Raw genomic sequence first — 288,358 nt, forward strand, 5'->3', positions numbered from 1 at the left:
AAGTAACTGTTCTGTGGTCGGATGTAGTCCAGTTTTCAGTGACAGTCCAAGAGATGATGTGGTCCGCGATAGATCTGGTGGCCAGAGTAATGTCTATCGTAGAGCTAGTTCCCTATGGGCTTTCTGGGGGATGCAGAGATGATGATGACATTAAAATTCTTGTAAAATGCACCAGAAAGAAGTTTGGATGACACTATGGAAAGTTTATGATGGAGGGGGGTGGGGAATAACTAAGTTCATATTTCACAGTATTAGAATCGCAATTTTGATCACAGTTAGGTTGGAGCAGTAGTCTATTTGGTTTACACAGATGGGGGCACCCTCCCCAGTCAAGGGCCAGATCCTAGCGCGGCAGCCCCGTTATCCTGGAGCGCTTTTCTATTTCCCCCCCCGCGAGCCACATGGTCACCATGCAGTCTCGCAAAAAAAAAGGAGAACAGAAAATAACGCTAGTATCTGGCGTAAATCCCAATGATTATCTAATTACTCACGACTGGACTCTTGCAGTTGATATATTCTTATGGGAGCATTTATTGAAACTTAGACCATAATATAAACACATCTTATTAGGCAACATTTACAAAGCGATGTTTCACGTGTCCGACTATAACGGCGGTCATAATGCGATCTTCACGTCAAGTAGTGAGAAACGTTATCTTTGGCGTTGAGTAATTAACGCGTTGAAACACACACTAATAGACCTATAAATCAAGAGACAAACCTCGCTACGTTGTTCTTTGTCCTTAAAAGCCTTGTTGTGTAGAAAATCCAAGCTGTAAAAGTAAAGCAAAGTAAATTGCAGCCATTATCAACCCACTACAGAATGGAAGCCTCCTCAACAATTCATGCTGAGGGAAATGGACCATAATCTGCCACGCTGGTCCAGTGCGGGTTGGCAGATCGATCGTATTCAGCAGTCAGGGGCTTGAACCCCAGTCTACTCAAAGTAGCGTGTGCTCTTGCACTCCCGCTCTTAACCACTCGGCTACGGAAGCTGTAGCACAGGTTAAAATCACTAATTTATACTGAAATTAACAGAGCGTAAATTAGCACGTGCACACTGAACGGCAGCCATATTGGCGATCATGATGTTTTGGTATGTGTAAAGTGGTTTAGTTTGGTTTTTAGCACAAGGGCAACTAAGGCCATGATGAATGCAAAGTGTATTGATGTCTAACGGTACCAGGGGTTTCCCCAATCTCCGCGTTGCTTTCACTGTAGGTGTACCAGTTCACTGAGAAGGCCAGAGATTTAAAAGTGTGTGGATTTTGTATATGTGTAGTGTTGTGTATCTTTGTTCATCTGGCCGTTTAGCCGCTGAACCCCTACTGAGGCCCAACGTTGCCCACACTTGGCCTCGCGGAGGAAGACCAGGTACACAGAATGAAATTTTACTCTAGCAGGCCCTGCCACCTAGTTTCCTAAGATTTCAGTGACTAGGGCCTAAAAAAAAAAAAAAACCCCTCGGTAGGGGTGAGCGCTGGAATTAGAAAAGCCAATTGAGGTTTATGCGGTTTAATTTGGACGAAGTTAAGTTTTTGCAGTTTGTGTGGGAATATACGCTGGTGTATTAAGCAGAGTAGGGGAGAGAGCCTGAAGGCTGTGGGAAAAGAGAAGTATGGAAATGATAGAGAAGGCGGCCCCAGGATTTTCAGTGAGGTAGGCCCGAGCCCCACCAATAGAAGAATAAGGATTAGCAGGGGTGGAGAGAAGACAAGACTGTCTCCTCCTCCCCACCATGGGAAAGGGAGTAAAGGTACCAGGCAAGGGAGCCAGGTACAGATCGCCATCAGACATTGACAGTTGAGAGCACGTGGGAGTCCAAGCGATCTGAACCGGATCTTCTTTGGTGATCTTTTTCAATATAGGAGTCAAAGCCCAGTCATCACAAGGTAACCTGTTAAGGTGGCCTATTGTGCATGTTATGAGTATGCAGCCTTAGGTCCTGGTGATATCATTTTCTTAGTTCGTGCGTTGGTCATTTGGTTTAGTCATCCAGCTAGTGGTCCACTGCGAATAATTTGTATCCAGTTCATGTCAAGTCCTGTGGCAGTTTGTCTCTGGTTAGACGTAGGTCTTCCTAGTTGTCAGTTCCCTCGTGAATAAGGCTAAATGATGGTCATGTTCGTGGTTGTGGGTTATTTGGTACAGTTTTCTTGTGTATTCCGGTTTTCTCCAGTCCTAGTTTTGAGATTCATCATCAGCTTCCGGGTGCTGTGCATGGTCGTTTGCTATAAGTGCTCGCCTTCTAGCAAAGAGTTTCTGTGCAAAGATGGTAAGGGCGTTGTTTCTTCAGAGTCGAGAAGATGCTGTTCCATGTTCTGGGGTAAGTAGGTGATAGCAGTGGTGAGCATGCATCGCAGGTCCTCATAGTGGTCGCAGTCATACGAGATGTTGCCATGTCTACTTGCGACCACAGAGGCAACGGGGATCCTCAGTGATTCGGAAGCTAGATAGTTTTGCATTAAATGGCCCATGCTCTGTGAGCAGAAAGGTGACGTGGAACTCCGGTTGGAACCAAATCGGGGGTTTTGGAAAGACGCTGTTTACCCTAGGGAGAAACTTCTTGGTGATTTCCCCTTTAGTGGATTCTGTCCACCAATCCTGCCATTCCTGTCGGAGGTCGAGCAGTCTGGTTTTTTCAAGCTTCCTGTTTTTGACGAGATCCAAAGTGAAGTTCAGAATAGTACACGGTCTTTCTTTTGCCATATTATATGTCAGGGCGGATCTAAAGATTTCCAAGACCAGCGGGAGGACTCCGGCCAGAACCTGGAGTGCGTGCGTGCTGCCTGTGGAGACAGCTCGTGTGATTGTCAGAATTATTGACCGCTGGATACTGTTCAAGGTTCTTCTATTTATCACTGTGGTTACCTTTTTGTACCAAACTGGTGAAGCATATGTGATGACCGGGATGAAGGTAGATTTGTAGTAGAGGGACAGGGTTCGCTTGTTTAGCCCCCGGTCCCTCCTGGTCACTCTTGCGACCAATGCGGAATATTTCCGTATCTTTTGTTTAATGTACTTTAGATGGGGCTGGAAAGATAGATTTCTGTCAATGATGATTCCGAGATATTTGATTTCTGTAGCAAGTTTTATTGTGGTGCCTTGGATTTTCACTTGGGGCGGTCTGGCAAGGTCGAGCTGCCCTTCAGGAGTACCGAATAGGTCTTACTTGGCGAAATCCGCAGGCAATGGATTGTAGCCCAGATTTGCAAAATACCTTTCGCGTGGTTGGCTTTTTCTTCGATCTGTGCTCGTGAGTCAGAAGCAACAATTATTATCAAATCATCGGCAAAAGACTGGGCCCCGATTTCGCCAATATCAAGGGCCAGGAATTCATCTAAAATCATATTCCATAACAGGGGTCCTAGGACAGAGCGCTGTGGGCACCCCCCTGTGGATTCTTCTGGTTAGCTTCCTATACGGAGCATTTACTTCGACCGTTCTCTGTGTTCGGTTACTCCTGATTGTGTTATACAGGTTTAGAGGCACTCCAGCCCGCCTAAGTCTCGCGAGGACGCTCGGCCACCAGATGGCCCCAAACGCCTCCGCGAAATCAATACTGATAACAAAAAAATATTTGGTAGCACAGGTTTCTACTTTATCCAGCAGTGCCTTGAGAGCTTCGATCGTGGATAGGCCAGGTTTGAATCCAAATTGCATTGTGCTTGTTAGGTTTTCCCCTTCGTAATAGTGGAGTAGCCTCTTGTGCAGCATTCTGTTGAATAGTTTGCTTACAACTGGGAGTAAGGCGATCGAATGGTAAGACTCTTGTTTTTTTGGCTGCTTTGATGGATTTTTCAATTTAAGTTTGATGTTGGCAATTTTCCAGTCATTAGGAAAGGTTCCTTCTTGGAAGCAGGTGTTATATAGCATGAGTAACGGATCCGGGGTGTATTCCACTATTTTCTTCACAATTTCCGGTTAAATTAGGTCTGGGACAGGGCATTTTTTGCTTCTGATTTGCATGGCGTCCGCATGCAGCTCATCCACAGTGAAGGGTGTTTCTTGTTGGTCAGTGAAGTCAGTCATTTTCTTGACAGCTTCTTGACATCTTGGAAGCTACTAGGCTTTGCATACCAACTAAGAAATATTGTTCAAGGTTTGGACCTAAATGAATATCAAATGAACTAATTAGACATGTGGCAGAGAAGAAAAATGCATGGAATACATATAATTTAACATGTGACAAAGAAGCCTATGATAGATATAAGCTGGTCTCTGTAACCAAGTCACAAAGGAGAGTAGGCAGGCAAAGGCAGATTATGAGAAATCTTTGGCAAAGGATGCAAAGAAAAACAGCAAAGAGTTCTCTACCTATGTAAACTCTAAAAGGAAGGGAACGAATCAGATTGGTCAACTGGATATTGATGGTTCAACTGTTGATGATCCTGCTCAGGTGGTTAACAAACTAAATGAGTATTTTGCATCTACATTCACACATGAGGAGTTATTCAGGGAGGAAAATATCAGAGGTGAGTTAAACTCTGGCAGTGAGCCAAATGATTTTGTAATAACTGAGAGGAAAGTGCAGGGGAAATTGTTGAAGATAAACATAAAAAAGGCACCCGGGGTGGACGGGATCTATCCAGTTATATTAAAGGAGGCATCAAAGGAAGTTAGCAAATCCATAGCCATTATTACGAGAGCTTCTTTGGACTCATGGGAGGTACCCATGGACTGGAAATGTGGAAATGTGACCGCAATTCACAAAGGAGGATCAAAAGTTGTATAAGGCAATGGTCAGGCCACACCTAGAGTACTGTATACAGGTCTGGAGGCCTCATTTCAAAAAGGATATAGAGATGCTGGAACGAGTACAGAGAAGGGCAACAAGATTAGTGAATGGAACAAAGAGGTACTCTTACGAAGAAAGGCTTAAGTTTTGCAAACTACAGTGTCTGGAGACTAGGCACCAGCGAGGTGATCTGATAGAGGTGTGTAAAGCCTTGAATGGTTTGAGCATGCTCAATGCTGATGGGATTCTTCCTCTTGCTCAGAATAATCACCTGAGAGGGCATAAATTCAAATTGAGGAAAGACAGATGTAGGATAGACGTGAGGAAATTTGCCTTTACCCAGCGGGTGGTTGGTTGGTGGAACAGACTTCCATCCCTTGTCGTGGAAGTTGATAGCCTAAATAAGTTTAAGGCTCAGCTGGACAGGTATTTCGAACGAACAGAGGGGTGAAATGGGAGCGGTTTTTTTTTTTTTTTTTTTTGGCTTATGCTGAATAAGCTTGCTTTCTTGCATCATATGCCTCCTGCTAATGCTAAATCCTATAATTACGATGCATACTACTTAGTATCCATCGTAATTATAGGAAACTATTAATTGCATTACCTGTTGAAATTAAATTACAGAGAATTCTATTAACGCTCGACGTCCATATCTTATTCTTCTACAAATAATGATATCAACATAGAACACACTGAGCACCATTGCTCTGTTATGTACTATCAATTTAATTATCACAGTATTAGACACTATCTTTTTCGTTTGTGGATTTCTAAATTTCTACCCACTTATTTTTCTTTTTTACTATCTCTGTTGTCATTTTCACTTCTCAAAATCTCTGATTATTTCTCGTGGTTTGGGATTGGACGATTTGTTGAGGATATTTTGAATTTTTCATTTTCAGTAAACCTTTATGCAGTACGTAATTTTTCCTGGAAATAAATTTAATGATACAATTTTTAACTTCTTTCAGAATGGTTTCACAATTCATGTATTTTAGAAAACAGTTCTGAAAGAAATAAAATTATTCAAATGAAAACATTGACAAATAATGTTTTTTACCGTTAGAAATTTTTATTGTTAGTTAATGCTTCTACAGGGCCTTCCAATAAAATGGTATCAAGTGACTGTGGTAATATCAATCGCGATGGTTTTTTTTTTTTAATATACATACACTGGTGTTCAAAAAAGTGCATCACTTTGGAATTTCTCATTTCTAACCCTTTTTCTCGATGGTATCTTACAATAATGATTAGCATCACAAACAGAAATATAAACAAAAGATATTTATTAATAGTTAAGGCAAAGCTAAGTAATATTTGACAGATGCTTTCAAAATATTACATGAGCATTTGCAACCTTTATACAACAGTTTTGGTAACCACGACAATTATGGCTGAAATCTTATCAGAAGCCCTCAAATTTCTTCAGTTTACCATTTTAAATGGAAAAAAATGAAAAGGTTCACCAGATGCAAACTAATATTTAGTTGAACCGCCTCTGGCCCTGATGACAGCAGCATACCGTCGAGGCATTGACAAGATCAATTTCTGAAGATGATCAACTAATAGTTCGTGATTCCAAACACGAATTATGGCTTTCTGAAGTTCACAAAGCGTCTTTGGTTTCTTTCTGACAACTGCAGATTCCACAGTGCCAACAGTTCTCTAAAGGATTCAGGTCCGGGCTGTTTCCTGGACAGCTAAGAGTTGTAATGGACCGTTCTTCCAACCGCTTTTCACTTGTAACAAATGTAAACACATTACTGTTGAACCTCTAATGCAGAAATTAAGCTAAAGTAACTAGAGAAGTGCCTACTTACACTTTTCGCCGGATGATAAGGAGCAGAATCGTCCTGAAAAATGCATTTACTTGGCAGGTTGAAATGGTCTCTAATGGTTGGCAGCAATTTGTCTTCCAATATATAGCCTGGTATCCAAACAACCCTGCCAGATGTTTTTAACAAGCACACCGAACTAACCGTAGTTGTTGTTGTTGTTTGGTTTTTAGGAGCATTAGCAACTAAGGCCATATTGCTCCGGGGATATGCAGTGGTCATTCGCTGACCTTTCCGCATCCTCAGTATTTGGTGGTCACCGGCTCGAACCACGGTCTAATCAAGAAGCGTGTGCTACGCACTTCCGCTCCTGCCCACCTGGCTACGGATGCGCCACTAACTGTAGTAGTTCTCAAAATTTTTGGCACCTTCCGATGTGGCAGACCAGAAGGTATTGTAGTTTCACACTGTCAAAATGTGGCTATAGGCAGGACAGCGTGAATCGATCATAACGCCTAGATGCAAACAACAAATGCCCGCTGATTACATGGAAATGGCACAGTTAAATTGTCATTTTTGTTAACATGTTAACTTTAAAATGCTCAACTGAGCATTTTAAAGTTAACTTTTTGAACCTAAAAAAAAAAAAAGTTGTATCAACTTCTTTAAATTTAACATTATTGACATTATTATTTACAACTTTATCAAAATTTAATAGTAGATACAAATAGATATACGACTACTAACAAAATGAGAGCTAAAATCAGCTAAATTTGATTTCAACAGTGTATCTGATCTTAATACTAATTTTGAATACATAGCCGTCAATTGCACAACCATAAATGCCCACGTCCTTTTATATACATAACCCAACAGCCTTATTAAGTGCACAGATACAAATGATAAGATAAAATCATGAAATATACAGTTATTTATAAGAGATAATATACGCTTGAAGCTTGAGATAAAAAATAACCTTATTACACCTCGTTACTTGTATCAGTGTCATTTGTGTTGGCCAAAGCAAGTCTACGCCGAAAGTGAAGCGAAAATCTGCAAAGACCGATATGAGTCGGCATCCTGAATGAGTAAATACTTATTGCCCGGAGGAAAACTCTTCGGTGACGGTCTGAATTCCTCTTTAAAGTCGTCATAAAAAAATTAAAAAGATACAATACGTGCTTCTTGCCCTCGCTTTCTTCCCAGATACGTAAATCCGTTCTGGAAAGTCTGAACTGAAAAATTTTCTGGTTTAAGGATCCATGCCCCGTAATGATGTAACACGAGTAGATTTCAAGAGAAAACCAACAATTTTGCTTCTTATTAATAATAAAGGAAACTCAGAAATAAATGTTCTCGTCATCAGCTCGGCTGTAGTAGTATCCCAACGGGTCTGCCAAATGTTCGCGCATTCATTCCAGCAACGAGATTGGTCTTTTATTTACATTCACTTGTTAGTTTAACGTTTTGCCCAAAAACTCAGTAGTCCTTCTCTTTTTGATATTGGTATTACTAAGATCCCTGTATGTTAGCCACATAAAGATCTGGAGGCATTTGGCCAGCTACAGCTGCAGACCACTGTAGAAAAGTTCTGCACGTTCTCAACGTATATAATAGCATAATTCTCTGAAGCGAAACAAGTTTTTTCTGTATGTGAATAATTCTCACCCTATGAAACAAGTTACCATACGGAGAAAGACTTCATTATAATAGAGTTGTAAAGTTTCCCTTTACAGTCCCCAGTCGGTGCGTGATACTCTTAACAAAGCTCTAGAAAATCTCATTTTTATCATTGTGACATATGGAAGAAAAGAAAGGTTACTGTCAATGATGACTGTAACCTTTCGGTCTTACCTCATCTTAATTACCTCTCCAACAAAATACGTCGTTATACTGCCATGATCGTAAGAATTAGCAGAGCAGACTGGGGTTTGAAGAGGAGGACTCTCATGCTACTTTACAAAACCATCTTCTTACCAGCTGTGTGCTATGGTGCAGCCATATGGTTACCTCGTGCCATCATTGTCCGTAATAAAGCAAAGCTACATACAATTCAACGCAATATCCTCCTCACTGTGACTAGAGCTTGCCGCACAGTCAGTAATCCTGCCCTGCAGGTCTTAGCAGGTACTCTTCCTCTGGACCTGGAGGTTATTCGTCGCGGCCTTGCATACCGCATAAAGAGAGGAATTCCCACCACCATTCTGGATATAACACTCGATCTAGCTAATGATCCAAAAAACGAAATGAAACAGATTTACTCTAAGCTCTTCCAGCATTGGCAAAGATCTTGGGAGCAAACAAACAAAGGTGAAACAACTAAAAGATTTCTTCCACAAGTTATGATAACTGCACCAAAACCTCCTCCGTGGTACTCACCAGGCCTTCACTTCTCGTTCTTCCTCACTGGTCATGGATCGTTTCGGGCCAAGCTGCATGCCCTGGGTCTCACCGATTCTCCTCTCTGCACATGCGGTGACAATGAAGACTGGATTCACCTCATGTATAATTGCCCTCTTTATGATTTACCCAGAAGTCTCCTAATTACCAGAACTGGAAATATACCAAGTGGGCAGGAACCAACTACAAAGCCTTCACTACTTTTGCCCAGACTGTATTTGAAATGCGCCAAATTCACCTACAGCAAACTGTTCAACGCACCCCCATCTTATAATGAACCCAAAACTCAATTCACAGAACATATCCTGAATTGAATCAAAGAAAACACAAACAGGATAGTGATCTTTATCCTGACCTAACAGGAATCTCTCGACGTTCACAAAGGAAACTATCTGACAAACCCACGAACCCAAAAAGGACTTTTCTACAATAGACACAAGAACTCCAAGCAATCCTCGAGCTTCATGAATCCATGTGCCTCCTCTCGTCCCCTAAGAGAAGATTATCCAAGTCCTCTACCCAGTGTGGGACACTGCTCATTGCCTACAAGTCACCCTTGGATGAAGAAGATTAAATTGCTGACACTGGGCCTCTTGCCCAATGTGGGACCCACTCACTTGCCGGCACCTCTTCTCTTCAAGTTGTAGGACAATATCTGATTTTCCTACTTGTGTAGGAACTCATATAAATACTTCTCTGGGAGTGGGGACTGGCATTTGACATCAAATACAGGGTCATGCTATTAGGCAATCTGACTTTGTGGGTCACTTGACCTCACAATCTTTTCTCTTCTTCCTGAGGTAGGGTGGGCTCCCCCCAAAGGGGGGGAGCCGACCCTACCTCGCCCTCTTTCTTCTGCTTACCTTATTTCGTCACCTCAATCTCTCACCCCTTCTCCTATTTCAAAAAAAAAAAAAAAAAAAAAGAAAAAAAAATTTTTGTATTTTTGTTATTTATTTTTTTTATTTTTATTTTATTTTATTTTTTTTCTTTATTTATTTATTTTTTTATTGTTTTATTATTATTTATTTATTTATTTTATTTTATTTTTTTATATTTATTTATTTATTATTATTTTTTTATTATTATTATATATATTTTTTATTTATTTATTTTATTATTTATTTATTTTTTTTTTTTGGCTCTCCCTGGGAAGCTCAGGCGAACCCCAGGGTCGGCCAGCCAGAGTTCTCTTCCCACATACTTGGTCCGGCTCCCAGTGCCAGTGAGGTAACCAGCGGTCTGTGGTGTTCCACGGACCCTAGGCCAAGCGGCCAGATGAACAACATAACCCGCACTAAGCAAACATGAACATACACTAACATATGCTATCTGGCCTTGACAGTACTGTGCTGTCTTACTTCACAAGAGATTCAAATGCGGAGTTGTGCCAAAGCACCAGTGTCGCTTGTCAAAAAACACTATGTCACTATGTAACCTTTCGGTCTGGCGATGATACAAAGTAACCTTTTTATCATCTGCAAACTTCGACACTAAGCTTGATGAAGGTATATCAGGGCTTAGTGTCGAAGTTTGCAGATGATACAAAGTTTGGCAGGGTTGTTAATGGCAGTAATGGCAGTGTGCTACTGCAACAGGATCTAGATAATTTCGTCAGATGGGCTAAGAAGTGGCAACTGAAGTTTAACCTTGACAAATGCAAAGTACTGCATATGGGTAGAAGTAACCCCAGAGAAACGTACCAACTGTGTGATACTACACTTAAGGTGGTAGAAAATGAAAAAGACCTGGGAATAATTGTGCAGTTAGATATGAAGTTTTCTGAGCAATGCAGACAGGCTGCCAGGGCAGGTCATGTGGTTTTGTCAATGATATATAGGAATTTGCTAGCAGGGAAAAGGAAGTGATTGTCCCTCTGGATAAGGCAATGTTCAGGCCACGCCTTGAGTACTGCGTACAGGTCTGGAGGCCTCATTTTAGGAAGGATGTAGATTTGCTTGAGCGTGTACAGAGAAGGGCAACAAGGTTGGTGAGGGGAATGAAGGGATCCTCTTACCAAGAGAGGCTTAAGTTTTGCAAATTGTAGCGGCTGGAGACTAGGCACCTGCGCGGTGATCTGATTGAGGTGTATAAGGCCTTGAATGGGTTGAGCACGCTGAATTCTGATGTGATCCTTCCACTTGTTCAGATTACGAACCTAAGGGGGCATAAATTCAAATTAAGGAAAGACAGGTGTAGAATAGATGTGCGGAAATTTGCCTTGAGCCAGCGAGTGGTTTATTGCTGGAACAAACTTCCATCTGTCGTTGTGGAAGTTGATAGGTTAAATAAATTTAAGTAGGAACTGGACAGGCATTTGGAGGGAATGGTGTGATTTTTTTTTGGCTGATGCTGATAAGCTCATACACTTGTTTTTTTGCATCACATGCCACTACTACTACTAGTATTACTATGACAGCCAATAATTACGTCATTAAAAACTATTTATTAGAGTCACCCAGAATGGTAATTCAACTAACATGTGTATTGTGTTTGTAAATTGCAATAATTGTTTTGCTGGGCGAAAAAGCCCAGTTTCTGGGGAAAAAATCCTACGAGTGAGACCGACTAATTCAACTACAGAGTGAAAAAAGCATTAAAGTTCCTGGCGTTTTTGACGGGATTCGAAACTGGCCCTTTTCCACCGGGTTTGAGGAGGACAGTGACTATACCACTGTGCTAAAGTGTAAAGTGTAAAGATGTCCAACGGAACCAGGGGTTTCCCCCATCTCCGCTTTGCTTTCATTGTAGGTGTACCAGTTCACTGGGAAGGCCAGAGATTTAAAAGTGCCACTGTGCTACCGCGCAGACAATAATTACGTAATTGCTGCGTCTCATTTTTTGACAAATTGGTTTTACTTCAATCTGAAATTTAATAGGTGCTGCCAAAGTTTTCTCATAAAAAAAAAAAATGTAATTAATAACATAATAATCAAAAGGTGGTTTCACGTATTTAGTGTCAGCACAACTAAGGCTACGAGTCAATATATTTTGTCTGCAATTGCACGAACTCTTTGAACGGTCGACTCCTTGTTGATCTTTTTTATTCAAGTAAACGGTGGGGAGGGGGAATAAATGCTACTTTCACTGGAGACCGACAGCCTTGGCCATATTATGAAAAAGTTCCATAAAAGTTATTCTTGTCGAGACGGAATTGAATTCAACCCTTTCTGTAATCATAGGACATGAAGCTGAACCAAAGTCTTCCCTCTCTCTCTTAATTTTTTTTACGTCATTCTAATACCGAAATAATATTTTTTGTGACCATACTCTTCACAGAAGAGCAAAATCGAATGGAAAACTCTACAGTAACAGTACTTGTGCAAGTAACAACTCCTTACGAAGTGATTTGTGGAGATTTCGAATTACAAACAAGTTTTTGTAATGAGTTGGCGTATTTTTTCACAAAAACAGAATAAGCTTTAGTGAAGAACCCGACTAATAAATTAATAGGACTATTAATTGACAGAATTAATCAATAGTGGTTAATAGAACCTGTATTTTTTTAAATTATAAAATGGATTTTCAATTTTCGGTTCTTGTATTGAATGAATTTTTAATTTGTGGTTCCTGTACTGAAATAATATTAGGGTGTCATAAAATGCCGGCAGTAAAAATAACATCACCCTGTCCTTAAAATGGGTCCTGTAAATTTAAAGAAATATAATTCGTTTTATCTATATTTCATCTTCCGAATTCGTCTTATTCCGATTTTTCATCTTCAGAATTCGTTTTCTCCTGATTTTCATCAATCGAAATCGACTCACCGAAAGGAGAAGAATAGATTAACAAGAGAAAATATATTGTAGCTAAATTTGTATCAATGTGAGAGCGTTAAAAATCAAAAATTTTTGGAAATTGTGGAGTGGCTTCAGATGTTTGTTGCATTTTCAAAGATGCGATATGGTATTTTTTATTTCTGCGACACTAAGAATGGTTTTCAGACATGTGACGGCACCTTACGTGTCACTTAGGTTCAGGTTGCCAATTTAGCGGTTTTTCCTCTAGTTTTAGTATAAAATATGTTTAACATTTTATATATTTTTGCAATGTAATATTTAAATTAAGAAATATTTAACAATATAAATATTTCATATTTGAAATGTTTTATTGATATACATATAAAGCGACATGACCGTTCAGGGATTCCCCTGAGGGGAACCCAACAATTTGAATAGGTAGTTACACTCGCGGACAAACGACATGGCCGTTGTGTCATAGCTTTAAATTGTTGAATCAAATCGAAAAATGTAGGCTCAAAAGAGTTGAAAAGTGTTGTAAATATTAGCATTAGCATTAGCATTAGCATTAGCAGAGGCATATGATGCAAGAAAGCAAGCTTATTCAGCATCAGCCAAAAAAAAAAACAAAAAAAAAAAAAAAAAAAAAAAAAACCCACTCCCATTTCACCCCTCCGTTCGTTCGAAATACCTGTCCAGCTGAGCTTTAAATTTGTTTAGGCTATCAACTTCAACAACCAGTGATGGAAGTCGGTTCCACCAACCAACCACCCGCTGGCCAAAGGCAAATTTCCGCACATCTATCCGACATCCGTCCTTCCTCAATTTGAATTTATGCCCTCTGAGGTGATTATTCTGAGAAAGATGAAGAATCCCATTGGCATTGAGCATGCTCAAACCATTCAAAGCCTTATACACCTCTATCAGATCACCTCGCCGGTGCCTAGTCTCCAGACTCTGTAATTTGCAAAACTTAAGCCTTTCTTCGTAAGAGCAACCCTTTGTTCCATTTACTAATCTTGTTGCCCTTCTCTGTACCCGTTCCAGCAGCTCTACATCCTTCTTGAAATGAGGCCTCTAGACCTGTATACAGTACTCAAGATGTGGCCTTACCATTGCCTTATACAAGGGAATAATCACCTCCTTATCCCTGCTAGAAAAATTCCTCTTTATCATTGACAAGACACCATGAGCTACTCTTGCAGCTCGTCTGCACTGCTCAGAGAACTTCATATCTGCCTGCACAATTACCCCCAGGTCCTTTTCATTCTCCACCACTGTCAGTGTAGTACCGCAGAGTTGATACGTTGATCTGGGGTTACTGTTTCCCATATGCAGCACTTTACATTTGTCGATGTTAAACCTCATTTGCCACCTCTCAGCCCATCTGTTCAACCTGTCCAGATCCTGTTGCAGCAGCATAGCGTCAGTATTGTCCTTAACGACCCTGCCAACCTTTGTATCATCTGCAAACTTGGACATTAAACTTGATATCCCATCATCAATATCATTCATAAACACCGAAAACAACAACGGACCCAACACTGAACCTTGAGGAACTCCACTAATAACATTAGTCCATGTTGAGCAGTGTCCATTGATTACCACTCTCTGTCTTCTGCCACTCAACCATCCCCTTATCCATAGCAGCAATTTGCCTCCAATGCCACACTGCTCCAATTTGTGCAGCAGTCTTCCATGTGCAACAGTATCAAAAGCCTTTCTAAGATCCAAATATATAATATCAAAGTTATTCCCTGCATCCAGTTCTTTTGTGACTACATCATAGTATCCAATCAAATTGGTCAGGCAAGACCTGCCCTTAACAAAACCATGCTGCGTCTGAGCTATAACTGAATTCTTGTCTAGATGATCCTGCAGTGCTTCTTTAACCAGTGCCTCCATTAATTTACCTGGAACAGAAGTTAAACTAACAGGTCTATAATTACTTGTGTCAGCCTTTGAACCTCCTTTGTGAATTGGGGTCACATTTGCACATCTCCAGTCCATAGGTACCTCCCCTGAATCCAAGGAAGCTCTCATAATTATGGCTAAGGGTTTGCTTACTTCCTTTGCTGCCTCCTTTAATATAACTGGATAGATCCCATCCACCCCAGGTGCCTTTTTTATGTTTATCCTCAACAATCTCTCCTCCACTTTCCTCTCAGTTATTACAAAATCATCCAGCTCACTGCCAATGTTTACTTTACCTACATCATTCTCCTTCCTGAATAACTCCTCATGCGTGAATGTAGATGCAAAATACTCGTTTAGATTGTTAGCCACCTGAGCAGGATCCTCAACTGTTGAACCATCAATATCCAGTGGACCAATCTGATTCATCCCTTTCCTTTTCGAGTTCAAGTATGTAAAGAACTCTTTTCTGTTTTTCTTTGCATCCTTTGCCAAGGATTTTTCATAGTCTGCCTTTGCCTGCCTAATCTCCTTTGTGACTTGGTTACAGACCAACTTATATCTATCATAGGCTTCCATGTCACCCATTAATTTGTATGTATCCCATGCATTTTTCTTCTCTGCCACATGTCTCATTAGTTCATCTGACAACCATTTAGGCCTAAACCTTGAACAATATTTCTTAGTTGGTATGTAAAGCCTGGTAGCCTCCAAGATTAGTTCCTTGAATGCTTCCCATTTTGAGTTTGCTGTTGGTAACATCATCAGTTGGTCCCACTGTATAGAATTTAAATACTGTCTCAGACCATCATAGTCGCCTTTACGAAAACAAAAACCCTTCCCTTTACCTCTGATGGTAGTTACCTCCTTGAGTAAATCCCACTTCAACACACTGTGATCACTGCCACCTAGTGGTTCATTTATCTGCAGGTTCTTAATGCATGAAGAATCACTACTGATAATCAGATCAAGAGTATTGCTCCCTCTTGTTGCCTCACGAACATGCTGATGTAGAAAACAATCATCCAATAAATCCACAAAAGCCTTGCTAGTGTGCGAGTGACCAACCCACAAATTCCAGTCAATATCTGGGAAATTAAATTCCCCCATTATAAGACTCTCTGATTTACTGGCCCACTCTATTTCCCTGTACAATATCTTATTATACTCATCAGAGTCGTTAGGCCTATAGCACACTCCTACTCTCAATTTTGATTTCCCTATGCTTATGTCACACCAAACTGACTCGACGCTGCCCTGTCCATCGATGTCGACTGGCTTCACTTCCTTGGACTTTATGTTTCTTAATTAATAGCATGACCCCTCCTCCCCTCCTGTCCTGTCTATCCTTTCTATATACATTGTATTCCCCAAATTCCAGTTCCGCATTACTTATATCTGTGTGACACCACGTCTCTGATATCCCAACAATATCTGCCTTTGATGTTTTGAGCAATACCTCAAATTCATCAAATTTATTTACCAAACTCCTAGCATTGGTGTACACGCAGGTATACATGCACCTGTTTCTATTCTTAGCTACCCTAACACAACCCATGTGTTTACTTGTACCGCAATGACTACCAGCAGTCTCTGAAATATCCTGCATCCTGTTTTTCAGACTTCTGCTCATTTCAATAGAAGCAGTGCAAGAATCACTTCCACCTCTGCCACTGGCTACTGTTAATCTATTAGTCCTTGTATCCCCCCCAACTAGCAGTTTTCCGACCCACCTAACACTGCCTCGACAGCATCAGCAAAAATTCTTGCACCCTTTCTATTTAAGTGTATCCCATCCCTGTAGAAGCAATCTCTCCTGTTAACAAGTACAGTCCAGGCTGAAAAAAATTCTACCCCTTGAGCCTTGCACAATCCCTCCAGGGCCGAATTGATCGACAAGGCTCTCATCATATACTCCCTCCTATCGTGTCTGGGCAGAATTGCAGACACTTTCAAGTTCAACCCTAATTCACGGCTTTTTTTCAACAGTGACCTGTACTTGCTAAGTAATTCCGCCGGTCTCCTACTCTTAATATCATTAGTGCCAACGTGTACAATTATATCACCTTTTGCGCCCTTAAAAGATGATATCCGCTCTACAACGTCATCAACCTTTGCCCCTGGCAGACATACCCTGGTCCTATTCCACCTATCCTTTTTACAAAGGATGTTCCCCGTTTCCCTGACAATAGAGTCACCAACAACTACTAGTTCCTGTGGGACCAGCGCATTCTGCCTAGGGGGCTGCTTCTGTGTTGCCTGATGACCAAGTGCAAGCTCTGGCGTTGATGTGGGCAGCTGAGAGCTTGATGGGCCCCTCAATTTATTTTCTTCGAGGGCATCCACCCTGTCCTTCAAGCTCTCATAAAGGCCCATAACAACGCTGAGTTGTCGCCTGATTTCCTTGCACTCCTTACATCGTGCACACACAAAGACATCCCCCTTGGCAGTATCATGTCCCGTACCCGACTGCTCCGCAAACATCAAGCAAACAGTGCATTTTACTAGACTGTGATTCAGAGGGCAACTGCCCCCCTCAGTTCTCCCCTGAACCACAGCACTCCCATTAGCTTGAGCCTTTTGCTTTGCTGCTCTGGTCAGAGTCATGATTCCGATTTAATTCAATAAAATTCAAAACAAAAATTAAATCCTTAAGTTATATCCCAAAACAGTTATGTTATATATATATTTTTTTCGGTATCTAGTGTTTTCTACGAGTTCCCTTTATACAACTTCCGTATCACGTGTACCACTATAGTTATGTATTAATTATTTGTTAGATTAAGTCGTTACATATATATATATATATATATATATATATATAGAGTTAAAAGTACAATTTAATTGACAATAAAGTTTATCAAGATTAATAGATTTACTGATTAATTGACAATATTATATTATGCACTATACGACACTAAGCTTATGCTATCGTGTAAAAATGGCGGGAATTCACGAACGGTATTTCTACGGACTCGTAAGTATTGATTAGCTTCCAAATCTCGCTATCTCAATTTAGAATAAACTAAGGATCCTGACTAGGTCTATAATCTACTTATAGAAGATAATTTGATATAACAGTTGGTTAATAAATCGACTAAATTTGGTTAAAAAAAAAAATTTGGTTTGTGACACGTGGATTTGATACCGTTACCGATACTAAGTAATATCTACAAAATCTCTGTCTAAGTTAAACTTTAAACTAAGTATCGTAACTAGGAATATAAAGCTACTCTAGAAAATAAGTTAATATGACAATTTAAACTAATAAAGCAGAAAATAAATCAGGAAAAACTTCTCTGTTTGAAGAGCTTTAAGGAGCAATGCCCGCACAGGCTAACCTCGCACCCAGACTATTGTTTTACCTAAAGAACTGCTTCGCGAAATAGGCACACAAGAAGCATATGACGAGGAGGTATTGAATTTCGACTCTAATTTAGATATTTATTTTATATTAAAAACAGAAAATAAATAACTTTTTATATATAATATATATATTTTAAATCTCTACAAAAAATGAAGGCTAAATCCTATTAATGGGTGCCATAAAAATATATATGCTTAAAAAAGTTAGAAAAAATTTAACAAATAAAAAATTATCAAAAATTCAATTGAAACTTTCAAAATACAAAAAAAAAATTACCTTTCTAATTTATGTATTTCTAAAATAAGGTAATTAAAGAATTTTTCTTTAGAAAATTTTCTTCTAAATAGAACTCATAAGATAACCTTCTAGTAGACTATTCTGTGTTTCAAATTGGTATTTTAATTTTCATTTGGCATGTAACCAAGTGTTTTTCAATATTTTGAGTAAGAGCACTTGAATCATCTGGAGAAACAAAATTATAGCGATACATAACCTCATCATGGGTATAATTAATGTCTCAATAGAGATCTTTATATGCAGGCCATCCATCACTGATGATTCTTGTACCTGGCAATATTCTCTCTCTTATAATTGATAATAGTTGTTTTATCTCTATTTTCTACCGGAACTAAAAAAAAAACATCCTTTGGTAATTCTTTCGAATGCACAAAAACCCATTGTGTTCCTATTAATCGTCCTCTATTATATTCTCTTTTGGAAAATGCTGATTCATCAATTTCAACTTCGATAGATATTCCATTTTCTGAAATCCCTCCCCTAGTTAACTAACTGAATCAATTATTGATATCATTCAGATCTCCCTCAGATCTTTGCATTTTTCAATAAGTGTTTTTATTGATATTTAAATCAAGAGCAGTGCGATCTTGGGACCAGAAATATAGAAATAATAAATTTTGAGATAACGATCATCTACTATCATCAAAAAATGATTTACGTCTAATACTCTTCGTTTTACGGCAAGTTTCATACAACTCAATTTAAACATATCAGTTTTACATTTACTTTTTGTAAGCCACATTTCAAGATTGCAAACTTCATAAAAAGCTGTATTTTGCAAAATGTGATTTTTCGCCAACCAAGAAATCAAGTGATCAATATTGCCACTGTATGAATTCATCAACTCCGTTAAACGGTGGGTGTTAGCATTAGCATTAACATTAGCATTAGTAGAGGCATTTGATGCAAGAAAGCAAGCTTATGCAGCATCAGCCAAAAAAAAAAAAAAAAAAAAAAAAAAACCACTTCCACTTCACCCCTCTGTTCGTTCAAAATACCTGTCCAGCTGAGCCTTAAACTTATTTAGGCTATCAACCTCCACCACAAAGGATGGAAGTCTGTTCCACCAACCAACCACCCGCTGGCTAAAGGCAAATTTCCGCACGTCTATCCTACATCTGTCCTTCCTCAATTTGAATTTATGCCCTCTCAGGTGATTTTTCTGAGCTAGAGGAAGAATCCCATCAGCATTGAGCATGCTTAAACCATTCAAGGCTTTATACACCTCTATCAGATCACCTCGCTGGTGCCTAGTCTCCAGACACTGTAATTTGCAAAACTTAAGCCTTTCTTCGTAAGAGCACCCCTTTGTTCCATTCACTAATCTTGTTGCCCTTCTCTGTACTCGTTCCAGCAGCTCTACATCCTTCTTGAAATGAGGCCTCCAGACCTGTATACAGTACTCTAGGTGTGGCCTGACCATCGCCTTATACAATGGAATAATCACCTCCTTATCCCTGCTGGAAAAATTCCTGTATATCATTGACAATACTCCATGAGCTACTCTTGCAGCCCGTCTGCACTGCTCAGAGAACTTCATATCTGCCTGCACAACCACCCCCAAGTCCCTTTCATTCTCCACCACTGTCAGTGTTGTACCACAGAGTTGATACGTTGCTCTGGGGTTGCTGTTTCCCATGTGTAGTACTTTACATTTGTCAATGTTAAACTTCATTTGCCACCTCTCAGCCCATCTGCTCAACCTTTCCAGATCCTGTTGCAGCAGCATAGTGTCAGTAGTGTCCTTGACAACCCTGCCAACCTTTGTATCGTCTGCAAACTTGGACATTAAGCCCGATATACCATCATCAATATCATTTATAAATACAGAAAACAATAATGGACCCAACACTGAGCCCTGAGGGACTCCACTAATAACATCAGTCCACGATGAGCAGTGTCCATTGATTACCACTCTCTGTCTTCTCCCCCTCAACCACCCCTTTATCCATAGCAGCAATTTGCCTCCAATGTCACACTGCTCCAATTTGTGTAGCAGTCTTCCATGTGCAACAGTATCAAAAGCCTTTCTAAGATCCAAGTATATAATATCAAAGTTATTCCCTGCATCCAGTTCTTTTGTGACTGCATCATAGTATCCAATCAAGTTGGTCAGGCAAGACTTCCCCTTAACAAAACCATGCTGTGTCTGAGCTATAACTGAAGTCTTGTCTAAATGATCCTGCAGTGCTTCTTTAACCAGTGCCTCCATTAATTTTCCTGGAACAGAAGTTAAGCTCACAGGTCTATAATTACTTGTGTCAGCCTTTGATCCTCCTTTGTGAATTGGGGTCACATTTGCACATTTCCAGTCTATGGGTAACTCCCCTGAATCCAAGGAAGCTCTCATAATTATGGCTACGGGTTTGCTTACTTCCTTTGCTGCCTTCTTTAATATAACTGGATAGATCCCATCCACCCCGGGTGCCTTTCTTGTGTTTATCTTCAACAGTTTCTCCTCCACTTTACTCCCAGTTATTTCAAGATTCTGTAGCTTACTGCTAGAGTTGAATACACCTCTGGCATTCCCCTCGCTGAATAACTCCTCATGTGTGAATGTCGATGCAAAATATTCATTTAGTTTGTTAGCTACCTGAGCAGGATCATCAACACTTGACCCATCAATATCAAGTGGACCAATCTGATTCATCCCCTTCCTTCTAGAGTTTACATAAGTAAAGAACTCTTTGCTGTTTTTCTTTGCATTCATTTAGTTTGTTAGCTACCTAAAAAGGATAGGTCTACCTATGAGGTCGAGGATTTCCTGTGCGGACGTGCCTTTCTGCCGCTTTTGGAATAGAGAAGTTTTTTCTGATTTATTTTCTGCTTTATTAGTTTAAATTGACATATTAACTTATTTCTAGAGTAGCTTTATATTCCTATTTACGGTACTTAAAGTTAAAATAACTTAGATAGAGATTTTGTAGGTATTACTTAGTATCGGAAAGGGTATCAAATCCACGTGTTTACCGTTCATAAACGGCCGCCATTGCTACGTGAAAATTAATCAGTAAAATCTATTAATCTTGTCGAACTTCATTGGCAATTAAATTGTAATTTTAACTATACATATAACCACTTAGGTTACGGAACATAAATAATTAGTAAAAATAAATAATTAATACACAACTTGATACAGAAGTTATATAAAGGGATTTCGTAGATAACACTCGTTACTGAAGCGCGATACAGCATATCCGGAATTCGATAGCATTAGCTTTGTATAGTATAGTGCATAATATAATATTGTCAATTAATCAGTACATCTATTAATCTTGTTAAACTTCATTGTCAATTAAATTGTACTTTTAACTATATATATATAACGACTTAGAGTACAAACGTAGCAAATAATTAATACATACTTGATACGGAAGTTATATAAAGGGAACTCGTAGATAACACTCGATACCGAAAAATAAATATAGCGTTATAACTGTGTTAAGATACAAGTTTAAGGTTTTAATTTTGTTCTGAAATTGTAATTTTATTGACATTTAAATCGAAATCATGACTCTGACCAGAGCAGCAAAGCAAAAGGCTCAAGCTAATGGGAGTGCTGTGACTCAGGGGAGAACTGAGGGGGGCGGTTGCCCCCTGAATCACGGCCTTTTAAGATGCACTGTTTGTTTGATGTTTGCGGAGCAATCGGGTACGGGACATGATACTGCCATGGGGGATGTCTTTGTGTGTGCACGATGCAAGGAGTGCAAGGAAATTAGGCGACAACTCGGCGTTGTTATGGGCCTATATGAGACCTTGAAGGACAGGGTGGATGCCCTCGAAGGAAATAAATTGAGGGGCCCATCAAGCTCTCAGCTGCCCACATCAACACCAGAGCTTGGACTTGGTCATCTTGCAACACAGAGGCAGCCCCCAAAGCAGAATGCGCTGGTCCAACAGGAACTAGTAGTTGTTGGTGACTCAATTGTCAGGGAAACGGGGAACATGCTTTGTAAAAAGGATAGGTGGAACAGGACCAGGGTATGTCTGCCAGGGGCAAAGGTTGATGACGTTGTAGAGCAGATATCATCTTTTAAGGGCACAAAAGGTGATATAGTTGTACACGTTGGCACTAATGATATTAAGAGTAGGAGACCAGCGGAATTACTTAACAAGTACAGGTCACTGTTGAAAAAAAGCTGTGAAGTAGGGTTGAATTTGAAAGTGTCTGCAATTCTGCCCAGACACGATAGGAGGGAGTATATGATGAGAGCCTTGTCGATCAATTCGGCCCTGGAAAGATTGTGCAAGGCTGAAGGGGTAGAATTTTTTTCAGCCTGGACTGTACTTGTTAACAGGAGAGATTGCTTCTACAGGGATGGGATACACTTAAATAGAAAGGGTGCAAGAATATTTGCTGATGCTATCGAGGCAGTGTTAGGTGGGTCGGAAAACTGCTAGCTTGGGGGGAGACAAAGAATAATGGATTAACAGTAGCCACGGGCAGAGGTGAAAGAGATTCTTGCACTGCTTCTATTGGAATGAGCAGAAGCCTGAAAAACAAGATGCAGGATATTTCAGAGACTGCTGGAAGTCATTGCGGTACAAGTAAACACATGGGTTGTGTTAGGGTAGCTAAGAATAGAAACAGGTGCATGTATACTTGCGTGTACACTAATGCTAGGAGTTTAGTAAATAAATTTGATGAATTTGAGGTATTACTCAAAACATCAAAGGCAGATATTGTTGGGATATCAGAGACGTGGTGTCACACAGATATAAGGAATGCAGAACTGGAATTTGGGGAGTACAACGTCTACAGAAAGGATAGACAGGATAGGAAGGGAGGAGGAGTTATGCTATTAGTTAAAAAACACATAAAATCCAAGGAAGTGAAGCCAGTTGACATCGCTGGACAGTGCAGTGTTGAGTCAGTTTGGTGTGACATAAGCATAGGTAAATCAAAATTGAGAGTAGGAGTGTGCTATAGGCCTAATGACTCTGATGAGTATAATAAGATACTGTACAGGGAAATAGAGTGGGCCAGTAAATCAGAGAGTCTTATAATGGGGGATTTTAATTTCCCAGATATTGACTGGAATTTGTGGGTTGGTCACTCACACACTAGCAAGGCTTTTGTGGATTTATTGGATGATTGTTTTCTACACCAGCATGTTCGGGAGGCAACTAGAGGGAGTAATACTCTTGATCTGATTATCAGTAGTGATTCTTCATGCATTAGGAATCTGCAGATAAATGAACCACTGGGTGGCAGTGATCACAGTGTGCTGAAGTGGGATTTACTCAAGGAGGTAACTACCATCAGAGGTAAAGGGAAGGGTTTTTGCTTTCGTAAAGGAGACTATGCTGGTCTGAGACAGTATTTAAATTCTATACAGTGGGACCAACTGATGATGTTACCAACAGCAAATTCAAAATGGGAAGCATTCAAGGAACTAATCTTGGAAGCTACCAGGCTTTACATACCAACCAAGAAATATTGTTCAAGGTTCAGGCCTAAAAGGTTGTCAGATGAACTAATGAGACATATGGCAGAGAAGAAAAATGCATGGGATACAGACAAATTAATGGGTGACGTGGAAGCCTATGATAGATATAAGTTGGTCTGTAACCAAGTCACAAAGGAGATTAGGCAGGCAAAGGCAGATTATGAGAAATCCTTGGCAAAGGATGCAAAGAAAAACAGAAAAGAGTCCTTTACCTATTTAAACTCAAGAAGGAAAGGGATGAATCAGATTGGTCCACTGGATGTTGATGGTTCAACAGTTGAGGATCCAGCTCAGGTGGCTAACAATCTAAACGAGTATTTTGCATCTACATTCACACATGAGGAGTTATTCAGGAAGGGGAATGTCGTAGGTGAAGTAAACATTGGCAGTGAGCTAGATGATTTTCTAATAACTGAGAGGAAAGTGGAGGAGAAATTGTTGAGGATAAACATAAAAAAGGCACCCGGGGTGATGGGATCTATCCAGTTATATTAAAGGAGGCAGCAAAGGAAGTAAGCAAACCCCTAGCCATAATTATGAGAGCTTCTTTGGACTCAGGGGAGGTACCCATGGACTGGAGATGTGCAAATGTAACCCCAATTCACAAAGGAGGATCAAAGGCTGACACAAGTAATTATAGACCTGTTAGTTTAACTTCGGTTCCAGGAAAATTAATGGAGGCTCTGGTTAAAGAAGCACTGCAGGATCATCTGGACAAGAATTCAGTTATAGCTCAGACACAGCATGGGTTTGTTAAGGGCAGGTCTTGTCTGACCAATTTGATTGGATACTATGATGTAGTCACAAAAGAACTGGATGCAGGGAATAACTTTGATATTATATATTTGGATCTTAGAAAGGCTTTTGATACTGTTGCGCATGGAAGACTGCTGCACAAATTGGAGAAGTGTGGCATTCGAGGCAAATTGCTGCTATGGATAAAGGGATGGTTGAGTGGCAGAAGACAGAGAGTGGTAATCAATGGACACTGCTCAACGTGGACTAATGTTATTAGTGGAGTTCCTCAGGGTTCAGTGTTGGGTCCATTGTTGTTTTCTGTATTTATAAATGATATTGATGATGGTGTATCAGGCTTAATGTCCAAGTTTGCAGACGATACAAAGGTTGGCAGGGTTGTTAAGGACACTACTGATACTATGCTGCTGCAACAGGATCTGGAAAGGTTGAGCAGATGGGCTGAGAGGTGGCAAATGAAGTTTAACATTGACAAATGTAAAGTACTACATATGGGAAACAGTAACCCCAGATCAACGTATCAACTCTGTGGTACTACGCTGACAGTGGTAGAGAATGAAAAGGACCTGGGGGTAATTGTGCAGGCAGATATGAAGTTCTCTGAGCAGTGCAGACGAGCTGCAAGAGTAGCTCATGGTGTCTTGTCAATGATATACAGGAATTTTTCTAGCAGGGACAGGGATGTGATTATTCCCTTGTATAAGGCATTGGTCAGGCCACACCTTGAGTACTGTATACAGGTCTGGAGGCCTCATTTCAAGAAGGATGTAGAGCTGCTGGAACGAGTACAGAGAAGGGCAACAAGATTAGTGAATGGAACAAAGTGTTGCTCTTACGAAGAAAGGCTTAAGTTTTGCAAATTACAGAGCCTGGAGACTAGGCATCGCCGAGGTGATCTGATAGAGGTGTACAAGGCTTTGAATGGCTTGAGCATGCTCAATGCCGATGGAATTCTTCCTCTTGCTCAGAATAATCACCTGAGAGGGCATAAATTCAAATTGAGGAAGGACGGATGTCGGATAGATGTGCGGAAATTCGCCTTTAGCCAGCGGGCAGTTGGTTTGTGGAATAGACTTCCATCGCTTGTTGTTGAAGTTGATAGCCTAAACAAATTTAAGGCTCAGCTGGACAGGTATTTCGAACGAATTGAGGGGTGAAATGGGAGTAGTGGTTGTTTTTTTTTTTTTTTTTTTTCTTTTTTTTCGGCTGATGCTGAATAAGCTTGCTTTCTTGCATCATATGCCTCTACTAATGCTAATGCTAATGCTAATCCCTTGCCAAGGATTTCTCGTAATCTGCCTTCGCCTGCCTAACCTCCTTTGTAACTTGGTTGCATATCAACTTGTATCTATCATAGGCTTCTGTGTCATGTGTTAATTTGTATGTATCCCATGCATTTTTCTTCTCTGCCATATGCCTCATTAGTTCATCTGACATCCATTTTGGCCTAAACCTTGAATAATATTTCTTAGTTGGTATGTAAAGCCTAGTAGCTTCCAAGATAAGTTCTTTGAATGCTTCCCATTTTGAATTTGCTGTTGGTAACATCATCAGTTGGTCCCACTGTATAGAATTTAAATACTGTCTCAGTCCATCGTAGTCGCCTTTACGGAAGCAATAACCCTTCCCTTTACCCCTAATGGTAGTTACCTCTTTGAGTAAATCCCACTTCAGCACACTGTGATCACTGCCACCTAGTGGTTCATATATCTGCAGATTCTTAATGCATGAAGAATCACTGCTGATAATCAAATCAAGAGTATTACTCCCTCTAGTTGCCTCCCGAACATGCTGATGTAGAAAACAATCATCCAATAAATCCACAAAAGCCCTGCTAGTGTGTGAGTAACCAGCGCCCAAAATCCAGTCAATATCTGGGAAATTAAAATCTCCCATTAGAAGACACTCTGATTTACTGGCCCACTCTATTTCCCTGTGCAGTTCCTTATTATACTCATCAGAGTCATTAGGCCTATAGCACACTCCTACTCTCAATTTTGATCTCCCAATGTTTATGTCACACCAAACTGACTCAACACTGCACTGTCCAGCGATGTCCAGTGTTATTTTTGACTCCTTCCTCAGAATAAACTGCATTTGATATACAATTTGGAAGTTTTTGTTTGGACATAATGTAGGGGTTTTAAACATTTTTGAGGCACCCATTATTTTTTATTGCACCGATTAATAGGATTTAACCCAAATGAAAATTTAAAAATTTGGCGGGTTAAGTGTTAAAAATAGCGGATTTTGAGCATGCGTCTGCGGGAAATGTTATTAAGAGTTGGCAACACTACTTAGGTCGGCGATTTTCAACCACGTGGATTTGCTTGGAGTGTTTCAACCATCGTACCTTCCGAAGTAGTTTAGCACGATGTACAAGAATGTTAATTTCGCTTCTCTTAATGGTTAAAAGTTAATTAAAAGTTAGATACTGTACAAGTTCTTGCCCCAGTATTCTGAGACCGTGTGGTAAGCGGTGAAAAAGTATGGTTTTGAGATACTTTTGATGTGACTAAGCCTATTTTGTATCCGATTAAATTATTAAATAATATTTCAGTTTAATTCATATTATTCCCCTCTTAATTTGATAATTCGAATATTATTTGCGTGGTTTGTTTCAATCTTATAGTATTTAAGTTATAAGATAGTTGGCAGTTCAGAGTGCATTACAAAATAATGCAGCTATCTAGTCAACCACGTGGGTTGTTTGATAGCTATGGTTGTCCATTTAATGGTTGCAATGAGTTGGAGAAAAAATTGTTTGTTGGTAATCTCCCTACAGTATTGTCCGCTTACAGCAACAGTAAAACTATTATCATTTTGTTTGTTCTTGGGAACACTATTATTTAATTTTGTCTTTACATGGTTGAATTTGTTGTTCGTACGTTTTAATTTTCACGTGTTAATGACGCTCACCAACCGCACCAGTTGAGTTTTTTCATCCCGCTATTTATCATTCTGAATGTTACGGAGGTGCAGGCGGTCCTTAAATTTGCGTCCCGTTTCCATATATATATATATATATATATATATATATATATATATATATATATGCGTCCCTTAAATTTGCGTCAATTCTCCATATATATATATATATATATATATATATGCCTCCCTTAAATTTGCGTCCCGTTTCCATATATATATATATATGCGTCCCTTAAATTTGCGTCAATTCTCCATATACAGGGTGTTTCAGTTAAACGTTTCAGAACTTCTAAGAGGGGTAGGGTACATCCTGACAACTCGAAATCATATAGCAATGTGGGTCGGAAATGCTTTCCTGAAGCGGTGTTGTACACAGAAGCACCATAAAGAAAAGAGACCGTAAGTGAGAAATCGTTTTAATAATACATGAAAAGAAGCAAAAGGTACATGGATTAAAGTAAGTGTTCGAAGTTTCTTCCACGGGCTACAATGCACGCCTCACATCTCCGACGTATGGACATCTGAACATTCTGGAATACTCCAGGCGAATTTCGAATTTCTTCGGCAGCTACTGCGATTCTTGCAACCAGCTCCTCAGCATTGTCAACAGGGGTGTCATAAACTAGCGATTTCATATGACCCCAGAAATAAAATTCAAGACATGATAGGTCGGGTGACCGAGCAGGCCAACGCACGGGACCACCACGTCCGATCCACTGTTGACCAAATGTGACATCCAGGTAGTTATGAACATCTCCGCTATAATGGGCAGGGGCTCCATCGTGTTGGAACCACATTGTCTGTTTCGTCGATGCAAAAAAAATGTGCTACAAATCCCCCTTTTCCTGCTGAAGTGTTGTTTTCCAATGAGGCATCCTTCACAAGGGAAGGAATTTTCAACACGCATAACGACCATATCTGGGCGGTCGAGAACCCGCATGCAATACGACGTCGTGCAGCACAGATTCGATTTTCGGTCAATGTATGGGCCGGTATTATGGGAGATCACCTCATCGGATCTTACCTGTTACCGTGTCGTCTAACCGGACCTATCTACTTGATCTTTCTGCAGCAAGTATTGCCACAACTTTTGAGAGATGAACAGATTTCTGCATCGACGCAACAGACAATGTGGTTCCAACACGATGGAGCCCCTGCCCATTAGAGCGGAGATGTTCGTAACTACCTGGATGTCACATCTGGTCAACAGTGGATCGGACGTGGTGGACCCGTGTGTTGGCCTGCTCTGTCACCCGACCTATCATGTCTTGATTTTTATTTCTGGGGTCATATGAAATCGCTAGTTTATGACACTCCTGTTGACAATGCTGAGGAGCTGGTTGCAAGAATCGCAGTAGCTGCCGAAGAAATTCGAAATTCGCCTGGAGTATTCCAGAATGTTCGGATGTCCATGCGTCGGAGATGTGAGGCGTGCATTGTAGCCTGTGGAAGAAACTTCGAACACTTTAATCCATGTACCTTTTGCTTCTTTTCATGTATTATTAAAACGATTTCTCACTTACAGTCTCTTTTCTTTATGGTGCTTCTGTGTACAACACCGCTTCAGGAAAGCATTTCCGACCCCACATTGCTATATGATTTCGAGTTGTCAGGATGTACCCTACCCCTCTTAGAAGTTCTGAAACGTTTAACTGAAACACCCTGTATATATATATATATATATATATATATATATATGCCTCCCTTAAATTTGCGTCCCGTCTCCATATATATATATATATATACACACACACACACATATATATATGTGTATAAATTTGCGTCCTGTCTCCATATATATATATGGAGACGGGACGCAAATTATAAATATATATTTTTTTCTTGAAACTTTCACACTTACCAAATGTGCCTCTGGTATTTATATGCTGTTAAGTATCAATGTGGTGCTGATAGAAGTACAGTATAAGTAAATTAATTTGTATAGCTAAAGATTACAAGAAAAAGAAAAAAACCAAAAAAACCACCCAGATTTTTCTTATTACCGAAAAAGTTGAAAGCCGCTTTAAATTGGGAAGCGATTATTTTAACAGACTTGAGTGAAAAAAAAAAAAAAAAAATTGTAATTCATAGTATCATCATCAGCCATTTTCAATCAACTGCAGGATGAAGGCCTCTCCAGCAACTTTCCAGTTCCTTCTGTTTTCTGGCCATCCATTTACTACCCACAAACTCATGAATTTCATATATCCATCTCCGCCTTTGTCTTCCAGGTTTTCTACTAACTCCTCTTGGATACCATTCTGTTATTTTCTTAGTCCATCTGTCATCATGTCTACGAGCTATGTGTCCTGCCCAAGACCATTTTAGTTCTTTAGTTTTGATAAGAATGTCCTTTACTTGAGTTTGCTGCCTAATCCATGTGTTTCTTTTATTATCTAACAGTCTGATTCCCAATATAATTCGTTTCATTCTTCACTGTGTAGTTCTCAGCTTCTCTTCCATTCTTTTGGTGAGTGCCCACGTTTCACTTCTATAAGTCATGGTGGGGAGTATACATTGATTCATTATTTTACGTTTCAGACAAACTGGGATATTGCTCTTCAGTATGTGACTATATTTCCTGAATGCTATCCATCCAAAATTTCTTCTTCTCTCGACTTCCAGCCATTTATCATTATTACAGCTAATAACCTGTCCCAGATAAGTATATGACTCCACCTTTTCAATTACTGCTCCTTCAATCATTATTTCCCTTTCTGTGGCATACTTGTTCATCATTACTTTTGTTTTAGCCATATTCATCTTTAGTCCAAAATCCTTACTAACTGTGCATAACGATTAAGATTTTCCTCTAATTCTTTGGGATCGTGGCTTATGACCACAATGTCATCTGCAAATCGTAAATGGTTTAGGTACTCTTCGTTCACATTGACTCCTTTTTGCGACCCGTCTAATCTTCTGAAAGCTTCCTCAAGGGCAGCAGTAAACAGCTTTGGAGATATTGTGTCTCCTTGTCGAACTCCTTTCTCAATTTTAAATTTCCTACTGTCTTTGTCTAGTCTAATAAAGGAGGTAACTCTCATATATTTTCCTCAAAATCATAATATATGGGGTATATATGCCTTGTCTTTGCAATGCCCGAAACATTGCCTTACGCTGTATGGAGTCAAATACCTTTTCATAATCCACAAATGCCAGGCATAATGGTGTTTTATATTCATTTGCTTTCTCCATTAGCTGTCATATTACGTGAAGGTGATCCATAGTTGAGAATCCTGTCCTAAAGCCAGCCTGCTCTTTTGGTTGATTCTCATCAAGTATTCTTTCTAATCTGTTAGTAATGACCCTTGTGAACAACTTGTAGATGTGGGATAACAAGCTAATTGGTCTATAATTTCCAATTTCTGACTTATCTCCTTTCTTATGCAGCAAAACTATGATTGCATTATCCACTGCTTAGGCGTCACACCTTTTCTAATGCACTTTGTGAAGAGCCTTGCCAGTTTTTGTGTTATGTCTCTTCCTCCCAATTTTAATAACTCTACAGTAACTTCATCTTCCCCCGGGGCTTTCTGATTTTTCATTTTCTTCAATGCATGTCCTACCTCATCAGGAAGAATATCGGGTATGTCGTATGTGTTGCTACTTTGCAATCCATCTTCCCCACTTCTGGCATCATTCCCATGCTCCTTGTATAATTCTCTGTAGTAGTCTTCTGCTATTTGAATTATGCCTTCTCTGCTGTTTATAAGTACACCATCGCTATTCTTCAGTTTCAGTATCATTTGTCTTTCTGTATTACTGCTCATGGCTGCTGATTTAAATCCGTTGTTTTCCCTTAATGCTTGTTCTACTTTTCTTGTGTTAAATCTTCTTATGTCCTCTCTGAGTCTCTTTCTAATGGCTTTGCATAACTCAGTATACTCAATTTTCTCCCTGTCAGTGTTTTTCTTGGTTTTCATTTGTCTTCGGTTCATCATGACAAGTGTTTCTTGACTAATTTTTTCTTCTTTGGATTTGTTTTTCCCTATAGGTTTCTTGGGCTTTATCACTTTCAGAAAGTTGTAATATTCCTCGTCAATATCTTGGTCCTCAGCAGTCTGCAGAAGCTCAAACTTGTTCTTAAGTTCCCGTGCATACTGTTTTTTCTCCTCTTCTGTTATCTCAAAGACCTTTATATTATTTACTCGAGTCAGTTTTTTCCTTACCTTATTCAGGATGGTAACATCATTCACAATATATCTTCTGTTAGTGAGGATGAAGTCGATTTCATTAGTAGTTAATCCATTTGGACTCTTCCATGTCCACTTTCTGTTCACCCTTTTCTTGAAAAAAAGTGTTCATTACTGACAGTCCTTGAGATTCTGCAAATTCCACAAGTCTTTCACCTCTTTCATTTCTTTCACCAATTTCAAAATTTCCTATAGTTCCCCTTTCTGCACTGTTTTGTCTTTTTCCAACCTTAGCATTGACGTCCCCCATAATAATAGTTTAGTGGGTTTTCTGCTCATCTAGAAGACTCAATTTCGGTGTACATTTCTTCAACCTCTTCATCATCATGGCTCGATGTTGGTGCATAAATCATTATAATCTTTAGCTTGTTCCTCTTAGAAATCTTGAGTATTAGTCTTGACACCCTTGGTGATGTACTTTTGAATTACAAAATGTTGTTTTTAAAATCTTTATGGACCAGAAACCCAACTCCACCTTCACTCCTTTCACTGTTTCCATTGGTGTACAGCAGATTTCCACTTGATAAACTTATAAGTGATTCATTTCTTCTTCTTCTTCTTTCAGCCAAACCGATGATATAGTATATCAATATGAAAATAGAAAATCTGCATATTATGCAATAAAGCTAGCTTATACAGTATCATCCAAAAAAAAAACCTACCCATTTCACCTATTCATTTATTCCAAAAGTTTGATTAGTTCTTCTTTGAATTTATTTAAGGTTTCAACAACAGATGGATGGAAGTTTGTTCCAGTATCCACTAAAGGCAGATTTCTGCACATCTAATCTGTAACTCTTTCCTCAATTTTTAATTTATGCCCTCTCGAGTATGTAATCTGAGCAAGAGGAAGAAATCGTCATTGAGCTTGCTCAAACCGTTCAAAGCCTTATACACCTCAGTCATATCACCCCACCGGTGCCTAGTCTCTAGTCACTTCAGTTTGCAGAACTTAAACCTTTCTTGGTAAGAGCAATCCTTTGTTCCCCTCACCAGTCTCATTGCCCTTTTCTGTACTCGTTTCAGCAGCTCTGCATCCTTCCTAAATGAGGCCCCCAGACCTGTATGCAGTACTCAAGCCGTGGCCTGACCATTGCCTTATACAAGGGGATAATCACCTCCTTATTCCTGCTAGCAAAATTCCTGTATATCATTGACAAGACCACCATGACCTGCTGTGGCAACCTGGCTGCATTTCTCAGAAAACTTTATATCTGACTGCACAATTACTCCCAATTACTTTTTCATTCTCCACTACCCTGAGTGTAGTACCTCACACATTGGTATGTTACTCTGGGGTTACTGCTACCCATATGCAGTACTTTGAATATGTCAATGTTTAACTTCATTTGCCACTAATTACAGACCAGTTAGTTTAACTTCTGTTCCTGGTAAAATGATGGAGTCACTGGTTAAAGATGCATTGCAGGATCATCTAGACAAGACTGCAGCAATAATTCAGACACAGCATGGATTTGTTAAGGGAAAGTCTTGTCTGACAAATTTGATAGGATATTATGATGTGGTTACAAAGGAACTGGATGCAAAAAATAATTTTGATATTATATTGGATTTCAGGAAAGCTTTTGACACTGTTGTGCATGGAAGACTATTGTACAAATTGGAGCAGAATGGTATTAAGGGTAAGTTGCTACAATGGATAAAAGGATGGTTAAGTGGGAGAAGACAGAGGGTGGTAATCAATGGGTGCTGCTCTTCTTGGACTAATGCTATTAGTGGGGACCCACAGGGTTCGGTGTTAGGTCCACTGTTGTTTTCTATATTTATCAATGATATTGATGAAGGTATATCAGGCTTAATGTCGAAGTTTGCAGATGATACAAAGGTTGGCAGGGTTGTTAATGGCAGTGTGCTACTGCAACAGGATCTGGATAATTTGGGCAGATGGGCTAAGAAGTGGCAACTGAAGTTTAACCTTGACAAATGCAAAGTACTGCATATGGGTAGAAGTAACCCCAGAGAAATGTACCAACTGTATGGTACTACACTTAAGGTGGTAGAAAATGAAAAAGACCTGGGAATAATTGTGCAGTCAGATATGAAGTTTTCTGACACAATGCAGACAGGCTGCCAGGGCAGGTCATGGGGGTTTTGTCAATGATATATAGGAATTTTCCTAGTAGGGAAAAGGAGGTGATTATCCCTCTGTATTATAAGGCAATGGTCAGGCCACGCTTTGAGTACTGCATACAGGTCTGGAGGCCTCATTTTAGGAAAGATGTAGATTTACTTGAGCGTGTACAGAGAAGGGCAACAAGATTGGTGAGGGGAATGAAGGGATCCTCTTATCAAGAGAGGCTTAAGTTCTGCAAATTGCAGTGGCTGGAGACTAGGCACCTGCGCGGTGATCTGATTGAGGTATATAAGGCCTTGAATGGGTTCAGCACGCTGAATTCTGATGGGATCCTTCCACTTGTTCAGATTACGAACCTAAGGGGGCATAAATTCAAATTAAGAAAGGACAGATGTAGAATAGATGTGCGGAAATTTTCCTTTAGCCGGCGGGTGGTTAATTGCTGGAACAAACTTCCATCTGTCGTTGTGGAAGTTGATAGGTTGAATAAATTTAAGGAGGAACTGGACAGGCATTTGGAGGGAATGGTGTGTTTTTTTTTTTTTTTTTGGCTGATGCTGCATAAGCTCATACACTTGCTTTCTTGCATCACATGCCACTACTACTACTTTTCAGCTCATCTGTCCAACGTTTCTAGATCCTGTTGCATAGCATACTGTCATTAAGAACCCTGCCAATTTTCATATAGTCTGCAAACTTGGACATTAAGCTTGATATACCCTCATCAATATCAATGATAAATATAGAAAACAACAATGGGCCCAACATCGAACCCTTGGGGTTTTCACTAATAATGTTAGTCCACGAAGAACAGTGTCCATTGATTACCACTCTCTGCCTTCTCCCACTCAACCATCCCTTTATTGATAGCAGCAAATTTTTCTCAATGCCATACTGCTCCAATTTTTACAGCAGTCTTCCGTGTGGAACAGTATCAAAAGCTTTACTGAGGAAAGCTTTTGGGCAATATCGGTGGGCAAAGGTACACAGGATTTTCTTTCATTTATAAATTTAAAAAAAATATATATTTTTAAAAGTAGTGATTGTCAGATGCCAGATTAGCAGTGCACTTTTTTCTTTTTACTGAAGTCTTTTAATACCTGTTAAATAAAATTTTGAAAATAGTCATTACTGGTTGCCTTTACTGCACAGTCAAATGAAAATCTATTCCCATAGATGCAAGGGATTGTCATTATGAGCAATTCTTTAAATTGAACAATGCTATTAATATTAGTAGTGGAAAATGATGCAAGAAAGCAAGCTTAAAAAAGTATCAGCCAAAAAAAAAAAAACTTTCCCACATCACTTGTCTATCCCTTTCAATAGTTTGTTTAGATTTTCCTTGCATTTACTCAAACTATTTACTTCCATAATAATAAATGGAAGTTTATTTCAACAATCGACCACCTGCTGACTGAAAGAAAACTGCATCCATCCTTTCTCACTTTATCCATCCCCTTTGCATTTATGCCCCATCTTGTGTAGTCTGAGCAGGAGAAAGAATGTCGTTATGAGCAATTATCACCCATATTATGTCATCAACCTTTTGTACCTCACCAATCTCATTGCATTTCTCTTTACCCATTCCAGCAGATATACATACTTTCTAAAACATGGCCTCCAGACCTGTATGTAGTATTCAAGATGCAGCCTAACCATTGTCATGTACAATAGGGTAATCACCTCCTTATCCCTGCTAGCAAAGTTCCTGTATATCAGTAACAAAATCTATGAGCTGTCCTGGCAGCCTGTCTGCATTGCTTGCAGAAATTCATATCTGACTGCACAATTACTCCTAGGTCTTTTTTCGTTTTCCACTACTCTGAGTGCAATACCATATAGTTCATATGGTAATCTAGGATTACTGCTACCCATATGCAGCTTTGCATTGTCAATGTTAAACTTCAGCTATCACCTCTCAGCCCATCTGTTCAACCTTTCTTGATCCTGTTGCCATTTTTGTACCTTCAGGTTAACTTACATATGAGTGTATCTAAAGCATCATTTATTTCTGTTTGATGTGCCTTTTTAGCAGAGAAATAAATTCTTTCATCATGGGCTTCGTAAATTGTTACATTTTTTCTCCCCTTTTTATTTGTTTTTGTAATTCTGTTGTTATATTTATGCATTTAGCAATGTCAGCACATTCTCCAAAAATGTGGTCAAATTCATGTTCTCTCATTTTTTTTACACATAACACCAGCACTTTCAATAATTGGGAAGCTTTACCGAACGGCTTTATTGACTTTATCTACTTGAATTAAAGTTGTATCCCAAATAGATAAACTGAAGGAAGAAGTTTCTTCCGCCATCTCATTTAGAACTTGGTGTAATTCTTTAATCTGAGAATGTAGAGCTTTGATTGCTGCTACTCGAGATGTACAACGCATGTCGGTGTGACCCTTAAGAGTTATTTTTAAAACTGACATTAATTTATCCCATTTGTTGGTTGAGCTGGAGAAAAATTTATACAGGGCCTGTACAGCTTCAAAAATGGTAATGCATGCCTGCCAAATTATGATTATGGGCTGAGCAGGGAACATAAATTGCAAAATTATTTCTTTAGGGAAATAATTGCTTGCACTCCCTTGTATTTGCTAGACATGTTTGTCCCATTGTTATATCCCTTGTCACAGGCATTGTTATTATTGAGTTCATCATCTTAATTTATTTAATTTCTGTGGCTAAACCGCTTCCTCTTTTTTCTTTTGATTTCAGTAAAATCAATGAAACTTTCCTCTATCGATATGTTGTGATTGTCATCAACAGAGCCGGAACTAGGGTGGAGTGAGTGAGGCACCAGCCCCAGGTGCAGCATTTTAAAGGTGCATCCGACCAGTTATATATTTTAAAATTGCTTCATTTTTGATTGAATTTCAGACCGGTGTTTAACGAACTTCTTTATTGCGAATTTTTTGAATTCCTTGTGGTAATTACATTTAAAGTTTCTGTAGAATGAAGAAAAGTTCCAAAATTAAGTTAACAAACGGATTATGAGAGACTTAAATTTGTATGCTTTGTTTCCACCTCTGGCCTTTAGGCAATTTAAGCAATTAGAAAGCGCAAATTAAGGGTTAAAGGGATTACCGTTTCACAATGTAAGTGGAATGTAAGACATATGCAACCACCTATCCAACTACTATCCAGCTAGTCAACTACTTTCTGTAGCCAGTCAAAAGAGCAAGGCATATTCCCAACACAGATAATAGCTTCTGGTCAATTTATTCTTATATTCTTTGTTCAAAATAAAAATAAAAATTTTATTAATAGAAATACTGCATTATCTTTGTACGTGCTACTTATGATTCCAGAAATTTTTGAGAGTGAAAAAATTTATAAATTCGGGATTTATAATCACTTACGGAAAAAATATCAGGGTGGAACAGTGTTTTAGAAATTTCTAAAATAACAGAGAAATCCAATTACAAACTTCTATAAAGTATGGCCTGTTTTATGACGTTCCACCTCTGAGCTTTTTAGTTTGACCTCCGGTGCTAACTACTGGAGGACAAACAAAATTTTTCAAATATCTGTTGATATTTAAAAAATCAGGTTATAAAATCTGTAACCCCTTTACAACTTCTCCAATTCGTTCATGAGTATTGTGTAATGGAATCTTATCTAAATATAGAAATAGCGCTATGAATTTTTCTTACTCTGCCTGTAACAGTAGCTTCTTGTGAAAGGTGAAACAAAGGTGAAACTTCAAAGCGAGAAAAGTTCAATTAAAATAATACACCTTCATTGCAATTTTTTAGTTTATGTTAAAAGTACCATATTTCATAATATTTTGTTTCTATGATTTTATACTAGATATATAAACATAAACTATCTTGTTTTCTAATTTCTTTGTAATTATATGTACAGTACTTTGTAGTTTATATAGAATTAAATTCTCTGTAGATATAAATGAATATTTGAGTTTCCTTTCCTTTTCTTTTATATTTTTGTTTTGTTATATTTATTATATTACTTAAATAATTTTATTAATAAAGATATGCAAATCTTACACCGTTTCAGTAGTAATTTTTATAAATTCATAAAGTTTGCAGAGGCATAGCAAGGTGGGTGCAGAGGAGGGAATCTCCCCCCCCCCCCGGCTCCAAGCTTCAGTGGTGCAAACTGAAGGAATTATCTATTGCAATCAGGGGTGCCAGGAAGGCATGTTGCCCCCGGGCATCGATGACCCTAGCCACTCTACTGAAAGATTGACTGCCTGCATATAATGGGGGCATACTTATAACACTTTTGGCCCAGACATAGGATTGCCTAGTTCTGGCTCTGTCATCAATATACACATACCTTATTATTTGACACATTTGTTCACGGTGGGACATGTCTGGCATACAATCAAAAAGAATAGAATAATATTTTGCCTGTTTAATTTGAGAAATGATTTCAGTATGAACATGGTTATCCAAGGGTGAAATAAACTCATTTTGTACTCTGTTGGACAAATAATTAACACTGTGCTTTGTGACTAGAAATATGTCACAATGAAGTTCAATTAAATTATTCCTGCATTATCATTCCCAATTTGTTAATTTGATCCTCTAAGAGGAAGATTATTCTTGGCACAAAACATAACATCTAAAACGACTCTCAAAATGCTTCACCTTTTTTTGTTTCAGTTGTTATAATATTTTGCAAACATATCATCAATGAGTCTGCCAGCTTTCAATTTTTTTCAAAACATTCCCATTCTAAAAAAGCATTTCGATAGTTTATTGCATTTTCATGATCGATAATTCTGTTAAGGTTCTTCCCATCTTTAAAACCTTTTTTGGAATTACAGATGTTCAATTCTGATGTGCTTATGCTTTTGCCAAACAAACTGCATGGAAAGCAAAATATCACTTTACAAGATTTTGAATAGATCAACCAGTTGCATGATACAGTTTCACCATTGGAACATTCTTTAAAGACCACTCTTTCGAAAATTGATGGCCAAGATGAAGACGAAAATCTTCATCTCTTCGTTGATCAGGTCCATGATCTACCAAAACACATCTAATCTTGTCTGATATTACTGGCCACGATGGTGAGTCATTATAATCAATCTTCACATTGGCTTCCTAATCAGTCCATTGTAAATTTTCTGGAATTTCTTCTTTAAAAAATGGAATCTTCAACTGTATGTCATTCTGGTCAGGTGGATCAGCATTGACAGCAAATTGATTTCAGTCGGCTTCTTCATCTGTCCATTGTACATATCCTGAAATTTCTTCGAAAGGTGAGACTTCCAACTCTTTGGTTATTTGAGTTAATTTCTTCCTCTTGTTTGTTATTTGGTTTTTAGGAGCATTAGCAACTATGGCCATATTGCTCTGGGATATGCGGTGGTCATTCCCTGACCTTTCTGCATCCTCCATATTTGGTGGTGACGGGCTCGAACCCCGGTCTAATCAAGAAGCATGTGCTACGCACTGTTGCTTCTTCCCACCTGCCTACGGAGGCACCCTTTCTTCCTCTGGTAGTCTCTTTTTCAAGAGACAGGATTTCTAAGTGGTTTTCATTACCTTCACTTGCTTGCGTGGTATCCGTTTTTCCTTTCTTCAACCAACTCTGTAAATTGTCCATCTTTCGATTATCTTCTTCATTGCTTTTTCACTTTTTCATGTATTCACTACCACTAAGTTTTTTTTTTTTTTTTTTATGCCATTTTTACTAGAAAACAAATTTAAATTAATTAAATAAATTTTACAATAAATTTATTGTATCTTAATTAATTTAAAATATACCCAAACACTTACCTTTTACAAATAAATTTCATATCTTCTGTAGAGGTAGAGCATTTACGCTCGATGACATTGGCTATAACTCTGCTGGGACACATGTAATTCAGATTATAAAAATGACGAGTGGGACGACAACCATGGTGGTGCCCGAGATAGTGCTGATGGATTGCAGAGTGGCTGCAGGGCAGAGGTTTGTGATTAACGTATATTCTTCAGAGTGGTGTAATGTTAGAAGTGAAGTCCACTTTTGGCATTACACTTCTTCTTACAAGGATCAGCTCTTGGGCTGCTTTTGTTTCTGGTTTTCATAAGTGCTATGGATAAAGGGTGTGATGTCAAAATTTTCAGTTGATGTAAAGATTGGGAGTCGTGATAAAGAAGTTTAGACTAGATCATAGGAATTTTTCTTTTAGCCAGCGAGTTGTTGATTGCTGGAATAATTTGCTCTCACAGATAGTTGAGGCTGACAATTTGAAAAATTTAAATGGTCAACTGGATAGTTACTTACATGAGGAGGAGGGAAGCACATAATTTGTATTTTATGTACTTTTGTTTTCTTTTTGGCCGTTGCAGCAAAAGCTTGTGGCTTTCTTGCACTATATGACTAATATTAAATACTAATAATACATTCATCATTCATATTTGTTGTGGATTATTTTTTTCCAGATGCAAAAAGCTCTCAGATAATTGCTTAGAAATTTTTCACTGAATGTTTGTGAGTTTAAAAATTTTTGGACCTTGGAGAAGACAGTCTTCCACTGAGAGGTCTTTATTTCTAGGTCATAGCCCATGAAAGGCCGCCGTAGCCTAGTGGTCAGGCGTGTGGGTGCATAAGTACACGTGCCTTGAGTGACCGGGGTTCAAGCCCATGACTGCTGAATAATGGTGCTGATTCTTGTATTCTGTCTATCTTGTGAACTCCTCTGACTGTTTGGTTGTCCCGGAGTATAAACAGAAAATTTATTTATTTATTTATTCATTCATTACTAGTAAACAAGGAAGGGACAAATTGGGGGCCAGCAGCATGTTGACAAAGATCCTGATATGTGAGAACTAGCCACTTTCTGTGCTAATTGGGGATGATGTGAGGTGAAAAACTTGGCCAAAACTCATTTCATTCCTAAATCTTGTATTAAAATTGATTGACATGTCCCATAAGAAATACCCAATTTCACTAACAAATTTGTCACTGGTTAAATGTTGCTCACTCCTGATCAGATCAGATCAAAAACAGGATTTATTGAATTATTAATTTTTGAAGTTGAAGGGGGCCATACTGAGGATTATTTTCAAACTTTGTGAACAACTGAAAGGTTTTTGAACACACACACAAATCTTCTCCAAAAGCTGTTTTTAATATTTCACTGGTTTCTGTTGTACTTTCCCTTAATTTGAAACAAAATTTTTTGCTCAATAAAATCACTCATTTTAAACTGCAACAACAAAACACCTAAAACACTTTCTTTTCAATGGACTTAATTCAGACTGCAGATAAATGGGTGATCAATGTATTCAGTAGTGCTGCATTCCTATGTGCTGCCAGTAAGCAAAATAAAATTTGCTGCCCTAAATGTTGAATACTGATAAGTATTAACCAATCAGAAAACAATATCGAAAAAAAATTTTGGCACCCTCTTTCACTGCCGCCCGTAAGTGATGCTTATCTTGCCTACCTACTTGCGTTGGCCCTGAATGTATTACTTTCTAGATGAGTCACTGTACATGCTGTGACAAGTCAAAACTCACTATGACATCATAATTCATGATATAAAGTCAGTCTCTAAAATTTTTGGTCGCACTTCATATGTTATTCATTTATTTAAATTTTATTAAACTATTTATTACTAAATAAATATTAAGTATATATAAATAAATATATATAAGTTTTTAATAAATGAATATATGTAAGTTTATAAACTATTTCTGAGTTTCAGACATTTTTGAGTGCCATTTGGATATGCAAAATCAAATCAAAATAGTTCTATTGTAATTTTAATTTAGCTGCTGAGAAAGGTTCTTGGAGAAGATTTGCATTGTTTCGCTCTTAGGAGACTACTGAAGGTTGTATTGTACCGTAGCTTTTCTCTTGTAATTCTTTGCCAGGATGCTTAAGAGGACAATTTTCTCAAGGAAGTTAGTAGCTCAAGATTTATCCTTTTCTCTTTTTAAAATTAATTTTAGAATTAATTTTCACCTTTTTTTGTAAATGTATATAGAGAAGTTGCATTGAAGTCTGTTAATAAGAGCTGTACTACTTTAAATCATAAAGTAGTACAGCTCTTATTAATATATCATATAATATTAAATTTATAAATCATACAAGGGTATCCTTTAACCCTGAACATTAGAAACTTTTACAATGATACATTATATTTGTGTTTGCTTACTTTATTCTGTTATAAGATATATCCAACACATTGCCAAATTAATAATTATCCCTGGGGTATCTGTCCAATGTGTAGCCTGAATCCCAAGAAACAGTTCTGGAAATAAGTATTTAAAGAAAAAGAATATCCGGAAGAGGGTATTTTTAGAAGAATTATGCAAGATTTATTTGCTGTTTCTTAGCATTTGGGTTTTTTTCCTACTTTAAAACACAGGACCATTTCTGGTCTACCTCTCTTATTTCTGTTCAGTTCTTTCCCTACTTTAGGACATTTCTGTTCTACCTCGATTGTATTAATAACCATCTTATGATCTGAAAGAACAACATTACTCATCAATAGGCCCCAGGTGCCAAGTAATTTTGTGATCAAGTGTCGCTGCTGGCAAATTTGTTCAAAATTTTGAAGAAATAAAATCATTTTCTTCTTTTCGGCATTGCATGAACAATCAAATAATCTTCAGTAAAGAAATCATTTTACTAGATCAGGAGGAGAAGGAACCTTTTTTCTTTTTATTTATATATTATTACTGACCCACTACTACTTGGTCACAAAGGTGGAACTGCTCCTGCCTCCACATGGCAGAACTGGTAACCTGGATGGGGGAAATGGAGCAAACAGTTCCCAGAACCCAGAAATCCCCTGGGTGTACAGAACAAACCATGACCAGACCAGAACAAGAGGAGTCTGGTTCTGTCATAGCAAAAGACTGACATAGGCAGAATCCAAACTCCGACATTCCTAATTATTCATTCAACTCAAGAACAGTCGATTAGAAAATTCTCTCCATTCTATTGCGGAAATGCCTAGAAAGCATAGGTACTCCCAAGAAAGTTCATCGTTTTAAGATCAGAAGACTTACCGGTTCAAGTTATCATTGCTCGACAGTGTGAGCAATTATAAAAACTAAAAATATTTGGCAGAACTTCTGTTACCATTTCACTCCACATTTCCCTGAACACATTAAGAGGTGTCATCGCTGAATGGGACCTCATCAATCTGTCAGATGAAGAATTGAAACAAGAATTGTTAAGTCAAGGAGTCATCAGTGTAAGGTGAATTATGACAAAGAATGGTGATACACCAGTTCCCACTTGGAATATAATCCTTACATTTGACAATCCCAAACCACCAACAATGATACATTGTTGACAAATTCTATAATGTAATACATTATAGAATTTGTCGACTTATAAATTGTTTTATCATCTCTGTTATTGTTCAAATTGAGATAGAATTCGAAATTGTGCGTGAACCGGAGCAAGCCAAAGGGTGCTTTTATGACGGTATAATTTGCGATTATAAACTAACCGCACAAAACTATGGTAACAAACAACCGGTGATGACGACAACGGCTTTGCTGTGGTGTAGTAATAGGAGTAATAGGATAGGACTGCTGACCAGCCGCAGTTCCAATCTGTTTTCTCTGACGGTCAACCTGCAGTTTTTTTTTGCGTTATCTTTGGTTATCATCTTGATGCCAGTAGCGATAAAAATAATATTTATGCCCTTTTAAAAATGAATAAAAAATTAAAAATTCAACAAGAGCATCGTGTCTTCAATGAAGAGTGGAACACAAAATATTTTTTGCTAACATAAATAATGAGACTATTTGTCTCATTTGCCGGGAGAGTGTCTCAGTTTTGAAAGAGTACAATATTAAAGAATGTATGACTGAAGCTTGTGGAATTATATGTCCTGGCATTAAACACAAATTTGAGAATATAAGTTTATCTCGGCGAACCGTAGTAAGGAGAATTGAATGTATCGATACAAATTTGAATGAGCAATTATTATCAGTATTAGAATCCATAACATGGTACTCGATAGCTCTCAACAAAAGTAACAACCAAAAGAATACTGCGCAGTTATTAATTTTCATACATGGATGTACCTCTAATTTCTAAATTATTAAAGAGCTTCTTTCGATGGAATCTCAGACCAAACAATGGGAGCTGATATATTTGAAAAAGTTGAAAAATGCTTAACAAGATATAATTTACAATGGAACAAAATGGTAAGCGTAACAACTGATGTAGCACCAAGTTTGACAGGTAAAAATGTTGGAGCATTAAAGAAAATTCAGAATAAAATTTGTGAAAATTATCTCGATTTTAATTTAATTACAATTCATTGTATTATACATCAACATGTATTATGAAAAAATGTGTTAAAAGTTGAACATGTCACATCTTGTATTAGTAATTTTAACTAGTAAATTAACTAGTAAAATTTAGTAATTCTAGTGAATCTAGTAAAATTAACCAGTAAATAAACTAGTAAATTTAATACGATCGAGGAGCCTGAAACAGACAATTCGTTAATTTTCTTCAAGATATTGAATCTGAGTACACAGGTATTCCTTATCATAGCCAAATTCGATGGCTTAGCTCAGGAAAAGTTCTTCGGCGAGTATGGTATCTTAAAGGTGATATCATTCTATTTTTAAAACTGAAAAATATTATGGACTTTCCCGAATTAACTGATAATAACTGGATTTGTGAATTTGCGTTTACCTGAACATCGTGACACACTTAAATACTTTCAACACCGTGTTACAAGGGAAAAATTTATACGCCCATGATATGGTAAAACGTTTGAATGGATTTCGATTAAAACTCCAGTTGTTCCTTCGACATTTATTGATTAATAAGGTAGACCACTTTCCAACCATGAAGTTTCTGAAGATTCCAGAAAGTAAATTTGAAAAATATTTTGAAATTATCAACGTTTTGAATGACAACTTTTCACGAAGATTTGGCGACTTCCGAAAAATTGAGACAAGTTTGGCAATAGTGCATGACCCATTTTCAATAGAAATTGATAGTGCACCGAGTGAACTACAACTTCAGATTATAAATCTGCAGTGTGATACCGATTTAAGGGAATTGCACCGTCGTGAGGAAATCTGTAAATTTTACAATACTCGGACAAATTCGACGAACTTAAAAGATTTTACCTGAAAAATGTTGGTTATTTTTGGATCAACCTACATATGTGAACAAACATTTTCCATCATGAATCTAAATAAAAATTCTTTACGATCAAACATCACTGATGAACATTTACAATCAGTTTTAAGACTCTCAACTATAAAATTAACACCCGAAATTAAAAAAAAAATGTTAAAAGATGTAAAATAGTTCCATTCATCTCATTAAATTCTTGGTTGTTAGAGAATAATTTTTTTTTTATGTTGTATTTCTTCTTCATGATAACAAATAATATATATCTAAAAATAGTATTTTACGTGCAGCCCGTCTTCTTTTTGAATTCCTAATGTGGCCCTTCAGTCAAAAAGTTTGCCCAGGCCTGAGCTATACTAACTTAAAAGAATTAGTGGTACAACTTCCCAAACCCAATTGTGCCCTAGGGCACAGGTTCTTAAACTTTTTTTTTTTTTATCCGTGACCCCTTTTCATAAGGCAAAATCATTAGACCCCAGATTCTTTTTTTCAACCCCCCAGAGGAGTAGCGATCCACAGTTTAAGAACCGCTGGTGTATAATAATTTCAATAGTTCTATAATAAATATTTAATTTAATCACATTTATCAATGTTTGCTGCGACCCTCAATATTTTTCACAACACCAGAGGGGTCACGACCCACAGTTTAAGAACCCCTGCCCTACGGGACCTCGACAGTTGCCATCCATTATGGGGAAATCAAAATATGGACAAACTATTGAAAAATTACTTGATCACCATAATCTGTTAACCCACAGGGTCTACTTCGGCTATTATTGTCTCTCTATGTTCATCAACTATTTGGATGAACAATTCAATTGTGTACCCTTATTTGGATGGACAGTTCATAGCTGGCCACTGGCCAGTACTGTGTGATATGTCATATTGATACCAGCACTTGCCACTTTTGTCACTAAATTGCCAAACGGGATGTACAGCAGCTAGCAGTACTGGAAGAAAATCAGGTCCAACAAACATCCATAAACTTGTGGACATTAACTATGGGTCTCTTTGCACCATAATGCATGAGTTCCTGCACATGTCCAAAGTGGCAGCCCAGTGTGCTCTGAGATTGCTGATACCTCTTCAAAAGCTCCACAGGAAAAAGTGTTGGAGCTTTGTAGAGAGCGAATGATGTTTTTTTTTTTTACTGAATTGTTACAATGAATGAATGAACTGGCAACAAAACAGAACAGATGAGCAATGGAAACATTTATCTTCACCAATCCCCAAAAACACCAAGATTCAGTTGCCTACTAACAAGGTCATGTTGTCAGTCTTCTGGGACTCTAAAGGTATAATCCTTAAAGATTACCCTCCTAATGGCAACAGCATTGCTGTGAAGTATTTCAGAAACACCCTGGGAAAGTTAAGAGTAACTATCAAGTTGAACAGATGTGGGGAGCTATCCAAAGGTGTCTGCCTCTTAGGTGACAGCACTCCTGCTCAGTAGACTTTGCAATCGTGTGGTTTTGAAAATCTGTAGCACCCAGCTTCCTGACGTCTCACCTTCAGACTTATTCCTCTTTCTTAAATAAAAAAACCACTATATGGCCACAAATTAGATTTCACACTAATGAGGAGATAATGGACGAAGTAGAAGCCTGGTTTTCTACTCAGAATGAAGAATTCTATTCATTAGGTCTGAAGGAACTTAACTACATGGCAAAATATGTAGCTCTAGAAGTACATAGAGAAGGATGAAATTTCCAGTCAAGTTTCAAATCCCTAACTTGGATATTTTTAGGTGAGAGTAAATACTTATTGACTGCTCCTCATAATATTAGAGTGCTTAGAAAATGTTAACAGATGCAGTTTCCAGAGATTACAATTTATAGAACCCCGTCATTCTTAAAATGTCTTCTGTACCCCAAACTAATCTTATTGCTCTTTTCAGAACCATTTTCAACAGATCTATGTCCTTCCTAAAGTGAGGTTTCCAAACCTGTATGCAATACAATGGACCCCTGCTTTACAATTGGTTCACTGTATGATCAAATCACTTTACGACGGACTGTCCATAACAAAATACCGTTCACTATACAATATGTAGTAAGTGATGATTATTGTGATCACGTTTGTGAATTGAATTTTAATCCTATTAAATGGCAATTCTAATAAGCGAAATTAGGAGGAATATTATTCATAGGCTATATATGAAAGTAAAGATATAAAGCACAAATTTACCATTTATTACCTTACCAATTAACAAAATTAAATGATACGGGAAAATTATTTCACGTATCATTTAATTTATGCTTACATATATAGCTTAATTAATACTGTTATGTATACATACTAACTAATAGATATTTCAGTTCACTGATATATATATATATATATTTTTTTTTTGGGTTGTAAAATTTAAAACAGTAAAAAAGATGAGCAATCAGTAATGAAGAACACTTCATGTACAAATGAGATACAGAGTAACGAATTTATGAAGCTTTAAAAATAGGAATGAAGAGAAGATTCTGAAAATTTGTTTTTTATGTGATTGAAAATTTCAATGAAGGGGAAACACTTTTCACCATACTAACGTAAAAATCCACAGAATTCCAGCTATCATTATTATTGCAAATGAAATAAGATAATTTTCTACCTGTTTATAATAGATTGCACTAACAGAAAAGCCCAATAAACCAGAAACTGCAAATTGTTTTTATTGTTTTCTGGTAGCAACCTCCAGAAATGTGCTTTAGAAAAATATAACAAAGGTGTTCAAAATTGATTCTTATAACCGAACATATGATAATGATGAAAGTGTAGTGCATTTTAAAGATTTGAATTGGTTTTTTGAAATTTTATTGTATAAAGCACTAAGTTGATTCTACTAACCAGTGATCATGTTACTGGCACCTACTAATTTCACTTTGCGATGGGCTTATGATTGTCTCCGACCAGACCACGTGGTCCTTCCTCTCAGCAATAGCAGCATTTGTAAACTTGGCCACGTGGTTTTGTTTTTACATCCTTTAGTTGAAGTTATTTTTTGTGTTGTGCTTATTTGACATAAATTTATATAAAACTAATACAGTTTCCATTATAAAAATTACCTTTTAGAGATATAAAAGGCTTAGTTAGATAGCGAAAATTTCAACTTCCAAGATTGTAACGAATGGACCTGGTGTACTGTGGTCCATGGTTATGAAAAATATATACAATGATAACCCAGTTTAATATAATACAATAAAATATACAATGGCAGAAGCTTTCAAGACTGATGCGTTTCTTTTTTCAACTGATAATATGATTTGAATACAATGGATAAGTGAAATGAGTTGAGAGTGAGGCACGTTATTCATTTTCTATTGTTGTTGCATGGATGTGTGCTGTTTTTTTTACTCCAGCGTTTATCAGCGTTAAAATGGTTGTCTCTAGGATGGGGTGCAGACGTGTGCCTTTGCAGCGGTTTATGGCCTTTGGATTGTTTAATATATTAAGTGATTCTAGCCATAGGCGGTGGCGAAAGTGTCGTGAATGGTCTACTATTTCAAAGTCACGTTTGGGATCAAGATCGTGGTTCGTGGCCCAAAAATGTTCTGCGACTGCAGATTGGTCAGTTTCGGCAAGCCGGATTGCTCTGTCATGCTCCGTAAGGCGATCTTGAAGATGTCTTGATGTCTCTCCTATGTAGCAGCTGTCACAGTCTCTACAGGTGATCCGATATACTACATTGCTGCATAAGAGAGGTGTGACAGGGGTCTTCACACTGGAGACAACTGAACGTAGGTTCCTGCAGGGTAACTGCACGCATTTGATGTTGTAATTTCTAAGAATCTTCGAGATCCGTCCTGACACTCCTGGATAATAGGGAATGTAGGCAGATGGTATACCGTCTTGGTTCAGTGGTCATGGGTGGGATGTGAGTTCTTGTGCCCCTGTAATAGGCACCTGTTTAGCACATGGGATGGATAACCGCATTTGGTTAGGTCCGCCTTCACACGGGAAATCTCGTTACGTCTAATTGCATCAGTGCTGGAATGGCCCCAAGCCCTGGAGAATAGGGTGCGGGCAGTGCTGTTGAGATGACTGGGTGCGTGGCCGGATCTGTAGTTAGCAAATTGTCCGCACCACATAGTTTGCGGTATACCGAAGTCTCTAGACGTGGGCCTACGCGATGCACTAAGACATCCAGGAACGGGAGTGCGTCATTGATCTCTAACTCTATAGTAAATTGGATGAAATTAGACAGGGAGTTGAGGTATTCCAGTAATGCTGTTTCAGAGCCACGTGGTATTACAGTAAAAATATTGTAAACATATCTGCACCATGTTGCAATAGGTACAGGTGGGTTCAGGTGTATCTGCTCCTCTAAATCTTCCATGGCGATGTTGGCTACTACGGAACTAACAGGGGCACCCATAGCAGTGCCATGCACCTGCTGGTAGACTGAATCCTCAAAGGTGAAGATGCTGCTTGATAAGCATAGGTTGAGGGCGGTGCAGATGTCATCAGTGGATAGTGATGTTCTGGATTGGAGGCTTAAGTCGTTCTCGAGGAACCTTCTGGTGCAGTGCACGGCCTGTTGGATGGGAATTGAAGTGAATAAAGAAACCACATCAAATGATGCCATGACATTGTCAGGGATTGAAAGGTCCTTAACGAGGTGGATGAATTCGCTGCTATTTTTGATGGTGTGTGTGGTATTTCCTACAAGAGGTGAGAGGAGGCGTGCAATATGCTTGGATAGTTCATGCGTTGGGGCATTGCAGCACGAAACTGTGGGTCTGAGGGGAATACCCGGTTTGTGGATCTTTGGCAATCCATAGAATTGTGGTAGTTGGCAGCCAGTAGCATGTAGAAGATGCTGAGTTGTAGTCGGGATTTTCTTATCTTTAAACCATGGACGAGTTTATTGACATGTGTCTCTAGACGTTTCAAGACCTTATGCCATTGTATATTTTATTGTATTATATTAAACTGGGTTATCATTGTATTTATTTTTCATAACTTCCAAGATCTTGGAACGAATTACAAAAAAACAATATATACGATATTTTCAAGATACGATGGTGTCTCTGGAACTGTTTAATATTGTAAAGTGGGGGTCCACTGTACTTCAGCAGTATCCCAACCATTGCCTTATACAAGAGGATAATCATTTGTATGTCCCCTGTCAAAATTCCTGTATGAGGTGCTACCTTAAAGTTCCAGAAATGTATTATAAAATAAATTAGAATTAGAATCACCCCGGGTCTTATTCGCCACCTTCACCTTCGAAATAATCCCCTTGACAGCGTAAATACCGATCCCAGCGCTTCTCCCATGATTTGAATGCATCCCGAAAGGCCTTCTTCCTCATAGTTTTCAGCCCTGCCTGCGATTCGGTTTAGTTATGCTCTGACCAAATCTTTGACCTTTCAGTTTGATTTTCATTCTTGGGAAGAGGAAGAAGTTGCAGGGGGCTAAGTCTGCCAAATAAGGAGGGTGGGGGATGATTGTCATGTTGTTGGATGCCAAAAACTGTGCTGCAGTGAGAGATGTATGGGTTGGTGCATTGTCATGATGAAGGACCCAGTTCTTTGTGTGCCATTTTTCTGGACGTTTCCTCCTGACAGCTTCCCTTAATTGTCTCAGGGCATTGCAATAGAACTTTGCCTTGACGGTCTGGCCAGGAGGGATGAATTCCTTATGGATAATCCCATCAATGTCCAAAAAACAGATCAGCGTGGATTTCACATTGCTCCTCACTTGTCAGACTTTCTTTGGTCGGGGCAAAGATGATTGTTGCTTGGTTTCTGGGTCATACCCATATACCCAACTCTAGTCACCAGTGACAACCATAGAAAGGAAGTTTCGATCATTCCTGGCCCATTCTTGAAGATCTTCCATGTGATGCTGCTTTTGGTCTTTACTCAGTAATCGTATCACAAACTTGGCCGGAATCCTTCTCATGTTCAACTCGTCTGACAAAATCTGCTGACATATGCTGTACAATGGTCCTACAATGCCACAAATGTCGTGGATTGTCTGCCTGCGGTCTTCATGGATTGCTGTCTGAACTTTTGATTAGTTCATCCCATAGTGTCAGTTCTGCTTACCAAAAGTGACCCCCCTGGGCACTCACATCCTTTCATCCGGGCTTTGAGTCAAGGGTCTGCATTTGGCCTAAAGTATTTTCACCAGAAGCTTGTTTCAACTTCTAATGGGGTTTCTGCTGTTGTATTGTTAAGAAGGAAACAAAACTTGATGCAAGCACTTTGCTCCCTCACATCAGCCATTGCAACGGTCGCAAACTACCCTAAACACACCGCCAAACAACTGCACATAAATATTCAATGACTCTGTGCAGCCCGACACTGCGTGCCACATTGATTCGCAATGGATGCATGCAGTGTTGCCTAGCTCCACAAGTTCGTACTAGATGTAGTTCCTGTGCAACATTCAAATTTCAGGAACCTTTGGATAGCACCTTGTATATCATTGACAGAACCCCATGAGCTGTTTTAACAGCTTTTTTGCACTTCTCAGAGAATTTCATGTTAGTGAACAATTACCTCTTTTTCATACTGCATTGTCTTCAGTTTGGTACTACCCAAGGTGGTATGTTATTATTGCTACCCAAATGCAATACTTCGTTTATCACTAGTAAACCTCAATTGTTATTTTCCATCATATCTGTTGATTTTATCCAGATCCTTTTTAAATAGCATTGATTACTGTTATTATCCTCTGTACCCACCTATGTATCATCAGCAAATTTATACATTAAACTTGAAATACCTCCATCAATATCATTAATTAATATTAAAAACAGTAAGAGCTCCAGCACTGGGCCCTGTGGTGCTCCACTCATCACGTCAGGTCATGAAGAGCAGTGGCCCTCTATAAACCAACATTGTCTCTTACCGCTTAGCCATCCCTTTATCCATAATAGTGACTTGTCTCTAATGCCACATTGCTTGTCAATTTATGAATAATCATACATATGGTATAGTATCAAAGGTTTACTCAAATCGAAGTATATGATGCCAGAATTATGCTTTGTATTCCATTTCTTTGTTACTCTTTCATAGTAGTTAATCAGATTTGTCACACGTGATCTATCTTTTACAAATAGGAAAAAAATTATACCTCTTTCTTGCAATCATGTTACTAGAAAAATATGTAATTATCAATGCTAATTCTAAAGAACAATTCCCGTGAAAATATCTCAAAAGGCATGCAGTAGATAATACTGAATGTCTGTGTGATATGTAGTGGAGTGAGTTTTAGTGTAGAATCATTAATTAACCTTACTGCCCTCCTTTAATTGCTCTTAAAATCTAGAAGATTTGAGTGATTTTTAGGGGTAGCATGATATTTTGAGGAACAATATCATGGAATATTGTTCTCCACAATTTTGTAAAATGTGAGCTCGCATGAGGTGATAATAGTGTGTTTCTGCCTTAACCCTGTGAAGTTCTTTACAGAAAGTTTGACTATTATCATGGTGCCGACTAAGAGAATAAGTAACAGTGGTACTAGTAAATCTACCAAGAAAAGGAAAGCGATCATGCGAAATTTAGATTTGTCAGTGTCAACAGTGAACACAATAAAGGACAAGGAGAATACGAGAAGCAGTGAAGGGGTTGGCACCAATGAAGCCAACTATAATAACCAAGGCTACGAAATACATATCAGTTTTTACAGTACAATGATATGCATTCTTTCTTTTATGTTTTCTTTTCTTATGCGCCACTCTGGCTACTTTGCTGCTGTTCCCAGATCAGCTATATATATAGTGTATATGTAATGTTTAAAGTTTATAATGATAGAATTGTATATTATAGTTTTTGTCACATATACAATGTTAATGCCATTGTACATAGGGCAATTCAACATTATATGTGCATGATTTAATATAGGTCGATAAATTCAATAATGTGGTATTTTTATACGTATATGATTAAATATTGGTCTATTAATTCAATTAAGTGGTATTTTACTATAGGTAATTAGTGTGTATACGGATCAGGTAATCAAGCTAGCATATATAGGCTATCTTAAGTCTGTTTGGCCTATAAACGTTAAGTTAATGTAAACATAATCAATACAAAATGAAAATGAAAATGTCATTACTACCTGTAAATGAAAATATCAATACTAAGTGATTATGAAAATATCAATACTAAATGATAATGTGCTGCAATTTTTGAAAAAACATTCCATCACATGGCCATCAATCCACTATTTCGTCGGGGGCTTTGAGCGGATTGATAGCCCGTCTGAATTTTAAATTTGTAGGCAACCGTAGCAGCAAACTGGGATAGGTGACACAAAGCCTGTGTACATTTTGTCTCCCATAAGTATTAGTTGTTTTTGATACTAAGATTAATGAGGTCGTGCCAACCTCAGTATCAAAAACAACTATGTACTTATGGGAGAATGTACATACAGAACGGGGGGGGGGGGGGGGTAGCTATGGGATCTAGCAGTTCTTGCTCCATAGCTAACCTTTACCTGCATCACTACGAAAGCAACATCAAAGAAAATATTACCTTTTACAGATATATTGATGACAACCCAGTAATCAACCACGACAATTTTGGCACATTAGCACAGGAAATTTACCCTACAGACCTAACTGTTGAACGCACAAACCCGGATAGCAACTTGCAAGCTTACTACCTCAACACCGAAATTACCATCACCCAAGACAATGTATACACGCAACACTATGATAAGAGAGACTATTTCAACTTCACAGCAATAAAGCTCATCCACTGGGAGAGCAACATAGCTAAACACATCTATGGAAACACAATCAAAAATCAAACAAACAGGTTGATACACACATGCAATAATATAAAAAGTACCACGGAAGCTATTCAAAAACTCATAAAAACTCTCATCAAAAATAAAACTAAGTTGTCTAAAACCAATGCAATAAGTAAATTAATGCCCAAGTTTGTTACATGGGTTTATTGCGCTCAGACGAGGCTTGTCTTCTGACCGCACTACAACCCGACTTCAAAAAAAAAACCTTCCAGACTAAACCAAAATATTTAGAAATTTTAAAACTGACAAACTTAGTAATGAAAAATACCACCGGAAGCTTACTCCCACAAAACAACATGACAATATTACCCATAGTGACATGGGGTATATATTCACTTAGTAAGAGGCTGTAAATAGCCATTCCTTTGGACATATACAGGTCGTTATGACTTAGAAAAGCTATACCGGCCCAGTCCAAGGAATGGCAAAAACATTTGTAATAGTAATTTTCTTCCATTTTCATAAAACATATTTCATGTATATTAAACATCATTTCTACCATCGTTTTATTTTGGAAGGTTTCTCCCGACTCCACCCCCCCCCCTACATGCATTGACATAGGATATCAGGCCCTGAAGCTAATTCAACATCACACCACTATATACAATTAGTGCGACTGCGCATTAATAACTTTACTACATATAAAACAAAAAGAAGGTGGAAACTTCCCCCTTTCTGACCGACCACCACCACAGGACAAATTGCAGTAAGTAAGAACCTTCTCATTTATTCAGATACATACCCGTTAGGCTTTGAGTCACCTATCCCAGTTTGCTGCTACGGTTGCTTACAAATTTAAAATTAAGTTCAAACCAAAAACTATAAAATGATTTAAACCTAAAATCATTATACGTATCTAAAGATAAAAATATCATTTATATATATATTAGCGAAATAATGAATGACAAAACTGGTATGGGGACAACAGAAACGTGTAGGTATGGGACATTACTTCAGATGGGTTATCGATCCGCTCAAAGCCTCCGATGAAGTAGTGGATTGATGGCCATGTGATGGAATGTTTTTTTTCAAAAATTGCAGCACATTATCATTTAGTATCGATATTTTCATTTACAGATAGTAATGGCATTTTCGTTATCATTTTGTATTGATTATGTTTACAGTAACTTAACGTTTATAGGCCAAACAGACTTAAGTTAGCCGAGTGGTCAGGAGCGGGAGTGCAGTAGCACACACTCTTTTTAGTAGACCAGGGTTCAAGCCCCTGACTGCTGAATACTGGTATATACCAGTTTATACTGGTAACCTGCCAAATCAGTCTTTTGTTCAGTTTGGCTAGTAATGGTAAGGCCCTGTCTTACAGTATATACTGATTTTCCTTACTTTAGGCTTTACTTTTTTCATTTGTCTTAGCATTTCACTTACTTCTGTAAGGTCATCCATGATCTGTATGCAACACTTTTATTAGCGCACTAACATTAATTCAATTTTAGTATAATTATATTCAAAATTTTAAAATTAAAATTGTAAATTACCACGTGGCTTTTCACACGTGAACCTGTCGGAAACAGAAGTAAGAGCATTGCTGTCTTTTTCATTATTTTGGTGGATGACCTCTGATGATGACACAAAAATTATGAAAGACACTGCAATGTTATTTCCACCTTGGTTGTTTTTTTCAAAATTTATTTGGTATTGTTTCAATCTGTGCAAATCTTATCGTTTTATTTTCCAGTTCATTCCCCCCCCCCCTTTCTTTCACAACATATATCGCTCCCAGGGTATACTGTATATTCATTGGTTTTAATTTTATACATAAAGCTCGTTAACATGTTCTACCTACAATATTTAAACTTAAAATATTTTATATATACATATACACATTATGGCTGTAGGGTACGTTTTGCTATAGCAGTGTCCCTGATCCATAAGGTACGTTATTGTAATTCAGACTTATCTAATTTCAAACTTAATTTTCCTCCCATATCATATAGCTTCTTTATATCATTATTCTCGACTATATATATATATATATATATATATATATATATATATATATATAACTAATTGATTGAAAAAATATAACATTTTTCTCCATTCTTCTGAGGATATTATGTGGTTTTCGTAATTTTGGCATATCAGGATATAGTAGCAATATTTTATTAGTCATTCTCAAGTTACATAAAACTGTACTTGTGTAAGGTGTCCTGGAATGTATCTTTTATATGTTGGGGACTTACTCTATATATGTGCAAGCAGTGAATTTCCAGCTCGAAAAAATCATAAGTTTTTGAAGACTTTTTGCTATTTTATTGATTTAACAATCATATTATTTTGAACTCTGTAAGTAGATTTATTGTCCTAGTCATGCTTGTTATTTTTATTTTTAATTTAGCTAGAAATTTTGTAGGCTAATATATGCAGAACCATTGTTTTTCTAATCTTGTCACCATTCTTATAGTATAGCATGAGTGGTAGGAGGATTCAAATTTTTAAAGGTGGTAAATAGGTAGATCTAAAGTTCAAATCAATTAGGTTGGCATTAGTTGAATAATTTTGTTTTATATTATAATTAACTTATAACTCCAAATCACTTGTTTGGCATATATCTTTGTGTTTAGCTAGGGATATAACTAATTTAACATTGTGGTACGGTATAATGTAATATATATTCCATACTTATTAGCTCAAGGTACAACGTAAAGCTAGATAGTGTAATACGTATCACTGCAATTAGGAATCTATTAGATTAGTGTAGTATTGACAATTAATTAATTAAATTTATTAATCTTATTAATTTTCATTGTTAATCAATTGTATTCAAACAGAAATCATGCCCCAGACTAGAGCAGCTAATCAACAGGCACAAAGCAGTTGGAGTGCTGTGGCTTGGGGGAGAATGGATGGGGATGATTCTCCAACGCATCACAGCCTAAAACAATGAGCAACTTGTGAAATGTTTGCAGACTTTGTGGAACAGGACATGATATAGCCAAGGAGGATGTTCTTTGTTTGTGTGCTAGGTGTAGAGCAGGGATGGGCAACAGCCGGCCCGCGACGATGTTGAATCCGGCCCCATCCATAAATGCATAAATATAGAAAATCCATACCTGACTACACTTACCGTAAACGTTCAGCTTAATTCGGTTCAATTGGGAATCGCGGCCAGTGCAGCATACAGCAGTAAGCAGTTAACAAGGTGATTCTATGCAGCGTCAAAGAGTATTATTTCCTAATTATTATTGCAGCATCGATCGAACGAAGTTCCTTCGGGTTTGACTTCTTATTGAAAAAAATAATATTGGTGCTAGATATTTTATAAGTCAGTTTATGCCTTTTCTAATTATTACAATTTTTAATTTAATATAATTTATAGCCCATAAAATGAGCCAATTAAAAAAAAAAGAAAATTTGATGCCGAATGCCGCAATTTTCAATGATAATTGGACATTCAAATATTTAATTGAAAATATAGACGATAAAGCTGTTTGTTTGGTTTGTAACGAAACTATTTCCGTTTTTAAAGAATATAATCTAAAAAGGCATTTTTCAACAAAACATTTCGTAAAATATAAGCTATTTTCACTGGAACAAATGAAAATTGAAGCACAAAATTTAAAATGTGGTTTGCGTAAGCAACAAAATACTTTGAACATTTTGTCAAATACAGATAGAGCTCTGACAAAAGCTAGTTACATTGTTGCACATAAGGTTGCAAAACTGTAAATCATTTTCTGATGGGGAATTTGTGAAGGAATGTTTGATAGATATTGCTGAATTATTATGCCCTGATAAAAACTGACGTTTGAAAAAATTTCTGTCACAAAGAACTCTTGTGAGACGAATTGATAATATTTCAAGTAATTTATGTGATCAATTAAAATTGGAAGATTGTACTTACCATGCACTGGCTTTAGATGAGTCATGTGACATTACCGATACGAGTCAACTTTTAATCTTTATTCGAGGTATAAATCATAGATTTGAAATTACGAATTACTTTCTGCATATCCTATGAAAGACAGAACGACTGGCGAAGATTTTTTTTTTTATAGCTCTTCAAGAAGCTTTGCAAAAACATAATATAAAATGGGACAAAATTGTCAACATCACAACTGATGGGTGTCCTAGTTTGACAGGAAAAAACATTGGATTATTAAAAAGAATATAAGCAAGGAAATAAAGCGTATTCCAGGAAAAGAAATAATCTTCTTACATTGTATAATTCATCAAGAAACCCTTTGCAAAAGAGTTCGAAAACTGAAGCATGTTATATCGGTTGTAACGAAAGTAGTTAATTTTATTTGTGGAAGAGCTTTAAACCACCGGCAATTCATAACATTTTTGAAAGAAATTGAATATGATTTTACTGATATTCCTTACCATACGGACATAAGATGGCTTAGTCTTGCAAAAGTGTTAAAACGATTTCATGATTTGTTGGATGAAATTGTAAACTTCTTAAATGCTAAGGACAAGTTGAATGAATTTTGTGAATTAAAAGATGAACAATGGCTGAACAACTTTTTCTTCTCTGTTGATATGTTTTGCATCAAAATGAATTAAATTTATTATTACAAGGGAAAGGACTATTTATTTTTGATATGTATACAAATGTCACATCGTTTACGAGAAAACTCAAGTTATTTTCGCAACAATTCCAAAATAAACAGTTAACTCACTTTCCAATCTTACAAAAAAGAGAAAAAATTTTGAAATGTGCTGATTTTAAGAAATATGAGGGTATAATAAGTGACTTATTTAATGAATTTACAAGAATATTTGATGATTTTCAAAAAATTTCTAAAGATCTATCTTTAGTAAGCCTACCGTTTAATTTTAATGTCAATGATGCACCACCTTTTATCCAGTTGGAACTGATAAATTTACAATCAAATTTAATATTAAAGAATCAATTTGCTGAAAAAACAATAACGGACTTTTATGCCTCGTTAAATCCAGAAATGTTTAAAAATATTCTGGATAATGCACAGAAATATTTGGCATTCTTTGGATTGACATACCTGTGCGAAACTACATTTTCTTTAATGAAAAATACAAAGAGCAAAATTAGATCAAGAATAATGGATGAAAATTTAGGAGCAGTTCTATGAATAGCCACTAGTGAATTGAATCCCAATTTTGATGAAATCATAAATCAGGAACATTCCAAATGTAATCCCTCACATTAAAGTTTTTGTTTTCTGCATTTACTTTGTTATAACAATAAAAATATTTATTCCAAATTGTAGTTCTTATCTGTACCTATCTATAATTGACTCCTATTTAAATATTGTATTTACTTTTTTTTAAAATACATTAATAATTTGGTAATTCAAGTAATATAATATTTTTTAGGTTCTGATTTTTTTTGTGATATCGTTCAATCTATTCTGGCCCGTGTCATGATATGAAAATTTCATTCGGCCCACTGATGAAAAAAGTTGCCCACTCCTGGTGTAGAGTGTCAAGAAATTAGGTGCCAACTCAGCATTCTGATGGGCATCTATAAGAGTTTGAAGAATAAGGTAGATGCCCTTGAAGGTATTAAAGTGGGGAACCGATCAAGCTTCAGTTGCCCACCTCAACGGCAGCACTCACTCTTGTGCATCTGGCAACACAGCGGCAATCTTCAAGCCAAAATATGCTGGTCCCACAGGAGTTAGTTATTGTCGGTGACTATTGTCAGAGAGGCAGGCACATTGTGCAAAAAAAGATAGGTGGAATAGGACCAGGGTATCTCTGCCAAGGGCAAAAGTTGATGACATAGACCAGATATCATTTTAAGGACACAAAAGGTGATGTTGTTGTGCACATTGGCACTGATGACATTAAGAGTAGGAGATCTGCAGATTTACTTGTTGAAAAAAAAGTCATGAGTTAGGGTTAAATTTGAAAGTGTCTGCAATTCTGCCCAGACATGATAGGAGGGAGTAAATGATGAGAGCCTTGTCAATCAATTTGACCTTCGAGAGATAGTGGAAGGCTCATGGGGTAGAATTTTTCTTATTGTGGTCTGTGCTTGTTAACAGAAGAGAGTGATTCTACAGGGATGAAATACACTTAAATAGAAGGGTTGCAAGAATGTTTGCTGATGCTATCGAGACTAGGCACCTGCGAGGTGATCTGATTGAGGTGTATAAGGCCTTGAATGGGTTGAGCATGCTGAATTCTGATAGGATTCTTCCACTTGTTCAGATTACGAACCTAAGGGAGCATAAATTCAAATTGAGGAAGGACAGATGTAGAATAGATGTGTGGAAATTTGCCTTTAGCCAGCGGGTGGTTAATTGCTGGAACAAACTTCCATCTGTTGTTGTGGAAGTTGATAGGTTAAATAAATTTATGGATGAACTGGACAAACATTTAGAAGGAATTTTTTTGTAAATGTGTTTTTTTTTTTTTTTGGCTGATGCTGCATAAGGTTACACTTGCTTTCTTGCATCACATGGCACTACTACCACTACCAGGGAAGTGGATGTTTTCATGCAGTCTCAAAACAAACTATCTATTAAAAATACACACACACAAACCTTTGAAGAAAGGTATACATGATTTCTGAACTTGTGTTATCATTGGCTGAATAAATACAAGGTCATACGCTTAATAATATTTATTTACATCAGAAATAATTACGAACTTTTCATTACTCACATAAAAGCTAACTCATAAAAGAAAAGTATACACGATTTCTAAACTTTTTTTGATCTCGAATCTCGAAATCCCGGTCACTTTCCAATCAATGTTATGATTGGAGAGTGGAAGAACAGTGGAAGAAAGTTTGTTACCAGATGAATCACGATACCCTTTGTTTTGTGCTGCTGGTGGGTGGAGAGAGTGGCGAGAGCCTCACAAAGCAGTGGATCCCACTTACCTTGTTAAGAAAATCCAAGCATCTGGAGGTGGTATCGTGGTATGGGGAATGTTTTTTTGCTTGAATGTCATCCAGGGATTAACTGAATTTTGTATCAGATCTACTGCCTTGCAATGTTACACTTTTATGGTGATGGCCACTTTATGAATGTCAATATAACAGCGAATCGTGCTAGAGTCATACAAGAATGGTTCGGAAAATGTGACACGGATTTCCACCATCTTCCCCAGCCCCATATTCACTTGATATCAATCCTATTGAGAATGTGGGAGATATGTGGAGAGAGAGAGCTATTTGGTAATGAAGTTCTCTTCCTTCAACTTAGTTACAGCTACATGATATTTTGCTGGAAGAATAATTAATTACACTAAAACACCTTATAGAATCTGTGACACTGCACATTTGCTGTTATTAGAAACAAAGGCAGCCTGATTCGATACTGAATAAATGTTCATATTTTTTTGGCCAGTGTGTGTATAATCTTTTTAGGAAAGATAGGCAGAATATATTGGGTGGTGTCATGCTTCTTATTAAAAGCAGCTTGAATGTGATAAAAGCTTTCCCAGATTCAGAATTATGCATGCACCATTCTGTGTAGTGTGGGGTATTTTGAAGCAAAGGCAAAATTGAGTGGGGTGAAGCAAAGGTAAAATGTGAGCGAGTTCACTATAGATGTGCAGGCATAAATGCCTTATTGGTGATTTCAGTTTTCCTCCTTATTCAATGGAGAAGGTGGGAAAGAAACTTTCCATTGGAAACAAAATTTTTAAATTAACTACACGATTACACTAGCCAACTCTGTTTTTATCTCCAAGAACTTAAATGCTGTTTTTAACCAATTTTTATGTGTAGATTTCAAAAATCACCATGATAGTTTCACATCACCTTACATAAAGGGAGTTGCATTTACCAAAATATGCCAATATTCCATAATCTAGCCAGTAATTGCGACATACTGATTTATTTTAACAGATATAAGCTAATTCTCTTAATTTTAGCAATCGATTCTGACCCCAATTTTCTTGTGATAAACATAATCAGACTTCTACCTATTGGTTCTTGGGTTCAAATTCCGATGCAACAATTTATAATTTGAAGAGAGCACACAGTGTTTTTGGTGAAGACTTTTGTAGGCTGTGCCAAGGTTTTGCACAGTAGGTCCCAGGTTACAGCAGTGGAATATACTCGCAGCAGGAACAAAAAAGATTTCAATGTTTCAAAAAAGGAATGAAAAGTTTTTGAAATATTTTGCCATGGAGGACAGCATGTGTTTTTGCAAAGACATTATTGGACTTCTCGAAGAACTAGGTGCCTCAAAATTAAATTTAAAAGCAGCTTTGCATCATAATGCCAACGAATTGCCATCAGTTCCTGTGTTTCATTCAATTGGACTTTAAAGAAAGTCATGAAAGCATGTCTAAGGTACTACATGCGATAAAATACCAGGATTATGGTTGGAACATGTGCAGTGATTTTAAGGTTATTGGTTTGCAGGGGGAGGGTTCACAAAATATTGTTGTTTTTTTGTGTTTGTGGGAGAGCCATGTGACAGAAGAACATTGTTGTGCAATAGTGAGACAAGTGGGATGAGTTCATACCAGGACAACGTAATGTAAAATATATTTCTTTAGTGCAGTCAAACAAAGTTCTTCTTCCGCCCTGCACATCAAACTTGGATTGATAAAACATTTTGTGTAGAGGCTAGATCTTCTTCTTAGGATTTATTCTGTTATTACAATGGTTCTCCTCAACCTAACATCGAAAAGTCATTCCTTTATTCTTTTTTTCCATTTTCTTCTATCTTCCCAATCTCTGTCCACCAGTTCTCTTCTATTCATGTCTGCTCTCACACCCTCTATCCACTTCCTTCTTGGTCTTCCTCTCTTTTTCCTTCTCCATGGCTCCTCTGGGCAATTTGTCGTCCCCCATTCCCTTCACATGGCCAAACCATTCCAATCTTTCCTCCTCTATTTTATCAATAATGGTTTTTTGGACATTCATTGTATTCCTTATCACATCATTTCTAACTTTTTCAGTCTTAGACTTTCTGGACGATCTTTGCCAAAAATCCATCTCAACGCCCAATAGTTTTTTTTTTGTCTTTCAGTTAAGGTCCAAGTCTCACATCCATATAATAAAACACTTTGTAATATTGCATTATATATTTGATGTTTAGTTTTGTTAATAATATTTTTATTCCACAGCACAGAACTGAGCATTCATATGACCTTTCTACCTTCACTCAGTCTTCTCTCAATTTCTTGTGCAGATGATCCATCAGCCTGAATAATTGTACCCAGGTATTTAAATTGCTGTACAGTTTTCACCTGTATTCCATCTAAATCCAGAGCATCCTCACTTCGATTCATGTACTCTGTCTTATTAATATTTACTGTCAATCCCCATGTTTTATATTCTTCTAGTAACTTTCTGCCCATGCAATTTACATTGTCATTGTCCTATGCTACAACAACTTGGTCATCTGCAAACAGTAGATTGTAAAGGTACTTATTTTGACTAAGGGGAATACCCATTGAACTGCACTTCTCTGACTATGGTCTTAGAACAACTTCCAGGTACAACTTAAACAAAGTGGGTGACAAACAGCATCCTTGAAGTAGTCCTTTAGAAGTTTTAAATTTTCTTGATTTTTTTTGACAAATTTTTTTACAGCATATATTGTTTTTGTAGATTCTTCTAATTATTTCAATTAATGGCTGGCTTATTGACATTTTTTCCGTAGCCTTCCACAGAAGATTTCTTGGCACATTATCATACACTTTCTCTAAGTGTATGAACAACATATCTACATCTTGGATTGTAGCCCGACATTTTTCCAGAATTTGGTTAACAGTGAATAAATGGTCTATACATGAGCGTCCAGTCGAAAAGCCGCACTGTTCTTCAGAAATAACAATCCCGTGTTCCAGTTACGATTTTGTCACTTTTCTAAACAGTTTAGCAATAGAGCTGATAACACAAATTCTTCTATAGTTGGAGCACCTTCTGTCACCTTTCTTGAAAATTGATGTAATGTGTCCGAATGTCATCTGGTATTTCTTTGTCATCGCATAATTTGTTGAACAATCAAGTTAGTAGATTTATAACTTTTCAACTTCCATATTTAAGCAGCTCCATGTTAATTCCACCTGGGCCTGGTGCTTTTCCATTTTTTGCCATTTTTATTTTCAGTTCCACTTCCTTAATTTGGATGTTCAATCCTTTTTCCATGACAGCTGTTTCTCTATATTCCTCTCTTCCTTCATTCAATAGCTGTTCATAATAATTGATCCATTCCTCCAGATCTATCATTTCCAGTCTAGCATTTTGCTTATGAGGTTTCCTTAAATTCTTCAATACTCTCCATGCCTCTGCAGATCTTGTACATCTTAGTTTACTGTTCACCTTGACACATGCTCTATCCCAGGACTCATTCTTTGCCTTGATGACTTCCACTTTCGCTTCCTTATTTTTTTTCTTTATATATATTTTTTATGAACTTCACTTTTTGAGCTTAGCCATCTTTGGTATGCATTCTTTTTCTCCTTTATTAATTCTTTAATGTCCATGTTCAGCCAATCATTTTGTTTCATCTTTTGAGATTTTCCTATTGCCTCTCCAGCAATTTTCTTCACTGTTTCCTTTAGGTATTCATATATATCTTTTGCACTTTCCCTGTAGGTTTCATCTAATTCTTGGTCTAATCTTCTTCGATACAAGCCCCTAGTGCTCTTATCTTTTAGTGAGTTCACATTGAATCTTTCGGTGTCAAGTTGTTCATTCCTCTCACTCAGTCTTTCTTCCTTTCCTCTTTTTTTGGCACATCCATGGGAATGACAACGTAGCCGTCACCAAAGAGGTGATCAAAGCCACAATTTGCTCCTCTCTGGGTCCTAACATCACAGACAAAAATTGTGCCTTGTCGTTTAGTGATTACTTAATCAATTATTGATTTTAATCCTTTTGTTTCTTGGAACCATGTGAACTTATGAATATCTATATGTTGGAAGAAGGTGTTACTAATCCTCAGCTTATATCGAGAGCAAAGTTCTATCAGTCTCTCTCCATTATCATTCTTTACATTTTCTCCGTGTCTTCCCACCACTTCATTGTCCACAGCTTGTCTCACTCTGTAGTTCAAATCCCTCATTGTGACTATCTCTTTGCAACGTGGAATTGCTTCTCTTACTTTTCTCAGGTTTTTCCAGAAATCTTTAATATCTGTAGGAGAGTCATTATTAGGAATGTATACCCCAGTAATAGTAATTTCTCTTCCAGATATTTTAATTTTAAGGGGTCATGATTTGTTCATCAACAAGGTTCCATTTTTCAGTAAACTTTCTGCACTGTGCTTATTCTTGTGAATAAGCACAGCCATCCCTGCCTTAGCTCTTACATGTCGGTTGACACCAGACCAAAAGAAAATATATTCTCCCTTTCTTCTTTGTTTCAGTTAAGACTGCCACAACCAATTTATTTTCCTAGTTCCAATAAAATTTCATCTTGTTTTGTGCTAACTCCTTGTACCTTCCAGCAGCCAAAATTCCTAATCTTTTCCGTTTGCCAGTTTGATTCCTATTTGTCTCACACGTGTTTTTTTTTTTGATCTTTTAGCATTGAAAGAATGTTTTATGATAAATGGGGAGCTTGCCCATTACATCAACCCCCCCCCCCAACCTGGAGGACCAGGGTATTATTTTCGCCTGGTACCTTGCTACAAACCTTGGGGGCCCCCTACCAGTAGCAAGTTATAACCAGCATAGCTTTGTAGATCATTGAGACACGCAAGCCCCACCACCACGACAGGTAAAGATACCATTGGTGGGAGAAGGGACTAGATAAAGAAGGTAATGGATTTGCATACTTGAGAATTGTTTCCTAATTTAACATATGCCATACTTAAGGAAGGAATTTTCATAGGACCCCAAATTAGGAAACTACTGAAAGATGATGTGTTTGAAACCCAGTTAAAGGAAGTTGAATTGGCAGCTTGGCGATCATTTAAGGCGGTAGAACATGGTGGTTTTTTGGGTAATAGGAAAGAAATAAACTATGAAACGTTGGTGTCTAATTTACTTGAGTTCTACAAAAACATGGGCTGTCGAATGTCATTAAATTCATTTTCTTCATTCCCATTTCAAATTTTCCCCCGAAAATCTGGGAGATGTGAATGATGAACAAGGGGAGCAGTTTCATCAAGATATTTCCACGATGGAAAAGCAGTACCAAGGTCGATGAGATCCTGTAATGATGGGGGGGGGGGGATCACTACTGGTTCCTTGTGAGCAAGAGTAAGCAGGAATACAAGAGAAAATCCCTTAGTAGCAAACATTTTTAAGGACAATTACAGGTATGCTGATTATCTATTGAAATATAACTATTTTGCTGTGATTTATGATATTTTTTCCGAAGTTAAATGAGTTATAGAGAACATATATTTTTTTACACTTGTATTACAAACCTGAATTATACGTATATATCCCTTTATTTTAGCATTAAATGTTGATACAACTTTTGATGTAGATGTAATAGAGACTTTTTATGGTGATTTTTGAAATCAGTGCATTTATTTCCTCCAGAATCATATTTTGATTGTGGCAGTATGAAAAACATTTTTTTTTGTTGGCTAGTGGTATTATTTGTCAGATACTGAGTTACAGAAAATTATTGATTAAGAAAACCTTTGAGCCTAAAATAAAGGCAGACCCTTGAAGTTAACGGTAATTGTGATGGAGGTGGCACAAGAGTGCATTGGACCCTTAAATTTTATTATGAGAGAGTCATTAGACTGAAAAGAGATTCTTTTTGTATTGAGAAATGCTAACTATTGCCAATACATAAAAGCAAACTCAAAGAGCAAGTGGGTAACCACAGTCCAATAAATCCAGAAATGTAAATAAACCTTTATAGCTCATATCAATTAGTATCAGTATTAATAGTGGCAAATGATGGAAGAAAACAAACTTATACAGCATCAGCCAAAAAAAAAATTCAATTTCATCTATCCATCATCTCAAATAGTTTGCCTAGTTCTTCCTTGAATTTATTCATACTATCCACTTTGTAACAACGGATGGAAGCTTGTTCCATCAACCATGCATTGGCTGAAGGCAAACTTCCACACATTTATTCTGCAATTATTTTTCCTTAATTTGAATATATAACCCCTCATGTGCATAGTCTTAGAGGGGAACAGGTATCCTGTGTGTTATCAGACACTCAGTCTAAAACACTGATGGATCCAATATCTTTCTATTACAGAAGATTTAGGAGAAGTCCGGTTGGCCTGCCTCCCTAAAATCCACTCATGCACACCTTCTCGATGTTAATCCCTGTTACGTCACTTAGGTGGCAATGAAAGTGTAGAGTGATTTTCTTCAAGACGCCTGGTCATTGTGAAGAGGAAAAGACCAAACCCTCCAGCATATGACAGCATGACAAAACAAATGGCCCTCAGTCCCCAGCGGCTTTCACTCCCCCTCTTATGGCAGCGAGAGGATCAGAGTGGAAGCAGAGGGTGTTAAGAATCTCTGGGTACGACCAGGCTGCCATGCATGGAAACTGAACTTGGTCTGTTACAATGTAAGATCACTCATCGGTGAAGACAGAATATTAGAGCTGGAAAAGGAATTAGAAAATGTGAATTGGAATATCATCAGTTTGGCTGAAACAAGAAGAAGAAATGAATCACTTATAAGTTTATCAAGTGGAAATCTGCTGTACACCAATGGAAACAGTGAAAGGAGTGAAGGTGGAGTTGGGTTTCTGGTCCATAAAGATTTAAAAAACAACATTTCATTTTGGAATTCAAAACTACATCACCAAGGGTGTCAAGACTGATACTCAAGATTTCTAAGATGTACAAGCTAAAGGTTATAATGATTTATGCACCATCACCGAGCCATGATGATGAAGAGGTTGAAGAAACGTACATCGAAATTGAGTCTTCTAGATGAGCAGAAAACCCACTACACTATTATTATGGGGGACTTCAATGCTAAGGTTGCAAAAAGACAAAACAGCACAGAAAGGGGAACTATAGGAAATTTTGGAATTGGTGAAAGAAATGAAAGAGGTGAAAGACTTGTGAAATTTGCAGAATCTCAAGGATTGTCAGTAATGAACACTTTTTTTTTCAATAAATGGGTGAACAGAAAGTGGACATGGAAGAGTCCAAATGGATTAACTACTAATGAAATCGGCTTCATCCTCACTAACAGAAGATATATTGTGAAAGATGTTACCATCCTGAATAAGGTAAATGTAGGAAAGGAAAAAACTGACTCGAGTAAATAATATAAAGGTCTTTGAGATAACAGAAGAGTTGAAAAAGTAGACTGTTCAGGACCAAGATATCGACGAGGAATATTTCAACTTTCTGAAAGTGATAAAGCCCAAGAAACCTATAGGGAAAAAGAAATCCAAAGAAGAAAAAAATTAGTCAGGAAACACTTGTTATGGTGGACCAAAGGTGAAAAATGAAGAGCAAGATAAACACTGACAAGGAAAAAATTGAGTATACTGAGTTATGCAAAGCCATTAGAAAGAGACTCAGAGAGGACCTAAGAAGATTTAACACGAGAAAAGTAGAACAAGCATTAAGGGAAAACAAAGGATTTAAATCAGCAGCCATGAGCAGTAACACAGAAAGACAAATGATACTGAAACTGAAGAATAGCGATGGTGTACTTATAAACAGCAGAGAAGGCATAATTCAAATAGCAGAAGACTACTATAGATAATTATACAAGGAGCGAGTGAATGATGCCAGCAGTGGGGAAGATGGATTGCAAATTAGCAACACATATGACATACCCAATATTCTTACTGATGAGGTAGAACATGCATTGAAGAAAATGAAGAATCAGAAAGTCCTGGGGGAAGATGAAGTTACTGTAGAGTTGTTAAAATTGGGAGGAAGAGATATAACACAAAAACTGGCAAGGCTCTTCACAAAGTGCATTAGAAAAGGTTGACGCCTAAGCAGTGGAATAATGCAATCATAGTTTTGCTGCATAAGAAAGGATATAAGTCAGAAATTGGAAATTATAGACCAATTAGCTTGTTATCCCACATCTACAAGTTGTTCACAAGGGTCATTACTAACAGATTAGAAAAAATACTTGATGAGAATCAACCAAAAGAGCAAGCTGGCTTTAGGACAGGATTCTCAACTATGGATCACCTTCACGTAATATCACAGTTAATGGAGAAAGCAAATGAATATATAACACCATTATGCCTGGCATTTGTTGATTATGAAAAGGTATTTGACTCCATACAGCATAAGGCAATGTTTCGGGCACTGGAAAGACAAGGCATAGATACCCCACATATTATGATTTTGAAGAAAATATATGAGAATGCTACCTCCTTTATTAGACTAGACAAAGACAGTAGGAGATTTAAAATCCAGAAAGGAGTTCAACAAGGAGACACAATATCTCCGAAGCTGTTTACTGCTGCCCTTGAGGAAGCTTTCAGAAGATTAGACTGGTCGCAGAAAGGAGTCAATGTGAACGGAGAGTACCTAAACCATTTACGATTTGCAGATTACATTGTGGTCATAAGCCACGATCCCAAAGAATTAGAGGAAAATCTTAATCAGTTATGCACAGTTAGTAAGGATTTTGGACTAAAGATGAATATGGCTAAAACAAAAGTAATGATGAACAAGTATGCCACAGAAAGGGAAGTAATGATTGAAGAAGCAGTAATTGAAAAGGTGGAGTCATATACTTATCTGGGATAGGTTATTAGCTGTAATAATGATAAATGGCTGGAAGTCAAGAGAAGAATAAAATTTGAATGGATAGCATTCAGGAAGTATAGTCATATACTGAAGAGCAATATCCCAGTTTGTCTGAAACGTAAAATAATGAACCAATGTATACTCCCCACCATGACTTATGGAAGTGAAACTTGGGCACTCACCAAAAGAATGGAAGAGAAGCTGAGAACTACACAGCGAAAAATGCAACGAAGTATATTGGGAATCTGACTGTTAGATAAGAAGAGAAATACATGGATTAGGCAGCAAACTCCAGTAAAGGACATTCTTTTCAAAACTAAAGAACTAAAATGGTCTTGGGCAGGACACATAGCTCGAAGACATGATGACAGATGGACTAAGAAAATAATAGAATGGTACCCAAGAGGAGCTAGAAGAAAACCTGGAAGACAAAGGCGGAGATGGATCGATGAAATTCATGAGTTTGTGGGTAGTAAACAGATGGCCAGTGCTCAAAACAGAAGAAACTGGAAAGTTGCTGGAGAGGCCTTCATCCAGCAGTGGATTGAAAATGGCCAATGATGATGATGATGTGCATAGTCTGAGAAAGAGGAAGAATCCCATCAGTATTGAGCTTCCTCACAGGCACCTAGTCTCCAGATGCTACAATTTGCAGAACAGAAGCCTTTCTTTGGCTAAGATTTATTCCTTTGTTCTTCTTCCTAATCTCATTGCCATCCTCTGTACCTGTTCCAGCAGCTTTACATCATTCCTAAAATAAGGCCTCCAGAACTGTGTGAGTACTTAAGACCATTGCCTTATACAATGGGATAATCATCTCCTTATCCCTGATAGCAAAATTCCATGAGATGTCCTGACAACCTGTCTACACTGCTCAGAGAACTTCATGTGTGACTGCATAATATCTCTAGTATTTTCATTTTCCACTACCTGAGTGTAGTACCACAGTTGGTACCTTACTATGAGATTACTGCTATTCATGTGCAGTACTTTGCATTTGTCAATGTTAATCTTAAATTGCCATTTCTCAGCCATCTGCCTAACTTTTCTAGATCTTGTTGCAGCAGCATTCCTTCATTACTGTCATTAACCACCCTGCAAACTTTTGTATCATTTACAAATATAGATATTTTGCATCTACATTCACACATGAGGAATTCTTGAATGATGTGGGTATATCAGGCTAAATGTCTAAATTTGTAGATGATACAAAGGTTGTCAGGGTGGTTAATGACAGTAATGAAGGTATGCTGCTGCAACAAGATCTAGAAAAGTTAGGCAGGTGGTTGAGAAATGGCAGTTGAAGATTAACATTGACAAATGCAAAGTACTACATATGGGTAGCAGTAATTCCAGAGTAAAGTACCAACTGTGGTACTACACTCAGGGTAGTGAAAAATTATAAGACTGGAGGTAATTATGCAGTCAACATAAAGTGGACCAATGCGATTTAATCCCTTCTTTCTACTGTTCATATAAGTAAACAAGTCTTTGCTACTTTTCTTGGCATTCTTTGCCAGAGACTTCTCATAATCTGCCTTAGCTTGCCTAACTCCATTTGTGACTTGATTACGGAATAATTTATATGAACCATAGACTTCTCTATCACCTGATAATTTATATGCATCCCATGCATTTTTCTTCTCTGCAACATGTCTCAATAGCTTGTCTGACAGATGAATTTGCTGTTGGTAACATCATCAGTTGGTCTCACTGCACGGAATTTAAAAACTGTCTGGGATCACAGTAGTCACACTTATTGTTGTTTGTTTGTTTGTTATTTGGTTTTTAGGAGCATTAGCAACTAAGGCCATATTGCTCTGGGGATATGCGGTGGCCATTCCCTGACCTTTCCGCATCCTCCATATTTGGGGGGAACAGGCTCGAACCCCAGTCTAATCAAGCAGCGTGTGCTATGCACTGCTCCTGCCCACAGAGGCACCAGTCACCCTTATGAAAGCAAACTCCTTTCCCTTTACTCTTGATGGTAGTTACATCTTAAAGTAAATCCCACATTAATACAGTGTAATCACTGCCACCTAATGGTGCTTTTATCTACAGATTCTTAATGCATGAAGAATCATTGCTGATGATCAGAACATTAGTATTGTTCTCATGTTGTGTGTCTAATGTGTTGCTGTAGAAAACAGTCATCCAATAAAACACTTGGTTGCACTGCCTTAGATCCTATGTGTGCTTCTTATCAAAGAGCATAACTTTCCTCTCCCCCCCCATTGTCTTTTCTGTACACATTGCACTCCATATTCAAATTCTGTGTCCCCCTGTGTGGCACAATGTTTCTGATATTAGTATAATGTCTGCATTTGAAGTAATGGCTTCTCAACCTTTTAGGTGGCAGTATTCACAACAATGCTGTGTAAAAACCTTAATTACAATATGGTGGTAGTGTATTATAATTAAAAGGGCCCCATGAGCTTTGCCATTTTCTAAAAGTTTTTGTTATTCATAGTGCAGACAGCTTTCTTTTATCTTGATAGTAAAAAGATTGTAATCAGCTATTATTGTTTTTCATTTTTTTTATGGTTAAAGCATTTTAAACTTATTTAAGCATTTATGGACAATACCATTTGGAATTTCTCTTGATATAGATTTAATTTCCACTTTATTGCCATGCATCAGTCCACTTCTGTTATCAATAAAAGACAGCATCACTTTATTCATAATATAATGCCATTCTCCTTCCTGTGACACTGCACCTACAAAAGGACTTATTTTCAGAATTCAGCGTGCTCAACCCATTCAAGGCCTTATACACCTCGATCAGATCATCGTGCAGGTGCCTAGTCTCCAGCCACTGCAATTTTCAGAACTTAAGCCTCTCTTGGTAAGAGGATCCCTTCATTCCCCTCACCAATCTTGTTGCCCTTCTCTGTACATGCTCAAGTAAATCTACATCCTTCCTAAAATGAGGCCCCCAGACCTGTATGCAGTACTCAAGGCGTGGCCTGACCATTGCCTTATAATACAGAGGGATAATCACCTCCTTTTCCCTGCTAGCAAAATTCCTATATATCATTGACAAAACCCCATGACCTGCCCTTGCAGCCTGTCTGCATTGCTCAGAAAATTTCATATATGACTGCACAATTACTCCCAGGTCTTTTTCATTTTCTACCACCTTAAGTGTAGTACCACACAGTTGGTACGTTTCTCTGGGGTTACTTCTACCCATATGCAGTACTTTGCATTTGTCAAGGTTAAACTTCAGTTGCCACTTCTTAGCCCATCTGCCCAAATTATCTAGATCCTGTTGCAGTAGCACACTGTCGTTACTGTCATTAACAACCCTGCCAACCTTTGTATCATCTGCAAACTTCGACATTAAGTCTGATACACCTTCATCAATATCATTGATAAATATACAAAACAACAGTGGACCCAACACTGAACCCTGTGGGACTCCAATAATATTAGTCCACGAAGAGCAGCACCCATTGATTAACACCCTCTGTCTTCTCCCACTTAACCATCCTTTTATCCATTGTAGAAACTTACCCTTAATACCATTCTGCTCCAATTTGTACAATAGTCTTCCATGCGCAACAGTGTCAAAAGCTTTCCTGAAATCCAAATATGTGATATCAAAATTATTTTTTGCATCCAGTTGCTTTGTAACCACATCATAATATCCTATCAAATTTGTCAGACAAGACTTTCCCTTAACAAACCCATGCTGTGTCTGAATTATTGCTGCAGTTTTGTCTAGATGATCCTGCAATGCATCTTTAACCAGTAACTCCATTATTTTACCTGGAACAGAAGTTAAACTAACCTGTCTGTAATTACTCGTGTCACCCTTCGATCTCCCTTTGTGAATTGGGGATACATTTGCACATCTCCCGTCCGTGGGAACCTCTCCTTAGTCCAAGGATCCTCTCATAATTATGGCTAAGGGTTTGCTTAGTTGCTTTGCCGCCTCCGTTAATATAACTGGATAGATCCCATCCGCCCCAGGTGCTTTTCTTATGTTTAACTTCAGCAATTTCTCCTCCACTTTGCTCTCAATTATTACAAAATCATTAAGTATCCTGCTACAATTTGATAACCTTCTGCCATTTTCAAACCTTAATAATTCCTCATGTGTGAATGTAGATGCAAAATACTCATTCAGTTTGTTTGCTATCTGAGCAGGATCATCAACAGTCGAACCGTCGATGTCAAGTGGACCGATCAGATTCATCCACTTCCTTTTAGAGTTTATATAAGTAAAGAAATCCTTGCTGTTTTTCTTAGCATCTTTTGACAAGGATTTCTCGTAATCTGCCTTCGCCTGCCTAACTTCCTTTGTGACTTGATTACAGACTAGCTTATATCTGCCATAGGCTTCTGAGTCGCTTGATAATTTATATGCATTTTTTTTCCCTGTTACAAGTTTCATTGGATAACCATTTAGGCCTAAACGTTGAAAAATATTTCTTAATAGGTATGAAACTTTTAGTAGCATCCACGATTAATTCCTTGAATGCTTCCCACTTAGAATTTACTGTTGGTAACATCGTCAGTTGATCCCACTGTACAGAATTTAAAAACGTTCTGAGACCACTGTACTCACCTTTACGGAAGCAAAATCCCTTTCCTTTACCCCTGATGATAATTAAATCTTTAAGTAAATCTCACATCAGTATACTGTGATCACTGCCACCTAGTGGTTCCTTTATCTGCAAATTCTTAATGCACGAATGATCACTGCTGATAACCAGATCAAGAGTATTACTCTCTCTGGTTGCCTCTCGAATATGCTGCTGCAGACATACCCTGGTCCTGTTCCACCTATCCTTTTTACAAAGCATGTTACCCGTTTCCCTGACAATAGTCACCAACAACTACTAGTTCCTGTGGGACCAGTGCATTCTGCCGTGGGGGTTGCCACTGTAAATTTTAATATTATGTTTTAATTATAGTTTATAAAAGCTAATTGCAATTTATGTGTCTCTAGAATAAATTATTTTCCGGTAGTCTAGCTTTTACGTAAAACTACAGACCTGTGGATAGCAATCTTAAATCTAAAGCAATCTAATCTTAAAATACTAATTCTGTTTGGCTCTATTGAAACTATATTCAGGATCATCCTGTCCTCTTATGTGCATTTTGTGTCCAGCTGGATTTAAATTGCTGACAAAGGTAAAGAAAGCCAACATGAGAACCAGGAGAAACTTTGGGAAACTTTTAGTGGTCAAATGGGTTTCCTGGTACCGCAGCTTCTTCCTGCATTCTCGGTAAACAGGTGGTGAGTGTTATCAGTAATGACAGTAGAAGCCAATAACCATGTATTGATTAGTTTTTTCTCATTATTAAAAACAGATTATTGGAGTTCACGAGTGTAATGCCTTCGCGATTGAAATTTACTTACGGGTACTCCCTCCAGACTGCCTCAGGCTTAGGGTGTTTATCCCCCCTTCCCCCCTATTTTAACCCAATAGGAAAATGACTTCTACTGCAACTACTGGATAACATGCACTGTCTAGAAGTTGTTTTCGTATCGGTTATAACAGCAGGAAGGGGGGGGGGATAAACAACCTAAGACTGAGGCAGTCTGGACGGTGTACCCATAAGTAAATTTCAGCCCACTCATGAACTCCGATATCTGCTTTTAATAAGAAGAAAAAACTAACCAATACGTCGTTACCAACTTCTACTGCCACTACCAATAATATGCACCATCTGTTTACCAAGAATGCTGGAAGAAGCTGTTGGTACCGGGAAACACTTTTGACTAGGAAAAGTTTCCCATAGTTCTCGTGTTGGCTTTCTTTACCTTAGCCAAATTGCTGAGTTAATGATGGTCTTAATGTTTACAGCAAAGCATCTTTGCCTTCACAATAAGTTTCCTTGGTATTGCAATATTTTTAATAATTTATTTCAAAGTAGAGAAGCTGCCAGATTAATAATAAGAAAACTAATCAATACATTGTTATTGACTTTTACTGCCACTGCTGATAACATGCACCATCTGTTTACTGATACTGTTTACTTTTGACAGTGTAATTTCATCATCCAAAAGGGCCATTTAGTTATCTCATCTCTTTTTAATAAATGGCTTTGTGGCAATAAATCATATCACCAAAAGAAATCTGATAATTTCTCTACTTTGAAAGAAATGTTTGAAGGTAGTGCAATACCAGAGAAATTTATTGTGAAGGCAAAGTTTGTTCAACTGTCAGCATTAAGACCATTACATTAACTAAGCAGTTTAAATTCTGCTTTCAGCAAAAACCAGAAGACAGGATAACTCTATATACAGTAATACCCCGACTTACGCTACCCCGACTTACGCGAACTCGGAGTTACGCGGTTCTTGATTTTTTCGTTTGGCAACGCTGCCGCCCACTATCTTCAAGGTCGTTTTTCATATGTTATACGGTGCGACGACGGAGAATGAGAGCGAAAGATGAACAAAATTCAACTTGCTGCTTTTATGTTTTTTATATCAGTGAAGGGGAAACACATTTCACCATAATAACGTAAAAACCAACACAATTCCAGCTATGGGTATAATCGCAAATGCAATTAGATCGAGTTTACTACCAGTTTATAACAGATTTCACTAGCAGAAACGCAACTGGATTTTTATTGTTTTATGGTAGTAACCCCTAGAAATGTGAGGTGTTAATAGTGTATCTCTGCTTTTATGGTGTTGTTTATTCAGTTGCTACATGTGCGCAGCTTTGTTTATGCATATCAAGCGTGCCTCCTCGTTTTGTAATTGTGCTTTATTCCCTAAAAATGAGTAAAATACTTAATTAAAAGGTGTGAAAAGGAAGCGTCCTGGTGAAGACACTGCAGATTCAGAGAGAAAAAGAAAAGCAATTATCGATAAACAGAGGCGGACTGGATCAAAAATTCTTACCCGGGAAAATTTATAGTGGCCTCATACTATGGTTTATGGCCAAAATCACACCGGCGCACCGGGGTTTCCCCAGTAAGGCTTATGGCCAGTCCGCCTCTGTCGATAGAGAAAAAAATATGAAATTGTGAAACGCTTTGAGCGAAATGAAAGACCATGTGATATTGCACGTGCTACAGGCGTAAATGAGGCAACGGCGAAAAGCATATGACAATTGCAAACTTGAATTGAAAAGTTATTGAATTGCAAACTTAGCTCAATTGAAAAGGGCTTAAAAATTTTAGAAAACATAGACTCCAACGAAGAACGCGTTATAGCTACAAAGCAAGGAATAAAAAAATTATTAGCTTGCTACGAAGAAATTCTGCGTGAAAAAAAGAAGGCGCTATGTCGTCAGACGAATTTGTTAGATTTTATGAAGCCATCGACATCGAAATAACTTTTTTACGTAAGTCATTTGTTTTTTAATACATATTTTGTATTAATATGTATAAAGAACTGCAATTTTATTAATATTTTTCTTCTAAACTAGTGTTTTTGTTAGTCCTTGGTCCCAATTAAGCAAAATTTATATGTATTTATATGCAAAGTTGTACCCCGACTTACGCGAATTCGACTTACGCGATTTTCGTCGGACCCACCTATCGCGTAACTTCGGGGTATTACTGTAATTTAATTAATTAAATATTCCTGATTGCAGTTTAATTGTCATTTAATTTGGATGCCCTTAAAAATAACGTTATTGATAACACACATTTAACATCAAGGTAAATATTAATTAACACTGGAGAAAGATTATTTGAACAATAACCAGGGAAAGGCATTTCCTTTTCTTTATATTAATACTTGTAATAATTAGTTAGACAAAATAATTTTACTTTAGACAAGATGAAAACTTTAAGGAGGAACTTAATGTCCTATTTCTTCCTTGCAGTTGAATGCCACCTAAGCATACACTATTTCAGTCTTAAGTTTACCTGAGGTGTATTGTAGTGTGGAAATAAATTATGTACTTTAAGTTAATTTCAGTTTATATCATCATTTACTGATTGGACTCCACAGGATAATTACCTGTGTAGAACAAACATGAAGACCACTGTCCATTCCAGTACAAAAGATTTTCATGATCTTAAAAAGGAGCAAATAAAATCTTTATGCCAATGGATTTATACAATAGTTTGCACAGTTTTCAATTAAGGTTTCAAATGCATATAAATAATAATGGCAACATATGGGAAAATAAATTCCTGGCCATATTTAAGATATTTTTTCAAAAATTTCTGGAAATTATCCTGCACACAAATTGTGTTATACCTGTGTTGTGTACATGTGATTTCTTTGTGAGAGGAAAGGTTAAATAACTGTGGGATTACAGGACATAGTGTAATACAGGTGTGGGCTTGTACAGTGTTTCTTAACCTTTGGGCCATGAAGGCATTTAGGAAGGCTAAGGATGAAAAGTGTTTGTCTAATATCTAATATAAACATGAAGATTGTAGATAATTATTTCCTTTTAGCCTTGAAAATAGTCTTTCAGTCTTGTTTTGTAATATAGTTATGTGCCAGATCAAAGTGCATCTGCAGATAACAGCTGTGAACTTTTGCTTACATTCAAGTTAGGTGAATCATTCAACATCTGCATGAGTCTACTACTGCAGATACAAAAATTTTGCTTTTAATTTAATGAATTACTGCTTCAAAATAACTTCATCCTGTTATTACAAGTACCAGTGATCAGAAAATGATGTTATAACTATAGTTATCAGTTTAATGAGAAACTGAATATAACATATTGAGTTGCATTAAAGATAGCAAACATTATTCACAGGAAAGGCATTAGGTTTTTAGGTAAAATGGTGAGTTTAAAAATTATTGAATTTTTAAAACTATACTTTGCATCAACTTTTTATAAGGTGTTTTAATTACTTATTTTATAATATTAATTTAAAATTTTTTTTTTTTTTTTTTTTTTTTTTGTTCTTGAAACTGTCATTGTGAATCTTTAAATAAAATTTTGTAACATTGTAATTTTATGGTTTTCACTCCATATAAATTAATAATTCTTGACATTGCACAGATGGTATAATATTTATGTGTATATATTCAGGCTAATTCTAATTCAGTGACTTTTATTCTTTAGTTAGTGTAAATTATTAATTTTACTGTGAAGGCTGTTCACACTTAAATATTAGCAAGAAAAAAATTAAATATTGCTGCATTTCTTTCAATCCCCTCCCTACACTCTTAAGATTTTATGTATCATAGTAAAGTATTAAGTTGGAATTGCAGCGATATTGTTTTATTTATTTATTTTCAATGGTGAAGCTCAAATATGAAAATATGAAATTTTCAAGAAATACATAAGAAAAGGTCACTTTGGGCACAAGAACTGCATGACAAGTTCTTGTGACTAAAGTGATCTTTTGTGACTGATATTGCAAAGAGAACTGTCACTGAAGAAGTGAAAAGAAAATACCACAAAACATTTGACCCCATTATGCACATTTTTCCAATTCAAAAATAAACAAAATAATGCCAATGTAGGTGTTGAGTGCTTTATTATCTTCAGATAGCTCATTCCATTTGATACTTGAGGTCAAATAACACAGTACTGATAATGGGAAGGATCATGCCTCTACATGTATTGGTTTGTTATTTCAGTACAGTGCACTACTCATTTCATTGTTTTACCCCTGCTTCCTCAAGAAATTCTTTCTTACTTATAAAGGGGGAGGAAGGATGCTTAAGTGGAAAAAATATATCAAGAATAAGAAATTTTTTTTTGTTTTTTATTATCATTTGTCTGTGTTCGTGTTGCCACACCATATTTTTATTCAGTGCTGCATTAATTATTTTCATTATTTTCAAGAAAACAAATCTATTACAGTGCAGCTGAATTTTTTTTTTTTTTTTCGTAAAATGGTCAACTTATGCATTAGGAGTTATTTTATTATTATAGTGTTATTTTATTAATTTTGTATTTTCTTAATTTATTCCACATTATGCCTTTCACATTATTTTATCTATTTACATTACTATTATCAATAATACAGCAACTGATTCAGACTTCTCTCTTCTTAAAAAAAAATTAATCCATGATAGTAATTCTAAGATAAATATGTTACTTTGTCTAATATTTCTAAATTCATATCCAAAAATGATAAATTATTTCTTTAATGTTATACGCAAAATAGCAAATATTGGCAATTATTATATTAATCTCATTACTTTATGGTTTTTTTCTCATAAAAAAGTAATTTTCTTTTCAACAAGCTGGATAGAAAAATAACAGTGAGACAAAAATGTGAGTGAATATAGTTGATAATTATTTGCTACCATAGTAAATTAAATTCTATTTAAATATACTGTATAAAGTTTTACTTATGCCGGTAAAGATATACTTTTCTGATGTTTTGTAATTAATTTTTTTTCTCCCCTCAGCTCTGTGAAAGGAAATGCATAGATTTACCACCTAGGAAACAATGGATTTCAAAATATTTCCTAAAATGTGGCCTAATCAGCTTGATATATGTAAACTTACAGGCCCTCTTTTAGAGGATGATGATGATGAAGATAATATTACTGGGCTAGATATGTCAGAATCTCAAATCAGTTCAAGTTCTTGTAAAGATGGATATTTTTCTAGTGGACAAAATTTAAATTTAATTTCTTCAAAGTTGCCTGATATGCAGAACAGCAGTCAAAGTAATATTAGAAACAATTATGTTTATTCCCCAAATGTTGATTCTGGGGTACTTTTATTATACAAAAGAGAAACTGATGAAAATGAAGAAGTTGATGTTATAACAGTAGATGATGAAGATACTCCACTTCATGTTAATAGGATAAATGAAATACAAAACAATGGTGAAAGTGCCCTCAATCAGTATATTTCCCAGAAAATCGATCAGACTGTTTCCAACTATTGTGCACCTTGTTCTCAACAGGATAGTGTGGATACAGAAGAATCATCTCTGTCAAGTGAAGAAGCTGGTAACGTTAAAATATTTAATAAAACTTTTATTCTTCTATAACATATTTTTTTATTCCCCAAGTTTTAATGATAACTACTGCAACCTTGCACCACTCATATTTAAGGCAACCAGATTTTCAAATATGAAAACTGTGACAAAATCAATTCTGAAGATCAAAAAATATGGGCCAAATTTGACTCTAAAGAAGTAAAATTATGACCACTCAATAAGCAGCCAACCAATGTAATTTTTATCTCCCTGGTATTTTGGGGTAGTGTAATATTGGCCACTAATATTTCATAGAAGAGTGCACAAACAGATACATAATTTTAGTATTAGTATTGGCATTATGATACAATGAGGCAAAACTCGTGGTATCAATAAAAAGTAATAATAATTAATTTCACGATTCATTCCAATAATTTGTTCAAACCTTCCTTAAATTTATTCAAACTGTCCACTTCCACAATATTTGGTGGAAATTGATTACTCTTTGGCTAAATGTGATTCTGCAACCTTTCTTTTCTGGTTTAAATTTATGTCCCCTTGTGTATTTATTTCAGAAAGAGTAAAGATGTTATCAGCATTTAATTTACTTAACCCCTTGAAAGTTTTACATACTTCAATTAAGTTAGCATTGAGATATCTAGTTTCTAGAGATTGCAATTTACAGAACTCTAGTCTTTCTTGCTAGGAATATCATTTTGTGATCCCAAATAATCTTGTTGTTCTTCTCTGCACCACTTCCAACAGATCTATGTCTTTCCTGAAATTAGGTATCTAAACCTGTATGAAGTATTCAACATCTGGAATACTGTATGCAGTATAATTGGATTTCATCAGCCACAGATACTTAGTTCACTTTAAGCAATTTCTCTTCCACCTTACTCTATTATTATAAAATCATTTAACTCTCAATCGATATTAGATACTTCTGCTATCCCCATCTCTAAAAACTTCATGTGTGAATGGAAATGAAAAATATTTATTACTTTATCAGTGATCTTTACAGGATCATTAACAGTTATAAATTTATATCCTTTGGACTAGTGCGATCCATCCCTTCCATCCTGTTGTTAACATACACAGAGAATTCCTTACTGCTTTTCATCATTACTACATACTGAATTTTTTTTTAGCAAAAAGAAGTTTGTACATTGGCAACATTATTGTAACATCTCATTCTGAAATCCTTCAAAATGAGTTGCCCTCCTTATATTTCAAATAAGTAACACCTCTTCTATCAGAGAAGACTACTGTTACTTATTTTCAGTTGAATACCACCACTCAGACAGCACTGTTTCAAAGCTGTTTTACTTCTCATCAGTGGGTGGGTAGGCACCCAGAGGTATAATTAAATTCTGTATGGTGGGATCAACTGATGATGTTACCAATGGTGAATTCTAAATGGGAAGCCTTCAGGGACTTCATTTTGGAGCCTACTAGTCTTTTCATTCCAACTAAGAAATACTGTTCAGGGTTTAAGCCTAAATGGAGGTCAGATGAATTAATGAGGCTTGTGGCAGAGAAGAAGAAGAATGTATGGGATGCATATAAAGTATCAGGTGACACAGAAGCCTATGGCAAGTATAGACTAGTCTGTAATCAAGACACAAAGGAGGTTAGGCAGGTGAAGACAGATTACGAGAAATCTTTGGCAAAGGAGGCAAAGAAAAACAGCAAAGAGTTGTTATATAAACTCTAGAAGGAAAGGGATGAATCAGATTGGACCACTTAATATAGATGGGTTGACTATTGATGATCATGCTCAGGTAGCTGATAAACTGAATGAGTTGTTGTTGTTATTTGGTTTTTAGGAGCATTAGCAACTAAGGCCATATTTCTCCGGGGATATGCGGTGGTCATTCTCTGACCTTTCCGCATCCTCCGTATTTGGTGGTCACGGGCTTGAACCCCGGTCCAATCAAGAAGTGTGTGCTGTGCTATGCACAGCTGCTCCTGCCCACCTGGCTATGGAGGCACCACTGAATGAGTATTTTGCATCCACATTCACACATGAGGAATCATTTAATGAGGGGAGTGCCAGAAGTTTATCGAACTCTAACAGGGAGCTAAGTGATTTTCTAATAACTAAGAGCAAAGTGGAGGAGAAATTGTTGAAGTTAAACATAAGGAAGGCACCTGGGGTGGATGGGATCTATCCAGTTATATTAAAGAAGGCAGCAAAGGAAGTAAGCAAACCCTTAGCCATAATTATGAGAGCTTCCTTGGACTCAGGGGAAGTCCCCATGGACTGGAGGTGTGCAAATGTACCACCAATTCACAAAGGGAGTTCAAAAGGTGACACCGCTAACTAGAGACCTGTTAGTTTAATTTGTGTTCCAGGGAAAATAATGGAATCACAAGTTAAAGAAGCATTGCAGGATCATCTAGACAAGACTTCAGTTATAGCTCGGACACAGCATGGGTTTGTTAAGGGGAAGTCTTGTCTGACCAATTTGATTGGATACTATGATGTGGTCACAAAGGAACTGAATGCCAAAAATAATTTTGATATCATATACTTGGATTTCAGGAAAGCTTTTGATACTGTTGCACATGGAAGACTGCTGTACAAATTGGAGAGATATGGCATTAAGGCTAAGTTGCTACAATGGATAAAGGGATGGTTGAGTGGGAGAGGACAGAGTGGTAATCAGTAGACACTGCTTTTCATGGACAAATGTTATTAGTGGAGTTCCCCAGGGTTCAGTGTTGGGTCCATTGTTGTTTTGTATATTTATCACTGATATTGATGAAGGTATATCAGGTTTAATGTCCAAGTTTGCATATGATGCAAAGATTGGCAGGGTTGTTAATGACAGTAAAGACAGTATGCTACTCCAACTGGATCTAGATAAGTTGGGGAAATGGGCTGAGAAGAGGCAACTGAAGTTTAACATTGTCAAATGCAAAGTACTGCATATGGGTAGCAGTAACCGAAGAGAAACGTACCAACTGTGTGGTATTACACTCAGGGATGTGGAAAGTGAAAAAGACCTGGGGGTAATTGTGCAGTCAAATATGAAGTTCGCTGACAGTGCAGACAGGTTGCCAGGGCAGGTCATGGAGTCTTGTCAATGATGTTTAGGAATTTTGCTAGCAGGGACAGGGAGGTGATTATTCCGCTATACAAGGCAATGGTCAAGCCACATCTAGAGTACTGTGTACAGGTCTGGAGGCCTCATTTTAGGAAGGATGTAGAATTGCTAGAACGAGAAATACAAAGAAGGGCAACAAGATTGGTGAGGGGAACAAAGGGGTGCTCTTACCAAGAAAGGCTTAAGTTCTACAAATTGTAGCACCTGGAAAGTAGCACCTGCAAGGTGATATGATTGAGGTGTATAAGGGCTTGAATGGGTTGAGCAAGCTGAATGCTGATGGGATTCTTTCTCTTGCTCAGACTAAGAACCTGAGGGGCCACAGTTTCAAGTTGAGGAAAGATAGTTGTAGAATGTTTGTTTGTTTGTTATTTGGAGCATTAGCAACTAAGGCCATATTGCTCCAGGAATATGCGGTGGTCATTCCCTGACCTTTCTGTATTTGGTGGTGACGGGCTCAAACCCCGGTCTAATCAAGAAGTGTGTGCTACGGAGGGGCCAGTTGTAGAATAGATGTGCGTAAATTTGCCTTTAGCCAGCAGGTAGTTGATTGGTATAACAGGCTTCCATCTTTTGTTGTGGAAGCTAATAGCCTAAATAAATTTTAGGCTGAGCTGGACAGGCATTTGGAACAAATGGAGGGGTGAAATGGGAGGGGTGTTTTTTTTTTTGGCTGATGCTGCATAAGCTTGCTTTCTTGCATCATATTCTTTTGCTAATGCTAATAAGGGAAGACAACCGAGTTGTGACTAATTTATGCAATATGAGAAATACCAAAAGGTGAAAGGTGTGCTTCTCAGATTAACTTCAAACTATGTCTGAAATAACTTCAGTCTGAAGTAAACTTCAGACTATGTAACAGCAGGAGAGTGCCTTAGCATTCTCCTGCTGTTACATAGCCTTTCCCTATCCATCCCATGTGGGATGGGGGGGGGGGACCAAAAAAAACCTTTCTTTTTTTCCCTTCACGTTCTGATTTGGTCTGGGGCTCCCCAGACCAGGCAAGCTCCTCTTCACCTTATATGTTTTATTTATTTATTATTATTATTTTTTTTTGTTTGCATTGTTGTTCTAGCAATCCATCCTGGATTGGGACTTCCCTGGGCCGGGATAGTCCTTCTCCACTTTTCTCCTTCCCTCTCTTCATCTTATACAAGTTTTTCTTTCCTCCTCAGGGAGGACTACATGCAGATAGTAGGGAGGCCTTGCCCTCCTTCTGCTAGGGATGAGTACCTGGAGGAAGTTGTCCACGTGATCACTGCTTCCTGGTAGCCAAAAGGCCAAAACACAACATCACACTACAGAACACACACATAAGCTCAGAACACACACATCACACTACAGAATACACACGCTCACAAACACCAGTTTTTCTTTCCTATAACTTTCTCCAGTGCAGGATGAAAAACTTTTAAACCTTTTCTCTCTCTCTCTCTCTCTCACCTTCGATTTCATCTATCTTCATCCAGCATGAGATATTCCTATGTGGAATGGAAATTTTTTTTTTTACACGACATGCACTGACCTTACCTTAACAGAGTCTGTAAAAACTGAACAGAGCAACGAGGCGGAGATGAACTTTTGTCCTAGGAGCTGCCCATACAAAAACACACACAAAAAAAAAAATGTAAAATTTAAACTACAACATTAATTAATTTGATAGTATGAACCAGAGCTGTAATGTTCAATACATTCTACATTGATATCAATATTTGTAAAATAATAAGAGAAGCTTACCGCAGTGTAATACGTAGAACACTTCCATATGATACTCTCCAGACATTAAAACAAAAAATCGAAAATCTTACATTGCACTAAAAAATAATTAAATCTATTGAGCACAATTAAAAATCTATTTAATGCAATCAAAAATTAATTAAAAGAATTTAACGAAAAAATTGCAAAACGATTTTCCTTCCTGAAGCTCACAACGCTTTTCAACCATATGTCATGATCACAGGAATGAAAATTACCGAATAGGGGTGAGCATGAAACTTAAATAGGGATTATTTGTCTTTGCATATGCGTGTAAAAGACCACAAATCAGAGATCGGATGTGGCCAGAGAACATTAACAGAATTCTCGTGTAATTTAGTTTCAACGGTTTCTACGATTAAGTCTCGTATAATTACGTTAGACACTAAGTATTTTGGCCTCGTTAAATAAAAGTGTTTTTTTTTCGTTAACGGCATAAAGGCTAATTCTGACGCTGCTGAACAAGAAACATGAACTGAGACTGCCTGTTGATTTACATGAAAAATCAGAGGAAAACACGTAAAACCTTGGAGATGAGTCGCAATCACTGCAAGAAATGTTGTCCAGGTCATTTATTTGTGTTGCGAATGAGGAAAGGACTGAGCAATTGTTCAGTATAGTGTGTAATTTCCGTATTGGCCTGGCCACAATTTTAAATTCTGTATCTTTAAAGAATCTGCTAAGCTGTTTGTGCCACTGTTCAACATATGGGACAAATAAAGTATTTTTTGATATTACTATTGTTGGTTGGTGTAGTATTTTGTATCCTATCCTTAGCTTTTAATTAATTTTTTATGTAATTTTAATTGCATTAAATTGATTTTTTATTGTGTTCAATTGATTTTTAATTATTTTTTACTGTAATGTGAGATTTTCGATTTTTTTCATTTTAATTTCTGGAGAGTATCATATGGAAGTGTTCTACATATTATATTGAAGTAAACTTCTTTTGTTATTTTACAAATATTAATTAGTGTATTTGCATTATTACTACATAACTGAATCTTGTACGTTGTCATCATTATCGTAACCTCTCATGTTGTGAAATCCTTCACATGGAGTTGATCCCCCCCCCCATACTTCAAAGTATAAGTTTCAGAGTAAAGAAAGGCAGTAACTATGACAGTAATAGTTATGGCCTTTCTATACATTCTCAGCCAAAGGCTTCTCATAATATGCCTCCGTCTGCCTATCTTTCTGAGCAACTTAATTACACACTAGTTTGTACTTATTGTAAGGCTTTATATCCCCTGGCAAATTATAATCATCTCATGTATTTTTCTTCTCTTTCACTATGCTTATCAGCTCATCTGATTTAAATCTTGAACAATAGATATAAAACACTTAGTTGACCTCTATGATTACTTATCTGAACCCTTCTCATTTGATATTTACATGTTTCAATATCATCAGTTGGTCCCACTGAAAAGAATTTGAAAAATTTCTGAGCTGATTATAATTATATTTGCAAAAACATCTCTTCCCTTTACCATTAATAACATTAGTTATTTCTTTGACTAAATACACTGTGATCACTGCTACATAGAGGTTCGTTTACTTGATATTCTTAATACATGATCAATCACTTCAATAATAAGAATATTACTTTCAAAAATATTGCTTTCTCTTGTTGTCTCTCTAACATCTTAGTTTAGAAAGCAGTTATCCAGCAAATCAAGAAATGTTTTGCTACTAAGTGAACTGCCAACCCACAAGTTCCAGTTGATATTTAGAAAGTTAAAATCACCATGATAAAACATTTCTTGTGATAGATTCTAAAATTGTACAACTTATTGATCATGTTGTATGATTTTAGATCTGTGTGCTTCTTAACTAAAAGGATCACTCCTCCCTCTTCTTCTCATGTCTCTTCTTTCTGTATACAATGCATAATTTGAATAACAACTGTATTCAAATTATACATCCACAAGATCAGGCTTTCTGTTATTTATAATATGAGCATTTGATGACATAACCGTTACTTCAAATTCATCAAATTTATTAGCTACACACTCAGCATTAGTGTATGAGCAAATGTGTGCCTGTTTGTATTTTTAGTATCTCTTAGGCAACAGTGTAAATGCTAGTACCATGTTGACCCTCAGCAACCCATATAATGCTTCTGCTTTTTGGTACCACATGCCAAAATAGAAACAGTGGAAGAATCAATTTCACTTCTGCTTGCAGCTGCAGTTAAAGTAAAGTTAAAGTACTAGCCTGTGTATTTCCAGAAACTAGCAGATTCTGATCTACCTAATGCTGCCTTGATAGCATCAGCAAATATTCTTGTACCTCCTATTTAAGTATATCCCATCCTCGTGAAAACAGTAGTGCCATTTGTTATCAAGTACTGATCATGCTGAGAAAAGTTTTACCCAATGATCCTTTCATAGCCTCTCCAGGTACAAATTTATTGACAAAGCTTCCATTATAAACTCCTTCCTATTGTGTTGTGGAAAAATGCCAGACATATTGAAGTGCAGTCCTAACTTTTGGCTTTTTTTCATCATCACCTCAGACTTGTTAAGTAAAGCTTCAGAATGACTATGCTTAATACCAAAATGTACAATAGTATCTCCTTTTGTCGCTGGCAGACATATCTGTTCTGTAATGTACTTGATCTGTCAGGGAAACAAGGAAAATATTCCTTGTTTTCCTGACAGAGTAGAGTTACCACAAATTTATTACCTCCTGTGGACCAGTATATCCTTCTTGGTGATCCTGCCATGCAGCAAAATGAGATCAGATTTCCACACAGGTACCTAATTTCCAGACACTGCAATTTGGAGAACTCAGGTCATTCTTGCTAACAGTACTCTATTATTTCCCTCACTAATTTCATTGCTCTTCTCTGCACCCATTCCAACATATCCGCATCCTTCCTAAAATGAGGCTTCTAGACTTGTATACAGTACTCAAGACGTGGCATAACTATTTCCTTATGTAATGGAATAATTACCTCCTTATCCCTGCTGGCAAAATTCCTGTATATCACTGACAAAATCCCATGATCTGCCCTAGTAGCCCATCTGAACTGTTCAGGGAACATGTCTTACTGCACAATATGCCCGGGTCTTTTTCGATCCCTACTAGCTTCAGCAACCACACAGTTCATATATTATTCTGTAGGTGTATGAGATTATTTCCGTAGAACTTAAGGTTTACAATAATATATGAACTGTGTGGTCACAGTTTATAATATTATTATAATTACCAAATATTTATTAATTTTATTACCTTGCATATGTCAATGTTAAACTTAAATTGCCACTTTTCAGCCGATCTGCCTAATTTTTCTAGATCTTGTTGCAGTAACATACCCTTATTACAGTCTCATTAGCCATCCGGCACCTCCGTAGCCAGGTGGGAAGGAGCAGCAGTGCGTAGCACACGCTTCTTGATTAGACCGGGGTTCGAGCCTGTCACCACCAAATACGGAGGATGCGGAAAGGTCAGGGAATGACCACCGCATATCCCGGAGCAATATGGCCTCAGTTGCTAATGCTCCTAAAAACCAAATAACATTAGCCATCCTGCCAACCTTTGTGTCAACTGCAAAGTCATGTGCCTTTGTCAATATCATTAATAAATATTGAAAATAACAATGGGCCCAGCACTGAATCCTGGTGGACTCCACTAATAACATGATGTGCTTACATCAATATTATTAATAACTACTGAAAGCAGTAAGTGGCCCAACAATAAGCAATGTGTGTGATTCTATTAGAATCCAACTTCTGATATGCTAACATAATATTTTGTTAAGCAAGTACAATTCACATATAGTAATAATAGAGGCATGTGATGGAAGATGGAAAATGTGATGGATTATGTAGCATCAGCCCAAAAAAAAAAAAAAAAAAAAATTCCCCGATCCATTCCCTCTAAAAGTTTGTGCAGTTCCTCTTTAAATTTACTTAAGTTATCAACTTCCACAATGACTGATGGAAGTTTGTTCCAGCAATTAACCAGCCTCAAGCTAAAGGCAAATTTCCACACATCTATTCTACAACTGTGGTTCCTCAATTTGAATTTATGTCCCCTCAGGTTCGTGATCTGAGCAAGCAGAAGAGCCCATCAGAGTTCAGCGTGTTCAACCCATTCAAGGCTTTATACACCTCAGTCAGATCACCTCGCAAGTGCCTAATCTCCAGCCACTGCAATTTGCAGAACTTAAGCATTTCTTGGTAAGATGCCCTTTTGTTCCTCTCACCAATCTTGTTGCCCTTTCTCTGTACACACTCAAGCAACTCTACATCCTTCCTAAAATGAGGCCTCCAGACCTGAATACTGTACTCAAGGCATGGTCTAACCATTGCCTTATACAAAGGGATAATCACCTCCTTTTCCCTACTAGTAAAATCCTGTATATCATTGACAATACCCCATTACCTGCTATGGCAGCCTGTCTGAATTGCTCAGAAAACTTCATATCTGACTGCACAATCACTCCCAAGTTTTTTTCATTTTTTACCACCCTAAGTGTAGTACCACACAGTTGGTATGTTTCTCTGGTGTTATTTCTACCCATAAGCAGCACTTTGCATTTGTCAATGTTAAACTTCAGTTGCCATTTCTCAAACCATCCTCCCAAATTTGCTAGATCCTGTTGCAGTAGCATACTGTCATTAACAACCCTCCCAACCTTAGTATCATCTGTAAACTTCGACACCAAGCCTATATACCTTCATCAGTATCATTGATAAATATGCAAAACAACAGTGGGCCCAACATCGAAGCCTGTGGGACTCCAGTAATAACGTTAGTCCACGAAGAGCAGTGTCCATTGATTACCGCTCTGTTTTCTCCCACTCAACCATCTCTTTATCCATTGTAGCAACTTACTCTTAATACCTTTCTGCTCCAATTTGTACAGTAATCTTCCTTGCGCAACAGTGTCAAACGCTTTCCTGAAATCCAAGTATATGATATCAAAATGATTTTTTGCATCCAGTTCCTTTATAACCACATCATAGTATCCAATCAAATTTGTCAGACAAGACTTTCCCTTAACAAACCCATGCTGTGTCTGAACTATAACCACAGCCTTGTCTAGATGATCTTGCAAAGCATCTTTAACCAGTGACTTCATTATTTTACCCAGAACGAAGTTAAACTAATTGGTCTGTAATTACTTGTGTCACCCTTAGATCCCCCTTTGTGAACTGGGGATACATTTGCACATCTCCAGTCCGTGGAGACTCCCCCCCCCCCCGAGTCCATGGATGCTCTCATTATTATGGCTAAGGGTTTGCTTACTTCCTTTGCTGCCTCCTTTAATATTACTGGATATATCCCACCCACCCCAGGTGTCTTTCTTATGTTAACTTCAACAATTTCTCCTCCACTTTTCTCTCAGTTATTACAAAATCATGAAGCTCCCTGTTACAGTTTGATAAGCTTCTGGCACTTTCCTCCTTTATTAACTGCTAATGTATGAATATAGATGCAAAATACTCATTCAGATTATCAGCTGTCTGAGTGGGAATCATCAACAGTTGAAACATCAATATCAAGTGGACCAATCTGATTCATCCCCTTCCTTTTAGGGTTTATATAAGTAAAGAAATTATTGCTGTTTTTTTTTTTTTTTTTAGGCCTAAACCTTGAACAGTATTTCTTAATCGATATGAAAAGCCTAGTAACTTCCAAAATTAATTTCTTGAATGCTTCTCATATAGAATTTGCTGTTAGCATCATCAGTTGCACTGTACAGAATTTAAAAACACTGGACACTGTACAGGATTTAAAAACTGTCTGAGACCACTGTAGTCAACCTTACGGAAGCAAAAACCTCTCCCTTCACCCCTGATGATAATTATATCTTTAAGTAAATCCCACATCAGTACACTGTTATCGCTGTAACCCAGTGTTTCCTTTATCTGCAAATTCTTACTGCATGAATAATCACTGCTGATAATTAGCATCAAGAGTATTACTCCCTCTGGTTGCCTCTCGAACATGCTGCTACAGAAAACAACCATCCAATAAATCCACAAAATTTTGCTAGTGTGGGAGTGACCAACCCACTAGTTCCAGTCAATATCTGGAAAGTTAAAATCCCCCATTATAACACAATCTGATTTACCGGCCCGTTCTATTTCTCTGCACAATTGTTCGTTGTACTCATTAGAGTCATTAGGCCCTATAACACGCTCCTAGTCTCATTTTTGCCTTCCCAGTGCTTTTCTTATACCAAACTGAACTGACTGAACGTTGCACTGTCCATCTATGTCAACTGGATGCACTTCCTTAGATTTTATGCTTTTCTTAATTAACAGCATAACCCCTCCTCCCTTCGTATCCTGTCTACCCTTTCTGTACACATTGTACTCCCAAAATTCCAATTGTACATTCCTAATATCTGTGTGATGCCATGTCTCTGATATCCCAACAATATCTGCCTTTTGATGTCTTAACCCCATCACTTCAAATTCATCAAATTGATTTACTATACTTCTAGCATTGATGTACTTGCAAGTATACATGCACCTATTCTTATTCTTAGTTACCTTAACACAACCCATGTATTTATTTGTTTCATGAAAGTAGCTGTGAATTCCCCCCAAAGTTAGCAGTTTTCCAACCTACCTAACGCTGCCTCAAAAGCATTAGCAAACACTCTTGCACCTCTTCTATTTAAGTGTATCCCATCCCTGTAGAAGCAGTCTGTCCTGTTAACAAGCACGGACCACGCTGAGAAAAATTCTACCGCATGAACCGTGCACAGTTCCTCTGGGGCTGAATTGATTGACAAAGCTGTCATCATATATTCCCTCCTATCGTGTCTGGGCTGAATTGCAGACATTTTTAAATTTAACCCTAACTCAAGGCCTTCTTTTTTTCAACATTGACCTGTACTGTTAAGCAAATCTGCAGATCTCCTACTGTTAATGTCATTAGTGCCATGTACAAAAATATCACTCTTTGCTCCCTTGAAAGATACCTGCTCTACAACATTATCAACTTTTGCCCCTGGCTGACATACCCTTGTCCTATTCCATCTATCCTTTTTACACAATATATATTAACCTTCTCCCTGAGAAGTAGAGTCACCGACAATAATTAATTTCTGTGGGACCAGCATATTCTGCCTTGGAGATTGCCGCTGTGTTGCCTGATGCACTAGAGCAAGCTCTGCAGTTGAGTTCGATAGCTGAGAGCTTGATAGGTCCCTCATTAATTTCTTCAAGGGCATCTCTCCTACACCTCAAACTCTCATAGATGCTCATCAGAATGCTGAGTTGGCACCTAATTTTTAGATACTCTCTGCACCCAGTACACACAGACGTCCTCCTTCGTTAGATCATGTTCTGTTCCAGAGAGTTCGGCAAACATTTCACAAGTTGCACATTTTTTTAGGCTGTGGTGCATTGGAGAATTGTCCCCTCTCAATTCTCCTGTGAGCACAGCACTCCTGCCACTTTGTGCCCATTATTTTGCTGCTCTAGTCTTGGGCATGATATTGAAAATTGAATATTCAGTGCTTTAGTAGGTAACCCATATTTTTGTATGGAAGTTTTAAACAAAACTGAAATAGGTGTAGATATAATTATATAATATAACACACATAATAATTGCATAGTATATATTTATTATATACTAGATTTATATATAAATCCATGGAACATTACTTCTTTTGATTATGTTCACTAATACCCAAACTTCATTACATACAGTACAATTTGTGATATGATGGCCCCAGGCAAACAGGGATTTAAATAATTTGTTTGACCCACCATCCCTCATCCTTGCATTAGTAAAACTTGACCAATTGGTAAGTTAGTATGGATTCAAAACTGACATTTACTAGTAGTCCAGCGTGCATAAAATTTTTATAAGTCATAAAAAGTTTTAAAAATTATAAAAAAAATTTTATATGACCCTGTTGGCACATCAATCAAACAAACTAGTAATTAAATTTTCAGATCCAAATAGTGCAAGCATATATTTGCAACTTTGTTATTGGGCATCATGGAAAATGCTGAAAAAATAAATTCTGGGTTTGGAATTTGCACATATAATAGAATAGCAGTTATGTTATCTTTACATGTATATTCTTTTACAGTTTTTATTAAAATTTAAGAATGTCTTTGCTGCTTCTTGTTGACGTTTTAAGCAGAAGTTTTCATAAGCAGAGGGTGTTTCAAGGTAATCACTCATTCAAGGTACCAGTGAAAGACTTTCTTTGAAAATTCAAAATGACCAAAGGAAATACACTTCCTTCTTTGTGATGGACTATTGAAACTCAATATAAAATGAAAGAAATTATAATAATCTCCCAATTTATGAATTTTTGATATTCGGTTGCCACTGGTTGCTTGATCTTTCAACCTGTTGCATTATTTTAGCAGTGCCCCCAAACACTCCCCCCCCACCTTTTTATCAAAAACTGCTGTTGCGATTACAGTATTTTAATTTCTAATTTATTGAACTGTTTCTCCTAATATTTATCATACGGTACATCATTATTACAACCAAAACATTTCAGAAAAGAAATGTATTTAAAATAAATATAGTACAAGCTTTCAAATCCAATAGTTTTATTTTCTGAGTTTGGAATTAAACCTTACTAATACTTGTATTGCTTTGATGTGTACTATCTTGTGTTCGAATATATATAAAATGAAGTGCAATGTATATATATATTAATTAAAAACTGCATCAGTGTTGCATGCAGGTTAGGGGGGGGGTCTCATTTAGGGGTAGATCTGCTAAAGTGGGTGCAGTGGGGCAGGATTGGTGAAGGCCTTGCCAGGACAAGGTTTGGAGCTTCTGCAAGTTGTGACATCTGGAGCCTGAGCACCTGTGGAGTGCCTGGTGGTCTAATTGAGGTGTTTGAGGCTCTGAATGGATTGAGAAAGCTCAGTGCTGGTAACATTCTTCTTGCTAGAACTGCACTCATGATGCTGCATAGATTCAAATTGAGGGAGGATGCTTGCAGGATGGATGTGCGGAAATTTGCCTTTGGTCGGAGGGTGGTTGATTGTTGTTGTTGGAGGTGAGCAGTTGGAGTGGATTTAGGGAGGAACTAGATGAATTATTGGAGGGAATGGACAAGTGATGTGGTTGTTTTTTTTTTATTTTATTTTGGCTGATACTTTATAAGCTTGTTTTTGTGCATCATATATCATTAATAATAATAGGTGGTGAAATTTTGTTTTTAAATTGCATTCTGTCATTGTGTATATGGGGAAAAATTGTTCCTGATTTATGAAATACTTTTCAGGGACACATGGAATTTTTGTGTTAACGTGTTAGTATTATTAGTAGAAGTGGAAAATGATGCAAGGAAGCAAGCTTATACAGGCAGGAGCCAAAAAAAAAAAAAAAAAAAAAGATACTATTGCCTCATCTCTACTTCCCTTCTATTCTATTTGTCAAATCCATCTTTACATTTGTTCAAACTACCCACTTCCACAACACCAGATGGAAGTTGTTTCCAACAATCAGTTACTCTCTGGCCAAAAGACATATCTATCCTGCAACCATTCTAATTCATTGAAGAGGGCTGGAGTCAGGAACACTGTGATTCATCTATAATGCTACTAAAACACTGACTCAAATCAATAAAATACCTTTATTAAATAAATATACTGGCTGTATAAACTGTATATTAAAATAAAATAAGGTGATATTATAACAAGAATGAAAAATAAAAGTGCTAAAAAGATGTTTAAAATTATAAAAAAACACTAAAACTGTAACTTCCAGCAGCAGTGGCCACCTTCATTAGCAATAATGGTTACAGGTTATCGAACAATCTATAACGTACACCTATACATCACCAGCAGGTACACAACACAAGCTACGGCACTTGCGTTCGGTCCACTTCCTGTGCATTGGAACCGGAAATGGCACTGGAACAAACCATTCCAAAACGTTCGTTTCTCCCTAGGATAAGGGCTTCAAAGAGTGGATGAATACGACAGCCGTTATCCCCCATTAAGACTATAGCATTCAGATGAACATATCCTTAGACTCTAACCATTTCCAGTTCCAAAAACCATGCGCTTTATCTACAATCACAGCTTCTTTAGTCGTAATACCATGCCTAGTTTCCCAGGCATGTTCAGCTACGATTGAACCTACATAATTGGCCATCTTGTGAGGGCCTATCGTGCTCCCCCAGGCAATCATGCAGCCTACGTTTCGTCTCTCCCACATAACATTCCCACAATCCGTATACAGTAGTAGATGCTACTACTAGTGTCATTAGTTGCAATAGGATCTTTAATTGTGGACATTACTGTGCACAGTCTCCGACCCGGAAACTGCACACAGCATATCTGACACACGCGCAATATACGAACGATGGGTTCTGAGATGCCCAGATAGTAGGGGATGTATGTGGTTGCACCAGGTGTAAAAACATCCCTAGGACTACTACTCGTATCTCTTCAACATCCTCAATAATGATCCACACATTACTAGGTGAACCGTAACCCGTTTGGTCTCGTCATCCCTCTCCTCAGAAAGATCAATGGGACCCCACCCAACCCATTAAGACCTTGACCACACTAATTTTGTGGCAAGTGGCCTGGGCAGTTTTAAAGTGTGTGTATTGGCTGCAACACATTGGTTTTCTATAAACCTTGATTCTCAAATGTCGGCCTTCTCTATACACGTACATGTCTAGGAATGGAAGGGCCCACCCAGCTCAACCTCCGAGGTAAACTGAATGTAGGGTGAACTATTATTTAACCAATTAAGTACTTCGGTTTCATATCCCCTTTGTATTATCGTGAACATGTCATCAACATACCTCTTCCACGTCCTCAGTGGGGGTGGACTAGAGCACCCCAACATCCTAGCTTCAAACTCTTCCATGGCTAAATTCTCTATAATTTCACTAATAGGTGAATGCATGGCCACTCTGCGGACCTACTGGTGCATAACATTTTGAAACGACATGGTGGTACTAGACAAAAGCACAATCCAACACCTTCACAAATGTCTTCGCCACTTAAGGCTGTCCTAAGTGGCGAAGCCTTCTGCACACAATCCAAACCATGTTCAACGGGTATACACATGTAAACAAAGAAATAACCTCAAAAGATACCATAATCTCCCCCTCTTTCTCTTGGGTATGGATGAACTGAACAAACTCACTGCTGCTGTTAATGGTGTAATCTGAGCACCCCGCTGTGGGGGGATAGAAGTTCAGCCAAATATCTGGATAAAGCATGCGTCGGACTGCCTGCAAACGACACAATGGGCCTAAGGGGTACCTCAACCTTATGTAATTTAGGCAAACCATGAAATCTAGGCAGGTGACAACCTGATGCATGCAACTTCCAGGAAACCTCAGATATTTTTCTGGTTTATGCCAGTTCTGAATTAATTTATTAACTCTTTTCTGTAGCCTGCCCAAAGGGTTCCTGCGAATGATCCTATATGTAGACCTGTCATTTAATAGACTAAGGGCTTTTTCTTGATAATCATCTTTGTTCATCACTACCATGGATCTACCCTTGTCTGCAGGTAGTACCACAATGGTATCATCTTGTTTTAATTCCCATAATGCTCTCCTTTGTCTTTGTGCAGCCGTTAAATTGGAGGGGGCTTTGCGTGCCAAACCTCACACACATACAGCGTCCTAATCCAGATCTCATTAGCTATATCATCAGGAAATTGGCTACAGCCCTCTCTATACCCATTGCTGTATCTAATTCCAGGCATTTCGCTTAAATGCCTGGCACTCGTTTCTTTACACCTCCTGGTATCCCTCAGATCTTTATGCAATTTACCGATCCAGATACCACCACCTTTCTCTGGTATATCCCTGTAGCCGACTGTCTCAAAATGGTAATTTCACTCTAAAACCATGCGGAACCAAACCGGCAGATTTGCACTAGTGCTCAAATCTTAGGTGTTGTCTTTGCTTGGCCTCAGTGACACAATCTCTGAAATTGTCGGATCTCCCGCAGCACAGAACAACCATAAATAATTCATTGAAGAGGTCTATGGAGTCGAGAACACTGTGATTCATCTATAATGCTACTAAAATACTGACTATAAACTGTACTTTAAAATAAGATGATATTATAACAAGAATGAAAAATAAAAGTGCTAAAAATATGTTTAATTACTAAAAACCACTAAAATTGTAGCTTGCAGCGGCCGCCTTCATCAGCAATAATGGTTACAGGTTATCCAACAGTCTATATATGTAAACCTATACATCACCAGCAGGTATGCAACACAAGCTATGGCACTTGTGTTCGGTCCACTTCCTGTGTGTTGGAACCGGAAATGGCACTGGAACGAACCATTCCAAAACATTTGTCTCTCCCTGGGATAAGGGCTTCAAAGAGTGGATGAATACGACAGCCAGTATCCCTATTAAGGTGGCCGCTACTGCCGAAAGTACGGTTTTAGTGGTTTTTAGTAATTTTAAACATCTTTTTAGCACTTTTATTTTTTATTCTTGTTATAATATCATCTTATTTTATTTTATTTTAATATCCAGTTTATACAGGCAGTATATTTATTTAATAAAGGTATTTTATTGATTTGAGTCAGTGTTTTAGTAGCATTATAGATGAACCATCCTTCTATATTTAAATTGATGTATCCTTATGCATCTTTTCTGAGAAAGAATAAAGATGCTATCAGCATTCAGTTTATGCAATCCATTTAAAGCCTTGATCAAGTTTCCTTGAAGTTGCCTAGTTTCCAGATGCTGCAATTTGTAAAATTGAAGTCTTTCTTGGTAAGAGCACCCTTTTGAACCCTAACCTTGTTAAGGTTAACAACCTTGACCCTAACCTTGTTAAGGGACTCCTCCACTAATAACATTGGTTCAAGAAGAGCATCATCCATGTTTGTAATTTATTTGGTGATCTTGTTCATTACACCGAAATTTGTCTCAAATTTCTCTTATTGTATTTATATTTCCAAGTGCTTATTACACTTTAGTTTCCTGTAGATTTGGTTTTTGAGCTGTTATAGATGGTTGCATCACCAAGTTAATCCAGCTAGTCGCTCCCACATATCAGAAGGTGACAAATGCTTTACCTCCATTAACCTTTGAAGCCGTCTCCTTATTTGATATAAATTTTTGCATCAGGTTTAATATAACATTTAAGAGAAGAGCATCTGAAGATGTATACACTTATAAAACTAGCTCTCCACATTTATTCATACAAAATGATTTCAATTTGCTTGCATTGACAAGTCATGATATGTAAAATCTTTGGCATTTATGCTCTGCTAGTATTTTACACAAGAAGTTCCATACTGTTAGTAGTTATGTTGTCACCTGGATGGCCCCAGTAATTTTAAGCATCTAGGGAGGCATTTATGAATTTTTGCATTGATTTTTTTTCCCTGATCAATTATACTGACACTCATGCTAAAATATAATATTCATATAATAGCAATGGCTATTTAAAAAAACTTTCATTACATAAGCATTCAAATTTTATGCACTAAATTTAGGCACTTGGAGCATGGTAACTGATAGAGATTTTGGGTCTAATTATTTTATCTCATCGAATGCACTATAGTGATATTATTTTCAAATATCCATTTGTTATTATCTACCTATATCTACAGTACTTCTTTAATCTAAGGAATTTATAACAAAACTGTCAATTACAGGATGATTTTTTTTTAATTCATCATACTTTTTCTTTGCGGTTTTACAAGCTTCAGATTTTTCTTACCAGCAGTATCATTAGAAAAAGGTTTGGAGATTTGGTTAGTGACATTGAATACTCTCCAGAGTTGTCCTGGAGTTGGATGACATTTTTGACAACAGAGTGGTTTTTAAGTGATACCTGATGTGTATGGAAAAAGATTGGCATGGTCTCCGATGTCACCTGATTTAAATCGGTGTGATCCCCCCCCTCCGGGGTTATCTTAAAGACAAACCATTCTTTGTACTGAAGATAATTTTTTATACTGGAGGAAACCCTGGAGCATGCTCTTCACAATTTCAGCACATTATCGATAAACATGTAGGACACACTGAACATGTTGTGACATGAATTTCCTAGCACTGCCAAATATAGTTCAAGTGTTAATTTCTTCTCTAAACAAAGTTTTATGTTCTTCAGATAAATGAATAAAAATTACCCTGTGTAAATGTAACTGTGCAAACATGATCACAAAAATGTCTTGTTGGATGGTACCTCTTGCACCATAAAATGACACAAGAATTGCAGTTCAGCTGATGTTGACATAACTAAGGAATCTTAACACAACAGCTTGTTGTCTGAATTAATTATTTTGAATTCATTGTACTCATCTTAAAGACTTGGGAAAAAAAAAAAAAAAAAAAAGGTCACAGCTCTCTCAGGAAACTGTTCATGGTTTGATGTGGAGTCTTCCCTGACAAACTTACCAAGGTACATTTTTGTGATAAAGATATTGAGTGCAAAAGTGTAAGCTTTCTCCAGTTTACAAGCCAAAAACCATTAATCAAACTCATAAAGGCAATTGCTGAGTTCATCTAGCCTCTAGATTTGTCTTTGGGAAGCTATATTTGAGCATAGTATATTACAAGCTATACGCAGAGATTTGATATATATGGTCTGTGTCTGGTAACACCCTATCAGGCATTCCAAGCAGTATCTGAGGGGTTTAGTGGACAACTATCATTAATGATTGTTCTGACTCAGAGTGAACTTTGGATGTTGTGGTACAGATCATGCAAATAATAATAATATATGGTATGTCAATAATATGTGTAATTACTGAAATACCATGACACATTATTCAAGGCAAGACTTGGTATAAGCCTATTATTATGCATAATAAGCAACAACTATGCACTGCATTGCATACATCCTGAAGCCTTATTTCTGTGGTGCAGCTTTGTAGCTGTATTCCACAACGCAACACAAAAACAAATGATCAGAGAAGCACGAGCAAAGACGGTTGAATGAGAGACAACAGTCAATCTGGTTCTCTATCTAATAATACTAGACACTTTTCACGCTGCAATACAAAAAAAAAAAAATCTCAAAATAGCTGGGAAAAAGTAATGCACACATCTGTTTGAAATCTTTTACAGTTTGAAGGCTTTAGCTTTCCAAGTCTAATCACTACTGCAGATTTTGCAATTTGTCAATCAGATCATGAAGTGCTTATGTATTTTTTAAAAATATAGACACTGCATTTATGTGTGCTGTGGCATTAGGAGATGGAATTAGCAGTATGGGGCCTTAGTTCATTGCTGTTATTAAAAGTTATAGGGAAGCAGTGAGGTTGGATGGACGTTTGGCTTGCTGGAGGAGGGGGTGTCCTTTAAGGGAACTTATGCAGATTCCATGAGGGAGTTGCAAAGCATTTGAACCAATAGTTTTTTTGGCAAAGGTAAAGAAAGCCAACACGAGAACCACAGGAAGCATTTAGAAGTCAAACATGTTTCCCGGTACCGCAGCTTCTCCCTGCATTCTCGGTAAACAGATGGTGCGTGTTATCGGTAATGACATAGAAGTCGATAACGATGTATTGATTATTTTTAATCAATATCTGCTTTTAATAAGAAAAAAAAACTAATTAATTCCTTCACGGCTGAATTTTACTTACGGGTACCCCTTCAGACTACCTCAGTCTTAGGGTGTTTATTTCCCCTTCTTGCTGTTTTAACTCTATAGGAAAACGACTTCTACTGCAACTACTGATAACATGCACTGTCTGTAGAAGTCGTTTTCGTATCGGGTTAAAACAGCCGGTAGGTAGGATATACAGGGTGATTCACTACCAGTGCGACAAACTTGCAGGAGGTGTAGGGGCACAAAGACAAATCGGAATCACATAGCATTGCAGGGTCTGAAATGCCTTTGTCATGCGGTAAAGGACGTTGAACGGGAGGTCACGTGAACAGCGATCCCGCTGGACGTCAGCATTTGCGAACCAGTTCCCGAGGCAGTAGGATGGACGAGTATTCAAACGTTGAACTGGCCGACATGCACCTTGCATATGGAGCTGTGGACCGAAGCGGGCACGTGCCGCTCTGCGCTTGTACTAGGAACGTTTCCCGCACAGGCGTGCTCCTCATCATACGATTTTCGCACGTGTGCACAGAAGGTTACGTGAGACTAGTTGTTTCACGAGAGGTACCATGAATCGAGAGCGAATGACAAGGACGCCAGACAATGAGGAGAATGTCCTACGTCTTGCAGAAGGCAATCCGAGTATGAGTACTCGAGTGATAGGCCAACGATTGGGTATTTCCCAATCCACTGTATGGAGGATACTGTCAACAAACCAAATGAGTTCATACCATCTGCAACGCGTCCAATCATTGGAGCCTGCAGATTATCCACTCCGGAGGACTTTTGTTACTTGGTTTCTTCAACAGAAACGGTTCGCAAATGCTGACTTCCAGTGGGATCACTGTTCGCGCGACCTCCAGTTCAACGTCCTCTACCGCATGACAAAGGCATTTCGGACCCTGCAATGCTATGTGATTCTGATTTGTCTTTGTGCCGCCCCTACAACTCCTGCAAGTTTGTCGCACTGGTAGTGAATCACCCTGTATACCCTAAGACTGAGGCAGCCTGGAGGGTGTACCCATAAGTAAATTTCAGCCTGCTCATGAACTCCGATAATCTGCTTTTAATAATAAGAAAAAATTTATCAATACATCGTTATCGACTTTTGCCGCCACTACATGCACCATCTGTTTACCGAGAATGCAGGGAGAAGATGCAGTACCGGGAAATGCTTTTGACCGGTAAAAGTTTACCGAAGTTTCCCATGTTGGCTTTCTTTAATTTAGCTGTTTTTTTTTATAAGCAGTAGTATATAGGAAAACTATATTAGTTCAGTAAATCATAAAAGGAAATTTTATGGGCAGAGCACACGTAAAATTTGCAGTTAAACATAAAAGGTTAATAACCACTGGTCTAAATTAACTGTTGGGTTAGACAAAATCAAGATAAGCATTAAACTACAATAATGCTGCTCTGTGCCTGTGGTGCACTTATTATTCAATGGATGAAACTATAAATGATTGCCAGAGATCAGACCTACATATAATTATTACCTGAAATCTCCTATGAAATTTAATGCCATTTGAATTGTTCATGGTGTTATATAATATACTCTGCAGCAGTAGGAGGGCTTGAATCTGTTAAAAATGTAAAAATGACAACATTCACTCATCTCTTTTTGAAATCCTTTAAAATTTAAGACTGCACACTTTTTAGCTGTTGTTATGCACTGTAGTTTGTTGTCTGCTCACTGGAAATTTTTGTTTAAAAAAAGAGAAAAGTTTTGTCTAAAAAAACTTTTTATTTTATATTCTCTCTAAAATTTTGAAATGTTTAAATTTTTAATAGCACTTACTTTTTTTTGTTATAGGTTTAGAAGCCAATGATCTGTATACGCTGTTAGAGAAATTTGAAGCCACAGAAGGTACTGTTCTTTGAATATCTCCCCCCCCCCCCCCCCGTTTTCATTTGTCTTGATGGTTTCTTGCAATACTAAGGGTGATTCTTAGTAACACACAATAAATATACATAGGTCATGCTTCAAATCAAAAATCAAGCTGAAATGTTCCTAACAGATGGTTGTAGACACTTCATTAGAAAGATCTGTGACAGTTATTTTGTGTTTGGGAGGATCAAATTAGACAAGTACACTGAGTTTTCAGCCTGTACAGACATGCACCAGTGCAGTGTGACCTTTGTTAAGACCTTAGATATCAATGCAGTATATATATAATTGCATTAAGCAGTGAAATAGAATTTATATTGTAATAACCCTATGTGTCTTTTTTTGCTAGAAGCACTTCGGGCAGAATGTGTATGATGTGCGAATTAAACCTTTTGTGGCTTTTCTATAATAAGTTACACCACAGAGTTTAATGGCTCCGTTCAGACAAATATCTTCTTTTTTTACATCCTAAATTAGTATAGTAACAACAGTTATTGTTACTGATAGTCATATTCATTGCTCCACTCTTTTAGTGTTCGAATGATAAATGCCATAGCATTGTCAGTATATTTGCTTGCATAGCAAATGTACTGACAAATTGAGTTGGCAGTGCACTTACCACAAGCAGTGATGTTCAGGAAGAGTTGACACATTTCTATTGAATCCTCTGGAATTGTTGTCCAGATGACAGAAGACTCCAGAAGAATTCCAGAGAAATGATTTCAAAAGAAAGATGAGACAACCAATAAGCTGTTACTGCTTGCGTGACATGCTCAGTGGAACAGGTGAAGACAGCTATTCACAAATCAAGGAGCACACCAAATCAGTAATTGCACAAGTGTGTTTCTGTTGCAGTTGTGGGCGTTCTGCCATTTTCTAGGAGAATTCAGTGAGCAAGGAAAAGTGGTTCCTGTTACCCCCCTCCCCCAGGAGTATACAAAAACTGCAGTGAAGGCAAGTTGCTAGAGTAGCTCATGGAATTATGTCAATGAGATCAACATTAAAATTACTTGAGTAATCAAAATTACTCAAGAGATCAACAAGATTAGCATTTGGGTCACAAAAGGGTATTCTTATTAAGAAAGACTGGGTTCTGTACATTGCAACTTTTGGGAACTAAAAATCTGTATGGCAACCTAATTGAAATGTTTAAGGCTTTAAAATGGTTGAGTAAACTAAATGCTGATGGTATTTTTATTCATGCAGTGGATGTTGCATGAAACATGAATCATGTCAACAGTTTGATTCCAGAGGACATAAATTTAAATCAAAAAAGGATAGTTGATTGTTGGAATAAGAAGTGAGGAGTTTAAATAATCTGTTTAAATTAGGTTTCATTCTTTTATTAGAAAGGCTGGAAGAATGAATCTGGTAAATTGTTTTTTTTTTTAATAATGTATAAGCTTGCTTGCCTACATCATTTTGCTAATACTAATTTCTGATAAGCTTTGGCTGGAATTTGTGTTCATTCATCCTAAACAGTAGCTGCAAAAACCCATTTCAAAGAAAGCTGTTGTGACATTCAATCTTATCTAATGCCACAGTTTATCCCATAGGTATTCTTGGGACTAAGGTCTGGCTCTAATCCAGCCACTCCAGCTTTTCACAAGCCAAGATTCATTTAGATGTTCCTTTGACCTGCTCCATGATGTTTTCCATTTATGACATGTGAGGCACCAGCTATCCTCCTTATGACTGTTGAACGCTCTTTGAGTTTGTAGCTGTTCAAGATTATTTTTGTTGCAGCATCAACAAATTTTTATCCTTTGAATAACATCTGTATGGCATAAGTTTCATCTTGCTGATACTGACAGGCCTGTCCTTATTATTGCCACAGTATAGGTAGCACATAATTGCTCAGAATATCCAAGTAAGTCATAGGCTCTGTGGTTGCAAGTGCTACCACCAGTAGGCTAAGTCTTGATGAACTGAACATACTATCAGATATCTCCACTAAACTTCATGCATTAAAAGATACGTGCCAGCAGGAGACACTCTTCAGGCCCTTGCCACACAATACATGGCCATCAGAAATAAAACATTTTGTGATGAGATTTGTCACACTGTGGCACCTTCTGCCACTATTGTAGAGTCCATGAATCTCTGGAACAGCATCACTTGAAATGCTATTTTGCATTGGTGGCTGTGATGTTGGACTTTGACAGCTGCCATGCCACTGAACCCAAAGATATGAAACTCTTTACAAAGGGTTGACATACTGACAGGTGTTCCTGTGACCTACTCCAAGGTGTTTGCCACTTATGACATGTGAGGTACCATCTACCCACTTTATAGTTTGTTGAACAGTTTTTCTGAGATTGTGGCTGCTCCAGATTTATTTTTTTGCAGTATAGAGTCTGGTGACTACAGTGCACACTACTTAAAACATCACACGCATGCACACAAATAAATTATTAAAAATAGTTTATTTTTTATATTTTGAAGCATGTTTGTTTTTTGTGACTACTTTTCTTGTGATATTACACCAGCAAGATAACCTTTGAACCTGGTCAAAGTAGGAAAAAGCAACGTTATTATACCTCTCTTAACTGCTGTAGACACTCAGAAGATATACAGCATATTTTGTTATCTTACATGTGCACTCTACTTTTTGTTTAGATTTTGCATGGTTTCTTAAACAGTGAGAAATAGAATTGCAGTAGTCCACCAACATTTTGTGATGAAGCCCAGTTTTCCATGTAAAGAGGGTTTGATTCTTTTAGGGTCAAACCCATATGCTTAATATTACTTGATACTTCACCTTGTGAAAACAGCATGGTTCATGTCCTCCCAGCCAGCATTGTACAGTAGGGCCCTGCTTTTCGGTGTTCCATTAATACTGTGTTTTCAATTATATCCATGTTCATTATGTTCTGCACATAATCTGCTTTTTCGGCATGAAGTGCTCAGCAGCCAAGTCTGAGAAGGGTGTTGGGCGCCATTTTATTGTCAGTGATTCAGTCTGTTTACAGAATATGATAGTGTAAGCATGTTATTAGGCTTTTATATGCATTTGCAAGTGAAAAAAGGCTGTGTTCCACTTTTCGGCGATTTTAGCTTTTCAGCGGGGGTCTGGAACCTAACCTGCCATATGGGTGGGACCCTACTGTACTTAGTCTTGTTTCCACTTTAAGGATATGATGGTACAAGGACTGAAAATGTGCCCTGTCACAATTGAATGATGTTTATTTTTGTTAGCCATCTTTGTCATGTATGCACATTCTAAAGTGGAAAGGTTGATAAAGGTTTTTTACTTGGTTGTTTTTTTGACAGATTGCAGTATGCTGTTCAGAAAGCCTTATGTGACAGTATCAAGATAAATATCTTTATTAGCAGTGAAATAAAATCATTGAGATACTTTTTTATAATTTTATTGTACATCATATTTTATTTTTGGTTATTGCAGAAAAACTTCGTAGTGATGCTAATTTGAGTAATGGACCAAATAATGAGTAAGTAACTCATATAATAGTATCTTAATATATCAATGTACATAGATAAGTTATATCATTTTTAAAAAAAGTTACATCAAAGAATATGCTAAAATTAAATCAGTTATCCCCATGTGAAAGACATATTTATTCTAGATGCATGAAATATGATAATGTTAGTTAGATGTAGTGCATTACATAAATTGCTTAGAACTACTAGAAATATAAGAAATTTGCCATTTGAGTGAGCTATCATCGATTCACCACCCAGGCTCTCGTCTGTGGGTAACTCATTTTCATCTGTATGTTGTTTCTTATAACTCAACTAGTTGATTAGTAATTTATAACATCAAAACAAACCCCCACTAAGGATTAATTCAAAATATCAAACAAAAGAAAGAGGTTACATATTTCACCGTTTAGCCAGGTGATGGGGCCAGGCCCACATCTTCACTACAAGTTACAATCCCTATCACGAGGAGGTAGGTCACTATTATCCTATTTTGGAATGCCACCAGAAAACTTCTTTAACAATTTGCATCATATAGAAAAAAAATTGTTCAAAACAACCTGTTTTCCTATGTCTTCAATCCAGTCTAGGTAATCAATACACTATTGTAACCATAGGAAACTTACAAGCTGAAAAGTACTTATTACTTAAAAACAAAACAGCCCTCAACTCCCAAAACTTCCAGACTCACCAACCATTGATCTATTCCTCTTATAACTTCTTTTGTAATTACCTAGCTTCCTCCCACGACCCGTTTGGGAAACGGGTCGTGGGAGGAAACGCTGACCTAGCCCAAAACCACCCTATTTTAACAAAATCTGAGGTGCATAGAAATCCATGTGCATCACACTTAACATCCATTGGGACCCAGAAATATAAGACAGAAGGAGGAATACGAATAAAAGTATAAAGAATTTGAAGACTTAAGTTGGCAATATAATTAGTAGCTTAACCAGGAATACACAACATTTTGAACTTCCAGATTAATGAAAACTGGTCCAAAAAGATTAATTTGGTAGAAAATTATAAATAGTACAAATATCAAAACAAAAAAAAAAAAAAAGATTAAAAAAAAAGGTGGTAATATGGAATGTAGATCTTAACAAAAAAAAACCTTCCCATTTCACCCATCCAAGAGGAAGTCATAAAGAAAAGAGCACAATGGGTATGCATCACATGTTGATTATGGTCATAATATATAAAATATATAAGAAATTAGGTTATGAAAATTGTAGCAGAATATGTGGCAGTATGTGTAAGGGTGTAATTGGGGGGGGGGGACAAATCTTGGTAAAATAAGAGAAGAATGAAGTAAATGCAGCTTTTGCAAAAAAAAGGAAAAACTGTACTCTTTCAGTTAAAGAAGGGTACTCAGGCTAGGAGTGTAGAGCCCATCCTCTGATTAGAGGATCTTGGCATTTCAAAAAAGCACCAAGAAAGAAGAAAGACTAGAATAATTATAAGCATGAGGAGAAAATGAAAGAAAAAAGTATAGAAATTATACTCAGCCCTTGAGTAATCTAATATCTGTTTTGTTGGAAAGAGGAAGTCATAAAGAAAAGAAAACTTAGCAAGCTAGGAGTGTAAAACCCAATCCTTAACCTGGCTGAGAGAAGTATTAGCATTAGTAGAGGCATGTGATGCGAGAAAGCAAACTTATATAGCATCAGTCAAAAAATATAATAAATAAATAAAATAAAATAAAACCCCTTCCCATTTCACTCATCCATTCACTCCAAGTATTATTGGAAATGGGAAAGTTACTGCCATACCTTAATTATTGTTTAAAAAAATATATATATAGAAGGGAATGATTTGGGAAATAGAATTAAAAATGTCATTAAGATGGCAAAGTTTAAATTAATAGTTATTAAGAAAATGGATAACTGGACATGGAAAAGAATAGATAAGCCTGTAGGAACAGTTAACTTTCAAGTGAAAACAATAAAATTAATAAAATCATAGATGATATACTTAAAATGGAAAATGGATAATATGAAAAAAGCAATAAGAATGACAGTAAATGCTAGTGTTCCGCTCCCCAAACCACTTCCTCAGGATCAAGGGTTTATTTTTGCCTTTAAGCAGTATCATTTGAAAAGAACCATGCTCAAGCAGCTACCAACAGGGCAACAATTCTCACACAGTTTTAGATGGGCTATAACAGCCTTATGGCAGTCGGAAACAATGCTGCAAGGTGGAAAAATAGCAAGCACTCCATTAGGATGGATTGTTAGAGAAAGCTTTGTACATGACTGAAGATTTTCAAGAAACATAAGAAAATGTCAGGAAATCAACACCATAACCCGACCATGGATGCTGATGATGTGAATGAGTCACATAGAGAAGACCAACAACTGACAATTTGATTGAGTTGCATATGCAAATACATGAAAAGATGATTGTGATGATGGTGAAATCAATAATATCCCTTTAAAATCGCCAATACCCCCTTCAAAGAGCCTAAAGCCCAAACACTTAAAAGAAATTATGATGAAGGTGGAAGAGACAAAGAGCATCTTATAGCAAATGGTGACATCATGAAGGCCTCAGATTATTGTTAGAGGCCTTTATGATGTCACCATTTGCTATAAGATTCCTTATGAAGAAAAGAAGGCATTTTGGCCAGAATGGATGCTATATGGCTGCTTTCATTTATCCCAAAACCAAAAATCATGTGACATGAGATCCAGAAATCAGGGAGAGGCCATAAATGTCCATAACCATGGCTTATAATTTGGTTATTGAAGAAAGTCCCTGTAAAAGCATTACAATGTGAGGAGATGTGCTATCATGCATAAATGTCTTCATTTAAGATACTATGCAAATACCATGCATATCTCCAGCTTCATATTTTCTTTAAAAAAAAAAACAGACAAATGAACTGGTAATGCCATATCAGATGTTCACTTTCAGGCTATATAAGGGAACGTGAATGTGGGTTCAGGGGTTGTTGAAACTCCAGACAGTTCCCAACAGTTCTGGATATTGGTGGCATTGTCTAATATGAAGTGTGCTTTGTCACAATACATGATAGCAGTCTTGAGAGTATCCAATCTCTTTCTGGAAAATCAGCAGTTAATGCCTGCATTTGTTGGATCTTGAGGGGTATTGATGAGTGGTAGCCTGAAAATCTTATGCACTGTGCTGCCAGTGATCTTGGTGGACTAATCATCTCATCTCATCACTGCTTTCCAGCACCTGATCGGCTGTATCCTGTACCTGTCTAACACTTGCTGGTGTCAGGAGCCCACACACCTTGGGCAATCCACAACACCCTATTGTTTCAAATTGGTGGACTCCAGAAGGGCAGACTGAGCATACAGTTCATTTCTGAGACCTTTAAAGTAGTACAGTTTGGTGTCATCCAACCGCAATGCTTTCCACTCAGTACAATCTACTGATTGATAGAACAACTTTACAAAAAGTGTTTTATTTTGCACTGTCATATCAATATCATATTCCAGCAGTGACATAGTTTTCCACTCAATAGGCACCTCCATAGCCAGGTGGGAAGGAGCAGCAGTGTGTAGCACACGCTTCTTGATTAGACCGGGGTTCGACCCCATCACCACCAAATACGGAGGATGTGGAAAAGGTCAGGGAATGACCACCACATATCCTGGAGCAATATGGCCTTAGTTGCTAATGCTCCTAAAAACCAAATAACAAACAAACAAGCTTTCCACTCAATAGTTGAGGAACTTTCCTTCCATCTCAGCATCTTATCAACAGAGTGCTATCGCAGAAGATGGAATGTAAAAAAGAATTTATAACAAAGGCATGCATATGGAGAATAATGTTATTAGTGGAATCCCTCGGGATTCACTGCTAGGTCCATTGTTGTTTTTCAATATTTATTAATGATACTAATGAAGATATTTCGGGTTTAATGACTAAGTTTGCAGATGATACTTGGCAGGGTGGTTAATGACAGTAATCAGAGTGAGCTACCGCAATGGGATCTAGAAAAGTTTGGCAAATGGGCTGAGAAATGGCAGTTGAAGTTTAACACTGATAAAAGCAAAGTACTACATATGGGTAGAAGTAACCTCAGAATAACTTATCAACTGTGTAGTACTACACTTAGCTTAAATAGTGATAACTTATCAACTGTGTTATCAACTTAAATAGTGATAACTTATCAACAACTTATCAACCTCAGAATAACTTATCAACTGTGTAGTACTACACTTAGCTTAAATAGAATTTCATGTCTGACTGCACAATTACTTGGGGGTAATTGTGCAGTCAGACATGAAATTCTTGGAGCAGTGCAGACACTACCAAAAGAGCTTATGGGGTTTTGTTAATGATATACAGGAACTTTGCTAGCAAGGATAAGGAGGTGATTATCCCTTTGTATAAAGCCATGGTTAGGCTGCATCTTGAGTACTGTTTACAGGTGTGGAGGCCTCACTTTAGGAAGGATGTAGGCAGAGCTATGTGAATCCGGTTATGCAAGTGGTGTACAACACCAGGGCGGCAGAGGCTAAGTGCCAGTAAAGACCAATGTTCTGTAAACACTAAAAGAGATGGCAAAGACTAAGGAGACTAAAAGTTCAATGTATCGAAAAATGTGTTTTGTTGTATTTTATATTAACAAATAACGAATTTTAAATTTAAAACTTCTTTTTTTTTAATATTTCCCAGATGTTTGACAGAAGGAAACTACTCTCTGGTTATGAATACCAGAAAAAGAAAGCAACAAAAAAAAAAAAAAAAAGCAACAAGTTCGATTACCAGGTTTCTGGACATCTAGCCACAGCCAGGTTCATCAACTTCGATTTCCTATAGCCTTACTATTGAATTATGAATAAACAAGTGAATTATCACCTGTCCAAGACGTTGCCATTCCAATTCAGCAAAAAACACTAGGTGTAAGTGAGGCCAATTTGGATGAAGAGGAAAGTGAAGGTCACAATAGTGGTATACAAGATCAACTACTTTCACTTAGTGATTCCAATAAATGGCCACAAAAATTTAAATAAGAATGACGTTAGTTGAAAACAAACCAGAACAATAAAAAAAAAATTTGATTTTCTAAAAAATAAAGATAATAATATACTACTGTATTATTTTTAGGCCACTTGAATAAATAAATTCATCTGCCGTGCTGTGTGTCTTATGTCTGTTAATTGTGTGTGTTCTGTGGTCGACTTCTGATGTCGATCTTTAATGTCAACATTGCCCACTTTAAATTCATTGCACCAAAAACACACCTGCTTCTTTGTCATCAAAACAAAGTTTCAAATTGATGCTATAAAACCTCTAAGTATACAATCTACAACAAATTGATGATGCTCTTTATGAAATATATTCAGATTGTGATAATAAATTCGATTTAAAAACTAAGCAGTCTTGGTCATTGTCAAATAAAATTTGATCTTTTTAATTTGTATGCTCTATTATTATTTGGGTTGACATTTTATGTAATATAAATTTTGTATGCAAATTATTACAAAATACACAATCGGATATATTAACATCACTAATGCATTTAAAAAAATATTAAAGGAAACGATTTTAGAACAGATGAGCATTTTGTACGTGTACTTGAAAACGAAGCAAAAATTGCTAACTCCTTAGAAATTGACACTGATTTTCCAGAAGAAAACTTAAGAATGGGGAGAAAACAGAAAAAATTGATTATGAATCTGGAGATGAATTTGTGCCCACACCAAAACATAATTTTAAAAAAAAAAATTCTTTTTTGCCATTTTAGATACTACAAGAAACACAATAGATGAACGTTTTGAACAGCTCGAGATCTATAATAACAATTTTAATTTTTTACAATGTTTTAGCGAGCTAAGTAAAATAACACAAGATGAAATTTTAGAACATTATTCAGATTTAGAATTACAGTTATCAGATGCCACGATTGAGGAATGTCCAAAAGATGTTGTTGATCTTGCAAATGAAATGCAAATTTTTCAAAATTTTATGTCCATGAATCAGACTCCACAAGAAATTAAGTTTTATATTCAAAAACAATTTAACCACTCTATTCCTAATATGTTTATTTCTTTAAGAATAATGGTAACATTGTCCATATCAGCAACTAGTGGTGAGAACTCTTTTTCGAAATTACAATTTTGAAAAAGAGCCGACCCCATATAAACGTGGGAAGAAGGCGAAGATAAAGAAAGAAGGCAATTAATAAAAAATTACCTTTGTTCTTCAATGCATCAACAAAGATTAAATAATTTTGCCATAATATCTATAGAAAGTGATATTTGTGATTCTTTTGCCATAAAAAATATTATGACTGATTTTACTACAGCCAAAACAATACAAGTTAAATTCATATAATGTTTTGTTATTGAAAATAATAATAATAAAATACTAAGGGGCTTTGCCGCTTGCTCTCTTCAGCCAGCAGGTGGTTGATTGTTGGAACAGGCTTCCAGCTGTTGTGGAATTGGATGGGTTGAATAAATTCAAGGAAGAACTAGACAAAGCCTTGGAGGGTATGGTTGGGTGAAACTGTCTAGAGGTGGGGTTTTTTTTTTTTTTTTTTTTGTTTTTTTTTTTGCTGGCTATATTAGCTTGCTTTCTTGCATAATTTTCCAGTACTACTACTACTGTTGCTAAATTAGTTTGAAGGGCTTACCTGTTAACATGACCTGGGAGTGAAGTCTCTTGGTCTGGTTCGGAAAGACTGGGGTGGACTGACTGTTTATATAGATTGGAGTTGACTCTGTTTAGCCGGTGAAAGATTGTTGCAGCCGACCGGGCTAGCCGGGTGAGTAAAGTGCCTGCCTAGCAACCCAAAGGTTGCGGGTTCGATTCCCGCTTCGGGCTTGGATCAAAGTACTGCAAAAACCTTGGGAGGTGCATTATGGCCACAGAAGCCTATGTGCCAACAACTACCAAAAAAAAAAAAAAAAAAGAGGTTGTTGCATGGCAAACCTGGGGGATTTTGGGTACAGGGATAAATTATGGATGTAGATTAGGAAGGTTCTGAGGTGAGGAAAGGAGGGGGTAAAGACTGGCATGTTATTATCTGTAACAGATTTAAAAAGTTTAGAAATATTCATAGATTTTTCTGAACTGCAGTCTGACCCTCCTTCTGCAGGACACTGTCAATTCCCTTCAACTGTTCTACCCATTGCTTAATGGACTTTCCTAAGGGAACCTCACCTCTATATTCTGGGCAGTACTGCCTGTTCACTGTATCTACAGATTTAAACTCAGTGAACCACAATATACACGTTGCTTTCTGTTCCATCACCATTTTAATGGTTACTGTGAGGTGTAACCATTATTGGCACTAGCGACAAAAGGTATTGATAACAGTGCTACATGATGCTATATAAAACGCTGAGTGATTAAATGGCATAAATATTTCTTATATCAGCTCTAGTTTGCACTTAATAATTGTTTGTGATGTGGTCAATAATTTATGAACCCCTATATTTTCTCTTTTAGTGTTTTAATTGATTTACTGTCTGAATGAGTGTCTGTTATTGCATTTTAGAAATTTTTTTGTGTACTCAGTGATTCTTATATTAAAAAAGGATAAAAAAAATCTAATTTTCGTTTATTATTAATTTTATAAACATTATTTCAGCATCTTTTTGCTATTTGAATATACACTGAAAAAAAAAAAAAAAAACCACTCTAGTTTGTGCTTAATAATTATTTGTAATATGGTCGGTAATTTATGGACATCCTGTATTTCTTTCTGTCATGAAACTGTTCTGTCTTCTTCACCATAGTTAAAGGTTGATGCATAAACTTATATTAGAGAAATATTAAAGTTTTCTTTCTAATTTCATTTTCACAATAACTCTATCTGAAATAAGCAAGTATCATGTTATTGATCTGATCATGATTGATTTTTTTTTTAGAATTATGTTGATTCCATTTCCTGTGTGTTGCGAAATTTTCCAGCTAAAAAGAGTTCATACATTCCATACCAATTTAAGAACTAGCCATTGATTTTTAACCTGGTAACAGTTACTCTCAAAAATACCAATTTTGCATTGATTATTGGTCCAAAGTTAATGGCTGAAATTTTCAGTACCTTCCTACATATAGGCAAAGTTTTATTTGAGCTGTTTTGGTAGGGAACCATTATTGTCTACTTGGATTTATATTTGTAAAGAACCTGCGAGGTCCCACACAACTGTTTACTGTTTTTTGCCTTCTACTTCAGTGTGCTAGTTTTGGTTTCAGCATACATAAACAATACATTACTGAAAATGACACTATTACTATAGCCAACTTAGCTGATGTCTGCTAGAAGAAATTCAATACATTGCTTTATCTTTAATTATTGTTCAACATGTGCTTTATTTATATGATAAAAAATATTAACATATGCACATGAGTAAATTTAAATTTTCGTGCCTTAATTTCTAAACTGGAAAATGGAAGTGAGTGAGAGTTCCATGTTTATATTTTAGGACTGTAATGTTTTTATTTTATTTTATGTTGTGTTTTTTTATACATTATTAAAAATGCATTTTTAAATTCGCATGTAATAAATAAGAACCACAACTTTTTAAGTATTGCAATCAATTATTAAAAATCATGCACAGATGTAGATTGAAGCAAAATTTAAAAAAAAAAAAAAAAAAATTTTTCCCCAGAAATAAAAGACAAATTTGGTCACCTGTCAGATGACATGCATTTTTCAATCATGGATATAACTGCTTTTGGATTAAAATAACATAAGAAAATATCCTGCAAGATGGATTTAGTATTTCCACTTTTTTTTTATTGTTTTCACCTGTCATGTGATTAAAAACTTCCCTGTAGAAATTAACAGAATACATCAAAGGAGGCAAATTTTCCTTCATCTGTTCCTTTGTATGCTCTCTTCCAATGGCTTTATTAAATCTCAATGTCTTCATTTTCCATCACTTTTTGTAGCATACTATAATGATATATGTGGTGAGGTTCTTATCTCTTGCAGTGTGTAAAGTATAAGAAAAATATCTTTCAAGGCAGGAATACATGGTGTTCATGGAGTTCATGTATATGCTTAAATGCCTTTTTATAAACCAAAATTTCATGTTTTCTAAACTAACATTAACTAGACAATTTTTTTCTGTTTACACACACACACACACACACACACACACACACACACACACTGTTATATATATATATATATATATATATATGAGTAATAAGGAAAGAAAGTTAATAATTGTAACAAACTGTAAATAATATTTATGGGTCAATGCACTTGCAGAGCAATTATGCATTACAACCATAATGTATATAAAATGTGTAAAATTAATATTAAAGGTAATAATATAGAAGGCAAATCAGTCAAATAATACCAAGCAAGAAATTAAGAAAATGCAAAAAAAAAAAAATATATATATATATATATATATATATTATCGCTGTTTACCCACAATCCAGATGACTTCAACTGGGGCCAACCACCTAGACTAAAGGCAGAAAATGACGAGAAGTTCTCTGTTTCTGTATTGATCAATATATAAAGTATATAAAATATAAAGTAATTTGAATCTAAACTAAGCAAAAATGTTTGAATCTAAACCAAATAAGAAATTGTAAATGTAAGCATATATTGATCATCGTTGACCCGACAGAGAACATTATTTAATAATTAAAAAATTAAAATAAGATTAGATATATAGTATATAATGCATATCTACCGTATCCAGGACATAATGTAATAACAACAATAGTCGTCAAAATAACTATCCCCCTAGTGAGTTAATATGTGGTGCCCCTATGTGATTGATATGGTAAAAATATAAATCAAAATAAATAAAAATAATTAATTAATCAATCAGTTAATTAATTCATTAAATTAAAGTTAATGCAAAGAGAAAAACATGCAGATAGTAAGAAGAAAAACTAATAGAGTAGGAATAATAGAACCTGAACTCCATAAAGGTGAAAAAATAGTAGTATAGATAAGAAATAGTTTCTCCTACCTCTTCGGATTACCCTAATAATTTCGGAGAAATAAGAATAAAGAATGTAAGACAGCTTAAAGACGATACAAGGGCGCCTCCGTAGCCAGGTGGGAAGGAGCAGCAGTGCGTAGCACACGCTTCTTGATTAGACCAGGGTTCGAGTCCGTCACCACCAAATACGGAGGATGCGGAAAGGTCAGGGAATGACCACCGCATATCCTGGAGCAATATGGCCTTAGTTGCTAATGCTCCTAAAAACCAAATAACAATACAAGATATAAGTTGTAGCTCGGGTATGCCCAGGATCACAAACCCGTTCCTATAGTAGGACCCTGAGCTGAATTTGCATGTGACCTCAGCATGAACTTAACTATATATAGTTATAACCATAAAAAAAAAAAAAAAAAAAAAAAACCAACGATACACTATAATTTGCAGGCTGGTGGGTATACGTTTTCTACGCCGTAAGACACCAAGAAAGCAAAGTGTATCCTATGTACATAATATACATGGCTCTAAATCCGTAATTATGGTAATTATATTAAATTAAAGCAATTGGTTCAAAAAACATTTTTGAAATTATGTTTATCGCTTTCTTGAAGTGGTATTTCAAGTAAGCGATAGGGAAATTATTATTAATCAACTTATTGTACAATGCTATTATGTTTACTGAACAGTTTTTATTGTTATTGCAAATAGAAGCAATCCTCAAATATTGGGATAAAATGATATTAGCATGTACTGATTTTGATATATTAGATCTCCAGTTTGTAAGGCTGACTACATTAAAATTAAATGTGTCTCTTTTATTATATATATTATGAAATATTTCTATATGAAGGTCCAGGTAATTTGCTGTAGTATCGGAACTATTAGTTCTTTCCAATACAAGTTCTTCTGGATATAATTTACTGTAAATCCTGAACGAAATTTGGACAATTTAACACACACAGATCATCTACGTATCTGAATATAAGTAGGTTATCTTGGAATATGCTGGACTTCCCATAGGGGTGCCATTCACTTGTAAGTATAACAAAGTTTCGTCATATACGTAATTATTGAAGATACATAAATTTATTAAAGTATCCCAGTAAGTTAAATCAATCTTTATAGTATTTTATGTTCCAAATATAGTTTCTGGAGAACAGTTTTTAAATTGTCGAGATTGATATTAGTGAATAAACTGTTAAAGTCAAATGTTTGTATTTGCTGAATATTGTTATTTTTAATTGCATTTATAATCGGTAAGTTGTTATTTATTATAATAGTTTTATTTACATTATTTAATATAATTTTAAGTAATTTTTTTTTCTAACGTTTTTCCTGGAATTTTTGCATAACTATCTTTACATGATGTTATGAATCTAAATGCAATAGGTGATTTATGAAATTTAGGTATACTATATATAAATGGATATTTTAGGTTATTATATTTTAACTTGAATTTTTTATGTAATGCAATTAGTTTTTTGATTATTACATTAGGGGAAGATGCTATGTATTTATGTGTTACTAAACTGCAGTTCATTTTTAATAATTTCTGTATAATATGACTTACATATAATTACATAATTGCAAGCAGCTTTGTCAACCAGAGTAATTACAAAATGTTCGTGTATTTCTTTAAGCTGCCTATTTATTAATTTTGTATTATTTAGATTATCTGGTATGAATCTCAATTGATTATATTTGTTAGATACGATGTCAAGCATTGTAAACAACCATATGTGGTATGCCTCAACTGGTATGTTATATTTGTATGCAGATCTTATGCAGTATTTTAATAAATCTAGATATAATAGCTTTTTAAAAATTGATTTATTAATAGGTAGATTAGGTCGAAATTTAAAACCCAGTGATAAAATATCTCTTAAGTTCAGGATATCGTATTATATCTAAATCGCCAGTTATAATGTGGTTATGGTTAGGATCCACATATCTAAGATATGAAGGCTTGTGGCAAACACATGTATCCTGTCCAATGTTAATATTGTGAAGGTTTGTAGCTATTATTTTATAGTTACATGCTTTAAGACCAAATGGTTTAGAATATCTAAACCCAATATTAATATGTAAGTTATTAATAGGCAGCAAGTCATTACGTAAATTAATGGTTCTATATATATATATCCAGATTATCCATCAATTTATTTTGAAAATATAAGACAAAGACAGAGTTTTCTGGTTGTTTGTTAATATTCAAAATATTAATTCTGAATTTAACAATGTCTAATATAATGTGCCTAAGGTGAGAAGATGCAAAGACATAATTATTAGCTTTCCTGCTTAGTGCTTTGAGTACACTAAGTTTAATGCTAAAAAAGTGTATTATGTATCTTACCAATGTTTATAGGATGGGTGTCCCAAATTTTAAATAAATCTGTGAAATCCCCTAGATGTTCTCGGTAGCTCTTATATGTTTTAGATTTACTATATTTTCTTTTGTAATTAGATTTATGAAGTTTAGAAATTTGAAACGTATTATAAATGCAAATGTCTTTCAAATTTGAAATATACAATAAAGGTTAAAGAAAGAAAGAAATTATTTGTCATATATTTTTGATTAAATCTGTTATTCAGTCCGTATGGATATAGTCTTATATTGTAACATGCTAATTTCTTCCTGTGTTATTAATTACATTAAGTGTTGAAATGAAAATATTACCAAAAGTATGTTTTTGGAAATGTCTGAATTCAATATCATGTTCAAGACTACTTGTTTTCTTACTAGACTTGTTATTGCAAGTATTAATATCTGAACGATGAAGGTTCATTCTGATATGTAAATTATTACTGGTTTGACCAATATATTTAACATTGTTCATTTTACAAAATATTTGCTCATTTATATTAATTGTAACATGATTTGGATCCATATAGGGGCAAGTAAGACATAATTTGTTATTACATGGTTGAAATTTAAGAAATGGTAATGGCAATCAGATATTAAAACCAGAAGCATTATATGCTAAATTGCTCTGTAAAGTGTGTGTTATTTGTGTATGTGTCAATGTATTAACATGGTTAGGATTACTATCCAGAGCAGAAATAGTATCCTTGGTCACTTTTAGCCTACTCTGCCGATGTAGTATTTTATTATTAGAGTTTCTAAGTAGCATAATAAGAACAAAGTTAAAAAAAAAAAAAAAATGCATATTCATAAAATCCATGAAGGGGAAAAGGAATAATAGACAAATTAAATTATATTAAATAATGTAAATAAAACTATTATAATAAATAACAACTTACCGATTATAAATGCAATTAAAAATAACAATATTCAGCAAATACAAACATTTGACTTTAACAGTTTATTCACTAGTATCAATCTTGACAATTTAAAAATTGTTCTCCAGAAACTATATTTGGAACATAAAAATACTATAAAGATTGATTTAACTTACTGGGATACTTTAATAAATTTATGTATCTTCAATAATTACGTATATGATGGAACTTCGTTATACCTACAAGTGAATGGGGCACCCCTATGGGAAGTCCAGCATCTTGCATAATTGCAAACCTCTATCTATATTATGCAGAAAGAGCATTCCAAGATAACCTACTTATATTCAGATATGTAGATGATCTGTGTGTGTGTTAAATTGTTCAAATTTCGTTCAGGATTACAGTAAATTATATCCAGAAGAACTTGTATTGGAAAGAAATAATAGTTCCGATACTATAGCAAATTACCTGGATCTTCATATAGAAATATTTCATAATATATATAATAAAAGAGATGCATTTAATTTTAATGTAGTTGGCCTTACAAACTGGAGATCTAATATATCAAAATCAGTACATGCTAATATCATTTTATCCCAATGTTTAAGGATTGCTTCTATTTGCAATAACAATAAAACCTGTTCAGTAAACATAATAGCATTGTACAATAAGTTGATTAATAATAATTTCCCTATCACTTACTTGAAATACCACTTCAAGAAAGCGATAAACATAATTTCAAAAATTTGTTTTTTGAACCAATTACTTTAATTTAATATAATTACCATAATTACGGATTAGAGCCATGTATATTATGTACATAGGATACACTTTGCTTTCTTGCTGTCTTACGGCGTAGAAAACTTGTACCCACCGGCCTGCAAATTATAGTGTATCGGTTTTTTTTTTTTTTTTTTTTTTTTTTTTTTAATGGTTATAACTGTATATAGTTAAGTTTATGCTGAGGTCACATGCAAATCAGCTCAGGGTCCTACTATAGGAACGGGTTTGTGATCCTGGGCATACCCGAGCTACAACTTATATCTTGTATTGTCTTTAAGCTGTCTTACATTCTTTATTCTTATTTCTCCGAAATTATTAGGGTAATCCGAAGATGTAGGAGAAACTATTTCTTATCTATACTACTATTTTTTCGCCTTTATGGAGTTCAGGTTCTATTGGTTTTTCTTCTTACAATCTTCATGGTTTTCTCTTTGCATTAACTTAAATTTAATTAATTAGATTGATTAATTAATGATTTTTATTGATTTTGATTTATATTTTACCATATCCATCACATTGGCATCATATTAACTCACTAGGGGGATAGTTATTTTACAGGTGACCCCCGCTTAACACTGATAATTTGTTCCGGAAAAACAGAGCGCTAAGTGAATCCGTGCTAAGCGAGCGCTGCATTCCCATAAGGTAACATATGTATTTGTGAGTTGCGGTCGGTGCCATAGGATATTTCCTAATCAATAATAAAAGGTAGTGAAAAGATGCACAAATGTCTGTCAAAATATTTAATATTCAAATATTTTTACATATAAATATTCTGCATTACATACGTGTATAATTATGTGGTAACTATTTACGTATCAAAATTAAACTTAAAATTCCAATTAAAATCATGAATTTAATTGATCTAAATTGATTTAATTTAATTGATGAATTTAATCATGTAAAATGTGTTGATTTTTGATTGAACTTTGGCCCTCTTCCAAATAAACTAAAAGGGGTATTAATTTTAAATCTCCCCGCAGCGTTACCACCCAACAATAAAGTCAACCGATCCTTCGCCGCTTTGAAACCTGGCATGCTTTTTTCTTCTTTCAATATGAAACTTCTTTTAGTCATTCGTTTCCACAAAAGTCCTGCTTCATCTATGTTAAAAACTTGTTGAGAAGTACATAATACCCCTCTTCAATAATTTTAACAAGTTCTCTTTTGAAAGTTTCAGCTCCTTGATCTGCACTTGCGGCTTCTCCTTGGATTTTAAATCTATTCAACCAGTCTTTACCAGTTTTAAATGGTTCCACATTTTTATTTTTTAGGTGAGTTTTCTTCAGATAATCATATTGGCTAATCTCTTTCTCTCTCTCTCTCTCTCTCTCTCTCTCTCTCTCTCTCTCTCTTTTTTTTTTTGATAATATTTAACTTAACTGAATTCTGCATTGGATATTATCCTCAATAAAATTAGTTAGTCTTTCCATTTCAATCCTAATAGCCGGCCTAGCCCTAGTTGCTTGCAGTGGAACAGCTATCTTTCCCGCTGCTAAAATTAATTCTTTATTTTTTTATAATTGTTCTTATAGTTAAACTTGCAAGTCCTAAATTATGGCACACATCTGCTTGTCGTTGACCAGAATCGATTCGCTTCAAAACGTCTAATTTAATTTTCAAATTTAGTCTTTTTCTTACATTTATAGTCTTCATACTGCGGCCAGATGTTGTTGCTTTTTCATTCCTATCAGCCATTATTAACTCTTCGAAAATGTAACTGCGTTGATTGCGTTAATTACGATACAATGTTTGAGTAAACTGTCCATTACGCACGGTGTCTAATACTGTACTGAGTGATGACTAGACTTCGGATAAATGCATATAACGCAAATATTACAAGCAATATACTTGATCATTTTTTAAAATGTTGATCTTGGAACTACGTAACAAGTCACTGTACTGCAATTAAAGTAGCGTGCGAGAAAATTTCACTGAGCATGGGAAAATTTTTCAAGTCGGAGTGGGAAACGTTTTAATGCTGTTTTGCTATTCATTCTCAAACTATCGACTCCATCAAATGAAACGATTTCGTTAAATATGCCAAAAATGCAATCTGTAAAAGAGCGTTATAGTGATCTGTGACAGCGTTATAGTCAGACGCGGGTTATAATATAAGAACAGCGTTATAGCGAATCAGCATAAAGTGAAACGCGTTATAACGGGGGCCTGCTGTATTGTTGTTATTACATTATGTTCTGGGTATGGTAGATATGCATTATATACTATGTCTAATCTTATTTTAATTTTTTTAATTATTAAATTACATTCTCTGTCAGATCAACGATGATCAATATATGCTTACATTTACAATTTCTTATTTGGTTTAGATTCAAAACATTTTTACTTAGTTTAGATTCAAATTACTTTATATTTTATATACTTTATATATTAGCATATATTGATCATTACAGAAACAGAGAACTTCTTGTCGTTTTTTGCCTTCAGTCTGGGTGGTTGGCCCCAGTTGAAGTCATCTGGATTGTGGGTAAACAGCAATAATATATATATATATTTTTTGTGTTTTCTTAATTTCCTGCTTGGTATTATTTTGACTGATTTGCCTTCTATATTATTACCTTTAATATTAATTTTACACATTTTATATATATATATATATAAGCTAGTAGTCATGAAGGGCAATGTGCTAACGTTACAGTACTGGTAATGCTAATTATGGAGAACAAAGGGTGAACGGAACAGAAATCGCTATCACAGTGAGCAAAGAAGGGAGCTAAGATAAAGGAGATAAAGTAATAAGGAATAATAAGAATTAATAAGAATAACTTAGTGCTGTTCGTCCTGTGATCTCAGCACCTTTTTCAGGAGCCAGCCACTGAAATCAAAGGAGGAAACGGCAATAAGTGGGTATAGCCTCTGTTTCTGACATGAAATACACACCCCACATGGTACACGTGGAGTGTGTATTTCATGAAAAGTAGGTAAAGTTTGTTTAAGGTAGGTAAAGTCAGTTAAAATAATTTGTTTAAATTTTATTTTAGTCATGCGGCGCGTATATTTCATGGCTGACCCGACAGAGGCTGGAAGTAAAGATTAAAAGAATAACAAGAATAAAAATCAAGAAATGGGATACCTTACATGGGATCGTAGCGATCTGTACCGCTGTGGAGAAATAAAATGTTTAGACTGAATGTGGGCTACAGTATATGGTATAGGCTGGCGACCCCTGGTGTAAGAAATTGGGAAAGTTCTAAAATTACATAAATTAATTAATTAGGTTGGGCTAGTTACCTCATGTGTTACAGGTTGGAGATGTATTCAAATAAATTTAAATAAATTAATTAAATAATTTAAAAAAATTAAATTAGCGAAGTAGTAAATCAGCAAATTAAAATTAATTTAACCAGTTTTGTTACGAATGTAAAGGGCTCAGTAGTAGGGTTAAATGTTTGAAGGAATGCGTCCCAGGATAGAAAGGAATAATAGGCTAGCAAAGTAGTGGTATATAGTTGTTGAACTTTGTATAGGCGAGGAAAGTGTTTTAAAGCTTAAAAGGAGCATATCAGGTATTGCGTTCGGTAAACTAATGGCTCACAAGAAATAAAATACAGGAGGTAGGAAAGCATAAAGAGTACTGAAGAAGGCAAAAAGATGGTGCTAGAGCAGTTCGGGGTTGCTTTACTCATTCCTGTAGTAGGATCCTGAACATATTCTGTGAGCATCCTTCAGGTGTTCATGTATGGTATATGAAGATAAAAAGTAGATAAATAAAATAATAATATATAAATGGTAAAAGAATACTCCTATAGATAGCCAATCGGGGAGGTACAAGTTTTCTATGCTTGTAAGACCCCAAAGAGGCTGTGAGTATTGACTATACATATGCAAGCCTAGAAGTTATGGAATATCAGTTAGCCATGATGTTATTGATATCAATAGTACAGTTAATCAATTTTTTATATTTGATTATACTGAGAGCTTTTTTGATGTGGTAATGTAAGTAGGCTGCCGGAAACTGGTTGTTTAGAAGTTTGCTGTACAGGTTTCTGATGTTGCTCACTATCAGTTGTTTGTTATTGCATATCGTGGCTATTCTGATGATTTGTGATAAGATGATGTTGGCATGCACTTTTTTGGAAATATTCGAATGCCAGTGGATGAAGCTGAATATATTAAAGTTAAAGGTGTCGCACTTATTATATATATTGACAGTGGAGTAGGGGTTGTTGAGGTCTGTATAACTAATTCCAAGTAGTTAGCAGCCTTGTTATTATCATTGATTTTTTCTAGTGTGAGCTCAGTCGGGTATATATTGGTAAGGTTTTGTATGGAGTTGGGGCAATTTGCTACAAATAAATCATCAATATATCTAAATATGAAGATATCAGGAGGTAGTAATGTTTCATAGTATAGTGATGTAACAATATCCCTATTATAAATGCCTTACGTAGTAACAATATATCCCATATACAAACCTTCGACTTCAATAGCCTATTTACAAGCATAGATCAAACCAATTTGAAACTTGTCTTAAACAACTTGTATAATAGATACAAACATAGAATACACTTCAAACCTATATATTGGAATAAACTGCTGAATTTGTGCATCTCCAACAACTACGTTTTTGACGGAAAAACGGTTTACCAACAAACCATAGGTACCCCCATGATTGATTTTTTTTGATTTGGAAGTTGTTGGCGCATCGGCTTCTGTGGCCATATTGCACCTCCCAAGGTTTATGCAGTACTTTGATCCAAGCCCGAGGCGGGAATCGAACCCACGACCTTTGGGTTGCCGGGCAGGTACTTTACCCACTCGGCTAGCCCGGTCGGCGTACCCCCATGGGCAGCCCAGCAAGCTGTATTATTGTCAATCTATACTTATACTGATTCAAAACATCACTACCTCCTGATATCTTCATATTCAGATATAAAGATGATTTATTTGTAGCAAATTGCCCCAACTTCATACAAAATCATTGAGTATGCAAAATTATTGAATATGCAATGAGTATGAATTTTCAATGGCAAAATTGCATACAAACAAATTATTGGAGTTCTTATGGGTTCACAAATTTCCAGCCTTGTCTCTAACTTGTTTTTACACTACTATGAGGAATTATTTGTTACCAGCAATCCCAATCATAAATTTTTAGCCTTCCGGTATGTTGATGACATCTTAGTTTTAAATTTCGACTTTGAACGCTTGGCTACAGATATTTACCCTTCTGAACTTAAACTCGATAAAGAAAATGTTGATAATTGCACAGCCAACTTCCTTGATCTGAAAATTACACTCTGCAATGATGCAGTTCCCCATCTTATTGACATTTATGACAAAAGAAACTATTTTAACTTTGAGGTCATTTATCTCACAAATTGGCAATATAATATTTCCAAAAAAATTCACAAAAATACCATTTGTATTCAAGCCATCAGATTAGCCAACATATGCAGTACTCATATCCTTTTTCAGCAAAGCAATAAACGTTTTTTATAAAAAATCTTTTAAATAATAATATACCTCCCTTTTATCAAATACTGTTTTTGTATAGTTTCTTCTATAATTAAAAATAAATTTGATTTCGATTTACTTGGCACCTGTCTGTGTTAAAGGTATTGTACAGTTGTATATTATTTGGTGGGATTTCCACTACAGTGGTACCTTGGATTACGAGTAACTTGGTATGTGAGTGTTTTGCAAGACGAGCAAAAATTTTTAATAAATTTTAACTTGATAAACGAGCGAGGTCTTGCAATACGAGTACAGTCAGTCCTTGTATAACACGTGTTTACACTACACGAATTCGATCATACACGATTTATAAATAGGGGAACGATATCTTATATAACACGAACCGAATTCGCTTATGCACAATTAGCCTTTGTGTTTACAAGAAATGGCAGTCGAACGCAGAATCACCCCAACCGAACGCAACCCGATAGGAATGAAGAGAAGATTTTGAAAATGTATTTATGGTTTTTTATATCAGTGAAGGGGAAACACATTTCACCATAATAACGTAAAAACCAACACAATTCCAGCTATCGGTATAATCGCAAATGCAATTAGATAGAGTTTACTACCAGTTTATAACAGATTCACTCGCAGAAACGCAACAGGAAATTGTTTTTATTGTTTTATGGTAGTAACCCCTAGAAATGTGCTTTAGTAAAATGTGAGGTGTTAATAGAGTTGTCTCTGCCTTTATGGTGTTGTTTATTCAGTTGCTACACGCGCAGCTTTGTTTATATCAAGCGTGCCTCCTCGTTTTGTAATTGTGCTTTATTCCATAAAAATGAGTAAAATAATTAAAAGGTGTGAAAAGGAAGCATCCTGGCGAAGACACTGCAGATTCAGAGAGAAAAAAAAAAGCAATATCGATAAACAGAGGCGGACTGGGTCAAAAATTCTTACCCGGGAAAATTTATAGTGGCCTCATACTATGGTTTATGGCCAAAATCACTCCGGCCTCCGGCCCACCGGGCTACACGCGTGCAGCTTTGTTTATGTGTATCAAGCGTGCCTCCTCGTTTTGTAATAGTGCGAGCGATGAATCTGATTTCCGTGAAATCCTCAAAAGGAGGCAAAAGCAAGTGTCATTGGAAAGATTCCTTGTTAAAGTCGCACAAAAAGATAGCAGTGATTCCGTTAGAGACAGTGAAAGTCGTCCTACCCAATAATTAATAAATTCGATTGCTTTATGTATATTAAATTTAAATATTAAAAATATAAAAAGGTATGTATTTTGTATTAATCATTTTTACAGTATATGAATATTTTTGAGTTTTGGAACAAATCATCTAGGTTTCCATTATTTCTTATGGGGAAATTCGCTTTGATATACGAGTGCTTTGGATTACGAGCACGTTTCTGGAACGAATTATGCTCGCAAACCAAGGTACCACTGTACTTAGTAATCACTGTTCATGACTTCCGTTAAGGTTCCTTTTCGGAATGAGATTACTGTTGCTTTACTCTTAAGCTTTTTCACACGTTCAGTTTGAATTCATCCTCTCTTCTTTTTGGAATCCTGTACATATGGCTTTTTTCCTGGACTTATTAAGTGTGTCTCTTCCCTGATTACAACCGATAGGTTTGGCACTTTGCTTCCCTGACACTGGTCTGTCTCCGATCTACTGTCTGTATGTAGCCCTACATTGGCACCTCCGTAGCCAGGTGGGCAGGAGCAGCAGTGTGTAGCACACGCTTCTTGATTAGACTGGGGTTCGAGCCCGTGAGCCACCAAATACCGAGGATGTGGAAAGTTCAGGGAATGACCACTGCATATCCCCGGAGCAATATGGCCTTAGTTGCTAATGCTCCTAAAAACTAAATAACAACATAACAGCCCTACATCATTTAACCAGACCTTTTATTTGGTGAGTAAATTTTATCATTGCACACAAAGTCTTCTTCTTCAAGGTTTTTAATTCTGTTTCCATCAAAAGTTTTTCGCCTGTCGATTTTTTTGTCACACTTTTGAAAGGATTCATTAAACCTCCAATCAACTGCAGTTGTGCCTTACTGTGCTTTTCTCTTTCTACTGCGGTTTGTCATCTTGGAAGTTTGGAGCCGTAATCTATAAACCCTGTTATCTTATCATCTAAATTTTATTGGATTTTATCTCCTATAGTTCGGATTTATTCTTGTTCTATTTTCTGTTTCGCATGTTCCTTCACATTTTGGTATGTCCGCAGCCTTCTGTCTGATGTTTCATGTTTTCAGGCCATCTTTCCCAAATATTTTTTTCAACGAAAGAGGTCATCCCTATCTGTTTCTCTAAATCTTTAAAAACTCGGTAACTTGTCATTTACTCTCTTTCACTTCCTGGCTGTGTATGTCGCTCCTCCGCTTTACTTAAAGACTCCGAGTAACTTCTAGTTTTGGTTTCGATTTCTCTTCTTCTCTACAAGCCTATGGTATTAACACCCATTTTTACTAACGCTTCCTTATACCAGGACCCTTTCTTTAAGGTTGGGCGGTACACACCCAGTAAGTTCAGTATTTTATGACTTTTCTACACTTTTTTTTTTTTTTTCTTTTTTTTTCTTTATACTTAGTAGTAATCCTGGGTATAACCTCCATGCACAAGTACATGATGGGTGACCACCCAGATGTGAACCAACGTAAGCAGGGGTTGAGGTGTGGCGCCCACACCACATGGAGAAATGCCAACCCTCTATGTTACCAGGCAGTACTAGGTGGTAGATGACTCTCATCAACCGGTGAAATACCACCACTTTGCTTATTGGAGGCTTGAAGTGGTGGAACCCATGTTTAGTCTCTAGAGCTAAGTTCCGGTCAACCCTTCCCTATCTCTTCCATCATGCAGTATGATTGATGACTTTTGAGGCTATGATGAACATCGTGGCGAGATCCAATATTCCTTACGTTCTAAAACGGTGTTCGCAGGCTGGCTGCTAGTTCGGTCCAGTGCTGGCTGCACTGGACCGAACCTAGTGGTAACTCTCTAGGAGGCTACCGGATCAGCTAGTGTATAATCTTGCTACCTCTACTCTGCCAGATAGTGATTGGAGGGAGTCTGAGTAGTGTGTATGCGGGGTGCATTGTCGAGGCCACGTTATGTCAAGGATCTGGGTATATTCTTACCACGTGTATGCCATATCCAAAAATTTCATTACTTCATACAGCATGTCCCACCCACTTTTTCTTACCATTGAATACACCATGAATTGTCAAACTAATAGAGCAAGCTTATCTGCGAAAAGATCTAAACCTCCCAAGCACTTCCTAATTCATTTCACAAATATACGTCGTCTCAATTCTAATCTCAACGATGTCCATTTCCACTTGCAGTCTGCCAAACCCCATGTACTTTTTCTGACAGAATCTCAGTTATCGGTTGATTCATCTACTGCTCATCTCAGATGACCAAATTATTCGCTGTATGATTCCTTTCGCCTCAAAGGTGGTACTTGTGCATATGTCCGTTCTGATATTCCCTCTCAGAGACTTGGCAATTTGGAATCTCCTCTCTTTGATCTTCTCTGGCTTAAAATCTCTCTAGCTCATTGTGTCAAATTCATCTGTTGTCTCTACCGTTCTCCCAACTCCACTAATTACTTGGAGCTCTTTGACTTCCTCTCTTTGCAACTTGACTTTCTCCAGTCCAACTTTCCTAACAGTGAGGTAATTTTCCTTGGTGATTTTAATGTTCACAACTCCAGCTGGTTTCCATTTTCTAGTCACACCGACCCAGCAGGTCGAGATGCTGAGGCTTTTGCAATTACTAATGACCTAGCACAGATTGTTCATTTACCAACAAGAATACCGGACAATCCTAATCATACAGCCAATACGCTTGATCTTTTTCTCATAAACAACCCTTCTAAGTACACGGTCGAGGCGAGAGCTCCCTTAGGCACTTCAGATCACAAATTGGTGATTGTCTCTTCTCCAATGGAACCTTTATCTCATGGCTATTCCCAACCTCATGTTTGGCATTACAAGAATGCAAAATGGGATGACCTGCGAGACTTCTTTTCTTCTTTTCCTTGGTCGGATTACTGTTTCAAAAGTTCTGATGTCAACGTTTGCTCAGATCGTGTCAGTGAAATTATTCTTGCAGGAATGGAATCCTTTATCCCACACTCCACTTTAAAATCTCGTCTTTATCTAAACCTTGGTTTTCCAATAAATGTGCTAAGGCTGTTCAAGAGAAGAATGCTGCATATTGTAATTGGCTTGTTTCTAATTCTTCAGAAACATTTTCTGCCTACACCAAAGCTCGCAACAATTGTAAAGCAGTTATTAATCAGTCCAAACTAGAGTTTGAACAGGCTAAGAGTAGAAAACTTGCTTCTTGCCCTAATGGTAGCCGAGCATTCTGGTCTCATGCCAAAGCTATTGGCTGCAACTTTTGCCCATCTCTGCTCCCACCTCTCTCCAAACCAGATGGTTCTGTTGTCACTTCAGCCAAGGATAAAGCTGACCTGCTAGCATCCCATTTTTCTTCCAGCTCATGTATTAATGATCTTGGTAAAAAACCTCCCACCATTCCCAACATGCTCTATTCAATGCCTCCTGTGGTCTTCCGTCAAAAGGATATCAGAAGGATTTTGATGAATCTTGATGCTAAGAATGCCCCAGGCCCTGATGGTATTTCTCCACTTGTTCTCAAAACCTTGCTCTGAACATACTCCTATTCTTTGCCGCATTTTTTCACTTTCTTATTCCAAAGGTGTTTTTCCTTCTGCTTGGAAATTTGCTCATATCCAGCCAGTTCCTAAAAAGGGTGACAAATCCCTCCCATCCAATTATCGTCCCATTGCCAATATGGGTTCACCAGTATGGATTCCGTCAGTGTCCATCCACTGGTGATATTCTGGCTTATTTTACCCATTTATGGACTAATTCAATGGAAAGTTTCGGTGAAACACAAGTAGTTGCTCTTGACATCTCAAAGGCTTTTGATCATGTTTGGCATAAAGGTCTTCTAAACAAGCTTCCATCTTATGGTTTGCCAACTATTTTTAGCAATTGGTTATCCAGTTTTCTCTCTGATCGCTCACTGAGGGTGATGGTAGATGGCTCTCTGTCTTCTAACTTCTCCACTAATGCTGGTGTCCCCCAAGGTTGAGTTCTTTCTTTCCCCCACTCTTTTCCTCTTGTATATTAATGACCTTCTTCTTTAATTGACTGGAAATCCTATCCATAGTTTTGCCGATGATAGCAAATTGCATTCCACTTTCCAGTTCAAGAAACCTTGCTCTGCTCAATCAGCTTCAACTTCTCGAAAATCTGCTACCGATTCCTTAAATGCTGATCTTCAGGTAATTCTCCAGTGGGGCAAAGACAACTTAGTTGATTTCAACCCTTCTAAAACTCAGTCTTCTCTTATATCTCGCAAAAAGGATTCTTCTGCTGCTATGCTTATCTTTAGTGACACTCCGATTTCTAGGCAAAATGATATATCTCTTTTGGGGATTACCGTGACTTCTAATCTCTCTTGGCACAAGCACATTACAAATATTGCTTCCTCTGCATCTAAAAAACTTGGTTTTTCTCTTTCGCTCTCGGTGTTACTTTTCTTCCAAACATCTGCTCATTCTGTATAAATTGCAAATCCGCCCTACCATGGAATATTGTTCCCACATCTGAGGTGGTGCCCCCAAAACCTTCCTAAGGCTTCTCGATTCCGTTCAAAAGAGGGCAGTTAGGGTAATTAATGATTCATCTCTAACAGAGTCTCTCCACTCGCTGTCTCATAGATGTACTCTTTCTGCTGCATGCCTTTTCTACAGATACTTCCATGGGAACTGTTCTTCTGAATTGGCTTCTATTATTCCCGCTCTCTCTTTCAAAACAGTCCGAACACGTGCCGCCACCAGCCAACATTCATTTACTGTCCAACTTCAAACCCACAGAACCAACTTTTCATCTTTCTTATTTATTCATTCAACTGCCGTTTTCTGGAACAACCTTTCTTCATACATATTTCCTGAAAATTATAATCTACAGAAGTTCAAGCCCAATGTCAACAAATATCTTCTTTCATCTTCTCAACTTCCAACCCAAGCACGGTACTAAGTACTATAGGTTCTAATACCTCTAGTGTTTGGGGTTCACATAAAAAAAAAAAAAACTGTCTTTTTGTAATCCCCCAGTTCGTAAAACTATTAGTGCAATACTAGGGTGATGCGAACACTCTGTCTATCCTAAATTCTGTCGCTATTTTCGCCTTCTTTTGAACATCTTTTCTCCTCTTCCCCTCCCCTAGAATTTACCATTCCCTATACTATTTGCTTGTCTATACTTTTTCATGTACTTCACATACATTTGTATTATATTCCACATTAGACTTTTGTAAATTTGTATATATTTTAATTTACATGTTTTACACTGCGTAGGGACTACCTTCTCTACTAGTATTAAGATAAAAGGCTGCATATTTGCCCTCCTTTTTCTAATACTACAGACAAGTTTGGAAATGTAGTGCCTGGTACATGGTCAGGAGTAATCTCCTGATGTATTTCCTGGCTATGTATCATATTTTCATCTACTATATTGAGATTATGCATATTTGCCATCCTCTGATTCGACCTCTTGATAAATTTGTCTTCCCATATCTGAATATAGTGTTATTTATTTATTTACTTGTAATTCCTCTTTTTTTTTTTTTTTTCCCCCTCAGTCCCTGTTCATTTTTGCACTAGGTTTTTCAAATTCTTTCACCTGTTTAACCACTACTTCACTTATACTTTCTACTATCCCTTAAACTCCTCTTAGTTTTGGTACCTTGTGGACTCTTCATTTCCATTTTCACAGACACTTTATTTATTCTACAAACCACACATTATTTATATCCTTTTGCTTCCTCTACTGCTGCGGCACTGCACGTTTTGGAGCATTAGACATATAACTTTCGTTATTTTCCTTATATAAACTGTTATATAATACTACTATATATATATATATATATATATATATATATATATATATATATGTTGTATTTTTATAATATGGGGAAGATTTTAGTAAGATAACCATTAAGATATATATATATATATATATATATATATATATATATATATATATATATATATATATATATATATATATCTAGATTGATGTACTATAGAAAATGCATAGGATAATATAATGTATACTAACTTTTGTATACAAAAGGATAATATACAAAACTTGTCGTTGCTTACCTACAATCTAGGTGACTTCGTCTGGGGTAAACCACCCAAAGAAAGAAAATAAAACAGCGATAAGGGGTTCTCTGTTTCTGTGATGATCAATATGCACTAAAGGGAAATCAATTTTTATGTTGAATAACCAATAATATAATTTGGTGTAGTTATATTACACCAAATTTGGGTAGTTGACCCCAGACAAAGTTACCTAGATTGTTGGTAAGCAACGATAAGTTTTGTATATTATCCTTTTGTATTCTAACTTTTGTACATTATATTATCCTGTGCATTTTATATAGATCTATCAGGATCTATGCATTTTATATAGATCTATCTATCTTAATATGATTATCTTACTATAATCTTCCCCATAATATTATAAAAATACAATATAGAGGCAGTTCCCATTTTACGAATTTTTGCTTTACAAGTTCCCGGGTTTATGAGGTTTTTTTTTTTTTTTTTTTTTTTTCAAATATCAAGTATCAACAGAAATGAAAATATGAACATTAATTGCAATAAATATACGCTAAATATTCATAAATACGGCATTTCAAACCACATGCATAGTTATACAGTACCTTACTACTGTGCATGTGTTTTATTTGTTCAGGAAGAGATAAGGAGGGAGGTCCAACTCTTAAAGAATTTCAGGAAGAATTCCCTATTTTAGATGCAATCAAAATAATAAAACAAGCCTGGGACAAAATTACAGAGAAGAACATGAAGGGTGTTTGGAATAAACTCTGTCATCAGTTTATTGATAATTTTGAAGTATTTCAAGAACCAGCAGAGATCGTACCGCTTGTTTCAAAATGAAACAGAAGTGGTCGTTAATATTGCTAACCAATTGCAGCTTGTGTGTTCTACAACTGATGTCACTGATCTGCTTAAAAAACGCAATGGAGAGCTCACAAATGAAGACCACCTTGTATGCCAAAATGTGAAGAAACTGAGGAAGAAGAAGATTTAATACCTGGAACTCCTGTTCGTTCCTTCACTCTCAAGGGGCTTGATGAAGCTTTTCAACACATAGAAAGCAATGGGGACTTTCAAGTCACAAGATACAAATTTCAAGCGCACTAGAAAAGTTGCTACAGATTAAAAAAAAAAAAAATGCTTATGCATGCTACCGTGAAATTATACGAGGAAGAGAAAAACTGTCTTGGAAACACTCTTGAAGCATTTCCGAAGAAGACTTCTTGTGCTTCCAACAAACCCAACGAATGTTGAGTCAACAATGAGTGAAGAACCATCAATGAGTGTGCATTTAGTTAATGATGATGAAGAATAAAATTCTTTAACATTTGTATGACATAAATAATTTCTTTATTATTTTAATTTGCTTGATTTTTAAAGGCTATGTTTTCATTTCTTTTATAGATAAATTATTGTTTAACCATAAACTATTATTTTGTTTATCATTATTTAACATTATATCTATGGGAAATAAATTCCCCCTTTAGTTTTCACTTTATGAGTGCAAGCTAGGAACGAATTAACTTGTAAAGTTGGGAACTACCTGTACAACACATTATTATGCACGTAGTGCATCCATTGTCACCACAAGTGCGTTAGCCTATAAATAGTTTATTAATATCAGGGTATTAATACAGTTTATTAATGTCAGTGTATTAATGATTACCTTCCATACTACTCATTTAATATATATGTATATATATAATCCAATTAAATTCAAATTAAAAAAAATTAAATTAAATTAAAATTGTCATTTTAATTTATTGGTCTTGTATTGTTGGTAGATTACGTTTCCATATTAGTGATATTTCACACAGTTCGGAAACCAGGGCCATCAAGGGGGGTGCCATTAAATTCTTTGCATTTGACCTTCATTTTCTAAATTATTTAGGGAGTGTTTCTCCAACAGTACTTTCTTATTTTTCTCCCTCTCTCATTTTCACTACTGGTTTGCCACGCTACTGGCATACATCTTATTTCATTTTATTTTGCCTTTATTTCAGTATATATCTTTTTTTTCTTCTATAGAAGCTGTGATTCAAAACATTCATCGTTGGAAAAAAGAAGTAAAGGTATATTTTTGTTATTAAAGTTTCTTAAATGATTAAATAAATTGCTACTTTGTGGGTGTTTGGGGGGGTCAAAATAAAGTGCATTATAATTGTTTATTAGGAATAGGATATACAGAATGACAGATATAGATTATTAATTCTGCGGATTTATTTGTTCTAGACCATTGCTTTTTAGGATACTAAATGAAATGAAAAACATTGCAAAAAATTTTAATATTAGGTGTTATCCCACAGGTTTTAATTACATCAGTAACTCTCTGGGAGTTATTATCTACAAGTTTTTAGTATGTGGATACCAGAACCTTACTCAATTTCTCCTGTATGGATGTAGCTTTGTTCAGACTCATAGTTGTTTTTCCAAAATGTCCCAGTCAGTGCTGGATTTACTTATGGGCTGAGCGGGCTGCAGTCCAGGGCCTCATAATCTAGGGGGGCCTTGGCCTCCTGCCAAAAAAAAATTTTAAAAATTTACCTTTAATTTTATTTCATTTGTAACGATAAAATCAGGGCCATACCTAGGCCAAAATAATGTGTAAGCACAAATCCAAAATTCAGGAACACATTGATGGGAGTGCTGAACACGCTCACCCTTGAATCCTTGATTTTACAATCTAGACCAAGTTGCTTAGTAACATTAAACACGTGACGTATGAATCTATGACTGTATAACAGTTACACAAGTGTGTACTTACTGTTTAGTAAAGTTTGTGGAGGCTTTAAAGCTACTCAGAATCAAATGATCAAGTCAGCTATGAAGCAATACAAGTGTTCAGATCACTGTCTGTCATTATAGCATGCATTTTGAGAATAAGTGAGAATTCTTTTATATCATCGTGAATCACAATAATATTTAATTTTGACTTTTTGTGAAAATAATAATGAGTAAGTGATATACGTAAACGAAATCGACAAAAAGAACAGAAGGAAATACTCGATCATTTAAAGCCAATCACGTCATATGGCTTTGTACAGCAGGCAGAAACAGCCCTACATAATCTCTCAGATACAGAATATTCGTGTTTACAAACAGAAGAAAATCAAGAAGACTACACTGAGCAGACTGAAGAACAACCAGTTTATGTACAGAACACAGCCTCCCAAGAACTTCAAGGAGAACTGTTGTCAGTAACTGCCACTACAAGTACAGAAACTTCTGGAGAAAGTGACAATGAAGTGACAGAACCTACAGCCAAAGAATTAACACAAGTTGCTGAAGGAACATGCCACGAGATAGTTGCACCAAAAGAAGCAGTTCAAGCTCATTACTATCTTAAAGACTTGGAAAACAAAGCAGATGATCTCAGCAAAAACCCTAGCATTGCAGACACAAAAATACCAACTGTTCATGCTACTAGTGATTTCAGAAACAATGACGTAGGTTTATGGACCACATTGAATAACGAGGAAATATCATTCTGGATCGAGATAGGTCCATCGGAATGTCAGCACTGGGATGGACCTTTTACCAATTCGAAGCGAACATACAAAAACCTAGCCCAGTTCTGCTCAAAGAATTTATTCCATTCCACCAGAGTAAATGGAGAAACCTACCCTCGAGAATGGCTAGTGTATTCTCCCACAAAAGAAAAAGTCTACTGTTTTGTGTGCAAACTTTTCTCTAACTAAACTACCTCAACTACAGCTTTAGCTTCTACTGGATTTGATGATTGGCATCACACTTATCTTGTTCAAACCCACAGAAACTCTAAAAATCATATGAACTCTATGCTAACATACTTAACAAGAAAGCATGGTCAAATGCTCACATCAAAACTTGAAGAGCAAATCAAAGCAGAGCAGGATTACTGGAGGCACGTACTTCGGCGAGTTATTGCAGTGATCTCCCTTTTGGCAGAACGTGGGTTGGCATTTAGGGGAGATGATGAAACATTTGGTTCACCAAACAGTGGTAATGTTCTTGGATTGCTTGAATTAATAGCCAGATTTGATCCCTTCCTGTGTGCTCACATAAATCAGTATGGAGGTAAAGGCTCTGGTCAGCCATTGTACTTATTCAAAACCATATGTGAAGAAGTTATCCAGTTGATGGCTAATAAAGTTCAAGAATCAATACTGAGCGACATCAAACAAGCAGGTTATTTTAGTTTATCAGTCAATTCAACCACTGATGTTTCCCATGTTGATCAACTTACTGTTATTGTTAGATATGTTTCTCTTAGTGATGGATTACCAATTGAACGCTTTGAGTTTTTTTTTTTTGAACTGAAAGATCACACCAGTGAAATTATGGCTGAGCTGATACTGAACTGCTTCAGTGAACTTGAAATGGATTTCAGTAAATGTAGAGGACAATCATATGACAATGCAGTCAGTATGGCTGGAAAGTATAACGGCGTTCATTAAAAAATTCTGGAAAGGAACAAGTTTGCAAAGCTTATTCCATGCCCTGGACATTCTCTAAATCTAATTGAACGAATTGCAGTTGACTTGTGCCTGTATGCAGTCAATTTTTTTGGCACAATAAATGAGCTTGATTATTTTTTCTCAGCTTCTACAAAAAGATGGGCAGTGCTAAAAAATTCCTTGCCTCCCGAGTCAAAAGTTCCTAAACATTTATCAGACACAAGAAGGGAGGCTCACGCCAAAGCTACTGCAGCTATTAGCAAAAGTTATGCTAACATTGTTGAAGCCCTCAGTCATATTTACTGTGATGAAACTGAAAAAGAAGATACTAGATGACAGGCTGAAAATCATCTGCAGAAAATGGAAGAATTTGAATTCATTTTCATGCTTCACCTTTGGACACATTTACTAGATCAATTTCATAAAGTTAACAAGGCACTCCCAAGTTTGCAAATTTCATTGAGCACATGTGCAAATATTTACAGCTGACTATTGCAGTTCGTATCAAATACTCAGCTAATTTTGATGAAATTGAACAGCAAGCAAAATTTACTCTACTGGATGTAGAGTACAAAACTGTCAAAAAAAGGCAGAGAGTACGAAAAAAACAAAACAATGATGGGAGAGCACCCGAAGCCGTAGACGAACTTTCTCCAAGAGACAAGTTTAGGGTAAATTCATTTATCCCTGTTATGGATGCTCTTGAAGCCAAGGCGCCTCCGTAGCCAGGTGGGAAGGAGCAGCAGTGCGTAGCACACGCTTCTTGATTAGACCGGGGTTCGAGCCCGTCACCACCAAATATGGAGGATGCGGAAAGGTCAGGGAATGACCACCGCATATTCCCGGAACAATATGGCCTTAGTTGCTAATGTTCCTAAAAACCAAATAACATAACATAACATTCTTGACCAGCCTAGAGAGAAGTGCAACAGTGTATAGGAGTGTAGCTGGCAATTTTTCATTTTTAGTGAACCTGCAAGAAACCAAGGAATAGATTCACAATGGCATTGAGATGTTGATGCAAGAGTATCCAAAGAATGTTGACCTTAAGTCTAGTCGATGAACTCTTGCACTTCCACCTGTACGCCAAACAAGCTCACCCAGAAAAAGAAAATTTCAGCCACCAAAATATGTATCAAATAATATTCCAGGAGAAAATTTGTACAACTTTTCCAAATGTGGAAACAATTTTCAGATTGTTCCTGTGTTTAAGGGTTACTAACTGTACTGGCGAAAGATCATTTTCTAGACTAAAATGGATAAAGAATGATCTACAGTCAACAGTGTCCCAAGATCGGTTGTCTGATCTAAGCATTCTCTGCATAGAAAATGATAAACTGTGACTTACTGATTTTAATGAAGAGAGACAGTGTGTCTTTTCATTAAAATCAATATTTCAATTCAAAAGCTTCAACAAGCTTTTGAATTGAAAAGAGCAGAATGATTGGGACAATTTGTAGGACAAGAATAGATTTTAGAAAGTGGAAAATAAGTAGCTTAATGAGTACTAGATATAATTTTAGTTCAATGTTTCACAGAGAGAGTTTCATGAATCATAAAGAATGGCAATTAAAAGCTTTGGGAAGTGTTTCCAGTGAGATAGATATGGTAGGAAAGATACTTAGCTCGAGGAGCTGACAAATAAATTTGTATAAATGTAATAATTAAATGAAGGCAAGGAAATATTAGGGCGAAATAAATAGAAAGGGATTTGATTGGCCAGGTTGTGATGTTTAGAAAGGGGGAAATGGTTCCGTGCCAATCATATGGAATTTTTGGAATATTATGTGGAATATTGGTGCAAAGAAGAGGGTGGTCTGTGAAAAAGGAGAGTGTAGAAGGATTGAGAGAGTCCAGCCGCTAACTGGGGAGTTGAACCCAGTAAGAAAGCTTCAGAAATATAGCTATAGTGCTCAGTCATTAACGGCCATAAGTTTCTTACATTTACCTTGTGCAGTGTAGTCAAGTCTTTTATTGAGTTAGATAATAGAAAGTAAAAATCGGAGTAAACATGGGATCCGGCAATGCTACCGGAGCTACCTAATGCATTGGAAAATGTAATACAGCCAGGCCTCGCATAACGCGAATTTCATTAACACGTTTTTCAATTACCACAATTTGAAAAATGTATACCACTTTTTACTTTATGCAATGCAAATTTCCAGTTAACGAAAAATTTTTTTGTGATAGTGAAAAAGATTTGAATCACATGCTGTCTGACGGCTAATAAACAAGCGTTTGCCGCTCCCAGCCTCAGTGCATTCCATCAACCATTGGAAGTAGACATGTTACTTGTTTGTCTCCTGCTAATAAAGTCGCATGCAGACGTATTTAAAAATTCTAATTTTCTACCCCTGTTAATTATGTATAAAAGAAAGTGAAAAACAACATGATTGCAATAAAAAAAAATGAAAAGTTATTGCTTTAGCTGAAAAACTAGAAGTTATTAAAAAACATGAAAGCGGTGCAAACCATGTGAAACTTGTAAGATATCTAGCATACAGTGAGTCTACCATACGAACTATCTTGAGCTGTAAGGATGAATATAAAGAGAAAGGTTAAGTTTATTAACTTCATTTGTTTTACAAAATACCAGAGACAGAACTCCAAGAATGATTGAAATGGAAAGTCTTTTATCAATTTGGATAGAAGATTGCAATCAAAAAAAGAATTCCATTCTCTAAGGACACTATTTAGAACAAAGCTATTAATATTTTTACTAAGCTGAAAGAAACAAAATACCAAGGAGAAACTGAAACGTTTGTTATTAGTTCAGGGTGGTTTGAACATTTCAAAAATTGAGCAGGACTGCATAATGTTAAAGTAACAGGGGAAGCTGCTAGTGCTGATGAAGATGCTGCTGCAGCCAAATTTCCTGCAGAATTGCAAAAAATCATTCAGGGTGGTGAATACGACGATTGGCAAATATTTAATGTAGAAAAAACGGGCCTGTTTTGGAAACAGATGCCAACTAAAACTTATTTGGTTGCAAACAAAGCATCTCAACCTGGGTATAAAGTCTAAAAAGATCGACTAACGCTTTTATTAGGAGGTAATGCTGAAGGTGATTTTAAATTGAAGCCTCTCCTTGTGTACCGTACACAAAATCCTAGGGCTTTAAAAGCATACAGCCATTGAACTCTTCCAATCATTTTGCGTTCAAATAAAAAAGCATGGATGACCAAAGCCCTATTTGAAGAATGGTTTACATCTTATTTATGTCCAACAGTTGAAGCCTATTGCAAGAAAAATAATCTTACTTTTAAAGCTCTGTTGCTTTTAGATAATGTACCTGGACATCTTTCTGCACTTGGTGACTTAAATGATAATGTGAAAGTTTTTTTTTTTTTTATTGGCGAATGTGACTTTGTTATTGCAACTCATGGACCAAAGGATTGCAACTTTCAAGGCTTACTATCTCCATAGAACATTTGCACAGGCACTTGAAGCTACAACAGAGACAATGCAATTTCTGTACCAGTATTTTGGAAAAAATATAACATACGAGTGGCCATTGAAAACATTTTTGCAGCATGGGAAGAAGTGACAGCTAAGCAATATGAGAGCAGTTTGGAAGCATCTTTTACCCCATTGCACAAACGATTTTACTGGCTTCAAAGACGCAGTTCAAAAAGTTATTGAAGGCATAACTAATATTGGTAATGACCTTGGTTTCAAAGGCTTGGATATGGCTAATGTTTGAGAATCACTGAATTTGCATTCAGAACAGCTAAGTGACAATGATCTCCTTCAAATAGAGAAAAACAGCGTGAATATGAAGAATCAGAAGAAAGAGTGTGAGCCAGATGAAGATGTTACCACAAAGGAGATAACAGTAAAATTACTAGGCGAAATCTTTTGTATCGCAGAGAACCTTAAACAAAAGGTAATGGATGTTGATCCTAACATCAAAAGAAGCATATCATTTCACCAGGGCCTAGAGAAGCTTGTTGTCAGCTATTGGAAATTGTATGATGAAAAAAATAATGCTGAAACTGTTCAAATGACTGTTTTCAAATATTTCTGTAGCAAATAGTTTCTTCATTATATATTTTATGCAATAAACATTTAATTCTATAATAATTTTTATTATCTTTTACATGGTACACAGTTAAAAAGTTATTTAAGAGGTATTTTTAAAATTCTTTATGGACATTCCTGAAGGTAACGGAATAATTATAATTTTTCCAATTGATTATTATATTCAATTAACGCATTTCCATTTTGTACGATGCGCTTGTGCAAAATGGAATCATCAACAGTCGAACCACCAACATCAAGTGGAGCAATCTGATTCATCCCCTTTCTTCTAGAGGTTACATAACTAAAGAAGTCTTTGTTGTTTTTCTTTGCATCCTTTGCCAAGGATTTCTTGTCATCAGCCTTCGCTTGCCTAACCTCCTTTGTGACTTGATTACAGACTAGTTTACACCTGCCATAGGCTTTTGTGTCACCTAATACTTTATATGCATCTCATACATTTTTATTCTCTGCCATTAGCCTCATTAGTTCATCTGACATCCATTTAGGCCTTAACCTTGAACAGTATTTTTTAGAATGAAAAGCCTAGTAGCCTCCAAAATGAAGTCCCTGAAGGCTTCCCATTTAGAATTCAATGTTGGTAGCATCATCAGTTGATCCCACTGTACAGAATTTAAAAACTGTCTGAGACCACTGTAGTCACCTTTACGAAAACAAAAACCCTTCCTTTTACCCTTGATGGTAGTTACATCAGTACACTGTGATCACTGTCACCAAGTGGTTCCTTTATCTGCAAATTCTTAATGCATGAATAATCACTACTGATAATCAGATCAGATCAAGAGTATTACTCCCTCTAGTTGCCTCCCGAACATGTTGCTGCAGAAAACAATCTTTCAATAAATCCACAAAAGTCTTGCTAGTGTGCGAGTGACCAACTATAAGTTCCAGTCAATATCTGGAAAGGTAAAACCCCCCATTACAAGACATTCTGATTTATTGGCCCATTCTATTTATCTGCACAATTATTTGTTGTACTCATCAGAGTCATTAGGCCTATAACACACTCTAATCTCATTTTCCCTTTCCTAGTGCTTATGTCACACCAAACTGACTCAACATTGATTGCACTGTCCACCCATATCACCTGGATCCACTTCCTTAGATTTTGTGTTTCTTAACTAATAGCATAATCCCTTCTCCCTTCCTACCCTGTCTATCCTTTCTGTACACATTGTACTCCCCAAATTCCAATTCTGCACTGCTTATATCTGTGTGACTCCATGTCTCTGATATCCCAACAATATCTGCCTTTGATGCCTTGATCAGCACTTCAAATTCATCAGATTTATTTACTATAGCATTCGTGTTAGTTACCATAGCCCTTGTATTTACTTGTTCCATGACTCCCAGCAGCTCTTGAAATCCTCAGCATTCTGCTCTCCAGGCTGCTGCTCATTACAATAGAGAAGCAGTGCAAGAATCACTTTCGCCTCTGTCTGTGGCTACTGTTAATCTTTTAGTCTGTGAATCCTCCCCAAGCTAGCAGTTTTATGACTCACCTAACATTGCCTTGATACCATCAGCAAATATTCTTGCACCCTTTCTATTTAAGGCCTCTAGAATCACTCTCCTGTTAACAAGCACAGACCACACTGAGAAAGGCGCCTCTGTAGCCAGGTGGGAAGGAGCAGCAGTGCGTAGCACACGCTTCTTGATTAGACCGGGGTTCGAGCCCGTCACCACCAAATACGGAGGGTGCGGAAAGGTCAGGGAATGACCACCGCATATCCCGGAGCAATATGGCCTTAGTTGCTAATGCTCCAAAAAACCAAATAACAACATAACAACAACCACACTGAGAAAAATTCTACCTTATGAACCTTGCACAATCTCTTCAGGGCCGAATTGATTGACAAGGCTCTCGTCATATACTCCCTCCTATCGTGTCTGGGCAGAATTGCAGACACGTTGAAATGTATCCCTAAAATATTAGTAGTTGTAGTTTCTTCACTAATAAACCATACAGTGAGGAGGTGGGTTTGATAAAAAAAAAAAAATATATATATATATATATATATATATATATATATATAAAAAATAATAAATAATAAACATAGCTAATATTTTAAGAAAAGATGGATATGTAAATTGTCCAGTAATAACTTTCATCCCAAATTACCTGAGGAGTTTTAAGTCTCAAAAATACAGGGCACTTCCAGACGTTCAGCCAGTACACACCCAAATGTAGTTCCACAGAACATGATAGCAAAGCTTGTATAGCTACCAAATCAACATTCCCTAAATGCAGAACACATTTTCTTTAAAATTTTCTTTAGTACCATTGTCTCTACAATGATGGACCATTAAATTAATTGAAAATTGAGCATGACAGTGTTAGTCATGCTCACATTGATAGACAAGTAGCAGCAGTAATGCTAGCTAACTTGCTAGTGCATTTAGTGTCACTTATTCGGATTTTACCCATATATTAATACAAAGGCGAAGAAAGTAAACCAAATAAGTTCTATACTCAAGAAGTGGGATATTTGTAAATAATCCAGCATATGTCTCTGATGGCCTGACTAGATTTTTTTTATCAATCTTGACAGTAGAAAACTCTTCCATGGTAGGAGATACTGTAATTGATATCTATCAGTTTTTCTGGTAGATTCTCTTCTACATTATTGCAGAAGAGAATCTATCAGAAAAACTACTAAGCTTGGAAATAGGTAAGGCCCCAGGCAGGGGCTGCCCATCCATAGGAACTGCAAGCACCCCCAGATATTTAAATCTAGATATACAGTGAATAGAGTTATATGAAATTTTGTGAAGAACAATGCAATGCAATGAATATTTTTATTAACAGGGCCCACATATAGTATGCGCATCCTCTATTTACAGTAATCATTTCACTAGTAATTGAATAAAAACACAAAAAATTGTTTCCAACTTTGAAGTTTAATTGACTGTAGGCCTCACTGTGCACCAGGCAGTGACACATTTTGCATTTCAGTCAATATCTGGTAGTTGGTTGCCAATATACATTTTTTATGGGTGAAACGAATCAAAGTCACTGTAAAGCACGCAGTGCAGATTTCATCGTTGACCATGATGGGTGTGTAGCCACGATGTCAGTGTCTTTTTTTAATAACAAAATTAACAAAATTTTGTTAATAAACAATTTATTTTTCTTTATGTATAAATGTTTTGATATCAATTATTTTTAATTGTATCTCATATTGTGGCTGCCTTCACAATGAAGATACCAGGTATTGCACTAATTTGAATAAGTAATGCCTTTCGTACTATATACGTAGTTTAAATTTATAGGTGAACTGTATTGTATATACAACAATATTATATAGTCTATTACTTAAGAACCCACATATAATGCCTTATGCATTTCATCTTTAAATACATTATCTGTACACCATTTGGCATCTCTCATATTGTGTATTCACTTTGCAACTGTGATGGCATGTTGCATTATCAGGGTACTTGCCCACCCACTGATGATAAGCCAACTGCTTTGAAATGGTCCCGCCGCCTGGGTGGTGGTTTCCACTGAGAATGAATAACAGTAGCCTTCTCTACTAGAGAAGCGTTACAAGTTTAAACGGGTGCCTCCGTAGCCAGGTGGGAAGGAGCAACAGTGTGTAGCACATGCTTCTTGATTAGACCAGGGTTCGAACCCGTCACCACCAAATACGGAGGATGCGGAAAGGTCAAGGAATGACCACCGCATATCCTGGAGCAATATGGCCTTAGTTGCTAATGCTCCTAAAAACCAAATAACAAACAAACAAGTTTAAATTATACTAATCATTTAGTGGAAGAAAGTAACCAACTGCTTGCACAAAAGTGTGTAAATCAATGTACCCATTTTGTCTTATCTGCTGTTAATTTCATTAAATTCTTATTAATTCCCTTGCATTTATGGTTTTTACGAGGTGAAAGATTTCTAACATTTACTAATCCTAGTATACTTTTAAAGTTAACTTGTTTTTTATATGGGTAATTATCTTCCCTATATTAACATGATTGTGTCCCACAAATTTATTTAAGGCATAATGCCATCCTTCCACATGATTTATTGTCCGAAGGCCAAAATAAGCACGATGATTCCACATTGATGGCGGAAAGCGAGCAGTGGGTCCAATCCAATTTGTTTTGAAGTATTTTATAAGCTCTTCACAATTTTCATATGAAGGATGTTCCAACAGTGAGTGTCCTCAAATGATTCCTTCCCCATCTTCCTTTAGTTCATTTAAAGAAACAAATGCCAATCCCACCATTGAATTCGCTAACTTTCTGACAATTTGTTCCTCGATATATGCCTGTTGTAATCCTAAATGTTGTATCCATCAAATTGCTTGGCTGAAATAAAATAAACAGCCCTTAATGTCAGCATCAGAAAATGTTACTTCTATGGGATGACAGCACATTCATAATAAATTTGGAATTTTCTTGGTTAATTTACAATAAAATCTGAAATTGTAAATTTCAGATTTTATTGTAAATTAAACCACATCAGTTTTAGCTTATAATTCTGTTTTTATTTTTATTCTATATACTTGTAATTTTATTTTATTTTATTGTAAATAAAGTGTTTTAATTGCAATATTGAAATTTATTTATTTAAATAACGGCTGGTGTGAAGTCTAATTGCTCGGGCTGTTGAATTAATCGAAACATACAATTGTAAGTTGATTTTTACTGATCTGGAAGCAGAATATAAAGGAATGGATGGAAATATTTGGTCTCTATGCATGGCACGAAGAGTATATAGTTAACAAAATAATCAAGGATTAACTTTAAATGTTCCGTCCATGTAAATAGCATTTCCTGGATTAGCATTAGTAGAGGCATATGATGCAAGCTTATGCAGCATCAGCCGAAAAAAAAAAAAAAAAAAAAATCATTTCATCCCTCCATTCATTCAAAATGCCTGTTCAGCTCAGCCGTAAATTTAGTTATCAACTTCCACAACAAAAGGTGGAAGTTTGTTCCACCCATTGGCTAAAGGCAAATTTCCGCACATCTATTCTACAACTGTCTTTCCTCAATTTGAATCTATGCTTCCTCAGGTTCATAATCTGAGCAAGAGGAAGAATCTCATTGGCATTCAGCTTTCTCAACCCATTTAAGGCCTTATACACTCAGATCTTCTCGCAGGTGCCTACTCTCCAGGCACTCTAGTTTGCAGAATTTAAGCCTTTCTTGGTAAGAGTACTCCTTTGTTCCCCTCACCAATCTTGTTGCCCTTCTTTGTACTCGTTCTAGCAACTCTACATCCTTCCTAAAATGAGCCCTCCAGACTCCGTACACAGTATTCTAGGTGTGGCCTTACGTTTGCCTTGTACAATGGGATAATCATCTACCTGTCCCTGGTAGCCCATCTGCACTGCTCAGCAAACTTCATATTTCACAATTACCCCAAGTCTTTTTCACTTTCCACATCCCTGAGTGTAGTACCACACAGTTGGTATGTTTTTCTTGGGTTATTGCTACCCATATGCAGTACTTTGCATTTGTCAATGTTAAACTTCAGTTGCCACTTTTCATCCCATTTGCCCAACTTATCTAAATCCTGTTGGAGTAGCATACTGGCATTAACAACTCTGCAAACCTTTGTATCATCCTCAAACTTGGACATTAATCCTGATATACCTTCATCAATATCATTGATGAATACACAAAACAACAATGGGCCCAGCACCAAGCCCTGGGGAACTCCACTAATAACATTTGTCCACGAAGAGCCGTGTCCATTGATTACCATTCTGTCGTCTCCCACTCAACCATCCCTTTATCCAATGTAACAACTTACCCTTAATGCCATACCTCTCCAATTTGTACAGCAGTCTTCCATGTGCAACAGTATCAAAAGCTTTTCTGAAATCCAAGTATATGATATCAAAATTATTTTTGACATTCAGTTCCTTTGTGACCACATCATAGTATCCAATCAAATTGGTCAGACAAGACCTCCCTTTAACAAACCCATGCTGTGTCTTAACTATTACTGCAATCTTGTCTATATGATGCTGCAATGCTTCTTTAACCAGGGTCTCCATTATTTTCCCTGAAACGCAAGTTAAACTACAGGTCTTTAGCTACTTGTGTCACCTTTTGAGCCCCCTTTGTGAATTGGTGATACATTTGCACACCTCCTGTTCATGAGGACCACCCCTGAGTCCAAGGAGACTCTCATAAATATGGCTAAGGGTTTGCTTACTTCCTTTGCTGCATCCTTTAATATTACTGGATAGATCCTTATGTTTAACTTCAACAATTTCTCTTCCCCTTTGCTCTCAGTTATTACAAAATCACTTAGCTCACTGTTAAAATTTGATAAGCATCTTGCATTCCCCTCATTGAATAACTCCTCGTGTGAATTTAGATATAAAATACTCATTCAGTTTATCAGCTACCTGAGCATGATCATCAATAGTCAACCCATCTGTGTTAAGTGGTCCAATCTGATTCATCCCTTTCCTTCTAGAGTTTACATAAGCAAAGAATTGTTTACTATTTTTCTTTGCATCCTTTGCCAAAGATTTCTCGTAATCTGCCTTCACCTGCCTAATCTCCTTTGTGACTTGATTACAGATAAGCTTATATCTGCCATAGGCTTCTGTGTCACCTGATAATTTATATGCATCCCATACATTTTTCTTCTCTGCCACGAGCCTCATTCATCTGACATTCCATTTAAGCCAGAATCTTGAACAGTATTTCTAAGTTGGAATGAAAAGCCAGCAGCCTCCAAGATTAAGTCCCTGAAGGCTTCCCATTGGTTTTCTCCAGAGAATCTAGAGGAATGTGCAATTCTGAAACCAAGGATCTTTCCTTCCTCACCATCTTCAAATAGCAAAAATTCTTCATCTTCCAACATCTTATATTCTTCTGGGATGATCAATTCTGATAATGAATCCGGAAGACAAGGATGAGATTTAGCAGAAGCTCTACGAAGCATTGATCATACATTCTCATAGTTGGGCATAGCAGAAGCAGCTTCTATATCTTCAGAATATAGTGCTTTGTTTAATATTTTCTTATAAACTGTAGTAACTGTTGTTCCTGGATGTGTAAAGATTTTCTCCTTCATTTGTTCCACCACTTCCACTAATAACATTCTAAATATCAGGCTCACAATTATGATGGCCACTTTTTGCTTTAAAAATGGCTCCATCCTCTGCTTTGATAACTGTTGCACACCCCAAACAGCCACGAACACAGTACCGACTACGTCGAAGATGAACAACATCCTTCTGTCTTTTTGAATGCACAAGTGACCATAGAGCAATATTTTTTGGCATTGGTTGCTGCTGAGAATGCTATAAAAGCGAAAGAAATTTCTAGATTTTCAATAAAGACTGTCATTTGGGCATGATTTGACTTGGCTTTCAGCACTCAAGTGCAGTCTGTTGATTGGGAATTGTTCCACATGCTTGTCTCACCAAACAAGCATGTGGAACAATTGCAGGATATTTTGTTTAAAGCTTTAAGCAAATGTATGAGGAAAAAGAAATTTATAAGTAGACCTGTTGGTTGGTGAAGCAGAAATTTAAGTGAGAAAAGGAGGGAATTAAGATGCATTAGAAAACAATCTCAGTATTATAAAAGAATGGAATGTGTCTATGGTTAACATTTATAGGTGTGAATATAAAACATTAAGAAAAGAGTATGTTAGTGCTATAGATACTGTTAAAAAAGGCTTCATGGCAAAAATTTATAAGTGAGTGGGGATCTAGAGACCCATAGTCTATTTTTAAGTTAATTATCGAAAAGGTTTGTTTTAATTCGATGAATAGCACTGTAAGAAGTGGAGATGTGGACAGTTTAAATTGGAAACAGTCCACGGATATGGTTCTGGATGAATTATTTCCTATGATAGGAAATAATTACTTAACGCCAGTACAGCAAGAAATGGTCAGATGCAATGTGAAGTATCGATCCAACTATGAGGAACGTTTATTTTTAAATGAGGATGCGATTGCACGGGCTGTGGATGACCGATCACCGGGGCTGGATTGCATCGAGGTAAGAGTTCTAAAGCGAGCATTTCAATTAAAGTCTGAGGTGTTTGTGCAGATGTACAATAAATGCCTACTGCAGGGTGTCTTTCCCGAAGTGTGGAGAGTGTTGTGCTATTGAGGTTAATTATAAAAAGTCCTAATAAATTACCTCATGAGCCTGAATCATATAGACCTTGCTGTCCATAATGGCGAAAGTGTATGAAAGGCTATGTATTAATCATTTAATGATTATGTATAATATGAATTGTATGGTTACAGACAAGGTATGTCAACTGAGGATGCCATTTATCGGATGGTAAGGTATGTAAAAAGTACAGAGGGAAGTATGTTCTGGGCATATTTGTAGATTATCATGGCGCCTTCGACATGCTTTGGTGGGAGGGCATCCTGTCAAGAATAACACAGCCTGGATGCTTTAATCAGTTATATTTCAGTATTTAGACAATATTTTTCTTATAGAAAAATAATTGTGCAAACAGAATTTACTGAAATAACAAATGTTCAAAGAGAAATGTTCTATGCCTGGTGCGTTGTGTTAGATGAATTCATAAATCAAAATTATGTTGGTATCGATATTATTGCTTATGCTGATGACTTGTTGCTGTTGATATATGTAGATGCAAGATCTCAATTAGAAGAAAGAGCATCTCAGGTCTTGTGAGATCTGTTAGCATGGTCTCAGCAGTATATACTGCTGAGACCATGCTAAGACCACACAGATGCTCCTAAAAGGGCATCTTAGTATGAACAGAAGTCCTCTGGTGAAGGCTATGGATGTTTCAATATGGTATGGGGCTTTTGTACGGTATCTAGGGAGTGTATAGGGGAGTGGATGAACTTCTTAGAGCATGCCATGTATTTGAAAGACAAGATAAGGGTTTTGTATTCCAAGCTCAGTTAAGTGGTACTGTTAAGTGTTGAGGACTGACTGGAGAATTAAAGGATCAGCATTGTGCTTGCTATATGATTGTTTATTCGTCCTAGTCATGACTTACGCCTCTGGGGTTTGGATTCATAAGATAACCCATTCACATATAAAAAGGGGCATTTTTCAAGCTCAGAGGGTCGCTCTCCTGTCCATCACGAGGGCCTGTCGTGTGGTTTCTACCAGTGCACTCCAGGTTATTGCTGGGAAATTGCCAGTTGATTTACAAATAGTGCTGTCAGCCTTGACGTATTGTACCTGGAAAAATATTAGAGTTACGATTCTGGATATCACTTCATGTCCTGAGGATGGAAGGCAATACTCAGGGAATGATATTAAGGAAGAGAGAAAAAAAGGATTACTGCCCAATTAACGTTGCTTTGGCAACAGAGATGGAACAATTCAGATAAAGGGCAAATAACCTGTATATTTCTAACCAGAGTGGAAATATTAAGTGCCGGAAATAAACCTTGGCTTCAATTTGGGTTGAGTGCTGCCTTCCTGATAACAGGGCATGGACTTGCCAAAAGGTTATGTGAGCTAGGTTTAGCTCCTAATGGATTGTGTACTTGTGGCGGAGAGGCGACTTCTGTTCATATAATGCTAAATTGTGTAAATTATGTTGACCTACGGATGCAATTAGAGGACTTAGTTGGCAATTTGGAACAACATAATCTGGAAGCCATATTTGTGGATAAGAGCAAATTCTCTTATTTTAATAACTTTGTTGCAGTGTTTAAGAGGAGTGCACGTTTACGGCTAGATAGTGGACACCTGCCTCCCTGTGACAGGAATGGAAATCCATTGGGATAGGTGGGATAATACGTAATCAATCCAAGGACCTATCTCCCTTGACTGGGGCTGTGGTGAAATGCCCTCCTAGTTTTTTCGTTATTGAGTTGCAAATTTAGCAAAATTTTTATAAGTTTAAATGTTTTATCACAGTATATGATAAAAAGTACTGAGTCATGATCCACTTATAAACTTCGGTTTGTGGGGTGGATCAGGCTTATGGTATTTTGAATAGAGGTAGGTGGCGTAGTGATGGTAGTGTTAAGTGCCTATGGAATTGTGCTCCTTTTTTTTTTTTTTTTTTTTATGTATAAGTGTGGTTTAAAGAGTTTTTACGTTTATAAAATATATGACATGGATAGAGAAGATTGGTGAGTCATAAGATATAATTTTATTGCAGGATATTGGTGTTTGAAAATTTTGTCTTCGAACGGTAATCACGACACATATACAGCCTATAGCCTCATAGGCTTAGCATGGTGGATTTTCCTTTGTGAAAATTCCCATAGACTTTACATTGGCCCGTTGAGATAACATTACATAAAATGGTGACTTGATATCTCATTGCCTTGGAGATTTACTGGTTTTGGGGTGGCCCCATTTAGAGAGAAACTTATAAATATTTATGTGTCATGAAAAACTAGATATATTAGTCTTTTATTACTTAGAACTCGTATTTAAATTTTGGAAAAGTCCCATAGGTTAACATGGGACTATTTTTGGGCTATTTTTAAAGAAAGTTAAAGTGGCTGTAGCCCTCTTAATTTAGGAGTTGAGGATCTTATTTTTAAAAATAAGAATCTCCTTGATATTACTTATTTTGTAAATATTTTTGTGGCTCACCGTGTCAAATAGGGGTTGAGATCTGAAAACCAACCTTGTTGATATCTCCAACTCTTATGCAGATTTCATTACAGGTGGGGTATAGTGTCTATATAGACATATACTGATAAAACTGTTGGAATTGATTGTTGTGGTCTCATTTACTTTTCAATTTATGTCCCCTCAGGTGAGTAATCTGAGCAAGAGAAAGAATCCCATTAGTATTGGACTTGCTCAATCCAGTCAAGGCCTTATACATCTCAATTAGATCACCTCTCAGGTGCTTAGACTCCAGAAGCTGCAATTTGCAGTACTTAAGCCTTTCTTGGTAACACCAACCCTTTGTTCCACTCACCAATCTCGTTACCCTTCTCTGTACTCTTTCCAGCCGCTCTACATCATTTCCTAAAATGAGGCCTCCAGACCTGTTTACAGTACTCAAGGTGTGGCCTGACCATTGCTTTATACAAGGGAACAATCACCCCCTTATCCCTGCTAGCAAAATTCCTGTATATCATTGACAAGACACCATGAGCTACTCTAGCAGCCTTTTTGCACTGCTCAGAAAACTTCATATCTGACTGCACAATTACCTGCAGGTCCTTTTCATTCTCCACTACTCTGAGAGTAGTACCGCCCAGTTAATGCGGTACTCTTGGGGTTACTGCTACCCATATGCAGTACTTTACATTTGTCAATGTTAAACTTCAGTTGCCACCTCTTAGCCCATCTGCTCAACTTTTCCAGCTCCTGTTGTAGTAGCATTCTATCATTACCGTCATTAACAACCCTGCCAACCTTCATATCTTCTGCAAACTTAGACATTAACCCTGATATGCCTTCATCAATATCATTGATAAATACCGAAAACAACAATGGGCTGAACACCGAACCCTGGGGGATTCCACTAATAACATTAGTCCATGAAGAGAAGTGTCCATTGATAACCCCTCTCTGTCTTCTCCCACTCAACCATCCTTTTATCCATGTAGCAATTTGCCCTTAATGTCATACTATTCCAATTTGTACAGATTTTTCTCTGATTCTGACATAGCAAAAAGATTTCCTGTGGGAGGACTAAAACAGTGGCATTAATTAAAGGCACTATTGCTCTATTTTGTTTTAATGAAGTTTTGAAGGATTTTAAAGACTTTTCTTTTTTTTTGTTTCACTGGTATTTTTCTAAAGACGCTGAAACGACAATTAAATTACTGAAAATTGAGGGTTTGCCTAATGAAACATTAGCACATTTTGTAGTTGATATGTTATGAGCACAAGGTATTGACTTCAAGAGTTGTTTTGATTTTGGAGCAGACAATACAAATTTTGGTGTATTGAGATGTAAAGGAAAAAAACAGTGCAAAAAAAACCAAGAAATCAAGTTAACATTGATATTCGAGAGGCTGGTTGCTCTGCTCATATTTTATGTATTGCCATTCAGTGTGGACTAGGGAGATTATCATGTGATATCGAAGTTATTGCTATAATGGTATTTTCTTATTTTTCTAACTATACTGTAAGGATAGAATGTGTGAAAGAATTTTGTTCATTTGTATTTATTCAATACAAAAAAATCGATGTTGCATTCTAAAACATGTTGGCTGTCTTTGCATCCAGTTGTTGATAGGATATTAAAACTTTTTGATACTGAAAATGTTCTATCTTTCAGAAGAAATGGAACTAAAATATATTTTTTTTATATTTTTTCAATAATCCTTTAAGTGAATGTTACAATTTGCATACTCTGGTAATTCCTGTTCACAGTCAAATTAAAAACATCAAGAAAGAACAGATTTCAATGTTTGAAGTAATAAAATATCTTGACAAAACAAATTCAATTCAGGAAAAATTAGTTAAATTTTGTTTAGTCTAAAGTAAAATAAATATTTTGGGAAAATAGTGCCTGAAAGTCTAAGAATATCTTTTTATGGCAAAGTTAAAGACTGCTATCAGTCAATGTCCCAGGGGCTCACATCTGGTGAGTGTGGGCTTGGCACACCCAGTGTCCTGAGCTGGATAACATCATCATCATTCTTCTCTTTCTTGGTGATTCTCTTTTCCTACTTCTGACTCTCTCTCTCTCTCTCTCTCTCTCAGGGTAATTCAGAAATTTTTTTGGCAGGTGCAGCATAAGCCTCAGGCTTCCTTGTACCATATGACTAATAATTATAGATTATCTAAAGGATTGGTTCTAAGCCATTGAATAAATACATAATATATTTGAGTGGATGTTGCTAGAAAAGGTTCAAATGTACAAAGTGTATTACTGTTTCTGGTGAACTTGAGAATAGATGATGGCAAAAGTGAACTTTTCCAACAATTCTCTGTGTTAAAAAAGTTTGTATTTCAAAAAATAAAAAACAAAACAAAATGGGCCTAAAAATCATGCACTGAGAAATGGCAAGAGTTGTTTTCTTTGATCAAGTGTGATAAACAGAAGAGTGAGCTTTTTAAAGTTTGCAGTTATTTATTTGCATTACTGGCTCATAATGCAAATACAGAATGTGTTTTCTCATTAATCAACCAGCCATGGACTGATGAATGAAACAGGCTGGAAATTTCATCTCTGAATTCCATTTTTTTTTTTTATGTTAAACGCCAAACACGAGAGGTATTAGAACCTATAGTACTAAGTACCGTGCTTGGGTTGGAGGTTGAGAAGATGAAAGAAGATATTTGTTGACATTGGACTTGAACTTCTGTACACTGTAATTTTCAGGAAATACGTATGAAGGAAGGTTGTTCCAGAAAACGGCAGTTGAATGAATAAATGAGGAAGATGAAAAGAAAAGTTGGTTCTGTGAGTTTGAAGTTGGACAGTAAATGGATGTTGGCTGGTGGCGGCACGTGTTCGGACTGTTTTGAAAGAGAGAGCGGGAATAATAGAAGCCAATTCAGAAGAACAGTTCCCATGGAAGTATCTGTAGAAAAGGCATGCAGCAGAAAGAGTACATCTATGAGACAGCGAGTGGAGAGACTCTGTTAGAGATGTATCATTAATTAACCCAACTGCCCTCTTCTGAATGGAATCAAGAAGCCTGAGAGAAGTTTTGGGGGCACCACCCCAGACGTGGGAACAATATTCCATGGTAGGGCGGATTTGCAATTTATACAGAATGAGCAGATGTTTGGAAGAAAAGTAACACCGAGAGCGAAAGAGAAAAACCAAGTTTTTTAGATGCAGAGGAAGCAATATTTGTAATGTGCTTGTGCCAAGAGAGATTAGAAGTCACGGTAATCCCCAAAAGAGATATATCATTTTGCCTAGAAATCGGAGTGTCACTAAAGATAAGCATAGGAGCAGAAGAATCCTTTTTGCGAGATATAAGAGAAGACTGAGTTTTAGAAGGGTTGAAATCAACTAAGTTGTCTTTGCCCCACTGGAGAATTACCTGAAGATCGGCATTTAAGGAATTGGTAGCGGATTTTCGAAAAGTTGAAGCTGATTGAGCAGGGCAAGACTTCTCAAAATGGAGAGTGGAATGCAATTTGCTATCATCGGCAAAACTATGGATAGGATTTCCAGTCGATTAAAGAAGGTCATTAATATACAAGAGGAAAAGAGTGGGGGAAAGAACTGAACCTAGGGGGACACCGGCATTAGTGGAGAAGTTAGAAGACAGAGAGCCATCTACCATCACCCTCAGTGAGCAATCAGAGAGAAAACTGGATAACCAATTACAAAAAACAGTTGGCGAACCATAAGATGGAAGCTTGTTTAGAAGACCTTTATGCCAAACACATCTAAAGCCTTTGAGATGTCAAGAGCAACTACTTGTGTTTCACTGAACCTTTCCATTGAATTAGTCCATAAATGGCTAACATAAGCCAGAATATCACCAGTGGATCGACACTGACAGAATCCATACTGGCGATCGTTGATCAGACTGAAAGGTTTTTAGGTAGTTTAAAAGTTGGTGGTTAATTGATTTATCCATTACTTTAGAAAGAGTAGAAGTAATTCCAATGGGACGATAATTAGATTGCAGGGATTTGTCACCCTTTTTAGGAACTGGCTGGATATGAGCAAATTTCCAAGCAGAAGGAAAAACACCTTTGGAGTAAGAAAGTGAAAAAAGCAGCAAAGAATAGGAGTATGTTCAGGAGCACAGGTTTTGAGAATAAGTGGAGAGATACTATCGATTGTTTAATTATTGATGAACCTGCTGAGGTAGCTGACAAACTGATGAGTATTTTGCATCTACATTCACACTTGAGTTATTAAGGGAGGAGAATGCCAAAAGTTTATAAGACTGTAACAGGGATCTAAAGGTTTTTGTAATAACTAAGAGGAAAGTGGAGGAGAAATTGTTGAAGTTAATCATAAGGAAGGTACCTGGGGTGGATGGGATCTATCCAGTTATATTAAACGAGGCAGCAAATGAAGTACGCAGGCCCTTAGCCATGATTTTGAGGGCATTGTTGAACTTTGGACTCGGGAGATCCCCCCCATGGACTGGAGATGTGCAAATATATCCCCAATTCACAAAGGGCAATCGAAAGGTGATAAGTAATTATAGGCCTGTTAGTTTAACCTCTGTTCTAGGGAAAATAATGGGGTCACTGGTTAAAGACGTACTGCAGGATCATCTAGACTGCAGCTATAGTTCAGACACAGCATGGGTTTGTTAAGGGGAAGTCTTGTCTGACAAATTTGATTGGATACTATGATGTGGTCACAAAAGAACTGGAATCCAAAAAATAATTTTGATATCATATACCTGGATTTAAGTAAAGCTTTTGATACTGTGGTACATGGAAGATTACTGTACAAATTGGAGCAGTATGGCATTAAGAGCAAGCTGCTACAAATGAATAAAGGGATGGTTGAGTGGGAGAAGACAGAGCGATTATCAATGAACATTGCTCTTCGTGGACTAATGTTATTAGTGGAGTGTCCCAGGGTTCCGTGTTGGGCCCATTAGTATTTATCAATGATATTGATGAAGGTATATCAGAATTAATATCTAAGTTTACAGACAACACGAAGGTTGGCAGGGTTGTTAATGGCAGTGTGCTACTGCAACAGGATCTAGAAAATTTGGGCAGATGGGCTGAGAGGTCGCAACTGAAGTTTAACGTTGACAAATGTAAAATACTGCAAATGGGCAGCAGTAACCCCAGAGTAACATATCAACTGGGTCATACTACACTCCGGGTAGTGGAGAATCAAAAGGACCTGGGGGTAATTATGCAGTCAGATATGAAGTTTTCTGACAGCAGTTGAGCAGTGCAGGCAGACTGCAAGAGTGGCTCATGGTGTCTTGTCAATGATATACAGGAATTTTGCTAGCAGGGATAAGGGGGGTGATTGTTCCCTTGTGTAAGGCAATAGTCAGGCTACATCTTGAGTGGCCTGACCACTACTGCTACCTCTCTCTCTCTCTCTCTTCATCCAAAATATGGCTGTTTTATAAGGATAAGAAAGAAAAAAGAATAAACCAAATTACTATTATGTTAAAGTTAATTCTACAAAAATTTTAGTGGGCAATTATTATATACAATTTATGCATAGTAAATTGTATATTATTAGTTTATACCTATTCTTTTCAATTTGAATATTATAATAACAAAGATAAATAAAGTAAATTGAAATCAGAATTTCTTACCTGTTGCCCGCCTACTGCTTGCCTAATGTCTCAAATCTTGACTGCACGTTCTGGTGCCTCCGTAGCCAGGTGGGCAGGAGCAGCAGTGCATAGCACACACTTCTTGATTAGACCGGGGTTTGAGCCCGTTACTACCAAATACAGAAGATGCGGAAAGGTCAGGGAATGACCACTGCATATCACTGGAGCAATATGGCCTTAGTTGCTAATGCTCCTAAAAACCAAATAACAAACAACTGCACATTCTGCCGTATTCTTTTCTTGAACAGGCCAAGCTGATTTATTGGGAAACAAGCTTTAAATACAGGAAGAGATTTTAATGGAGTGTAGAATTAAGAATTTCATTTCTACAAGAATAATTTCACTGACATGAGATGAACAGAAATTAATATCAGAAGCTTAAAACATACTCCAATCAAGGAAAGGAAAGGAAAAGAAGGAAAGAAATCTTGCAGGTCACCCTAATTTGCATTCGTCTAATGCAGTGGTGTATTCGGGCTGGAACAACGTTCCGATACTTTTTTTCTAAATGTCATAATAGAAAATCATTAAATTTATACACCTAATATTATGAAACAATGGCATAATCAAAGGGGGGTGAAGAAATATCTATTTTACTCATTGCTTGCCGACCGGGCTAGCCGAGTGGGTAAAGTACCTGCCCGGCAACCCAAAGGTCGCGGGTTCGATTCCCGCCTCGGGCTTGGATCAAAGTACTGCAAAAACGTTGGGAGGTGCAATATGGCCACAGAAGCCGATGCGCCAACAACTACCAAATCAAAAAAAAAAAAAAAAAAAAAAAAACTCATTGCTACTAAAAATATATATTAATAGTAATCTTTAAAATTAATAGATTTCTTTAAAAATTTATTTAAAAACAAAAATATTAAACATTTCTTACTAAAGTACAATATGTTAGATAAAGAGATCCAACAAATGGGATATACTGTGATGCATGCGAATGCTGCATTTTGATTCGCCATGAGCTGAACGCTAGAACTGGTTGTTCTGTGAACCGTGAGTCTGAAGTCTGATTCAGTTACTGTACAGTCGATGTGGCATTATCATATAATCTTCTGGAGAACGAGCGTTCCAGTACTGTTTTTTTTTTTTTTTTTAACAATACACCTCTGGTGTAATGCCAAACAACACAAGTTTGAGCATGGCCATGAGAGAAGATTACTACTCGCCTTGACTGAGTACTTGGAAGGGTTGTTTGTGAGAAAAAGATCAAGACTATTGGCTCTTTGGTTAGGATTGTCTGGTATTCGGACAGGTAAATGTACAGTCTGTGCAAGGTCATTATTAATAATTAGAAATGCCTTGGCATTTAGAAATGACTAATACTAAGTTGAGAAAATATGCATGTTGAGCAATGCAATGTGGTCGTAAATGCTCATATGCTATATAAATAGTAATAACAACATGCAAAAATCGAATGCGAAAACAGTTTCTTAAGTAGCTCCTGTGTTAGTAAAGCTTATATATACAGGGTATTTCAAAAATATTGGTACAAATGTTTAGGGGAGGTAGGTAACATCTAAAGGATTGTGAATCGCATAGGAACCCATAACCGGAAACGTCACGGGGAAAGTAGTAGCAGAGGCACAAGAAGCAAAAATGACACAAGACAGTAATTAGTGGCAAACATTTATTTGACATAATATTAACAATAGAGTATGAGATGGACGCATTTCATGATGTTACAACAGATGTTTGAAAGTTCCACCATGAGACGCGATGCATGCGTGACACCGACACAGCATGGATTGACGGACATGGTTGAACACACGTGGAGTTACTTTGACCGTAGCAGCAGCGCAGACGAGTCTCGCCACGAGATCCATTTCCATCTCCACAGGTGATTCATACACGATAAATTTGAGGGGCTCCCCCACAGAAAGAAATGAAGGCTCGATAAATCAGGTGAGTGTGGGGGCCAGGCAACGAGTCCACCACGGCCAATCCATCGACGCCCAAAACGCCTGTTCAAATGGTCACAAACACACCTTCCATAATGGGCAGGCGCCCCATCACGTTGAAACCAAATTTTGCGTCTCACATTTGCTGGAACATCTTCAAGTAACCCTAGTAGAACTTGTTCAAGAAAGATCCTATATGTAGCGGAGTTCGTGAGGGGTGGAAACCGGTATGGGCCGACTAAGCAGTCACCGACCATACCTGCCCACACATTTATTGCGAAGCGATGTTGTGCCATATGGGGGCATACACTGTGTGGGTTGCCGTGAGCCCACACATGAGCATTGTGCTGATTGAATAAGCCTTCCTGAGTGAAATAAGCCTCATCTGTGAACAAAACATAGGCTGGAAAATTCAAGTGTTGTTGAACACTTTCTTCGAGAAACCACTGCGCAAAAGCCACACGTGTAGGATGATCTTGGGGGAGCAGTAACTGAACACTTTGGAGATGAAAGGGATGTAAGGAATCGTCGTGCCAGACGCGCTGTACGCTGCAACGAGACACTCCTAAGGCAGAGGCCACGGCACGTGTGCTGGTAGTTGATTATTCTGGATGGCATTCAACACACTTTCTTCCATGGCGGGAGTTTGCGTCGAACGTGGTCTGCCCGCACTACTCCTGTTACCTCTAAATGACCCATAATCGCACAAATTTTGATGCACACGCGCAAACAAACGGTGGTCCGGTAGATGTCTGTCTGGGAAGCATTCTCCTTAAATTCGTTGAGCGGCTCGTCCATTGCCCTCTGCTAATCCATACACTAGGTGCATGTCTGCCAGCTCACAGTTCGTATATCGATGCATGCTCTTCGCGTGGCGACTACTGCTTGAATGAGTAAACCGGAAATTTTCCCTCTCGCGGAACTGATGAACAACGCCATCTACCGACTTACGGAGACGTTTCCGGTTATGGGTTCCTATGCGATTCACATTCCTTTAGATGTTACCTACCTCCTAAATGTTTGTACCAATATTTTTGAGACACCCTGTATACAGTCAACACAATAACAACTTGTTTCTGTGATATCAGTTGATATCATTTGTTAGTTTTTAAGTGGTTAAGGATGTAGAATAATAGTACCTTGGCGAGCTGAATTGGTTCTTTGGGTTCACAGATATTTATTTTGCAAAATAGTTTCTTATCAAAAATAAATAAAACTAATAATAATAATCGTGCCATTCTAAATCTGCTTTATGCACAGATTTGGGCCATTTGCAGATTCTTTCCCAAGTTGAAAAATAATTCAGTGAAGAGAAATGTTTTTGAACATCGATGACATTAAAGGTAATGTGATGGGTGCTACTCTGCATGGTATATCAAAAGAAGAGTTTTAGAAATATTTTCACCAATAATTCATCACTAGTTAAAGTATATAGCTTCTTCCCCTTCACATTGAAAACATTCACTGTATATTAATAAAGGTTCATTTATTATAAAATAGGTCTTCCTTCCACCCCTGCTCTTATTAAGGGCTGCCCAAGCTGAATGTCATGTGGCTAGATTTTTTAGGTGTCAATGACATTTTTTTCTCCTATAATGTCATTGAAAACATTAGAATCCTTGTTATGTTAAACAGTTCGGACCAAGGGTATTGTGGTAAGTGATTCTAAATGCACCGCTATCCAGACATAAAACACAAGCTGGGAAAAAATTGATGAGAGAAAAGTACAGTAATTTGTATTTTATTTACACATATCAGTGTTCTTCTGCTTGAACAAAGTTAGTCATTTTTGTTCCTGTAAGGTTCTGTATTTTCATCAAAGATCTAGATCAATGTGACCCAACACATCCCCCTCAGATTAAGTATATGCCAATGTTTCCTATTCTTCCCTTAAAATATGAGTAACGCATAAAAGGTATTTTCAATGATTATTACTGATTGTTTTAATCATGCCTTTTTATTGCACTTAGATTCTTAAATTATTGCACATTGAATTTTTAGTATGATTTATTAATTTTTACCTCTCATATACATGCATATTTATAGAAAGTAAATAAAATTAGATTTATTATAAAATACTAGTGTGATTCTTGAGCGTGATGAATTTTGGCTAACTTTACAATATCTGGAGTATACTTGGATTAGTAATAAGCTTAAGTCACCATGACTAACAATATCCAAATGGTTTCGATTCTTCACTAGTATGCCATTCACTGCACTAAATCCTTGTTCAGCGAGATAAGAAGATGGAAAGGCAATATAAAGAAGCTTTACTTTTCTCCATAGAGCAGGAAATTTCACACGATGTTTTATCCACATTACTTGATGTCCTCTGCTATTGAAGAGTTGCTGCGATTCTTTATCATTTTTAAGCTCAACAATTTCTCCTTGCAAACTAAGTCCTTGGTCTTCTGCTTTGCAATCGATCAAATCTTTGAAGCAATTCTCAAAGTCACTTTTCAGTGACTGCAGACGTAAGCAATATTCTTCCATCTCACGGTCTAAATAGCTTATCAAGCACTCTCTCGTGATTGGTTCCAACTTCCCTCAAGACAGCATCAGAACATTACCTAGTGCTGGCCATGGCTAATATTCCCATTCCTTGATATGACACTGGCTGCTATCAGAATTTCCTTACTAAAGAACACACACTATTTAGTGTTATTTCCATGAATTGAGACTATTAAATACATTCTGACTGGGGACAAAACAGTTTAAAAATTAATGATTTGTGTATTAAATAAAACAGTCACATCAGACCGCCAAATGTCAATAACCCTGTAATGAATCCAAATGTTCCCCTAAAGTTTGTAGTCATGCCAATGCCCCTATGTGCTCCCCCCAGGGGAGCACATAGGGGCACACTGGGCATTACAGCCCTGAAAGGCTGTAATGCCAGTTGTTGCAATTCAAACAATCTGGTAGTGATCTGAAGGGCATTAACTGCTTAATGATGTTGATTTCCATTGTATATATTTGTCATTATATTCTTTCTCTTCCTCTTCATTTTCAATGTCTGTGCAATTCGAAGTAGTAATTAATGGTGAAACTATTCCCTCTCATGTCAAAAATTGAAAACGTCACTTGTGTTACAAATAAAACTATACATAATGTGCAGTTCATGTTTTGTTTCTAGTTTTGTGTACTGCTGTTAAAATGGAAGGTTGAAGGACTATAAAAACAAAAATTTAAAGAATGATGTGTATCAAAAAAAAAAAAAAAAAGACATTTAATGTGCATGTGAGAGAAAAAAATTAAATCCAAGTAGGCTGGTAGATTATTTATATCACCTTGACCACACTAATGGTGATACATAAAACTTTGGAAAAATAAAATGTCTATAAATTGACTTTTAATAATTTTTTTCAGTAATTTATGTAATGGTGTTTGTAGATTTTTTTTTTTTTTTTTTTTTTTTTTTTTAAAGGAAAGTTTTTATGTATCATGTGGTTAGTGTTATTACTCTTCTTTGCTTCATAATGATTTTTATAAGTGAAATCATGATTTTATTATATATTTATATGATTTTGTTTCTTACAGTTAAAATATTAAATGTGTCAGTTTCACTGAACAAAATTAGCATGAAAAAATCTTTGGAATTTTTTTTTTTTTTTTTTTTTTTTTTGGATTACTGGAATAAACATGTTTTTGTATGTATGCACTTATGCTCTCTCTTCTGGATCCAAGTTTCATACCATAGCACATACACTGCAGCACTTGAGCCCACAAAATATGTGGCTTTTGGAAATGCTTACCTTACAGTTAGGGTGACCATACATCCCAGTTTATTCAGGTCAGTCAGGAATTTAGACTGTTTTCCCGGCAAGTTTAGTATATGCCCCAGTTAAAAATATTCTTATTTCAACTGTAAATTTTTTATTGGTGTATTTTTCTATTCCATAGAGATTAACTAACACTAGCTTCTGAGTTACTTAATAATAGAATTATTTGCAAATGTAGAATCTTATGCAGACAATAAATATGGAATAAATAAATTTTCATGCTATAAAAAAAAAAAGTAAAGTGCAGCCATTATCAACCCACTGCAGGATGGAAGCCTCCTCAACAATTCATGTTGAGGGAAATGGACCATAATCTGCCACGCTGGTCCAGTGCGGGTTGGCAGATCGACCGTACTCAGCAGTCAGGGGCTTGAACCCCGGTCTACTCAAAGAGCGTGTGCTACTGCACTCCCGCTCCTCCCCACTCGGCTACGGATTTCTCAAATATAGCAGTACTTTCTGTTACACAACCAGACAGTGAACAAGCTGAACCATATGGCAGCTTGTGGGCGCCTGGCAGTCTGCGAACTTATTAATAAATTATAATTAACTATTAATTATCTATAATAATTAATAACATTTTTATTTTCCAGCCATGTCATTCTCGATCAATCTTAGTTAAAACGCAAAATGAATTTTGCGTTTTAACTAAGTGCACCTGATTTTTTGTAATGATTACCACTGAACTATCATCGGTTTGGCTGAAACAAGAAGAAGAAATGAATCACTTATTAGTTTATCAAGTGGAAATCTGCTGTACACTAATGGAAACAGTGAAAGGAGTGAAGGTGGAGTTGGGTTTCTGGTCCATAAAGATTTAAAAAACAACATTTTGGAATTCAAAAGTACATCACCAAGGGTGTCAAGACCAATACTCAAGATTTCTAAGAGGTACAAGCTAAAGGTTATAAGGATTTATGCACCAACATCGAGTCATGATGATGAAGAGGTTGAAGAAACGTACATCGAAATTGAGTCTTCTAGATGAGCAGAAAACCCACTACACTATTATTATGGAAGACTTCAATGCTAAGGTTGGAAAAAGACAAAACAGTGCAGAAAGGTTAACTATAGGAAATTTTGGAATTGATGAAAGAGGCAAAAGACTTGTGGAATTTGCAGAATCTCAAGGATTGTCAGTAATGAACACTTTTTTCAAGAAAAGGGTGAACAGAAAGTGGGCATGGAAGTGTCCAAATGGATTAACTACTAATGAAATCGACTTCATCCTCACTAACAGAAGATATATTGTGAATGATGTTACCATCTTGAATAAGGTAAATGTTGGAAGTGATCACAGAATGGTAAGATGTACACTTGATATAGATGTAGGAAAGGAAAAAACTGACTCGAGTAAATAATACAAAGGTCTTTGAGATAACAGAAGAGGAGAAAAAGCAGTATGTACTGGAACTTAAGAACAAGTTTGAGCAACTGCAGATTGCTCAGGACCAAGATATCGACGAGGAATATTACAACTTTCTGAAAGTGATAAACCCCAAGAAACCTATAGGAAAAAATTAGTCAAGAAACACTTATTGTGATGAACCGAAGGCAAAAAATGAAGAGCAAGATAAACACTGACAAGGAAAAAATTGAGTATACTGAGTTATGCAAAGCCATTAGAAAGAGACTCAGAGATGACATAAGAAGATTTAACACAAGAAAAGTAGAACAAGCATTAAGGAAAACAAAGTATTTAAATCAGCAGCCATGAGCAGTAATAAAGAAAGACAAATGATACTGAAACTGAAGAATAGTGATAGTGTACTTGTAAACAGCAGAGAAGGCATAGTTCAAATAGCAGAAGACGACTATAGGGAATTATACAAGGTGCGAGGGAATGATGGATTGCAAATTAGCAATGCATACGACATACCTGATATTCTTCCTGATGAGGTAGAACATGCATTGAAGAAAATGAAGAATCAGAAAGCCCCGGGGGACGATGAAGTTACTGTAGAGTTGTTAAAATTGGGAGGAAGAGACATAACACAAAAACTGGCAAGGCTCTTCACAAAGTGCATTAGAAAAGGTGTGACGCCTAAGCAGTGAAATAATGCAATCATAGTTTTGCTGCATAAGAAAGGAGATAAATCAGAAATTGGAAATTATAGACCAATTAGCTTGTTATCCCACATCTACAAGTTGTTCACAAGGGTCATTACTAACAGATTAGAAAAAATACTTGATGAGAATCAACTGAAAGAACAAGCTGGCTTTAGGACAGGTTTCTCAACTATGGATCACCTTCACATAATATCACAGCTAATGGAGAAAGCAAATGAATATAAAACACCATTATGCCTGGCATTTGTGGATTATGAAAGGGCATTTGACTCCATACAGCATAAGGCAATGGTTCGGGCACTGGAAAGACAAGGCATAGATACCCCACATATTATGATTTTGAAGAAAATATATGAGAATGCTACCTCCTTTATTAGACTAGACAAAGACAGTAGGAAATTTAAAATCGAGAAAGGAGTTCGAGAAGGAGACACAATATCTCCGAAGCTGTTTACTGCTGCCCTTGAGGAAGCTTTCAGAAGATTAGAAAGGAGTCAATGTGAATGGAGAGTACTTAAACCATTTACGATTTGCAGATGACATTGTGGTCATAAGCCACGATCCCAAAGAATTAGAAGAAAATCTTAGTCAGTTATGCACAGTTAGTAAGGATTTTGGACTGAAGATGAATGTGGCTAAAACAAAAGTAATGATGAACAAGTATGCCACAGAAAGGGAAATAATGATTGGAGGAGCAGTAATTGAAAAGGTGGAGTCATATATTTATCTGGGGCATGTTATTAGCTGTAATAATGATAAATGGCTGGAAGTCAAGAGAAGAATAAAATTTGGATGGATAGCATTCAGGAAATATAGTCACATACTGAAGAGCAATATCCCAGTTTGTCTGAAATGTAAAATAATGAACCAATGTATACTCCCCACCATGACTTATGGAAGTGAAACTTGGGCACTCACCAAAAGAATGGAAGAGAAGCTGAGAACTACACAGTGAAGAATGGAACAAATTATATTGGGAATCAGACTGTTAGATAAGAAGAGAAACACATGGATTAGGCAGCAAACTAAAGTAAAGGACATACTTATCAAAACTAAAGAACTAAAATGGTCTTGGGCAGAACACATGGCTCGAAGACATGATGACAGATGGACTAAGAAAATAACAGAATGGCACCCAAGAGAAGCTTAAAGAAAACCTGGAAGACTAAGGCCGAGATGGATAGATGAAATTCATGAGTTTGTGGGTAGTAAATGGATGGCCAGTGCTCAAAACAGAAGGAACTGGAAAGTTGCTAGAGGCCTTCATTCTGCAGTGGATTGAAAATGGCTGATGATGATGATGACCACTGAACTAACAAAAATTAAAAAAAAAAAAAAAAAACTGAGTTTTTTCTTTTCATTTATAAAATCTGTGAACAGATTTTAAGGTAACTTTATTACCTCACCTTTAAAAAATTTATAAATTTGATTTGTTACGTATTTTGTTGCAACTTTTGAAACATATTTTTAAAGTTAAATTATTTATTAATACTGTACACTAAATAAAATATTATTAGTGTACTAAGAGAATTAGAAAATAATTTGCTTTACTTACGAAGGAACATATAATTAAAAAGATGCGAACACTGACGTTTTCCCAGTTTTGTCCCGGATATCCTTCTTTGGAACACATTTTGTCCTGCTTTTGCTCCAAAAGCATATGGTCACCCTACTTACAGTTACATTGAAAGTTTTGTCATACGCTCTTTCTTAGCTATTCTTATTTGGAGTGGGATTTCTTTATCAATAATCAATGACCTCTTATTATTTGTGCCTTACCAAAGAGATCATGTGCCACGTTATCATTTACTGAAGTCCTTGTATAGTATTATTTAGATACATATTGATTGTTAAATAAATTTTTTATTTTTTTTATGTACAAAGATATGTATATCTAGGTCTCATGAAATCAAAATGTTTATTAAAATACAGATTATATATATGGATATTTGGTATTTCAAGTTTTTTATTCCAGTAATATCTAATATAAAAAATATGATAGATATTTTTTATATTAGATTTTATATTTGATATTTGATTTTAATTAGATTTTATATTTGATTGAACTTATCTTATTTTATAGAAATGCCATCAACTGCGATTATCGAAAAAATAAAAATGAGGTCATTAAATGTAGCAGTTCGAAGAGGATCAATACTAATACCTCCAGAATCACTACAGAAATCAAGATATTCAAACTCAGCACAAAATACCAAGTTGTCTGTACTTCCAAAATTGCAAAAGGCTAAGAATAAATTTATAATTTCAGGAAACAAATTAATCAGTAAAGAAGTGAATCAGATATCACTCCAAAACCCCCTCTTTGATCATGATTATTGTGTAATTCCTCAGAAAGTTGTAGAAGCAAATAATACTCTTGTATCTGTACCTAAGAACTTTCTGAACCATCAGAGTCATTCATCTGAAGCTAACCATGATGACTTTAATTTTCAGAATAGTGAAAACAAAGATAATAAGAATGCATATGTGATAGAAAGTGCTACTGAAAGCAAATCAGATGATGTGCCTTTAAAGGATCAGACTAATTCTTTAATAGGTGACCAATCACACTCTACACTATTGGACTGTCAGAATCACAATTTACAGTCTTGTGATATGGCTGTTTTTCCAAATATTAATCAGTGTGCCATTCCAAAGACCCAAAGTAGATGTCAAACCTGGTCAGCCAAAAGATCACAAGTGGAGAAACAGAGGTCATCTCGGGAAAAGTGCCTCACAAAATTGAATTCATGTTCTGAGAAGAACTGGTATCAAAAATATAGTACATTTTCAACAAACAGGATATCCATATTTGATGATTCTAGCAAGAATAGTAGCTTGAAAGGACAACAACAGTCAACTAGTAAGAATTCTTTGGAATGCACCTCTCCAAATTGTTCTTCAGATGAAAGATTATGCTTAAAAAGGTCAGACTCAAACATTCATTCAAGAAAACATCTCTGGTCAGATAGGTTAAAAGATTATTTCCAAAAAAAGGATGAGAAAAGGTAGGTTTTTCAAAATCATTTATAAATAAAGAAACAAAATGTGTCATTTACAGTATAATTGTATTTATATGTTGGAGTATATAGCCAATAAAGCATAAAGCAGAGATTTTCTTTCAATTTGAGTATTCTAAATTAGTATGGATAATACAGAGCAATTCAAAATTCATGCAATACAAATATCAGTAATCAAAATTTATTAGTTTTTTTTGTTTTAATTTCAAATGTGCAATCATATATAACATCTAATTGTGAAATTGTTGATTTATTTGGTATTGTTGCATGATTTCAGACAAAGGTATTGTTTCATTATAAACACATTCCGACAGGGAATGTAACACTAATAAACCAAATGAACGAGTTTGTACAAGCGTAACCAGATCACAGTTCTGCATGCAGAAGTATACAGGATAGCTGCCTGTGTGATTCTGTAAGAATTGCATTTAGCTACCAAAATGAGAGAAATTAGCTCTTTTATTTTGAGTTGTACAAATTTTAAATCAGCCTATAGTTATTAAGTAATATGCATGCATGTTAGCATTAGCAAGGGCACATGATGCAAGAAAGCAAGCTTATATAGCATCAGCCAAAAAAACACACCTCCTTCTCATTTCACCCATCCATTCGCTCTAAATGTTTGTCTAGTTCTGCCTTGAATCTGTTTAAGCTATCAACTTCGACAACAACAGATGGAAGTTTCTTCCAGCAATCAACCACCAGCTGGCTAAAGGCAAAGTTCCGCACATCTATCCTACAACTGTCTTTCCTTAATTTCAATTTATGCCCTCTCAGGCGATTATTCTGAGCAAGAGGAAGAATCCCATCAGCATTGAGCATGCTCAAACCATTCAAGGCTTTATACACCTCAATCAGATCACCTTGCAGGTGCCTAGTCTCCAGACACTGTAATTTGCAAAACTTAAGCCTTTCTTCGTAAGAGCAACCCTTTGTTCCATTCACTAATCTTGTTGTCCTTCTCTGTACTCGTTCCAACAGCTCTACATCCTTCTTAAAATGAGGCCTCCAGACCTGTATATAGTTCTCAAGGTGTGGCCTGACCATTGCCTTATACAAGGGTATAATCACCTCTTTATCCCTTCTAGAAAAATTCCTGTATATCATTGACAAGACACCATGAGCTACTCTTGCAGACCGTCTGCACTGCTCAGAAAACTTCATATCTCCCTGCACAATTATGCCCAGGTCCTTTTCACTCTACCACTTTCAATGTAGTACCAATGTAGTTGATATGTTATGCTGGGATTACTGCTTCCCATATGCAGTACTTTACATTTGTCAATGTTAAACTTCAGTTGCCACCTCTCAGTCCATCTACTCAACTTTTCTAGATTCTTTTGCAGCAGCATACTGTCATTAGTTTAATTAACAACCCTGCTGACCTTCGTATCAACCATCCCTTTATCCATAGCAGCAGTTTGCCTCCAGTGCCACACTGCTCCAATTTGTGCAGCAGTCTTCCATGTGCAACAGTATCAAAAGCCTTTCTAAGATCCAAATATATGATATCAAAATAATTTTTTGCATCCAGTTCCTTTGTGACTATATCCAATAGTATATTATATATAGTATCCAATTTGATAGTATCCAATCAAATTATTCAGACAAGGCTTCCCATTAACAAACCCATGCTGTGTCCGAGCTATAACTGAAGTCTTGTCTAGATGATCCTGCAATGCTTCTTTAGCCAGTGCCTCCATTAATTTCCCTGGAACAGAAGTTAAACTAACAGGTCTGTAATTATGTGTCTCCCTGTGATCCTCCTTTGTAGATAGGGGTCACATTTGCACATTTCCAGTCCATGAGTACCTCCCTTGAGTCCAAGAAATCTCATAATTATGGCTAAGGGTTTGCTTACTTCCTTTGCTACCTCCTTTAATATAACTGGATAGATTCCATCCACCCCAGGTGCCTTTCTTATGTTTATCTTCAACAATTTCTCCTCCACTTTACTCTCAGTTATTACAAGATTATCTAGCTTACTGCATTCCCCTCGCTGAATAACTCCTCGTGTGAATGTAGATGCAATATATTCATTTAGTTTGTTAGCTACCTGAGCAGGATCATCAACAGTTGAACCATCGATATCAAGTGGACTAATCTGATTCATCCCCTTCCTTATAGAGTTTACATAAGTAAAGAACTCTTTGCTGTTTTTCTTTGCATCTTTTGCCAAAGATTTCTCATAATCTGCCTTTGCCTGCCTAACCTCTTTTGTGACTTTGTTACAGACCAGCTTATATCTATCACAGGCTTCTGTATCACCTGTTAATTTATATGTATCCCATGCATTTTTCTTCTCTGCAACATGTCTAATTAGTTCATCTGACATCCATTTTGGCCTAAATCTTGAACAATATTTCTTAGTTGGTATGAAAAGCCTAGTAGCTTCCAAGATTAATTCCTTGAATGCTTCCCATTTAGAATTTGCTGTTGGTAACATCATCAGTTGTTCCCACTGTATAGAATTTAAAAACTGTCCGAGATCACTGTAGTAACCTTTACGAAAGCAAAATCCTTACCTTTAACCCTGATGGTAGTTACATCCTTGAGTAAATCCACATCAGTACACTGTGATCACTGCCACCTAGTGTTTTCTCTATCTGCAGATTCTTAATGCATGAATAATGACTGTTGATAATCAAATCAAGAGTATTACTCCCTCTGATTGCCTCTCCGAGTATGCTGCTGTAGAAAAATAACCATCCAATAAATCCACAAAAGTCTTGCAAGTGTGTAAGTGACCAAACCGCAAGTTCCAGTCTCTAACTGGGAAGTTAAAATCCCCCATTATAAGACTATCTGATTTTCTGGCCCACTCTATTTCTCTGTACAGTTGTTGTTATACCCATCAGAGTCATTAAGCCTATAACACACTCCCTCTCTCAACTTGGTTTTCCTGGTGCTTATGTCACACCAAACTGACTCAACACTGCACTGTCCATCCATGTCAACTGGATGCACTTCCTTGGATTTTATGTGTTTCTTAACTAACAGCATCACCCCCTTCTCCCCTTCTATCCTACCTGTACACATTCTACTCCCAAATTCCAATTCTGCATTCCTTATCTCCGTGTGACACTGTCTCTCTGATATCATCAGAGACACATCAGCCTTTGATGTCCTCGCCAACACCTCAAATTTATTTACTATACTCCTAGGATTGGTGTACATGTGAGCATTCATGCATCTGTTCTTACCCTTAGTTATCTTAACACAACCCACATATTTACTTGTTCCATGATGACTCCCAGCAGTCCTGGAAAACCTTGCTTTCCAGGCTGCTGCTGATTCCAATCGAAGCAGTGCAAGAATCACTTTTACTTCTGCCTGTGGTTACTGTGAATATCCCCCCCCCCCAAGCTAGCAGTTTTCCGACTCAACTAACACTGCCTCAATGGCATCAGCAAATATTCTTGCACCCTTTCTATTTAAGTGTAACCCATCCCTGTAGAAACAATCTCTCTCCTGTTAACAAACACAGATCATGCTGTGAAAAGTTCTTCCCCATGAGCCTTGCACAATCTCTCCAGGGCTGAATTGATTACAAGGCTCTCATCAAGTACTTCCTCCTCTCGTGTCTGGGCAGAATTGCAGACACTTTCCAATATATCCCTGAATCGTAACTTTTTTTTTCAACATTGACCTGTACTTGTTAAGTAAGTCTGCAGATCTCCTACTCTTAATGTCATTAGTGCCAACATGTACAACAGTATCACTCTTTGTGCCCTTAAAAGATGATATCTGCTCCACAACATCATCAACTTTTGCCCCTGCAGACATTTGAGAAAATAATTCTGAGCATTCAGTAATCTCTAGTAAATTAATAAGAGGAGTTTACCTCAATATAGTACGTAGAACACTTCCGTATGATACCCTCCAGAAATTAAAGCGGAAAAAACGAAAAAAATCGACAACTTACTGGCACATTAAAGTAAAATATAAATAATTAAATAATCAATTTAACACAATTCAAAATCAATTTAAGACAATTAAAATTCAAATTAACGCAATTAAAAGCTATCTCTCAATCGTTGAGAGATAGATCTCTGACATTAAGCCACTCAGGCTCAAACCATTGGTAATCCAAAAATTTGTTTGTACACCTTGTCTCGAAAGGTGATGTAGTTAGCCTCAACTAACAGTTTAATTAAGTGAAAAATTTCCTTAATAGGCAGCTTCGTATAATTAATCGTATAATGAGTGGCTTAATGTCAGAGATCTATCTCTCAACGATTGAGCAGATACATTTGACACCTTTTCGTCCCCATATCACATACTATGGGAGGTATTTAGACGATGTTCTAGTTATTACCGATAGTGCATTTTACATTCGTTTAATTATATTCATTCTAGACTCAAATTTACATTGGAAAGGGAAGATACGGATACAAAGTTATTAAACTTTCTAAATTTCATGCTTACCCGGGACTCGAACAAAATACAATTTAGCATCTATCGAAAACCCACAAACACCGGTATGCTTCTACATTATAATAGCTATCACCCGTTCACCTACAAAAGATCGATTATCTTTAATCAATTTCTAAATGCCTATAAATATTCAACGACGGATTCTGCTTTGGACTCAGAAATACAAATATTAACTAGCAGATTCTTAAACAGGGGTTATCCCATTAACACAATAAATCGAATTAGGGTACAAGCTAAGGATAGGATACAAAATACTACACCAATCAACAATAGTAATATCAAAAAATACTTTATTTCTGTCCCATATGTTGAACAGTGGCACAAACAGCTTAACAGATTCTTTAAAGATACCAAATTTAAAATTATAGCTAGGCCTATACGGAAGTTACACACTATACTGAACAATCGCTCGGTTCTTTCCGCGTTCGCAACTCAAGTTAATGATCTGGTATACAACATTTCTTGCGGTGATTGCGACTCGTCTTACCAAGGTTCGACGCGGTTTTCTCTTAATATTCGTGTAAATCAACACGAAGCCTCAGTTCGTGCTTCTCGTTCAGCAGTGTCAGAATTAGCCTTTCATGCCATTAACGAAAAACATACTTTTTTATTTAACGAGTCCAAAATACTTAACGTTCAACTTAATTATACGCGACTATTAATTGCAGAAACCGTTGAAATTAAATTACACGAGAATTCTGTTAATGTTCGGCGGCCATATTTGATCTCCGATGCGTGGACCTTTACACGCATGCGCGAAGACATATAATCACTATTTAAGTTGCAGGTTTAGCCTGATTCGGTAATTTTCATTCCTGTGATCACGACAGTCGGTCGAAAAGCATTGTCAGCTTCAGAAAGGAAAATCGTTTTGAATATTTTCGTTAGATTTTTTTAATTGCGTTAATTTGAATTTTAATTGTTTTAAATTGATTATTTAATTATTTATATTTTACTTTAATGTACCGGTAAGTTGTCGATTTTTTCTTTTTTTCCGTTTTAATTTCTGGAGGGTATCATACGGAAGTGTTCTACGTACTATATTGAGGTAAACTCCTTATTAATTTACTAATTTTATTATCAACGTAGAACATAATTGAGTATTACAGCTCTGGTTCATACTATCTAAGTAATCTCTAGTAAAAAAGAAAAAAAAACAGTGTCTTATAGTATAAAAAAGTACATAATAAAATACAAATAAATTATTTGCTTCCTCGTCACATAGGTAACTATCTAGTTGACCTTTGAATTTATTCAAACTGTCAGCCTCGATTACCTGTGAAGGCAACCAGTTCCAGCAATCAGTGACTTGCTAGCTAAAAGAAAACTTCCTACAATCTAGTCTAAACCTCTCTTCTTGTAATTTTAATTTATGTCCCCAGGCTCTGGAATTCTCTATAACTGTGAAAATTTTGCCTTTGTTCATTTTACTAATCCCTCTCAGAGCCTTATAAACCTCAATCAGGTCACCTTTGAGGTGCTTGGCAATCAAGCAACCCAGAGGTGACCTGATGTCAGTCTTTCCTTATACAGTCTCCCTTTTGCCAATCTCACCATGCAAGTGAACTCTTGGACCCTTTCATGAAGCTCAGTGTCTTATTTTCGGATGAGGTCTCCATATTTGAACACAGTATTCCAGATGTGGTCTTAAAGTTGCCTTATACAGTGGAATTATGACCTCCATATCTCTACAGGATAATGTTTGATGAGTCATGAATAAGACACCATGGGATTTGCTGCCTGTTTACACTGCTCAGAAAACTTCATATCTGCCCATATTATATGGGCAGATATAAAGGCAACTCATGGATGCCTTTGTTCCTCAACTGTTTTTAATTCAACCCCACAAAGTGTATAAGTTATTTTGGGGTTGATATTCCCCAAGTGTAAGACTTTACATTTTGCTGTATTAAAACAAAGCTGGCACTTTTCTGACCATTCTTGCAGCCTGTTCAAGTCATCCTGAAGGGGCGCTGCTTGGTTCTGATCATTAACTACTTTACCAATATTTATATCATCTGCAAATTTTGACATCAAGCCTTCTATCCCATCGTCAGTGTCAGTAATGAAAATTAGAAACAACAGTGGTTCAACAAACCTATTTTTGGGTGGTGATCCACTGCTGACTTTACACTAATCTGAAGAATATCCATTAATCACAACCCTCTGCCTTCTGCCCTGCAGTCCACCTAGAATTTTTCCAGCATGTTCCAGCTTATACAATAATCTCTGATGAGAGGTTATTGTATAAGCATTGTATAATAGGGAGACATTACACATTGCCAACAAAACAGATTAATATTAAGGTTAGGCATAATTATAACAAGCCATTTGGATTATATTAACCAAGGAGAATGCTAACTGTGTTTTAATGATCCTAATTATGAGAGTTTTGTGGACCTATACTATAAGCATGTAATTCCAGGAGTTAAGGGATGTAATGTCACACAGATTTAAGTTTAGGCCTAATGTTATCATTAAATTAAATCAAAAAACAGATCGAAGAATTTAGTATGTGGATCACTCTAGTCTCATATTAGAGCAATTTCTGAATGGCTTAATGTTAATAATTTGGATTTCAAGACTTTTAACATTAATCTACCAAAAAACAATTAAAGAGAAATTGCAAAAACTTCATTATAACTCCAATGGACAAAGCCATGAATAACTATAGCATTATATACAAAAGCTTTTATTGTGAAAAATTTATTAGTGAATTGTATAATAGCAGTTACAGTCTAAAAAAAAAAAAAAAAAAAATCTAAAATTCTCCTTACAATGCCTTATAAGGTATTGCAAGGAGAATTTTAGACTTGGGGGAGGGGGGGTATTTTATTATCATATACAGTAGGCCCATGTTATAATGCAGTATGCTTTATGCTGATTTGCTATAACGCTGTCACAACTCATTATAATGCTGTTTTGAAAAAGTTTCATCTGATGTAGTTGACAGAATGAGAATGAATAGCAAAGCAGCATTAAAATGTTTCCCACGCTGATTTGAGAAATTTTCCCATGCTCAGTGAAATTCGCTTCCACAATAATTTAATTGCAGTACAGTGACTTGTTAAGTAGTTCCTAGATTAACTTATTAAGCAGTTCCATTTGAAAAAATTATCAAGTTAAGGAATGTGCAGTATTGCTTGTAATATTTGTGTTTATATGCATTTATCCGAAGTCTGGTCATTGCTCAGAACAGTATTAGACATTGTCCATAATAGACAGTTTACTCGAACATTGTATCATAATGCAATGCAGTTACATTTTTGAAGAGTTAATAATGGTGGATAAGAATGAAAAAGCAATGTCTGGACATGGTACGAAGGCTACAAAGGTAAGAAAAAGACTGAGTTCAAAAATTAAATGAGACATTTTGAAGCAAATCGATTTCAGTCAACGACAAGTGGATGTGTGCGCACAATAATTTAGGACTGGCAGGTTCAACTGTAAGAACTATTATATAAAAAAAAGAATTAATTTTAGCAGCGGGAAAAACAGCTGTTCCATTATTGATTAGGAAATATCCTATGGCACAGACTGCAACTCATAAATACATATGTTACCTTATGGGAATACGGTAATCACTTAGTGCTATTTGCTTAGCACTGTTTTTCTGGAATGAATTATCAACGTTAAGCAAGGGTCATCTGTATGCTGTGACATTTTAAATTATTTATTATTTTTTGTCATTTTTATTTATAGTGTTTTATTTTTTGTTATTGTTATAGTTTTATTTGTAGTTTATAGTAAACTGGTAATATGTTTTCGAGGCATTAGTAGCAATCCAAATAGTATCCTTAAGCAGTTGCTGGAAAAACATAAAAAATTAAATATTAAAAATAATAATGTGAAATTCCCATATGTATATCTAATACCAAAATTTCATTAGTGTCCTGTGTGATTTAGGTACATCACTTTGTGAAAGGACGACTATATATAGATTTCCAGTAAAATATTAGAAAATTTGCTTAAAGTAATTATTAGTAATTTAGAAAAACCAAAATTTATCGTCAACAATACCCTAGTATTGTTGACGATAAATTTTGGGAAGTTTTTGTGATGGAAGTTTTTATGGCTCCACAAATAGAGAATTTTTTTTAACTTTTGCTGTTTTATTGACTTAAATTGGCATATTAATTTATTTTCTAGAGTAGCTTTATATTCCTAGTTACTATACTTAGTTTAATTTTTAACTTCGATAGAGATTTTGTAAGTTATTACTTAGTATCGGTAAAGGTATCCAAATCCACGTGTTTTACAAGTTTTGCAGCTCCGGCGAAGGCAGTTTTTAGCTATATTTAGCCGCTTTATTGACTTAATTGTTATACTAAATTATTTTCTATAAGTAGCTTATAGACCTAGTCAAGATCCTTGGTTTATTCTGAATTTAGATAGTGAGATTTTGGAAGTTAATTAATATTTAGTGTCCGTAGATTTACCGTTCGTAACTTGCCACCATTGTTATACAATACAACTTTATATCCTGTACTGGATAGCGTTAGCTTAGTATAGTATAATCGATTAATCAGTAAAATTTATTAATCTTATTAAACTTCATTATCTACTTCTTTTTTACTTCTTACAAAATTCTACTTTTTTAACTAAATTACGACTTAGATTTTACAAACGTAATACTGTATTATTAATTAATATATAACTTGATATGGAAGTTATAAAAAGAAACTCAGAGATAATACTTGATACTGAAAAAAAAAAAAAAAAAAAAAAAAAAAACACATATATAGTGTTATAACTGCATTGGATTATAATTTTGTACTGAAATTGAATTTTATTGAAATTAAATCTAAATCATGACTCAGACCAGAGCAGCAAAGCAAAAGGCTCAAGCTAATGGGAGTGCTGTGGCTCAGGTTAGAACTGAGGGGTGGGAGGGCAGTTGCCCTCTGAATCACAACCTTTTAAAATGCACTGCTTGCTTGATGTTTGTGGAGTAATCAAGTACGGGACATGATATTACCAAGGGATGTCTTTGTGTGTGCGTGCGTGCGATGTAAGGAGTGTGCGGAAATCAGACAACATCTCAGTGTTGTTATAGGCCTATATGAGAGCTTGAAGGACAGGGTGGATGCCCTCAAAGGATCTAAATTGAGGGGCCCATCAAGCTCTCAGCTACCCACAATAATGCCAGAGCTTGCACTTGAACATCATGCAACGCAGTGGCAACCTCCAAGGCAGAATGCGCTGGTCCCACAGGAACTAGTAGTTGTCGGTGACTATTGTCAGGGAAACGGAGAACATATTGTGTAAAAAGGATAGGTGGAACAGGAACAGGGTATGTCTGCCAGGGCCAAAGGTTGATAATGTTGTAGAGCAGATATCATCTTTTAAGGGCACAAAAGGTGATACTGTTGTACACCTTGGCACTAATGATATTAAGAGTAGGAGACCGGCGGAATTACTAAACAAGTACAGGTCATTGTTGAAAAAAAACCATGAATTTGAAAGTGTCTGCAATTTTGCCCAGACACGATAGGAGGGAATTGATAAGAGCCTGGTCGATCAATTTGGCCCTGGAGAGAATGTGCAAGGCTCAAGGGGTAGAATTTTTCTCAGCCTGGTCTGTGCTTGTTAACAGGAGAGACTGCTTCTACAGGGATGGGATACACTTAAATAGAAATGGTGCAAGAATATTTGCTGATGCTATTGAGGCAGTGTTAGGTGGGTTGGAAAACTGCTAGATTTGGGGGGGGGTACACGGACTAATAGATTAACAGTAGCTGTTGGCAGAGGTGAAAGTGATTCTTGCACTGATTCTATTGGAATGAGCAGTAATCTGGAAAACAAGATGCAGGGGATTTCAGAGACTGGTGGGAGTCATTGTGGTACAAGTAAACACATAGGCTGTGTTAGGGTAGCTAAGAATAGGAACAGGTGCATGTATACTTGCGTGCACACCAATGCTAGGATTTTGGTAAATAAATTTGAGGTGTTGGTCAAAACATCAAAGGCTGATATTGGATATCAGAGATGTGGTGTCACACAGATATAAGGAATGCAGAACTGGAATTTGAGGAGAACAATGTGTACAGAAAGGACAGACAGGATAGGAAGGGAGGAGGGGTTATGCTATCAGTTAATAAACACATAAAATCCAAGGAAGTACAACCAGTCGACACTACTGGGCAGTGCAGAGTCCAATCAGTTTGGTGTAAAATTAGCACTAGGAAATCAAAATTGAGAGTAGGAGTGTGTTATAGGCCTAATGACTCTGATGAGTATAATAAAAAAATGTTCAGGGAAATAAGAGTGGGAGAGTAAATCAGAGTCTTATAATGGGGATTTTAATTTCCAGGATACTGACTGAAATTTGTGGGTTGGCCACTCACACACTTGCAAGGCTTTTGTGGATTTATTGTATGCTTGTTTTCTACATCAGCATGTTCGGGAGGCAACTAGAGGGAGTAATACTTTTGATCTGATTATCAGTAGTGATTCTTCATGCATTTAGGATCTGCAGATAAAGGTAACACTAGGTGGCAGTGATCACAGTGTGCTGAAGTGGAATTTACTCAAAGCGGTAACTACCATCAAGGGTAATGGGAAGGGTTTTTGCTTTCGTAAAGGCGACTACAGAGGTCTGAGACAGTATTTAAATTCTATACAGTGACACCAACTGATGATGTTACCAACAGCAAATTCAAAATGGGAAGCATTCAAAGAAATAATCTTGGGAGATACTAGGCTTTACATACCAACTAAGAAATATTGTTCAAGGTTTAGGCCTAAATGGATGTCAGATGAACTAATGAGACATGTCGCAGAGAAGAAAATTGCATGGGATACATATAAATTAATGGGTGACATGAAAGCCTCTGATAGATATAAGCTGGTCTGTAACCAAGTCACAAAGGAGGTTAGGCAAGCAAAGGCAGCAAAGAGTTCTTTACCTATGTAAACTCTAGAAGGAAAGGGATGAATCAGATTGGTCCACTTGATATCGATGGTTCAACTGTTGATGATCCTGCTCAGGTAGCTAACAAACCAAATGAGTATTTTGCATCTACATTCACACATGAGGAGTTATTCAGAGAGGAGAATGCCAGAGGTGAACTAAACTCTGGCAGTAAGCTAGATGATTTTGTAATAATTGAGAGGAAAGTGGAGGAGAAATTGTTGAAGATAAAGATAAGAAAGGCACCTGGGGTGGATAGGATTTATCCAGTTATATTAATATGAGATTATTATGAGAGCTTCCTTGGACTTAGGGGAGGTACCCATGGACTGGAGATGTGCAAATGTGACTCCAATCCACAAAGGAGGATCAAAGGGCGACACAAGTAATTATAGATCTGTTAGTTTAATTTCTGTTCCAGGGAAGTTAATGGAGGCACTGGTTAAAGAAGCAGTGCAGGATCATCTAGACGAGACTTCAGTTATAGCTCAGACACAGCATGGGTTTGTTAATTATTATTATTATTAGCCATATGGCGCAAGGAAGCCTGAGATTTATGATGCACTAGCCAAAAAAAAAAAAAAATTTTGAATTACCCTGAGAGAGAGAGAGAGAGAGGGAGAGGGAGAAAACAAGAGTAGAATGATGATATCCAGCTCAGGACCTGGGTGTGCCTAGCCCATGCTCACCAAATGTTGAGCCCCTGGGGTTAAGGGGAAGATTTGTCTGACCAATTTGATTGGATACTATGATGTGGTCACAAAGCAACTGGATGCCTGGATGCAGGGAATAACTTTATCATATATTTGGATCTTAGAAAGGCTTTTGATACTGTTGCACATGGGAGATTGCTGCACAAATTGAAGCAGTGCGGCACTGGAGGAAAATTGCTGCTATGGATAAAGGGATGGTTGAGTGGGAGAAGACAGAGAGTGGTAATCAATGAACACTGCTCTTCTTGGACTAATGTTATTAGTGGAGTCCCTCAGGGTTCAGTGTTGGGTCTATCGTTGTTTTCTGTATTTATAAGTGATATTGATGATGGTATATCAGGCTTAATGTCCAAGTTTGCAGATGATATGAAGGTTGGCAGTGTTGTTAATGACACTAACGACAGTATGCTGCTGTAACAAGATCTAGAGAAGTTGAGCAGATGGGCTGAGAGGTGGTAAATGAAGTTTAACATTGACAAATGTAAAGTACTACATGTGGGAAGCAGTAATCCCAGAGTAACGTATCAACTCTGTGGTACTACACTGACAGTGGTAGAGAATGAAAAGGACCTGGGGGTAATTGTGCAGGCAGATATGAAGTTTTCTGAGCAGTGCAGACGGTCTGCAAGAGTAGCTCATGGTGTCTTATCAATGATATACAGGAATTTTTCTAGGAGGAATAAGGAGGTGATTATCCCCTTGTATAAGGTGATGGTCAAGCCACACCTTGAATATTGTATACAGGTCTGTAGGCATCATTTTAAGAAGGATGTAGAGCTGTTGGAACGAGTACAGAGAAGGGCAGTAAGTTTAGTGAATGGAACAAAGGCTCTTACTAAGAAAGGCTTAAATTTTGCAGATTATAGTGTTTGGAGACTAGGCACCTGTGATGTGATCTGATTGAGGTGTATAAAGCCTTGAATGGTTTGAGCATGCTCAGTGCTGATGGGATTCTTCCTCTTACTCAGAATAATCACCTGAGAGGGCATAAACTCAAATTGAGGAAAGACATTTGCAGGATAGATGTGTGGAAGTTTGTTTTTAGCCAGCGGGTAGTTCATTGGTGGAACAATCATCCATCTTTTGTTGTGGAAGTTGATAGCCTAAATAAATATAAGGCTGAGCTGGACAGGTATTATGGAACAAATGGAGGGGTGAAATCGGAGCGCTTTTTTTTTTTTTTTTTTTTTTTTTTTTTTGCTGATGCTGCATAAGCTTGCTTTCTTGCATTGTGTGCCTCTGCTAATGCTAATGTATTTCAAACAATTTGCATCTTTAGATGGTGAAGTTCAATACGTTGGCATGTACGTCAACTGTATGTTTATTGGCATCTCACATGAAAATATGAAGGTCTTTGATGAATATTATAGTGATTTCCATGAATATTTATATTGTGAAAAAAAGCATATTGGTCTGGGCTGCTAAACTTAGGCCTGTTCAACAATTATTTTTATAATGGATCATCTTTATTTATTCAAAATAGTTGGATTGCAGTGGGGGCCTGTGTTACTGTGTGGTGGCAAATCTTTGCTTCCATCATTGTGAAAAGAGCGTAGATAACAGTATTATTATGTATCAGTTTGTAGATGACATATTAACTATTAATGAACAAAAATTTAATAAGAAATCAAATATATACCCAACGGATTTGACTATCGAATGCACTAAAGCAAGTAAACATGATATGGCTGCTTATTTGGATGTTAATTTCTGTAGAACCTGACCATATTGTCTAACATTTAAACAAAATCCATGGTAGTGTTATAAAAACCCTTGATATTTAACAACATTGGTGGTATTAAAATCTTAATTAAATTAGTTATAAAATTGATCAATAAGCTAAAGCATAACACTGTCCCTGTAAAATTTATTAAATTCCACATAAATCATACTAGTTTTATATTTTACTATAATTGTAAAACTGGTATGGGGTTCATAGTAGATGTTAGCTTATTTTTATTATCTTTCAGTGTCAATAGCTAGCTAGCTACACAAAAGGGGCTTGCATATATGTTCAGGTGGTCATACTGTTAATTCTTATATATGTCTTACAATTATAGAAACACTCTATCCATATGGCTATTGTCATGTTCATATTTTTACTTTAATTTTACTTTCTTTCTCTTGTATTATTAATTTGAGACTCGCATTCTTAACGTTCTCGAAACATATGTGCATGTAAAATTACTTTCTTAATTTTAATTTTACTTTCTTTCTAGTGATCTTGTTTTATTAATTTGGGGCTACAGTAATTTTACCTACCTACAGTAAAATGGCATGGGACGCATTAGAGATTGCATAGCAGTAACCTCAAAAGCCATTGTTGGCCTTTTTGGTTCAACTTTAAAGTGGTATACTAATAATTATCATCTCTTTTATCACTTAATCAAGTTACTGTCTGTCGGATCAATGGTCCCTTGACTTTTGCAGCAAAAAATTTACACCTCCCTAATGTTAATATTATATTCATATTTTATTTTAATATGTTAATATTCCCCTCTTTTTTAGATGTTATCCATTATATTTTACCATCATGTAAAACTGGTATGTGGTTCATAGAAACAGATAGTAGTATTGTTAATTACTTTTACTTGTACATAGAGCATTCCCTGTTAAGTGCCTATCATTGTATACAGGCAGTAATTAATACTTATTTATTTCATACTTTTATTTAGTATTTTAACTTATTTAATATTTTTATAATTTCATGCTTTTATACGGTATTTTTTTTTTTTTTTTTTGAGAACCCCAAACACGAAAGGTATCAAAACCTATAGTACTTAGTACCGTGCATGGGTTGAAGGAGAAGTATGGGGAGAGGGATGCCGGAAACTTTGCTCTAGAGACTAAACATGGGTTTCACCACTTCAAGCCTCCAATAAGCAAAGTGGTGGTATTTCACCGGTTGATGAAAGTCATCTACCACCTAAGGACATAACAGCATTCTAATAAAATTGCAAAACACACACACACACACACACACTCTCTGAGTGAGCACCGAATTATGACCACCTACCTAATACTTCGAGGTCCTTTTGTCCTCAGTACAGCAGCTATCCGACATGGCATTGATTCAACAAGATGTCGGAGGCATGGCCAACTAAGCTGTGGGTAATGTGGTTAGCAATGCAGGTATAGAGGTGTTTGGTGTATCCAGGTGCCTGATGTCTTTCCATAGTGTCCTACAAGTGCTCTATGGGATTTATAGCGAGGGAGTTCGGAGGCCAATCGATATGCTGGAAGTCAAAACTGTGTTCCTCAAACCATTCCTGCACAAGTGCCCGATGGCTCGGCGCATTGTCATCTTGGAAGACACCATTGCCATTCAAGAAAAAGTGTAACATAGCAGAGTGTACACAGTCAGAAAGCAGTTGATGATAGCGGAGACCAGTGATACGTTGTTCCACATGCACCAGGGATCCAAGTTCCTGCCAGTGAAACATGCCCACACCATACAACCACCTCCACCGGCCTGTACTTTTGATACCATGCATGATGGATGAAGAGCCCCACGTTGTTGACGGCAAATCTGTACACGATCATCCACAGTGTAGAGTAAATAATGTGACTCGTCCGACCAGCACACACACCTTCTTCCAGTCTTCTAACGTCCAACTTGCATGCTCTTTGCACCAGGCAAGTCTTTTACGCCGATGAACTTTGGTTAGGAGAGGAGTCATCTGCTGGTATAGCCCATATGTGCAAGCGTGCAATGCATAGTCTTGCCAGAAACTGTTCTCAGTTGGCCTATATTGTATTGGGTAGTCAACTCTTCAACAGTGCTGCGCCTGTTCACCTGTACAAGTTGTTGAACCTGGCACTCACCTCTAACAATAACCTTTCGCTGACCTTTGCAGTTTTGCCATCGAGTCATTGTTTGACCATTTTGATGCCAGTCCTGGTACACTTTAACTATGGCAGCTCTCATACACCCCACCAGTTCAGCCGTTTGGGAAATCGAGGCACCAGCTCGTCGAGCACCCACAATCTGTCCTTTATTAAAAGTCTGATAAATCCTTCTTTTTACCCATCATGCTCAGAATTTTATTACCTACTGAACCAGTGACATCTTACCTATGCTACGTAGGTTAACTAACTGCGCACACTCTTGTACCTCCATCGTCAATGGGTTGCATTCAGTTTTCAGAGGGGGGGGTTCATAATTCAATGATCACTCAGTATATATAGCCCTATAACCTTTTGATCACTTGTATTTAATGAAGGTCAAGGTTATCAATTTGAATTAAAGCTTAAAAGTGATAAATTTCATTCCTTATATAAAATTAATGTATCAAATTTGTTTCTTTTTTGCAGGTCTGCTTCTTCCAAGTGGGATTTGTCTGTTATGGAAAAGCAAAAGCAAATTGTAAGGAGAATTTTAGACTTTTCTTAGGGAGAGGGGTATTTCATTACCATATATGCTGACACTTTAAATTATTTAATTTTTTGTCATCGTTTTTATTTATAGTGTTAAATATAGTTGGTAATACATTTTCAAGTTATTACATTAGTAGAGGCATATGATGCAAGAAAGCAAGATTATACAGCATCAGCTGGGGGGGAAACTTCCCATTTCGCCCACCCATTCACTCTAAAATTATTTTAGAGTGAATGGGTGGGTCTAAAGGTTTATCTAGTTCTGCCTTGAATTTAATTAAGCTGTCTACTTCCACAGTGACAGATGGAAGTTTGTTCCAGCAATCAACCACTAAAGGCAAATTTCTGCTCATCTATTCTACAACTGTCTTTCCTCAATTAATTTGAATTTATGCCCCCTCAGGAGGGGTAATTTATGATCCCTCAGGTGTATATCATTGACAAGACACCATGAGATACTCTTGCAGCCTTTCTGCACTGCTCAGAAAACTTTATATCTGACTGCACAATTACCCCAGGTCTTTTTCATTCTCCATTACCCTAAGTGTAGTACCACATATTTATGTTACTTTGAGATTACTTCTACCCATATGGAGTACTTTGCATTTGTCAATGTTAAACTTCAGCTGCCACCTTTTGGCCCATCTGCTCAACTTTTCTAGATCCTGATGCAGTAGCATACTGTCATTAACAACACTTCCAACCTTTGTATTGTCTGCAAACTGAAACATTAAACCTGATATACTTTCAGCAGTATCATTGATAAATACAGAAAACAACAATGGGCCAAACACTGAACCCAGGGGACTCCACTAATAAATTAGTCCACAAAGAGCAGTGTGCATTGATTACCACTTTCTGTCTTCTCCAACTCAACCGTCCATTTAACCGTAGCAGCAACTTGCCTTTAATGCCATACTGCTTCAATTTGAACAGTCTTCCATGTGCAACAGAATCAAAAGATTTCTTAAAATTCAAGTATGATATCAAAATTATTTTTGCATCCAGTTCCTTTTTTCCACATCATAGTATCCAATCAAATTGATCAGACAAGACTTCCCCTAACAAACCCATGCTGTGTCAGAATTATAACTGCAGTCTTGTCTAGATGATTCTGCAGTGCTAATTTTAACCAGTGACTCCATTATTTTTTCCGTAACAGAAGCTAAACCAACAGGTCTGTAATTACTCGTGTCACCCTTTGAATCGCCTTTGTGAATTGGAGATACATTTGCACATATCCAGACTGTGGGGACCTCCCCACAAGTCAAAGGATGCTTTCATAATCATGGATAAGGGTTTGCTTACTTCCTTTGCTGCCTCCTTTAATATAACTGGATAGGTCCCAGGTGCCTTTCTTATGATTAACTTCAACAATTTCTCCTTCATGTTGCTGACCGTTATTACAAAATCATTTAGCTTTCTGTTAGAGTTTGATAAACTTCTGGCATCCTCTTCCCTAAAGAATTCCTCATGTGTGAATTTAGATGCAAAATACTCATTCGGTTTGTCAGCTACCTGAGCAGAATTATCGAATGTTGAACCAGTGATATCAAGTGGGCCAATCTCATTCATCTCCTTTCTTCTAGAGTTTACACAAGTAAAGAAGTCTTTGCTGTTTGCCTTTGCTTGCCTAACCTCTTTGTGACGTGATTACAGACTGGCTCCTAGCATATATATATCTACCATAGGCTTCTGTGTCTGCTGATAATTTATATGCATCCCATGCATTTTTTTTCTCTGCCACGAGTCTCATTAGGCGCCTCCGTAGCCAGGTGGGAAGGAGCAGCAGTGCGTAGCACACGCTTCTTGATTAGACCTTGATTAGATCCCGTCACCACCAAATCTTGATTAGATTTGGTGGTGACGGGATCAAGCCCGTCACCACCAAATACGGAGGATGCGGAAAGGTCAGGGAATGACCACCGCATATCCCAGAGCAATATGGCCTTAGTTGCTAATGCTCCTAAAAACTAAATAACCAACCTAACCATCGAGTCTCATTAGTTCATCTGACATCCATTTGTGCCTAAACCTTGAACAGTACTTCTTAATAGGAATGAAAAGCCTAGTAGCTTCCGAGGTTAATCCCTTGAGTGCTTCCCATTTTGAATTTGCTGTTGGTAACATCATCATTTGGTCCCACTGTATAGAATTTAATAGTTGTCTGAGGCCACTGTAGTCACATTTTCACCTTTATGAAAGCCAAAAAACCCTTCCATTATCATAATCTCAATAGTGGCTTGTGGGCAGCTGCACGACCATGCATTGTTAACGTGTCCCAATCATCTCATTGAGCGCCTGTGTTTGCCGTGACAATGTCAACCCGTGTTCCCAACTTTGCAGGGCTTTCCTATCATGCTCTATTAGATGTCACTGTTTGTGACAGTTTCAGCACCAGTCCATTTACAGATCAAATCATCACTTCAGTGACCTGTAGATCATGTGCCATTGAAATATCATGTAGCGATTGAATGCCTACATGGCACATTATTATCATTCTGTGCTGGAAGTCTGTTAATGCTAATCATAACATTTTTTTTTTTTTTTTTTTTTTTTCTTTTTATGAGAACCCCAAACACGAGAGGTATTAGAACCTATAGTACTTAGTACCGTGCTTGGATTGGAGGTTGAGAAGACGAAAGAAGATATTTGTTGATATTGGACTTGAACTTCTGTAGATTTGTAATTTTCAGAAAATACGTATGAAGGAAGGTTGTTCCAGAAAACAGCAGTTAAATGAATAAATGAGGAAGATGAAAAGTTGGTTCTGTGGGTTTGAAGTTGGACAGTAAATGGATGTTGGCTGGTGGCGGCGGCACGTGTTCGGACTGTTTTGAAAGAGAGAGCGGGAATTATAGAAGCCAATTCAGAAGAACAGTGCCCATGGAAGTATCTGTAGAAGAGGCATGCAGCAGAAACAGTGCGTCTATGAGAAAGTGAGTGGAGAGACTCTGTTAGAGATGAATCATTAATTAACCTAACTGCCCTCTCCTGAATGGAGTCAAGAAGCCTGAGAGAGGTTTTGGGGGCACCACCCCCAGATGTGGGAACAATATTCCATGGCAGGGCGGATTTGCGATTTATACAGAGTGAGCAGCTGTTTGGAAGAAAAGTAACGCCGAGAGCGAAAGAGAAAACCAAGTTTTTTAGATGCAGAGGAAGCAATATTTGTAATGTGCTTGTGCCAAGAGAGATTAGAAGTCAGGGTAATCCCCAAAAGAGATATATCATTTTGCCTAGAAACTGGAGTGTCACTAAAGATAAGCATAGGAGCAGAAGAATCCTTTTTGCGAGATATAAGACAAGACTGAGTTTTAGAAGGGTTGAAATCAACTAAGTTTTCTTTGCCCCACTGGAGAATTATCTGAAGATCGGCATTTAAGGAATTGGCAGCAGATTTTCGAGAACTTGAAGCTGATTGAGCAGGACAAGGTTTCTCAAAATGGAAAGTTGAATGCAATGTGTTATCATCGGCAAAACTATGGATAGGATTTCCAGTCAATGGAAGGTCATTGATATACAAGAGGAAAAGAGTGGGGGAAAGAACTGAACCTTGGGGGACACCGGCATTAATGGAGAAGTTAGAAGACAGAGAGCCATCTACCATCACCTTCAGTGAGCGATCAGAGAGAAAACTGGATAACCAATTACTAAAAACAGTTGGCAAACCATAAGATGGAAGCTTGTTTAGAAGACCTTTATGCCAAACACGATCAAAAGCCTTTGAGATGTCAAGAGCAACTACTTGTTTTTCACCGAACCTTTCCATTGAATTAGTCCATAAATGGGTAACATAAGCTAGAATATCACCAGTGGATCGACACTGACGGAATCCATACTGGCGATCGTTGATCAGACGGTAGGTTTCTAGGTAGTTTAAGAGTTGGCGGTTAATTGATTTCTCCATTACTTTAGAAAGAGTAGAAGTAATTGCAATGGGACGATAATTGGATGGGAGGGATTTGTCACCCTTTTTAGGAACTGGCTGGATATGAGCAAATTTCCAAGCAGAAGGAAAAACACCTTTGCAATAAGAAAGTGAAAAAAAGGCGGCAAAGAATAGGAGTAAGTTCAGGAGCACAGGTTTTGAGAACAAGTGGAGAAATACCATCAGGACCTGGAGCTTTCTTAGCATCAAGATTCATCAAAATCCTTCTGATATCCTTTTGACGGAAGACCACAGGAGGCATTGAATGGAGCGTGTTAGGAATGGTGGGAGGTGTTTTACCAAGATCATTAATACATGTGCTGGAAGAAAAATGGGATGCTAGCAGGTCAGCTTTATCCTTGGCTGAAGTGACAATAGAACCATCTGGTTTGGAGAGAGGTGGGAGCAGAGATGGGCAAAAGTTGCGGCCAATAGCTTTGGCAAGAGACCAGAATGCTCGGCTACAATTAGGGCAAGAAGCAAGTATTCTACTCTTAGCCTGTTCAAACTCTAGTTTGGACTGATTAATAACTGCTTTACAATTGTTGCGAGCTTTGGTATAGGCAGAAAATGAAACTGAAGAATTAGAAACAAGCCAATTACGATATGCAACATTCTTCTCTTGGACAGCCTTAGCACATTTATTGGAAAACCAAGGTTTAGATAAAGGACGAAATTTTAAAGTGGAGTGTGAAATAAAGGATTCCATTCCTGCAAGAATAATTTCACTGACTCGATCTGAGCAAACGTTGACATCAGAAGTTTTGAAACAGTAATCAGACCAAGGAAAAGAAGAAAAGAAGTCTCGCAGGTCATCCCATTTTGCATTCTTGTAATGCCAAACAATACGAGGTTGGCAATAGCCGTGAGATAAAGGTTCCATTGGAGAAGAGACAATCACCAAGTTGTGATCTGAAGTGCCTAAATGACCGCTCACTTCAACCTTGTACTTAGAAGGGTTGTTTGTGAGAAAAAGATCAAGCGTATTGGCTGTATGATTAGGATTGTCCGGTATTCTTGTAGGTAAATGAACAATCTGTGCTAGGTCATTAGTAATTGCAAAAGCCTCAGCATCTCGACCCGCTGGGTCGGTGTGACTAGAAAACGGAAGCCAGCTGGAGTTGTGAACGTTAAAATCACCAAGGAAAATTACCTCACTGTTAGGAAAGTTGGACTGGAGAAAGTCAAGTTGCAAAGAGAGGAAGTCAAAGAGCTCCAAGTGATTAATGGAGTTGGGAGAATGGTAGAGACAACAGATGAATTTGACACAATGGGGTAGAGAGATTTTAAGCCAGAGAAGATCAAAGAGAGGAGATTTCAAATTGCCAAGTCTCTGGCAGGGAATATCAGAACGGACATATGCACAAGTACCACCTTTGAGGCAAAAGGAATCATACAGCAAATAATTTGGACATCCGAGATGAGCAGTAGTTGAATCAACTGATAACTGAGAGAGAGAGAGAGAGAGAGAGAGAGAGAGAGAGAGAGAGATAATTGGCTAGTAGTATGAATTAAGATCACATTTACACTTCCCTCAAGAATTTGAAGGAGAAACTTCCATAGTCCAGCAGTGAACTGTGGTCTTAAACATAAAGATCATTTAAGTATGTGAAACAAAGTGACAGTAGCAACTTATGACAGGCTAGTGATTGTGCAACATTCTTCAATAATTACAAGGCATGTATCAGGGAAGTCAATAACAAAAAATACAAAATTTAAACTGTTTCTATAGTAATTTTAGGAATTGTGTGAATAAATTAGATGAATTTGAGCTACTTGGTTATGTTTAGTTACTGATAAAAATAGTGTTAACTGAGACCTCTCACCCTGATATAGATTAAGTTTTATTTTAGAAAATATACATCATAAAATATTCTTTTTACAATGTATATAAATATATACATAAACAGCCACTCCCTGACTTATGGAAATTCGACTTTGTGTAAGTTTTTGCTGGCTGGTGCAAACTTAAAAAATTCATGGAAACGTATTTTGCATCCCGTAGGGATAAATGGAGATATCGTAATGTGAATCCAATAACGCATTGTTGTTTTTGGTAATTCGTTCCAAGACGTTGGAAGTTGAAATTTTTGCTATATAACTATTTATCTCTCTAAAGGATCATTTTTGTAATGGAAATTGCACTACACTTTCATCGTTATCATATGTTCTGTTATAAGAATCAATTTTGAACGCCTTTAAAGAGATAAATAAGGAAGAACAGTTGGTTCTGTGAGTTTGAAGTTGGGCAGTAAATGGATGCTGATGAGTTGCAGCACATGTTCAGACTAGTTGGGGAAAGAGAGAGGGGGGAGACTAATTACAGATACCAATTCAGAACAGTGCCCATTGAAGTATCTATTGAAAAGGCATGCAGCAGAAACAGAACATCTATGAGACAGTCAGTGGACAGACTTTGTAAGATGCGTCATTAATTAACCTGACTTTCCTCTTTTGAATAGAGTTTAGAAGCCTGAGAGAAGTTTTGGGTGCACTACTCAAGATGCCATGTACATACTTGATTATTAAAAATAAGATTTTTTATTAACAAGCATTCTGTTTCATAAAATTTTCCATTTTTACCTTTGTGGGGGATACTGTACTAATATACCTAAGTCTTCTTCTTTGTCCTTGCCTTCTTCCCACGTTCATATGGAGTTGGCACAATGTTCAATGTTCCTATTTTAACACTTTTCAACTCCTTCTTCATCTTTAGCTGAACTAACTTCTTTACCTGGACTCGTCCTTTGTTCGGTAGCCCTGACACATCTACTTTCCATCAATCACCTTTTGTTTTGGCATAGTTTTTACGACCGGATGCCCTTCCTGATGTCAACCCTCACCATTTATCCAGGCTAGGGATTTAAGTTGCCAATCTGCCAAGCCTTACAGCTATATAGAAGTGATAGCTCTTATACAATGGTGATGTTGCAATTTAATAATTGTATGCAATTTATGCCGAATTTCTAATCCCACTGAACAAGCAGGTGGCACTGCTGTAGTTCTTTTATCTCATGAAAATGGCTGACTCGGTAGAATGACCGTGACCTTGAAAATAACAGTAATAAATAACTCAGCAACACGTGAGTATTTTTACATACAATTTGGTATCCTGAAAACTTCTACTGCAAAGCCATCAGGTAGCACAACTATTCCGCTAATAATTCCCAGTGACTGATTATAGTTCCTTAAAAATTTAATGACCTTGAAATTTCCTGCGTTTTCCTATATCCAAGAATAGTAATTATAGCCATTTTAAAAAAAGTTCACAGTCGGAAAATGAAACCACCTTTAGGTCCCAGATCTTAGCCTATCACTCACCAACACTTATTTTATCTAAAATATAACTTCTTTTTGAGCAACACTTCCTAAAACCTTCTTTATTAACTAATTTTAATAGCACACTAATTTAGCTAGCATACTAATATACCTAAGTACTGTAGGTTATATGATATTGATATTACAAAAGATAATCTAACAGAAAAACTGCTGAACTTAAAAGTAAATAGTGGCTTAGACTATATTGCGCCATTGTGTTGTATTGTACTGTACTGTACTGTGTGTGTGTTTTCAGAGATTGATTTGCATGTTATGAAAATTAGTCTCTGAAACACACTTGGGCTGAAAAACCCAGAATAACTCTTAGAAGAAACCTGATTCTCTCCACCTGAGATCAGCTTACTTGGTTGAAGAGCACCTTAACAATTTCCCCAATACACAAAGGGGTGGCAAGGATTAACTCCTTATCTATAGTTACCTTAACGGTAACTGTAGACTGGGCAGCTGTGGTCAAATGTGCTTCACAGGTTCATGTTGAAGTATAATATACTAAATGGAGATCACAACATTCTTGGTTAGTGAAAAATCTTTGATCCTGGTAAGCTACTATGACAATGTCACGCAATAGAGGCATGTAAGAAATGATTTAGCTTTAGCAAAGAATTTGATATGGTTCCATATGGGAGGTTGCTGTGCAAGCTGTAGCATATTGAAGTTACAGCCAAGATCATGAAGTGGGTTGAAGGATGACTGAAAGACAAGGGGTCAAAGGGTAGTTATAAATGACTCTTCTTCATAGTGGGGAAGGAGTATAAGTGGGAGTTCCTCAAGGTTAAGTGCTAAGGCCACTCTCTCTTTATTTTGCTTTTTCTGATCTTGGATGATATCAACACAAATATAAACTACAATGTTGAATTTTTTGCAGTTGATATGTCAGGAGGATGGTCATGAGAATGATATGGATTGGCTTCGTGGATGGTAAGAGAAATGGCAATTATATTTTAACGGTATCAGATGTAAGGTTCTACATTTGGAAAATTGTAACCCAAGAATAACTTACATTAGGTGGGATAAACCAAAAGAGTTTAAATGAGGAAAAAAAAAAAAGACCTTAGATGTTACAATACTCAGATATGTAGATTAGAATGCAATGTAAGCAGGTAGCCAGGAAAGGAAATGTTTTATCATGCCCCAAGGCATGATAAAGGCGGTTATAATTTCATTATATAAGTAAATAGTGAGACTGCATTGGAATATTTTGTTCAGGTCTGTAGGCCACATTTAAGGAATGACATGAGCTTCTTGGGGGGAAAAACAGCCATGTCATCTGAGAGAATAGTAGGAATGTTGATGTAATGAGAGACTGGGAACATCTGGGTTATAGAGCTTGGAAGCATGTATTTTTGGGGAGTGGAGCAAATTGAATGATGGTGGGATTTCCACATTGAAATGGGACAAAAACTAGAGGGCATCATCGTTCTCCCCAGGACCTATCGAATGTGCTCACTGCCTGGTGAATTTAACTGACCGCCTGGCTAAAATTTAAGTGATTCTCGTGGTACTGTATGGTACTGCTCACTGATCTCAAGCAATATTAATTCGAACGTACTATGCGATTGAGGTAAATGCGACAGGAGCATATAATGTTAAATTATGCAATTAATTTTTGCTCTGGATCGCTTAAGTCACATTTATAAATACCAGAAAATTTTATAATATTGCGAAGTATTACACTTCCCCACCCGGCTACTTCATAATGCCACCCAGCTGGCAAAATTTTCTGGGGAGAACACTGGGCATAAATATAAACTCTTAGGGAAAACTAAAAGACTAGTATTAGTTATGCTATGTGTAGTTGGCATATTGTTATTTTATTTTATTTATTTTTTTTTTTTTAACACTTTGCCCAATTCAGGAGAAATTTGCTTCTTTGAACCACCATATATCTATTCATTTTTATCTAAAATTGTTTGAATCTCTGCTTGTAGTCGTTATAAAAATAAAACATCTAAACTTAATTTCTTCAATCGTTGCATTAAAAATTATCAAATTGATTGTTATCTTTCTTTTTCTTTCAGGAAGAACGTAGGGTGATTTACTGTGGAAAAATTCCAGATGGGACAACAAGAACAGAACTAAATGAAAGATTCTCCAAGTTTGGTCCAGTGCAGTATACTAGTGTACACTTTAGAGACCAAAAGTAAGTTAATTTAATTTTTATATTTTGATAAGATTTCAAATTTTATCAATGAAGTTTAAATATCTTTGATGAATTTTAAATACAAATTTTGATATTTGTATTTCAAATTACTTTGACAGTTGTTTGGAGAAGGTTGGTTCAAATCACTTAGATACTGAAGAACCCATCAATGCCTTTTCAGTTGAGGCTGTAGTTAGTTAATTTCAGGTAGGTAGGTGAAGAGAGAGAGAGAGAATATCCTCTTTAGAGTTTAAAAAAAAAGGCATAGGGCTTTCCTCCAGAGGGAAGGAAGTCGAAATTTTTACCAGAATTAAATTTCATGCCTTAATTCATTACATTACAGTTTTGCCAAAATTGAATAAACAGGAACAATAATTTTTATTTACGTTGTGTTTTGTTACAGGAAAGTATAGTTGCTTAAATGTATATGGTAATTTCTGTAAATTAAATTTTTATATAAAACTAGTTAAGGTAATTATCAAATGACTGAAAAGCTCAAGCATCCTGTGATAATTGCAAGTCTTGGTGTTGATAAGCCAAAGCAAGCCAACTCAGCTATATATGAAATTTATACTGAAGGCTACAAAGAAAAAGTGGCACTGATTCCGTGCTAAAAATAAAGGTAACACAAACCTGAATATACATAAACCCTGTATAATGAAGTTGATTCTGCAGAAGGTAAGGTCATTGGTTTTTTTCTTATAAGCAAAGTGTAAGCAATAAAGTGAAAACAAAGAAGTATTTTGATAGCTGACTAAAAATACTGCAAACCTGTCAAGAACAGTTATTAGAAATTTTATTGAAAAGCCCCCCTCCCCCCCCTTTCTCTCCATAGAGAAAAAAAAATATGAAATTCTGAAACACTTTGAACAAAATGAAAGAACGTGATGTTGCACGTGCTACAGGCCTAAATGAGGCAACGCCGAGAATTAGAAAGAATGCAGAGAAGATAAAAACACTTTCATAGCAGGAACAACTCAAAATATAATAAAATCCATTAGATCAAGACCCAAAGAATTGGAAGAGATGGAATGGCTGTCATCTGTTTGGATAGAAAATTAAACAAAGAACAAGTTTGCTTATGATAGAAGCAAAAGCATTAGCAATATTTTATTACGTAATAATTGTGATAAAATATGTAAGTATTTTATAATGATTATTTATTGTGTTTGGTAATGTTTTGGTTAAAAATGTGTATTCAATCTTGGGTGGTCGGCACCTAATCCTATTTTTCCCATAGGGCATGTTATTTATATTGCACGATTTTGCATTGCACGAGGGTTTCTAGGAACACAACTATCGTGCTATACGAGGACTGACTGTATAGTCAAACTTCAAAAATTGCATGCGAGAACCTGTTAAGTGACCTGCCACCATCTTCACAACTACCGTATTTCCCCGTGTATAAGACGCACCTTTTTTCGAAAAATTTGGGATATAAAAACTGGGTGCGTCTTTATGGTTGTAGATTTTTTTACTTGCATTTCCCACTTTTTTGCGCTTGTTGTCTTTGTGCTCATTGTTTCGCGTTTGTTACCAGCATACACATTCTGCCCAGAAATGGCTCGGAAAAGATATTCGTACAGTGCTGAATTCAAGTAAAAAGTGAACCAGTTTGCAAAAGTGAATGGAAATCGTGCTGCTGAACGTAAGTTTGGTCCTCCTCCAACTGAGAAAACAATCCGAGACTGGCTACGGGAAGAAGAAACCCTACTGAAAACGCCACGGCAGAAGAAGGCCATGAGAGGCAAGTCAGCAAAATGGCCTGATTTAGAGAGGGAATTGAAGATATGGATTGAAGAGCAAAGGGCAATTGGAATTCCTGTGTCCACAAAGATGGTTCAGCAGGAGGCAAGAAGAATTGCTGATAAAAAAGCAGTTACTGATTTCAAAGGAGGACACAATTGGTGCTTCAGGTTCATGAAACAGAATGGACTAAGCATGCGTACACGCACCAGACTTGCCCAAAAGATGCCTGAAAGCTATCAGCAGAAGGTCCTTGAATTTCATCGTTTTGTCATTCAATGTTGGAAGACACATCAGTTTGAGTTGGGACAGATTGCAAATATGGACGAAGTCCCCCTTCAATTTGATGCCCCAAGTAACAGAACTGTTGATAAGAAGGGGGTGAAAACTGTAACTGTGAAGACAAGTGGACATGAAAAGAGCCATTATACCGTTGTTCTAGCTTGTGCCGACGGAACCAAGCTGTCTCCTATGCCGATTTTCAAATGCAAAACAATGCCAAAAGAAGACATTCCTCGTGGAGTGATTGTCCACGTTCATGACAAGGGTTGGATGGATCAGGATGGTATGAAGATCTGGTTTGAGAAAGTTTGGAGCAGGAGACCAGGTGGGCTCTTATGCAAACCTGCCCTATTGGTGCTTGATCAGTTCAGGACACACATAACAAAAAACAGAAAGAAGATTGCTGCAGAGCAAAAAACAAAACTTGTCGTCATACCTGGAGGTTTGACATCCCAGCTCCAACCACTTGATGTCAGCATTAACAAACCCTTCAAAGCTGCCATGAGAGACAAATGGAACCAATGGATGAAGTCTTCTGGGCATAATTTGACACCAGCAGGAAGAGTGAAGAAACCAACTATAGGAGAAGTTTGTACCTGGGTGAAAAGATCATGGGATAATATCAAGATTGAGATCGTTGTCAAATCATTTAAGAAGTGTGGCATTTCAAATGCCATAGATGGAACTGAGGATTCCGGATACAGTCTATTCCAGTTATTTGGGACCACCAAATAACCGGAATTGTTTGGGACTACCAAATAATCACGTATCACCACCAAATAACCAATTCCGGTTATTTGGTGGTGATACGTGAAAATCGGAAGAATATACGTGATAATCGGAATAATTAATACGTACTGTAATATGTACATACGAACTAGTTGACATTTCTGTTCGTGCCTGGGGGGGGGTAAAATTTAAAACAGCAAAAAGATAAAACACGGCACACAAATTGCAAGTAACACGATATGCGCAAGTGAGACAAGTGAGAATGGAGTAACGAATTACAAAGCTTTAAAAATAGGAATGAAGAGAAGATCTGAAAATTAATTTTTTTATACGATTGAAGATTTCATGGAAGTGTAAACATATTTCACCATAATAACCCACAGAATTCCAGCTGTCGGTATTATTGGAAATTCATAAGATCGAGTTTACTATCCATTTATGATAGATTTCACTAACAGAAAAGCCAAATAAACAGGTGACTGCTAATTGTTTTTATTGTTTTATGGTTGTGACCTGCAGAATTTCGACCGAACCACGTGCTACCGTCGGAGACTATCGTAGGGTAATCTCCAGTGCTGCGGTCTCCTGCCCCGATTAAACGGCATTTTGTCCCAATTAAGTGAAGTAAACCCTGGCTATTTTCTCGATTGGTTTCTGTTTTGTAAGATTTGCCCCAAATAAACAGCTGCTCCGATTAACCGGTGGCCCAAATAACCAGAATCCACTGTATTTTCTGAACTTAAACTAGAGTTACAACAGTGTTTTTCGGATCTTGATGCAAGTGCAAAAGACATTTCCATATTTCAAAATCCATTAGGCTGTACAATTGAGGAGCTTCCATCAGACCATCAGTTGGAAGTGACTGATCTGCAAAATGATGATATGCTAAAGGTTAGGTTTAAAGAAATGGATCTAACCCAATTCTATAAATATTTTTCGGAAGATAAATACGGTCAATTAAAATCATATGCATGGGGATTTATATCTGTATTTGGGAGTACTTACCAATGTGAAGAGACATTTTTGAAAATGAAATATGTAAAATCGCAATACAGATCATTATTAATGGATGACCATTTGCAAACAACTTTAATGATAGGAATTACTAACTTCGAACTCCAGTATGATGAAATATTATCTCATAAAAAACAATTACATTCATCGCATTAGTACAAAATTTAACCAGTTCTATAATATGTTTATTAATAAATGGAAATATTTTATTCATTTTTTTGTAAGTGTCAGCATGTGTATAAAAATTATGTTAAATATTACTTCCTAATAAAAAGATTTTGAACCTGTTTTTTTTTTTTTTTTTTTTTTTGTTGCTCTATGAGTAGAATTACCCATGTAAATATCTTCGAGTTTGCTACCTGGCCCGCCGAGCCTAAAAATTTTACGATCTGGCCCTTTCCAAAAAACATTTGCTGACTCCTGGTCTACATTGTGAAATATCAAGTATGATAATAGCATTGTTCTGTCATGTGCAGTTATTTCATAATATTTGTGTAGTAGTGCAAAGCTAATTAATAATGTCTTTTAATAAGATGCTAAATAAATAGAGCATAAAATTTCACGTCACATATGCATAATTTTCCATGTATCATAAAATCTGAAAGGGCAACATGCTTGCCTTGTATACCATATGACGATGTAATTTTTCAATTTCAAGTGCCAGAAATGTAAGTATAATCAGACATTAGCAAACAAATAAGCATAATGACAGGTGCATAGAAAGAAATGCAGAAATAGATGTACTTCATGGTGGTGATGATGATGACATACTTACCAAATCTTTATTTGTATATTTTGTCATAGAACATAATCATCCTCTGAGTTGTGCTGTTCAGAAATATGTTTCCCAATAGCAAAAAATGCAGCTGTAGGGGAACAAAAACTTTGATTACTACAGCTGTCAGCAATTAAAGTAATTCCAAGCTATATCCCATTGTGATGATCTTTCTAATATTTAAAAAAAAAAAAAAAAAAAAAAGCAGCTTGATCATTGGCAGCATTGGGCATCTTTTGAACAACCCGATAAATAAATCCAACCATCGATCGAGAATTTCAATTGATGTTTGCCATTGAAGTCAAATTGATTTTGATGCATATGTGTAAATGTTGGCTGTCTTTATTTAAATGTGTAGAGAGACTGTAGAACAGAAGCAACCTTTGACGAGTCTATTTAAATAAAAGGTGAGAAGTAATTAGAAAAGCCAGATGAGAAAAGTCACTTTTGGCTTTATACTGCTGTACAAACTGGAGCAATGTGGTATTAAGGGCAAATTACTGCTATGGATAAAGTGATGGTTAAGTGGAAGAAGACAGAGTGGTTATCAGTGGAGTTTCACAGAATTCAGTGCTAGATCCATTGTTGTTTTCAATATTTATCAATGATATTGAAAAAGGTATATCAGACTTAATGTCTAAGTTTGCAGATTATACAAGGTTGGCAGAGTGGTTAACGACAGTCATCAGGCTGAGCTACTGCAACAAGATCTAGGAAAATTGAGTTGATGGGCTGAGAAATGGCAGTTGGAGTTTAACATTGACAAATGCAAGGTACTGCATTTGTCAAACGGGTTGCAGTAACCCTGGAGTAACTTATCAACTGTGTGGTACTACACTCAGGATAATAGAGAATTAAAAAGACCTGGGGATAATTGTGCAGTCAGACGTGAAATTTTCTGAGTAGTACAGACATGCTGATGGGGTTTTGTCAATGATGTACAGAAACTTTGCTAGCAGGGATAAGGAGGTGGTTATCCCTTTGTATAAGGCCATGGTTAGGCCACATCTTAATACTGTATACAGGTCTGGAGGCATCACTTTAGGAAGAATGTAGAACTGCTGGAATGGGTGCAGAGAAGGGCAACCAGATTGGTGAAGGGAACAAAAGATTGCTCTTACCTAGAAAGGTTTCAGTTCTGCAGATTGCATTGTCTTGAGATTAGGCACCTGTGGGGAGATCTGATTGAGGTGTTTAAAGCCTTGAATGGATTGAATAAGCTGAATGTTAATAGTAATCTTCTGCTTGCTGAGGCTATGCACATGAGATGGCATAAATTCAAGTTGAGAAGGGATGGTTGCAGGATAGATGTGCAGAAGTTTGCCTTCAGCCAGCAGGTGGTTGATTGTTGGAACAGGCTTCCATCTGTTGTTGTAGAAGGGGATGGGTTGAATAAATTCAAGGGAGAACTAGATAAAATTCTTGGAGGGTACAGATGGATGTACTGTGTGGTTTGTTTTTTTTTTTTTTTTTTGTGGCTGATCTTGCCTTCTTATATCATCTGCAATTACTACTTCTACTACTAAGGTTATGAAAATACTAGATCAAGAGGAGATTCTGCTCTTTTTCTTGGTGAGAGAAATAACTTTATGGCACATGTGGCCAGAAGTTTTCATTGAAAAATGACATTCATCAATTGGAAGTGCATCATTTTGAAATATTTGAATTTTTTTGTGGACAAGTTTCCAGTGCTTTTTTTGTGTCATTAAGGATAAAGAATTAGATGTAGCAGTAGATGTTTAGCGGCATCAGTTCTGTCAATTTCAGTATAAGAACCTGCCACACAGTATTATGAAACAATTGATCTACAGTGGTCTTTGGCTGGAGAAACCAGTGCACAAGAAAGCTTGAAATATAACAGATTATCACAAGTTATGCGTGGCATTTTAACAATTCCTCATAGTAGTGCTGAGTATGAGAATATTAAGCCACTTAGAAAAACAAACTGAGTTCAGCTGTCTTTCAGATGAAGCTTTGAAAATGCTCCTGACAATGCCAAGTGTAGACAGCAGGGTTTTTGTTATGAACAAATCTTTGACTCAACATTTTTGAAGAGAGGGATAAGAAAAGTCTGCCAAAATATTTTTCTTAAAGCAATTGGAATCATTGGATGTCTAGTAGAATATTCAAACAGAAATCCACAGATAGAAACATTTGGTAAGTGCTAAAGCACACTGTACTGGTGTTTCAATATTTCTGGATTTGTGATGCTGCTACAAACCTAGAAAATTAGCCAGGTTAAGTGAGAAGTGGCAGTTTCAGATTTAACATTGAAAAATGCAAGATACTGCAAATGGGAAGCAGTAATTCCAGAATAACCAATTGGGTGGTATTATACCAAAGGTAGAGGGGAAAGAAAAAGACTTTGGACTTATTGTAAAGTTTAAATTATCTGAGCATTCTAGACAGGAATCTTGTCAAGCAAGGTCCTAAGAAGGTGATTGTCCCATTATATAAGGCAATGGTTTGGCCACATCTTGAATACTGCAAACAGATCATGAAATCCTCAATTTAGAAAGAATGTGAATCTGTTGGAACAGGTGCAGAGAAGAGTAACAAGATTAGTCAGGGACCTGAGAGGGTACTCTTACCATAAAAGACTTCATTTCTGCAAATTGTGGCACCTGTGAGGGAACCTGATTGAAGTGTTTAGGGGTAAATGAGTAAATTAAATGCCGATGGCATCCTAACACTTGCTCAGACTGTGCATATAAGGGGACATAAATTTAAATTGAAAAGGCATGGTTGTAGGATAAATGTATGGAGATTTTCTTTCAGCCAGAGAGTGATTATTGGAACAAATTTCCATCTGGTATTGTAAAGGTGTTTTTTTTTTTTTTTTTTTTGGCTGGCTCTGTATAAGCTTGCTTCATTGCATCATTTGCCACACTAATATTATTTTTTAAAATTATTTTGTAAAGTATTGTGAGAATATTGAATTGTTTGGACTTCTGTCACTGTGTAAAATTATATTTCTTATTGTGTGTCAATTTCATGTTTGAATTTTATAAAACAGTGTTTCTCAACCTGTGTGCTTCAAGTATGCCATGGAAAAGTAAATTAAAAAAATTAATAAATCCATATTTTATAATAAAAATGAATTCAAACAAAAAATTTGTTTATTTACGATGATGTGCCGATCTGGGCACCTTCTGGCGGCCAATTCAATGTCACATTTTGATTCCTAGTACTAGATCTGTTCACCTTTATTTGGTCATTCTTATCACTTGAGAGTCTCTCCCAGGCACCCTGCAGTTGTTGTATAAGTGCAACTTGTAAGCAGTATAGTAAGAAATTTCCATTGTCTTTTAAAAACAAGTGCATTTTTATATCTCTAAAAGGCGCCTCGGTAGTCAGGTTATTTTGTTATTTGGTTTTTAGGAGCATTAGCAACTAAGGCCATATTGCTCCAGGAATATGTGGTGGTCATTCCCTGACCTTTCCACATCCTCCGTATTTGGTGGTGACTGGCTCGAACCCCGGTCTAATCAAGAAGCGTGTGCTACGCACTGCTGCTCCTGCCCACCTGGCTACGGAGGCGCCCCATAGCCAGGTGGGCAGGAGCAGCAGTGCGTAGCACACGCTTCTTGATTAGACCAGGGTTCGAGCCAGTCACTACCAAATACGGAGGACGTGGAAAGATCCCCCTCCTAAAATGACCACCACATATTCCCGGAGCAATATGGCCTTAGTTGCTAATGCTCCTAAAAACCAAATAACAAAAAAATATATATATCTCTAAAATGTCATATTCCGTTAATTCGTGTAGAACAGGTAATGTCGGTGAACTATATTAGTATGTTCTAGAATAAACTTTATTTTTTTTAGAAATTATTAGTGATGGCTAAATTTTTAATGAAAGGAAATCAGAAGAGGTAACTTTATAACAATTATCTTTGAGAAAATGACAAAAACAAAAATGAGCAACCATCAACATCAAAAAAGCAGAAAACATGTTGTCATAAATATGTTGATAATTATTTGGCAATGACATTTTCATATACTGGTACCCAAGATTGTCCTCTACCTTTATGTGTGGTATGTTTCCCTAAAGTGCCAAGTAAATTACAGCATCATTTTTATATGAAACACGAGAATTTATCATCCAAAACTGGAATATTTTAAAAGACCTGCAGGCTTCTACTTAGAAAACAAGGTTCAGAGTTTTATAATTTGTAAAATAATAAGAGAAGTTTACCTCAATATAGTACGTAGAACACTTCTGTATGCTACACTCCAGAAATTAAAACGAAAAAATCGAAAAACTTACATTAGAGTAACAAATAATTTTAAAAAATAATTAAAAATCAATTTAACACAATTAAAAATAAGAAAATTAATTAAAAGAATTTAACGGAAAAAATTGCAAAACGATTTTCCTTCCTGAAGCTGACAACACTTTGACCATATGTCGTGACCACAGGAATGAAAATTACCAAATAGGGGTGCTTATGAAACTTAAATGGGGATTATTTGTCTTCATGCATGCGCATAAAAGTCCACGAATCGGAGATGAGATATGGCCGATGAACATTAACAGAATTTTTGTGTGGTTTAATTTCTACGGTTTCTGGAATTAATAGTTGCGTATAATTACGTTGGACACTAAGTATTTTGGCCTAGTTAAATAAAAAAGTATGTTTTTTGTTAATGGCATGAAAGGCTAATTCTGATGCTGCTGCTGCTCGTTCATCAGAGTCAGAATTAGCCTTTCACGAGGCCAAAATACTTAGTGTCCAGCGTAATTATACGCGACTATTAATTGCAGAAACCGTAGAAATTAAATTACACGAAAATTCTGTTAATGTTCATCAGCCATATTTCATCTCCGATTCGTGGACTTTTACGCGCATGCGCGAAGACAAATAATCCCTATTTAAGTTTCAAACTCACCCCTATTCTGTAATTTTCATTCCTGTGGTCCACGACATATGGTTGAAAAGTGTTGTCAGCTTCAGGAAGGAAAATTGTTTTGCAGTTTTTTTTCGTTATATTCTTTTAATTAATTTTCTTATTTTTAATGGTGTTAAATTGATTTTTAATTATTTTTTTTAAATTATTTGTTACTCTAATGTAAGTTTTTTTGATTTTTTTCATTTTAATTTCTTGAGAGTATAATACAGAAGTATTCTACGTACTATATTGAGGTGAACTTCTCTTATTATTTTACAAATATTGATATCAACGTAGAACATATTGAGCATTACAGCTCTGGTTCATACTATCTAATAGAGTTTTTTATAATATAGCTAAAATATCTGATAAAGCACAAGAAGCCAGCTATTTAGTAGCTGAACTGGTGGTAAAAAAAAAAAAAAAAATCTGACCTGATTGCAGAAAGTCTGATTTTACCAGCATTTCAGGTTATTATTATTATTAGCCATACGGTGCAAGGAAGCTGAAGCTTTTGCAGCACAAACCAAAACAAAATTTTTCTGAATTACCCTGAGTGAGAGAGAGAAGTAGAAGGGAATCACCAAGAAAGAGAAGAATGATGATATCCAGCTCAGGACCCATACTCACCAGATGTGAGCTTCTGAGGTTATCACGAAAAGTATTTTGGGAGAGAAAGCTGGAAAAAAAAAATAATGACAGTACCACTTTAAAACACCACAATTAGCAGGTGTATAAAAGAAATGTCTGATGATATTGAAGAACAAGTTGTTCAACATATTAATAATTTTTGGGTGGCTGTTTGCATTGCAAATATATGAATCCACAGATATTAGTGGGAAAGCCCAATTAATAGCAACAAAAAATACGTATTTTTGAAAATTATGCGAGGAACTCAAATGTGATAATTTTTGTTTAATAATACATACTGAAGTTCAGTGACTATCAAAAGGAAATATACTTATGCATATGTATGAGTACATGAGGAAATTCTCATATTTATTTCACTAGAGCAATCAGAATTTTGTGATTATTTAAGTTATCAAATTTGGTGCAGTAAATTAGCCATTCTAGCAGATTTATTCACATGCAGCTTAACAAATTAAATATCAGCATGCCAGGCTCAGAGGAAAATTTACTCACTTTTACTGCATGTTGTTTGCCTTTAAAGAAAAGTCCAATATATGGAAAAAATATGTAAATGAAAAAATTTAGAAACGTTTCCCTTGACTGCTAAAACGAATTATACTAAAATAATTAATTTAATAAAAAAAACATTAGAGCTGTTAAAGACAAAAGAGCATTACTTCCCATCCCTTGATACCAAAAAATATTTGTGGGTAAGAGACCCATTTGCAAGAAGAAACCCTTTCAATGTTAGAACTCAATCTGAAAGAGGAAGAAGAATTGGCTGAGATCCATAGTAACCAGTCGCTGGAAACACTTTAATAACTCTAGTATTAGCAAATTTTGGATCAGAATTCAAAATGAATTTCCATGAATTTCAGAAAGGGCAATTAGAATTTTATTGTGCAAAACAGAGTTTTCCGCTTTAAATGAGATTGAACAAAAAGAGAGAGAGAGAGAGAGAGAGAGAGAGAGAGAGACTAAAGCCGGTAGAAGAGGAGCTGAGAGTAAGCCTATCCACAATAAATCCTCATATTACTAAACTGTGTGCCTCCCATCAAACCCAACCGTCTCATTGATTAAAATGTTATAATTGTATTTTTGTTTGTTTTTATATAATTACGTTAATTTTTGTACATATCTTCTTTAAATTTCATGTAATTCAGGTTTGTTCAAAAAGAGATATGAAAAGCATTAAAATAGTAAGTGTATTATTAAATATACCCAACAGAAATAACTTCCCATTTGTGAGTATAGTAGTGGTTGCAGTGTGCCACAGCAACAAAAAGGTTGAGAAACATTGTTATAAAGATTATGTAGTAGAGAAGTATGTTTGTAGAATTTTACATTTCATTTTATAGGGATAACTATGGCTTTGTTACCTTTGTGTATCGAGATGATGCTTACAAAGCTCTTGAGCGTAAGTATATATCATTTTTTATAATATTTGTAGATGCTATAGATTATTTGTGCAGGAACAGGCAAAAACAACTACCTAATTTAAAAATGGAATGAATAATTCCAAATTGGAAAAGACGTTTATTGTTATTACAGTTTAATAATATACATCAAAGAATTTATGTTACACTTCTTAGTATTTGAAAACAATGCCCTAAGGGACATAATTTTCACATTGTCGCCACACATTGCTGTGTGTAATATTTCTGGTGATATTCTTTTAGTTTCATCATAAATGTTGTTTCAATTGCTCATGTGTCAGTGGATGGTTTACATATACTTTGGATTTTTAAGAAACCCCATAAAAGTAAATTGAAAACAGATAGGTTTGGTGATTGTGGTGTGTTTGTATGTAGTTTCTAAGGAAGGGCAGCAACACAAACTATAGGTCAATTCCACCACATACACTGCGGTGCCACAGGCTGTAAAAAAGGTGTGTGTGTGTGTGTGTGTGTGTGTGTGTGTGTGTGTGTGTGTGTGTGTGTGTGTGTGTGTGTGTGTGTGTGTGTGTGTGAGAGAGAGAGAGAGAGAGAGAGAAGCACACAAAGAATCCAAAACAAAATGATGTTTTGGATTCTTTGCCACCAGGAAGCAGTAGTCAGCAGGACAGCTGCTTCCTCATGCCAATGCCAGTGCCTTGTCATTGGCATGAGAGCCAAGCCTCTTCTAACTTTAACTGCCGGTGGATAGGTGTAATCCTGCATCCACTGGAGGTAGTGCATTATCAGTGAGTACAGCAATGAGAGAGAGAGAGAGAGAGAGAGAGAGAGGGTTAAAAAACAGACAAACAATATAGTTTAGGGCTAAAGCCTCAGGTTATGTAAATATTTAATTAATGTACAAGTTAGTGCAATTGCATCATTAAGTATATCTCATATTGTGAATACCTTCACAACGAGTTGCCATGATATTGCACTACCTCGAATAAGTAACATTTCACCATAGGAGAAGACTATTGTTCCTTATTCTCAGCAGATACTATCACCCATATGGCACCGTTTTGGAGTTTTTTGGCTCCTGATCAGTGGGTGGGCAGGTACCCTGGTGTTGCAACGACGACAACCCAGTTGCGAAGTATGAATCCACAATAGGATAGATGCCCGGTGTGGATTAATTTAGATTATGATATAGTTTAGGGCTAAAGCCTCAGATTATGTAGAGTTAACTAATGTATAAGTTAGGGCAATTGCATCATTTCAGTACATAGCCAACTACCTAAGTAATTATAAATTGGTATCATTAAGTATATCTCATTGTGAATACCTTCACAACGAGTTGCCATGACATTGCACTAACTTGTACATCAGTTAACTCTTTACATAACCTGAGGCTTTAGCTCTAAACTATATCATTATCTAAATTACTCCACACCATCAGGCATCTCTTATATTGTGGATTTATACTTCGCAACTGGGTTGCCATCATTGCAGCACCAAGGTACCTGCCCACCCACCCACTGATTAGGAGCCAAAAAGCTCCTAAACGGTGCTGTATGGGTGATGGTATCTGCTGAGAATAAGTAACAATAGTCTTCTCCTATGGAGTGTTACTTATTCAAGGTAGTGCAATATCATGGCAACTCGTTGTGAAGGTATTCACAATATGAGATATACTTAATGATGCCAATTTATAACTACTTAATTAGTTGGCTATGTACGGAAATGATGCAATTGCACTAACTTGAAAACAGACAAACAATCCTACATTCCCACCGGCCCAGACTGAGAACACCAGCAAAAAAAAAAAAAAATGGGGAAAGAGAGGGCTCAGGGGAAGCAAATTTATAATATCATCGTTCTGCTATTCCACGGGTCGACGTATGAAGCCTCCATTCCTGTCTGTGTACTTCTCTCCATCATTGATTTCACTCCAGTTTCCTCCTCTCTCTTAACGACATTGGTCTTTATCATGTCTTGCCATTTCATTCTTGGTCTCCCCCTTGGTTTTTTGTCCCTTAATTGTAAATCAAGCATTCTTCTTGGCTAACACCTCTTCATCCTCTTGACATGTCCAAACCATTTCAAACTAGACTTTTCAATCCTATTCTGGAGTTTTTCAACCTGAATTCTCTCCCTAATCACATCATTCCTGATTTTGTTGCATCTTGTCTTTCTGGCTATGCTCCTCACAAATCTCATTTCTGCCCCCCTGAATTCTGCTTTCATCCTTTTTCTTCATAGTCCAAGTTTCAGATGCATAGGTCAGAATTGGTATGTAATAGGCCTGATATATAACCTTCTTACACTTCAGTGGTATGTTCCTGTTCCAGATCAGATCTCGTCTGCCTATAGAAATTCCTGCCCGCTTGTATCCTTCTACTTATTTCTTTGTCTATCACCCCAGTCTTTTGAAGATGTCAACCATTTTTAGCTCTTTGCCTTCCATTGTAATGTATCCATCAAGCTCGCGCTCCTCTTTAGAACCATTACTTCACTCTTCGCTTGACTGAAAAACCAGTCCAAATTCATTGGCCATACAAACCCATATATCAACTTGCTGTTGCACTTGTTCCCTGCCTCTCCCCATATGCAGAGGTCATCTGCGAAGAGCATGACTTTCATCTGGTCCTGTCCAAGTTGTTCCACCACTCTACATTGTACAACATTCGTGACAGCTATGAATAGTAGTGGTGATAGGACGTCGACCCCATCACTGTTCTTACTTTGCTCACTGTATTGGTGCATATATTCTCAATTCTCTCCACAAGATGTTCCTTTACCTCCAAGTTTCTCAAAGCCTCCCACACTCTCTCTCTCTTTACAGCATCAAACGCTTTCTTTATATCCAAAAATGCCATCCATAATTCTTTATTGTGGTCATAACACTTTTCCAGAAATTGCCTGATGTAGAAAATTAGATCCATCGTCGATCTGCCAGGCCTAAAGCCATACTGTTCCTCGGCCATCCTATTTTCAATCGTTCCTCTTATCTTCTGCTCTAACACTCTCTCTTACAGCTTACAGAAATGTGATGTCAGTGTGATGCCTCTATAATTGGAACACTTTTTCCTGTTCCCCTTGAACAATGGGATGATCAAACCTTCTTTCCAGTCCTTCGGCACCTGTCTCTCATCCCAGATCTTACGGAACAGTCTGTATGTCCATGCTATCCCTGTCCTGCCTGTAGCATCTCTCCATTTATCTCATCCATACCAGCAGACTTACCTGTCATGATGTATTTCCATGCCTGAACTACATCATTCCATGTCAAGTCTGTCTGCTCTCTCTCCATATCTTCTCTTCCATCCCCTCTTCTATGGTCAACCTGCCTTTGTCCCCTTTTGCTGGCTGTCCTGCACATTCAACAGATTTTCAAAATACTTCTTCCTTGTTTCTCTTATCTCTTCATCCTTGCTTAGTAGGTTCTCATTCTCATCCATCAAGGATTTGCTCTGTTCACTCTCTCTTCTTCTATTCCTCACTGTACCATACGGCGTCTTTTTATTACTGTTGATATCTTGTCGTGGAGTTTCACTCCATGCTTCCAACCACGGTCTTCTCTCCTCATTAACTATCCTCTTAGCCTCTCTTTTCATGGTTTCGTATCTCTCTTTATTCTAATCATTTCTGTTTTGAAAGTAGGTCCTGAATGCATTATTCTTGATTTTCACAGCCTCTCTCTTCCTATCATTCCACTATGGGGTTTCTTTCCATCTCCTTATATTGCTTGTCCTTCCACAAACCTGCTCTGTCAGTCCTACTATACAGTCTTTGAATGCTTTCCATTCTGATTCCATGCTATTCACCACTGTCTTAGGTATAACCTTCCTGAACTCTTCTCTGAACATCGCCCCTTTTCCCTCTTCTTTCAACTTCCACACCCTTAGTTTTCTCTCTCCTGTTATTTTGATCCTCTTCAATTTAGGGAATCTTAAAATTCCAACAAGTAACCTGTGATCACTACCCAAGGAGACACTATAAATATAGTGTCTCCTTGGGTAGTCAGAGACACCAAGGAGACACAATAATGAAGTGATTAAAGATGATTAACAACGTAGAACCGACTGATATAGCCTGGATCTACAGATGAAGGATCTAACATGTAGCCTGGATCTACAGTTTTTTTCCTCATCCTGAGGGGAAAATAAACAATTATCAATAATAGTAAAATAAAATAACATTAACAAGGATTTAGTTTAAAAATATTTTTCCTAAAGATACAGCAAATAACGAGTGGCAGACTTCATCAAAATACAGATAAACAGAAAATACTAATCACATACAATATTAGTAAAACAGTAAAAAGTTTAAATAAACCAAGAATAAATGACTCAAGAGAACAGTCTATGACAGGGATTGGCAAAGAGAGAGAGAGAGAGAGAGAGAGAGAGAGAGAGAGAATCCGAAGCGCCGCACCTCAGCTCAAGCTGGGAGGGGTGGGTGGGGAAGTTTTTTAAGATATGGAATAGAGTGGGAAGGTGTTTTATTAAAAAATATATATTTTTTGAAATGTTATTTATTAATAAAAAAATGCAACAAACATCCAATTAGGTGCAAATTAATGTGACTTTTGCTGCTGAACTTCTTGAGCGAGTCTCCAGCGTCAGGCGAGTATGCCGTAATTTTCATCTTTAAACATGCCGAGAGACTCATTTTTCAGACGGTTTCTCCATTTATTTTTAATATAGTTCATGTTCGAAAATATTTGCCCGCAGAAATTTGCTGAATCAACTGAGTGAAGTCCAAATGCAAATATTTTCAAATTTATATACGTGTCCAGTAAGCTACTCCACGCACTGAATACAATTTGGTCTTGCTTTTTCAAATCATCTATCTTCGTCCATTTATGTAGAATTGCAAGGGCAGCCTTTTGCCTCTCTAAATCCTCATATATGTCCTTGATTTTTAAGTCCTCTAACTCCATTTCAAATTGTACTTCACGTGGGCTAAAAGTTAAAGAGCTGCAGTTACATGCTCAAAGAGCCGCATGCAGATCGTGAGCCGCAGGTTGCTGACCCCTGGTCTATAAAAGTACAATAAGTTCATGGAGAATATCCACAGTTGGAAGGTGAGTTTAGTAACATTGTCCAGCAGTCAGCTGACACAGACGAAGGTTACTACTTTCTCTAACAGTACAGAGTCCATTGAGATATCCATAGGCCAAAGTTAATTTCAGTTGAATCAGAAAATTTAACAATATACTTTCTGTATATACAGGATTAAATATGACTGCACAAAATTAATATGCAGTATAGAATTTGTTGTGCAAGGTAACCTATTTATAAAGATAATTATTATATTGGTAGTAATGTATACATAAAAAAAAGTACCAAATATGGCTAAGACAAGCTGCTTAACAATAGAACAACAAAAGTTAAGCAAAATTTAGATTTTGTCTCTATAAAAGAATTGTGCAGAGACCAAGATATCCATGATCTCAATATAAACACAATAGACTGTTGATTTTCCAGGATAGATGGTTAAAAAAAAAAAAAAAAAAAATCCCATATAATCGATTTCCCAGTTAATCCAAAAATACAGTTAGTCCCCGACATATGTAAGAGATACTTCCAGGAGTTCTTACATAACTCGGGAACGACTAATAAACTATTTCTACTATATCCCTGATATACCAAAATTACAAAAACCACAATATCCTCAGACGAATGAAGAAAAATATTTATATATTTTTAATTAGTTCAATTAAAAACTTTATTTGGGGATAGTGGTGAAGTGGCACATAAGAAAACATAAAAGGAAGAAAAAACACATGTTATTGTACTGTAAAAACTGATATGTATTTTGTAGCATTGGTTATTATAGTTAACTTCATTGGTGCAGGCTCCTTCACTGCTTCTTGTATTCTGTCTTTCTCCTTTATTATTGTGCTTGCCGTTGACACCGACAAATCTGAATTCTGCACAATACTTGTTAATGTTTGACCAATTTCATATATCCTTATTATTATCATTTTCTGATCCAAATCGATTGCTTTCCTTTTCTTGGTAGATTTACTAGTACCACTGTCACTTATTCTCTTAGTTGGCACCATGATAATGGTCAAAATGAAATTTTCTGTACAGAACTTCATGCAGTTAAGGTGGAAACACATTATTATCACCCATGCAAGCTCACATTTTACTAAAGCACATTTCTGGAGGTCACTGCCATAAAACAATAAAAACAGTTTGCACTTTCTGGTTTATTGGGCTTTTCTGTTAGTGCAACTCATTATAAATGGGTAGTAAACTATCTTATTATTGCATTTGCGATAATACCGATAACTGGAATTCTGTGGGTTTTTACGTTATTATGGTGAAACGTGTGTCCCCCCCCCCTCCACTGAAATCTTCAGTCATATAAAAAAAATGAATTTTAAGAATCATCTCTTCATTCTTGCTTGTTACTCCATATCTCACTTGAGCAATTTGTGTATGTGCCATGATCGTCATTATTGATTGCTTATTTTATTTATTTATTTTTTTATTTTTTTTTTTTTTATATAGGCACATTAATCTCCCAATGATGACTTATAACGCCACTTCTTGTCGCTTATTTACGACTTGCAAAATATGTTTATACCTATTCTAATTGTTACTTGAATTTTATGATTTCTGGTTTATTTTTTTTATTTGGAGTCTTAAAGTGTCCCGGTTAATCCGATCCCGGTAAATTGAGGGTCTGCTGTATAATACATTATTTACAAGAAGTAAGTTTCACCATAAATTGTATAGTACGATACTTAAAAAAAAAAAAAAAGAGAGAGAGAGAGGTTATTGCAAAAGGAAACAAGGTAAATATTGTAACTGATTAATATTAGAATAGGGTGAAGAAATTACAATTTTGCATTTATGAAAAACCAGATCAGAAAAGGTTTGAATGCTTCAAAAAAATTTCATTATTAAGAAATGTGAAATCTTGACTAAGAGGGATGGGGCCAACAATGTCAAAAGGTTGAAACCCGAAATCATAATAAAAAGGACAATAAAATAAACATGGACTGAGTCCTTGAGTAAGCCACAAAGGCATAAATCAGAGGTAAGTAAATTAAAATGAAAAAATTTATGGTTAAAAGAACCACGATAGGTTAAAAAGAAGTTTTGGTGCAAACTAAACCATGTGATCATCTTTTGGTTAACAAAGGATATATCAGGAATATAAGTTATTGTGGTGAAACCTTTGGAAATTTGCCAATGTAATTGCCATCTGTCACAGAGAATTTTCCATCACTGAAGTTTTTCTTCTTTAGGAGGAGCATGAGGGTCAAGGTGGATGCCATCAAAATCTAAAGGTAGTCCTTTTCTTATAAAGAAGCTGATACCTATAAAAAAAAGACTATCAAAGGGTATAAATCCCAAAATAATCTGTAGGGCTATAGTAGTAGTAGTAACAGTACTATAGATAGTCTTAAGAGAACAAGCAAGAAATTCTGTTGTATGGTACCTAATTTATCCTGGACAGTGAGTAACTTGGAACAGCAGAACTTGGAACTTGCTACAATTAAAAGGACTATGGCCTTATCATGAGCATTGGCAGCATCTTTGGATTTCAATGTAATACACAATTTTTAATATTTTCATTAATTTATTGAAACATTAAAACAATACAAATTCTACAAAAAAAAAATTAATTCAAATAATTTATCAAAACAAGAACAAAATTAAAATAACTCTTGCAAAACAGAATTAGAACCCGTTAATTTTCACCATTATCTTTAAATAAAAATTGCAATCTTCTCGGCTTCTCTGCTAATTTTGATATAATTACATTCATAAAATCTTCATTGCCAATGACGAGATTTTGCATCCTTTTCTTTCTCACTCTGTCCAAATGCGCAGTACTTTCTCCCACCGATCACGAAATGTTGGCTCAGCTATACATGTAAATCAGCCAAACTTGACTTAATTAAGATATTGCATGTATTTGAAAATTGGTGAACAAAAAATTTATTCCCACATGCACCACCTTGCAAAATATCCTGCCAGTGCCCATGAGCTTTATATAATATTCTAAGGGTGGCATGTTTTAAGCCCCAATCTAGATGTGTTACTGTAACAATGAGAGATAAATTTTTTAACTTTTTCATTTAAGTGGGGAAGAAATGTTATTAGTTTGTTGTTGATAATTAAATTACTACAATTAGACCCAAATGTTTAATTGTAGTAGCAAATGGAATAGTACTACCATGAATTTTTACTAGAAGGGAGCAGGAGAAAGATAGCTTGTCTTTGAAAATAATCATGTTTGTCTTGTGGTTTTTGAAAATTTCAATTTATTCTGAGTGGACCAGTGAATAGAATTTATTTAGAACATGACTCGCATTAGTTTCAAGCTGATATCTAGAGTCCCCATAGAAGAGCAACACTAGATCATCAGCATAAGTTAGAGAAGAGTATTTATCAAATTGTCAGAGAAGCCATTGGTTCCAGACTAGATTCAAAATCAAGGGTCTGAGAATGGACCCTTGAGGACAGCCACAAAAGATTTGTTTTATATGATTTAAAGTTAGAAACTATAGTGATAAACCAGTCAGAGAAATAGTTTTGAATTAAATGAAATAAATTAAGAGGGCAATTAAGAAGATGAAGACAATTCGAGGGTGCTTTCCCACCAAAAGAAATCAAAAGCGCCCTTGAAGTCGTCAAAAACTGTTAAGACTTACTTGCTACTTGAATTAAATAAACTACAGCATTCTCATTGCCAACGCCATATTGGGAACCAAATTGGTTTTGAGAATAGCAGTTATTTTGTTGAAAGAGTCAATGCGATCAGAAATTAGCCTTTAAAGGGCTTTCTTGAGATTAGCTGGCAGTTCAATAAGTTGATGTGGCTGAGGGTGTCTCACTGGCTTTAAAATGATTTTTAAGAGGGCCAATTTTCAATAAGTTAGGAATACAGAAGAGTTTAGACACTTGTTATAAAGATGGACAAGAATAAACTGCAGAAGTAATTTCCATTAAGTAACTAAACATGTGTATGAGAGGGTGAGTCTGCAGAAATATCTGGAAGACAAAGAACATCGACAAAAGACTTTTTTTGACTGCAGATAACCAAGAGATGGATTAGACAGAGTGTAATTTTTCATATGCAATTTTATAAATGACACTGTGTGGGTCACTGTTACCACTTTCAAAGACGAATTTATGCCAAATGTTTGTTTTTTCGTGGTGGCCAATTTGTTACGAAAACAAGACAATATGAGAAACAATCCCGTTAAAGTGTTCATAGAAAGCTTAGTATGTGCCATAGCACTCTCCTTTTGAAACTAAACATTTTGTAAGTTCATTCTTTGTGGTGAAGATCCTTTCTTACAAATTCTTTTTTTAAAATCTTTGTCAAAAGAGTTGGAAAATATTGGAAGAATTTGTTTTGAATCATGAAAAGAAAAAAAAATTTTTCTTTTCATGATTTTATATAGTTTTTTTTTTTTTTTTGTGACATTGAAATATTTTATATAATTATTTTATGACAGCTGGGAAGGTGACAGTTGTAAGTCATAAGCTGTAAATGAAAACTTCTGTAATATAGCAATATTACAAGTTTCAGATTTGCTTCATTTAGATGTGCTGAAATGCCTATTTCAGCACATTTTTCACACTAAGTTTTTCTTAATGAATCATCTTCATTAAGAAAAACTTCTCTTCAAGTAGTAATAAAAAAACACTGCAAAATCTTGTTCCTGTTAAGTTAATAACTTAGGAATATAGGGCTTTATATATCATACTGATTATGCAGTGACTGATGTATATACTAACTACATCTGTGTATTATTGCGCAAAACATTTAAAATTTGACATGCACATGCCTGAGGTGCACAAATAATTAGCAATAAATGTATATAACTTGAAAATTTGAAATCCATACTATACAATTCTAGGAGTCTATTTTTAATTATAGACACAATATTTTAATAGTGCACATTTTAAAATTTCTAAACTTTGCTCTAAGCATAAAATAAACAAATAATCGAATAAAGTTCTCATTGGGCAGGTGCTAAAACACACACACGCCTGGCTAATGAGCACTTCACTTATGTCAGAATAGCATATTCAAACGTGGTCATAACGTGCACAAATGTTGGACTGCATAATTGTGTATTTAAAGAATATCAGAAAACTTCAATTTAGTGATAATTTCATATAAACAGGCAATTTAAAAAATGCATTTTGTACTTTTTTTTTTTAATGCTATCTTTCTTGTAGATGGAAATGATGATCCCAGCTTACCCAAGCTAGATTTATGCTTTGGAGGACGACGACAGTTTTGCCGAACACGTTATGAAGATTTAGGTAGGTTCGTTTTTATTAAATATTTAGTCATTGTACACTGCTTGCTGCTTAGTTCACTGATGTCATATTGTGTAGGCATGCAGATTGATGCACTAAGAAGCAAACTCACTTTGCTTACAGCAGTGTACATAAAGAGGCTATGCCCGACATGCACAGTGACTTATTATAGCTTTTGCACTGGAATTAAATCTTTAGTCAATTTTTATATTTATTATTCTGTACAGTAATTTAATATATAATAATACAGTGCACTGCACTTTATTTGATGAGAGAACTAAAAAGTTCAGGTGAAAGAACTTCAACCCTTTTATCATGGTGGCACAGTTAATGCTGAAAGATTGGCCACAGATTATCATATCTAGAAAATTCAAATTGCTAAGAAAACAATAGTGGTACATTAACAAATGTGGTGCTTGATGCTATTGCACTAACCAAAATTATGGTATTGTGCTCAAAGGAGAGGGACAAGGTATTCTTGTATTGATTTTGGCCTCCAGGGTTACCCCTATATACCGCTGTAGCATCTGTAGGTTATTTATAGCCGGCAAGTGTGTGTAAGTGTGTGTTATGGTGGTTGTTGTTTGCCGGCCCTGGAGTCTTAGCAGCCGAGAGGCAGGGAGCAAGCTACCTGCATCCCGATGCCCATCCCTAGCCACGTGGAGGCGCTCCAGGAACTATCTAAATTACACTAAGTGGGATTCCAACAAGTGGAATCCCAGTGCTCGAAGGAGAGGGAAAGAATCATCTAGGGCAAAGGTCTCTGGCATGTGACTCCTCAGATAAAATAAGCTGCTGCTTGAATAGGCACTTATCCACATAGCCATGATGTTTTTTAACTTTCCTGAAAAGAATTATTAACTACAGATTATGGTAAGATTAAACTACTAATTTAATTTCATGTTATAGCCTTAACCTATAAAGTATTTTAAAAACATTCTTTCAGAATACTTGAAGAGAGCTGAGCAACACATATCTATGCCTAACACTTTTGCTGTATGCTTTTCTGGTGACTTTTTAACTGTGGATTGAAACCTGTGGGATTGAGTCAATTTGGATTGAAGAGTGCAGAGCTATTTTTCTACTTTCTTCCCACTATGACTGAATTAGTCAGCTGCTAGTGAAGGTTGTTTGACAAAAATTTATATACTTCCCATAAAGTATTTTTTTTCTTGCTGCTGCTGATGATGATATTTTTATAAATTACTTCTGTTGACCACAGTTAGTATTCACTGTAATTATATTGCAGTACTGTAAAATTATTCTGTGTTGTGGGGTGGGGGGGATTTGATCCAATATCTGATCCAGAATGTAACCCAGCTGTGGGTTACATTCTTTTTTTATAAGAATATAGTGGGTTACATTCGCTGAATTCTAAGATATTGTTTGCTGAGGCGATTTGAATACTTGAATCGCCTAATGCAAAGGTTACCTGTTTAAAAAAAAATGCTTTTTTTTTGTGCACTCTTACATGACCACTTGGCTACAGTGACTGTTAGATTATATAGCTGTTCCTATTTATGCACTATACAATAAATTAGTTTCACCGTGAACTGGATTCCATGTCTCATTTGGAAGCATGGGATCGTTATATTTGTTACTTTTGAATTTGAACTATGTGAAGCATTTCTGCCTAATATTTTTAAGTTAAACATTATTTTTAAAAAATAGTAATAAACTAGAGCAGTGGTGTCCAACCTTTTCCCATGGGGACCGTATTCAAAGTTAAATTTGTTTCGCGGGCCGCACAAAGTGATTTGAGAAAAAATTGTCACATTTTCTATATCTTGTTACTCATAAAAGGAAGTTTCAGAAGAATGGAGAAATCACTTAAACTATCTAGAAACCTTCCATCTGATCAACGATCTCAAGTATGGATTCTGTCAGTGTCAATCCACAGGTGATATTCTGGCCTATGTTATCAATTTATGGACAAATTCAATGGAAAAGTTCGGTGAACACAAGCAGTTGCTCTTGACATCTCAAAGGCTTTCGATCGTGTTTGGCATAAAGCTTCCATCTTATGGTTTGCCAACTGTGTTTTTTTTTTTTTTTTTGTAATTGGTTATCCAGTTTTCTCTCTGATCGCTCACTGAGGGTGATGGTAGCTGGCTCTCTGTCTTCTGACTTACTACTAATGCTGGTGTCCCCCAAGGTTAAGTTCTTTCCTGCCATTCTTTTCCTTTTGTATATTAATGACCTTCTTTCATCGATCGGAAATCCTATCCATAGTTTTGCTGATGATAGCACATTGCATTCCACTTTCCAGTTTGAAAAACTTTGCCCTGCTCAATCAACTTCAACTTCTCAAATATCCACAATCAATTCCTTAAATGTCGATCTCCAGTGGGGCAAAGACAAGTTAGTTGATTTCAATCCTTCTAAAACTCAGTCCTGTCTAGGTGGTAGATGACTTTCATCAACCGGTGAAATACCACCACTTTGCTTATTGGAGGCTTGAAGTGGTGAAACCCATGTTTAGTCTCTAGAGCAAAGTTTCCGGCATCCCCCCCCCCCATACTTCTCCTTCAACCCATGCACGGTACTAAGTACTATAGGTTTTGATACCTTTCATGTTTGGAATTTTCATAAAAAAAAATATATATATATATATCTCGCAAAAAGGATTCTTCTGCTCCTATGCTTATCTTTGATGACACTGCGATTGCTAGGCAAGATGATATATCTTTTTTGGGAATTACCCTAAATTCTTATCCCTCTTGGCACAAGCACATTACAAATATTGCTTCCTCTGCATCTAAAAAACTTGGTTTTCTCTTTCACTCTCGACGTTACTTTTCTTCCAAACAGCTGTTCACTCTGTACAAATCGCAAATCCACCCTACCATGGAATATTGTTCCCACAACTGGGGTGGTGCCCCCAAAATCTCTCTCGGGCTTCTAGATTCCATTCAGAAGAGGGTAGTTTTAATTAATGACTCATCTCTAACTCTGTTAAAGATGAGTCATTAATGCTGCATGCCTTTTCTACAGATGGGCACTGTTCTTCTGAATTGGCTTATATAATTCCCACTCTCACTCTCTCTCTCTCTCTCTCTCTCTCTCTCTCTTTCAAAACAGTCCTAACACTTGCCACCACAAACCAACATCCATTTACTGTCCAACTTAAACTCACAGAACCAACTTTTCATCTTCTCGTTTATTCATTCAACTTTCGTTTTTTTGGAACAACCTTCCTTCGTATGTATTTCCTGAAAATTACAGTCTACAGAAGTTCAAGTCTAATGTCAGCAAATATCTTCTTTCGTCTTCTCAACCTCCAACCCATGCACGCTACTATAGGTTCTAATACCTCCCGTGTTTGGGGATTTCATAAGAAAAATGCTCACCCAGTATTCTGTTTCTTTTAAAATATTTATTTGATTTTACAAGTGAAAAAATCTGCTTGGAAACATACATTGATCCGAACAAAGTAGCCATTTTCGTGGCATTTCCTTTTATTAGGAGTAAATATTCAGATGGGAAAGCCTTGCAGAATTCAAATGGTGTATTTTTGCAGTCTATATACTTATTTTTGAATCATATTTTGGCTTGAAGATCAATAATTTCAAGCTGCAATCTGGGATTGTAATTTTCAGCCATAGAAGTAAATGGGTTCTCAAACAAAAGCTTATGTTTTTTCAAGGGATTTTATATCAGAAAATTAACTTTCAAACTTGTCAAAAAGTAATTGTAATAACGAAAGGCAATGAGTCTTTGGAATTATGTTTCTCCCTTAGCTCAGTACAACATTCAAAATGAAATAAACTGTCTTGCTCAATTGGGATTTAAATAATAACTTATTCTGATATGATTTGATATCACCAAACAAATCAGAACAATTTTCCTTTCCCTTGTAGTTTTAAATTAAGAGCATTTAAATGATTAGAAATGTATGTATGGATTGCAAGATCAAACAGTCACTCCATATTTGATAGTTGTTTTTATTGGTTTCCTTTTTTCTGTGTTGAAACTTTCAGTGATGTTTCAACAGCCACATTAAGGCCATATGATCTTGTAAATTTAAAGTTGAAATAATCACATTCGTAACGTGTTGTAGATACAATACTTTTCCATAAAAGAGCTTCTTGATGCACAATGCAGTGAATTCCAATCAGAGTTTCAGCTCCGATATCTATCATTTTCTTGGTTATTCTACCCATAAGCCCAATGTTTTTACCAATCATATTTTTTGCACTGCAAGTTGTGACTCCTACCAGGTTTTTAATATTTAATCCTAACTTTTCGATAGATTTGCAAAAATTTTCAAAAAGATTTTCACCTGTAGCTGTTCCGTGCATACTCTGTAGATCAGCTAAATCTTCAACTGGTACAGAATAATCATTAATTCCACGTATGAAGATGAAGAATTGGGCTGTGTCATTTACATCAGTATTGCCATCCAGTATTTCATTTGTTTTATTTTTTCCAAAAGTTGTTCAAACAAATTCTTTCCAATATCTTCTACTCTTCGCATAATTGTTTCTCGTAAATTCCTCGACTGATACGTTTTCAGTATGTTTTGTTGTTTTCTTAATTCGTTTTGTAACTTTGAACACTTTTCTTTTCACAGCACTCCTTTATGTTGATCATAAGATTTATGATTGGAATCAGTGTTATATTTTTTAAAAACTCGCATTCTCCTGATACACCAAACACACTGCTTTTTCATGGTAATCAATGAAGAAATAGTCTTCAGTCCACCTTGGATCAAAAACAGAACACTCCAAATCAATTTTCCCATTTTGGAACATTTTTAAGAATGATTTTTTTTAAATTCAATACAAATTAATAATTAATTCAATGCAATGAACAAGCTATATGAAAATACATAACTGTATTTGGCGTACATATCACTGCAGTGAACCACATTTACATGTTTGATACAGTCAAGCTGGACGCTTGCATGCCTGTACACGCAGTGGCGATCAATGCTGTTTTAGTTCACTTTCCGCGCAGGCCTTATAGAAATTATTTGCGGGCCGTAGGTTGGACACCACTGAACTAGAATAACAGTGTTATTTGCCATTTAAAACATTTTGTCCGCTGATAACATAACAGTAAAACTAAATTGATTAATTCTAATTGACTAGTTTCCTATTTCCATTTTAAGGTGCAGCCTTCTCAATAAGCATTATTTTCATTTGGTTGAAGAATTGTCTATGGCACTGATCTAGACAAAGTTTTGAAAGGAACTGCATCTCCCAGCTGTGAAGCCTGATGGTAGTTGGCTGATAGTATGAACTTTTTTTTTTCTTCTTCTTTTTTTTTAATTTTTTTTTTTTTTTTTTTTTTTTTTGTGGTATTGTGTTGGACTCGGGATTTGATATGTGTGACATCTTTAATTAACACTGTTATACCAACACATTATGATTTTGTACCACAGGATATTGTGTTTCAACAGGACAATTTCTCTTGGCATAACGCCCATTATCTCCTTCTCTCTCCCCTTACTCACACCACCACTTTGATTTGGGAAGAATAAAATGGCAATGAGAGACCTATTTTGAACACAAATAAAACTACAGTGGAGATAGACACAAAAAAAAAAAAAAAAAAATGGAGAAATGTTTTCAAAATAAACCTCTTTGGGTGACTTGAATAGACAAGTACATGTGTTTGCCTCATATTATGGATAATTTACTTGCTATATGCTGATTATGGACTTGTACTACACCAGGTGAAATCAGATTCCAGCATGTAAGGAGGGTATGTGGTACTTAATTGCTTTTAACAAATTTGCTGCCTTTATGCATAAAACAGCACTAGGCGTGATGTGCTGGAACACATATCAGAGTTCAAAATGCACCAAGCACTGCAAATAGGAATGACCACCTGTAATGCAAATGCTGTTAAACATAAACATGAAATTAACAATTATTCAGTAGTGGCACACTGATTGAATGCTTGATTTTTATTTATAGACTTGGACACAATTTTATTTATTTATTATTATTATTTTTTTATTTTTTTGCTTAAGTTGATATTAGTTTATGTACATGAATAAACTTGTTATAAAAAGATTTTTTTTTTTCCGATTTACAGCTCAGCCTTGGGCAGGAAAAAGAAACACTCTGGATAGAAACAGTAGTTTCTATCCACAGTTAGGATAGGAAGCTAGGCACTTCCATTTTCAAGACCAAATATTTAGTCTCCCCATGGGATTAAGAATTTCAGCTCCCTTATCAGAAATCTAGTTAGCCACGATCAAAAACCAAGTACTTCAACCTTTTCCTTTGGGTATTAAGCTCTACATGCAGACGACACGTTATTAATAGGAAACAGAGCCGCCATTGATAATCTTTTTATTAAATTCAGTATGATACACGAAAGATTAAAATATATCCTTGAAATGGAAACTGACAATAAAATCAACTTCCTTAACCTGACAATATATAAAATGGGCACCAGGCTGGGAACCAAAATTTATAGAAAAGACACACGCACAGGAAAATATTTACATTTTCAATCGCATCACCCACTCAGTACAAAGAAGTTCGTTCTCTACAATCAAATCTACAACACCATTAAGTTTAATTCTTTGCAGGACGATTTATCCACCGAACTACAGAACCTTACAAAGAAATTCATTGCTAGGAAATAGAAATACCCTTCAAATCTAATTCAACATGCACTTTTCGTTGCAAGAAATAATGTCAATAACCCACATAATCATAGCACCAACCAGAACAACAAACAAAACACATTCATTGTCCTCCCCTTTCACAGTGGACTCGCCAATACAGACATGTTAATATTTTCTTCATATAATAAATTAGGGACCATGTTTAATACATATAAAGAGACACACGAATATCCAATAAGTGACATCAACAATGTTATTGTTGTTGTTATTTGGTTTTTCAGAGCATTAGCAACTAAGGCCATATTGCTCCGGGGATATGAGGTGGTCATATCCTCCGTATTTGGTGGTAACGGGCTCGAACCTCGGTCTAATCAAGAAGCATGTGTCTGTGCACTGCTGCTCCTGCCCACCTGGCTATGGAGGCGCCAACAACAAAGTTATAAATTTTAATTATAATGTCAATCCGGTTGTAACGCATGCTACATCAGGAGCACTACAGCAAAATATGGCACCACAAAAACTTCCAGTACATGTGCTTATTACCACCATAATAGCTTCAGAACTAATCAAGCTGGAACCAAACTTACACAACACGTGCACTGTCACAACCACAATCCCCTAATCGATTCAGCCATCGCAATTATTAAATTAGGATCTAGTTACAAACTTCCAACAACCCTTCACCGGTCTGGAACCTTATGCACGTCAAGTTCCCACGTGTTTTGAAATGCATTATGGGAACATATGAATTCTTTAAATACATAATTCCTTTTCTCCTATCATTACCAGCCGAAGGCGTTTTTCACGAAAGTCGCTCGTCGTGACTATTGGCTTCATCAAGTTCTCATGTTAATATTTTATAAATGTCAACCAGGGATGAGGAAGTGCACTTCTTCCTTGAGCAGATTTTAATTACAGGTTTTTAACAATTCTGTCTTTATTTATTTTAACTTCAATTAATTCATTTCCACTTCTATACCACGTAACTAAACAGAGCAATTGAAGTGAGTACCATCAATTAAGCTCTTATTGCTATTATTATTATTAAGTGTTTTTTTTTTTAACGTTCCTAAGATTAATAGCACTTTCTTTTTACATTCACCTTAAGAGCTAAATCACCTGTAATGGCAAAATTAAAGGATGCTCTTAGAGAAGACTATGGATTTCATTGTGCCTATAGTTCACTCACACACACACACACACACACACACACACACACACACACACATATATATATAAAGTACTTTTGAGTGAGAAATGCACAAAATAGGTTGAAATTTGGAAAGTTGCTATTAATATGTTTGACACTGTAGATGATTTGAAAGTTGGAAGGATAGGTTTTTGTTTTTTTTTATGAAAATTCCAAACACAAGGTATTAGAACCTATAGCACTTAGTACCGTGCATGGGTCGGAGGTTGAGAAGACAAAAGAATATATTTGCTGACATTAGACTTTAACTTGTGTAGACTGTAATTTTCAGGAAATACGTATGAAGGTAAAGGTCATTCCAGAAAACGGCAGTTGAATGAATAAACGAGGAAGAAAAGGTAGTTCTGTGAGTTTGAAGTTGGACAGTAAATGGATGTTGGTTGGTGGCAGCATGGGTTCGGACTGTTTTGAAAGAGACAGCTGGAATTACAGAAGCCCATTCAGAAGAACACTGCCCGTGGATCTGTAGTAAAGGCACGCAGCAGAAACAGAACGTCTATGAGACAGAGAGTGGAGAGAGACTGTTAGAGATGAGTCATTAATTAGCCTAACTGCCCTCTCCCTAATGGAATCTAGAAGCCTAAGAGAGGTTTTGGGGGCACTGCCCCAGATGTAGGAACAATATTCCGTGGTAGGGTGAATTTGTGATTTGTACAAAGTGAACAGCTGTTTAGAAGAAAAGTCATGCCACAAGCGAAAGAGAAAACCAAGTTTTTTAGATGCAGAGGAATCAACCTTTGTAATGTGCTTGTGCCAAGCGAGATTAGAAGTCAGGGTAATCTCCAAAAGAGATATATCATTTTGCCTAGAAATTGGGGTGTCACCAAAGACAAGCATAGGAGCAGAAGAATCCTTTTTGTGAGATATAAGACAAGACTGAGTTTTGGAAGGATTGAAATCAACTAAGTTGTCTTTGCCCCACTTGAGAATTACCTGGAGATCAACATTTAAGGAATTGGTAGAAGATTTTCGAGAAGTTGAAGCTGATTGAGCAGGACAAGGTTTCTCAAAATGGAAAGTGGAATGCAATGTGCTGTCATCGGCAAAACTATGAATAGGATTTCCAGTCAATGGAAGCTGGTCATTAATATACAAGAGGAAAAGAGTGGGGGAAAGAACTGAACCTTGGGGGACATCAGTATTAGTGGAGACGTTAGAAGACAGAGAACCATCTACCATCAACCTCAGAGAGAAAAACGGAATAACCAATTACAAAAAACTTGGAAAACCATAAGATGAAAACTTGTTTAAATGACCTTTATGCCAAACATGATTGAAAGCCTTTGAGATGTCAAGAGCAACTACTTGTGTTTCACCGAACTTTTCCATTGATTTCGTCCATAAATGGGTAACATAAGCCAGAATATCACCAGTGGATCGACACTGACGGAATCCATACTTGCGATCATTGATCAGACGGAAGGTTTCTAGATAGTTTAAGAGTTAATAATTAATTGATTTCTCCATTACTTTAGAAAGAGTAATTGCAATGGAACAATTGCAATGGAACAATAATTGGATGGGAGGAATTTTTCACCCTTTTTTGGATCTGGATATGAGCAAATTTCCATGCAGAAGGAAAAACACCTTTGGAATAAGAAAGTGAAAAAAGGCGGCAAAGAACAGGAGTAAGTTCAGTAGCGCAGGTTTTGAAACTGAGTGGAGGAAGACCACAGGAGGCATTGATTGGAGCATGCTAGGAATCACGGGAAGTATTTTACCAAGATTCTTGATACATGAGTTGGAAGTAAAATGGGATGCTAGCAGGTCAGCTATATCCTTGGCTGAAGTGACAACAGAACCATCAGGTTTTGACAGAGGTGGGCAAAAGTTGCGGCCAATAGCTTTGGCAAGAGACCAGAATGCTTGCCTACCATTAATTTAATTAATTAAAAGGATTTTATTTTGTACTGAAATTGAAATTTTATTGAAAGTAAATCGAAATCATGACTCAAAGCGGAGCAGCAAAGCAAAAGGCTCAAGCTAATGGGAATGCCGTGGCTCAGAGGAGAACTGAGGGGGGCAGTTACCCTCTGAATCACAGCCTTTTAAGATGCACTATTTCTTGATGTTTGCGGAGCAGTCAGGTATGGGACATGATACTGCCATGGGGATGTCTTTGTATGTGCGCGATGCAAGGAGTGTAAGGAAATCAGTGGACAACTCAACGTTGTTATGGGCCTATATGAGAGCTTGAAGGACAGGGTGGATGCCCTCGAAGGATTACAAATGAGGGACCCATCAAGCTCTCAGCTGCCCACACCAATGCCAGAGCTTGCACTTGGTCATCGCGCAACACAGCGGCAACCCCCAAGGGAGAATGCGCTGGTCCCAAAGGAACTAGTAGTTGTTGGTGACTCTATTGTCAGGGAAACGGGAAATATGCTTTGTAAAAAGGATAGGTGGAACAGGACCAGGGTATGTCTGCCAGGGGCAAAGGTTGATGATGTTGTAGAGCGGATATCATCTTTTAAGGGCACAAAAGGTGATATAGTTGTACACGTTGGCACTAATGATATTAAGAGTAGGAGACCGGCGGAATTACTTAACAAGTACAGGTCACTGATCAAAAAAAGCCGTGAATTAGGGTTGAATTTGTCTGCAATTCTGCCCAGACACGATAGGAGGGAGTATATGATGAGAGCCCTGTCGATCAATTCGGCCCTGGAAAGATTGTGCAGGGCTCAAGGGGTAGAATTTTTTTCAGCCTGGTCTGTACTTGTTAACAGGAGAGACTGCTTCTACAGGGATGGGATACACTTAAATAGAAAGGGTGCAAGAATGTTTGCTGATGCTATCGAGGCAGTGTTAGGTGGGTCGGAAAACTGCTAGATTGGGGGGATTCAAGGATTAATAGATTAACAGTAGCCACTGGCAGAGGAGAAAGTGATTCTTGCACTGCTTCTATTGGAATGAGCAGCAGCCTGGAAAATAAGATGCAGGATATTTCAGAGACTGCTGGGAATCATAGGGGTACAAGTGAACACATGGGTTGTGTTAGGGTGGCTAAGAGGAAGAGCAGGTGCATGTATACTTGCGTGTACACCAATGCTAGGAGTTTAGTAAATAAATTTGATGAATTTGAGGTATTGCTCAAAACATCAAAGGCAGATATTGCTGGTATTTCAGAGACGTGGTGTCACACAGATATAAGGAATGCAGAACTGGAATTTGGGGAGTACAATGTCTACAGAAAGGATAGACAGGATAGGAAGGGAAGAGGGGTTATGCTATTAGTTAAGAAACACATAAAATCCAAGGAAGTGAAGCCAGTCGACATCGCTGGACAGTGCAGTGTCGAGTCAGTTTGGTGTGACATAAGCATTGGAGATCAAAATTGAGAGTAGGAGTGTGCTATAGGCCTAATGACTGTGATGAGTATAATAAGAAACTGTACAGAGAAATAGTGGGCCAGTAAATCAGAGAGTCTTATAATGGGGAAATTTTAATTTCCCAGATATTGACTGGAATTTGGGAGCTGGTCACTCACACACTAGCAAGGCTTTTGTGGATTTATTGGATGATTGTTTTCTACATCAGCATGTTCGGGAGGCAACTAGAGGGAGTAATACTCTTGATTTGATTATCAGTAGTGATTCTTCATGCATTAAGAATCTGCAGATAAATGAACCATTAGGTGGCAGAGATCACAGTGTTCTGAAGTGGGAGTTACTCAAAGAGGTAACTACCATTAGGGGTAAAGGGAAGGGGTATTGCTTTCGTAAAGGCGACTACGATGAACTGAGAGAATATTTAAATTCTATACAGTGGGATCAACTGATGTGTTACCAACAGAAAATTCAAAATGAGAAGCATTCAAAGAACTTGGAAGCTACTAGGCTTTACATACCAACTAAGAAATATTGTTCAAGGTTTAGGCCCAAATGGATGTCAGATGAACTAATGAGGCATATGGCAGAGAAGAAAAATGCATGGGATACATATAAATTATCACGTGACACAGAAGCCTATGATAGATACAAGTTGATCTGTAACCAAGTTACAAAGGAGGTTAGGCAGGCGAAGGCAGATTACGAGAGATCCTTGGCAAGGATGCGAAGAAAAACAGCAAAGAGTTCTTTACTTATGTAAACTCTAGAAGGAAGGGGATGAATCAGATTGGTCCACTTGATATCGATGGGTCAACTGTTGATGACCCTGCTCAGGTAGCTAACAAACTAAATGAATATTTTGCATCGACATTCTCACATGAGGAGTTATTCAGCGAGGGGAATGCCAGAGGTGTGTTCAACTCTAGCAGTAAGCTAGAGAATCTTGTAATAACTGAAAGTAAAGTAGAGGAGAAATTGTTGAAGATAAACACAAGAAAGGCACCTGGGGTGGATGGGATCTATCCAGTTATATTAAAGGAGGCAGCAAAGGAAGTAAGCAAACCCTTAGCCATAATTATGAGAGCTTCCTTGGACTCAGGGGAGGTACCCATGGACTGGAGATGTGCAAATGTGACCCCAATTCACAAGGGAGGATCAAAGGCTGACACAAGTAATTATAGACCTGTGAGTTTAACTTCTGTTCCCGGAAAATTAATGGAGGCACTGGTTAAAGAAGCACTGCAGGATCATCTAGACAAGACTTCAGTTATAGCTCGGACACAGCATGGTTTTGTTAAGGGGAAGTCTTGCCTGACCAATTTGATTGGATACTGTGATGCAGTCACAAAAGAACTGGATGCAGGGAATAACTTTGATATTATATACTTGGATCTTAGAAAGGCTTTTGATACTGTTGCACATGGAAGACTGCTGCACAAATTGGAGCAGTGTGGCATTGGAGGCAAATTGCTGCTATAGATAAAGGGGTGGTTGAGGGAGAGAAGACAGAGAGTGGTAATCAATGGACATTGCTCATTGTGGTCTAATGTTATTAGTGGAGTCCCTCAGGGTTCAGTATTGGGTCCTTTATTGTTTTCTGTATTTATAAATGATATTGATGATGGTATATCAAGCTTAATGTCCAAGTTTGCAGACGATACGAAGGTTGGCAGGGTTGTCAAGGACACTACTGACACTATGCTGCTGCAACAGGATCTGGAAAGGTTGAGCAGATGGGCTGAGAGGTGGCAAATGAAGTTTAACATTGACAAATGTAAAGTACTACATATGGAAAACAGCAACCCCAGAGCAACGTATCAAATCTGTGATACTACACTGACAGTGGTAGAGAATGAAAAGGACCTGGGGGTAATTGTGCAGGCAGATATGAAGTTCTCTGAGCAGTGCAGACGGGCAGCAAGAGTAGCTCATGGTGTATTGTCAATGATATATAGGAATTTTTCTAGCAGGGATAAGGAGGTGATCATTCCCTTGTATAAGGCAATGGTCAGGCCACACCTAGAGTACTGTATACAGGCCTGGAGGCCTCATTTCAAGAAGGATGTAGAGCTGCTGGAACGAGTACAGAGAAGGGCAACAAGATTAGTGAATGGAACAAAGGGGTGCTCTTACGAAGAAAGGCTTAAGTTTTGCGAATTACAGTGTCTGGAGACTAGGCACCAGCGAGGTGATCTGATAGAGGTGTACAAAGCCTTGAATGGTTTGAGCATGCTCAATGCTGATGGGATTCTTCCTCTTGCTCAGAATAATCACCTGAGAGCACATAAATTCAAATTGGGGAAAGACAGATGTAGGATAGATTTGCGGAAATTTGCCTTTAGCCAGCGGGTGGTTGGTAGGTGGAACAGACTTCCATCCCTTGTCGTGGAAGTTGATAGCCTAAATAAGTTTAAGGCTCAGCTGGACAGGTATTTCGAACGAACAGAGGGGTGAAGTGGAAGTGGTTATTTTTTATTTATTTATTTTACTTTATTTATTTTTTTTTTTTTTTGGATGATGCTGCATAAGCTTGCTTTCTTGCATCAAATGCCTCTACTAATGCTAATGCTAATTAGTGCAAGAAGTAAGTTTTCTACTCTTAGCCAGTTCAAAATCTAGTTTGGACTGCTTTACAATTGTTGTGAGCTCTGGTGTAGGCAGAAAATGAAACTGAAGAATTGGAAACAGGCCAATTACTACTATATGCAACACTCTTCTCTTAAACAGCCTTAGCACATTTATTAGAAAACCAAGGTTTAGATTAAGGACAGCGCCTCCGATCCAGGTGGGAAGGAGCAGCAGTGCGTAGCACACACGCTTCTTGATTAGACCGGGGTTCGAGCCCGTCACCACCAAATACGAAGGATGCGGAAAGGTCACGAAATGACCACCGCATATCCCGGAGCAATATGGCCTTAGTTGCTAATGCTCCTAAAAAAAATCAAATAACAACAGATTAAGGACAAGATTTAAAGGTGGAGTGTGGAATAAACGATTCCACACTCCACCAAATGCCAAAAGAACACGAGGTTAGGAATAAACATGAGATAAAGGCTCCATTAGAGATAATCACCAAGTTGTGGTCTGAGGTGCCTAAAGGACCACTCACTTTGACCATATATTTAGAAGGGTTTTTTATGAGAAAAAGATCAAGCGCGTTGGCTGTATGGGTAGGATTGTCCGGTACTCTTGTAGGTAAATGAACAGTCTGTGCGAGGTCATTAGTAATTGCAAAAGCCTCGCCATCACAACCAGCTGGGTCAGTGTGACTAGAAAACGGAAGCCAGCTGGAGTTGTGAACATTAAAATCACCAAGGAAAATTACCTCGCTGTTAGGAAAGTTGGACTGGAGAAAGTCAAGCTGCAAAGAGAGGAAGTCAAAGAGCTCCATATGATTAGTGGATTTGGGAGAACAAGAGAGACAACAGATGAATTTGAAAGAATGAGGTAGAGAGATTTTAAGCTAGAGAAGATTGAAAAGAGGAAATTCAAAATTACCAAGTCTCTGACAGGGAATATTGGAATGGATATATGCACAAGTACCACGTTTGAGGCGAAAGGAGTAATACAGCAAATAATTTGGGCAGCTGAGATGAGCAGTGGTTGAATCAACCAATAACTGAGATTCTGTCAGCAAAAGTACATGGAGTGTGGCAGACTGTAAGTGGAAATGGACATAATACCAAGTGATTTAGATATTTTCACAGATAAGTTTACTCCATTCGTTTGACAATTCATGGTGTATTCAGTAGTAAGAAAATGTGTTTCGGGGCGGGGGGGAGGACATGCTGTATGAAGTAATGAAATTTTTGGATACTGTAAGTGGAAATGGACATAATTGCGATTAGAACTGAGACCACATATTTGTGAAATGAACTTCCTAGTTCATTTCCTAGGAAGTGTTTATGAGGTTTAGATATTTTTGCAGATAAGTTTGCTCTATTAGTTTGACAATTCATGGTGTATTCAGTAGTAAGAAAAAGTGGGTGGGGGGGACATGCTCTCTAAAGTAATAAAATTATTGGATATGGCGTACACATGATAAGAATATACCCAGATACTTAACATAATGTGGCCTCGACAATGCCCCTACATACTCTGACTCCCTCCAGTCACTATCTGGTAGAGTAGAGGCAGCAAATTTATACACTAGCTGATCTGGAAGCCTCCTAGAGAGTTACCAATAGGTTTGGTCCGGTGTACTAACTAGCAGTCGGCCTGCGAACACCGTTTTATAGCTGTACTCTCGAAATGTAAGGAAGTTTGGATCTAGCCATAGTGTTCATCATAACTTCAAAGGACATCAATCGTACTGTATGATGGAAGGGATGGGGAGGGTTGACTGGAACTTTGCTCTGGAGACTAAACATGGGTTCCACCCTTCAAACCTCCAATAAGTAAAGTGGTGGTATTGCACCGGTTGATGAGAATCATCTACCACCTAGTATTGCCTGATAACACAGAGGGGTGGCATTCCTCTGTGTGTGGGCGCCACACCTCAAGTCCTGCTTACCTTGGTTCACACCTGGGTGGTCACCCACAGCGTGCTTGCGGATGGGGATTATAATTACTAACAGTCCCACAATCGTGAAGGTGCAAGCAGAGGATTTGGCTGTCACAGACCATCCAGACTTCACCTAAATTAGGTCCACTTGACTTGAGTGTCACCCAAATATCAGTTCCATCAGCATTTTAGACTCCCAGATAACAAGCACAGCTTGTCTGGCATATCTGAAAGGATGTCTGCAACAGCCTCAAGGACTAGTTAATCAGAACTAGTCTATGTTGCTTCAGATTGACTTGGATTTATTACAAATGTGATGTGAAGAATATCAAATACTGCCAAATGTAAGATATTGAACCGAAAGTGCTAATTCATGAGTTACTAATTTGTGATGAAAAAGATTTGGGGGGGGGGGCTAAGATATATGAAGCTTATCATATCGTAGACATACTACCAAGAGTGCCAATGGTACCTTATCAGTGATTTATTGGACTTTTGCAAGTAGGGAAAGGGATGCCAATATTTCTGTATAAGGCATTGGTGAGCCATACTTGGAATATTATATTTATTTCTGGAATGCTACGCCGACCGGGCTAGCCGAGTGGGTAAAGTACCTGCCCGGCAACCCAAAGTCGCGGGTTCAATTCCCGCCTCGGGCTTGGATCAAAGTACTGCAAAAACCTTGGGAGGTGCAATATGGCCATAGAAGCCGATGCGCCAACAACTACCAAATCAAAAAAATCAAAAAATCTGGAATGCTACACCAAAAAAATGGAGAGGCTTCTAGAAAGGATTGAAATAAGGTAACTAAATTGTGACTCTTATGAAATAATTATTGTTAATATGGAAACAGATTTACTTAAAGCTCTGAAGAAGGGGGACAGATAAAGTGAATAAAGGAAGTATATTCTCAGGTAGGAGAGATTATTGGAATAAATTACTTACAAAAGTGGAAATGGATGGTTGCTTTTGGATATTAGTAAAAAGTGTGATTGATTGGATTCCCTCCCCCTATTCTCATATGCAAATAAGTCTGCTTTTATCTTTTGGCCATTCTAATTCTAATAGGAATATTGACAAGTGTATCTGTTCTGTAGTAGTGCTCAGATAATTACAATAACTATGCCTACCACCACATTTCTCATACAAAGGAAAATGCAGATATTCATTAAAAATAAATAAACAATATATTTGTTTATTTATTTTTAATCCTAGTTCTTATGAAAGAATTTTTCTTTCTGTTATGTATAGGAACAAGGGCAGATTTCAAATCATTCCAAAAGTTTGCTGTCCAGGTATTTCGAAGACTGTTAATCTTTTTACAGATAGAAGAGCAAGGAAATTAATTGTTGCATTGTGTGATGAGGTCTTGTGACTGACTGGAACATAACCAGGTTGGCTGATCATTAGAATGGATTTCAGTAGGATATGTGCAGTACTATTCTGATTATAGGTGAAAGTTTACCTTGTGTGGGCAATGATGCCCAAATCATTTCAGAAATGACAACGAGAGGGTGTCTTGTGCAGACGAACTTTGAACACTGTTACCTTCATTTTTACCTACATGTTACCTACAAATTTACATTTTCTGTGTGTGATACTATGAATTGTGTCTGTGTTACTGTACACAGTAGAACGTTGTTTTTGTTACGTTCACCATTTTCAAAGTGAATACTGTACTGATATCACAGATTATACCGCCGTTTTACAATTATTTTAAATTAAAAACCCCTCATACAGAGATGAAAAGAACAACATTAAAGCTTAGTGACAAACTTGATATAATCCAAACTACTACGTTAGGTCACTTGAAAAGTTAAAACATATACCCATGTGTATTGTGTCTGTAAATTGAGTGTGTTATCTGGTCCATTTGCCTGTTTTTCTGGACGAAAAACCCCAGCTTCTGGGGGCGGGGGGGGGGAGAATTTGCTGTGTATGCCTGAAACTGACAGATTCAGCCATGGAGTGAAAAAAAAGCCCATAAAAGTTCCTTGCGTCATCAATAGGATTCGAACCTGGCCTTTTCCACCCAGTATGGGGGAGATGATGACGATACTACCATGCAGACTAACTTGATATAATAAAGAAAATAGAACTGAGCATAGGTAGTGTATTAATGGCAGAATATAACAATAGATCATCAAAATGTCAGTTTTTTTTATGTGCAGTTAACAAAATTGCAATCTTAATCTCTCTATTTCTTATTTAGCCTCATTATTTCTCTATTAAATATATTAAAAATAAAACTTTCTAGATAATGGAAAAAATCTAAATAACAGCACCTTGAATCCCTGAAGGTGCCATTCTTCTGAAAGTCTACTGTATACAGTATTGTAAATATACAATGACATTGCTCAAATTTGGCAGGAACACTCTGGTAAATAAATAAATTAAAAAAAAAAAAAGTACTTTATATTGTGAAGCTAATTGAAATGTCTTTTAATAAGATGCCAAAGAAATACAATGTAAAATTTCAGAAGACACATATGCAAGATTTTCCATGTGTCATAGTCTGAAAGAGGTAACATGCTTGCCTTGTATACCATAGGTAACTGTGATTTTTCAATTTCAAGTGGCAGAAAATGCAAACAGATAAATGGCAGTATTCAGTGCATAGAAAGAAATGCAAAAATACACATATCATTTCACAGTGATGACAATGTCATATTTGCATCATTTCTCATAGGAAGAGCACAATCTTCCTATGAGTTATGCTGATCGTGCAGGCACATTGTTCAGAAATGTTTTTCCATATCAAAATTGCAAAAACACAGTTGGGGAATAATCAAAACAATGAATGGGTATCACTACCCCCTTCTCCATGCATTGAAACTGCATGGAGGAGGGGCTAGTGGTGGCTTTGAAAAACGGTTTTTGATTGCTATAGATGCTAGTAATCAAAGTGATTCCAAACTATATCCCATTGTGGTGATCTTTTGTAATTATTAAAAAAAAAAAAAAAAGTCAAATCAAAAGCAGCTTGCTCCCAGTGGCCAACATTGCAAGATAATTTTACAGGGCACAACATTGAACACCTGAATAATCTGAAATCACAGGGGATTTCTTCAAAAACTGTCTAGCACAGTGTTGATAACAACCCTGTCATAGTAGGCCTAAAAGTTAAGAGTACAGGGAGATTACGAACCTAAGGGGGCATAAATTCAAATTAAGAAAAGACAGATGTAGAATAGATGTGCAGAAATTTGCCTTTAGCCAGCAGGTGGTTAATTGCTGGAACAAACTTCCATCTGTCATTGTGGAAGTTTGATAGGTTGAATAAATTTAAGGAGGAACTGGACAGGCATTTGTAGGGAATGGTGTGATTTTTTTTTTTTTTTTTTGGCTGATGCTGCATAAGCTCATACACTTGCTTTCTTGCATCACATGCCACCTACCATTAAAAGAGGTTGAGTTTGAGCACTATGATAATAGGCTCTCCTTGTCATATTATTAATTTGTGTGCTGAAAGGGAACTAAATGCCTTCCTGTGAAAGAGAATGAACCCATCATAGACAATTGCTACTATCTAAAAAGAAAAGTGCTAAAAGGAAAGATATATTTTAACAATTTCAACTGATGCATGTCACTGAAGTAAAAAAAGATTTGGAAGCATGTGTGTGTGTACACATGTGGGCTTTTTTTTTTTAGTTAAAAGTGCAACCAGGCTGGTAGAACAGTGTCAGAAATTTTGAAGGAAGACAGACTGGACTTCAGAAAAGAACTTCTGGTAAACACAATCCTAAACAGTCTAAGCAAGCTAATAATTCTAGGGTTGTTATCCTTGCACATATTGAAAGTCTGTTCGTGTTTCATTCTTCTGACTTGAAAAAACGATTTGCTTGTGTTTTTTTTTGTTTTTTTTTTACATTATCCCAGCATAGCTCTTCAGTCTAGTATATTTCACATACACATATTGAAATCATTACTCCAAAAATTTTTTTATAAGATGGGGAAAATCCTACTTAGCAAACAAGTTTTCAACAGCTCATAAAACATATTACTTATAAAACTCAGAGAAAGTACATATCTATTCTGATGACAAAAAACAGATTCAGCTTGTAGGTGCTGCAGCAGTTTCTTCCACCTTCTCAGTAGCTGTCTCTTGCTATTGAATGCAGTATTTATACTGCAGAATTGTTTGCAATAAAGCCAGCTCTAGATGACATAAACAACAACCATACCAAGCAGTCTCTGATATATACAGATTCCTTAAGTGCAATCACTGCCATTCAATGTACTTTTCTCTCTCTCTCTCTCTCTCTCTCTCTCTCTCTCTCTCTCTCTCTCTCTCTCATCCCATTCTTAAAGAGATTTGCTCAAAATTATGTCACTATCAAACAGCCAACAAGATGGTTACCTTCTGCTGGATTACAGTTATGTTGGTATCTCAGGTAATAAATGTGCAGATGACGCTGCTAAACATTGCAACACTCTATCTTTCTGTCAACTGAAAGTACCCTACATTTACTACAAATCCATTATTAAAACAACATGTAGAAAATGGTCTCAACTCTGATAAACTCAAATCAGTAATAGACTGCTGCAGATAACAAAAAAGAGCCATAGTTGTGTGCATCTAGGTTCAGAAGCAGCAAGAAGTGATTCTGACAAGACAAAAATTCTGACGAACCTACGGGGACATAAGTTCAAATTAAGAAAGGATAGATGTAGAATAGATGTGCGGAAATTTGCCTTTAGCCAGCGGGTGGTTAATTGCTGGAACAAACTTCCATCTGTCGTTGTGGAAGTTGATAGGTTAAATAAATTTAAGGAGGAACTGGACAGGCAATTGGAGGGTATGGTGTGATTTTTTTTTTTTTTTTTGGCTGATGCTGCATAAGCTCCCACACTAGCTTTCTTGCATCAAGTGCCACTACTACTACTGCATTGGCCATTCTCATCCAACTCATCTGTATTTGCTTAATGGAGGGAATCCTCTGTTTCTTTTGCCAGTTGCAACTAACAATAAAGCATATTCTCATTGAATGTCTCCAACAATCAGCTATCCAAAAATCAAGCTTTAGCTCCCTATCCAACTTGCAGGAACCCTTCATTTTATCATTCTTGCCAATGATGGAAATTTCAGAGAACTGTTTAACTATTTGAAATGCATAAATTTGTATAATTGTCTCTGATCATAATAACATGTAGAATTAGTCAAAAGAAAATCATTAAGAGGCCCTTGTGCCAAAACCCCCAAAAACAACAACAGTTGAAGAATGTTGTGTGCAAATTTATTTTACCAACAGTTTTTAACTCTTCCACTTCCATTTTGGAAATTTATTGATTACCATAGCAGACTAAATCAGAATGATGATTCTGTCTTAATCATAGGCATTTCTACTACCAGGGTCATGGAGAGTCAAAAAAAAAAAAAACTGTTCTTTTGCTTAGTGAGGAAGTACTTTATGGTTACATATGACTACATGTTGCACAAGCTTCAGTTGAAAAATGATGAGGCAGCACAAATTTTATCAAGTGGAAAACTGATATGTAAAAATTCAATTTAGAAATTCACAAAATTTTTTTTAAAAAATCCAATTTTAACGTAGTTTTATTTATTATTTCCTTGTGAAAAATTGTTTTGCAAAAATATAGAGAAATTGGGTTGAAATTTTCATGGATAAATATTTTTCATTTTACTTGATGTCATTAAAGATAAAGAATTAATGAGCAATAAGATCTGTGGCATCAGTTCAGTAAGTTTCAATGTGAAACCTACCATATGCTGTTATATATATGTATTTAAAAGAAGAAAAGAAAACTGATCTACAGTGGTTCCTTCCTTCACTGGGGAACTAACAAGTACACAAGTAAACTTGAAATATAACAAACTATATGCTTAGCAGTCTTACAATTCCTTATAGCAGTGCTCAGTGTGAGAAAATATTCAGCCAGTCTAGCTGGTATTAGTTGTTCTTCCTTGAATTTATTAAAACTACTTCCACCTATCCTACAACGATTCCTCAATTTGAATTTGTATCACCTCGTGTGTAGTCTAAGCAAGAAGAAATATTCCATGAACGCTGAGCTTACTCAATCATTCAAAGCCTTAAACACCTCAAATCAGATCTCATCACAGGTGCCTCATCCAAGCACTGCAGTTTACTGAACTGAAGCCTTTTCTTGTAAGAGCACCCTTTTGTTCACTCAAAAATCTCATTGCTTTTCTTTGCATCCATTTTAACAAATCCACATCCTTCCACAAATTAAACTTTCCAGACCTTTATGTAGTACTCAAGATGTGGCCTAACCATTGCCTTATACAAAGAGATCAAAATTCTTGATGCTTATTTACTTGAATCTTGGCGCCTCCGTAGCCAGGTGGGAAGGAGCAATAGTGCGAACCGGGGTTCGAGCCCGTCACCACCAAATACGGAGGATGCGGAAAAGTCAGGGAATGACCACCGCATATCCCAGAGCAATATGGCCTTAGTTGCTAATGCTCCTAAAAACCAAATAACAAACAAACAAACAACTTGAATCTTAAGTTGGTGTGAAGATTGTACAAGGAATACAGAATTGGAATTTGGGAATTACAATGTGCATAGAAAGGGAGGAGGAATTATGCTGTTAGTTAAGAAACACAAAATCTAAGGAAGTGCATCCGATTGTTGTGGGTGGGCAGTGCAATGTTGAGTCAGTTTGGTGTTGACATAAGCACTGGGAAAACAAAATTGAGTAGGAGTATATTATAGGCCTAATGACTCTGACGAGTACAACAAACAACTGTACAGTGAAATAAGAGTGGGCCAGTAAATTGGATTGTTTTATAATGGAGGATTTTAACTTCCCAGATATTGACTGGAACTTGTGGGTTGGTCACTCGCACACTAGAAAGACTTTTGTGAATTTATTAGGTGATTGTTTTTTACAGCAGCATGTTCAAGAGGCAACCAGAGGGAGTAATACTATCTCTTATAACAACCTGCAATCAGTATCAGGCAAATATGGAGCTAAATTGAAAGAAAAAATGGAGAAAGTCATTTCTCCATTTTCTCCACCAGGAGAAAAGATTACACCAGTGTAATCTTTTCTCCTGGTGTCTCTTGATTATTGTCATTATGTTCAAAATACTGGCTGACCACATTCGTTGATATCAAAAGGTCTTTCTCAGCTCAGAAACTAATTCTGACAACTTAGAAAATTTGTGGTGTTTGTTGTAATGTTTACATGCAAGTTCATTTTAATTATTTTTGTAAGAATGCTTAATTTATTGTTGCAAAAATATGCTAAATTATTTAAACATAATAAATACATGCTTCTCTTTCCTTTGTCACCTGAAGAAAGAAAGAAAATGTTAATAGTTGGCTGTCGAGAACTCCCAACCCATTTAAACCTTTATGGGATGAAATTAAAAGGGTTTCCAAGCAGCACAATGCCTCCGATATTGATTGTTTCATCATCTCTCATGTTATGATTAGTATTTTGGCTTGGGAATAGAGGTATCCTTGAATTTGTTGGGGTTAGGTTCCTGGGGGGAAAGGCACAAATGGAACCCTTTATATTATGGAGTCAATCAGAAATCACAGGGTTAAGTTCTGGGCACCAAAAATATTACCTACCATTTTGCATCGATTGTTTTATTTTATTAGCATTCTTCATAGTTGTAGTAATAGTCGATGGAGGCATATTCATAGCCCTACACACATTAGGGCAGCTTTCACCAGATTCCATCTTCCAAATATTGCACTAGGATTCAGTGAACTTCTTTTACCAGACATGGCATCTTTTTATTCTATTAAATTAAAAACTTTATAACGCAAAAACTGCACACGGATATTAATTTATTAATAGCACAATTAAAAAAAAATGTTAGTGTAATAAATTTCCAACATGTGCAAATAATGTAAACAACAACCAGCTGATTGCTTCACCTCATGAACCTTTACCACCCACATCCACGAGTGGCTACTTTGAGGGTGGGAATCTTTCTCATCTCTGATAAGGATGCACTAATTACTGATTGTCTCAGACTGTCCTAAATCACGTGAACAGTGCATGATACATAGCACAGTATGATGCCAATAAATTTTGTCTGACAATTTTAAACTTTCGAATTATAAAAAAATTCCCAAAAAAAAAAAAAAAATGCAAAAATAAATAAATAAAAATGGCGTGGTTAGTGATCGAGCCGGTCACCACCAAATACGGAGGATGCGGAAAGGTCAGAGAATGACCACCGCATATCCTGGAGCATTATGGCCTTAGTTGCTAATGCTCCTAAAATCCAAATAACAACAACTTCTGCTTACACCCCATTCTATTTTCTTTATTATATCAACTTTAGTCTGCACAGGTAGCACAGTGATATCACCACCATCCTCCCCACACCAGCTGGAAAAGGCCTGGGTTTGAATCCCAGCGATGATGCAAGGAACTTTTATAGGCTTTTTTTTCACTCCGTAACTGAATTCGTGGGTCTCAGGTGTAGATAGCAAAGTGTTTTTTTTTTTTTTTTTTTTTCCCCCCCCAGAAAGGGTTTTTCGTGCAGCAAAACAGTCAAATCGACCAGATAAAACACTCAATTTACAGATAATACACATGGGTATATGTTTTAACTTTTCAGGTGACCCTAACGTAATAGTTTGGATTATATCAAGTTTATCACTAAGCTTTAATGTTGTTCTTTTCTTCTCTGTATGATGTTTATTAACTTTACGAGCCATAGTGAGGAGTTTTTAATTTAAAATAAATGTTAAACTGCGTTATAATCCGTAATATCAGTACAGTATTCACTTTGAAAATGGCAAACGTAAACAAATACAGTAATTACATGACTTATTTTCTTTTTTTTTTTTTTTTCGGCACTGCAAGGTACCTGCACTGTATGTATACATCCGATCTCAATGTGCCATTATTTCAACATTCTACTGTGTGTGTATATATATATATATATTTTTTTTTTTTCTTCCCTTCTTTGTGCCCATTAAAAATTTTTGAAAGTTTGCCTTCTTTTGCTCATATGACAAGTGACCTATATTCTAGGATTTTTGTATGGGTTACTTTATGGTAAGTATGTACTCATTTGAAAAAAACTTTCCTAGCACAATTTCTTACTTTAAGGCAATAGTTGATAGAATTTATGATATATGTAAAATACAGCATTTTCTAGAGCACTATTTCCCAATTCTTGGTTTAAAAATGGAGGGCAGGTGCAGTGAACTTTGAATACCAATTCAGAAGTTTTGGGACCCATTGCTGTAAAATCTGATATTTTCTATGAAGTGCTATGGGGGGGGGGTTGGAGGGAAAACTTAATTTTTACTTTGTATGGTTTATTTCATTTAGATTATCATAATGATGAAGATGAAGATTACATTGAATCTGCTTTTGATTCTGGTGGTTGGTCACAAATTGGAAAATATACTCAAGAAATACAACATATACCAAAAAAATCACGCCTTGTATGACAGTTTTCGATCTTAGCAATAAATTTCCTATGTTATATGCAAACTGTATATTAAATCATTTTGCCAAATAATTTGTCCACAGTTTTGTTGTTGGACTTGTAATATATATATAATGCTATTAGAAAATTTAGTTAATTACTACTTGGTAAATCTGCCAATAAGTATGAGGCATTGAGTGAGAGCTGCAAGTTGTTTTTATCTATTTAACATTTTTTGCATTCATCAAAAATTTAAATTTAACGTAATGGATCGTTTCAAAACATTGTTATTACCTTTTATAAATGTGCTGCATATACTGTAACTATTTTCCAGTGTGATGGTGTGAGTTTATACTTATGTTAGAACTGTACTGACATATTTTACAACTTTTACTACTAAAACGTTTGGGACTGTAGTATTTATGTTACTGCCCAGATATTCTGATGGCTGCAATATTCTTATTGTATCACCAGACATCAAATTGTTAAATATGTTTAATATTATTTTATTGTGGACAGGTGCTCTGATAACAGTAAACTGATGTATTGTCTTATCAGTCCATTAAAATATTTCTTCACTTTCACTGTTTCTTTACATTTATGCTCACACACTTATGTTGGCTGTGCATTAGCAATATTCTCTTGTTTAGGAATGCACTGATGAAGGCTCAAAGTCAGGAACAGCTGCTATAAGATTGCAGTTCATAACACATGCTGATCAATTTGAGTGCCTGCAAGGGTGGAATGGGTCAGCATCAAGATCTTTCTGATTTTGAATGTGGAATGATTGTGGGGGTAACACTTGCATATGCCAACATCTCAACAACAGCCAATGTGGTTCCTGTTCTGTGGTGAGTGTCATGTGTCTCATCTCATACCACAGCAGTGACACAGTACAGTGGCCTAGCTAACCACTTGGTACAGCGTAGGAATAGCACGCCTGTATATACTGACAGTCGACAGCTACCCATGCTCACTGTGAGATATAAGAAACTGTGCCTTGAATGGGCATGTCAGCATCAATGTCAGGACCACCACCATGTGGAAATCTGTTGCCTGGTCTGATCTATCCCACTTCCAACTCTGTTATGCCATTGGGCATATCTGCACTTGGATGCACTGTTGGGGTTGGGTAATATTTTATTGGCATGCGCCTTTGTCTGTTAATCAACGGCTCAATGAGAATACCTATACCTTTCTCTCATCGCTGACTGAGTATATGACAGTGTATAGAGACAACTCCAGTGTCTATTAGCAAGACAACACACCTTGCTACATGCCCAGCAGGTTACTAATTGGTTTCAGGAACATGAAAAAGAATTCTCCATTCTCTCATGGTTGCCTGACTCGCCCAATTTTACCCAAATGTTTGGGACCTGCTGGAGAAGGACATTCGATGCTACAGTCATCCACCTGACAATATGCAGGCATTTCTGGACGTTGTACAATGCATGGGTAGCACTATCACAGGACACTCTGAAACAGTGTCATGTCAGTGCCAAGACATGTACAAGCAAAAGATGGTGGTCCCACAAGGTATTAGGTAGGTGTTACTAATACAAAGTCAACTCATTGTATATAAACAATCATTATTTCAATTTTATAGGTCAGTGAATTCCCCAGTTTACAAACTTTTTTTATCTAACAAACCTTTACATGACTTAAGCATTTGACAGTAAAATAGGTAAAACTGAAATATTTTCAGCTTTTATATATCATATTTAATGTGGGTGTGCTGTACATGTAGTTAATTTTGGAACACTGTTTAAATTATATTTTTTAGTGAAATGTCCTATCAAGCATATGTGATGAAAGTACAAATTACCAACAATATCTTTTGGAAAGAGTGATTTCTGTTTTCAATAGTTTAATTTAGAACTGGGGGGAGCTTGCTATTATTTTCCAAGTAGTGATGTTTCCAGTGTGTAAATAAGCAACATTTTCATACTTTTATCGCATTATTATTATGCTATTATTTTCCAAGTAGTGATGTTTCCAGTGTGTAAATAAGCAACATTTTCATACTTTTATCGCATTTGTACAAGGTCAAGAGTTTTACCAGGCTATTTTTCAAGGAGAGATGATATAATGATTATATATATATACAGTAAGTGCCAGTTATAGTGATCACATTTGCAAATTGAATTTTGATTCTAATAAGTGAAAATCGATAAATATTATCCAGAGGCTATAAAAATAAAGATTTAAACCCAAATTTACACTTTATTGCCAATTAAGATACATAAAAATCGGCAATATTCTTCCGATTTTTACGTTCCGGACAAAATAAAAATAAATTTATACTTACGTACATGGCTTAATTAATATACATATTAATTAAACAACACTTGTAATATGATTATAATTTAAAATAGTCGCTTATTTTATATTGCTTTAAATTATCACTACAAAGTTTGCCGTTTTGTAACTGGAATTTGTTCGGGTTCATCTTCATTTTCCTCCTTCTTGGCAAAATTATCAGTAACAGACTGGGCAATTTCTTCATCTGTTAAATAGGGAGATATTTTAGAGAATTTTATATTTTGCAAAGCTTTAGAAGGATGGACAAGAAGATATTTGATGTTATATTTTCTTTCAAACAAATAATCTAACGTGGAACAAATGTTTTGCGATTTGTACTGATGCGGCTACATTAACAGGAGAAGATAAAGGTTTAAAAGGCAAAGTAAAGGAAATGCAAACTGATTTACACAAAGTTTTGAAAGATGCGATAAGCGTGATAAACTTTATAAAAGTAGTAGAAGCTTAAATAGCTGACTTTTCACGATGCTTTGTAATGAAGTGGGATGAAACGCTTCTTTTATATACAAAAGTAAGGTTGTCCAGTGGTAAAGGGTGCGATGTCTTTTTGACCTCAAACATGAAGTTATATTTTTATCAGATAAAAATCAAACCTTGCTCAATTGTTTACAAATCAAAAATGGCTTGAAAAACTTAGTTCCCTTACTGATATATTTGAAAAACTTAATGATTTAAATTTGTCTTCAAGGACAGGGAACAAATATATGTATTAATATTCAGTGATAAAATAGAAACTTTCAAAGGGAAGCTTAATCTTTGGAAAACTGAATTTTGTGTAATAATACTGAAATGTTCCCATGCTTTTCTGATTTTGTTATAATATTGACAAATTTTTCCAAATGATTTAATGTAGCTCTAGAAAAAAAAAAGTTGTATTGGAATCGTGACCCTTTGCTTTGATATTTCTTCATGTCCCAAAATTACCATTCAGCAAAAGATCTTATCGACCTGTCGTCTGATGAAGCATTGTGTGTTCGTTTCAAGGCTACTTGGGAAATATTTTGGCTTTCTCTTCGAGACGAGTATCCAGAATTATCGAAAATGGTGATACAAACATTGCTACCTTTTGGGTGTACACATTTATGTGAGGTTGATTTCTCAAATTAACAGCTATAAAAACAAAAAAAGCATTCCAGACTTTATCCAGAAGATTACACGAGATTAGTAATTTCAAACATTGTGCCTGATATGGACCAAATATTATCAGTTATCCAGGCTCATCCTTCTCATTAATTGTTTTGTAATTGTTCATTTTTTATTGTTTTGTAATCTTAATTGAAGAATAAGAATTTGATTTGTTATTTTTGATATATTCAATTAAAATATTAAACGATTATTTTAATGTGTAAATTAAAATGTAAACAATTTTTTTGTTCCTTCCTCAGTACTGCAATAATTTCCTTCTACATAATTTGTAAAATGCCATTTTTCTTCTCTAAAAATCTGGTCATCCTATCTCGGGTTTACATTGAGGGGTCGCAAACGAAATAAGTTTGCATGCCACTGCACTACACTACACTACACGTTAATAATTGCAAGATATGATATTCGTGCCAGTATTTCCAATAACAAAGGCTCTATGAGTATTAAGTTGTAATTCACTAAATCCTTAGCAAAAATACACTAATGAACATGATTAGGACTGTTAAAAAGCGACAGGTTTGTCGATTAAACTGCCAAAAAAGGCAGTTTTTAAAATTTGGTTATGTTCAACTCAATACAATTTCAGTTGCTTTTTTCCCTCTGTGACTTCTCACTGATAGTAACCTACTGCTCTCGCCTGTTAGAACTATTGCACCGAAATGTTCATGCTCCAAACCTTAAATCTTTAGTGCCAGTGAAACACAGAACATGAATAACAAAACTTCAAAAGCAGTTAACAGCAGGTAAGAAATATTCTGTCAACAGGCAATTTGTAAAATTAATTTTTAAAAGTTCCTGTAATAAGTGCAGGTTTACTTTGACTCACACTTACTACTAGACCCTTTTAAAATTACCTGTTTGCAGAATATTTCTTACCTGCTGTTAACTACTTCTGATGTCATTTCATGTTCTGTGTCTCATTAACAAACTTCATCTTACCCCCCCCCCCCAACACACACAATTTGTAACTGTAGTTAACATGAGTCTTTCCTTAGAGTTTTTTCATAATACAAAGGGTACTAGGAAAGTTTTGCAATACAGCTTTGTTTATTTAATTTTTTCAAAGTAATTTCCTCTACATCCTCCGAAACCAATCTTTAAACCAGTTCTGCCAAGTTTTACTAGGGAGTAAAGCACACTCATTGTCCCAAGCCCGTAGAAGGTCCTCATCACTGGAAAACCGCCTCCCTTTTAGCTTCATTTTCACATGCGGGAACAGTGCAAAGTCGCAGGGAGCAAGGTCTGGACTGTAGGGAGGGTGCTCGAGAAGTTTCAATCCTGTCGTGGTCAAGTATTCGGTGCAGGCTTTGGCGCGGTGAGCTGCAGCATTATCGTGATGGAGGTACCAGGTGTCCATTCTTGACTTTGGCCGCAGGTTCTTCATAGATCCAATGACTTTAGGCAGGCATTGTTCAGTATACCACTTAGCTGTGACTGTCTTCTGCGTGTCCAAAACGACATGTTCCACAATTCCACTCGATTTGAAAAATACAGCTATCATTTTCTTCTTTACAGATCGGGATTTTCTGACAATTACGGGTGTGTCGTCATCATCAAAGACCCAAACTTTGTTTTGAGCCTTGGTCGGCAGATCGTAATAGTACAGCCAAGTCTCGTCACCTGTCACGATGTTGTTCACATACCGAGATTGTCCCTTATCAAACTTTTTTAACATCTCCCGGCACCAAGTCACACGTCGTGTCATCTGCTCTTCAGTCAGTTGATGCGGCACCCAGAGAGAACAAAGTTTCTTCACGTGCAAATGATCTTGCAGAATCGAACGAATTGCTGGTGCATTTAGGCCCAAAGTATCCTCTATCTGTTGGTAGGTCACTCGCCTGTTTTCGTCAAGCATTTTCCTCACAGCAGTAACGTTTTCCTCCGTAACTGACGTTCGTGGCCTTCCCGGCCTCTCAGAATCCTCCAGAGTGAAATTTCCCCTTTGGAATTCTCTATACCACCTGAATATCGTTGTACGATGTGGACAATCATCATCTAGTGCAAGAGTCATTTCTTCTAAGCACTGGTCTATGGTTAAACCACGCGCAAAATTATACCACAAAACTGTCCTTATCTCATTTCGTGACCACGATGCCATCGCAAGCACTTTACACTCTCACTACTAATGAATAACTGAGCCCATCGACTTGGCGTGGCGGCTACTATGCACGTATGAACATGTCTCAACATGCAGCAACAAGCAGCTTCCTGTGATTCATTGTTGCGTCATATTGCAAAACTTTCCTAGTACCCTTTGTACATTTCTTATGGAACAGTGCCTCCGTAGCCAGGTGGGCAGGAGCAGCAGTGCATAGCACACGCTTCTTGATTAGATCAGGGTTCAAGCCCATGATCACCAAATACAGAGGATGCAGAAAGGTCAGGGAATGACCACCACATATCCCCAGAGCAATATGGCCTTAGTTGCTAATGCTCCTAAAAACCAAATAACAAACAAACATTGTATTGATGCTGTATCACTCTTCGATATGCATTTGACCAAAAAAGAAAATTTTAGAAATGCACTTTTCATATCTTCACCAAACTGTTGTATTTAAATTGATAGTGAAATGTACAATTTAATGTTTCAATTCAATTTCATTACAATTTCAACGTTTTACCCATGTTTTAACAGGAGTAAAATTTTAAATCAAAGTACTGTACACTGAATCAAGAAAAATAATACATTACCTATACAGGACTTTGGCTGGAACCAAAAAAAAAAATCTTACCTTAAATCATGGTAGCATCCTATCAAAATCATGGGCCTTGTAATTATGAATAAAACATATTTATTCAAAAAGAAATTAAGAGCATATTACACCAAAGCAGTAATTATAACCATCCTTGGCTATAATTACTGCTTCAATATGCTGAAGAACTTTCTATCAATTTTTTATAGGAAGGTGTGGTATTGTACTCAACTTCTCTTGTAAAGCATTCATGAACTCCAATACAAAGAGAGCAGTCTTGCCCTTATTCTGCATTCCATTTCATCTCCAAGAAGCTCAGTTAGAATGAAATTGGAGCTCTCTGCTGTCCACTACAGTATTACAGTGTTATTCTCTCTCTCTTCAAACCACATGGTCATAATACAGCGCATTCCGGTTAATTGGGTCACTGGTTAATCAGGGCAACCGCTTATTTGGGGCAAATTATGAAGAACAGAAACAAAACAAATATTTAGCCTGAATTTGTTCCGCTTATTTGATCCAACTCGCCGCTTAATTGGGACAATGATGGTCTTGATTGAACAATAAACTTTATTTAGATGGCGCGCACAAACATCTAAACATAGTTTATTAGGCCTGACGTAGCCCAGTGGTCAGGAGCAAGAGTGCATAGCATGCGTTCTTTGAATGGACCGGGGTTCAAGCTCGTGACTACTAAATACGATAAATATTTGTATTGGCGATTTATTGTAAACTCTACTGACTTGGTTGTCGTGCCAGAGTATAAACAGAAAATTTTTTTATTGAACAAACTTAATTTACATAGTTTGTAACAAAGAGATCATGCAGACAGCAGCGGAATCAGTTATTGCGAAGTCGTGCTGTACAGTGGTTGTTTTACATTTGTTCTGTGTTGTGGTAATCGGATTCCGAAGAAATTATGCTTGCAGTTGTTTATGATCACACTAGGTACATATGTATACATCTTGTGGGTTAGAATAGATTAAAAACTGTACCAACACAGTGCACTGATTTTGGTTTCCCCCTCCCCTTTTTTTCAGTACATTTAAAACCCCTGTCAAGATTTGTCACTTTCAGAAAAAAAAATCGCTATTCTTGACAACATAAAAAGTCAACCTCCTAACATCAGTCATCGTCAGCTAGCAAAGATAATAAAGGTGCCAAAATCTACAATTTCGCAACTGCTACAGCAACAAGAAAAACTTAGAGAGGAGTGGACATTGCGCGTGGATTTAAAGAAAATATCTCATAAGCAAAAGAGGGAAGGCAAAGATCCAGATATCGAAGATGCTTTGAATCAATGGTTTTCCACTGTATCTTATCTAAACGAGAAGTGCACGTAAGCGGCCCTATGCTAAAAAACAAGTCAGAAGAGTTGGCCAAAAAGCTAGGTCATGTAAATTTCAAAGCGACGGATGGTTGCTTGTCTCGATGGAAGTGTAGACATGACATTAGTTACAAAAAAGCACATGGCGAGAAGTACAGTGCTGAGCAATGGAAATGTGAAAAACTGCCAGAGTTGCTTAAAAAATTTAGTGGGGATGACATTTACAATGCCGATGAAACAGGTCTATATTATCATGCTATGCCAGATGGTTCCCTCAGCTATCAAATTTTAGGGTTGAAATTGAAAGTGTCTAGGGTTGAAATTGAAAGTGTCTGCAATTCTGCCCAGACACGATAGGATTGAGTATATGATGAGAGCCCTGTCAATCAATTCGGCCCTGGAAAGATTGTGCAGGGCTCAAGGGGTAGAATTTTTTTCAGCCTGGTCTGTACTTGTTAACAGGAGAGACTGCTTCTACAGGGATGGGATACACTTAAATAGAAAGGGTGCAAGAATGTTTGCTGATGCTATCGAGGCAATGTTAGGTGGGTCGGAAAACTGCTAGATTGGGGGGATACAAGGACTAATAGATTAACAGTAGCCACTGGCAGAGGTGAAAGTGATTCTTGCACTGCTTCTATTGGAATGAGCCGCAGCCTGGAAAATAAGATGCAGGATATTTCAGAGACTGCTGGGAATCATTGGGGTACAAGTAAACACATGGGTTGTGTTAGGGTAGCTAAGAAAAAGAACAGGTGCATGTATACTTGTGTGTACACCAATGCTAGGAGTTTAGTAAATAAATTTGATGAATTTGAGGTATTGCTCAAAACATCAAAGGCAGATATTGTGGGGATTTCAGAGACGTGGTGTCACACAGATATAAGAAATGCAGAACTGGAATTTGGGGAGTACAATGTCTACAGAAAGGATAGACAGGATAGGAAGGGAGGAGGGGTTATGCTATTAGTTAAAAAACACATAAAATCCAAGGAAGTGAAGCCAGTCGACATCGCTGGACAGTGCAGTGTCGAGTCAGTTTGGTGTGACATAAGCATTGGGAGATCAAAATTGAGAGTAGGAGTGTGCTATAGGCCTAATGACTCTGATGAGTATAATAAGAAACTGTTCGGAGAAATAGAGTGGGCCAGTAAATCAGAGAGTCTTATAATGGGGGATTTTAATTTCCCAGATATTGACTGGAATTTGGGGGCTGGTCACTCACACAGTAGCAAGGCTTTTGTGGATTTATTGGATGATTGTTTTCTACATCAGCATGTTCGGGAGGCAACTAGAGGGAGTAATACTCTTGATTTGATTATCAGTAGTGATTCTTCATGCATTAAGAATCTGCAGATAAATGAACCACTTGGTGGCAGTGATCACAGTGTGCTGAAGTGGGAGTTACTCAAAGAGGTAACTACCATTAGGGGTAAAGGGAAGGGGTATTGCTTTCGTAAAGGCGACTACAATGGACTGAGACAGTATTTAAATTCTATACAGTGGGATCAACTGATGATATTGCCAACAGCAAATTCAAAATGGGAAGCATTCAAAGAACTTATTGTGGAAGCTACTAGGCTTTACATACCAACTAAGAAATATTGTTCAAGGTTTAGGCCTAAATGGTTGTCAGATGAACTAATGAGGCATATGGCAGAGAAGAAAAATGCATGGGATACATACAAATTAACACGTGACACGGATGCCTATGATAGATACAAGTTGATCTGTAACCAAGTTACAAAGGAGGTTAGGCAGGCGAAGGCAGATTACGAGAGATCCTTGGCAAGGGATGCGAAGAAAAACAGCAAAGAGTTCTTTACTTATGTAAACTCTAGAAGGAAGGGGATGAATCAGATTGGTCCACTTGAGATCGATGGGTCAACTGTTGATGACCCTGCTCGGGTAGCTAACAAACTAAATGAATATTTTGCATCGACATTCACACATGAGGAGTTATTCAGCGAGGGGAATGCCAGAGGTGTATTCAACTCTAGCAGTAAGCTAGAGAATCTTGTAATAACTGAGAGCAAAGTGGAGGAGAAATTGTTGAAGATAAACACAAGAAAGGCACCTGGGGTGGATGGGATCTATCCAGTTATATTAAAGGAGGCAGCAAAGGAGGTAAGCAAACCCTTAGCCATAATTATGAGAGCTTCCTTGGACTCAGGGGAGGTACCCATTGACTGGAGATGTGCAAATGTGACCCCAATTCACAAAGGGGGATCAAAGGCTGACACAAGTAATTATAGACCTGTGAGTTTAACTTCTGTTCCCGGAAAATTAATGGAGGCACTGGTGAAAGAAGCACTGCAGGATCATCTAGACAAGACTTCAGTTATAGCTAGGACACAGCATGGTTTTGTTAAGGGGAAGTCTTGCCTGACCAATTTGATTGGATACTATGATGCAGTCACAAAAGAACTGGATGCAGGGAATAACTTTGATATTATATACTTGGATCTTAGAAAGGCTTTTGATACTGTTGCACATGGAAGACTGCTGCACAAATTGGAGCAGTGTGGCATTGGAGGCAAGTTGCTGCTATGGATAAAGGGGTGGTTGAGGGGGAGAAGACAGAGAGTGGTAATCAATGGACACTGCTCATCGTGGACTAATGTTATTAGTGGAGTCCCTCAGGGTTCAGTATTGGGGCCTTTATTGTTTTCTGTATTTATAAATGATATTGATGATGGTATATCAGGCTTAATGTCCAAGTTTGCAGACGATACGAAGGTTGGCAGGGTTGTCAAGGACACTACTGACACTATGCTGCTGCAACAGGATTTGGAAAGGTTGAGCAGATGGGCTTCGAGGTGGCAAATGAAGTTTAACATTGACAAATGTAAAGTACTACATATGGGAAACAGCAACCCCAGAGCAACGTATCAACTCTGTGGTACTACACTGACAGTGGTAGAGAATGAAAGGGACCTGGGGGTGGTGGTGCAGGCAGATATGAAGTTCTCTGAGCAGTGCAGACGAGCTGCAAGAGTAGCTCATGGTGTATTGTCAATGATATATAGGAATTTTTCTAGCAGGGATAAGGAGGTGATTATTCCCTTGTATAAGGCAATGGTCAGGCCACACCTAGAGTACTGTATACAGGCCTGGAGGCCTCATTTCAGGAAGGATGTAGAGCTGCTGGAACGAGTACAGAGAAGGGCAACTAGATTGGTGAATGGGACAAAGGGGTTCTCTTACGAAGAAAGGCTTAAGTTTTGCAAATTACAGTGTCTGGAAACTAGGCACCAGCGGGGTGATCTGATAGAGGTGTACAAAGCCTTGAATGGTTTGAGCATGCTCAATGCTGATGGGATTCTTCCTCTAGCTCAGAAAAATCACCTGAGAGGGCATAAATTCAAATTGAGGAAAGACAGATGTAGGATAGATGTGCGGAAATTTGCCTTTAGCCAGCGGGTGGTTGGTGGGTGGAACAGACTTCCATCCCTTGTCGTGGAAGTTGATAGCCTAAATAAGTTTAAGGCTCAGCTGGACAGGTATTTCGAACGAACAGAGGGGTGAAGTGGAAGTGGTTATTTTTATTTATTTATGTTACTTTTTTTTTTTTTTTTTTTTTTTTTTTTTTTTTTTGGCTGATGCTGCATAAGCTTGCTTTCTTGCATCAAATGCCTCTACTAATGCTAATGCTAACACACAACACTGTCTGGTTCAAAGAAAGCAATGGATCGTGTAACAGTGTTGTGCTGCTCAAACATGTCAGGAAATGATAAACTCAAACTTTTGGTTATTGGTAAAAGTGCCAAACCTCATTGTTTCTAGGGGCTTGCAATAGGCAGTTTGCCAGTTTCGTATTATGGCAATAAGAAGGCGTGGATAACCACATATTTTTACGCAATGGCTAATGAACTGGGATGCGGAACTGCAACGGAAGTCCAGAAAATTTCTGTTGATATTGGACAACTGCACCACACACTCTAATGTAGCTGGTTTTAAAAATATTGAACTGGAATTTTTACCCCCTAACACCACATCCCTGATTGATACAGCCTATGGACGCGGGAATTATAAAAAATTTGAAGACCTATTATCGCGAAAAGCTGGTTAATCACATCCTTGAAGCAATTGAGAAAAATCTGCTGACATCAGCTTCGAAATCAATAGAGGTTAGTGCAAAAGTTTAAATGTTAAAAGCTGTACAATTTATCGCCGATAGTTGGCGAGTAATAACCAGCAAAACAATTCGGAATTGTTTTGCTAAATGTGGTTTCACGACTAACTGTGATTCAGACGTGATAAGCTGTACAGAAAATTAAATGGCTTTGGAACTGCAACAGGTCCAAAATTGTGAAGAATTTTTAATGACTGACGATAACCTTCAATGCCACGATGAAAATGAAGATTATGAGGAAACGATTATTGAACAAATTGCAGCAAAACACTCAGAGACACCAAAAGATCAAGAAAATGATGACGATGATATACAGTAATACCCCGAAGTTACGCGATAGGTGGGTCCGACGAAAATCGCGTAAGTCGGGGTACAACTTTGCATATAAATACATATAAATTTTGCTTAATTGGGACCAAGGACTAACAAAAACACTAGTTTAGAAGAAAAATATTAATAAAATTGCAGTTCTTTATACATATTAATACAAAATATGTATTAAAAAAACAAATGACTTACGTTAAAAAGTTACTTCGATGTCGATGGCTTCATAAAATCTAACAAATTCGTCTGACAACACAGCGCGTTCTTTTTTTCACGCAGAATTTCTTCGTAGCAAGCTAATAATTTTTTTATTCCTTGCTTTGTAGCTATAACGCGTTCTTCGTTGGAGTCTATGTTTTCTAAAATTTTTAAGCCCTTTACAATTGAGCCCTTTTCAATTTTCAACCTCTCAAGTTTGCAATTGTCATGTGCTTTTCGCCGTTGCTTCATTTAGGCCTGTAGCACGTGCAATATCACATGGTCTTTCATTTCGCTCAAAGCGTTTCACAATTTCATATTTTTTCTCTATCGACAGAGGCGGACTGGCCATAAGCCTTACCGGGGAAACCTCGGTGGGCCAGTGTGATTTTGGCCATAAACCATAGTATGACGCCACTATAAATTTTCCCGGGTAAGAATTTTTGACCCAGTCCGCCTCTGTTTATCGATAATTGCTTTTCTTTTTCTCTCTGAATCTGCAGTGTCTTCACCAGGACGCTTCCTTTTCACACCTTTTAATTAAGTATTTTACTCATTTTTAGGGAATAAAGCACAATTACAAAACGAGGAGGCACGCTTAATACGCATAAACAAAGCTGCGCGCATGTAGCAACTGAATAAACAACACCATAAAGGCAGAGATACACTATTAACACCTCACATTTCTAGGGGTTACTACCATAAAACAATAAAAATCCAGTTGCGTTTCTGCTAGTGAAATCTGTTATAAACTGGTAGTAAACTCGATCTAATTGCATTTGCGATTATACCGATAGCTGGAATTGTGTTGGTTTTTATGTTATTATGGTGAAATGTGTTTCACCTTCACTGATATAAAAAACATAAAAGCAGCAAAGTTGAATTTTGTTCATCTTTCGCTCTCATTCTCCGCCGTCGCACCGTATATCGATAACATATGAAAAACGACCTTGAAGATAGTGGGCGGCAGCGTTGCCAAACGAAAAAATCAAGAACCGCGTAACTCCGAGTTCGCGTAAGTCGGGGTATTACTGTACCTAAGTGAATGACTAACCAGGATGCCAGGAAATGTATTGCTGAATTGAGATGTTATTTCATGCAGGAAGGCAATGAAGGCAGTCCTTTATCAGCATTAGATACCTGCGCAGACTTTGTTCAATTGCAGTCCATAAAGAGAACACATCAGGGTACACTTCATAATTTTTTCAAAGAACCCTTAAGTAATGTGTAACCTTTGCTTGACACGGACATTATTCTGTACTGTATCTTCATTTTACACATGTACATTTTGTTTGCTTTTAGCTTTAGTTATTTTTAAATAAATGTTTGTACCAATATAACTTAAATACAGTGTGCTTTCTTTAAATACCACATTCCCTTTATTTTATTCATACCTTTTTTGCCTCTGTTAGAATATGCTTTTCAGCTCATTAAAATTTCGCTTAATTGAGCCAAAGTGATCTTGTCCCGACGTGTCCAATTAACCGGAATCGACTGTACATGCTTTATGGTGTGGAACAACACAGATGGATCCAGAATAAGGGCCTGTGAACCTTTTCTAGAGAAAGTGCTAAAATTGCCAATAGGTTTATGAAAAACTTTTGTTGCATACCTATGCACTGCTAACCTAAGTTTCTTTTATTTAAATGCTAGTTAAAAAAATTTGGAATAGCAGTGTATGCTACATGCCAAGAAAATCTTTTTGCATGCCACCACCAGCCCTGGTCCAGAACATCAGTACAGAATACCGTATTCATAGTTCCATGTGTTGTGAACCAATGGACTTAGTCCATACACAGAGAAATATCCCAAGATTATGACTCCACTTCCTAAGTTCACAGTTGTGACAATACACCCAAGTAGTAAGCATTCTCCAGATATCCTTCATTACCCAACACATTTTTAAAACTGGATGAGCTTGTATCATATTTGGTCACTCACACTGGAATGATTTCCATTGATCCACAATTTGATTTGGTGTGCCTTGCACTGAGCTGGCTGACAGTTTCCATTTGTTTTTGTTATCAAAAGCTTGTGCACTGCAGCTGGTTCTTCTGTGAAAATTCATTGCAGGCAGTGAATTTTCACATTGAGTTTGCCTGGTTGTTTAGAACCCCAAACTAGCTCTCTATGATCTGATGACAGGATGAAATAACCAGTCATCTTAAGCCATGCTGATTTATGTTTGTCAGTATTTTATACCTCTTGGATTTAGCACCACCATTGCACTTTTTTTTCTTTTTTTGTTCAATCAATTCAGTAATATCAACATATTTGTTACTTTTTTCATGAATACATAGGTAAATTTCTTGATTAGGGTGTATGCTTTTTGAATTTTATTGCTAAATATAGCAAAAAAAAAAAAAGTTTTAGCTTTCCTTCTGAGAATAAGTATCATAGTTACATATTATAGGTATCGTAGTTATATTGTGCTGTTTTTCATTGTGAAAACTGGTGGATAACAGTGAGTCAGAAGCTGAAATTTCTCTTAGTGAATCAGGTTCTGAGTCAGAACCTGATATTTACAATTCATCAGATAATGCTATTTCAGAAGATTACAATGAAGGTGGTTTTAGAGCAGCTAGACAACAGTTTGTTATAAACTGTTTTAATTACACTGTAAACACGAGAATTTCAAACAGACTGGTCCTGTATTTGGAATGGCAGTGGTCTTCTTCAAGGTGCAGTTCAAAATAAAAGTGCACCATGATGGGTGCACTTTTACTTCCACAATATTATAAATTTGGCTTGAACCAGACTGTTTGTCATGAGTTATAAACATGTGACACAAAACAAATGGTAGCCATCTATTTCAAAATACTGGATAAAAATTACGCTCTCCCAAAAGGATATTTGAACACCCTGATGGGGTTACATAAGTTTGTTTGTTTGTTATTTGGTTTTTAGGAGCATTAGCAACTAATGCCATATTGCTCCAGGGATATGCGGTGGTCATTCCCTGGTGGTTACGGGCTCGAACCCTGGTCTAATCAAGAAGCATGTGCTATGTACTGCTGCTCCTGCCCACCTGGCTACAGAGGTGCCGGTTACATAAGTGATAAATCTGGTTTCAGTTTGGACTGTAAATAGAAATATTATTAGGGTAGCAACACACACACACACGACAATCTCTTAAGCAATAGTGTTGGAAAATATATTAAGAGGTGACAATTTTTTATACATTTTCTTGGAGGTGGGGGGGAGGGAATTGACTGTTAAGTGATTAATTTCTGCACATTACTATGCCCAAACATTTTCCCCTAATATCCAGCTACTCTGAAATTCCATTAGCTTTCCCTGTGCTTATCATTTAGCATACACATTTGAAATAAATTGAGCTCTGCTGATCAACTTTATAAGAAAAATAGTTGCAATAGTGACTGAAATCTATATCATTTCATGTTTTTTTGAGTCTAAGAAAAGAAAAAATCATTAGGCTGCAGGACATGCAATAGTTTCAGCTATCATGCATTGCGACATCTGCATTATATGTCAACAATAACACAAAAGTAACTAAATTCTTAACTTCATCTTTATGTATAAACTATAGTTTATTGAGTCCCAAAGATTGAACTAAAATGTCTTACACTAAGTGATATGTTGTTTTGGATCCAATTTGGAAATCATCTACTATAATACTTGGAAACCAGTAGTAGACTGTTCATTTCTGAACACTAGTTTATGTGGTGTTTGACTAGACAACAGTTCCCGAAATGGATCATTAAGCATTTTATATCATATAATTAACAGGCCCAATTTATGAAAGCTTCAGTATCAATATTCAGTACCCAATAAACTTTCCATTAAGTGTTTACTTACTCTAGATTTCAATAAAAAGCATATTGTGACTATATTGTAATTAAAATTTAGACTATTTTTTTATAAAGTTATAACAGTTTGAAGCTCTAGGGCTTCCTCATCACAGGTAAAACATTAACAAATATAATATAAAACAAAAAAGGTGTTAATAGGCTGTTCACTGGAATGTCCTATTTTAAATTTTGGATATTGCCCTCCTGGAGGGGAGGCTAAACCTACATGTATCACCTTGCACTGTCCTAACATTGTTATGGGAAACCTCTACATTAACTGGGTTTTGTGCACTCTTGTTTGATGCTGCCTGATTAACATTGTTTCTAGATTGTTGGGAGGGGGGGGGGGATACTATCATCCTTTCTCTGTATTACTTTTGCGGAATTATTTCAAACATGGAAAGCTTCTCCTTTTGCTGTGATGTAAAACATTCAGAATTTCCATGTCAGCAAAATCAAATCCATGGCCTTGTGTGTTGTATATCACTATCATGTATATTTCCTAGGCAAGGGTGTCTGTCATGTTTCTTCTATTCTAGTTGAATTGTAATAAAATTACAACCCCATGAATTTATTTTATAAACAATCTCTCATTAGATCAATTATTTTATAATTATAAATTGTAATGGTGAAGATCAGTGGAGCAGAGAATGTTTTTGATTTTTACTGCCTGTAAAGCAAATCTTAACATTTTAACAGTTCTATTGTGCTTTCATTTATTCCAGGTAACAAGAACATGGAACCTGCAGGAGAGGGCAAGGATTACCTAAATATGGTTCAGTTGATTACCGTGGTTTTGATTTCTAATTAATAGTTTTTCGTGTTAATTAATATGATCAAGTTTCCAAGCACCCCTATTCCTTGAAGCAAAAATCAGAAAAGCCTTAGACTTAACAGTAAACCAAGATTCCGATTCCCCCCCCCCCATTCTATGGACAATTTTATATAGAAAAATAAAAGCCTTAGCATGGGGGGAGTAAACCATTCAGCTTTAAATTAACATTCTAATCATCCTGTTTATGTGAGATCTGGGATTATAAAAGGACTAACACCTAGGACACTCAAAATGCATCCTCATAATCTTGTTCAGGAAATGAGTACCATTAAAAAAGATAATTAGAAATCAATACCTTACCAAGGTCCAATTCACACACTGTTGTTGGATTATATTCCCCCTCCTAACAACTCAGAAATGTTTCTCCGCTGATGAGTTTTGAAACATTTGGCATGTGTATTAAACTAATTTTATTAAACTAATCTAAATTTTAATATATTACAATGCAATGCAGTGTTTTTTCATCCATCATTAAACCTTGCATTAACTGTTGTCTTTCAGATCTGTTTTGTTTGTATTATGTCTGTCTATACAATGTGTGGACTGAAAAAAATCCCAAATAACTAACTCCATCAAGCCTGAGATCAAAAAACTACAGCTCTTATTAAAGACTGAGAGTTCATGCAATCTGATTGAATTTGAATCCTAACCTCATCATACAAATGATGAAACCACCATACTGCCATGGCAGACTAGTGTTTCCAGAATAAGCATCTGATAAGATCTGTGCTGAGTGTATACTATTCTCGTGCAATCAAATAATCCCAAAAAATTAGTCGCTAATTTTTTGGGATTATTTGACTAATTTTCCCCTCTTTTTCCTGATGCAGAGGGTTACTTTAGTGATCTTATAAATTGTATTAGGTATGTATAGTTGAGGGACCATGACATTAAAGAACATTGTGTGCCAAACGACTGCAAGACTTTTTTTTTTTTTTTTACGTATAGCCAAATATTTATATATATATTTTTTTATATTTAGCCAAGAAAATCACTTTATCATGAATAAAAAATTTATTTTCTTGTAAAAGAAATGACATTTATGTTTCAATACAAAAGCACGATTTGTTTTTGTTTTTATCACAAAGAATTGGGAAAAATGTGATCTCATATTCCACTAGTAGAAGTTTCATGCAAAGTTCTCAGAGCTTCTCCAATACAGGTTGATGTCTCTGAGGAATGTGGAAGCATAGTGCCACCTGTTAGAATAAAATTTGATTAAACAGATTAACTGTTATGAAAGCATGAATTGTTAATTAAATCTAGCTAATTTTTTTAAAATTTTTATACATTTCTTTTCCCTACTTTGCATGATTCCATGTGAATCCAGTGATAAAAATATGTGTTACAAATAAAGATAAATGTGACATTGTCAACAGTAGCTGTATGATCATGATAGAAACTTACTCAGTGATCACTGAATTATGACTGTCCCATCCATAATGGACTATGCTAGAGTAATAATTTGCATCTGGTCGTGCAAGTTAAAGTAATAAAGCAGTTATGGGACGTAGTAAATATATCACAGAGTTTCAAAAGGGTATGATTGTGGGAGCTCATGCATCGGGTGCTTCCATATTGGAAACAGCATGTCTTGATGGTTGCTCATGGCCCACTGTGGTTAAGGTGTACAAAGAATGGTGCTGAACAGGTCAAACTACCTCTCAACAGAACTGTAAAGGATTACACAAGGTGGATGTTTATGGTAAGCAAAGGGTGCAACAGTTGACATTGCAATACAATATGGGCAACACAAGACTAACATCCCAAATGATGATGTAACACAGCAAGCAGATGACCCAAGAGCATCCTTTCCTCACCAACAGCTAATGATGTGTCACTAACCCACTGGTTAAACACTGTAAGACTGCACACAGGTGTGCTGGTCAGATGAGTCCAAATATATGGTGCAACAGGTCCATGGACCCATCACGCATGGGGCCCACTACCCACTCAAGCAGGTGGCAGTGGTTGCTTTATATGGAGCATATTTTGCTGGCAAGAACTAGGAACCTGGTGCATATGGACCACTGTTTCACTGAAGTCTACCAGCAGCTCTTAGGAGACCATGTGTACCATTGCCATGTTGCATTTTCTCCCGGACAGAAACTGGCTCTTACAAGGTGATAATGCACTTTACACAAGTGGTTTGAGGAATACTGTGAAGATATCACCCATCTTAATTGGCCTAAAAATTCGCCTGACCACAATCCAATCAAACACCTGTGGAATGTTTTGGAACAGGAAGTGAAGCATATGGAAACAACAGTCATCTATTCCAACACCATGGAAAGCCTTACAGGTGTCTTCAGACATCTAGTGAAGTCAATGCCTAGATGAATAGTGGCTGTTATCTGTGCGAACAGTGGCCGAACAGTATTAGGTGATCATAATTGATCAAAAGATCATAACTGGTCAAAAGTGATCAGTGTATAAAGATGTGGGATTTACTTAAAGATTTAATTACCATCAGGGGTAAAGGAAAGGGTTTTTGCTTCCGTAAAGGTGAGTACAGTGGTCTCCGACAGTTTTTAAATTCTGTACAGTGGGATCAACTGACAATGTTACCAACAGTAAATTCTAAGTGGGAAGCATTCAAGGAATTAATCGTGGATGCTACTAAAAGTTTCATACTTATTAAGAAATATTGTTCAAGGTTTAGGCCTAAATGGTTATCTAATGAACTAATGAGACTCTTAACAGAGAAGAAAAATGCATGGGATGCATATAAATTATCGAGCGACTCAGAAGCCTATGGCAGATATAAGCTAGTCTGTAATTAGGTCACAAAGGAGGTTAGGCAGGCGAAGGCAGATTACGAGAAATCCTTGGCAAAAGATGCTAAGAAAAACAGCAAGGATTTCTTTACTTATATAAACTCTAAAAGGAAGGGGATGAATCTGATTGGTCCACTTGATATCGATGGTTCCACTGTTAATGATCCTGCTCAGATAGCAAACAAACTGAATGAGTATTTTGCATCTACAATTCACACATGAGGAATTATTAAGGTTTTAAAATGACAGAAGGTTATCAAATTGTAGCAGGTTACGTAATGATTTTGTAATAACTGAGAGCAAAGTGGAGGAGAAATTGTTGAAGTTAAACATAAGAAAAGCACCTGGGGTGGATGGGATCTATCCAGTTATATTAAAGGAGGCAACAAAGCAACTAAGCAAACCCTTAACCATAATTATGAGAGTATCCTTGGACTCAGGGGAGGTTCCCACGGACTGGAGATGTGCAAATGTATCCCCAATTCACAAAGGGGGATCGAAGGGTAACACGAGTAATTACAGACCAGTTAGTTTAACTTCTGTTCCGGGTAAAATAATGAGTCACTGGTTAAAGATGCATTGCAGGATCATCTAGACAAGACTGCAGCAATAATTCAGACACAGTATGGGTTTGTTGAGGGAAAGTCTTGTCTGACAAATTTGATAGGATATTATGATGTGGTTACAAAGGAACTGGATGCAAAAAATAATTTTGATATCATATATTTGGATTTCAGGAAAGCTTTTGACACTGTTGCGCATGGAAGACTACTGTAAAAATTGGAGCAGAATGGTATTAAGGGTAAGTTGCTACAATGGATAAAAGGATGGTTAAGTGGGAGAAGACAGAGGGTGGAAATCGATGGGTGCTGCTCTTCGTGGACTAATGTTATTAGTAGAGTCCCACAGGGTTCGGGGTTAGGTCCACTGTTGTTTTGTATATTTATCAATGATATTGATGAAGGTATATCAGACTTAGTCGAAGTTTGCAGATGATACAAAGGTTAGCAGGGTTGTTAATGACAGTAATGGCAGTGTGCTACTGCAACAGGATCTAGATAATTTGGGCAGATGGGCTAAGAAGTGGCAAATGAAGTTTAACCTTGACAAATGCAAAGTACTGCATATGGATAGACGTAACCCCAGAGAAACGTACCAACTGTGTGGTACTACACTTAAGGTGGTAGAAAATGAAAAAGACCTGGGAGTAATTGTGCAGTCAGATATGAAGTTTTCTGAGCAATGAAGACAGGCTGCCAGGACAGGTCATGGGGTTTTGTCAATGATATATAGGAATTTTGCTAGCAGGGAGAAGGAGGTGATTGTCCCTCTGTATAAGGCAATGGTCAGACCACGCCTTGAGTACTGCGTACAGGTCTGTAGGCCTCATTTTAGGAAGGATGTAGATTTACTTGAGCGTGTACAGAGAAGGGCAACAAGATTGGTGAGGGGAATGAAGGGATCCTCTTACCAAGAGAGGCTTAAGTTCTGCAAATTGCAGTGGCTGGAGACTAGGCACCTGCGCGGTGATCTGGTTGAGGTGTATACGGCCTTGAATGGGTTGAGCACACTGAATTCTGATGGGATCCTTCCACTTGTTCAGATTACGAACCTAAGGGGGCATAAATTCAAATTAAGAAAAGACAGATGTAGAATAGATGTGCGGAAATTTGCCTTTAGCCTGCGGGTGGGTAATTGCTGGAACAAACTTACTTCCATCTGTAATGTAAGTTGATAGGTAGAATAAATTTAAGGAGGAACTGGACAGGCATTTGGAGGGAATGGTGTAATTTTTTTTTTTTTTTTGGCTGATGCTGCATAAGTTCATACACTTGCTTTCTTGCATCACATGCCACTACTACTACTACTACCACCAATGACAGCATGTCTAACTAGATCCACATACATAAATAAATTTTTCTTCACTCTCTCACAGAGACACAGAATGGTGTGGTTACACATTTGCTGATTATGCCAAGCATTATTTGTAACTACCATTGATACAGCTGCACTAACTACACAATATTATGATGGGCTCATGAGAACTAGGTATCTGAGAATGGGTCATATGCATAACTACCAACTCTGGGTTTACAAAAGTGAATCTGCCTTTTTGATTTTATCCAACCCATTCACTATCATAACATAGTTAGTAACAGATTTTCTCGGGCTTGTTGTTTTCATAAAAGAATAGTAAAACTACAGAATATTAAAATCAGAATTAAAAAAATTCTGTATATTTTTGTTAAATTGGCCAAGTGTGCTAGGCTACATTGCAAAATAGGAATACAGCACATAGCAGCTTTGTTCTGTGTAAGACAGATCAAAGTTCTGTATTTGTTTGGTGCAAAATTTTCGTATTTGTTTGGTGCAAAACTAATTAACAGTGTCTTTCGGTAAGATGTCAAAGAAGTTAAAAAAAAAATTTTTTTTTCCAATGACTTTATGGTTGTCCTGGAGCATAAACAGAAAATTTATTTAAGTATGATGTAAAATTTGGAAGATAAGTTTTGTTTGTGTATACATGTAGATATGACTTTTCAATTTCAGGTTACAGGAAATGTGATGTGATCAGAAATTCTGAAAACAAATTAGCATAAGGAAAATGTGCAATGCACAAAACGAAATGCAAAAATAAATTCATCATTTCATAGCGATGATAATGTTGTTATAGGACCCAAATGTTTATTCCCATAGTTTATTAATAAAACAGTCATGCAGGCATGTTGTTCAGAAATAAATACAGTTGTAAAAAAATACAATTACAAATCCCAGTAATCAAAATGATTCCAAACTATATCCCATTGTAGTGACCTTTCATAACAAGATTGTCAAAACAAAAGTGGCTTGCTCTCAGTGCCAGCACTAGAAGATGACTTTACAGGGTATAACATTGGGCATCTTCTGAACAACCAGAAAGCATATGGGATTCCTTTAAAAAATTGTCTTGCTAAGTATTGATAATGCCCTTGTTGTAGTAGGCCTAAAAACTGGAGTAGCAAGGGAGATTAAGATTTTAAAAAAATTCCCTGGCTCATTTTCTTCTTGTATTAAAAGGAGATATTGAGCATGTGTTGTATTAGGCTGTCTATATCATCTTATTAATTTGTCCTGCAAAGGAGTCTACATGCCTTTGTGTGAGAGTGGGTGGGTATTTGGCTGATGTTTATTGCGATCTAGAAAGAAATGCTCTAGAAAAGATCTAGAAAGAAAGATAAGAGATTTAAGCATGTGTGCACACACTGGCTTGTCTTTAGGTAAAAATATTTTACTAGACTGATATAACAGAGGCAATAAATAAGACATTAGAAGTGGTGAGTAAAGAAATATGAATACTTTTCAGAGGAAGTAAATTGAAAAGTAATCAAGCAATCACTAGTGAGTGGTACTGACTCATATCCAAATCCATGATCCAAAGAATTTTTAAATAACTTCAGAATAACAGACTTCTGGTGAAATCAATCCTAAGCAGGCCAAGCAAGCTGATGATGAAGGTATATTATTTTCACTCATGGAGAAAGTCTGTGGTCTTTTCTGTCTTGAATGAAACAATTTGCTTGTTTCTTTTGAATATTATGTGAATGTTTGAAAATCTGAACATAGCTCTTCAAATCCATGGTGCCTCCCCTCCATATACCAAAGTCATTACTTCTAATTATAAGCCGACCGGGCTAGCCGGGTGGGTAAAGTGCCTGCCTGGCAACCCAAAGGTCGCGGGTTCGATTCCCGCCTCGGGCTTGGATCAAAGTACTGCAAAAACCTTGGGAGGTGCATTATGGCCACAGAAGCCTATGCGCCAACAACTACCAAAAAAAAAAAAAAAAAAACTTCTAAATATGATGAAGAACGTGGCCTAAATTTCTTATACCAATACATTTTTAAATTTTCCATTTTGAAAGTAGATTATCAACCTAGACTGAATCAAAAGGATGATTCTGACAGTCTGCATTGGACTACCAAAGTCGTGGAGGGTCTAAAACAAGAGAAGATTCTTTTCTTTTGTTGACTGAGGAAATACTTTATTGCTGCACGTGACTACACAGTGCACAAGTTTCCACTGAAAAATGATGTTCATATAAATGCTGAGATAGCAAATTTCATTAATTGTCAGTGAAACTTATCTGCAAAACATTTTAAATTTGAAAATTTAAAATGTTTTAGAGATAAGTTTCCATTATTTGCTGATGTTATTAAAGATAAAGAAATTAGATGAAGTAATAGCTGTTTTTCACTATCACTTGTCAATTTTAGTATAATAACCTAGTACACACTACTTATGAAAGAAAAAGAAAGATTTGATGTACAGTAGTTGTTGACTATAAAACTGACAAGTACACAAGGAAGCTTGAAATACAACAAATTATCCAAAGTTATGCTTATCATTTTAACTATTCATAGTACTGCCATTGCTCCCCTCACTCAGTGAATATATTCACTTGGTGAGGGGAGGGGAATACACTTCGGAGATCTTGTTTTGGCTGAACTTTACAAATGTTCTTGACAACCAAATCGAGACAGCATGGTCATTTCTATAAACAAAACTTTGACTCAACACTGGAGAGAACAAAGTCTAACTGTATCTTTCTTGAAGCAACCATAATCAGTTGGGGTCTAACAAACAATCCAAACAGCAATCCACAGACAATAAAAAATCACATACAAGCTAATGTTTGAATGTACTAGAAAACAATCCTGTTGTATTTTAATATAAAAGGGTAGATTGCCAGTCAAATTTAATTTCTAAGGATGCATGGATGGACTTCAAGAAACTGCTTGCTTTTTCTAAAAAATCTCCTGTTTTCCTTCTGCTTACAACTACCCAATCTCCTGCTGTTCAAAAGTTAGCAGCTATGCACATGGCTAGTATTACAATTATCTAATAAAGAAGTAGGTTACTATTTCAACACAGGAATTGAAATAGTTTGAGAAGATAACACTACTCTTCATTACAGACAGAAAAATAACAATACAGAGTAAAATTATCTTCTGAACTATTTCTTCAGCATGAGAATGAAATATATATATTCTCTTTACATCTGGCAACTATCAAGATTATCCACAATTAGTATAAGCAAAATGATAAAAGGAAGCAAGCTTACATAAATATAACTGACATACAGGGTCTATGTCACATTATTATGACCACCTACCTAGTATCCAGAATATGCGCCTTTCACAGCATGCACCGCAGCCAGCTGCTGTGGGAGGGGCTCAATAAGTCCGCGGAAGGTTGCTATGGGTATCTGTGACCATGCAGACTGCAGTGCACCCTGTAGGTTCCTTGGTGGAGGATCCATCTGTCTGATGTGTCGATCAAGGTGGTCCCGTAGATTTTCAATTGGGTTAAGATCCGTGGAATTTGGTGGCCAAGGGAGTAGCTTGAAGTCTTCGTCGTGCTCCTAAAACCAAATCTGATATATACCATTGCCCCCAGGGAACACTGTCAACATGTACAGGTGTACCTGATTGGTGACGATCAATAAGTAACCATTTGGTTTAAGGGTTCCCTCCAGAGGTATCAGTGGACCCAAGTCATGCCATGAAAACATTTCTCAAACCATAACGCCGCCCCCACCAGCCTGCCTTCTGCCAACAATCGTGTCACCTAATACACCACCATCCATCCACTCGGTGGAGCAGAAACCGTGACTCATCAGAGAAGGCCACTCGGCCTGGGTCCAGTGTCGGTATTTGCACAGCAAAATGAGTTCATTACATTGCAATGAACAGCAGTCAGCATGGGTGCTGTCACCAAGCATCTGCTCTGGAGCCCAATGCACAACAGGGTTTGCTGCACTGTCATGTTGGAAACCTTTCTGGTGGCCCACAGTTCATTTGGATGGCCAGTTGAGCAACAGTAGTGCTCCGATCAGTCCTTACCAACCGTTTCAGCCCACGTTTACCTCTGGGATCAATGGCGCATGAGGCTCCACAATTGGCACGTTGGGTCATCAAAACTGTCCCATTCCTCCAGTCTTGATACACTTTCACCACTGCAGCATGTGAACATTTTACAAAGTCCGCTGTTTCGGAAATGCAGGCACCCATGGCCTGATAGATGATGATGATCATGCCTTTTTCCAGGTCTGATAGGTTATGTGCTTTGCCCATGACAGAGGCTGTTACTGTGTTCACGGATGCTAAACGTCAAGCCTTATATGCTTGCGGTGTGTGAACTTGACACGTGCGCTGTATTCACTAGATGTGTGTGATGTCTGCATTGGGGGTGGTCATAATATTGTGACTGGACTGTGTAGGTATATAATGTAATGGGGCTGATGGGTATATAATGTAATGAAGGGTATTATTATATACTTCTAATCAGTAAAATTAAAGACATTTTCATCGATAGAAGAGGGAAAAACCAGGAGACAAATACAAAATTTGAGGTCAATAGATCAATAAAACCTAACTTTAGAAGATTACAGATACTATATCTATTATTGATGAAGAAGAAATCATGGAAAGGCAGCAAGATACTGATAAAATTTGACATGAAATGATGAAAGCATGGGGGGGGGGTAGTGTCAGTTTACTGATGCATTAGCCAGAGTTCTTTGCTAAAGACCGGAAAAAGGCATTAATCGCATTAAAAAAGGAAATGAAGCCAAATGTAGCAATTCCAGATGAATTGCTATATTTTTACCTTGTACATTTACTTTAATGTACAAGGTTATGTGTTATGTTATTTGGTTTTTAGGAGCATTAGCAACTAAGGCCATATTGCTCCAATGTACAAGGTAAAAATCCTCTAACTCTCTTCTCTAATATACTTGCATGGTAAAATTCATGCAAATATCTTAGCACAGAAGATTAGAACAATTTCTTAATACTTTGGAGAAGAAAAGTGAAGCATTAGGACAAACAGAGGATGTCAGAAGCAGGGGATTCACAAGATAAATTATGGAAAAGCCACAAGTGTGTAAAAACTTATGTTTAGGATTTAGCAGTAGCAATAATGGCATATGATGCAAGAAAGTTAACTTATATAGCATCAGCCAAAAAAAAAAAAGTTCACCCATCCATACCTCCAAGAATTTGTCTAGTTCTCCCTTGAATTTATTCAACCCATCCACCTGCTGACCGAAGGGAAACTTCTGCACAATCTACCCTCATGTATGTGTAGTCTCAGCAAGTGGAAGAATACCATCAACATTCAGCTTACTCAATCCATTCAAGGCTTTAAACACCTCAATCACATCTCCATATGGGTGCCTAGTCTTGAGATGCTGCAATTTGCAGAACGGAAGCCTTTCTAGGTAACAGCACCCTTTTGTTCCCTTCACCAGTCTGGTTGCCCTTCTCTGCACCCATTCCAGTAGGTTTGCATCCTTCCTAAAGTGAGGTCTCCAGACCTGCATACAGTACTCAAGATGCGGCCTAACCATGGCTTTATACAAAGAGATAATCACCTCCTTATCCTTGCTAGCAAAATTCCTGTATATCACTAACAAAGTCCTATGAGCTGTCCTGGCAGCATATCTGCACTGCTCAGAGAATTTCATGTCTGACTGCACAATTACCCCTGAGTCTCTTTCATTCTATTATTACTCTGAGTGTAGTACCACACAGTTGATAAGTTATTCTGGAGTTACTGGTACTCAAATGGTGTACTTTGCATTTATCAGTGTTAAACTTCAATTGCCATTTCTCAGCCCATCTGCCCAACTTTTCTAGATCCCATCGCAGTAGCATACTGTCATTAATCACCCTACCAACCTTTCTGTCATCTTCAAACTTGGACATTAATCTTGATATGCTTTCATTGATATCTTTGATAAAAATATAAAACAACAATGGGCCCAGCACTGAACCCCGGGGAACTCCACTAATAACATTAGTCCACAAAGAGCAGTGCCTGTTGATAACCACTCTTTGTCTTCTTTTTCCACTTAACCATCCCTTTATTCATTGATATTAAAAAACAGTATAAGAAGGTACCAAGAAATCTGCTCTTCCAAATTTAAGAAAAATATTGGCATCAAAGAGAATCAGAATGTTATATAAAATTGTCGAATCTGTAGGAAAGATTAAAGGAATCATTGCAAAATGGTTTGTGGTTAAACTTGGCAGGGCTGCTCCTTATCACCACCTTTTATAAATTTTTGAGACCATTTAATAAAAGAATGATACCTGAAAATACTGATATTGTGCTATTAAATAAAGTTTGCAATTTCTTCAAAAATCAATGAATAAATTAAAATATTGTAAACAATTTGGCATACAAATTAATTGTACAAAATCAAAGATATGAAAGTTAGGTATGATGAAGAAAATTGTGGACTGAAAGTTGAAACAAGTTACATTTAGAACTCTCTAATGAAGACGAAAATAAACAGCAGAATAAGTAAAGGGAACCAATTAAAATCATAACAGGAGTTAAACTTGTTTTAACCTGTGGAAGAGAGAGGCAAGAAATAAAGGAATGGATTAAAATTTTGAAAGGAGTGTTTTCAGGAAAACAAATGGGACTAACAGATGAAAAAAAATATTTAAAGTATTAGTATTAATAATGGCAAATGATGCAAGAAAGCAAGCTTATATAGCATAAGCTTAAAAATATATATATAATCTGTCCATTGCCTCTAATTCTAAACTAATTCTCTTTTAAATTTATTTAAACTGTCCACTTCCATGCCACTGTATGCTAGTTTTTTCCAACAGTCAATTACTCTGGCTGAAAGCAAATTTTCATATATCTATCCTGCAGCTATTCTTTTTTTATTTAAGTCTATGTTCCCTTATGTGTGTTGTCCAAGGAAGATTAAGGATGCCATCAAGATTTTAGCTTTAATCCATTTAAAGCCTTGAACACCCCAATCAAGTCTCTTTGCAGGTGTCTAGTTTCCAAGCACTGCAATTTGCAGAACTTTTACTTTCGTAGTAAGAGTACCCTTTTGCATACTTCAGGGTAGCTAATCAAAGCTAAAGGAAAATAGTGAGAAAGCTGATAATCCTATTACAGTGGTCTCTATACTAATTTGATTTTTCTGAATTAAAAAAAAAATTTTTTTAAATAATATTAACTGAATGAAATGTGTTTAATGCATTTCTGAGAGCAAAATCAGCATTTCTTATACTTACTTGTGCCACCACAGTCTTCAACAATATCTGAACTAAATTCATTTTCTCCAATCACCTCTTCATTATCTACGAATAAAAAAAAAATTATGTCTAGTTGTTCTTGAGGAGCAGACTACAAGACAGATCACATTTATTTGCATTGTTAAAGTATTTATTACATCTGGAGAATATCTGTAATATCCTCTATTGACATACTCGATAAAATATAGTATGCAGCAAGTCATCTTAAGAGAAATAATGTAATTGTGGTTTCTTAAAATGCTTTCTATTCAAAAGGTCATTCTTAAAACAGTCATTTACTGTCACTGTTTCTTAAATACAGTAAAAAAAGGCATAACGATAGCATTGCATATGGGATTTTAAATCTAGTTTACTAATGTAACTAGCTTTAGTTCTGTAAGGTCCTAACAGTGCAGAATTTTTGGCTTTGCTAAAATACCAACATTAACACCATGTTTAAAAAAATTATACAACTTGAGGTTAATATGTCCCAATGACTAGTTGTATAAGTCAAAAAAAAAATTTTGAGACAACATAAAAAGTGGATGCCATAAAACGCAAGACTTAAATAAATGGCTAAAACACAAATTGCTAAAATGTAAGTAATAGAAGTGCCAAAATAACAAGACAACTAACTTTCAAATCTGTGTGCTTCTTTATCAACTTGGAAAGAATAACAGTGTACAACAACTAACCAGTTAAGAATTTCTTTTTTTTTTTTTTTTTTTTTTTATGTGAACCCCAAACACGAGAGGTATTAGAACCTATAGTACTAAGTACCGTGCTTGGGTTGGAGGTTGAGAAAACGAAAGAAGATATTTGTTGACATTCGACTTGAACTTCTCTAGATTGTAATTTTCAGGAAATACGTATGAAGGAAGGTTGTTCCAGAAAACGGCAGTTGAATGAATAAATGAGAAAGATGAAAAGTTGGTTCTGTGGGTTTGAAGTTGGACAGTAAATGGATGTTGGCTGGTGGCGGCACGGGTTCGGACTGTTTTGAGAGAGAGAGCGGGAATTATAGAAGCCAATTCAGAAAAACAGTGCCCGTGGAAATATCTGCAGAAGAGGCATGCAGTAGAAACAGTACGTCTATGAGAAGATGAGTGGAGAGACTCTGTTAGACATGAATCATTAATTAACCTAACTGCCCTCTTCTGAATGGAATCAAGAAGCCTGAGAGAGGTTTTGGGGGCACCACTCCAGATGTGGGAACAATATTCCATGGCAGGGTGGATTTGCGATTTATACAGAGTGAGCAGCTGTTTGGAAGAAAAATAACGTCGAGAGCGAAAGAGAAAACCAAGTTTTTTAGATGCAGAGGAAGCAATATTTGTAATGTGCTTGTGCCAAGAGAGATTAGAAGTCAGGGTAATCCCCAAAAGAGATATATCATTTTGCCTAGAAATTGGAGTGTCACTAAAGCTAAGCATAGGAGCAGAAGAATCCTTTTTGCGAGATATAAGACAAGACTGAGTTTTAGAAGGGTTGAAATCAACTAAGTTGTCTTTGATCCACTGGAGAATTATCTGAAGATCAGCATTTAAGGAATTGGTAGCAGATTTTCGAGAAGTTGAAGCCGATTGAGTAGGACAAAGTTTCTCAAAATGGAAAGTGGAATGCAATGTGATATCATCGGCAAAACTATGGATAGGATTTCCAGTCAATGGAAGAAGATCATTAATATACAAGAGGAAAAGAATGGGGGAAAGAACTGAACCATGGGGGACACCGGCATTAGTGGAGAAGTTAGAAGACAGAGAGCCATCTACCATCACCCTCAGTGAGCGATCAGGGAGAAAACTGGATAGCCAATTACTAAAAACAGTTGGCAAACCATAAGATGGAAGCTTGTTTAGAAGACCTTTATGCCAAACACAATCAAAAGCCTTTGAGATGTCAAGAGCAACTACTTGTGTTTCACCGAACCTTTCCATTGAATTAGTCCATATATGGGTAAGATAAGCCAGAATATCACCAGTGGATCGACACTGACGGAATACATACTGGTGATCGTTGCCCAGACGGAAGGTTTCTAGCTAGTTTAAGAGTTGGTGGTTAATGGATTTCACCATTACTTTAGAAAGAGTAGAAGTAATTGCAATGGGACGATAATTGGATGGGAGGGATTGTCACCCTTTTTAGGAACTGGCTGGATATGAGCAAATTTCCAAGCAGAAGGAAAAACACCTTTGGAATAAGAAAGTGAAAAAAGGCGGCAAAGAATAGGAGTAAGTTCAGGAGCACAGGCTTTGAGAACAAGTGGAGAAATACCATCGGGACCTGGAGCTTTCTTAGCATCAAGATTCATCAAAATCCTTCTGATATCCTTTTGACGGAAGACCACAGGAGGCATTGAATGGAGCGTGTTGGGAATGGTGGGAGGTGTTTTTACCAAAATCATTAATACATGAGCTGGAAGAAAAATGGGATGCTAGCAGGTCAGCTTTATCCTTGGCTGAAGTGACAACAGAACCATCTGGTTTGGAAAGAGGTGGGAGCAAAGATGGGCAAGAGTTGCGGCCAATAGCTTTGGCAAGACACCAGAATGCTCGGCTACCATTAGGGCAGGAAACAAGTTTTCTACTCTTAGCCTGTTCAAACTCTAGTTTGGACTGATTAATAACTGCTTTACAACTGTTGGGAGCTTTGGTGTAGGAAAATGAAACTGAAGAATTAGAAACAAGCCAATTACGATATGCAACATTCATCTCTTAAACAGCCTTAGCACATTTATTGGAAAACTAAGGTTTACATAAAGGACGAGATTTTAAAATGGAGTGTGGGATAAAGTATTCCATTCCTGCAAGAATAATTTCACTGACACGATCTGAGCAAATGTTGACATCAGAAGTTTTGAAACAGTAATCCAACCAAGGAAAAGAAGAAAAGAAGTCTCGCAGGTCATCCCATTTTGCATTCTTGTAATGCCAAACAACACGAGGTTGGGAATAGCCATGAGATAAAGGTTCCATTGGAGAAGAGACAATCACCAAGTTGTGATCTGAAGTGAGAGGTCCTAAAAAGGACCTCTCACTTCAACCATGTACTTAGAAGGGTTGTTTGTGAGAAAAAGATCAAGCATATTGGGTGTATGATTAGGATTTTCCGGTATTCTTGAAGGTAAATGAACAATCTGTGCAAGGTCATTAGTAATTGCAAAAGCCTCAGCATCTCGACCAGCTGGGTCGGTATGACTAGAAAACGGAAGCCAGCTGGAGTTGTGAACATTAAAATCACCAAGGAAAATTACCTCACTGTTAGGAAAGTTGGTTAGAGTTGCAAAGAGAGGAAGTCAAAGAGCTCCAAGTGATTAGTGGAGTTGGGAGAACGGTAGGGACAACAGATGAATTTGACACAATGAGGTGGAGAGATTTTAAGCCACAGAGGAGATTCCAAATTGCCAAGTCTCTGACAGGGAATATCAGAACGGACATATGAAAGGACAAAAGTACCACTTTTGAGGCGAAAGGAATCATACAGCGAATAATTTGGGCAACTGAGATGAGCAGTAATTGAATCAATCGATAACTGAGATTCTGTCAGAAAAAGTACATGGGGTTTGGCAGACTGCAAGTGGAAATGGGAATCGTTGAGATTAGAACTGAGACCACGTATATTTGTGAAATGAATTAGGAAGTGCTTGGGAGGTTTAGATCTTTTTGCAGATAAGCTTGCTCTGTTAGTTTGACAATTCATGGTGTATTCAATAGTAAGAAAAAGTGGGTGGATCATGCTGTATGAAGTAATGAAATTTTTGGATATGGCATACACACAGTAAGAATATACCCAGATCCTTGACATAACATGGCCTCGACAATGCTCCCCGCATACACACTACTCAGACTCCCTCCAGTCACCATCTGGCAGAGTAGAGGTAGCAAGATTATACACTAGCTGATCCGGAAGCCTCCTAGAGAGTTACCAATAGGTTCGGTCCGGTGTACTAACTAGCGGCCGGCCTGCGAACACTGTTTTAGAGCTGTACCCTCGAAATGTAAGGAATATTGGATCTCGCCACAATGTTCATCATAACCTCAAAAGTTATCAATCATACTGCATGATGGAAGAGATAGGGAAGGGTTGACCGGAACTTAGCTCTAGGGACTAAATATGGGTTCCACCGCTTCAAGCCTCCAATAAGCAAAGTGGTGGTATTGCACCAGTTGATGAGAGTCATCTACCACCTAGTACTGCCTGGTAACACAGAAGGGCGGCATTCCTCCATGTGGTGTGGGCACCACACCTTGACCCCTGCTTACGTTGGTTCACACCTGGGTGGTCACCCACCATGTACTTGTGCATGGAGGTTATACCCAGGATTACTAACAGTCCCACCATCGTGAAGGTGCAAGCAGAGGATATGGCTGTCACAGCCATATCCTCTGCTTGCACCCTTGAAATAAATTCAAGGGTGAACTAGACAAACTTTTGGAGTGAATGGATTGGTGAAACTGGAATGGTTTTTTTTTTGGCTGATGCTGTATAAGCTTGCTTCCTTGTATCATATGCCTCTACTAATGCTAATGTACATTTCCCCAATAATTGGATTGCACGTAGCATCACCCAATAGATGAATCCACTATGCGCTTACAAATCTGAAACACACCATGACATAATTATTAATAATTATGTTAACAGCTCAAGCATAACTTATATCAGTATAAGCTTATTATGTCTGTAGATGTGTGTTTTGATGGGCCAAACTGCATTGTGTATTGTGCAAGCTGGAAAACACAAAACAACTCATGGGGAGAACTCGACTCCCTCCACCTGAGATCAGCTAACTACAGCAGCAATTGAAGTGAACTTTAGAAATTCCTCTAATCATCAACAGGAATCAAACAAGTGACAAAACCACTATACTGTCATAGAAGACACACTGACAGGGAAATTTTTTATTTTTATTATTTATTGTTTTTAAAAAATTAAATAAATAAATAAAAAATGCCCTGGTGGTGTAAATAGAAGAAAAACTTCCATTTAAGCACATAACTATTATTTGTACATTCCCCAATAACTGGATTTCACTAACCCTATCCAATATTATTACATAGGATTGTGGAGAATATTAATGAAGGAATTAAATACAGACAGATTTTAAGTGCATTATTGCATTCTGCTAATCACTTAGAATGTTTTGTTCCCTCCAAAGATTAATCAATTCGTCTCATGCCCACTCAGTTACAAAAACCATTACCTATGGTTTTGCCTAAGTTGCTAATATGTTATCTTTTTAAATTGCATAGCCTCACCCAATAAGCAAATCCATTATGCATTTAGACACTACCAGGACAGCCATCTCTCATCTCTTTCTGACAGTATGTTCCATTAAGTAGCAGTCTCACTATGGAATATATCGTGCAAAAAATTTACTTCCCTGGTTATACAAGTTCATATGATTATGGTAATTAACTGTTCTGAGTGTCTACAAATGTATACGTGAAAAATGAAGATAATTTTTAAAAATTTCCCAAATTGGAATAATGAAAGTATTGCTTACCACACAGCTCATCAGAAATGTAACAGATATCTTTATTTTCAAAGAAATAAGGCTCTTCTATAGAAAAATCTTCCTAAGAAAAATTTAATACCATTATGTGAGGTAATATTTCATATATTGATTACACTAAATATATATATTTTTAATTTTTATTTCACAATCAAGCAGGTATATATTGTTTTAAATTCATTACCGAAAAAAATGGAACAAACATAAAAATAGTATATCTATTAGAGTAATGGCAATGTGAATTTTAATATTCCTTCATTATACAGGCAGTTCTCGCTTTACGAGTTCTTTTTTCAACTATCAATAAAATTGATCGTTGAAATGCAATGAATAAATGCTAAACATTCATAAATACGGCACTTGAAACCACTCAATATACAATATAGTACTACTGTGTGTGTGTGTTTGTTTGATAAGGCAGAGATAAGGAGGGAAGTCCAACTCTTAAAGAATTCCATATTTTAGATGCAAACTAACAAAACAAACATGGGACAAAATTACAGAAAAGAACATGAAGTGTGTTTGGAATAAACTCTGTCATTCATTTATTGATAACTGAAGGATTTCAAGAACCAGCTGAGATTGTACAAAATGAAACAGAAGTGGTCATAAACGTTGCTAGCCAATTGCAGTTTGAGGTTTCTACAACTAACGTCACTGATCTGCTTCAAGTACACACAATGGAGAGCTCACAAATGAAGACCTCATTGAAATGGCAAAATGTGAAGAAGTTGAGAAAGAAGGTTTAGCAGCTAAAACTCCTATTTGTTTCTTCACACTCAAGGGACTTGACAAAGCTTTTCAATACAAAAAAAGCAACTGATACTTTCGAGTCACAAAAATTCAAATTTCGAGCACATTAGAAAAGTTGCTACAGATTTAAAAAATGCTTATGCATTCTATTGTGAAATTTATAAACAAAAGAGAAGACTGCCTTGGAAACAAATGACTTGAAGATTTTCGAAGAAGAAAGACCCCCATGCTTTCAACAAACCAACGAGTGATGAGCCATCAACGAGCATACATTTAATCGATGATGAAGAATACATTCTTTAACATTTGTATGACATAAATAATTTCTTTGGATAAAGAGATCATAAACTATTGTTTTTCTGACCTATTATTTAACATTACTATGGTCAAATTTCGCTGTTGAGAACGTAACTCCCATTTTTAACATCACATCTATGGGAAATGAATTCCCGCTTTACAAGCATGTGCTAGGAACAGATTAACTAGTCAAGTCGAGAACTAACTGCATTTTCAATTTACTTCCAATATGCATTATTGATTACATTAAAATTTTGGAATTGGCTAAATTCTCCATCTGTCTCTCTGTACAGAATACACCAACCTACCTCTTTAAAATTTTTCTGACATGACCAAATTTATTTTAAAAAATTAATGCTAAAATAATAAATAAATTTCCTTTATTGTTTTATTCTTGTTTTTGCAAAAAAAAAAAAAAAAAAAAAACCATACTGAATGATATACAGCATACATACACCCCAGTTTCATTCATGCAACACATTTTGGACCAAAAAAAAAAAAAGGGGGGTAATTTTTGACACACTTGTTCTAGTGCTGAAACTAAAAATATATAGATTTTCCATGAGTGTATTCCTTATGTCATTAAAATAATGGATGCTATTGCTTAGTGATCAATTTTACAAATTCTCAAAAAAAAAAAAAAAAAAGTACAGTAGGGCTCTTGGAGAAGAAGATCAAGATTTAATTCCTCAGTGAGGAGATGGAGCTGAGATGCCACTGAAGTTGATTTTTGTGTGTTTATTTATTAGCCTATGCAAAGTCTGGAAGATGGTAAGTATGCCATTCTACTTTCCATAATTGGTGTTATTACATATATATTTCAGCTGCTCTCTTGTAAACAAGGCATGATCCATCTCTCACAGAGTGGTCACTAGGTTTGTTGTTGCCTTTACAATTGGTACATTTCGGTGGTGAAGTTTTATTGGGGCATTCTTTGTAATGGTGACCGATTTCTGCACAATGGCCGCATACCAGTTTTTGCTTCAGGAATTTGGCTGGTGTGTGTCCATATCCTAAACAGTTAACATTTCAGGACTGGTACAAGATCCCTTATCCTAAGTGAGGACCAGCCTAGAAAGACTCTTTCTTGAATAATTAATTGTTTTCTGATTCTGGGAGATACTTTTATGATCCAATTTCGGCGACCACGTGCCCTGGTTTTAGTGGAGTATTGATCTTGATTTCACTATAAGCATCCTCCCTCTCCATGGTCTCAAAGATTCCTGTTGTAAATTTCATTAATTAAGTCATCCTTCTGAATGGAACTTTCTACATCAAATATCAAGCTGGGCCCCCAAAGCTCGGGGGGTCTTGAAGACAAGACTAGTATCCACTTTGGTCCTGCAGGATTTTGTCTTTTCTAAGTCAGATTTTGTGGCTGTTTCAAGAACAATTCCTTTATCCCTAACCTTGCAGATACTTTTGATCTTAACATTACCTCGCTTTGGTTGATAGTCTGAAGAATTTTGGTTTTCACTTCATCATTGTCAGCAATGTCGCAGCCCTCTCCAGCTTTAATGACGAGCATGTGTTTATGTTCAGGGGTGTTATGGGCATTTTTGGGCATTTTTGCCACAGCTGCATATAATAATTGTTGGGTCCACAGATATGGCTGTGGAGGTCTGGATGTCCATAGGTATGAGAGACAGGACTGTTGACAGCCAGATAGTGCAGAGTTAGTCAACTGGGGTTGTTCGTTTGCGACTTGAAGTTGTTGATTTTCTATTATCAATTCTGAAGGGAGCCCCAGAAACGTGTTATACAGAGTGAGGTAGTTTTAGGGATCATACTGTTGTCATTGTTTAAGCAACACTCCACTTTACATCTCAATAGAGGGATTATCTTGAGACTCGATATGTTATTGCTCAGAAAAGTGGGAAGTTCCTTGTCATCTTCAGCATCCTCCCAAAGCTTGTGGGAAGGGCATTTCAAGTGACTTGTACAGTTTTCTTGGTTAGTACCACCTTCAGCAAAGTTTTGCATACCATGCTGACCAGAATACATGACTATCACTGAAATGCTGCCTTCTCTTTCCATTATTTAAAAATTCCGGTTTGGAAGTAACTGAATTACTGGAGACTACTCCATAGTTGTTATTAAGATTGCAACTATCATTTGCAATGGATTGTATCTGGATATTGCACTTCTCGTCATGAATTACTTCTGAAGAGGAAGATGTATTAAGCGCTTTTGAGATTTCAGAGCTGTGCAGAGCAGCAGGACCGCCAGTATAGTTGCTTTCTTTGGCATTTGATGGAGAGTACGATCCGTCCATTTTACTAGAATTATCAGGCTCACTTGCCTTTCCTTTGGTTTTCATCACTTTGTTTTGTGGAATTTTCTTATGTGCATGCATTTTCCATGGTTGAAATAGGTAGAGTTTCCTCTTTGCAAGTGGCAACTTTGACAGATTATTGACACAGCAGGCCCCTAGGATAATCGAGCAGCTGACACACTGAACAGTCAGCAAAGCAAGCTTCTGAAACTGAATGCATGTGATCTTTTCAGCATTTTTATATATGTCAAATATGCCAAGTCCTATCGAACTTGGCATATTTGACATATTCTTTTGATATTAGCATTAGCATGGGCACATGATGCAAGAAAGCAAACTTATAATAGCATCAGCCAAAAAAAAACACCACAACCCCTTCTCATTTCATCCACCCACTCGCTTCAAATGTTTGTCTAGTTCTGCCTTGAATCTGTTTAAGCTATCAACTTCTATGATGACAGATGGAAGTTTGTTGCAGCAATCAACTGCCTGCTGGCTAAAGGCAAACTTCTACATATCTGTCCTACAACTATCTTTCCTCAATTTGAATTTATGCCCTCTCAGGCAATTATTCTGAGCAAGAGGAAGAATCCCATCAGCAATGAGCATGATGGGATTCTTCCTCTTACCATTCAAGGCTTTATACACAATCCCATCAGCAATGAGCATGATGGGATTCTTCCTCTTACCATTCAAGGCTTTATACACCTCAATCAGATCACCTCGTAGGTGCCTATTCTCCAGACACTGTAATTTTCAAAACTTAAGCCTTTCTTCATAAGAGAAAGTCTTTGTTCCATTCACTAACCTTGTTGCCCTTCTCTGTACTCATTCCAACAGCTCTACATCCTTCTTAAAATGAGGCCTCCAAACCTGTGTATAGTACTCAAGGTGTGGCCTGACCATTGCCTTATACAAGGGGATAATCACCTCCTTATCCCTGCTAGAAAAATTCCTGTATATCATTAACAAGACACCATGAGCTACTCTTGCAGCTCGTCTTCACTGCTCAGAGAACTTCATAACTGCCTGCACAATTACCCCCAAGTCCATTTCATTCTCTACCACTGTCAGTGTAGTACCACAAATTTGATAGGTTGCCCTGGGGTTGCTGTTTACCATATGTAGTACTTTACATTTGTCAATGTTAAACTTCATTTGCCACCTCTCAGCCCATCTGCTCAACCTTTCCAGATCCTGTTGCAGCAGCATAGCGTCAGTAGTGTCCTAAACAACCCTGCCAATCGTCTGCAAACTTGGACATTAAGCTTGATATACCATCATCAATATCATTTATAAATACAGAAAACAACGATGGACCCAACACTGAACCCTGAAGGATTCCACTAATAACATTAGTCCACGAAGTGCAGTGTCCATTGATTACCATTCTGTCTTCTCCCACTCAACCATCCCTTTATCCATAGCAGCAATTTGCCTCCAATGCCACACTGCTCCAATTTGTGCAGCAGTCTTTCATGTGTAACAGTATCAAAAGCCTTTCTAAGATCCAAATACAGTCAAACTTCCCTGTAACGAATTCGATAAATCCGGCGAAAAATTCGTTATAGAGAAATTTCGTTATACAGAGTATCTTTTTTATTAGAAATTGTTATCTAATTAGAAAATGAAAACGAATCTACATTTATTTTTAATGTATTTTATTTCAAAAACACTTATTTAAATTACGTTTACATAATTTTCGCCGGTAAATATCACAAATTAAAAAAATCTAATTTTAGTTTGCACAGTAAAATTAAAAAATTGTCTGATTCTCAAAGAAAATCTCACATTTGTTCAGAGCATTAAAAACATTATCAGGAACATTTTCACTAAACTGTAGACCCATACAAACCGTTGTTAAAGTGTAAATCATTTCTTTGCAAGTTGGCTTTTTTACGGGTTGTTCTGATGCGTCTTCAGCGTCATCGTTAATTTCTTCGTGATCAGGTTGCGTCTAACACTATTCAGCAGTATTTCATCTTCATTTGAATGTTCTGCTGTGATCTACATAAACATAACTATCCAGTGTTATTTCATTTTCGATGTTTCCAGACGATTCTAATAATGTCCAAAAGTTTTTCAGTTGTGAAAGGGACAGTTCATCTTGTTGGTCCAGTCATTGTTCGACTTCTGTATTCAATGCAAATTCCGCTTTCGAAAAACAATTTTGAATAATGTATTCAGTGATATCGTTTGTCCAAACTTTTGCCAGTTCAGAGATGCATCTCTAAGGTTAATTGTAACCTCCAAATTTCTATTTTCTGATAACGCATTGACAATCTTCATTATTATTCTCTTTCGATAATAAAATTTAAAATTTTTAATAATGCCTTGGTCTATTGGCTGGAGTTTTGATGTTACGTTTGGTGGTAAAAACAACTTTGCACTTTTAAGTTTGGCAGAAATATTGGCAGGATGTGCAGGACAGTTGCAGTTACCAACACGATTTTCCTATTTTCTTTTGTTATATGCTTGTTTAGTTTTAATATCCATTCTTCAAAAATATCACTTGTCATCCATGCTTTTTTATTAATAGGTGTAGTCAACTTCCAAAGATTTTGTGCCTCTAAAACATCTTGGGTTTTTTGATATTCCGATGACTAAAAGTCTTAATTTTTCACTTCCTGTCATATTTGCTCCAACTAGCACAGTGATTCTTTCTTTGCTTTGTTTTCCGCCAAAACATTTATCATCCTTAAAAGCAAGTGTTCTATTCGGTAAACATTTAAAGAATAAACCCATTTCGTCAGCATTAAAAACATCCTTATGCTCATATTCTTCCAAAATCTTCTTTAAGGTATTGTTCCTCCAACTGTTACCATCTTCTTTGCTTACATTAACACTTTTTCCACAAATAACCTTTTCCACAATTCTGTGGCGCTTCTTAAATTTATCTAGCCACCCAGTGCTCGCATTAAATTCTGTATGTCCAAGGGACTGTGCAAATTTCAGAGCTTGTTGCTTAATTATTAGGCCCGATATTGGGATATTCTTTTCACGTATCATTTGCACCCATTTTAGAACAGCTTTATCAACATCTTCGTATATACACAACTTAATTCACTTCTTATCTGCTCCTCCTTCAATTGCATTTAAAATTGATTCTCGATTTTTTTAAAATCGTAGATAAACTGCTTGCAGATTGCAATATTTCTCAGCAACATCTTTTTTCTTAAAACCCTGGTCAATATCATAACAATCTTTGCTTTATCATTAATACTTAAACACTTTCTCTTTGACACTATTTCTGCAATTCTAAAAATTACTCTACTGCAGTTCTTGCCGATACATACACCACAAACTTCGCTGCGCTGGCCATATAGTGAATTGTTAGTACAGGTACCGCCTACTCAATGACGTTCGCTTGCCAATTCAACAGTATCACTCAATTTGTGAATTTCTTTTATTCCGCTTTCATTCATATATACACGAAAGAAAATTTATGATTAACGTATGCTGTATGTTACTTTTCAGAAAAAAAACAAGAGCATATAGCCTATGGGATTGATGACGAACGAAATAAAAAAAAAAAAAAAAAATTCATGAAAACCATCTACTGGGAGTCCAGTTAGATGAGAACGGACACACCATATAATGACTGACGGAAAGTCACGTGGTACAGTTGAAGTGAGAAGCGAATGTCACTCAGTAGGCGTTACTAAAAACCGACTATGGTAGCATTCTATGTATTGCCGACGCAGCATGCTAAAGGTTTACCGCAGCGAATTTCGTTTTCCCCTGAGCCAACATCAATTTACAAATCTACCCTATTGTAAAGTTTAAGGCCACTTTTAAGAAAACCCATTTGGTTTAATAACTGTAACAAAAATGAAACAAAGACCCTCCTACGGGCATCAATGGCCACAAGTGTTCACTAAAAGGATGATTATTTAATTTCAGATGCTAATGCACAATTTCGGAAGGAAGGAGGCAGTATATTTGAGCGACTGTTTAGCAATAAATGCTTGAAAATCTTCAAAACTGCTTTTACTAATTTTTTTTAAAAATTCGTTATAGAGAGACTAACTTCGTTATATGGGGTTAATTTTACATGTAATTTCGTTTCAAGGTGCAATGTTTTGCGAAAAAATTCGTAATATAGAGAAGTTCGTTAAATAGAAGTTCGTAATAGAGAAGTTCCACTGTATATGATATCAAAATTATTCTTTGCATCAAGTTCCTTTGTGACTACATCATAATATCCAATCAAATTGGTCAGACAAGACTTCCCCTTAACAAACTCATGCTGTGTCCGAGCTATAACTTAAGTCTTGTCTAGATGATCCTACAACGCATCTCTAACCAGTGCCTCCGTTAATTTCCCTGGAACAGAAGTTAAACTAACAGGTCTATAATTACTTTTCTCACCCTTTGATCATCCTTTGTGAATTGGGGTCACATTTGCACATTTCCAGTGCATGGGTACCTCTTCCATAAGTCCAAGGAAGCTCTCAATAATTATGGCTAAGGGTTTGCTTACTTCCTTTGCTACCTCCTTCAATATAATTGGATAGATTCCATCCACCCCAAGTGTTTTTCTTATGTTTATCTTCAACACTTTTTCCTCCACTTTACTCTCAGTTATTACAAGATTATCTAGCTTACTGCCAGAGTTTAATACACCTCTGGCATTCCCCTTCCTGAATAACTCCTCATGTGTGAATGTAGATGCAAAATACTGATTTAGTTTGTTAGCCACCTGAGCAGGTTCATCAACAGTTAAACCATCAATATCCAGTGGACCAATCTGATTCATCCCTTTCTTTCTAGAGTTTACACAGGTAAAGAACTCTCTGCTGTTTTTTTTGCATCCTTTGCCAAAGATTTCTCATAATCTGCCTTTGCCTGCTTAGTGACTTGGTTACAGACCACCTTATATCTATCATAGGCTTCCATGGCACCCATTAATTTATATGTATCCCATGAATTTTTCTTCTCTGCCATATGTCTCAGTTCATTTAACATCCATTTAGGCCTAAATCTTGAACAATATTTCTTAGTTGATATGTAAAGCCTAGTAGCTTCCAAGATTAGGGCTAAGGAAGCATCAAAATGGGAAGCATCTTTGAATGCTTCCCATTTTGATGCTTTCCCCCCCTCAGTTGTCCCCTGAAACACATTCCCATTAGTTTGAGCCTTTTGCTTTGCTGCTCTGGGTCATGATTTCTATTCAATTTCAAATAAAATTCAATACAAAATATAACCCTAAACGTATATCCCAATGTAGTTATAACACTATATATATATGTAGTATTTCAGTATCAAATCCATATTCTTGGTATATTCTTCTGTATTGGACTTGGCAAATTTTACAAATTAGCAGAAGTGGAGGAGGAGTAGTAGTAGTGGCATGTGATGCAAGAAAGCAAGTGTATGAGCTTATGCAGCATCAGCCAAAAAAAAAAAAAAAAAAAAAAATCACACCATTCCCTCCAAATGCCTGTCCAATTCCTCCTTAAATTTATTCTACCTATCAACTTCCATTACAGATGGAAGTAAGTTTGTTCCAGCAATTACCCACCCACTGGCTAAAGGCAAATTTCCGCACATCTATTCTACATCTGTCTTTTCTTAATTTGATTTTTTGCCCCCGTTCAGGTTCGTAATCTGAACAGTGGAAGGATCCCATCAGAATTCAGCGTGCTCAACCCATTCAAGGCCTTATACACCTCAACCAGATCACCGTGCAGGTGCCTAGTCTCCAGCCACTGCAATTTGCAGAACTTAAGCCTCTCTTGGTAATAGGATCCCTTCATTCCCCTCACAAATCTTGTTGCCCTTCTCTGTACACGCTCAAATAAATCTACATCCTCCCTAAAATGAGGCCTCCAGACCAGTACGCAGTACTCAAGGCATGGTCTGACCATTGCCTTATACAGAGGGACAATCACCTCCTTCTCCCTGCTAGCAAAATTCCTATATATCATTGACAAAAACCCCATGACCTGCCCTGGCAGTCTGCCTTCATTGCTCAGAAAACTTCATATCTGACTGCACAATTACTCCCAGGTCTTTTTCATTTTCTACCACCTTAAGTGTAGTACCACAGAGTTGGTACGTTTCTCTGGGGTTATTTCTACCCATATGCAGTACTTTGCATTTGTCAAGGTTAACCTTCAGTTGCCACTTCTTAGCCCATCTGCCCAAATTATCTAGATCCTATTGCAGTAGCACACTGCCATTACTGTCATTAACAACCCTGCCAACCTTTGTATCATCTGCAAACTTCGACATTAAGCCTGATATACCTTCATCAGTATCATTGATAAATACACAAAACAACAGTGGACCTATCACCGAACCCTGTGGGACTCCACAAATAACATTAGTCCACGAAGAGCAGCACCCATTGATTACCACCCTCTGTCTTCTCCCACTTAACCATCCTTTTATCCATTGTAGCAACTTACCCTTAATACCATTCTGCTCCAATTTGTACAATAGTCTTCCATGTGCAACAGTGTCAAAAGCTTTCCTGAAATCCAAATATATGATATCAAAATTATTTTTTGCATCCAGTTCCTTTGTAACCACATCATAATATCCTATCAAATTTGTCAGACAAGACTTTCCCTTAACAAACCCATGCTGTGTCTGAATTATTGCTGCAGTGTTGTCTAGATGATCCTGCAATGCATCTTTAACCAGTGACTCATTATTTTACCCGGAACAGAAGTTAAACTAACTGGTCTGTAATTACTCGTGTCACCCTTTGTGAATTGGGGATACATTGCACATCTCCAGACCATTGGGATCTCCCCTGAATTCAAGGATGCTCATAATTATGGCTAAGGGTTTGCTTAGTTGCTTTGCCGCCTCCGTTAATATAACTGGATAGATCCCATCCACCCCAGGTGCTTTTCTTATGTTTAACTTCAACAATTTCTCCTCCACTTTGCTTTCAGTTATTACAAAATCATTAAGTATCCTGCTACAATTTGATAACCTTCTGCCATTTTCAAACCTTAATAATTCCTCATGTGTGACCGTAGATGCAAAATACTCATTCAGTTTGTTTGCTATCTGAGCAGGATCATCAACAGTCGAACCATCAATGTCAAGTGGACCCATCAGATTCATCCCCTTCCTTTTAGAGTTTATATAAGTAAAGAAATCCTTGCTGTTTTTCTTAGCATCTTTTGCCAAAGATTTCTCGTAATCTGCCTTTGCCTGCCTAACCTCTTTTGTGACCTGATTACAGACTAGCTTATATCTGCCATAGGCTTCTGAGTCGCTTGATAATTTATATGCATCCCATGCATTTTTCTTCTCTGTTACGAGTCTCATTAGTTCATTAGATAACCATTTTGGCCTAAACTTTGAACAGTATTTCTTAATAGGTATGTAACTTTTAGTAGCTTCCCGATTAATTCCTTGAATGCTGCTTCCCACTTAGAATTTACCGTTGGTAACAACGTCAGTTGATCCCACTGTACAGAATTTAAAAACTGTCAGAGACCACTGTACTCACCTTTACGAAAGCAAAAACCCTTTCCTTTACCCCTGATGGAAATTAAATCTTTAAGTAAATCCCACATCAGTACACTGTGATCACTGCCACCTAGTGGTTCCTTTATCTGCAAATTCTTAATACACAAATGATCACTGCTGATAACCAGATCAAGAGTATTACTTTCTCTGGTTGCCTCTCGAACATGCTGCTGCAGAAAACAATCATCCAATAAATCCACAAAAGTCTGACTAGTGTGTGAGTGACCAACCCACAAGTTCCAGTCAATATCTGGGAAGTTAAAATCCCCCATTATAAGACATTCCGATTTACTAGCCCACTCTATTTCTCTGTACAATTGTTCACTGTATTCATTCGAGTCATTAGACCTATAACACACTCCTACTCTTATTTTTGCTTTCACAGTGCTTATGTCACACCAAACTGGCTTAACAGTGCACTGTTCATCTAAATCAACTGGATGCACTTCTTTTGATTTTATGTTTTTCTTAATTAACAGCATAACACCTCCTCCCTTTCTATCCTGTCTATCCTTTCTGTACACATTGTACTCCCCAAATTCCAGTTCAGCATTCCTTATATCTGTGTGACACCACGTCTCTGCTATCCCAACAATATCCACCTTTGATGTCTTGACCAACACTTCAAATTCATCAAATTTATTTACTATACTTCTAGCATTGGTATACATGCAAGCATACATTCTCCTACTCTTATTCCTAGTTACCCTAACACATCCCATATACCCACATATTTCAGGATTACTGCCATCCGTTCCTGAAACCCCCAACACCCCACGGTCCAGGTCGCTACTTATTCTAATAGAAGTTGTGCAAGAATCACCTTCATCTCTGCCTACGGCTACTGTTAAACTTTTAGTCCTTGTATCTCCCCAAGCTATCAGTTTTCTGACCCACCTAACCCAGCCTCGATAGCATCAGCAAATATTCTTGCACCCTTTCTATTTAAGTGTATCCCATCCCTGTAGAAGCAGTCTCTCCTGTTAACAAGTACAGCCCAGGCTGAAAAAAATTCTACCCCTTGAGCCTTGCACATTCTTTCCAGGGACGAATTGATCGACAAGGCTCTCATCATATACCCCCTTCTATCGTGTCTGGGCAGAATTGCAGACACTTTCAAATTCAACCCTAATTCTCGGCTTTTGTTCAACAGTGACCGGTACTTGTTAAGTAATTCTGCCGGTCTCCTACTCTTAATATCATTAGTGCCAACGTGTACAACTATATCACCTTTTGTGCCCTTAAAAGATTATATCCGCTCTACAACGTCATCAACCTTTGCCCCTGGCAGACATACCCTGGTCCTGTTCCACCTATTCTTTTTACAAAGCATGTTTCCCGTTTCCCTGACAATAGAGTCACCAACAACTACTAGTTCCTGTGGGACCAGCGCATTCTGCTTTGGGGGTTGCCGCTGTGTTGCGTGATGACCAAGTGCAAGCTCTGGCGTTGATGTGGGCAGCTGAGAGCTTGATGGACCCCTCAATTTAGATCTTTCGAGGGCATCCACCCTGTCCTTCAAACTCTCATATAGGCCCATAACAACGCTGAGTTGTCGCCCGATTTCCTTACACTCCTTACATCGCGCACACACAAAGACATCTCCCATGGCAATATCATGTTCCGTTAATGAGACTTCGGCAAATATTTCACAAGTCGCACAATTTTTTTAGGCTCTGATGCGTTGGAGAATCGCCCCCCCCCCTCAGTTCTTCCCCGAGTCACAGCACTCCTGCCACTTTGTGCCTGTTGCTTTGCTGCTCTAGTTTGGGGCATGATATTTTAAATTAATAAAATCAATAAATTAAATTAATTAAATGTCAATACTACGCTATCTAATAGAAACAGTGAAGCGTAGTACTCTATAAATTGTACGTTAGAGCTACATAACTACCTCAATTAAAAATTTGAATTTTCTACCATTATATACAAAAACAATGGCTGCAAGATTCAAATGAAATAACGGTTTTACGTATATTAAGTATTACGTATATCTACAAAAACTGTTTATCTAAAAAAAATTTAAAAAACCAGCGTAACTATAAGACTACTTATTAAGTACAATAAAAAATAACAATTATGTAAATAAAAAGGCAAACACTTATCGTTTTTTCGGAGCCTGCAAGTCACAGCTGTAATTTTTAAAGAGAGTAGTTTGTTATTCTCACAAATATCAAAAAAGCAGTGAAAGTGTTAAAGTAGTAGTAGTATGAGCAGAGGCATGTGATGCAAGAAAGCAAGCTTATGTAGCTTGCTTTCAGCAAAAAAAAACAAAAAAAAACACACCCATTTTACACATCCATTCCCCTTAAAGTTTTGTTGTAAAGTTTCTCGTTGAATTCATTTCAGCTATTAACTTCCACAACAGCAGATGGAAGTTTGTTCCAGCAATCAACTACCCACTGGCTAAATGTAAACTTCACATCTATTCTACATCTGTCTTTTCTTAATTTGAATTTATGCTCCCCTTAGGTTCGTAATCTGAACAAGTGGAAGGATCCCATAGAATTCAGTCTGCTCAACCCATTCAAGGCCTTATACACCTCAATCAGATCACCGCGCAGGTGCCTAGTCTCCAGCCACTGCAATTTGCAGAACTTAGGCCTCTCTTGGTAAGAGGATCCCTTCATTCCTCTCACCAATCTTGTTGCCCTTCTCTGTACACGCTCAAGCAAATCTACATCCTTCCTAAAATGAGGCCTCCAGACCTGTACGCAGTACTCAAGGCGTGGTCTGACCATTGCCTTATACAGAGGGACAATCACCTCCTTCTCCCTGCTAGCAAAATTCCTATATATCATTGACAATACTCCATGACCTGCTCTGGCAGCTTGTCTGCACTGATCAGAAAACTTCATAGCTGACTGCACAATTACGCAAGTCTTTTTCATTTTCTACCACCCTAAGTGTAGTACTACACGGTTGGTACGTTTCTCTGGCATTACTTCTACCCATATGCAGTACTTTGCATTTGCCAAGGTTAAACTTCAGTTGCCACTTCTCAGCCCATCTCCCAACCTTTTCTAGACCTTTTGCAGTAGCCACTGCCATTAACAACCCTGCCAATCTTTGTATCAACTGCATACTTGCATATTAAGCCTGATATACCTTCATCAATATACAGATGAATATACAAAACAAACAGTGGGCCCAGTGTCTAACCATGGAGGGACTCCACTAATAACATT

The 288,358-nt window shown here is 36.8% G+C and overlaps 1 protein-coding gene and 1 long non-coding RNA gene across 2 annotated transcripts; both read left to right on the forward strand.

Moving 5' to 3' along the window:
* The first annotated feature begins 26,815 nt into the window (after positions 1-26,815).
* LOC150078403 (uncharacterized) lies at positions 26,816-79,607 on the forward strand. The gene is made up of 3 exons (XR_016547654.1): positions 26,816-26,912; positions 41,399-41,530; positions 79,404-79,607. It is a non-coding gene; the product is annotated as an uncharacterized LOC150078403 (long non-coding RNA).
* A 41-nt stretch (positions 79,608-79,648) lies between these two features.
* LOC150078404 (uncharacterized) lies at positions 79,649-240,211 on the forward strand. Its single transcript, XM_090384554.1, has 10 exons — positions 79,649-79,955; positions 102,112-102,165; positions 105,593-105,638; positions 134,189-134,232; positions 166,628-167,552; positions 183,942-183,993; positions 193,293-193,414; positions 204,842-204,900; positions 215,080-215,166; positions 240,090-240,211. Exons 1-10 carry the CDS (start codon positions 79,649-79,651, stop codon positions 240,209-240,211), a joined length of 1,818 nt encoding a protein of 605 aa, XP_090240680.1.
* Positions 240,212-288,358: the final 48,147 nt, after the last annotated feature.

The sequence above is a fragment of the Mastigoproctus giganteus genome, chromosome 11 (genome assembly GCF_048544385.1).
Source record: "Mastigoproctus giganteus isolate SK-2022 chromosome 11, ASM4854438v1, whole genome shotgun sequence".
Lineage (NCBI taxonomy): Eukaryota > Metazoa > Arthropoda > Arachnida > Uropygi > Thelyphonidae > Mastigoproctus > Mastigoproctus giganteus.

Bases quoted from the DNA above. Each gene is read 5' to 3' on its own strand.
- LOC150078404 (XM_090384554.1), top strand. From the start codon at position 79,649: ATGCAGAACAGCAGTCAAAGTAATATTAGAAACAATTATGTTTATTCC. The intron at 105,639-134,188 runs GTAAGTAACTCA...TTTCTTCTATAG, and splicing joins AGTAATGGACCAAATAATGA to AAGCTGTGATTCAAAACATT. The intron at 183,994-193,292 runs GTAAGGAGAATT...TTTTTCTTTCAG, and splicing joins TGGAAAAGCAAAAGCAAATT to GAAGAACGTAGGGTGATTTA.